This window comes from Anarhichas minor, unplaced genomic scaffold (genome assembly GCF_050575085.1).
Source record: "Anarhichas minor isolate MPS153535 unplaced genomic scaffold, ASM5057508v1 ptg000028l, whole genome shotgun sequence".
Classification (NCBI taxonomy): Eukaryota; Metazoa; Chordata; class Actinopteri; order Perciformes; family Anarhichadidae; genus Anarhichas; species Anarhichas minor.
The window spans coordinates 6728097-7016454 of record NW_027466474.1 but is presented as its reverse complement, the minus strand read 5'-3'; the positions used below and the strand labels follow the sequence as shown (position 1 = coordinate 7016454).

General features: G+C 41.8%; 2 protein-coding genes and 2 long non-coding RNA genes across 6 annotated transcripts; 3 read left to right on the top strand and 1 right to left on the bottom strand.

The window, feature by feature from the left end:
- The first annotated feature begins 61036 nt into the window (after window positions 1–61036).
- Window positions 61037–63295, top strand: LOC142963210 (uncharacterized). Its single transcript, XR_012957408.1, has 3 exons — window positions 61037–61126; window positions 61290–61463; window positions 62929–63295. It is a non-coding gene; the product is annotated as an uncharacterized LOC142963210 (long non-coding RNA).
- A 28259-nt stretch (window positions 63296–91554) lies between these two features.
- tsc22d3 (TSC22 domain family, member 3) lies at window positions 91555–121379 on the bottom strand. Of its 2 annotated transcripts, none has more exons than XM_076103477.1 (3): window positions 120582–121379; window positions 93647–93698; window positions 91555–93217 (listed from the first exon to the last, which is right to left on the bottom strand). In XM_076103477.1, exons 1-3 carry the CDS (start codon window positions 120902–120904, stop codon window positions 92957–92959), a joined length of 636 nt encoding a protein of 211 aa, XP_075959592.1. In that variant the 5' UTR covers window positions 120905–121379; the 3' UTR covers window positions 91555–92956. The 2 variants fall into 2 exon arrangements, with proteins under 2 accessions (XP_075959592.1, XP_075959594.1); XM_076103479.1 differs by lacking the exon at window positions 120582–121379 and adding an exon at window positions 94328–95010.
- On the top strand, window positions 108363–121861 carry LOC142962826 (uncharacterized). 2 transcript variants are annotated; one of them, XR_012957368.1, is made up of 4 exons: window positions 108363–108773; window positions 110548–110648; window positions 110758–110857; window positions 111451–121861. It is a non-coding gene; the product is annotated as an uncharacterized LOC142962826 (long non-coding RNA). The 2 variants fall into 2 exon arrangements; XR_012957367.1 differs by lacking the exon at window positions 108363–108773 and having other exon boundaries at window positions 108811–110648.
- Window positions 121862–172352: 50491 nt separating this feature from the next.
- Window positions 172353–275857, top strand: mid2 (midline 2). The gene is made up of 14 exons (XM_076103633.1): window positions 172353–173463; window positions 178455–178527; window positions 210168–211060; window positions 211169–211175; window positions 234845–234994; window positions 236017–236033; window positions 236503–236598; window positions 246619–246726; window positions 250538–250686; window positions 251712–251839; window positions 252107–252250; window positions 258131–258292; window positions 271167–271374; window positions 271719–275857. The coding sequence occupies exons 2-14, from the start codon at window positions 178464–178466 to the stop codon at window positions 272140–272142; spliced, it is 2550 nt and encodes an 849-aa protein (XP_075959748.1). The 5' UTR covers window positions 172353–173463; window positions 178455–178463; the 3' UTR covers window positions 272143–275857.
- The last annotated feature ends 12501 nt before the right edge of the window (window positions 275858–288358 follow it).

Genomic DNA, 288358 nt, shown 5'->3' with positions numbered 1-288358 from the left:
GCAAGAATGTGCGTGTTTGTGCGTGTTTGTGCATGCATAAGGTTAATACTGATGTTGTGTTTCTCATGTACCTTGTCAGCTCTGACATGAGGCTTAACCAGATCAACTGTTTTAGATACTGGTGGCTCAGCAATTGGGCGGCTTTTTTGTATTAGAAATATGAATTAAGAGGAAAACATTTCTTACAATAAATCCCAGCCGAATCAATTGTGACAGTTTATTCCATTTTGAGCAAAGAAAGGGGACTTTATCACTCTATGCTATAATGACCGACTTAATTTAGGAAGATTTGGCAGGTTTCTTGTTGTGATTTTTATCAATATCCAGAAATGACTTCATCACAACCACACAGGTGACATTTTTAAACAAGAAGTAAGGAGAAGTGGATTATGTTTAAACACAGTTCCAGTTCCTACCATCATTGTTTCTTCTGCTTCTTGAAGAAACAACAATGGTAACTCAAACTATATATGTATATATATATATATAGTGTTTTTTTTATTCAGTAAAAGTTCTGCTCTTTGGATATTTGAATATCGCCTCTTTGTGTAGTGTGTTCAGACTCAAAACTTAATAGCGGATCTTTGTGACTTAAACTTCCTGAGGGGATTAAGGCCCCCCTCTTACATTCTACCAGTCCACCCTCATTGAGTGTCATTTTCTGCCCAAAGAAAGAGAAACAAGGTGGAAGTGCGACGGCTGACCTTATGGGATGTGGAATTGCAATTTGCCACAGCGGGCACCTCGACACATACAAATGACGAAGGAACTAAAATTCCAATCCCTTAGAGTCCCCTAGCTGGAGGTTATTGCTTTGTAAAAGGAACATGACATAACCAACCTTGCAAATGTGTCTGATGGTTTTGTTATGGAGGAACTGAGCAGGGAGAATGTGCAGGAGTTATATTCACTATTGTTAGGCACGGACGAGTCAGCCTTTGTCAGACCACTGATGTTTTGGCCAAAAAAACACTAAGTCACTGGAGGCATCACAGGTCTAAATGCTTTACGATGGGATGTTCATTCAGATCTTCTTTCATGACAACAAAGACAAATCAAGCAGGTAACCAGACGTTTGGGTGTTGTCTGTAGGCTATCGACTGTCAACAACAAATCTAGCCACTAAAACCAGCTAATATATCACCCGAGGCTTTAAAAGTGAAAAAAGAAAAAAGACTCGAGAAGCAGCACAGACGTGTGCCATATGACTCTCGCAGGTTGTTGATACTTACAGATGTGTTGCCTCCTAAATTAGGCGCTGCAATAATTACACACAATTAATTGCACGTAAGTAGGAAATTCAATAAGTTGAAACTAAATTTTAAGTCAAGATTCAAATAAAATTGACCTAAAATCAAAAGTCACAAACGCATGTATTTCCACACGTTCAAGTTATTTTGACTGAATTTACTGGAAAAGAAGGAGAGCTCCTATATAAACTGGGGAGAATGTACTGCACCAGAAGGGGCATGAGTCTTCAAAGCTTCACTTAATCAAACCCAGTGGCCTCCTGTTCCTGGTTCTTTGCATGAATCAAATGTTGCAAGTTGGTAAACAAAGTTTCATTACAATCTGTTCACATGGCAGATGAACTCTGCAGGGTCTGGGATCGAAGGGCGAGGCTTCTTAACTGTCTGCTGGTACGGTAGCTTATACCCAAACATCCACCAGAGACCTTGGACCTTTAGCTTTCTTTCTTTCTTTCCATCCATCCGTCTTAGAAATGATGTAGGTCACAGGTGGGATTTTGCCATCATATACGGCATTAAAGAGCCTATTTTATGGCTGATTGATGAATTATATTTGTGTTGATATGTCATGTTATTGTAGATGTCAGCAGGGATGAGGCTGTGTGCACTTGTCTGAAGTGCTGAATAAGAACTGCTGGACTTCCTTTGATTCCTTTGACTAGCTGCCATGGCCAAACATTACAGTGTCTAACCTGTCAATGACATACCACGGATTGCTATTGATTGGCAGCGTTATTGCTGCCAGCTAAGTTCATTACAGGATTGACCAAGGTTGTCTGAGACGGGCATAGAGGTTGAAGCTTCTCAAAGCACCTGAAAGGTTAAAAAAAAATAAAGGAGAAAAAGCTCGGAGCTATGAATATAATGAACTGTGAAGTTAGAGACAGCGTGAGGATATTTTGTCAAATAATTTTGCCTTCAAGCTAAAAAAAAAAAAAACAACAAAAAACAATGAGTTTCCGTTTCTGCGGGTTAAAGATGGATTAGAATTATATGTTCACTACTCCTTCATTTTAGCTATGATTATATTTGATTTTGGCTCCTCTAAATACAGGCTTTACAAGCTGATCTCACTCAAGGTTGAATTGGAAAAATGGTTTGCAAATAAACTGTTTATTTTTTCCTTTTGAAAGAATAATAGGTATTTCAAAAGGTTTTTTTCCTCCGGTGACATCATTGATTCATCAACTATACACTCAATTTTCAGCCTTGTTGTCGTAGGTGAGACATATGTTGTGTAGTGACAGGAACATGAAGCACAATCCTGTTGCGTAAAGAAATAATGTTAACCACATGATATTTGTCTTGCCTAGAAACGTTGCATGTGATGTACTGTTGTTGTAATCCCCAAATATCCTTCAATCCAACATGTATTCATTCTAATTAATATAGAACTCCAATATACAAATTAGGGATGCTCAGATCCGACTTTTTCTGTCTTGATACAGATACCGATGCCGTGGTGTTTGGTATCGGCCGATACCGAGTACCGATCCGATACCAGTGTTTGATCAATGAGCTGTGTGCCTCGCTGTGAGGAAGTGATTGGGATCATTCTTGTATGTGTGAGGCACTGGCCTTGTAAGTGTGTCTGATACCAGATGGGCCCATTGTCACAGATACTCGACCCAGCTATTTGAACGAACAAGTATTGCACTGATATCTGTATCGGTGCATCTTTAATAAAATGCTGTATATAGACCGTATAACAGACAAAATGAAGGATTGTTAATGTGAGTTTTTTTTTTGTCTATCCTCATGCAGAGCATCACTTCACAACAACATGCGGTGCACCTAATATACACCTAAGAACAAGAACCCTTTAAATGTATTTTTCGATGACATACCGTGCTCCCCCTCTGTCCATTGATCCCATTCTAATTTCACCATGCAAGGTCGATTCCATCGATGGAGTAATGTGGGCAAACAGTTTGAGAAATGAAAATAGAGAGACAGCCATCTCCATGCCTAACCTGCTACTTTATATTGATAGATATAAACCCTCTCCTGGACTTCATTTGTTCTTCTACCAATTAATCCACAGCTAGACATTCTCCATCCAGGGGCTTAGTAGCTCTCTATTCTTTCCTTCCTAGTTGGAGATTGGGAACACCATAGGGGGCCGGACGATCCTGCAGAATACCAATTGGCCACACCGGGGGGGAGAAGGATGAGGGATCTCGATTATAGATTTCTCTTGAAACATTCTTTTTTTCACCCCCTCTTCTCATCCAAAGACCTAGAGAGAGCTGAAGGAGAAAGGGGAGAGGTGGACTTGCAATATTGCAGGAAGCAACGGCGTCATCAGGCTGGTGCTTACTGATCTTAAATAGCAGACCTCTGGATGGGGTCTGAAGTTTTTCTCTGTGGTTTACAAATTACGATCCTGACACCAAAAGTACAGGCACAGAAAGGAGTGAATTGCTTTACTAAGATGATTGCACTGTGTTCTACACTATGATTGGCCGTGTATGTACAAGGTATGTCAGCAGAGATGAGAGAGAAGCGAAGAGGAGGAGGCGAGGAGGGATTGGAATAGCTTCATTCATCATAAAGGTTGCCTGCGATTCCTCCCGCCTGTGATTCCACATGATCTGGGAGGATTTAGTTCAAGGTTTAAAGCCCTTCAAGACAAAACTGTACAAATTGAGTTTGATAGTTACCGACTCTTGTATTCTGCCATAAATCCAGTCGACGCAATTGAAACTCGTACATCTGTATTTTGACTGTATTTGTACGGTATAGTTTCAAACAGCTGCCTTTTCATTCTCTTACATATTTATTTTAACCTTCCTGACTGTATTTTTTATTTTTTTTATTGAAGACGATGAAGATAAAAAAAAAAGAGAATTAGCCTTCACACCGTTTGAATGCATATAAACCATAGTCCAGCACACCTGCAGCATAACTCAATACCTTACATATAAGCCAAAGGCAGGTCTCACTTTAAATTGGACATCATGTCTGATGAATTACATTAAAAACATCAGCCGCTCTGTTTGTTCCTTTGCATTTGATATTCCCTTGTGAACAATATATCCCCCCCCCCCCCCCCAGCTTATTCATATTTAAACTTGAATAGTTAACAGTGCTCCAAGAGTATCCTCGGTCATATTTGAAATGCACACCACGTGTATACAGTGTAGGATGTATTTAGAATCTTTTGATATTTTACAGCACATCTCAGGCAATCCTGACATCATGCAAGGCCTCCAGTTCAAGGCAAAAAAAAAAATAATAATCGTAAATTGCTTGAATATTGTGTGATAGTTCAGAAGCCAACACGTTGTCTTGTGTCAGATAAAGTATTTGCCCAGAGATGCAATCATTCAGGCTGATAATCCAGCATCTGGCTGTGCCCCGGAGGCCGGTGGAGCAACCACTGGCCGAGGCTGGAGGTCTGTGTGGCAGATCGATGCTGATCGCTGTAGCTTCCCTCTGTCAGTCAGTGAGCATGTTATCTGCTCTCGCCCTTCACTTAATCACCCATTCACTCATTCACTCACTCATTCGATTGCTCACGCACTGCAGCAGCCGGACAGGCCGTCAGTCCCACCTTTCTTTCAAAACAACAACACTGCCCCCTTTTGGTCAGACTCATCTGTCACCTGGACAGGAAGATGTCCCGCTTGAGAAACGACTGCACCGAACAATTTCTGACACTCACCCCGTCTCATTGATTTATAAAGCGTGTTTGGGAGAATAGAAAGGGTTATTTTTGTTGTTGTTGTTTTGTTTTTTTTAAATCGAGAAACGGTGGATAAGGGGTTGAAGGTTGATGTACTTTTTGGTTGGCCTGACTTGGCTGTATCTCTGACTGAATCACTGCCACTCAGAGCTTGTTACCGAGACAGAGCCATTTTCACAAGTGCCGTAGATTCACAGTGAAATAGTGCTTGTGGGAGCGACAGGGCCGGGCCGAAGTCCCAGGGGGAGGGTAATTATCCGCTATGATCACTGGGAGACGACATGACTCTGCATGACAGCTTTTGTTATTTTGACCGCCGAGAAGAAGAGTAAAGGCGAGATAGGATGATTAAAAGAGTGTCTGCCCCTCTTATGTCTTTGGAGGAAGAAGTATGGTGACACCCGGGTGGTTTCTAAGGATGTGCCTTGACAGCAGAGTGGGAGAAAGAGCTGGGAGAGGGATGGACATGCGAGAAAGGAGCATCCTAAGGGGGTGTCGGCGAGATGTTTGAGGCCCATACAGCCCCTCCTCCCTCACTGTGTTGCTTCGAGACATTTGGAAAAAAATGCAAATGAGCAGGAAACAGAGGGACTGCATGATTGTATAAACAGTTACACAAACACAGCTGCCACAACAGCCACATAGAACAGTGTGGTTAAAAGGCTGATCGTGATAACAACTGATCATTTAATGGCTGCATTCATCTAATTTATGCACAGCATGCAATGACATTTTTTACAATTTGAATAATTAAAGTTCAGAGAAAAATGTAACCATAGCCGTAATATGAATTATAATATATCACAGTGGTCTCTGCCTTCTTTCCACCCCCCACCACCACCCCCCAAGTTGACGGTTTCACTTGTCAAAGAAAAATTGACAAAGCTCAGAGGCTAACCAGTTTATGTGGTCATGTCCCTGTTGCAGCAGCCCGTGCCAATCGTTAATTATTGTTAACCGTTAACCGATTCATTCCTGAAAATGTTTTAATTAGACCACAAAATGTCAGCCTTTTCCCTACAAAGGCTTAATGGGATTTGGGTGTTTCAGGCTCCCAGTGAGTTCAACTGACACTCACGTAGCTCCATGACAAGTCACGGATTAGATTGAGGATGGTTTATTCATTTTCGGTGCACTTTATGGTCAGTTGTTTTCATCTCAGCCCTTAAAGCCTTTCTCTTGTTTATGCCACCCTAAAAATAAACATGAAACATTGGTTTTGAAGCGTGACGAAAAAGCTGAGATGGAATATAAGTCGGAGAGGGAGAATTTAAAAAAATAAAAATAACTATATCTACAGAGCTTTTTTTTTCAATGTGATGAATTAGAAATGTGGGGGAGTCTCAATGCACTGGTCTCACAATTCCCATGCTAATAGCCCAAGAGTGTAGGGAGAGAGCAGCCGAGTCCCGATTTGAGTGTTTCATCTGCAATGTTTGCATTCTGTTTTTATCTCTTGATTTCTATACAGGCCATACACTTTTGTAATGAATATATGCTGATTCCTATTCAAAAACTAACAAGAAAACAACAAAGTACAAAGATAAAAATCCAATAGTAGAAAATGGTGCGTGGGTGGAATTCACAATGCGTATACAAGTGTTGGCCTATATTCAGAAGGTGTTGATACAAAACAAGACTCAATAAATAACTATAAGTTATGCAGATAAATATGAGTTAGATATGTGTGATACGAGTTCAAATATACTATACATACTTCCATGTATATATTTTATCAGGCAAAGTTATCTGTGACTGTTATTTTTCAAAACTTAATTTGGCCACAAACACAAAAAATGCGGTTAAAGGATCATTTGAAGTAAATATTACAAAAGCAAAATTAAAAAAAACATATTTTTTATAGTTTTAAGTTGGCACAGGGCGGTAACGTCAGAGCCACAACCACATGCGGCCGCTGTTGAAGTTCTTCAGCGCGATTGAAGACGACATAAAACTTGCAATTTGTAATAATTGCAAGTCCAAGGAGGAGCAACTTTAAAACATTTGGAACAACTAACTTAATCACACACTTATTATATTGTAATTAATTCCGGCTCTTCTGCTGGCAGCATGGAGCTATGCAGCTAACGGAGATTGCATTGGCTTGCTTATGATGCGTTCAAGCTCTACTCAGTAAACAATTAGTATTAAGCAAAACTTGAATAATACAGCTGTTTGAAGCACAGCAATATAAAATAGATATCAGAGAGGGAATTAAGACCTGTTTAACCTCCTAACTAGGTTTTTTTCCAGAAAATTTGACATTTTCTGTCCCTGGAGCAGAAGCACACTATCCCAGGAGTCCCAAGATGTGGACCTGTGTATAAGGTGCAACAGTCAAAACATATTGGGCATATTTAAAGCAACACTGAATGCAACACCGAGAAATAAGCATAAATCTATAGGTTCCCGACCTGACTGCTTTAGTGTGTCATTTGGTGGTATTAATAACTACTACGGCAAACGCCATTCATGTTATTCAACATTAGAATGAGCTGCTTTGTCCTCTGTTTCTCTGAGACTTGGCTGGATCGGGGAGTGCCGGTCGACAGTGCTGTTCAACCGGGTGACTTTTTTTTGAGTGGGCCGATCTGGCTGAGCAGCGACTGTGGCGGAAGGGAAGGAGGCGCACTGTGCTTTTGATGAATAATGCAAAAACTCGACAGAGGAAACAGAACCCCATGTTAACGTTAAGCTTCTGAAATAATCCATGAACTTATGCTGCTCTTCCTCAGCTCTCTGCCCGGGAACAGCAGCAGACAACAGCTCTGCTTTGCTCTCTGCTATGATTGCATTTTCGAAAATGCACTGTAATTATGATTTTCCTCATTAATACGCCACCCACAACCCATCTGCTATTACTCATAATGTTAATTTGTATGACCCAACCCGCGATCCCTGCGGATGTAACTGCAATTCTCACATCTCCAACACACAAGTTGAATGGGTTGGCGGGTTTGCACTTCACTGGAGAATGATTTCATGTGGCAAATAAATGATTGATTGATAATGCCTAGAGAAAAAGTATTTATATAACGTTGCAGTCGTTTATTTTATCATCATTCCAGTGTGTTTTTATGCATATACCTGCTGTAAAGGACAATGACAAAGTAAAAAGATAACATTTAAAAATGTTTACTGTTAAAGCTTAAGGATTGTTGAAATCATTTTTTCGGATAGTGGTTACAGCCTTGCTGTCTATTATAGGTAAAAGAAAGAAGATCTGATTTGGCAGGTAGCTGAATGGATGTTGAGTCAGCTTCTGGCATGCAGCGCATAGAGTATAAACGCCTCCGTTCATGCTCGGAGCTCGCGCTCCGTCTGCGGCGCCAAGCGCGAGTATAAACAAAGCTTTAATGGGCAACTGTTGACTGCTGACTGTCAGTCAATGTCGCGTTTAAAGCGTGTCGTGTTGCCCTCTAGTGGTCAAAACAGATAATGCAGATTTAACTGTTGAAACAATGGATAAATTCTCTCTTTTTTGCCATCCTCATAAAAGGTCAGTGTTTTACTGACATCTTCTCTTAAAATCCTCTGTTACATAGTAGGCCTGTTTCTTTAAGATTATGTATCATTGGCTTTTAGCGTGTTTGTCTGCTCCAGTTCGTCAGTTCGTGTCCACTAAGCCCAGTTTATCCCACAAGAGCTTTCTAGTGACTTATGTTACATTGTCGCTTCAACAGAATAAATAAATGTGTGATGAGTCGAGGCATTGAAGCCTCTGCCCAGGTCTATTCTGCAGAAGTGGAACAGGTGGTGATCAGTAAATTGGCCAAGGGCCTGTCACAGGTTGTTGTGTTCGCAGATGACTCATCCAACGGCAATCTAAAAATGCTAACAAAATGATCCCCTTGTTTAGCAGTTACAGCTTCCAGACCATTTGACATAAGTATGAGAGCATTGGTGAAAAAAAAAGCCAGGAATGCTTATAGCTATATCGGCAATATAAAAGCTTCTTTAGAAGCAACACAAAAGGTGAAATTTATATATATATAATTTATATATTTTCAAAATAGAAGAAATGTATCGCCAAATATATCTCTGCTAAACATCTCTAACTCCAATCTAGAACAACTACAGCCCAAACCACAGTTATGGACCATCCTGTACCGACACATTTAAAAGATTTTGTAAATATGGTATATTTGCCGACCTTGTTTTGTTTCTTCTCTTCTATAGTTTTTACATAAAACTGTTGTTACAAAAGCAGTCAGGGTCATTTTATAACCAAGTCAGTAGGACCCTGCACTGATTTTCCAAAGCATACCAGGGCTAGAAATGTCATGTGCATGCACATAAGGGATGTGCAGAGAGCCCACTATTTGTCTTTGTATTTGTACAAGCAGCAAATCATTTGTATAGAAATAGGCTTATCAATCCTGTTAGAGTAGCCTAACATGCTATGTAGCCGATAGCAGTATCCGGTATCGGTCTACTAATGGGCTTGTGTACTCGTAAAACTACTCCGATGCAACCGCCCATGATACACCAGCATGCATTGTGGTGTTCACATGCAGACACTTTCCCAGTAAGTCTCCACCTCATCAATTAGTTAAGTTGCGAGGTTGTCCGCTGTTAGTCTGAGTGGCATAATATGTCCGGGTTTCCGTAAGTGTATTGTAAGCCCGGCTTGTCGTAAGCGACCGTGCGGTGGAGAGAGAGCGTGTGTGTGATGATGAGTATGTTAGTATCGGTTTAACAATCGGTTAATAAATGCTCCTCATGACCCAAAGCCAAGTTCCCGTGTCTTGCTCGCCACCTTGGGGTTAGTCCCAAAATAACGACAACAACAGCTCAGGCTCACTTAAGGTGGGCTGACCTCCCTACTGCAAACTATGTTTGTATCAGGAAAAACACAAAGTGTCAAAATGTCAGCAGCATCATGTTGTATTTTAATTTGTTAGTCGGAAAGTGAGGAACATCTAATAAAAATAATACATTTTTTCAAAGTTTTTGTTAGTTAAGTACTCACACTGGTACCTGGTATCGGCAAGTATGTTTTCTTCTTCCATGAAATAACAAAATACCACTAAATATCCACTAGTGCTTTGCAGTATACCAGTCACATCACAAATAGTGCAAATTAAATTTGAGCACTGTAAAACTCTGTGTTCAAGTGAGCCTTTGTTTGCTAAACAATAGTCAAGCAAGCCGTCGCTTGGATTTTCATGCACATCTATTCGTGCTGTTACGGTACCAGTATTTGGCGCACACCAAAAGGACAAAGAAAGACTCCAATATCAGCAATGATTTTTTCACATTTTATATTCCAAATAAATACAACAATATATTCAGTGTTCCCCTTAGGTTTACTACTTTGGTGCAGCAGATGGCCATTCTCAAAATGAACACTTTAAAGTTTCTTTCAACATTATTCAGATACTTTTCAAAATCCACATCAAACCACCCCTCCCATCGGCATTAATTAGATCCAGCATTTATATGCCAGTGTTAAAGATGGTTTGCCTGCTACTCCCGTTATTGCCTTCTTCTAAAACAGTGGTGCAAAGCACAGGAGCAAATGTCAGAAGTTGAGTTTTCATTAAAGCAACATTATGACTGGTGTGTTGACTTTTCCATTGTACTCTACTCATTATCGTATCAGTGAGATACTTCAGGTATGGTGCAGCATAACACTGGGGGGGGGGGCTAACAGGAAAGCGCTGCACAATAAATCTCGCAGTTGGGCTGAACGCATGCTAACTTTTTCTGGCACTTTTTTTTCTACATACAGCGTGCTTGCTGCCTGCCCAGGTTCCCCTAGGCCCGAGACCAGCAACACTCACTCCACATCACACAGGGGCTACATTGCATCAATTACAGCAAACTTCACGTAGACCGATGAGGACAAAACAGCATCACCGACCTAATAGCTGGTCTAGCTAAGATGAAAACGCAAAGAGGCCGAATCCATCAGCTTGTTAGCGTGTCGTTCACTATCGAGCCTGTTTGTAACCGGAACCGACGCTGTTGTCTTCACTTCATCCGTCTGTCCTCTGCTGCTCTCCGTGTGTGTGGGGAGGCTAATCCTCGCTTGGTGAAACACGAGAGCAGAGGATTTTAATGATCGTGTCCAATTTTATCGGCGGTACATTTTCCGCAGCGTCCGTGCACCGAAACATTGAAATAATCATAAGATGAGTCTTGTTGAATATGTGACGTCACCCAAGAAGTCCTGATATGATAAAACTATTTACAGGTTTGCTGAGAAACACATTTCTGCTCAAAATGTCCCTGACTGCATTAGTCGGCTCAATTGACATTGTAACACATTGAATATGTCATCATTTTCAAACCCTCATACGTAAATTAAAAGAATAAATGTTTTCCTTCAGAGGTTTGATACAAATGTTCTATGTGATTCTGTTTAGGGTGACTCGAACTATGTGACATGTGAGGTTATTTTACTGCAGTTTTGTAGAAAGTGAATGGAAAAGTTAGCTCAATTTCCATTATAACATTCATAATGTCCTCATATTTGAGCTGTCATGAAAGCAAATCCTCATTGGATTTGCTTAAAATTTCAATGGAGTCCTCTTCAGAGTAATTTTACTTGTTCACTACAAACAAACAAAACATCTTTGGTGCAGGTAAAAAGAGTTACATGTACCAGTATGTGGACACAGTCAAAATAACAATGGGATTAATTGCCTCCCTCCTATGCAGCTGCTGGTTTTGTTTTACTTCAGAGTGAAATTCACATTACTTTGAAGTTGCTTGAGAATATAAATGGTAATCCATCACAGTAAACTGTGTTTTTTTTTTTTTGCCTTTTATTTTATGTGAAACTTGCATTACTGTGAGGTAACGCAGATGCAAGAGGGAACTGTTTTAAGAACTGCTGAAAGGCAAAATTAGTAATGCAAGAACTACCGAATGATCTTTTTCCTGATGTGCGCGCTTGCTTACTGTTTGTCTTTTAGGTTTGATTTTCTGACAGCATAGTTTGTGAATGAAAGGCCTTTCAGCAGCCACATCTATAATGTGCCTATTCAAGCTCCCTGGGGTCCTGCGCAAACATCTGCTGGGAGGCTCTCCTACCAATGATTCAGTAAGAAAATATGCGATATACTTCAGAGCCATTCAACGAGAAGTAAATACATTTGATTTTGAAGTCTTCGAATGCCGCTGGGACAGAGAACGGATGCCGTTGACTTCACCAATTTGTTCTGAAATTGAATTAAAATATTGCTTCCGACCTCAGAACTTTCCTCCACAATAATCACACATGCTTTTTTTTCTGTATTTTTTGCACTACTTTCCCCATTTTGGCTTGGGTTTCTATTTCTTTAAATCACAAAGTCACATGGCAATGACGATGTACACAAGCACTGAACTCGCTTGTACCAGAGGCTAGCTGCACTTTGGGCATGTACTGTAGGGGCTGCCGCTCTCTGCTGGCATCTCCTCCGCTTAGTGCTTTTAAAATCCTGTATAACATTATTAACTGAAGTGAAAACTGAAAAGTAGCACAATGTTGGGAACATTGGCATTGTGTGCATTCACAAGCCTCCATACTATATATACATCATTCAGCACAGCGACGCAGAACATGTGGATATATATAATCCTGTCATACTTGTAATGGGACAGATAAGTGTGGTCTGATACTGTGAACGTCTTCTGATGCACTGTGAAGGCTGTCGCTTAGTTCAGATTATACAACTGCTTCCCAACAAGCAGCTGTCGAAGGGCCTAGCACTGTAGTGTTACCTTTTTTATTTTGCCAAAAGCAAAGCATTTTCAACACTAACATGTTCCGAGAGAAAACAGGAGTTTGCCTAGTTTACCTGCTTGCTGATCCTACAGTTCTGTCATGCAGTTACTATTTATGTATTTATTCTTGCTTTCCTTTGTCCAGAGGGATAATGCCACTTTGATGCCACCCTTTCAAGACCGTAACAACATTTGCAGCGGCATTTTGACATGGGTGGGCGGGCCGGTGGGCGGGCCCCTGGGCGGTGCGGGGGCTCTATGCAACTTGGCTGAACAGTTGCCTGTGTGTGTGTGTGCGTGTGCGTGTGTGTGTGTCCCTAATTCAGCAGTAGAACCTAGAAGGCAGAGAGAGGTAGAGAGAGAAACACCTTGCTCTTTCATGGTTTGGCTTTAACGCTGCAGTGAGGCTATTATCAGGCCGTGGCAATGGGGGTGAGGAAGGGGCCTCTGTAATAGTTTTTATAGGTTCACCACTGCCCTGTCTCTGCACCTGACATTTATCTCCCCCTGGAGGGACAGCAAATGGTTTTAAATTAATAAGCAGGTACAGTATGGGTTGCCTGTGATGGGGTAGGATGCCCAGAACAGAGAGAGATGAATAACTAGCTGCTCGGCGTACAGTAAGGGCCTTTTCTCTATGTATCCATGTGGCTTTTTCTCAGGGTAGCCATTTGTAGTGTTAGAGAAACATGAGCACAGAGTGACTGGAAATCCATAGAAAAACATAAACAGTACAAACCTTTAGGCAAGTTTTGATCTAAAAAAAGAAAATGCTGAAACCTAAGCCCTACGGCGATCTTGGTCCACTGGCACGCAAGTAATCAGCAAGACGCTTTAGAGAGACCAAGACTTGATCACCATCTAAGTTGCAGCTTCTGCCTTTTTTCAAAGCTGTGCCTTGCCTGGTAGCAGCAGCGACTTGGTGCTGTTTCTTTGCTTGTATTTCAAATTAAATTGAATATGTGCAGTTGAGTTCTAGTGTGTGCATAGTCCCCCATCTTGCACAGTTTCCTTTCCCTCTGTGTTCAGGTCTGTAATTCATGTCAATGTCCTGCAAAACTAATATCTGTCAGGATGTCTGTACATTTTAAAATATAGGCACTGCATTTGTAATTGTTATCATTTTATGGCAATGAGCTGAAGTTGTCTCGATCGCCACCTAGCATCTTTTTTTCTCTAACAGAGTTAACTGTCTGATGAAGTGAACATGCAATACTGCTGTGCAAGTGCTATTTTAATACGTCAATGTTAATTAGGCAGGCATACACAGCAGGTAGCAATCTTCCATTATAGCCTTTTGGCAGCGTTTGACTTTTGACAACATCACTGGCGTCCATCTTCCAATGACTGCTGCCCACTCCCATGACCAGGCCATTTCATTCAAGGTTCCAGGTGTTTGGATGTGGGAAGTCAGGGGAGAGGCAGGATGGGAGGCTGAAATAAACAACATGTGTGCATGCATTTTTATATAACGCCCTCGGCCAGCCTGGATTATGTTGGCAAGATGCCTTTATACCACAACTCTTGCATTTTACAATTCCACCTACACACAAATGAAGGCCAATGAACTCAAACGAAGGCATACAAAGGGAATGCAACTGCCCATGATGGTCTCAAAAGAACATATTTACATGCAACTCTTTTGGCACAAAGAGACAGAAGGATCATGCATAATGTAGTATAATGCAGGTTATTTAGTCCACAGCATACACAAAACAAGCCCTTTTTTTTGCACATCCACATCCTTCAATGTTTTACTATAAGTTTGCTAGATGACAAGACCAATCTCATTAGATTGTTAATTTTGTTTTACTGTCATATAAATTGGAGAATTTAAGTTTGAAGTCATTCAAAGCTTCAACTGAGGTTTTCAAAAGAAGCTTTGAATGACTGTTGTCCTATTCTATGATGTCATCATTCTAAAAATATTGGAAAAATTTGATTTTGTGTTATTGTAGTTCTATAAACCTACCCATTAATACATATACGATGTTTTCTGACCACAGTTATAATTGTGTTTTTGAAAGAGATGGAAACAAATGTGGATTAAATCTTGGAATTTTGGATACATCTTTCTTCAAAAAATTCAGATTTTTTTGGACTTTTTGAGAGATGAGGACTGAGCCGTGCATAACTTGTGTGTGTGTGTGTGTGTGTGTGTGTGTGAGAGAAAGAGAGAGAGAGTGGAAAGTGGACCCTGCACGCAATGTTTCTATAAGTTATTAATAAGGGTAATTTGAATGTCAACGTTGTGAATGCTGCTTCAAACTATTCAATTCAGCCCAAAGTGCTCGGCTTACCCTTTAGCAAAACCCTCTTCATAATGGTCAATATATGCGATCGAAGTTCCCCTTGCTGGTCAAAATAATGCACAGTCATTCTGAGGTAACTGTGTTTGCTAAGTGGAGTCCAGTGGTCTCCATCATAGTCTGTCCCAACTCCCACGCTACTGTTGCTTTCTGGTCTTCATACAAGTTGTGTAGCTTTTGCCTACCTTGCAGGTATTCCTTGCTCCATAGTTAGATCTTCGTTGCAGATGAAATCCGCTGTGCTGCCTGCTGTCTGTACTCCAGCCCATGGAACGCCTACCACTGATTATAGACCGCCCAGCTACCCGAGTTGTACACGGCTTTCGTTCGACTTGTTAACAGAGAGTGTTGCTACACAAACTGAAAGTCTTTAGTTGTAATGAATATATTTGGTTTTGTAGTGACTTCATGACATTCCATACACTGAAACACTCGTATAGACTTAAACTGAAGAAAAAAAAAAGCTTTTTGTGCTCTTCCAATTACTTTGGACAGATAAGTGAATTTCTACAAACAAAGATTTCTCGGTCTCATTGAGCTGCAAATTCAGAGCGTCAAGCCTTGAATTCATGATGTAGTCAGAAGACACAGTTTGGAGTTTGCTCACTGATCTTGAAGTAGTGGCTGTATGGAATTGTATAAATATTTGACAATCGGGTTGTGTTTGAATGTGTGTATCTTACAGCTGTGAACAGAAATCAGTGCTGACATGCCCTGTATCTTAACTGAATAAAACTAAATGATGTATAGCAGTACTTTAAGTCCACATTCACAATAAAATTGCTTAATTTCCGAGTGTGGTTTTTGGTTTAGTTTGTCTACATTTTTTCATTAAAATGAGCTCTTCAATAAAAACATGTGAACCTCCCCACGCACAATCCCACACAGGCGGTTGCAGTTATTCTAGCTGATTAGACTTCTGCTGTTACGTAGAGGCTGGAGGTAACTAAAGTTGATGCTCTAATAAAATGATAGAACACTTATTTGTTGAAAAGACCTCTTAAAAAATTATAGTTGCTTTTTTATTTATTCGTCCAGCTGTAATGGGTGCAACAATTACACCATATGAGTCGGATCGTGCACCGTCTGTACACACCCACACAATCCTGATTCTGTGCAATAAAACAACAATAAGTGAAATCTCTGGTGTGCGTGCACCATTGTTGTGAAGAGCTCTTAAATAAATGCCACAGCACACATTGGACAGTCACGTGTGCCACCGCATGACAGTTTTACTTCAGTGCACAGACATAAGACATAAAGTCCAAAATAAACCATGGAGGAACAACTAAATCTCTGTCAGACACTTATTGTCATTCATTGACTGGCTTACCTGCCGAAAGCACGGAGCTAAACAGCTAACTATAATGGAGGTTGCATTAACTTGTATTATGATGTGTTCAAGCTCAACTTGTTAAAATGACTATTGGGCAAAGGTAGACTATAACAATTTTCTGTCTGTTATAAAATGCCTCGGTTCTTTCCTGAGTTCCTCCTTTACTTCTTCTGAAACCTTAACCACAAAATATATTTTTATGTTATAGCACATGGGTCTCTAATAGGCGAACCGAGGTCCGATTCCGGACTCAGACGTCGTTGCATCTGGACCTTGGAATTATAACCGATGGATAATTGAGAATTATTACATTTTCACGGAGCGCTTCTATTTTAACTGGCACAGCTTTTCTAGCCTTTACGGCATTTGTTCAGCGGTCCAGGAAGCACATCAGCCGCTCGGCTTACATGCGTTGTAAACCATCTCACGTGATGCTACTCGGCCAATCACATATGTGTATTCCGATAATCGTCCCCCTCGACTCAAGTGCGATAATCACACACACGGGAGAGACGGAGAGAGAGACCCAACAGTTGGAAAAGGTATGTGAGTCAGAGAAGTTATTGCTCGAAAAAGAGAAATGGGGACAGCTTAACCAGAGCCTTTAAACCAAGAGTGGACAGACTCTTATATGTTTATTATTCCCACAACCAGTTCAAAAGCAGTTTGTCTCATATGCTCAGAGGCCGTGATGATTATTAAAAGCGGCAATGTGAAGTGCCAATAAGTGCTGGCAAATCTGGACTGTACCAAGTGGGATTGTGTGAGGGAGGAGGCAATGGGTTATTTGTTTGTATTTTGGTGGCCTTCCAGCCTTAGTAAGATTAACTCGAGCCTGAATGTTTTGTTGTGGAGCTATTGTACATTTTAAAGCCTAATTGACTGTCTGAGTCGGACAAATCAAGTAGTATTCATCCTGGCAGTTGTGTATAGCTATATTGCAGTGTTTTGTCTGGCAATCCTCTGCTCCAGGAAGTATCGCTCTGCCTCAGTTCAGCAAGGAAACACTGAGGAATATTGTACAGATTGTAAACTTATTAAACCGCTTGAACTCAGACTGCTTCGTCTTTCTCTCAAGGTTGAATCTTTTCACAGAACACAAACTGGATTTGTCCTTCAATATTGTTTGAGCAGCAAAGGTATCGTTAATACGGAAAGGAGGAATAATAACAGCAACATAACTCTTTCAGCGTATGACTCGACCTGGGCAGTTTATGATTATTAAGATACACTTGAAAAAACACATTGCCGACAACACAATAGTTTCTCAAACGTTTTTAACGTTTTATGTATTTATTATAGCTGAACAAATATAATTCATTCTGTATTTTCTATTTTCAATAATGCCTGGACAGGTATGGATTTCCCCCCTGCTTTCCAGGAAAGCTGTTTACTTTCAGGATACATATATGGATGGATTTTACATTGATCCTATGCGAGTGGTGAAACGGCTGTATTACAGTACACCTCTTTGACTTGCAGGCCAGTTCTACTCCACAAGACATACCCAAACATCTTCATCAGGTCTCTTCAAATGTATTGTGAAACACTAAAGTGATGCTTATTCAGTCAAAAGCCCAGTTTAATGCAAAGTCAGTTAATGTCAAAAGGGAGATAGCCCTACCTTATGTCATAAACAAACCTCCACAGATGTGTAAACCCTTCCTCCAACATAAAACAGGCCACAGCAAACAGAAATCCATTTCCAGTTTCTGTGACATCCCTCTGTTACGTCGTAGTCTCTCACTGAGCCACAGCGCACCAGATTAAGGGGGCCTGGCTAGTCCCTCTCATCCCATGCACCAGTGATATGAGGCAAGCGCACACACCTGCATGGCAGACAGATATTATGCAGCATAACGCTCACTGCACATCTGTTGAGGAAGAGCCTGGATGATTTATTTATTAGCACCCAATTAAAACTTCAGGAACAAGAACACTTCAATGGGAATATAAATATCAAATAGAGTAAGCTCTACACGACTATTTAGTCATGCAATCTGGCTTCTGCACCACAGCACGCCAGAGAGAGAAAGAGAAGCCGAAGATCAGGAAATGGAAGTGGAAACACTCAGATCTTTTGCTGCACAAAAGAAGCCCTTTATTTCACTCTCATAATTTTTACCACCTCCTCTACCCTTTCTTCTTTCTGTGCTGTAAATGTGATTTCTTTTTCATGTTCTCTTTTTTTTTTTTTTTTTTTTTGCTGAGGGAAACAGGGTCTGTATTTCGTTTTTGACAGAGGCTCTGACCACAGGCCAATCGATTGGCCTCGCTTGGTTTAGTGCAGGAATAAATGTTGTGGGCATAGCCAAACGCTGGAGAGGACTGATTTTGTGGCATTTGTGAAGCTCACCGGGGAGTCCAGCGCGATATTGTTAGGGTGAATATGGATTTCGGCACAGCTGAAAATGGACTGACTTCTATTGGAATCAGATGTGTACGTGAAGGCACTATAACTGCAGGTAACTACAGGGCTGTATACACCACACACCTTATTTGACACTGTAAATGATTATTTTTTTATGCCATCGCTGGAACAATCACTGACTGCTTCCGTTGCAGCTCTTTCTACATATAATGCTCCATTATACCTCTTCCTAACAGGCCACCTGGTCCACTTCCTCCTGAATTAATCCATAAAGCCTAAGATACTTTTAAGGATAAGTATCCTCTCTCACACATGATCTGAGATTCATTTGAAAGTCATTACTTAATTAAAAAGATTGGTATCAGGAGGTTATTAAAGAAGGGGGATGACTCATTTCCACAAAGATGTAGGTGTCAATTATAGACTTATAAAACTACACTCGGAAAAATAAGTAGAGCAGAAAGGTGCAATATGGTACAATTTCAGTTGTGTACCCAATATGACAAAAATGAACTTCTCTGCGCCCAGAGACACAATGGGACGATAACAGTTTGCACACCGTTATTGTTTTGTTCTCGGCCACAGCTCACTTTCATTGTTTTTTTTCTTTTGGACGAAGTGTTTGGCTAACTTATAACCGCTAACGGAACTACCAATGCACACACGGCCGTACCTCGCCGCCACTCGTGGCCCGGCAGCTTGGTGAGTTTACCTTTGTCTTCTGGTACGATTGTATGAAGGCTATTACGCGACGACTTCAAACATATGGCTTGTATAATGTTACAAGGCAGCTTGTTTTTGAGTTCGAATGAGGTCTGTTTGACGCCACTTTACAGCACTGGTTGTATTCATCCAATCACACAATACAGTAGTTGCAGACACATCGGGCTGGATTACAGTTACACGTGGCCAAAAATCCGAACACAATACAAAGCACACCAGTCTGTTCTGTTTATTTACATTTACAACTTGAATTAACATGCATTTCTCCTTATCCAGATATAGATGCTATGCTAATGCAAGGTGCAAATGGGCTCTATGATACAGTGCCAAACAGTGGACAGTGTAGACTTTGTGCAAAGTCTATTTGGAAAAAAATCGATCCACTTCTTACGGTGGATCAAAACACGTATATCTGGTCTTTCTTTTCATTAGAATATGTACTTTTCCAGTTCTACTATTTAGAATGTGTGAACTGAACCCTCCATCAGCCTCACCCTTACAAAGAGAGAAAAGCGAGTGAGACACGGGGTGAAAGGAGAAGCAAGTCTTGTTAAAAAACAGTTAAATCACTCACAAAACAGCAGCACATCTGTAAAATTAATAGAAAAGCCTTTCATAACAGGGTACCTGTCTGTCATGCTGGCAGTCTGCCACCATCACCAGAGTGTCTTTATTACCTCTGACATATTAGATGTGATGGGTTCTGTGGCTCTGGTAATAAACTAGATCCCCCCCACATCCACCGACTCCACTGACAGATTCACATCATCAGCATGTTCCATTTGATCATGTCTCGGCCTCTTTCTCCTCCTGTCATTTATTTAAAAGGGACAGATGGTCAGATATGTGAAGATTAGATTGACAGAGGAGGTGTTAATATCTGCTGATGACATATACACGTCCTCTGTCTCACGTCTTGTAAATTTATGTGAGCCTTATAAATGTATGTGTGTGCCTGTTTATCTGTCTTTTTGTCTGCCTTCGAGTAGACACTTTTCATCACTAAGCTGTCTGTTTGACACAGACTCTATTTTGCCGCAACCTCAGAGGCAAGACGAGGCCTGAACAGGGCGCAGGGACCATGTAAAGATTTGTCAGATCGGTCGACAACGAAAACCTGCACACAAGCCGAGCTTAGGATGATTTATAGGTCTTATTTCTGAGAATGGTAAAGTGAAATTAATCACGTTCCCACCTGAAATCGCTGCTCAGCAGTGATAAATGACAGGCTGCCAGGGACAGACAGTGAGCCATCCATGAAGCGCCCGCCGATGTGCTCCTTTCTCAGATAGCCTGACCCGGGGTGCTGCCTTGCCAGATGCCCCCCTCTGTATGGCCAGTGCCAGGCGTACTAGGGCCAGCCCTGTCCCCTCCCCTCCTACTGCACCCTCTCCCCAGCTGGGTACCCATGCAGGGGGCCTAATGACTTGGGGACAGCCTGTCAAGCAGATGGAGAGCGGAGCAGGGGCTTACCCTATCAGCTAATGTTGTTGTCTGATGGCTGGGCCCGTGAAGGCCGCAAAGCAAGTCATGTGTTGCTTCCAAATTGTGGATGCAAGAAGTTGTAAAACAAAGCAGACATAATGTGGAAGAAAGAGCACTGTATATTTATTTTATTCAAAAGGAAAAGTACTTTAAACTTTGCTAATGTTGGCATCCATTGCTCTTTCCCTCACATGCTTATTTCAGACAGAAGACAGAAGGCAAAATGAGTATGCCAGACATGTCACAACAAGGAAAGCACAGGCAAATGTATTAACATTAATGATGGCTGTGTTCCACGTAGAGGAGGTCCTGCTATTGTGCATGCTGGCTTATCGGAACTCAGCCATTGTTAAAAGGTCTATAAGAACACGTTTTTGCTGTCTTGGGATAGAGGTGAAAAGGCTTTGCAATCAAAGAGCAGCATGGGTTATCCCATGCTGGCGATTAGCATCATAATAATATAAATATATTTTTCTAAAGGAACACTACCATTGGAAAGCCAGAAACACAGTGTCCTGAAATATTTCAGTGTGCATTTTATAAATGGTAAATCTTTTATTTATTTATCAAAATCCAGGGGTGTAAAGAGTTCCACAAAATGTTAGTCAGGTACAAGTACAGAATACTGAATACTTTACATAAAACTGAACTGACACAGGACGAACCACAGACCCTTAAACAACAATGGCTGTCAACAAATAAAAAAGAGCTATGGACATCATGCTGGGTGCAAAAAGCAACATTAGGCTACACAAATGATACAGTATGACGCATAGAATTAACAGCAGAATACAACATCACCATAGCAGACAATGCGGACATGCATAAGCAATATAAACTTCACAGCGGATGCAGCCACAAATGCATATTACAGCAAAGAAAGAGCCGATTTTTTAAATCACCATCACAATAAGTGTGCTGTTGTGCTCACCTGTCCGATTGACTTTGTGTGAGTAAATCTGCTCTGGGTTCAGCTTCTCTGCTTGTTTATTCTCAGTGCATAATATAACCAGTATGAATACACAATAATGCTAATAGTGACCCATAATTACATAATTATTTATCATTCATTTATCGTTTACAAAGCTCCGACAGGTTACAACTACACTCCCCTCATCACTTCGGCCTGTGAAGGAAAACAACAAGTAGGCTATACGCTACGAGTTTCAGCTGAGTGTGCATTGTTTTTTCCCAACGGTTTAGCAACAAGTTCCTCCCAACTGTGCCGTGATCGGCTAGTACTCATTACCACGACGCGTTCTTGGGATTGGATGCTCATAACATATATTGCAGATACGGTACTAGCCAATCACAGCACAGTAGGGCGGGACTTGCCGCGGACACGTTGCAGCTGCTGATTTATCTCCTTCATTCTGTTCCATCCTCACACGGTTTATTAGTTTAACATTTAATGTGACTTTGGTTTTTAGTCTGCAAAAGATGTGACTTAAAATGTAGCGCAGTAAAAAGATATACTCAAAGAAGTAGTCCTACAAGTACACAAAAATGACTGTTAGTTTAACAAGATACAGAAAAAGATGGGAGGATGTGGAAAGGCATAGGGTTGTACAGCTGGATCTTTTCGAAGAGACGATAGCCCAGTTTAGGTCTTTTAGTTCTTCGGGAAATACCCAAAGCTGACAGATAACTTTCAGAGTTGTCGTTATCCATTTAGGCAATAGAATCGAGGAAATATTATTTGTTGCCATTCGAGTTGCTGAATTCTGAATATAATTCAAAAAACGCATCCAGCATCCAATGAGCTTGCATCCCTATGGGATTCACTTATGAATGTCTGTATATTTTTCATTTATGATAGAAATAGAACTTCTATCTAAAGATTATTTCATGTGTAATCACGGTCAAGACTGGTGTATAAATATACCCATACAAAACTATTTCTACTGATAACGTACTTTAAAAATGTATTCTGATACTTACTAATAACCTAATCGGTGTATCATCATACTAAAGTAACGTAACGTGATTACTTCCCATTACTTTCGGATTACCCCGATACCAAATATGCAAATAACAAGAGAGAAGACAAATTCTGAAATCTCGCCACTATTGATGTATGTCAGGCAGAAAAGGGGAACATCACAGTACAGTGCAAGTTATGCCTCCCAACTGTGACAAGGCTGTCATCATCCAAGGCCTCGAATCATTTGGATCATTAGTGCTATCGGATTTTAACTTGGAGCAGCAGCACTACCCATATGAATTAAACTGAATTAACCTACATGCAAATTTCCAGGTTTAACCTGTATTATGTTTGCTGGACCAGAAATTTGAACACTGGGACGCCTTTTGGCATCCTAAAATGTTGTATTGTAATGTTGACCATGAGTGTGAATAAAAGAATCGACTCACCTTTCCATGTTCACGGGTATGTACACCCTCCACAGCTGTGCAAGTAGAGTATTTGCTTTAGGGATAGGGCACTGTGAATAGGACGAAGAAGAAGCGGGAAAGCATGAAGAAAAGCGCATTGTAATGTAGGATTGTAATATTTTGGTTTGTCCCTCCTGTAATTGTGAGATGAACCTTGGAGTCTGAGTTATATCATGTCACTGAACGTTAGGAACAACATTCATTCACATGCTCAGTTCAAGCTTCTGTTTTGTATACAACATTTATCTGGTCAATCAGAGCATGGCAAACAATTCCACCCTCATTAATGTCAGCAGTGAAATGGCAACATCGGTTGAGCCTATTATTTCCCATAAGTCAGGTTAAGTCATTTATTGCCCTGAACAATAATGTAGACATTAGAAGGCTTTGATTGAATGTCCATGTTTCCCTGTTGCTATGTGTAGAGCTGCATGTGCAAATGAAAAATGACTCCCCTAAAAACCCCAAAGCAGTCACCTACGACATGATTTCGCTCTCTGCCATGGAAATAAATAATCTTTACCCTTGACAGCCACATAATTAATCGTGATGTGTAGCAGGTCCATTTCAACGGACCCACTTAATCTAATTTTGTTTCCACTTCGCGATTTGTAAATTACTGCAAAATGACGCGCCATTTACCACTGTCTCTGCCAGCGACAATGGCAATTTTTCTTCCTGTGTGATTCTCTCTTTTGTGGCTCTCTTAGCCGAGGATTTAAAAAAAAAAAAGAAAAAGAAAAGAGAAAACACTCATCTCGTCTTCTCCCCCTCACTCTTCCTCCGTGTCTCGTTTTCCTTCTGCTGCTGTCAACTCCCTTCCTCCCCTCTCTGCTTTTCTCCCCAATTTAGCAGCATTCTGAGCCGCTGGGACCCTCCAACACATTAGCTGTTTTACAGCCTTCCCAGAACACATATGAGCACTGATCTAAAATGTCAGCACTACAAATGCCTCATCCATTTTCCAGTATTTGCCACTAAATGTTAAGCGTTGATATTCACACTGTGTTACGCTGACATTTGAGAACAAAAAGTGAGCGCGTGGCCTTGTGATTCCCTGCGTCATTACATGTCGTTTGTGAACATGTTCACAAATGACAATCATCCTCGTGTCCAAAGACCTGTTACCCTTTCTTGTCTATCCAGAGAATGGTCAGAAATACTTGATATGTTAGAGCTATCTATTGAAAAAAACAAATTGTCACTTACAGTACTGACAGGGAAAAGGTTACATTAGCCCCGGAAAACTGAAGACATTCAGCTTCAAATGTCACAAAAGAACATTTTTCTCAAGAATCAGCCGAAGAGGGAAACAACTTTTGGAGCAAGATGGGGGAAATGTTTGCTATCTATTACCCAGCATGGAGTTGCAAACATTTAAATTGCTTTAAAGGGTTATTTTGCTGCCTCATGTTCGACTTGACATTCAGCACTGTTCTGATCAACGCCGTAAGGCCTCTCTAAAATGTGTTCATTTAAAAAACAAAAAGACTTTGGTTGGAATGATCACATTGGTTTTTTTTAGTGTAGAAACACCTGCTGTTTATACCCATGGGCTGAATTGCCCAGGAACTGGAACAGACTTCTTGTCTGTCCTCACATAATACAAAGGGTATGGCACCTATCCAAAAATAATAGAGGGCTAAGTCTTGCCTTCCTCCTTTCTTCGAGAATTAATGAGGCAAAGCAAAATGTTTGATCAAACCTCTTGGCCCCGAAGAGAGTAGGGCCCTGACCTGACTACCATTCACAATGTCAACTAGGTGGACTGTCATTTTATACATGCCACAGAAGACTGATGGAGCCTGACAAACGCCATCAAGTAAGAGAAATACAATTAGCAGGCTGGTTGGACAGGGCAGGAGGCACCCATTTATTTAAAATACTGGGTGACAGCTATACTGCCTCCCATTTCTGTTCTGTGCCTTGTGTTTGTGTGTGTGTGCGTAATGCGTTAGGTTTTGACCTTTGTTATTGGTGCAAGTTGAAACTGCCTCTGTGTACTTCAATGGATAACTGTCTATATCTTCAGGCAGAAGTGGCCAGGCTGCCTCGCAGCATTCAATCCCCACATTTAGGCTCTATAATAAACAATTATCTCAGTGAAACGTGCATGGGGAAGAGTAACTTCTGGGAGAGATAACTAGGATTGAAGAGAACATTGATTGATTGAGTATATTGTGGCTGATTCCTCCGTAGCCTTCATATTATCCAATGACGGCAAGAAGAAAATCAGTTTGTTTAAGAACGCTACCCCTAGAGACAATAAAGGAATGAGTGTGAAATGAGAGCAAGAAAGACAAAAAATAGAAAATGATGAATGGGGTTACAGAGAGGGAGGAAAGAGAGATTGAGAGGGCAAAGTGCAAGAGTGCAAAATGTGTTTCCAGTACAACCATGGCAGCCACAGCGACGATAAAAGCCATGTATTGATTCGTTGACGAAAAACTGTAAAGCAAGGTCCTGCCAAGCTGTGTGGCCATTGTAAATGACAACACGAGGAATATTCGGCTGTTATTTCATTTTCCATGATTCTAAGGGTTAGAGTACCCACACTGGCATACTTTTGAGGAAAAGCGTCTCAATAGAGCGCTGTTACAGACAGGTCCGTGAGGCAGGCTTGTGTGTGTGAGGTATGTGGGGGTGGGCATCCACAGTAGACAGGCAATTGGACGATGTCTCACAGGGACTGTGATGCGGCCAAACAAGAGTCTGCTGGGGAGGGAACTTGAAAGAAAAGGCAAATTTGTCAGGGTTGAAATGAAAAGGAGGGAGAGTTCTCACCCACACTCAACCCCACTCGTTCAAGCCTCCATCACACACACGCACACACAAAACTTGTCAACTCAAACACCCTTTCTATATCACAGAAAATAGAGGGAGCCAAAAATAATAGCTGACACTAAATATATTAATTTCATCATAAATTACATAAAAACAGGATGACAAAATGTTCATTTTCATACTAAAGATGGTTGACCTGTGATTTGAAATTGTGGTTTGGATCAAACTGTTGAGATCTGGCAGGAGTTTGGCTATTAGCAAGTATAAAAAAAAGTATTATTGGTCAATAGGATTATTACCATTGATTAATAGTAACAGGGCACCTGGAATAAGGGACCAATAAACAAGCTCCGGCGGGAGGAGGAGAGCTCAGCACCCGGCAGCAGCGTCTCCTCCTCCGGCTAGGAGCATATCTTCATCTAGCTGCTCCACTGGAAGCCAACACCACGCTGCTGGAGACCCAGACCATGTTGCTGGGCCTGCTGGAGGGGAGGGAGGCACAGGAGAACCAGGACTGAGCAGAGCAGACTGTCAGACCCTGCTGCAGTAAAATTAGAAGTTTTCTAAAGGGATTCTGGTGCTGAAAAACACTACCACTTTCGTCCACAGGGACCGCCAAATTCAACATGAAATGAAAATAATGTGCGTAACTAAAGTTATGTAACAAACAATACTTATTTTAATCAAAACCATGAACTTTTCCGAAGCCAAATCAAATAATTTTGTTTCAATTCACAACGTCAAACATAACTGACCGTTTCACAAGGTGCGGGTCGGTGCAGTTTGCCCCATCTAAAGCATTATAATGGTATAATATTATGGTGTATAATGGTGATTATTGATAACAGGCATTTAATGGGCTCATAACATTTGAAATAGGTGCACATAATCATATCACAATAGGCAGTGTGTGTAGCATCTTCATCTAGGTACATGCATAAAACCTGTTATTTGCACAAGCAGCTGAATATGGTGTTAAAGCCTGGGGCACAAAAAACGTCTTGGCCGATGCTGTACATACTGTATATGAAAAACTCCCACAATCAGATAATTCACAGAGGAAAGGTACAATATGCTGCGAATCCCTTGACAGTAAATTCAAGTTGATTTACAGAATAATCTTTAGATCTTACGTCTAAATTAAACCTAATGTCATTGTGCTAATACATAGAGTGTAACTGAGAAAATGTGTCCACATCCCTACAAAGGCACTTTTCTTCAAGATAGATGTTTTATTTTTAAGCGACCCTAGCATCATGACTCTGGGGATAGCAATGCCTTTCTGTTCACCACTTTGGTCCAGACTGAAATATCAACAACTCAACAACTATTGGATGGATTGCTTTGAAATTGAGAACAGACATTGTCCCTGGAGGAAGAATACTACTGACGTTGATCCCCTGACTTTTCATTTCTCTTTATAAAAAAGCAGATGAAACGTTTCACTTGTACAGTGAAATATCTCAACAATCACTGGATGAATTGGCACAACATTTCTTACATTCATTCACGGTCGCCAGAAGATGAATCTGACTGACTTTGGTCATCCATTGACTTTTCCTGTAGCACCACCAGCAGGTTGGCATTTTGTGGTTTTGAGTGAAATATATACTATGGTGGATTGCCATGTAAATGGTACAGGCATTCATTTTCCCCTCGGGATGAATTGGTACAACTTCCGTGATTTCCATGGCTTTTCATGTCGCGCCATCGTTAAGCTTATGTAGAAATTTCCAATTCCAACAACAAAAGTATTTGTTCAGGTATTTGCTTATTAGCAAATACCTGCAGTAATGGTATGCTGAATATTACAATATTCTCTCAGAGCCAATTTCTCCACAACCAAAAATGCTTGCTGCATATGCTTGATGAAAATTTTTAACGAATAAATGCCCAGTCAGTCATTTTTCACTATTTAAATTACAATTAAATTCACATTTGCAATTTAGAAGTTTTAATTTTCCAATTTTTTTTGCGATACAACCATTACATTACAACATCCATGTGATAAAAGACATGTCAGCTAATTTGATAGAAAATTCAAATTTGTTTTTGGTGGTGAGCCATCACTTGTTTACATTTGGATATGGGCTCTGCCTTTAAACACTAGCGTCTGATTTAAGCAGTTTGAGTTAATGTACTATTAGTATTCTCTCTCCCAAATATCCACAGTGATTGACTCACAGAGAGTGAAGCTATATTAACAGGCTGTTTTACATGTCCCATGGTGCTCCTCTCACAGTGGGGCTCTTAATCCAGCCCTTTAGGTATCTACTTATGTGCTTTTATGGATGATGGAGCCAACATTGAGCCCACACCTGTGGCACCTACATCCTTTGCCTTTTTCCATTTGCACTTCCTTCTTGGGTACAGCAATACACCATTTTCACACAAAAGCTTTATGTAATGACAATGAGAGAGGTTTCTATTATTTATACACGTGGAATAGTTATTTAAAAGCACCCGACCCCCTCCAGTTTTTGGTCTCCTCAGTGATCTCTCCTGTTTTTGCAATCCGATTCTCTGTACCTTCCCCGGGTGATTTTCTAAGGCATTTTTAGAGATCCGTGTTATACTGCATGTATGCATGTGCATTTCCACAACAAAGCTCTCAAGATAACATTGAGCTCCTTGCATTTCTAGTAGGTCAGGTCCCTCTTTTGCCATGCAGCCGTCTCTCTATTTGCACTGCATTGATTAGCATTAAACCCACAGCAGTGTCTTTCATGTGGCATGTGGCAGCCAGGGATCATCATTGTGGGGAAAAAAATATTAGAGATATCAAAAAATGGCGAGGGATGCAAGAAAAGAGATGGAATGTTGCGTGAGTAGTGGATATAAAAAAAAATCTTTTCTCTCAACAGCCCTTCCCTTTATAATCCACCCATTATCTGTGTTTCTCTGCTCACCCTTGGGTCTCAGATCGCCATGCTATACAATCTGGCCCTCATCAGTGCAGACAGCCAGATAGAAAGGGGAAGAAGCAGCAAGGCTGGCAGAAGTGGAGGGGGATGCGGTGAATGGTTGGCCGGGCGCCTCACTCTAGGATACCAGAGAGATAATAATGTGTGGAGGCGAGCAGGAGCCATGTATGTCTCGCAAAAGAATAATTGCTACCCTTTCAACAGCCATTTCTTAATTGGCCTGGCTGTTGTTGAGGGGAACTTGGAGAGGAGACAAGTGAGAGAGAGACTGAGAGAAAGTGTAGGGTGTAGGACTTAGAAGAGGAGACAGGGGGAAAGAGGACCCGCGAATGTTACCAGCCCATTTAATTGGCGTTATCACTTGTTATCACCCCATGATTAGGCTTCAGAAGGGCCAAACTGCACCTAGTAGTAGGTGCATATCATCATTTGTATCCTTGATAAACAGGAATATAACTCAGATCCATTTCTGTCACTGGACTCAAGGTTTGTTTGTTTATGTGTCTCTTTCTGCCTGTTTTTATGTCTACTTTTCTCCGATTCTTTTCTTTCTACTTTTGTGTCATGCCTAAACAAAGGAGCTGTGTGTGCTGCAAAACCAACATAAAAGCTCTACAAGAGACCATGGGTGGTAGTGTTCAATTTTGATTTTTATAAAAAACAGCTCTTGTCATCCCATCTCAAGTCAGATAGAGTCACCGGTTGCCTCCACATCAGCCACACATCTGTTTGAAAATATAGACGAAGAACACAGCAGCATTTCTAATGCAGACACAGCGCACAACACGGCACAGAGAAAATAACTCGGCGTGTGGGATTCGATGACATACTGCGGGTTTCATTTGAATCCTCAGCACCATCCACAAACCTTTGCGTTGTTGTGGCCCTGGTGTTTTGTGAGACGGGTGTCAAGAACACACACCGAAATTCTTTCGCCCCTATCTAAAAATATGGAATGTTGGAAGTGATCTACGATTTACATTAAATTATTTCATTTAACTTCAATGTTGTAACTAATGTAATGATGGGACTGTTTTACATCACAGACAATTGCGACCATAAAACTTGAAAACACTGAATAATATTGATGTAAATAAATGTGTATTGTAACGGGGAATAGTTTATCTTAATGACAAAATACTGGCAATTTAAGCTAAGATGACAGAATGTAATAATATTCTTGTGACTTACCCTGTTTCACAGTCTGTAGTGGATCTGAATCAATGTTGGACCTCCTTGCAGTGATATACCTTACCAATAGATGATTCCTGCTGAGCCGACTAGGAGTTGGAGTAAGGAACCTACTAACCCACCTCTATGGTGCCGATAACAACTGGTAATGCTCATTTAATGTGATAACATAACATTCGAAGCGGTTGCAGAGTGAGAGGAGAGAAAAAGTCTCCAGCACACAGCTCTTTCTGAGTGTGTCTCTCTGTATGTGTGTGTGTGTGTGTGTGTGTGTGTGTCACAGGGATGGGTGTAAGTGCTGTTGAGTCTTCTCTACCTTGTCTGCACCTCTGTTGCCCTGGGAGCAGTAGTCATGGAGCTTCCCTTCAACCAGAAGATATTTAGCGCACACACACTCTATTGCACACGCAGATTAAATGCACACAGGCAGATACACCGAGCCACAGACAAGCTCACAGACAATCGTGAATACACATGGTTCAGGCTGCAAGTGTGATTGTTTTTGACAAGCTCACAATTTGGAACAAACATTTCGATTTTTTCCCTTTGCCACAACATGTTCATACCTCAATAAGCAAGTGAGTTCATGCTGTAATATTTGGGTAAATTATCTAGACCTTTTTTAGCAGGTTAATTCATGATTCATTCAGCCATCAGACTCCTCGAAACAGAATAATAAAACAGAATAATACTCAAATCGTATTTGATTTGTGGGATAGAGTAGACAGTTATCTAAAAAGACAGTGGATCATTCTGTTTTCAGTCCAACAGAGGTGCAAACTGTTCAAATCCTTCCATAAAAAGATAACAAAATGATAGAGACAGGATTGGAAGTACGATCTTTGTCTCCCACAACACAAACTGACCAAAACATTTGCAGGGATTGGTGGAATTCATGATCAATACTATTGACTAAGGAATTACTTAGCAAGTGTGGATATTTCTGGCTTTGAAAATCCCTTGCTTATCATGTCTAATGTGAAAAATATTCATTTGGTCCATTTAAATCAGGAACAAACAAATACATTTCGGAGGGCTGTAACGGTGTACCTGTATAACTGTATTCCGCGATATTACAATTGACGGTTATCATAGCAGATACATTGGATTATCTACGCTATTGGAAAAAACTGACATAAATTAGTCTGTGTGTGAGTTAAAGGTACACACCCCTGATGGAGTCTAGACACTGGTGGTAGTGGTGAAGGGTTCAAGAGAGTAGGCTGGAGATGTGGATGATGGGATGTGGAGTAGTACTTCTGATGTGCTCCATAGAAGGAACCTCGGGCTTGGTTGTGATGAAGACTGAAGGTAAATGGGGACGAGGAAGGTCATATTAAAATGGCAACTGTCAGCACAGAGGAGACAAAAATTGTATTCAAAAATTGACAACAACAATATAATCGGCTTAGGGAGGTCGTGGTTGGTTTAACTTAGAGTGAACGCTCATAGTCAGATGGAGTAGAAGCTGGAGAGTGAGAGACAAAGAGATTTGCAAATGAATGAGAGAGTAAAAACACACTTCCTGACTGAGCTTCCGCTAGGCTTCTTCGAGGACAATGCACATTTTAGATGACCTTTTTTCCTCATTAAGCTATAGCTTAGCAACAGTCATCATCACTGGATACGGTCTTATGACATGGTTAGGGTTAAGGTTTGAGTGGGTTGTGTCTAAATCTATGGCATGGATTTAAGATGTGGGTCGTAATGATAGCATTGTCTTGTTTAAAATATGTTAGGTCTGCCAGTCTAATGGAGACTGCCAGAACTCCTTATTAGAATTCTCATGTCAGCAGGGTCTTGATGAAGTTTTGTCATCTCCCTCCTGCTGAGATATGTAAGAGGTTGTGTGTCCTTAATAAAGTTATTTTTAATTAATTTCTCAAATTATCTCAACCTCACCGGGGATGTCCCAATCATCGAGCAATGGAGAGGGGGCAGGGAAGGAGGTTAGAGAGAGGAGAAATGATATGAAACAAAGTGCATCACAGATCCTATGATGCACTTGAACTGGGTACGCTTTGGTAGCTGGTCTTGGACCCCTAAGTCGCATGACACCCCAAAAGCATGAAAACTGAAGGTGAGATTTGTTCTGGTGGAACAATATTGTAAACTCTAAACAAAGTTTATTCGCTTCCGGGCAAGATAACACATCAGTGTTGGTGAAGTTCCTCCTTTTTGCCAATTAAAGTCTATACATTTCATAGATCATGTACTTCCCCTTGCAAATGATTCAAGGTCATTAGACTTGTAATATTCCACAAACAACCAAGACGACAGCTTTTCATCAGCAACAGTATCTCTAGCAGGTCTTTAGCCAGAGAAATGAGCCCCTGAGGTCACCTGTTTATTCAGTCTTCAATATCAAAGTGTCACCTGTTCATGAGGTGGCTTTGCAAATGAAGTTTTGCACTTCACTGTTTATGTGCATGGATTTAAAAAAAAGGAAAACTCAGATATCTGTTGTCTATGGTGTACTTCCCACTATTCAATTGGCTGACTAATTGGCTTTAAAGCACTCTGAGTGTTTGTGTTATCTTTACTGTCCTCTGACTGTGAAACCCTAATGACTACGTACAGCTGCCACACGTGTAATGGGACATACATTTACAAATATAGTGCATTGAACATCCAAAAGCTGTAAAGGCTATTTTTCAAGATGAAGTTATAGACATATTGTGTCTGCATTTGATTACCTGAATGTGCAATAATAAAAGGACCTTCTCAAGAACGCGCAGAGAGCAACTATAATGAGGCTGTTTTAGACCTGAAAATTGAAATAAAATGTTTTGTATTAGGGTTTACATTTATTTTCCTCAACATATTTTCTTAATAAAAGCATCTCTAAGTGTCTCATTAACTCAGTAATCAGGTCCAGAAATTCAAAACAACCCTGGTGGATGGGAACGGTATAATGCTATAATATATAATTGCTGTTGTTGGGATCTGGCAGGAGTGTGTTTTGGTCTTAGCAAATATGAAAATTAAATTATTGATATTGATTCAATTATTAATATAAATATTATTATTAACATATATTAACAATAACGAGGCACCACCCTGGGATCAGGGACCAATAACCAAACTGTGGATTAAAGACGCAAAATTGGTGTTTACTCACAATGTCAATAGTCAAAGTATTCCGCGGTTTGAATTTAAGCTCTGATTATAACATCCGGCTACTATCACAATATATGCACAAAATAATCACAAAAAACTGCTCTTTAAAATATAACAGAGTTTATTAATCTCTAACAATACTGATCAAAAATCAATATTATAAATCAACAAACATCTATTATACAATCACAAGCATACTACCTAAAAGCCACAAACTATCACGTGGTGAGGGGAGTGAGTGTGTGTTTGTTTGTGTGTGTGTGTGTGTAGGAGGGGAAGGAGAGAGAAAAAGAGAAAGGTGAAGGACCTAGTAAGTGATTACACCACACAAGACTTAACAATGGCGGATGAGAGAGGAAAAGAGAGGGGGGTGCAAAAAGACAGACGTGACGCACATAAAGTAGTCACATCACGCAATACTCCACTCCACAGCGGCAACGAGGCCGCGATTATTTAACAGGGGAATGAGACACACAATGGAGGTTGCACTCAACACGCCATGTGTGTATGAAATAAGCGTAACAGTGTATGTGTGTGTGTGAATGTGTGTACGTGTGTGTGTTAGTGGGTTAGAAAGCACTCAAAACAAGGCAGAGCCTCACCGTAGGAGCAAAATATCACACAGAAGCCCGACTGGCGAACTCATGCTCGGCAGCTGCGGCACTGGACCTTTAACTAAAAAAGTACAGCTTACTGACTTTACTTCGCGGTGGCGGAATTTAAACACAACAAAGCACAGAAGCGTGGAACAACACTATTACAGCAGCAACAAGCACAACAGTTATGTTGCGCAACACTGAACGGGACGGAGCGGTCCGTAAAATACACACTAACACGCTAAATGTTACAGTTAACACAAAACAAAACAAGGTTACAAACACACTATGACCTATCTCTGCCCAGACAAAGCCTCTTAATTGATATCGCTCGGTATCAATTGGTGTGTTTTTCGGACTTTTATGCGGAATTACCCTTTTCCTAGGGCCGATGACCGTGACTCTCTCGGCGGGTCAATGGTGGGGATTTGTTCTTTGCAGACTAGGCATGGAAAAAAAGGATGTTGTATGGCTACATATATGCAGCCCATACAGATAGCTGAAGCTCTTCCTCGGGCAGCATTGACCAGGTACATGTTAATAGAGAGAGGGAGCTGAAAGGATGTCGGCAAAATACCTCTGAAATCTGACAGCCCATAGACAAACAAGAAACCTTTATGTACGTGAATGGATGCCAGCAGTATGCAAATAATGATTGTACTGTAGAAGAATGCTGCATCCCCGCTGTACAGAAAGGCACGGCTCTACTCAACTCGAATCGCTCTTTTATTGGTTTTCCATAAGCAAAAGTTGTGGATAGTTTCTGGTCCCTGGTACTTTTTTTTGGTACCAACTTGGTCGAGGTTCCAAGTGAGATGAGCCGATGTTAGAACGCTGATAAAGACGGATTGATTGGAGATAATCGTCACTAGCGCGACACAGGACATCCTGCACTCACCCGCCGCTTGTAAATGGCAAAGCTACCGTCAATAGTGACCCCAACCCTGCAACCCCCGTACTAAACTGTATGTTGTTCAAACATCTTTTTGCACTCACAACATGGGTAATACACCATAGAAGCAGCACAAATGCCTTGCAGCCAACTTCATGAATCATAAACAGAACGCCGGATTTAAAATTGGGCCACAGAGAATGCAAAACCTGCTGTGCATGATGTAGCCAACCATCATCTTTCCAGCACTCAAATCATTCATGCACGTTCGCTGTTGTGGCTGTTGTTTTTCTCTGCCTTGGCTTGACATTAGGTCAGTGTCTTTGAGTATTCAGCTACTGTGTTATAGGTTGAAGGAGGAAGGACAGCAGGGGGGGGAGGGAGAGGTTGGAGTCTCAGTTGACCACACCTGAAGTGAAGTGATGACTTGGCTGTTTGTAAATTGTGTGACTTTTGGTGTGTACGTGCGAGAGAGAGATATAAAGATAGTGAAAGAGCACCCGTGGCAGGCATATTTATGCGTGCGGTACTATATCCTGCACTGTGTATGTGCAGGTTATTTTTCTAACAGTGAAGTGGGGAAGGGGCTTGGACGAATATCCGTACCCAGAGAGCGCGAAGGGGAAAGAGAGAGGTTTTGATTGAGTGCCCGCTGAGGTCCCATCAGATGTGGCTTAAAGGAATAAAGGATTCATTTGAAGGAGGGTAAGAAAGATTACATACAGTCCTCACATCTATCCAAATCCCTTCCAAATCCCTCTACATCACACTTATCAGGCCATGTGCAGTGCGGTATACTAACTCTCATTGGTCTTATCACAAGGCTGCCATGTATCATAGTTGTCTAGCGGAGGTGCAACTTATTCCACGATACATAAACTGGATCATGCTCACAAGCCTGAGTGGGTTATGGGCTACACCCTATGGGCTTCTGAAAATGCCAAAATGTAATCACAGATGCACTTTGAACTAATGCCAGGATTGTTCATCCAGGTAGTTGAGCCCTTCATTATGAGGCTGTGAAAGATCACTGTGTTTTAAGAAGAAACCCATGAAGGTTTGTCCTTCTCGAATTCTTACAGCAATCGCAAGGAACGCTTGTTAGATAGTACACATGAATTGGTAAACACTGTGAAAACCCTTAGGCGCAGCCTTAAGCTTTTCTGTCTTTAGGGCCTTGCAGTTGGGGCCAATAGTGCCCAGGGTTAAGAGCCTCATGCCTACACATCAGTACTGCACATCATAGTGACCATTGAGGCTCCTGTGGAGTTTACTGATATACAGTTTATTGTAGCTAGCATGCACATTATTATCAGATGTCGATATTTTACAATCCTCACACTGTAAGCAAGGTAAAAAAAATAAAAGATCGTACAATTGGTACGTTGATAATATACCTCACTTGTCTTTGAGTGACGGGGAAGTGTGTAAACAGCTGCTGTGATTTTCTGTTTAACCTCACAACTCTGTGTGTTACCTGGTTTCAGATCCACGCAAGTCAAGCTGTTTGGTTTCGTTTGTGGAGTGCACTTTTGAGCACTTTTCCTCCGCTCACACACACTCCGTGGACTCATTAGTGCCACTTATTCCACTTTACAAGCTGATAGTCTGGCCCAAGAAAAAGGAAATCTAAACGTTCGAACCGCAATGAGATTTCTAAAGTTCCTAATGAGATTGAGTTTAATTTGGGAGCTCTTTGTAATAGGGAAAGCTGCTAAATCTGCCTGAAAAGTTTACCTGTGCTTTTAGAAAGGTTTTCTTAAAACTACACTTGCTGTAACCAAAAGGTATAGAGTCAAAACAATTTATGGACCACTGGCTTTACAGATGGGGTAGAGGGGCTTTGAGACCACATCGATATGCTGAAGAGTGAACCCTGCTGCATTATATCTGTACATTCTGGAGCCATGAAGAGTTTTATAGACAAGACACCTTCATGATTTACTGAATAATCCCAAAATAGACGCCGTCTATCATTATCAGATGTATAAGTGATTTAAGGATATAAGGAACTCATTGGTACTGAAAACATGAATTGATTTGTTGTTTGTCAGAAGAATTTTTTGAATTATTTCATAAATCATTTAAAGTCATTTATCGAGCACCAACAATGGCAACTATTCGATTGCTTCTTCAATGTGAGAAACACGTGTAAGAAATGATTCTTTTAGTTTTGTTTCATTGTAAATTTAATATATTTGTCTCTTGACTGTTAGACACAAAACAAGCTATTTGAATATCCTCATTCTGTCCTTTTTGAACGTCTGATGGTTTATCAATAAAAAACTATGACTTTATTAACTGAAAAAGAATAGATTGATAGGTCTCAATAACTACTTTAAGAGGTTTTTGCTTGAGTGAAATATAACCGCGGTGGACATTGTGCACAGTATCTGGTTGAGACACACACATTTCTTGCCGTATTTGTGCCGTCATGGGAACAGTAGATCACAATCATTACGTATTAGCAGCAGTAGACAGATTTACGGTTGATCTTTTATGAGACCAGTATAAAGCCACTTAAAACTTTTTACTGATAATCAGTCAAGTTCTAACATGATGACAGATTGAAGGATTTCAAACAAATGTTGAACATGCTGTTGCCATGGCAGTGAATCGCATAATATAATGAGCTGCACTTATACGATGGCTGCTTCGCTTTTTTTAAACCACATGTATTTGTATTGTTGCAATCAATGTCTCCTGCCTCTCAAGGTTGTTGTATCATTGCAGATGTGTGTCCTTTCCATCAGTCTCTGCACCTTTGCAGTATTTATGTATCATCCACCCGGTCCTTTGAATAAGTCCATGTGCTGTTCACCCTCCGAGGCTAATCTACTCCTTGTTCTCTATCAAGCATCATTTGGCACCACATTTTGCAATTCACATGGCCAAATTGTGTTAAGCGGGATTTACCACAGCAATGATAAACTGCTGACCAGTGATGAAAATCAGTCACTGCCATAATCCTTCTAATTCTACGCTTTGCAAGAGGTGCACACAGAGGTTGTGTTTTGACAACCATGGAGGCAGACAGGCAATCTATGAGAGAAGGTGCGAGAAGAAAAACTCACCTCTCCGTGTAACCCAATAAAGCTTGGTGAGGAATGTGTAGCTGCTATAATAAGAAAAATAAGAATAAATAAATAAGATCCTCATGAGTAATAATCCAGACGGTGAATTGCTTGAATTGAAATATCAAGCGGGAGGAATGGAGGAATATCTGTGCGTGGGTTCGGCTACGTAAAGAGAGTAGAAACACCTACGCCATGGTCAAAAGAAAAGGTAATCATTAGAGATGATGGCAGTGAGCGTGGGCAAGGCAGGAAGCATTTTTTTTGAAGTTCTGTAAAACGTACTGTTGTTTGAAAGGTCACTGTCTGGTGCTGGCAAGTAGCTGGGAGTTGTAAACGACCCTTCTTATCAAATGTTAATGCCGGCAGACCCCACGTCACACGCGCCGCCAGCGGGAGTACGTCTTTGAGGTGCTGCAGGTTGCATGGAAACAAGTCATTTCATTTACATGCGGAAAATGTGACCAGCTAATTGTTTTTTGTGGAACATCAAATAGCAGGATGGCTTTTTGTGGTGGTGGCCAAAGGGAGGGAGGGAAGGAAACGTAAGGCCTGCCTCGGGTCTGTTGAATCCGTCTGTTTTTGTTACCATATGTGTCACCAGCTTTGTGGGCTGTAAACTCAAGGCCAGAAAAGAAGGGAAGAATATTTTGTCTCCCTGAGCGATGTTTGTTGTTTAGAGGAAGTGCTCTGTTTGCTTTGGGGCAACATAAGGGTCACTTTAGGCATCAATGTTCACAAACCAAACTCCTCACTGCCTCATAAAGAGAGTTCATTAATGAAGGACATGTGGGTGGATATAAAGCCATGGATGAACTAGAATGTAAAAAGAAGAACATATCCTGTAATAGGTGGATTCATTATTTATTTGTATTGTATTTGTACTTGTATATACAAGCTAAAAGATTTAGCTTGGATTTACAGGAGTGCTGTAAGAACATCTTTTTTTCCATCTGCGTGTGTGTGTGTGTGTGTGTGTGTGTGTGGTCATATATAAATTACAAATGCAAAACATTCCCTGTCATCAGATGATCTTTTAATTTTGATCTGGCAGCTACAAACTGCCGGCTAAATTAGGATGTGTGCCCACACTGACTCCTCAATAAATTCAGCCAATGTGAATATTGATGCATATCATGTCTCTGTTGTAAACATTACCCTGTAGACAGGGCCCATTATGGTGTGTGTTAGAATGCCTCTGGACCATGAGGAAGATGCCACTTACTGTGTGTTTACCATCTCAAGGCTGATAACATGATGTGACAGAAGCAGAGAAATTGATTTAATCTTCGACTGCGTGGCAGTGAATGTTAATTTTCCTTGGAAGATGTAATCTTTTTCCGTGAATGGTTTGTTATAGACATTAGTGTAAACCCTTCTGTCGGAGGAAATGTGTCTGTTATCATTTCCCTTTTGTCCCAGCTGAATGGGAGATCAAATGATTTGTGATTACAGATGATGGTGTTATTTTCAATCCCGAAAACGCCGGGACCAGGAAATGTAGACAGCAAATCCTCCAGAATTATTCACGAATCTAATGATGTGCCCACAACTGGCAATTTCAAGAGAGAGAAAATAAGACTTGCATATGAATCCCCCTTTGTCCTTGAGAGCTATTAATAAGAGTAAGTTCACATTAATGGGGACAGAGAGAAAAAGAGAAACAAAACAAATATATGGCTAACACAATGAGGGCCCACGGTTTTTTTGTATTTACGAGTGCCCCGGAGACACAAAGCATACTAATCACCCAGGCGAGGCCTGAACCTGTGTCTGGAAAAAGTAACAGTGTCAGTGGTAATTACACATGTAGAGTGGGGCTTGTCCAAACACAATTGAGATGTAAAACAAGGGGAGACAAGTAAATCCGCCAGCTTCCTCTCCGTCCCCCCTTTATTCACTGTTGTGTTGTGCAATGCAGTAGCCCCCCCACTCTTATTTTCTATCTCCCTCCTCGAGACGAGACTGCAGCAGCCCCATCAGTCTGCGAGGACAAAAAGTCACCAGTGAGAGAGAAACCTCATTTAACACTGCCCCCTGTTGTTGACACGCGGGAAGGACAGCTCGGAGAGAAAAGGAGAGATTGCAGCCGCAAACCTCGCTTGCTCCATCCAAACACCAATTTATTCATGAAAGGCTTCATGAATACATACATTACATGCTTTTAAAATGCCAGTCGTTCTACATGAAAAATACAGCCCCTCTAAGCACGCTACATGTCAAACTGTTAAATCCATCAATGCACCCGACAAAATATAAATTGTTCGTCATGAGCGGTTTTTAAGATTGATGGTTTGAAAATAACATCCATATCTTGTTAGCTGGCTTGTGCACATGGACTCAGCACCTCAGTGCAAGACTTGAGCCTGGTTACGCTGTCCACGGTGCTGCAGATAGAGAAGGAGAACGCGGAAAAGAGTGGGAAGAGTGCACAGATGTGTGAGAGAAAAAGACAGAAAGAAGCAACTAAATCATTAAGGCAGACAAATATAGATTTTCTGTCTGCGCTTCATTGTAATTGTACAGACTTGGAGCATCTCTTCGGTGTATAGGATGTATATGAGGAAGCCATGTGTGCAGAATGTGTGTCCGGACTCTGTTCGACTGCATTCTGGCTGCCTCCTTAAACTACCTTTAAGGGACGACTGATAAAACACGACGAGGTGCGAGTGGAGGGAGAGACAGAGCTGAGGAGTAAAAAGGAAGAAAAAAACAAGTAAATTTGCTGGCACAACACGCTGAAATTGGTGCTCCCCTCTACGTCCCCTCTCACCAGCACCCCACCTCACTGCTATTCTCACCTCCATCCCAATCCCAGCCCTTCTTCCCCTCCACTCCCTCAATTGATACTGTCCAGGAAAATAAACGATCTGCAAGTGCAGGCACAGCATGGTGCCAGAGTTAACTTAGCCAGAGTCGGAGAGATGTTTTAAATTGTATTCTCCAAAGGTCACGCTCCCCTTTCTCACAGTCTCTGCCTGTCACCTCAGCTGTGTGTGAAATCCGAGCCTATTGATCCGGCCTCCAACGAGCACGTCCTTGGCCGCAAGCTGCTCGAATCACCGCATGCCGGCGTGGGGAGGCTCCCACACTGCGCCCAGATCACAAAGCGTTTGATAACGGAAGGGAGGGTGAGAGGGCGCAGAGATGGGAGGGCTGGATGGAGGAGAAAGAGGGATAAAGTGTTGAGGGATGACAGAGAGGAATTGGGGGAAGTGGGCATTATCTCCAGAATGAACTACAAATTGTTTGCAGATGGAGAGAGAAGCCTCCCCCGGATGTGTGAATCTCTTGTTTTTTAGAGCTTTGAAAATCCAAAAGCTCTATCCTCCCCTCCCTTCTCCTCCCTTGTTAAACCAAGGCCAAAATCACAAGACCCCATGTGTAATTTCTCAACAATGCTTCTGGCCGCCTGGCTTGATGGCTCAATGCTCTCTGTTCGACATGTACTGCCTCAAAGGGAGGTCTGCGCTTTTATTCAGCTCAAACTTGATACCAAAGCTGTTCAAACACCAAAGCTTTTCTTCTAAATACAGAATAAAGAGTGTGTATGTTCGAGAGAGAGAGACATAGGTAAAAACGATGTGAAGAAACATTTTATTCAGTAAAATTCTCTTTTCTGTCCTTTTGTACCGCACTGTTATTTACCTTACTTGTATCTGTCTTATTCCCTTTTTATTTCTTGCTGCCTTTCGTGACTATCCTTCCATTTTACATGCCCCTTCCATAACCTTTTGAGGGTGTGCCATTGCTGAGAATGAATTACATTTTGGCTTAGCATGACAAATTAAAAGATCTATTAAAGCAAGCAAATGTCATCTTTATTTGGCGGGAAGAATCAATAAAGTTGCCAGAGATCCACATCTCTTTATCCGCAACTCTAGTCCTGCGTGAGGGGGACATTAATCACGTTGCCGAGGATTTGTGTGGTCACTGTGGATCTTTACAAACAGCCGCTTGGGATACAAATAGGCTGAGCGGCTGTTGAATTAGTGCCTTTGAGTTGCCGGCCTGACTGAAGACTCCTGTCCACTTGTGTGTGAATTAGCAATTGATTGCTGCCTTATGTCGAACTCGCAGACAGTGAGTGCCAAAGGATAGAATTCCTGAGTGTGCAGTAACGAAAAAGTCCGCCATCACAAATGAATGTTTGATTAATAAAATGAACAAAGTGTTCCTTAAAAAGCCTTTGGGCATGGACACGTTTACATGCATGTGTCACGGTCAGCAACAACATGCTTTTAGTGGGACATTTGTTTAATTAGTTAAATTTGTCAGTAACCAAGGACTGCTTCTTACGAGGCTCTGACACAATGTCCTCCCACGCTCGTCTCTTTCATGAGTGCTATCAGGAGCAGGATAATGAACTAAACCTCAGCTGAACATTTAGCCTTGCTGTCATGCTGTATCACTGCTCAGGCAGCCCCACACAACGGCCACATCTAGGATTAACTTTTGACCTCTATCTGTATTACACATAACACGTTGAGAGCGTCCATCTATTGTATGCCTCAGCAATGTAAACATGACGGGTGCAAGGTCAGTTCAAGACAATCACATTTTGTCATCCAGGGTCACTAAATCCCGGGAAATTCACAAGAATTGCTTTTATCCTCACATATTAACTTTAAATAAACTAGTTTCTTTGTATTTCCGCGAATACAAAATTCATGAAAGCATAAAATGAATAACAATAATTCAATATTAATGTGTGTAACAGCAGCAATTCTTCCAAAATGTGTCCTTTTACAGTAACATTTGTCTCATCTTTTTTTCCACGATGCCGGTCGGATTGAAGCCTATCACACAGAGCAACTGCGGCAGATCGGCAAGGAGAACAATTAAGCAGAGTTCAGTTTGGTTTGTCGGAGGTGAACATGGCTCCGACGACTGGAGGGAGGCAATCATGGAAACGAGCACAAACACTGCTCTCCAGTGCCACCATGTGGCAATATGAAATACAACCTCTCAGGTCCGCTCACTTCACTGAGACATGATTGAAAACAGTCTTTACTCTAATTCATTCATTTTAATTCTCCACTAAATCTCTTTGAGCATCATGGGGTGGGGAGCCGAGTCCTGCATCAGGTTGGCCGTAAGGTGAGACTATTATGGGTGCAGTCTATAACAGGGTGAACACTCACACAATTATATTGATGGATCCTATAAAGCCTACATCTGACTTGTATGTCTTTAAAATGGGGTTCAAACCGGTGCATAAAGAAGAACATGCAAAATCCTCTCAGGAGTTTTCATAGATGACTTATTTAATACCCTCTTTAATATTGATTTATTTTGCCATTTTATTAAATCAAAAGAGAAGGATTTATTTGATCAGATTCAATGAGATTCAGACTATTTAATCTAATTTGATCTAATCAAAAATGTGCAGCTTTTTACATAATAGTAATATTTATTTTGTATTAATATTCATAGTATATTTCCACAGGTATTCATCATTTTGACTTTGTCACTGTAATTTCATTATTAGCTATAACTCATTGTAATCCAGACTGCCCCAAAAGTGTGGGTAAAATTGAATAATGCCCTTTGATCCTTAGTCATGCAGGAGCATAATCTATGTAAGCTTCATAAAGAATTCATGTGGAATCATGAGTTGAGTCATGCTCCTTTTCTTATTGTTTATGCAGCAAATCCTTTAAGTCACATTGAACCGGCATGAAGGATGATCACCGAGCCGGCCAAACACAGTGACTTGCGTACAAAAGGACACGGCTCTGAGAGGCTCAGATATTACCACGTCTGACTCCTTTACAGATAACCTCTGTACAGTAGTTAGCAGGGAATCACAGAAATATATATATATATACATACATATATATATATAGTTCAAGCTATAAGCTGCAACACAGATAGTTCAACAAGCTACACCGTCACCATCCTCCTTCTAAACCCGCACAGAGTGCAGTGAGATAATCACTCTCGTAATGAGTCCCCAAATTAGGAAGGGAACGGCATGCCAGATTAGAGCAGAGCAGAGAGCCAACAAAGGGCTCTGGGAGAGGGGAAGTAGAGTTGATGTAGGAGCAGTAGTGGAGGGATAGAGATGGAAAAGTCAGAGTGAGAAAGAGAGAAAGAAAGTCCTGGCAGATTTTATTCCTTAATTACTCCCCTTGTTAACCCCTCTCAGCAACTCTGTGTCTGGTTCGTGTGCAGGTCAACACTACAAAGTGTCTGGATGAAGAGGCCAGGGACAGTTTAAGCCCACTTCCCTGTGTATCACTGCCTCTGCGATGGATTCTTTCCACTGTCAGTTTCTCCTCCTGCTGTCTCTTCCCCAGATGAAAACGTTCCTGCAGAACCGCACACGGCCCTTGAAGATAATGATCACGGGAGAGCGAGCGCAGGTTATTTGAATAGCGGTTGCCATCAAAGGCTCCCATTCTCCCGTGTGCAGCCAAGATATTTTGGGCTTTCAAACATTGTAGATTTAGTGGAGCCCACATTTTGTAAAGTTAATTTTCACCTTCTGATGTCTGAAAATGAAACAAAATGCCAAGCGGCCAAATGTAAAGCAGCAGTACTGCAGTAAAATCTGGGGTTAAATATGAGGACGTTTCATTTGTCAGATTTGATTCGTTGTTTCATTTGTCTATATTTTGTCTGTCCTTATACTGTACAGTCAAAATATGCTCCCACTGCATGAGGCTGACTAAACAACCCACTGCACTATGTGTTGCTTCTCAGTGTCATCGGGATGAAAAATGCACCCAGTTCATAACCTCGTGGAATTGCATTCAGTTTGTATATTGTGTCGAAATCCAAGTGGATCTGAAAAACGTTTTTTCCACAAACAAAAGTACACAGTGTCGAGGCTTCTCTGGTGGAAGATGTGATCAGAGATTAAAGTGTTATCAGTAAGATAAAGTGTAGGCATATACGTGCCCACACACACACACACACACACACACACTGGCCTTCCCAGTGTGAAGGACATTCTACACACATCTAGCGGAAGAGAAGGAGATAAGATGCTCTTCAGTATTTATACTGCTGTGAATGAGACTCAAGTCAAAAGGTGCAATAAACTCAACATAATAAAAGTTCTAGTTGCAGTCCGTACGTCGTCTGTGTCGTGGCATTTCACAATGGTGGTTTCGGTTGATTTCATAATGTTTCTTTTTCGCTTATGCAAATAACAGTACACAAACTGATGACATATGAAAATCCACTCATATCTTTTTTAGAACACAGCAATAATAATCTGACTAACTAAACTAAATAGAAAATGGCAATGTTGGTAGGATGCATGTTGAGGCAGAGCTGTAGCTACAATTTCCAAATAAACAATGATGTGCAGCCAAAAACTCTATACCATCACGTCTCACAGATGTCATAGAGAGTGTCAGACCCATACAGTATGTACATACAAAGAGGGTCCAGAGGGTCCTTGGCTCTTCGTCTTGACTTTAAATTGGTCAAGCTAAGTGATCTAAGAAAGCTCAAATATGGTGTAATGGTTTGGTGTCGGACATGTCAAAAGCTGCTCTCCTGGGATTTGGGCTTGGTGCTTCCTTCTTTTTGTAGTGACTGATGAGATATGTCAATAGCAAAACAGGGCAAGACTTCTCCAAGCCTCAGCGCAACAGTGATGTGCAGATAGGTAAGCTAAAGCAGCAGTTGCACACCAGGAGGAGAGTTACTGGTTATACAACGTCAGACTGTCCACATCTTAGAGGCACTGCTGAAGTAGACTGCTGAGACTTACTCTCCTTACAGGATCCGGACAGTTCTGAAGGTAAAGAGTATGAATACAAATATGTATAGTACCAGTATAAAACATGCTTAGGATTTAGTGTGTATACTGAAAGCCTATATGCATTTGGAAGCAGTTCAATAGACACTACTTAACATGTAAAGAATCACAAGTTGTATTTGAGATACAGTACATTCAAATTATGTTTTCATCTATTTCTACGCACCAAAAGAGTAGCATTAGTTTAAGTCTAAAACTGTACTCAGATCAGCATATCTCCAAACCACAATCATTGTTTTGCAGCTTAACAAAGTAAATGTATCTCACTATGTAAAATAATCACAACAGTTTCAAGGTGTATTTAAAAAAAGAGAAGAGTTGACTTGACCACTTTTAGTAGCGGTAAAACAAACTGCCTCACAACAGATCAATCTATGACGGAGAGAATGATACCACAACATGGTGAACCAAGTTGTCCCATTTTCAACCCATGATGGCCACACACACTACATATAACGACCAGTAGGCGGAAGCACACGCTTTCCCTCCCAACTTCCTGACCTAGTTTCAGCTCTGAGCGTCTAGGACATTTTGTTCTAGTCTCATCCACCGTTCCCCATTTCCTCACATGAGGGAGACGGTGTTAAGTAGCTTAAAGACCGATAACTCGGGCGACTGAGGCCAGAGGAAAAAAAGGAACATATTTCACATGCGTGAAAAAAGGAATGTCCTCCTCCATGTCAACAGTGGATCTGTGTCCACTGTTACTGAGCAATTAAAAGTTCAACAGTTGTGAAAGTGAGGAGAGAAAAATGAGTTCAGTTGCTCTTCATTGCCTGTTTAGTTCAATCAAATAATTATTTTCATTAACTCTTTAAATGCATTTAAAGAAGATTCCATGTGCATTTTTCATATTTAAAGGATTTGGAGCCTTTCATTTTATACAGTAGTTCATGCCTAGACTCAAGACTTGCCTATATCTCTGTCTGCTGTATGTATTTGACTGTGTACGGGTGCATATGTGGTGTTTGCAGGAGAGAGAAACAGACTCGTGACAAACGTTTATCTGTGCTGTTGGACTATGTGATGTTCTCAGAGAGAAAGAAAACACTGTTGTATGCAGACCCCCCGCCCCCCCCCCTCCCCTCCCACACACACACACAGACAGCACTATTTGTTGTGGCCACATTTGTTGAGGAAGCACATGTATGTCTCGCTGTGGGATAGGAAGCAGAATCACTTGCATTGTATTGTCGCTGCGTAGCTCAGTGCAGTGAAAGCAAACGGAGGGAAAGTTTGCAAAAGTTCAGCGCTAAGAGGATTATGTTATGTAATAGCTTTTTGTTGTGTGTGTGTGTGTGCGTGTGTGTGTGTGTGTGTGCGTGCAGGTATCTTGATCAGTGTTGCTGATTAAACAACAATAACGCTGGAGTGGGATCATGCGGGTGTCTACGTGAAGGGGAGCTGGTGTGATGCGTATGGTGTAAAAGCTGTCTCTCAGCGAGAGATTTTGATGTGCCTTGCTGCCCTCTGCTTGTCTGAAGTGATCATCTGGTGTTGCATATCAAAATATCCATGGGTGTGTGTTTGTGTGTGTGTGTGTGTGTGTGAGTTTTTGCACGTTTTACTTTCACAAAGGTATCAATGCCACTGTGGAAGAAACTCAATCAGAATATTCTTCAAGAAAGGAGTGATTTTGAACCTCCAAGCGCTTCTATTGCATCATATTCAACAAATGGTGTCTTTTCTTTTGAATGTTGTTCTAGTCTTTAAAGAGTGAGCCTCACTGCAACAAAGCAGTTTGGAAACCCAAACTCCTGGTAACAACCTGAAACGAACCAATTTTTCATCAGAGAGTAAAAGAGTCAGGGACGAGTCTTTGATGTAGCTGATAACAATGAGGAAAAATTGACTGCATTGTCCAGAGCATGTATTTTAACAACATCAATCGATTGCAGGTCATGTTTAATTCAGTCACAGTAAATGGTGATGGAGACAACGCTTTCAGCAGATGGCTATTTGGCATAATTCCTCTCCAGGGAAGATATTTAGGCTGAGCAGATCTCCGGCAGTATGTCTGTGTGGCACTGTGAGTGTCTCTATGTCACCTAGCAATAAGGCAAAGCTGTCGGCAGACATATCCCACAGCTGAACAAAAAGTACTGAGCAGCCACCACTAAACCCATGAAAGGCCTTGCCAGTCAGCCAAAACAGCCGCCTTTGTTCACTGTATCACTAATCTTCCACAAACCGTTAGGATGAAGCACATTGTTCTTACCACCCTTGTGGTGACAATGCAGATTAGGGACATACAGGGAAATGAGCTGCAGGATGAAATGCTGTGAAATTAACTAGTCTACAATAACAAAGCCAACTGACAAACCACATTGAGACGGCGAAGTCAATGTGTTTTTTTGTCAGTACCCCCGTGGTTGTGTGTTTCTGTGCTGCTGTTTTTGTTCTGCACACATATTGCAGGACCACAAAGCAATACGATTACGTAAAAGCAGCATAAATGGAGGGCACATCGCAGTTGCCTTAGATCACCTTGAGGCTCATTATTGAAGGTGTGCGCCTCTGTTTCACTCACAGAAAACATGTTGCCTGCGCATTCCTCATCGACCTTTCTGTGGTTGCTTTGCAAAGTGAAAGCACTCATTCTCAGAACATACTGTCCTTGGTTTGTTTTTTACAAAAGGAACTGGCTGAAAACCACCTACACACACACACTCACACACACGCAAACACACACGTACACACACGTACACGCAGCAGCCTTCACGCACAGAGAGAGACATCATTAACAAGATGTACTTGTCTATCCGTTGACAATGACAGGAATCTGCTCTGAAAAGCTTTTTATGGAAACTATTTTCTAAAGTTCAGTTCGTACAGTAAATACTGGTTATGCCAACAGACGTCCTCTGATAAGCCATGCAACTATGGAGGAAAGTTTGTTTTGAAAAGAGGCAAAGTAAAACTTTATATTTGAATTGATTAGCTAAAATGAAATGGTGCAAGGATTCTCCATTACGAAAGGTGGTTCAAGAATATGCCAATGCAGAGTTGTGAGTCTTTTGCAGGTACTTCCTCACTATGTAAAACTCAGCAGTGAAACCAACCTGGAGATTGAGCTGTGTAATGACGCAAAAATCCAAATATGAAGTAGTCACATGTGACTGCCTCGTGAATGGCAAATGTGTAATTTCTAAAAGGGAAGTAGCGTGTAAATGTACTAAGAAAGTAGGAAACACTGAATGTATCACTCATAACCCTGCTATACAATGCAAAGGCTGCATTGAAAACATGCCACGCAAAGAGAGGGCATATCCAAGAGCATATGGTGCCCAACATGTGTATGCAGTTGTTTGTGTGTACTGTGCACTTGTTTGGTTTGCCATGTTGTGTTTGAGTACAGTCTCAAGGTTGTTGATTTTGTGTTCTCTCACACTGGGTCTGCAGTGTTGCCAACTTGACATTAAATCACCCAGCTCCAATGGAAAGCAAGGACGCTGTGCCAATTGCGCCATCATCACACAACCACAGCTCTTTGAAAAGCTCAAGGGAGATGTGGAAAAACATCAAGTTTGAGTTGTCAGTGAAGGCTATACAGCCCCCCCCCCCCCCCCAAAATAACACGTATAAACCAGGCTACCTAAGGGGGTAAATGCCCACTTTTTAATGTGAACCTGAATGTTAAGGAGGCTGTGGAAATCGGGTTCAAAAACATTTGTTGCATCCTGTTGAGGGCTCACATTCACCACCTTTCTCTCACAGATTAAACAGAGGAAACCTTCTGTACAAGCTGCAGTCACATATAGCTAATATACAGTAGCTATTGTCAATCCAACATGTCTATGAGGTACCTGTTGATGTTTGCAACTATTAGAGCTAATATGTCAATATGTATGACTTCAAAGGACTAGAAAAGATATGTATACATATTGAAATATTAGACTCAATACAGCAGAGCCCGTGCTGTCGACAGTGCAGAGAAAAAGCAAATGATTTACATGATACATGCAAGTGTTGTTCTTACAATGTCCTCTTCATATAACAGAGAAACTAGTGGAAATCCACGTTCTCATAATTCTGATGCAATCTTTATCATTTTAAGTTCTGAAGACTGACACTTTGGCACGCTGCCTTTTTTTCAGGAAGCAGTCGACAAAGTTTTCCCAGGATGGCCCGGCTCTGATGTCATGCTCTACTGCACTCAGAACAAATCTGCATTCGCCTAAAATAAGAGAGAGGAAAAAATAGAAGACAAGGTCGTACAGGGAAGAGAGAGATGGTGGAGAATAGCGGCAATGGTGTGACTTTCAGTATATCAAATAATTGGGTGCTGTACCCAAAAAAACTGCTTTTCTCTTATTGCCTCTGATGTTCTGGCATATCAGGAAACAAAATAAAGAAATTAGGTCCAACTGTATTGCGGCCATTATACAGTATCTGTCCATTTGTAAGAATAGGAGCCACTTTTTACAACAGAACCATCATTCTTCGAAAATGTTTCAAACATTTTTTGCCAGGAGGTGTTTAACGTTTTTTGCAATAACTGCATTTATAGTTACACTGTTTCACATTTGGTTTAAAAAACAAAAAAGGAAAATTCCTTTAAGTTTACATGTAATCATAAATTCTGTACAAATGAGCTAATTGAAATGGGATTACAATGATTACAACCTCCCTTTAGGACAAGAAGACCTGCTGCTGTATTCCACTGTATACGCTGCACGTTACATTAAAAAAGGCCTTGACATGTATTGGCCCTGATGATGAATGGGAGAGATTTTGCAGGTGTTCGGCACGTAGTCCCTGGTGGGCTCTCGCATTTTAAAGTGTATGAATTTGTCATGAAAACCCACATACACACAGTTTAGGTTGCTATAACCAGTGGTTGGTAGTAATCATTTCCCCACTATTTTATTGTTTATTGCTCGTAGGAGTGTGATACAGAAGTAGTTCCACTGAGAAGTGAGAGTGAGGTAGAGAGAGCAGACAGACTTCAGTGAGAAAGCACAGCTAAGAACACACAGACACACACAATCACCGGTGAATTATCTCAGTTCTCTCTAGAGCCCAGATGTAAATCTACCCAAACAGTGGTGGCACGCAAGCAGCAGCCGTCTGGGCGTTGTGCCAGGGAGACACAGTGTGACACAGGCGAGTTCACGCTGTGTTCCCATTCAGCAGGTTTAACGGACATGAGTAAAAAAAAAAGACGGTGCATGTGATCAGTGAAAAAAATGGAAACAAAAATAAGACGTAGGGTACTATCTCATGGCATGTAGTCAGGAGTTTAAGTCCCGTGCAGCTGTGGCTTGTACTGTAGCACAGAAAAAGGAAGGAGCATTGAAAGTGTGCGTTGCAGTGCCCTGTTCGAAAATGTATAATTTGACCATTGGATATTATTTGATCTGCTTGTTTTAGCAGTGTCTCCTCAAGCACTTTGGGTTGAGACTTTTATTCCAAAAAAAAAACATGAAGGAAAGAAGAAAACATGCCCCATGTATCATGAAATATATACAAATGTGTGGACAAGATAAGGCGTTGCAGGGTAATATGATGACTAATACAGTCTAATAAAGCAACTGATGCATGAAATACATAACACACATATCCACTTAAGTGTTCATTCTGAGAGGAATGCATTTTGTGTGTCTGGCGTTTTGTTCTATGTGTCACATTTGACAACTCAGGCATGTTGATTGTGTCCTGAGATGACAGATACACCCTCTGGGCATGAGCCAGGATGCATTTAAAGTCTCTACCTCTAGGGGGCTCACTGGTACAAGATTCCTCACTCATAGCTCTAAAGGAGAGGGCAACTGAGGATTCATAAAGTGTCTGTAATGATTATTTAACACGTATGGCTTGTAGACAAGCACTTAGTTTTGACAGCCATGAGACACTATTTAGCAAAATGCACTCTGTTGTAATCATCTTGCATTGTGATAAAAGCAAAATCAAAGAGGGTGGATCTCAACTGAGGTTGTGAAGGTTCAAGGCTCTGCTGGTTTGCTCAATCAGATGAATGCAGTCAACTCCTGCAGCTATTAGGTCACCAGCAGTGCACCTTGGGTTCATGATCCTGCAGGATTGAAGGAATAGAGTTAGAAAAGGTGGGCCTTGAACAAACACCGTAATTTATAACTAGTCTGCTGCTGCTCAGCCGGCAGGTAAAGTGGTGTGTGATTGCTGGCTGCTGTGCACAGGAGCCTCCGGCCTCTAGAGGGCTCACTAATACTACCTGCACTACCTGTGCCTTTGTGGTGGCATTGCATCGGTGGTTTGGAGGTGGACTACTTGCCTACCATGTGGGAGGTTTGCATTCTATTACATTGTATTACCTATTGTATTACTTATACAATGTTTTCACACAGTACATTGGAGCAGAATACAGTACGAGCATGTGCCTGCGTGTAGAAAAGCTGGATTTCGTTGGGACCAACCCAAAAAACTTGCCAGTGACAAAACTGTTTTACATCTGTGGCCAACAGCAGAAAACTGGTCATAAATGTCCCGGGTGTGAATGTGTGGAACCAAATGAATGCGAAGCGAAGTGTTGCTGGCAGACACGTTCATCCTGAATCAAGTTTTCCTGTATGTGCAAAGTTTGGAAGGGCAACTGACGGCTTTTTGATGACATGAATGTGGTGTTTGGGAGCTGTGACATTTTAGTAACTTGTGTTGTCAGTGGAGCAACCCAGCTGACTGGCTTGTACCAGCATGCAATCACCTCCGCCTCCTCCCCACATCCTGACAAGTGTAGATTCCAAATTACTGGATCTGCTGTATGTCTCTGACAGTCCTGTCGGGGTCAAGTTGACCATTAAACATTCGTTGTCTATCCTCTGTAGCACAGCAGCATTGAGTTCTGGGAGAATAGAAAACACAACAGAGAGATGTACAGGAACAATGTACATGCTTGAAGATGAGCATGCATACCCGATGTGGGTTCTTACACTGATCAATAATGTTACGGCTCATGTAACAACTTGGCTGATGTCATCACAACAACTTACCACAAGCTGCCAGGAGCTCTTTAACTTGCACACAAACAAATACTGCCTGGCAGTGGTTTTACAGCTCCCTTATAAAGCTGCTTTTTTGGGACGGTAATCTCGCCCAATCTCTTTTAATTTTTAATTTTCTCTTTTAACTTTTAGTGTTCCCATAAGAGACTCCTCTCCTTGGCAGACGAAAAGCCCCTGCTTTGAGTTTGACTGTGCCAAACTGCTTGAAGGAAACAATTTCAGTTAAAGCTGGAAAGAGTATATGAGGCTAAGCCTTTTCCCTGAAACAAGTGTACACAGAAGACCTCAGACGTGTGTGTGGTATATTGGTCCTGGAAAACCCCATGGATTCAGTTTCAGTTTAGTTATCTGCTTGGGATGTCATGTGACATACAGTAAACCACATTGGCTGACATCACACACACTTCCAGTTACTGTAAGCAAATGTGATTTACGCTCTTAAGATGTTGGGCAATGCTTGGCTTGTGTGAATTTATAGACCACAAAGCTGTTTACAGAGATGTTTTTCATGTGCAGTACCTATAAAGGTTATGTAGCAAAAGCAGTATGCTAAATATAGCCTAAAATTACAATAGCACACCTACTTTACTACCTTGTCTTATTATCTAATCATTTCAAACTGCGGCTCAGTGGTTAGTGTGTTGTACATTACAACAAATACATGCAGTTTCAGGTGGACTGGTGTCCCTGATCTGGTCAAAAGTGTAAGATTGTCGAACTGTTTAGCGCCGCACCATTCGCTACAAGCCGCCGGCTTAGGTGTTGCTATGTTGAGAGCCGTTGAGAGGAAATCCAAATGCTCTCAATGCAGGCTGGTCGAATCCAATTCATCATTCAGCCCAAAAGGTGCCACTCGCAGGCCTTCTGACAGATGTCTGATCTTTCACCAGTTTTTTCATCACAGGAAGCAGAGCCACCCTAAGGTTGGGCCTTGGCCTGGGGTCGTTTTGACACCGTTCTTGATTGCTGTCACAGATAGAGGAAGTTTGTGGTCGCAGAGAAGTTACCTCAGTGTCTCAGCGCAGGGCGTGATGGGAAAATGTAGAGCTGTCACCTCACTGTCACATGTTCCACTTCTGCATATCGCTTGGGTATAAAAGCCGGAGCAGTTATTCTTGTACTCACAAGCACGCCTGTGCTGCAACCGAACAACAGGATGAGTACGTGTATGATTGTGCGCTATTGCTTAGGATACTGCAAAACAATCCATTTGCTACCATGTTGTACTTTTTAACAAATCTAGAAGGAATAGTTTTACTCCCTGTATCAGTACTTTGACATTCATAAACAAGCTGTTGGAAAAAAATAAGAAGATATGTGCAATTACACCTGCTGTTAGAAGTACATGTAAAAACACTTAACCTTTCAAATTTGCAATATTAAGTCATTAATGATGTCACATAATCGTTTTTACAGGTGTTTTTTAATCACGTAGTTTTTATATTGAGAATGAAAAGTAAAATGTCCAGGCGTTTGGTTTTGTCCTGTTTGTCTCCCGGACATTGTCCTTTTGTAAGAATGAGACATCTACAGTACATGAGATTGGAATCATACATTACAATGTTTTATGTTTGCATGGGTGTGACTTATGAATAATTCTATACCTTTTTAATATGTAATATATTTGTGTGTGTCGGTGCTTGTATCTACTTAACACTGTATGTGCTGCCTGTGTACCACTACAATAGTTAAACAGCACTGCATGACACCTTTAAACTTGTGGGCAAACACAGGCATTAAGCACTTGACTCCGACCAAAGACATGAACCCAAAATTCAAAACTTCACAGATCAAAACTTTCCTCCCTTGATTGATCTATTCTCTGTAGAATGTAGAGTACGAAATCTCTCTTGTATTCTATTACCTCACAGCATTGAATCCCCAAGAGCCCAATTTAGACTTCTGCATTAAGAAACCGTAGTTGTCTGCTGTATAACTTCGTTTAACCTCCGCCTTTGCACCAGAACAACCACTGGGAAAGTGAAAAAGGCATAATTTGTCAGGCTGTGAAGCAGTTGGCATCCAGTTAAAAGAACACACTTCATGACCTGTATAACAGTACTATTAAACAGCACAGACCCAACATGAAAAGGCTTGATTATTATATAAAGGATTATGAGCCTTGAGGTAGCTCTTTCATTTTGCCGCATGGATACTGGCAACATCTATTTGGCTGACATCTTGCACTACTTTAATGAAAAAATAAAGTTCATGAAACGATGTTCCAACTGTTTCATAACACGCCTGAAATGAACTTACCAGGCGACACAAGATTTCATTTATTTTCTGTTTTAGTTCGTATTACAGGTGACCACAGTCTTTCTTCCAAAGCATGCATGCAAATATCCAAACCGCTTGCCGAACTGTTTTTTAACAGTACACATGGGGCATTTTGCTACTGCAGAGTTAAGGTCTTTTCAGACAAAATGTGAATAAGTTGTGCACAAATCACACGTCAATTAGAAAATGTCAACTCTTCCATCTCTACGAGTCCACACGGAAACTCCGAAACTTTCATATTACTCATGCGATCAATAGATTTTCTCGGACTGCCATGTTATAATTACATTCCCACGTCACGCAACAATATTAACATACAGCAGTTGATCTGGCTTGTGATGGAGAGTAGCCTAAAAAGGGGGGATACTAACATACTTAATTTTCAAGGTAACCCATAGAGAATCACTCATTTACAAGTGCATTAGCTACCGTTATGCTATGGACGTTATAGTTGTAAGAAATTACAAACTATATATACAACCTTATTTCTGTTGCATACGCACACACGGTTCGGTGCCTGGTAACAAGTAACAACATAATTGCAAATAGCTCGCCAGCTCCTAGTATGCTGTAACTTGGCCTTGGTGGGAAAGGTTTGTCAACTGCATGTGCTCCATGTAATATTATATAACCTCATCTCATATCAAACCTATGCAGAAGCAGTGCTCTGTTGCCATACCTGAAATGAAATGCCACCACTCCGTGATCTCATCTTGGATGCAGATGAGGTATCACGGAAAAAGCAGCCACACAGGATCAAATCTGGACATTCAGTCGGCTGTATACAGACGCAAGCACACACATATTCTTCCTCTAGCGATTGAGATTTGCAGAGTTAAAATATTTAGGATGAAAAGGTCATGTGGTCTGTGTGATTTTGCGAGATAAAAAAAAAAGAGTCACATTTATTCGATTTTGTTTGGGGCTTCACAGAAGCATGAGATATAGTGTGTCAGTGATCAAACATTTAATAGTTGCTCAGTTCTGATGGTTTTGTCCCAAAAGCTTGAAAAAGAAGGCAAGGATGACTATTATTTATTTGATTTTTGAAGTTTGCTGTTGACAGAGACTGTCAAGATGAATATCTAAGTTATCTTACATGGTTCCTCATGTTTGAACCTTTTGCTGTGTCCTTTAAAAGATGTATGCACTGCATTCTGGATCTGGTATATAATAACATTTGGTGTCTGGTAAGCCCAAACAGGTCGAGCATATTTGTATGCCACACTACGTGTTGAGTTTAGTATGCACACACCCAAACTCGCACGGAATCTGCAACTCCAAAACGCACACTTCACACACACAAACAAGCCATGTCCTCACCTGCAGCTGCACTGGTATTGACTGGCTGGAACCGCCCTAGCAGCGGCTGTGTTGACGCTCTCCAGGGACACACTATTAATTGGTCATTTGTTATTTCACCTGTCTGGGGACGTTGTATAACTTCAGCAAACTGGTAGCAAGGTCACAACATCTCACACAGGGACAAACATTCGGCTTTCGTCGACCTGCTGACAGTTTCTTTGCAGCGTTTGTGGTTCATTTAAAAAGGTGTAATTATGTGCTAAAGTGCTTAAACATTACAACATCATGAAACCTGATAAGTGTATGTGCGTGTGTTGTTCTGCAGTAGATGTATTCATGTATTGTGTGCATTACTCGTCAGATGAACACTGAGAGTCAATGCGAACAATGTGCATGAACTGCACTCGCCTCAAATCTCACTTGAAAAAGTTGTGTGTATAACACTGCACGCCTTAAATGGTTACTCCCACAGTCGATCAGATTACACCAGGTCTCAGGTTGTAGGTGAAGAAGGCCGGGCGTACAGTACCAACCTCTTCTGCTACGCATTGGACTCATTATTGGTTTCATAAGAAACTGAGGTTCAGGGTTTGTGCTCCAGTTGGCATACAGTGAGAGGGAAAGTGAATGTCTGTCAATGTGTTTCCCATTTTAATGGGAAATCTCTATAATAGGTCATGTCTGCCTTTGGAATGGAGTCACAAGTAAATCTGAACTACTTGCTAGAGAACTGCACCAGTCTCCTTAGACTAACGTTAACCTCTCTAAGTGCAAACGTAACTCAAACTTTATATTTGTTTATTCAAAACCCAGTTCAAGTTGAAAAGAACAAGACTTACCAAAGGCAATCCTTTTGCAACTTCTGACTGGAATGTCAGCCCACAGTGGTGCAAGATAGTCCCTGAAGTATTTTCCCACACCCTGAAATCTGTTGCAAAATATAGCTGCCAACTTGAAAGTAACAATTGACCACATGGCTCATTAGTTTGGATTAAATCATGAAACATGGGAGGAAGAGAAACATGTGACTCACAGTATATTGATACTTTATCTTAAAGGTATTGGCATCTCTCTCTATTCAACTCATAACTTTATTTTGTTCCCACTAGTATTCATCACTATTGTCTGCAGCAAAAGGTTGCATTCCAAGCAGTGATCTCTTAGGCAATCATGCTGATTCAGTGCTTTTTGTGAAATATCCTGTCTTTACACCCAGTGAAAAGTTAGACCACTGACTCTCCAGGAGAGTCTGCTCCATGTGGACTGGTACATGCCTCTGTAAAAACCCAGAACATAAAGCCTCAGTGCCTCTGGATCTGAAAAAACTCCATCTGATTTAGACCGATATGTCACTTTGCTAATATATTCTGCAGCCATTTCCTACATCAGCTAGTCAGGCTGTTTACCTCAACATTAGAAAGGATGCTCATTGACAACCGCGGCAGCGTGTGGTTGGGATTGTTTTTATCTTGTCAGACTGTGTGTGTGTGTCATCATGGCAAATAGTGGTGCTTGAGACACGTGGCAGGAACTACCACAGAATCTGTTTTGAGTACTTTGCCAGGTGTTTTATGTCTGTCTTTCTGTGGACAGAATTTGTCAACGTGATAGCAGCACTGCCGTGCAAGAGGCAGTCACGATGCAGTCAACGCTACAGGTGTGTCGTTGAGTTCAAACTAAAGGTCAAGTTTCAAGATGAGTATGGTCCGAGCAAGAATAGGGGAAGGGGCAATTGCCGCTCCACTTTACGCCCTGGCCTTATTTGGCGATGTGGCTGGTGTGACCCCATTGCAAGATGGTCTTTTTTTGGAAATATAACTTTATTTGAAATGTAGAGATATTTTCTCTGCCACATCTTCTACTACACAGATGTAGCAGCCATGCTAACCTTTAAATAAGTTACTGATTCTGGGTACACAAGTGCCACATAAGCTTTCGAAAGCCCGCACCAGTCAAAATGTCCTTGTTATCCACTCCTCCTTCCCCATCTGCTTTGAAATACACCCCTGATTACCCTCTCTCTCCACTTCTGTCCCCTTCAGCTAAGCACTTGTTTTGCAAATGTCCCACTGCGGGGGGTAATGGAAGGAGACTGTGAGTTGTAGCCAGTCATAAAGCATTGTGAATGGATGAGCAGCTTGTACCAGACACATACAGGGTTGTTAGCTGTCTGGATCCCGGGACTTAATCCGTACGCTGGTAGGAGTTAATAAGGGTTTAGAGGCTGGAGACTGTCTATTTAGGCTGAGCTTGAATGTCCTGGCAGGGTTGATGTGGCATTCAGGAATGTCCTTGTGCAGTCAAACACGTGCAGGTACACACATGTACCGGGTACTGCACTGTAACCTGCACTGAAACATGATTGGCGACGGAAAATACTCTGATTGTAACCATACCTTTTTATTATTAACACTCACAACAAATCAACTTAAAACACTTTTATTTCAGTAACAGCTCAGTGGTGAAAAAGGTTCTTCTTGTCCACCTCTTCCGTTTCGTTTTCCTACTCGGTCACATCCGGCATCATCACTTTTACAGTATGTAACAGACCTACCCATCTCATGCATCCCTCCTGAGTACGCACCTCGCAGAGTGGTGACAAAAGGTGGGTGTAGGTTTCCATGCCTGCCAACCTCTGCCGGGTATCCGATCACCCTTCCCTGAGGACAGGAAGTCAAGTGTCGTCTCTGCCAAAAGGCTTGGGCCCTACATTGGAAAAAACTCCTCCCTGTGTTCCAGCAAACCCCCCACAAAAGCATACCGTACACACACACACACACACACACACACACACACATACATGCACTCAGCATAGTGTTACTAATTCATTTAGCAGGAATATTGCTCACTGTACCTGCTCAGCTCCCCCTGGCTGGGAAATGCAGTGAATCACACACAGTTTTACTTCAAACACATTTGTATTTTCCTCCAGTGAAGGCTGCTCGGCTGTAAACGCTGACTAAACAGCACAAAATATATATATATAGTATATATATATATATATTTAGTGTGACCTTGTGAAAGATGTATAACCCGGTTCAAAATCTCTGACATTTTCTTTGACAATAATCTCTGACATTTAGGTCCAATACAAGAAGACATATTTGGAAGAGTTTAGGTCTCATGTAGGTGGAACTCATTTGAATTCCTTCTCTTTTACATTCTTGAGATGTAAGCTGATCTGTGATGGTGGGCGACTGTAGAAAGTGCAAACATTTTCAATAAAATAAATATTTGAATTCTTCATTTTTGTGTTGATGGATGAATATGGTGACGTAGACATGATAAGCTATGTTGTTGTTTCATGTCTTTCACATCATATCATTCGGTTTTAGTGTAGCATGATTTTCAGCCTTTTCTATGGTTGCTATTAATTAATAGTTAAGAATAAGAAAAAACATCCTTGTCATTAATTGGAGTATTTTGTAATGTAACTGTGCTTGAGCTCGTCATGCCCCATAGTAATCTTGTGTGCGTACAGTAGCTGCCAGACTCTGTAATGCTATCAATAATTCTGGCCTGTTCCAGGAAGTGAGAGGGCAGGGCTCACTTATTGCTTCCTGTTACAAAGAACATTTGTTTCTGCAGTGCCAATCTCAGTCACATTAGACTATTATTACTGTCAACAACCCCTAGTTGTGTTAGCCAAAAAGTTTACTCTTTTTTATATAACTTCAAGATATTTGGAGTTGTTTGTATCAGCAGATTTGGATCTGAGCACCGTTGGTGCTGTATGAGACATTGAGATTGTATACTGTGCAGTAAGTTCAGAGAGAGACAGTGAGAGGGAGAGTGCATGGGTTTTGCGACCATAATCATAAGTCAGTGTTGCCTTCTCAGAATTCGCTGTTGAAATCCCAGTTAAATGAGCGATGATCTCATCCCTAATTAACGAGAAGACTTGGCATTCTCTCAGAGGGTTTTCTTGCCCTCTGGATGTAAATGTATCTGATAATTTAGCATGTGGTAGATGAACTCTGACTGACTCTGATCATTACACATGTCACATCGCATAATACCTTAAACTGTCCCTCGGTAACGCAACACTACCGGCTCATTCAGTTAGCGAGTGTATGATGTTCGAGACTTACCCGAGGTTCAAAGCAGATGGTGGTGCTTTGTGGGAAAATCAACCAATGCACTGACATGAAGCAGACATTTCAGATATTTTTTCACCTCAGATAGCTGCACGTAACAACGTGACCAGATTGGATGACATCAAGGGGGCAAGAGCAAATATCTCATCCTCTCAACTGATTTGTGGTTGAGAGCAGATAAGTCTTTGATCACAGAAGACAATTAATTTCATTGTAATTGTATTCATTTATTTATGGCCAAGCATTAACGTGAACTCAGGCAGAGAATGGCATTATCATCAACCAGCCGCGGCAACAAGTTGTTCATCTGCAGCCACACCAATGAATGAGTCGACTGATTGAATGAATAAGTGAATGACTTTTTTTAAAATGATGCAGTGTTTGAGAATTAAAGAATATAATTACTTATTATTTTATTCAGTTTATTTGTTTTGGATTATTGCAGGTAGACATTTTGTTTCTGTGGGCTCTTAAGTCACCAAATGTAACCTCTCAACTCAAACAAAGGCTAAACAAAAGCACACTAAAGGAAAAGCACATCGACCACCCTATTATGGGTGAATATAATTAACAGGCACAGCCTCGTTTCCCTTGAAATCAGCTATTACTGTAATCACACCATGGTTGCAACATGAAACAGACCTCCCCCGCCTGGTAGAACTCAAATATCATCCGTCTTTTTGGCTGAGTCATTAGCCTAGATCTGGTGATAGCCGCACCCCCAAAACTGGCACGGACCTTCTCCTCACATATCAGGCGCCGCACCTCGAACCAGCCATGCTGCCAAAGAAGAACAAAACACAACACTGTATCAGCAATGACTAGACACGACAGGTCAGTCCAGACAATAGCTGTAGCAACACTGGCACAGTCATGTTTATATTTCAAGAACAAGTCAGTCCTTAAAAGGAAATCTTCTGACCCTGTGTGTGTGTGTGTGTGTGTGTGTGTGTGTGTGTGTGTGTGTTTGTGTGTGCGTGTGCGTCTGACCCATCAGTATAACGTTCCGGATGGTTGCTGAACATGACTGTCTGCTCACCTGCAGTGGCTGTGTAGGGACACGTGCATGGGGGAACACACACACACACACACACAATATAGAAAGCCAAAGGACATTGGCATGTGCACCGTATCCACATCCAAGAACAAGGATACAGTATACACTCATACGGTACGGTTCATTGGAAATGCACACTCTCATCCACACACATCCCAACACCTTCACTTAACATTCACTCACAGACCTTGGACACAAAGGTGCAGGAGAGGATCCAACGACTAATTTACAGTCAGTGTGCTTAGCAGTGGGTAACATTACTTTTCGGTATTGCGTGTTTATGACCTTGGGATCCAGCCATTATATTATTAAAGGGTGTGTGTGTGTGTGTGTGTGTGTGTGTGTGTGTGTGTGTGTGTGTGTGTGTGTGTGTGTGTGTGTGTGTGTGTGTGTGTGCGCGCTTTCATCTTATATACTAGTGGACATCACACAGCTCAACTTTTGTTGCGTTGAATACGTGCCATTTGTTGCATATTCAACACTTATGATGTAGGAACGTTTCTGCACACTAATACGTATTACTGCAGAACTGGATATTTCGTATAAACTATTTTATCCAGTATCCCTGGCATTAACAAGTGTGCTATTTAACTGGCTGAATAAACATTATCTTTGGCAATCCTCCCGTTGAACATACCAGTGCAGGTGCCTCTTCAAAACAAGCCTGTTCGCAAGGGCCGATTGCTTAGCCACCGGTGTTGCTGCTGGCAGCTTTCTGGAGAAACGGTTCATACAAACAGCTTCGCACTCAACACTTCGCTCCCTGGGGTCCTGAGCAATACACCTGCCATGACGACGTAGTTGAGTCCCCAATGCTAGAGTGTAGCCACCATTTGGGTGCAAAAGCTTACACAGACATCGATAGAGAGCGGGCTGTACCCAGCATGCTGTTTGGTAGTGTAATAGTTAATATTGTAGCGAACAACAGAGGGCAAACTGTATGCCGTTTGCCGTACATACATACATATATACATACATACATACATACATACATACATACATAGACTTCCTCCATTTTAGTTAGACAAAATTGCGAGTCAGTTCTGGTAGTTATGTGACACTTGGCATAAGTCTGAGGCTTTTGTTTGTTCCAAAGACATTCTGTTTCTTTTTGCTTCCCTCTGTGTGTGAAGTGGCTGTGTGGGTGTTTTTTTCGCAGCCCTATGGCTGGTTCCCTGCCAGTGACCGTACTTTGAACCAGCAGCAGCTGGGGCGTGAGCACAGCCAAAGATAGAAGGCTAGCTGAAGCAGAGAAGCACAGACCAGCCTCTCTCTCTCGCTCTCTCTCTCTCCCGCTCTCTCTGTTTGTTTCTGTCTGTCTCACACCCCTCACCCTTCCCTCCCTTCCTTCCTCTCTTCCTCTTCCCACGTCACTGAGCTCGCTCTACTAAAAGGAAAAAAGACAGCTCTTTTGCGCTCTCAGACCCACAGACAAGGGATGCCATCCTGCCAAAAACATTTCCTCTTGACCTAATTTCTAAGTATTGAACCGATATCCGTCCCAGACACTAATAAGTCAACAAATTGTCAATCATTTGACTTCTCTCTAAATCATCCATGTTGTGTTTTGTCTTTGCAGGAGTGACTCACTGGTTCCCCAGACACTCAGCTTATGGAAATGCTCTTATATTTCCAAAGAAATGTTCTTTTCAGCCGACAGGGTGGCTGGCCTCTTTATATAATGTTAATGTTGGAAATGTTTGGATATTCTCTGTGCCACCTCTTTTTCTTCGTTTCTTCCCTCCACCTCCTCTTTTTGTTTCTCTTGTGTTGCTTCGTTATTGAACTCTTGTGCCTCAACTGTTTTGTTGTTGGTTTTGTTGTTGTTGTTTTTTGTGTTATAAAGAAAAACCTTCCGAGAACAAACAGAAAAAAATGTAAAGCCAAAACTATTTGCTAACAATAGCATTCAACCTATAATAAAAGGTGTTATTATGTCATCTTTATACCTGTTTTTGCAGTTGTTGTTGTTGTTTTTCCAACGGAACCTTGTTCTAAAATTAGCTTTTGCCTCTACCCCAAATAAAATGGTCACTAATGCACTACAGATTTCCTCTTCCCCCACTCCCTTACATCTTGCTCACTCCCTGTTTTTTGCTTTAAATCCTGCTGAGTCAGCCACAGGGAGGCGTCGCAGCTATATGGCCTACAGCTGCATTTGCTATTATTTTTAAAGTGGAAGTAAAACGCACATTCTTTACCAATGATTGCTAATCTGAGATGTTACAGGCTTTCTGTTGAACTAATTATAGTCAGGCTATGCTGAAAGAATAGAGGTCCCGCCAGTGGATCAAAGCTCTTTTGATCCAAGTGATAAAGGATGGAAGTGGTGGATTGCTTTGATATTCACAGTTTTTTTGATCCCTTCTCTGTTATGAATCTGTAAGGCTCACTTTCAGTGGGAGCCTGCCAATTGTTTATTCTTCTCTTCAAAACTTGTGGAATCAGTTTACACCAGTCAAAGACCCCTTTTCCCAGAGACAGAAAACACAACACACAAACAGCTAAACTGTGTCTGCGGACACTCCTTTTCAAAAATTTGTTACGTTTTTAGGTTTTTTCATATTTTTGAATATAGACACTAATATGGGAATAAAGGTTCAGAAGACAAAAACAGATTTTTATGTCATGGATTTAGTTCTTAAAAGCTAGAAGAGCGACAGTGTCACGGTAGTTTCTCCAATCCTCATTCATCTTGTCAACTCAAACATGCACAGGACTGCATATGGATATACGTCAAGACATTTAAAATGCCAGCTATCTCAAAATATGGTTTCAATAAATATTCATAATTTTGCTGTTTCGCGTTTGAGGGCATTTGTAAAAATGAGTGTTTCATAACCCAATTCCATGTAAAATGTCTTTTCAGATGAATAGCGCGTTGTATGTGTGTGTATTATTTATCTGTAAAAGCATGTGCAGTATGTCTCCACATACACGATGTAGGGTTTTAGATATTTATATGCATGTTACATACTCTGCACATCGCCGTCGGGTTGTGGGACACTAGTGGCTGGCATTAATCCCAGGAAATCCATTTAGTGCATTTAGTGCTCTCTGCGGCATTAAATCAAATTTGACAGCTAATTCAAAGCAAAGAGGAAGGGCACTGCACCTCTATGTCGCGTATAAGTAAGGCTTCAGTACATTTCATTTACCACTTGATCAGCTGATTAACTGCACATATCGCTGGACAGCAAATTCAATTCAGACTTCCTTTTTTGGTCTTGCCTATATGATATTTGATTTGAATGAGTTTAGTTCAACTTAAAAAAAAAGAAATGCTTTGAGGTGAACTCTGGCTCATGTGTGAGCAAAATGAAAACACAGATGTATGAGGCTAACGTAAACACACAGTTGGTGAGAGGTAAAATAATTCAAACCATATGGCTTCCAACCGATACGTGTAGTGTTCTTCCCACACGAGCTAATTTTAGCACTCCTCGTTCTGTTTTTGCTCTCTGCGCTGAAGAGATGTGTAACTTTGTAATTTTCCTCGAGCAGAAAAACACATGTAGGTATTGCTTTCAGGGTGCGGGTGTGTCCTATCATGAGTGGCCCCTTCCTCTAAAATGAGGGAGTCACCCCGAGCAAAGGATGTGAGTTAATGTGTGTGTTCATGATTTGAAACGTCACTTATGCTGGAAAAAAAACACAGCACTGTTTATACATTGAAGCAGCCATTCATAACTTTGTTAATGGGATTGGGACTGGTCCAGCTCTTGTTTTGGCTGCTAGCAACCATCTGTCAAAGGCCATTTCACCTGGCATGCAGGTTGTCATGTCAAGCAGGACCTCTGGAACACTGGACTGGCTTCATAGAGAGTGGCGCTGGTCATCTTGTTAAATTAATCCATTGGTGGCTTTAATTAATCCTTTTATTCCTTTTTCAGACACCTGGATTTACAGGGTGTCAGGTTTGACCCACATTTTCGGTCATGGTTTGTCTCTTACACCCTGGCAGCTACAGTGGGCGACTTCAGTCCAAGCTGCCGACCTGGTGTAACATCTTAGTAGCAGTTAATCCTGGTGCCATATCATGAGACCCTTTAGGCTGACTCCTCTTTTGTCCAAATAGAGCACCAAAACCATCGTGCTTTGCATCGGTCTTTTTCCTTTTCCATATTGAAAAAGCACAAATATAGATGTCTGCCTACCGGCGCAATGATGGAAATTAGATCCCTAAAATAGAAGCACATGAATCTGAGAACTGGCTGACTCAGATAGTGGGGAAAAGTTGAGGTTGAGGCCAGGAAAGGGCCATATTGTAGAGGTGAGGTCATCACTGAAAAAAAAAAGAAAAAAAGAATGGGGCCCCCAACCCCCTTGGTACACTAATAATGGGTAACTCTTTCCCTCCCTAAAGGAAAACAAGCATTAACGGGGCTGTAGATGAGAATCATTGTAATGAGAAATAGAAAAGTGTGCCCATATGGATATTTTCCAGTATCAAATTTTAAGTTTCTTTTTTTATCAATATAAATGTATTTTTGCTAAAAGAGCCTTGCGTGACATAGTTTGAAAAGTAAACAAACATACGCTGGGAACACAGATTTATTTAGACTCGAAAGTCCAACACAGAGGTGAACTCCTCTGAGGAGCAGAGCAGCAAAGTTGACAGTTTATTAACTAACATTCCCTCAGCGTGTTTAAGCTGGCTGACTCTCCTTCAACCCCTCCACCTCCAGTGACCGTGAAATGGGTCATTTTGGTCGTGCTGGGTGGAGTAGGAGGGTGAATAGATGAATGAAACTCTTGTACCGCCACCTCTGCATCAAGAGCATCATTGACAACCAGTAGTGTTTGTGTTAACACCAAATATAGAAGCAAGTAAGCGACGTAATGTGCCCACTTTAGAAACTGATGTGTGAGCCTATGTGACGCCAGTGTGGTACGACATCTTTAACAGCCAATGATATTCTTTTCCTTATCCAATATGGCCAATGGGTGAAAGAAGGGAAGGGCTGTAGAGCGATGACATCACTGTGCTACTGTGTACTGTTTCAGCACTTTTTCACTGACACAGTCAATGGTTGAAGGAGGAACTTTGTCGCCTTAGTAACCCACTACATATCATGCAAAGTCAGTAAAAAAAAAAATCTGTTGATTGTGGTTATCTGAAAGTCACACCATGTTCCTGAAGTGCTGTTTCACTTCACTTCCGCTTTTCACAGCATTGTTTGTAACCATTGACTATCACCATAGAAACCACGAAAATACATTGCCAAGAACAGCAAACCAAATTAAAATACAAAATGATGCAATAGGGTGAAACAATCCAACTCTCCAGCTCTGTGTTCACACCAAAAGTGAAACAACTCCTCTCAAATCGAACGGATTCCATTGATATTCTAAGAAGCTTCTTGCTCAGTTGTTTGTGTCTCCTCGAGAAACAAGGGTCAGTTTCCACTTGACGTTTTACAGACCAGACAGACCTCGCAGGTTTAAGAGTGGAGGGGAGGGGGGCTGAGGAGGGTTTGAGGTGGAAAGGCTGTCTGGGTCTGGCTGTCTTCCTGACGGTGACTCAGACCTAGGGGGATTTCCCCATGTTGTTGTCCCCCCCCCCCTTTATGTTAATATTACCTTTGTCCTGTCATTCTTTAACCATTTTATCATTAGCCTGTTTCTATTTTTTCCCCCTCCAACCCTCTGCTGTGTCTCTCCCCTCTGCTTTCGCTCAGTGGTGGGAGCCAACGGGGCTTTGTCCTTAAAAGGCCTGGTGAGGGGTCTGGTTTCAATAGGTCCTGCTGTTGACAATCGCCGCTGGGCCCTGCCTCTCCCAGTGAGCTGGGCGGTAGGTGTTTCCCAACGCTCCCGCTGACAGACACAGAAGAAGGTAAACAGGAAGCTGTTTTTGGAGATGTTTGGTCTGTTAAAGCAGTCTGCAGGAAGGAGGAAGCTTGTTAAACACAAAGTTGTCTCGCTCAGCAGAATGGGCCTGTGACTTTCAACACAATGATTTCATCCTTGTTTTTCTTTCTGTGTTTCTCTTTGTAGCCCATTAGATTAGCATCAACACTTTTATTACAGTTTTACTGGTTCACATCAGCCACATACAATCAGCAGAATGTGTTCATACATGATGTGGCAGGAGAGACAATGCAGAATGTTGTGTTTAAGTTACCTAAAAGAAGACATTACTTGCTAATGCAGATTCACGTTAGTCTCATTTTCCATTTCGATTGTTTGTCATTTCAATGTCTAAGAGATCTCCCACATGTCCAGGAATTTCCACTCTGGATTTGTATGTATTTTTGTCCATTCTAGCTTTGCAAAGTTACATTATAGGTCATTTCATTAGGTGTTAAGGGGGAAAACTGGCCTCATAAATTCTGCCAGAATATCAACTCCAAGGCTGAAAGCCACTTGTGTGTAAGAGTTTGTCTATCTCTTGTCATCTCTGCTATATCTCTTTTACTTTCAGTTTACCTTGTTTGTGAAGCCTTAATAAAGTAATTGGAAATGAAAGCGATACTGACAATACAAAATGTTTTATCATAAAATCTCTAAATTAACTCTTGTTTCTCTTTAGATTGTGAGTGTGTAAATGAAGTGTGCTTTGAATAGTAATAGCTTTGAATTTGTTTTATTAATAAAGGTTGGAAACCTCTTTTACAAAAGAGACCTGACCAGGATGGCAGCATAAGAAGTTTCAGACAAGACAATAGCACATCAAGCACACAAATAAAACAATACTAAAAACAGGTAACTAGCTTATGACACGAAAAAATAACACGTTTTCAGGAATAACAAGGCCTCTCTAGGGACCTTTTTCTTAAGACCTGTCTCTGTTGAACCAGACACACGTGCATACCATGTAAGGAACATTGCCAGGCATCCCAGATATCTAAGTGTACAAGAGCCCCTGGGAAATGCCTGATTCTCCTTAATTATCTTTCATCTGTTCCCTCAAGGTAGCATGGCGAGCTAAAGAAAGGATGAAAGGAAATCCTAATATATTGTAATGAACAGGAAAGCCACACAGAGGATTTGACCTTCTTACATGGAGGGAAATGACAACAACCCCTCAGAGAGCTGATGATGGTAACATTCAGTTTGATGCATCCTCCAGTAGGATGACTCAAAGAGGAGTGGGGCATCCAAGAACATACTGTACTTGAGAAGCAAACAGGACGAGTGGGGGGGAAAAGAGGGCGGGGTATTGAGTTGAAGAGGAGTGGAGCTCTGGGAGTGAGATAAGTGTAAGAAGGAGAGTCCAGAGAATCTAGTCTCAGGATGCAGGACAGATATGATAAGAAGATGCTCCTGTTGCATTACACGGTAACAGAGCCTGTTTCTTGGAGGTCGTGTGTCTCCTGTTCTTTCTCAGAAACAATGGCGCCTTCTTACATTTGCAATGTAAACTCACGCCACCCTGGACAAACACAGTTACCACGGAGCAGCATGGCGCCGCTGTTGTTGGTATTGGTAACCAGGCATAAACAGAGAGCAGGGCGCAGGCTACGTGAGTCATACAGAGAGTGACTCGCCTACAGACAAGTTGTAGATAGACAGTACGAGATGATGCACTAATCTTTGTATTAGTGTCTGCATCACAATTTCTACCACGTTACCATAGTGACAAGCTGTAAATACATCTCGTGGTTGTTCGGAGATTCAGCGGTTTCTTTGAAGTATGACACGTGAGGACTATCTTACAGTAGGATTTCATTATGCAATGAACTATCTTGCCTAAATCTGTTAAGTTGCGTCTAACTTACAAATGACTAAATTACTGACAAATGGCAAACAATCCAATAGGTTTGAACAATATAAAATGTCCCTCAGTGCACAGGAACAGGCGCTTATGAAAGGCAAACAAGCATAACACAACTTGTAAATGTCATCCACCAATGAATAAATAGTTCCAGATGGCACTGACAACCCCGCTACAGGCATGGGCAGCAACCTGCACTGAGAATACTTAAAACAAAATTAGACGTGACCAGGAAACAGGCTCTTAAACACATAGGTCGACCTGTCACGCTATGTTACTACTGCTGCAACTCTGCATCCACAACACTTCAAAACATGCTGCTTAGCTGTGCTACGATGTGTTTAGTTTTCCTCCGGGAGTCTGACTGCGTAGTCACACCTATTACACTGGTGCACGCACAGCCTCACGCCGTACTACAGTGTGTCCATGTTATCTGTTACACCGTGGCAGCTCATTGCCGTGTTTGTAGGCTGCAGTCTGCTCAGGTTGGCCACGATGTCGGGCAATGTGCTCGCTTACATCAGCTGTTGTACTGTGACAAAAAGAACTCACGTTGTGTGGTAAACCACGACTGGAAAGAAATGTTTCATTTTGTCTCGCAGACCACAGAAAAATATAATGTTGTGGAACTTATAGTTACACAACATTCTATCTGCTGCATGCATGTTTGTAAGGCCATTCAAATATTGGAACTGTCTTTTTACTTTGATATGTCTCGGCATGGTGTGTTACTGCCATACACCACACAACATTGCATTAAATGTGTCAATCCTCACATCTGAATGGTGAAAAAAAACAAAGAGAAAGTTTTCTGTTGGCGTGATCTGCCTCAGCGGCTGCAGGCTATAAGGCGAGCTGCTGCTCTGCTTGTTTGGTTGTCATTACATAATTACCCATCCGTTCCTCCGAAACTAAAGCGACTGACACTGCAGCCTCTTTCATGAACCCTGTATTTTTCTCAAGCCAGCCACAGTAATCCTGTTGTGTGTTTAGTGCTAGACATTACCCGTGTGTGTTTACATTCCCATCTGTTTTGCAGTCAGACACGCCACACACAGGCAAAGACCTGCTCAAGGCCATGCACTTTGACAAGTGTGTCTGTTGCATAACTAATGGAATGCCAAACGGCAGTCACACATATTCATGCTCATCTTAGTGCAGCAGGTGTATTTTGTTTGGCTGCGAAAATGCCTTTCTGCACCATTTCATGTCGGTTGTCTGTTCACATTAGCTAACAAAAGGTGATGTGAAACGTTGTGAAAGGTGATACACGACTAGAGAAAAAAACAGCATAATGCTGCGCTGACTTATCCTTATCAGGAGTACACACATACACACGGACAGCATGAAGGGCAACTGATAAAAAGAGAGATATGTCCTTAATTACTTTTGATACGTACCTTAGCCTTTGGTCTTGGAGAGATTTTTATATAAAATGTATTATTCTAAAAAAACTGTCTTTTTTCCTTTTACTCCAGTTGAATTCACACATACACTTTGACCACTTACTCGGTAGTCTGGGCATTATTGTGAATGTTTGGGTGTCTGGGTAACTTTGGAGCCACTGCATTATGTCAGCTGAGAGACCTGAAGCGCCATGTTACTAATAGCATGTGGGTCAATCCCATACATCGTTAAGGTGCTGACAGCAACTCACTAAACCATAATTCAGTCATGCATATGGTTACGGTAATTAATCATTTGCCTTATGACTGCCCTACTTTGCTTGGTGATGAACCCACTTTGCATGCAGATAATATTACTGGAGCATGAATAAGTGAGTGAACTGAATGGTGATGCTTAGTAATTGCGTGGCGGTTTGTAAATTCAACTAGCGTATTAATGCGAGCAATCACACCGAATGCTCTCTGCATCACCAGCTGTGGCTTTGCTCTCGTCGAGACAGTCTGTTATTGTTTGCGTGTGTGTTCAAACAAATACACCTGCATGTTTGTCTATTTTTGGGTGTCTAGTTTTCTCCTTGTGTTTGTTTCTCCTTGTGTTTGCATACATATGTCTGTGTGCCTGTATGAGCTTTAAATATCGTTTGTTTTATGGGATCGTTGTTATGTTAGAATTCATTGTATGTGTGTGAGTTACATCAGGCATGTGCTCCATTAAACTAAGCTGGACTAGTCAAGCAGTAACTGTATTCGTGTTCATGTCTGTGTACAGATAATATTGGAGGAATCGTCAAGTCGATACAATGTCATGCTTTAACGTGGTTCATGAAATGGGTCTTTGCTCGACAATTAGTTTCATGTCAGACGACATACTATACTGCACTGTATAACGACGTATGTGACATTTTGAGTGGGTGCACTGTATGTGCCAAGAAGCACCCAGTAACCCAACACTAGATATGACAGACGCTCTTGTTTTGAATTCAGAAATGAGCTCATTGCTCTTCCTGATCGGTAATAGGCCGCCATGCTCCTATCTGTAGAGCAGATTGTCCCAGGAGAGCACTTGAAGAGGATCTGTGGTTTACTCCACTCTGTGCATCTGACTGCACTTACAAGGAGAGGGGCTGAAGCCAAATAAAGCCTAGTTGTTGATGAAACACACCCATTGACAAGACAAATTCTCCTGGGATGAACACATGTATCAGTGTTCCTTTCCTTCATCCACACCTAGTTTCAGTGTGTGACAAACTCATTCCTGGGGTGGGCTATTTTAAGAATAATGACTAACAGATATGAGTCCTCATTTCCTTTCATTTCTCTCATCGCCGACTGTGTTTGTGTGTCTAAGCTTGCTTTGTTTCTCCATGGTAACCGTGGTAGAGGGAAACCCATAATCAACAGAAAAAAATCGGACTCGCAAATTCTTCCACTGCTCTCTACAGCAAACCAGCAGTGTCCCATAATAGAGGCTATTGAGCCTCGTGGTCTGAAGCGTATAGTGGGAAGGAACCAAGTGGAGGCGTTGAGCTCTTGTATTCAACAGTGACATGATTTAATCAAACACTTTTTCCCAGGCCTTGAACAGAGGGAGGGATAAAAAGAGAGGGAAGTGGGTCACACCCTGGTCAGCAGTGGAAATCCAACTCGGCACAGATGTGTGTCACCAGGAGTCCTGGCACGGCTTCTTTCAGTAGAAAAGCTGGACAAAGTTGAGACACACTCGGTGCCTGGTGGCTATTGTCCAAAGTGTGTCGGTAAGGCCTGTGCTGGTGAGTAATTCCACTTAGGCTCATTGAAACAAGCAGATGGATTATCTCAATTAACGCAAGGAACATAAAATAAATAAAACCTGGTGTGATGGGCAGTGGACTTCATCTGCTTTAACCCAGCAGTAAGACCAGGCTGATGTGTGCAGCTGTCTAAATAGCCAGTGAAGCCTTGAAGCAGTCAGGGAGGGCAATTTCCCTCTGTGTGCCACTGCAGGGGAATCTACAAAGCTGCGTCGTGCATGGGAAAAAGAGACAGTACACAGTACATAAATGTAGCAGCCTTTTTGCTTGTAGAAGCCTCCATGGAATCTCTTGTGGCGTGACCGTAAACCCCCCAAATAACAATTTACAGACAACGTGACTTATGGTGGTTACACTTGCTGCTATTTCACCACCTGATGGATAGGTGTACTGGAATGGAACAATAACATGCATAGGGTGCATTAGTGAGCTTTACTTTTGTTTTACACAAACTTCAAAAAAATAAATACTTATTACTGTAAACTGCAACAGAAAACAATAATTACGATGCAGATTTGCCATATTTGTATAAACATAACTGTCAGTAATTGACGCTTCACTCCATAAAAAGGTGAGATATTAAAACTTTAGAAATAGTGAATGAGCTAAACTGGATCGGGTTGCTTCATAAAAAGATGAAAGACTGACAGGTTGTTTAATAACATGACTCTGCAGTTCCCAATTTACTGTAAGGGCGTCACATTACATGATTTTTCAATTTCAAACAATTAACCCGTCACTGTTGTTTTGGGCCACCAACATGCAAAACACAAGTGAGCTTTAAAATTAACCTATAGTATTTTCTAAATTACAGATCATTGCCTTTCTTAATAGAACATTTTTCACCGCTAGATCAACACACCAAACCCCTGAAGGAACCGCTGGGCGCTCCCCTCCGCAGAGAATTATGGGACTTCCCTCAGCGCCAGGCCACCAGATGTTATGAATAGACGTGTGTCGACGAAACTCTTTGCTGTGGGGAACGATGGCACACAGCACATTATATGTTGTTTTCAAAGGGTTTTGTTTGAAAAAATGTGAACCAAAAATAACATGCTGTCCAGCTGCTGCTTACGTGTGAAAAGATCAGCAGAGCCACAGGGACAAGGTGTCTTCTGTCTTTCTTTACTGTGTAGTTGTTGATTCATTCTCCCTACTCCGACTCCTGAAACCCCCTGAAGGGAGGAGAAGAGAGAGCACAGCAAGACCTCTACATTTTCTATTGTTTATATTTGGGTTTTAGTCGTATTAGTTTAAGAGTCAGAAGGTCTGAAGTTTGCAACCCTACCGTAATGAGAACTTCAAGCTAAAGTGTTACCTGAGGTCATTTAAATACACTAGATGCAGATGTTTTAGCCTGGAAATGTGTCCATTATAAAGAGATGTCAAAATGTCTGCTGAGATGTCTGTTTTTTTTTGTTTTTTGACGATTACAGCAAAGCAGAATACATTTGTGATTACAATAGCAATGTAATCTCCAAGCTTATCCAGACCTATCCGGATCTGGCAGTCATCTTTGTGCCATGCAGGTTAAACTTATGCACAGCTGGTGGTGATGCAAGTTGTTCCTTCAATGGCTGCAGACCAAAGGCTGAACACTTAAACCCCAACACCACCAGCCTCTGACAAACACCCCACTAGTATGGGAACCAATTGAATTGTTCATTTGACTAATCCTTTCAGCTTCAGGGTTAGAAATAGAAGCTATTACATCATCAAACAAGGTAATACTAGGCACTGAGTATACCTGCTAAAACTGTCAGAAAGGGAAATACCTACCAGTATGTCATCTATTACATTTTAAATATTAGTTACTTACCTATACTGACATGAGCCGTGAACTTTAAGAAAAGCTTGTTTAGTCTTTCTGCTCATGCTGGTTTTCTGAAGGGGGACTTTAATTCCCTGACCTGCCCGACCCTTTAAGGAGTGCACTTACCCTAAAATGTATTTGTGGTTAATTGTTCCTGCTGTAATGTTCCAAAGAAGTGAATGTTTACTTGTTTCTCAACTTCCCTAAATAAAAAACGTTTTGCTCATGCCTCTTAAGAGGATTAATTTGATCAACATCTTTTGTCAAACTACTTTTGACTACCAACTGGCTCCAAATGATAGGAGATTGATGCCACCTGGGTTAAAATGGCACTTATTCTAGCAGTCCTCCGTGATTGGCCAGACAGCAGGTGACAGGGTATAAGAGGTCATGGAAGACAGCAAACTGGTTGGTCTGTGGCTCAATCCCAATGTCCACACTCTCACAGACTTTGAAGTGCATTCCACAAAGTCCTTGAGGGCCTAGTACTGTCCCACCGTCAAATTGTCGAGTGTGAGGGCTCTCTCACACACCGTTTGAGAACTTTATGCACACTTCCCGTAAGTCTGCATTTCTGCAGACTTTGCCTCAGGGAATTACCCACGAATCATGGTGTTGTGATATCAAACACGGGTAACCGGGGGAAGGCCCGAGGCATAAAATAAAAGAGGATAGCCTGACGTATGAAATCAGAAGAATGCATAGGCTATATTACACACCTTGTTTATTTATGAACTATTTCTTTTAATATTGATTATTGAATGTGAAAGTAGATTATATGACGAATTAGCCTACCTCTCCTCTGGTAAGGCAAGTACACAACATGTTTATGTGATATGTCGCAAAGTATTTTAGTCCCTGGTGGTTCAGGGTTTAAGCCTTTAGGGGGTACATTGGGATTGGGCCTGTGTTTTTCACTCTCTAGGAAGATAGAGGAAGGCCAGTCTTTTGTGTATCTGAAGAGTTATTTTCATTAATTGTCTGCACAGGATCCTAAGTGCTAAACCTAATGAAATGGTCTGTTTCTCCTTTTTGTGGCCGCTCTGAATACATTTAATTTTTCTGGATAACCAATGTATGTCTCTGGTCCATTCTTCCCACTCACACTACCAGCCGTCCTCAAGTACAACAGTGTCGAAAGCAAACGCTTCACTTGTTCAATTTGTTGCTTTTTTGTTTGTTTATTTATCTGAGACAAAGCTACATTTCACACATAGCCAGCCAGTGACTCATCCTCAATGACGCAATGACGCTTATCAGGCAGCACTCAGTGCCTCACAATGATGCAGTCGTAGCCACGATGAACAAGCGGCTCCATTGTTGTGTTTTGAAGGCAATCATACGTGGGTGAAGGCCATTTTCAACAAAGATGACATTCTCTGTCTGTGCACACTATGAACACATTTGGTCTGTAGCGTGGCAACTTTTGAATCAAATCCCATTAGCATCTTCGACGTAGGTCACGGAGAGGAGTTTTCATGAAGATTGTTTTTCACCGCAGCAGACGTGGATTCTGCATCTCAATTTAGATTTAGCAATTAGTTACATGGTGGCTTCTAAAAGAGCTGTAAAGTTGATGAGAAATAACACTTTCACCACAGCTCAGACTTACACACAGACCTTTTACTGTGCACGTGTTGTATTTAGGATCCATTAAAAAAAGCTTTCTGCCAGTTCAGCAGCAGTTTTCATTGACTAGCTTTATAGCTATATAAATGGGATGCATTTCGGTGTGTTCAAGACTTTGAAACTTTGAGGTTGTTTGAGTTAAATCCAAAAGGCATGGCGTAATCTTTTAATGTCTGTTGTGTTTCTTTTCACAACCATTAAAATCATTTAAATGGAGATATAAAACTCCTCATGCATTCTATACCAAATTAAACCTCAATGTCTCCCTCTGACATTCGTTATGCATATAAACTGAGTCAATTAACTGAAGGAGTCTTCAGGACATGCTTTTAAATGTGTAATATTTACAACAGGTGTTTGTTTTAAAACAGAGTATCCTTCTTCAAGTAAAACCAACAGAGTACAGATGAGTGTAGATCAAATAAATCATTAGTACTCATATATGTACTTATGTATGCATGTGTTTGTGTGTGTACACGCTTGTGAAGGGTGAACTCTAAGTGCTACACAGGACTCTTAAGCACCCTGGGAAAGTTATTTACAAATGAACTTCTTTGCAGAGATAAGCACAGTTGAGCAACTTACACAGGGTCTTAGAAAGAGGTAAACTTTGCTCTGATCCGCTTTCAAGTTTTGGATCAGATCATGCACAGAAGCACAGGATAGTGGGGAATGAACTCCTAGGTGCCAGCATGTATTTACTGGTCCCCCGACACCAGTGCAACTCAAATCCACATCAGCTTCTTAACATCCAATGAAATAGTCAAAATGTTTGCTTAATGGAAATTAACTTTATTGAGAAATGATTGTCTGAATGTGTGATCGGGATGACTGAAAGTCAACACAAAGCATCATTTGTAGCAGCAATATACAGCATGAGTACCCATATCCCATATGTATGTATTGTATTGACAGAAAAGGTGGCTGAAGGGTGGACAGAAAAAGGGGGGTATATGGAATACCCAGTGAGTTTGATGATACAGTCATGATATGTTAAGCTTTCTGTCATCAGTCAGGAGTCAAGACTGAGTGAACACTTAATGTGTTTTCACATATTTAAGTGTGGCGGGACAAAAGAGAAACTGACCTCTGCTCTGGTAAATGAATGATTAAAACCAGAGAAATGGGGCCAATAACTAATGCTGGGACACTGGAGGAAGACAAAAAGAGCACGTTATGAAACCATGACCTTTATCTGTCTATTGTATTTGTGCTACACAGAAGAAATACACTCTCTCAGTCCCACCCTTCAAACAAACCAATGTAGCCAGAGATTAGTGTGAGGTTTAGATGTGAATAAATGTAGGTCAGTCCATCCGCCACTACCACATGTCACAAGGGTAAAGTTTATACTGGGATCCTGTTTGGATTCAGGTGTTTCCAGAATCAACACATTTACAGCTTCGATGTGAAGCTCACATGTATCAAATTCCTGTTGTTCAAACTCCAGAAAGTCACTGCTTCCAGCCAAGAAATAGGCCAGCACATGACCCCCATAAAATCCCTTGTTGTTTTCACACTGACTAAGATTTATTCTCTTAACGTTAGGCTAGCTAGTTCCCCCTGCTTCCAGTCTTTATGCTAAGCTAACTGTCCCCCGGCTCTCGCTTCATATTAAGTGGTATGTTGTTCATGTGACTCGTATTTAGCTAATCATTTATCATTGCAGCTGATGAAATTCATCCTCATCGTTTCTCCAATCCAAATCCAAGTTAACATTAGTTAGTATCAAAGAACCGCAGGCCGGATAGTCAATAATATCTCTCTAGCAGTCTCTTGGTTCGGGGATACCGGACTTGAAGGGTTGCCGTCATCCTTGTTAACAATCCCAACAACAACGAATCCCTCTGTTTTTGAAGTACGTCAATAGTCTCCTCTTTTTTTGAGACAGACCATTCAGACAATTCCGGTGGTTTAGACAAGCTGCAGTATTTCCTTACTCTCACATTGTTGTTTTTTTGTTTTATTCTCGAAGCCAATCAAACTTTATGATTGACACATTCCTCAGCAATTCATTGTTCTTGCAGGAGCGTGCAAGACTGAAGGTATAGGGCCATTGTTAAATCCGCAATTTTGTTCATGAATAATTTTTAAGCTCTTCCCAAAGTGCCACCCTATTACCTATTTGGCCTCTTTGGATGCGCCGTTGCTGCCTACATATGTGAAAGGAAATTTGAATTTTGTGTTTGTTTGAACTATATCACCAATAATCCCAGTATCTTCTGAGGAGATATGGTAACCCACTCAGAGGCAGAGGCTCTGCCCTCAGCAGATACAGGAAACAGCCAGGGCCTAAGCTATGCATTCACATTATGAGGGAGTTAACCCACTCTTCGGTGTGCGACCGGTGCTTTGACAGCTGAGGGAAAATTACTCTGAAGTAGGCCGGTGATCCTTCCTGTCCAACTTATACAAGTCCCTGTGGGCGCGAGAGAGAGAGAGAGCATGTTTGTCTTGTCAGTCGGCCAGAATAGTTTTCCCTCAGGAAACTCCTTGAAAACGCAGACCTGAATAGTGCTTTGTGAGTCCCACACTGCAGCTGAGGCAGCACCAGGATAAGCCAGGAGGATTTCAAATCTTTCCTCAGTTTATTTTCATCTCAGTGGCAGTGTGAGAACCTTTTGTTAATAGATAGCTCAGATAGGAAATAACAATGGTATTGAGCAATTGAAACAGGATAAGCTGGTACTGAGATCTCAGTCATGGGGTTGATTTATACATTATACAGCATTTTATTTGTACTACAACACTTATAGTTTCCTCACAATGTAACATTAATTGATTTAGGGCACATGTTGGCTACTGGATTTTCACTGAGCACATGTATCTCTTTTTATTTGAATGTATCAATACATTCAAATAAAAATGTTCCTGTGTGTAACTGCTATGAACATGCAAAAAAAATACCCGGGACATGTTGGGCCACCAGGACAAAGAGGCGGAACTATTAACATTTCCTTGACCTTGTGGAGCAGAACAGAAAAAAAATCCTTAGGGAATATTAACAGCCATTGTATTTTTTACATATGTTGTTTTTACCGCGCAGCAAATCATTTCCTCTGTTACAATCTTTACTTTCCTTCATTCTATTTCTGTATGAAACCCTCAGCTCAGACCCTCAGAGACTAGAAAGAACTGAACTGTTGACATATAATGCTTTATAATGTAGTGTGTGTCCTGCTGGAGCCTTTCCAGTGTTTTCACTTACACTGACACCTCCAGTAAATCATAAAGAAAGATCCTACACACTAACTCGTCCAATGAACTCTCTGGTCATGTGAATATTTATTTCCTTATATTTTTGGAATAAGGGTCAAGCATTGATCCACTGCAGTGTGTATAGAGTTTTTAAATGAATGGCACAATCATACTGCAACTAAAATATGGTAATACGTCTTGTTTACAGCATGTTTGTGGCTGGAAAGTTCAGTTGCCTGCAAAAGGTTTGATTGTTACTCTTAGCTCTTTAGCTGGGAGGCCCAAGACTCATGTATAGTCAACCATAAAGTATTACATCTTAAATTTTGTTGTTGGAAAATGTCCAGTGGTCTTTATAATTTGTTTATTGTCTTTATCTGCTTATTCCTTTTCGTCACAGGCAGCTGGATCCTGTCCCAGCATGCACTGTACTGAACATTCAGGAGTATTATTTCAGACAAATAATAATGGCAACAACAACTTTTGACATTGGTCCAGAATTGAGGGAGTACACTGCAGCCGACAGATGCTAATGGGAGCTGCAGTGTAATCGCTCTGCAACTCCTCACCATCAATGTACGCCCACTATAAGTACTTGTCTTTGCAACTGGCAGGCTCAGATTGATGCTATATGTCTCTGACAATATTAAGGAAAGGACCCTACAGAGAAATAAAACATAATTCTTACCTTTTTCTTTCTGTTTGTTATTGTGTCATGTGACTTGTTGCTAGTCACTGGTGGAAACTGTGAGTGAGAGTTGGAAAGACAATGTGGATGTGGAGAGAGATTACAGAACGAGACTTCTCAGAGCAATAAAAAAAACATCATCAAGTGAAAAGAAAAGAAAAGCGTTTTATTTCTCCGTACGGTTCTTTCCGTAATGTTGTCAGACACTTAAAATAACAATCTGAGCCTGTCAGTGGCAAAAGCAAGAACCTTTAGTGGATGTACATTGACGATGAGGAGCTGCTTTGTAATGTAAGGTTTGAGCCATTAATATTTCAGTGACCTAAATAATGGTATCATAAAAAGAATAGGCTGCGGTGCCGCTCAGTCAGGGAATGAGAGTAGGCGAGACTTAAACATACACACTTAAGCACACAGATATGGTATGTATACACTAACGCTCTACTTTGGGAGCGTTGCGTGTGAGGCTTGTTGAGTCTGCTGAGCTAGACAGTCTCTGCTCTGAGCTCTGTCTGCCTTAGAGGTTATGCAACACAGGCTTTGCCACACTGATTTGAATATCCTTCCCCAGAAATGGGGATGATATTCTTTTTTGGCAAATGCACACAAAAGTGATTTGACTGTTCTGGAAGGAAGTGAACTGAAAGAAGAAAAAAAAAAAAAAGCTAAATCAACAAATCTGACCTCCACTGGGTTCTGGTTCCAGTAGCGTAATAAAATATGGGAGGGCACTGCACTTCCAAAGCGTGACAAGTCAAAAAGGAATACGCTGTCTTACATAAGAATCTGAATTCCACTTATGTCTGCTATGCATGCATTCAATACCAAATATAGAGTGACCAAAGCTAAGCTCTTAGCCTCAGCAAAGTCCTCAACTATGAAAAACACATAATCTGATTCTGGTTACAGCGTATAAACAACATGGACCACCAGAGATGAACAGACCTACACGAGCTATTTCATGCTGCATTTACTATGACGAGGCTGCAGGCAAGATAAACATGTTGTTTTGTGACGCAGACACCACGTCTCTCAGAATCCATGCAATGGACCCGGGAGGCATATAATATTCTTCACAAAGTGCTGCTATCATCTTCACTCTAATTCTATTTTTATTTTTCATGGTAAGATGTGGTCGCTGTTCATTAAGGGGGCAGAAAAAAGCCACACTCTTTTCTTCACGGAAAACCAATATGGTTTTAATACAAAATTGCCTCTGACACATGTTGTACCGATCCCATACAGTGTTTGTTGTGCATTGAGAAAAGTGCTTGTACTTTGGCACCTGCACACACACACACATACAGTACATGCTGCGTTTTTCTCCTACTCAATCACAAAAACCGCAGGTGTAGCTTAAGCAAACGGCCATTGTGTCAGCACATCCCCTCGTCGTACGCTTCCTGATATCTTTTATCATTGTGAGATATTGCCACGGAAACACACATCGGTTCTGCTGACAGGCATGGGAGGAAATAACATATGTGACCTGGTAGATGGTCAACATGTCATTATCAATCCATGGCACTAAACTGCCTGGCCTTGGCCTGCATCGGAGAAATGAATCCGATAACAAGCCTGTCACTTTCCCCGTCTCTCTGGTCCAGAGGTGAGTCAGCGTCTAAAATAAATCTACATGATGCCAAATACATCTTAATCTCTGAGAGCAGTGAACTGCCTGGCAGCACCCCTGTTCAGGTTGTCTGTGATAGCAAGGCTTGATTCTTATAAATGTTTGAAAATTGCATCATAATGATTTTCAATGAATTCTGCTCTATTTATTTGTCCGTGTGGATCTTTTTTTTGATAACTTGAGAAGTCTTTGTTGTCATAACCTGACAGTTATATATTGTAAGTCATATAATTGTCTTTGTTAAAGTTTCTTTGGCTGCATTAATACTTTATTTTGACAATTGATTCCATGCTTTACATTTTACATTGCTGACGTGGCACGTTGGCAGACCTGAAGAGGTTAGATAAGAGTTATTGGTTAAAAGACTGAGCGATTATTCAAAAAAATAAAAAAGAGGAAACGTGGTCTGGCTGCTCACACAAGTACAGAAAGTTCTGGAGCTCTCGTGAACACTCGCAGCATAGATCATATACCATATATCATATTCTCATACTCAGTCAGCTGTCACTTGTATGCCCTTGGCTAGAACAGTCCATGACATTAGTCGTGCCCACCTTTATCTCTGTGGATTTATTTACGAGGTGACAAGAGAAATTCACAATACTTCACTCCATGTCAGTAAACACTGTGCAAGGTGTGAAGTGAGTTATTAGAGATCCTGTAAGAGAGAGAGAGAGAGAGAAGATTGAAGGGCCAGGCATTTAAGCCTGTGCCTGTGTGTGCAGCCTGCAGTGTATTTGTTGATTACAAGCCTGAAAGTGCACGACTGTATGTCTGTCTGTGTTCTCTGAGTATTGTTTGCTCTGGGCGGCTCTTTTATTTCCTTTGGGAACACAACAGCCTAAATATAGAGATCCCCAGTTCCACCAGTCCATGTCGATGTGTCCTTGGGTAAAGCACTTCACTCCTTATTGCTCGTGCATGCGGTGTGTGAATGGGTGTGAATGTTAGTGGCACCTTGCGTGTCACGGGTGTGAATGGGTGAATGACATGTAGTGTAAAAGCTTGTAAAACGCTACACAAGTTCAAATCCATTTACCATTTACATTAAGGCCGACGCAACGACAGACACGGCCAAAAGTCGAATGGTTATAATTCACTTTTTGTGTTCTTGTTTTTTTGCCCTCTTTATATTTTTACAAATAGAATAGAATTAACACAGAGATAACTAAATGTGAAAGTAAAAGTTACTTTTTGCAAATTAATTTTGCATCATTTGAAATGAATAAAGGATCTTCATTAATATCATGAATAAACAATGCATCATTTATAATCAATTAAAGGACAATTCCAGCATGATTTGAGGTTTGTGCTTTTGCAAACATGCTCCTTTGTGTTTTGCTCTGAATCTCGGGTCTAAAGAAAGAGGCTGCTGTATTATTTACAGATTGCAAAATCTTTTGTAGCTTTTTAGGCGACAAACTATTTTTACAACATAAACTGTCACAGGCTGTGAGTGTGGACCCAAATGCAGGCACGGACCAGGGATTATAGGTGAAAGGTTTATTGACAGGAAACCAAGGGGGGGGGAATGACCAGAGCACCACGGGAAAGTCCAGGGAGGGTGAGGGTGGAATCCAGGCAGGAGGAGGTAGGGCAGGGCAGGCAGACTGGGGAACCGGGAGGATGAAAAAACACGTGAGCTGTAAACAACGATCTGGCGAAGAGTGGATGAAGAACCGGGGTAGATATACTGTTGGGTTGATGAGTTGATGGAGTGCAGCTGGTTTGACTGGGCAGGTGAGGTGAGTTGTAATTAGGAAGCCGGGAGGAGACCAGGTCCAAGCCCTGCCCATAAGATACACACGGGACAAGCAGGAGGCACGGCCTGGCCGTGACATAAACTTGATTTGAATTTACTTTCAGCTCCCGGGCATGAATTGATAATCTCATCATTGACAGATAATAATTATATTTCAACATTAAAACAGTTTATTGAGAGAAATGAAAACAAGAAAGGAGTGAACACACATTCACACTGAGACTGTCCTTTGACGCAGAGGAGAACAAGGCTTAAGAGAAACACGAAACACAATATTTCAGACTAAATCTCATACCACTACTTTAATTAAAGCACAATGACAACAGGTTGTAGTTTTGAAGTGCCTGTATGTGCAAATGGTTTACTATTACTCTAAGCACGCTGTGGGCGAGATTGAGGTGTGATCTACCTTGTAAAAGTACTGTGTGTGTGTGTGTGTGTGTGTGTGTGTGTGTGTGTGTGTGTGTGTGCTGCCTACGAAATAGCGGGGAGGCTCTCCTCGAATTCAGGCCAAGTTATGTTTATACTTTTAATCTTATCGTCTGCAACTGTGGCTCCCCAGATGCCAAGAATGTTCAGCTGTCTTTCAAATGCAGTTTGTAAGAGAAAGGGGTGACAACAGCAGCACCTGAATAGGCATTCATTTTGCAATTCAGGTTATTGCAAAGTGTATTTTAGTGTTTGGAGTATGTGCAATATGTACTTTTTGGGTGACGATGAATGTTTGCTCCCTATAGGAACCTGTTAAACCCATCACACTGGTGCTGTGAGCGCCGGTTTGTTGTCTGTCTGTCAGTCACCTGAACCCGAGCAGCTGGGAATGTTGTGTGCTGATGGGCCTGCTCTGCAAATCGACACCTCGTAACCTCAAAGCTCAGCGACACCACTTGATGACAAATGATTTACAGATCAAAGAGGCTGTAGACATGCACATGCTTATGAGTGATAGATTACACTGGTAGCATAATCCACATTGCAATTAAAGCTCCGAAGCAACTTTATAAGTTACTTTTTGCTAAGACACATTTACATGGTCTCTTACATTGTTCATAAGCATAAAAAAAACCTGTATCTTTGATATGATCATGTTCTCTAACATTCAAAATGCAAAGGTTGTCACCTTATTAACTGACGTCATTGTCAATTTTTTGGGTTGTGTTTGGCAGTAAAATACCAGTGAAACAAAGAGTCTAATGTGTGTTCATATGTTCTTTTACACTTGGGGTGGAGGTTCAGGATGTGTGTTAATTTGTGCGGCTGGCAATAAAACGTGTTATGTCATAAACACAAAGTGTGAACGTCTCTGCTGAAACACATTGAATTCAGCTGCATAAACTCCAGTTAGCTCATTGTATTGTGAGGTAATACATCTGCATCAGGTTTCATTAATCTACTGCTAAAAAACATGCATTCAGCAGTGAAAAGTACATTGCTCAGGTTGACAGAAGTAGCTCAAAGGCACAAAGACAAAGGGGAGATGCAGACGACTGCCAAAATGTTCTGCTTCCATGAATGATCATCAACCGCAATTGAGTGTTTAAGATGTGAACGCAAATGATAGAAAAGAATAGAAATAACTTAATAATGCAAGTGCAGCACAGATCACGTCTATTCTGTGATACGCAGCTGCAATTGCTTTTTTATTAAATTTAATTTTGATGTCATGTGCATTCATATATAACATATACATGTTGATTGTAATGCATTTTCCTCAGATGCAAATTCTGAAGTCTAAACTGCAAAATAAAGAGAAGGATCACGATACGACCTGGTCCTAAACATTTGGATGGTTTGTTACAACGTTACATAAAGGCATCTGAGGTGAATAACCATTGGAATGCAACAGCAGTGCAAAGCGAGCTAAAATCAAACAGCAGTGGCCTGACTTTTAATTTATAAAAACATAATCATGGCGCTGCCAATATGGTTGTAAAGACTTGGCCCACTAGCAAACAATCCTCTCTGATCCACAATAGCTCCACGCAGCGGGGGACAGGTTAAACGGCTGTAAAGGAACCCTCATAAAGTTCACAACCCTGGAAAAACCACAGGAAGGCAATAAAGCATCTGAGAACACGTTCTGCCTTCCAACAGGAGCTGAAAGGAGGCGGCCGCCCATTGTAGAAGCAGCACAAGGCAGGTGTGAACTTTGAGGATACCTCAGGCTGTCAATTACCCAATGTGTAATTATATGACTTAATTATGTGTTCACATTATGGGATTCAATCATATGTGCCCAACTGTATCATTCACTGACAGCTGTGTAGCAGGCTGTAAACAAGTGATTATTCATTTTCCTCTGGAATATAATATATTGAGATATAATATATAATATAACTTTTAGAATTTAATATTAAATGGAATATAAATAGAATTAGAAATGAAATATTAAACATAAATAGTATTTATAACATAGTGATATTGCACTGTATTGTACAGTAATATTAGTGAGAACAACAGGAATAATAATTCTAAGGATAATAATCATTATAATGATGACTATACATGAAATTCAGTTGAAAAGATGTGTGTGCTGTGGTGAGCCTGTGTGTGGTTCACACGTGGGATTCCAGGGACCAGATTAAACTAGATCATGATGTAAAGTCTTTTTTCTTTCCAATGCTGTTGGTGCAAGGTTATGGCATCAACTGTTTGACATGCAAGTTGCCTCGCGTTGACTTTTGGGACGTCAACCTGTCAGACGGGCCCCAGAGAAACAGACTGGATAGTGGAAAAAGAAATGTTTTTGTTCCACACTGTCTGTCCTCAGCCTGCTCATGTAACAAATGCCAGGTCACACATTTCAATTTTGTGGTTTTTCAGACGTATTTGCGCAAGATGAGTTGAGAAATTGGAACGTACTGGGAAAAGGGAACTTCTGCCAAGTTCTCTTCTTTCCTCAACATTGCCCTTGTGAATTTCCAAGAGATCAATGTGGAAACTGCAAGTGCTCACAAGACTGCCATCTGAGAGGACACTTTTAAACCATGAGAACGAAGACATGTACAGATCACGTGGCCCACTGATCACATATCTGAAAGCGCTTTTCATATCAAACGTAGGAAAAAGTGTTTTCCTCGCACCATGTTTGACAGAATTCCACAGATGATTTTATAACCAGCTGGGACAATGTGTGATCGTGACCAAATTGCATAATGGTTTACTGTGTTTTAAAAAAAAAACACACATCCAGACATCAAGTAAACATTCACAAGACAGCATGGAAATCGTATCAATACCTGTAGATTCTGTTCACACACACCATATTCAGAAGTGCAGAACTGCAGGAGTCTAGTTGCAAACACAAAGTTTGCACATTGTTTGCTACTGTACTCAGTGAACTGCTGCTATTTTGACATCTCAAACATGTTCCTCCTGTCAGACTCGCACCTTTTTAATGGCAGACATGTCAGCAGGAAAAGCAGAGGAGTTATTAATGACATTTCGATAAGCCAGTTACAGTGTCCTGGCATTGTGCGCGTCTCTGTCTCACTTATTGACTGGAGCCATCGTTGATTGCATTAGTTACACCCGTGCTGACAAGTCGAACTGTCTGAGTTGACTGCTATATTTTTACATTTATATATTTGCCATTTCAGCCATTTCATTTGTTGCATTGCAACTGTTTCAAAGCTCTTGCAATGCGGTTAGGCCTTTTTCACAGACGGTATATTCTGACTTGTCACAGTGGCAAAAGCACAGGTGAAAACATTAAAATCTATGATTTCCATTTCTCTTTTGAACATGAATCTGCCTTTAGCTTTTTACTTCTGCCGATTGCCTTTGTGCTTCAAAAATCAGAAGTGAATATTTTTCACGCAAAATGTGAATACCACTTTTAACAGAGAAGCATGTTACAACAGTGAAATGAACTACAACAGTGTTGAGAGAGTAAATGTTTAGGGTACATTTGAGCAGTAACTGCTACTGCGCTGTATGAAATTGTCTGTATTTTTTTCACTTGTTTGTGTTATTTCCTGCCGTGCATGTCCCAACAGAGGAAGGTGTTTGCTCACTTCTAAACAGAAATAGGACAGTGACAGTATAATGGTTATTATCATCATCTGTTGTTCCATGTTGATATGCGTGCCATGTCCGCCCATGATTTGCTTCTGTGGCAACCCAGCCAACCCCACCCAACCGCACATAATGAAAAGAGACTAAACCCGGATTTGGGAACATTGTGTCGATGTCAAGAAGGTAGAACGGCTCATTTTGTACAAGAGGGAGGAACTCCCTCTTCAGCCTGAACATTAAATTGTAGCAAATGTCTCTGTTGATGCTGTCATATATAAAAAAAAAAAACGTCTGTCTACCATAAAGATCATGATCGACGATCACTTTTATGATCTTTCCACATGTAACAGACAGTATTCAAAATGTTATCATGTTATTAATGAACTTTATATTTTTCTTTATCGTGTGTGTACCAACGACTCAAAGGCAAACCCTCCACCAGCTCTCTATAACACAACTGTATTCCCAAGGTTGTCTGGAGTTCATTTCCTGCCTTGTTTACATCTTAAACTTCCTGCAGCCCACTGACAGCTCTCTTCACATGGGCCACAACGAGTACAGAGGACGAGGGATGTTTACCACACACAGTCACACAAATAGACCACAATGGAGGAGGGAGAGTGCATAATCCCTCCAAAACAATATCAAATAACTGTTGTGGTAGAAAGTAGTAAGACCATAAACATGCTGCAGTACACTGTGCCTTGAACTCAACACTGTCTTTGTACATTAGCAGAGGTTTACTGAAGGCATAGCAACCACCCTCGTATTGCCAAGAATAAAAACTTCAACATATGTAATTTCTTACAATGTTCACTTGCATCCTTATTGCTTGTGTCACGTATAAAAGATGTTAAATATAGATCATGAGATTGCCTTTTCAGAAGTACACCCGTGCAGCACTGAACTGCAGTGTGCAGCACAACAATGTGGCCCTTCTGTGTGTTTTGTACTTGATTTGTATAAGTCTTGAAAAATCTGTATACAAATCCAGTTCCCATAAAGTCTGTTGGTTGTCAGACTTTTGCATTTCAGTTCTCCCGAAAACCACAAAGCCCTGTTTTTGATTTTAGAAGTAGAAAATCCTGGTCCGTTTAGAATTTTATGTTTATTTTACATAAATTCTCTTTTCAGTAGTGTCCTGATATGTCAAACAATAATGAGGACAATCTTGTGACTGGTGACCGCTGGTATGAAGGAGCGTAGCTTGAGAAAAGTACATTTTCAGTATTACACAGGTTATGCAACCATCTCCCCTTTGCCCCTGCATGTGTCACATGTTAGTGTGGAGGTCAGCGGGCCTTTACATTATGTGCAGGCTCTTGCTGTGCAGTGTTGCCATGAACCCGGGGTATCACATGAATCCAAAACCAGTGGCTCCTGACCTTTTGTCTTCAGGAATGAGATGTCCTGAGCTGGCCGCATTCCAAAGCGGCTTTGATCAGTCGGGATACAAACACAGCGGAGAGCATCGAGAGAAAAAACAAGAGGTTCTCAAGGGATCACTCACTCACTAGACCCGAGCAACTAAAACGCTGGCTGTGCTGTTTTAATTTAGCTGTCTTTTATATTCAGTTATTCTGAAAAACAACCCAATCAGATTTCATATATCTTGTGATTGTGGTAAAATGACACTGAATGATGCATTTCGAGAGTTTTCAGTCCAAGATTCAAAAATATTTTCTGTTTGTTTTTTTTAATCACAGGTGAACTGTTCAGAAGATCAAAATGTCTCGTTCATGTTGTAGCGCATCACTAGACACACACACAGGGGTTTATTAACTATAATAAATCAAACCAACAGCTTGGATTTAGGTTAGACTCTCACATTCACCTTTCTAGAAGCACGACAACCTCCAGACACTTCAACCACAGACTCCCTTGTGTGTACTCGGGTTCACATGGGTTCGTCAGCTTCCTCCTCCGAATAGCATTAGCAATGCTGCCAAACAGGATGTCTCAAAATAATTAGCTGTGACCTTTTTAAATTTCAAAACAATTTTATGTCAACAGTTAATTTCCACAAAAACTAACAGAGCAAGCACTTTTCTTTTTTCCTATCTTTCAGCCAAAAAACCCACACACGTCAACCCTCTGACCTCATTTCTAATGTTGACAACTTTGAGGATTACTTCTTGGCCCATTATGTCCTAATAATGGACAAAAATAAATGTGTAATAGGACACACAGCTACATCAGATATAGACAAATGCTTAGCCAATGATTCAAGGCTTTGTCTGTGCGGCTGAACTTTGTACATTTGAGGAAGTGACAGAGGAAAGAGCCGTGTCCACTGGACATCACACGGGTGAAGACGTTGGCTGACAGTCATGACCAGGCAGAGATGAATACATGAAGAAATCTGGCTCTGACAGGTTGTAACCAACCCCTGCTTGAACTTTTGTGTTGTTTTTTGTTCTTTGACCCTCTCTCCCGCAGAGGTCAATGTTAACACCCACTTTAAAGACTTTCCCCTGTCAGCAGATAAAATAAGAGTTGTGAAGTAAGTCATGTTTTTAAGTTGTGCAAAGTCTTGTGTCCCTGAAGCTAGTGATCAGGTTTCTTATGCGAGAGCAATAACGGCACATTTTCCATATCATACAAGCGTCTGTCATCGGCAATTTGCAGCTCTTTTGAACTGCTTTGGAAATAGCGCGACACTGCATTGCAGTATGGCACACAGCTGAAATTTGACATTTGTCTCATTCGGCTTTTGCTTTAATGTTGACATGATGAATATTCTGACATTCAGAGGACACACAAGTTGTGTACGTCTCCACGAAAAGCAGTCAGACCAAATTATTCCCCTGCATGCGATCCCTACCACATCGAGGCAGAGCCCGCTTATCCCAGCACAACCCCTGAATTTCCATCCAAAACAGATGTTCTTTTTTTGGGGTTTTTTCATTGCATAACACGAGCAATCCAACACAAACTCTTCTTCTCTTGGCTGCCTGGTTACAAGCAAGCGCCAATCTAAAGTCGAATTCCACACCTAAGGTTCTTCCCACACTTATGTAGAGGAAGTGATGCGTAATCACTGACGCTTCGACTCGGATCTGCTGCGTTTTTTTGCCTTTTCTAGAAAGTCCGGCGGAAGCGAGAAATGGGTGCTAGCCTTTAGTCATTAACGAATGAATGTGAACACGTCCTGCACATCAGCTAGTGAGCTTTCAACCAGGGGTGCGACCAATGTTTGATGATTCTTCTTGAACACACTGTTCCTAAATGGCTCCCCAAAATAGAACGACAAAACAAGTGTCAAAGCCAAAATAGTAAATCAAAACAAAGTCAAAATTGTCTACAGACTTTTTGTGAGCCTCTAGAGCCTGTGGTGTGTACACGCTAGCTGTGCAGCCAGAGGAATTCTTCCACTGTGTGTGAGGCTGCCTTAGCCATTAGCACAAGTATGAGCCAACTTCAGTACCTCTTCCTGCTGTAGCCGACCCTGCAGCCTCTTTTCATTGACATGCACAAGGTGTTTGGGTGTCTAGTTAAGAAGTAGAACGATTGACTCCAATTATCTCGTCTATGCCGTCTCCCTTCTCTTCGCTACATTGAACCAATGTCCTCCTCAGTCAATGCGCTGCACATCCTGCCTGCCACTAATTCAATGCACAAAGTATTTGAGAGCAGCGATATTGGTCACATAGAATCAGTTGTTTTGGGAGGGACCACAGTTTCATGGGGAAAGAGTTGAGCAATGGGGAAGACACCGTGTTTTCTCTGGAGCTATTTTTTTTTATATGGTGGTGATTCTTGGCCCGAGCCGAGACTCTCTGTTCTCAGCGATAGATGGATGTGAGCCTGGTGTACACACCCGGGAAGCCGCAACATATCTAGTTACACACAGACTGAACTGACTGGCTGCCAATCTGTCTGAAGGGAAATGCTACTAGGACAAACTGTTTTATTTTATTTTTCACTCGGGCAGATTCCAATCCTCTTGCAACCATCTATTATTACTTCAATGTCATTAGTGGTCACGCTGTTTTTGACTTTGGGGAGAGAAGAAAAAGTTTGTGTACATCTTTCTTCAAAGTCAGAGACAGTGAGACGAGTCTTTCCTCAGTCTGAGGAGCAACATGCAAAAGGAAAAGTACCTTTGTCTGAAGTCAGAGCCTTGTGGTTCACTGCAACATTGTGTTGAATTTTACAAATCGCTCATCACACCGACGTCGTCAAACTCAAAGCTGAAGAGAAATCAGCATGAATATCGTATATTAAATACCCTGATGGAGTTGCTACCACCTACCAGTTTTGCAAACAGACAATGTGCTGTTTACCCTGGAATGCAAATGAGAAGGATTTCAGTGGTTCTCTTATTTTAGCGCCACAAAATGAAGTCATCGTGGGTGTTGTTGCAGCTACCTTATCCGTCTTCCCTGACTGTTAAGTTAAGGCAATGAAATAGATACTGTATTTTCAACATTATATCATTTAACTTAACTTTGAGTCTGGGGTGGTGTCGCATATTAAATCAAAAATCATTCATTCATTTTTTGGTGCATGTTGGTGCAGTTGATGAACAAAAGACAGTGTGTCAACATACTGTATTATGTAAACAAGGTTTATTGCAAATGTGCAGTTGTATCCAAACACCATAGTGAACAACTTTTCCGAGGATACTTTACAGCAACAATACCGTTATCTTTACAAAACACATACAAACTTTAGCACTAGCTACAAAATAATCTTCTCCCTGTGAAGTGTTACACATGGTCCTGGTTTGCTCGGCTTCAGTTGTTGTGAGGAAACAAACAAAACGGGCAAAAAGTCTTTGGCAGCTAGAAAACAACAACAACAACAACAACAACAACAGAGTTCAGTGTGGAGATGTGTTCCTCTCTTACTACGGGCAGGCAATGTTGTCATGCCATCGTTTTCCAGTTGGCGTCTGAGCAAGTAACAGACCAGATACTGGACGATGCTGCTAAAATCAGGAGTGCATCTGCAGCGACAAATGCTGGTTCACCTCAGGACGTTTCAACTTTATGTACATTGTAGTTACCCTTTACTGTGAGGAGCTAGGCAGACAAAGTGGGCACATATGCCTGTCCCCCAAGATTACAAAAAAAAAAAAAAAAGTCTTAAGACCACTGCACAATGATCCTATTTTACAAACAACTGATTTTTGTTCAGAATCACAAACAAAAACCCAAAATATAGCAGGATTAATTTCCCCCACAAGCCCCAACTGTTTGGCAATGAAAGATTACATTTTATGAATCATGACAGCATACTGGTCAGTGTACTGCAGCAGTCCATCGGCTCTAACCGGCTGTACTGCGTTAACCTCCACCTCTGTTGCCTTAGCTTATCCTGATGATTATTCTTGTTATGCTTAGATGTACATGAACACACGAGCAATACATTTTAGGCACAGGGAAAGTCCTCGTTATGTGGCCGAGGGGGGGGGGGGGGGACAAATCCACACGACGGGGCTCTTCTCGTTGAGACGTGGAGGACCGCCTCAGATGGGTCTCCTCTGGGGGAGCGGGGAGCAACCTCCCCAACACTTTCCAAGTTAGCACCTGCAGGGCCAGCCCGATCGACACCTCCTCACCACCCTCTCTGGAGCAAAGGGTGTTTGTTGGACGGGTTCGGGCTAGGCAGGGGAAGCCCCCCCTGCCGTCTGAAAGCAAGCGCTCGTCGGTGCATAGTCAGCCCTCTCTCTATTCTCAGCGCTTTTGTCTACACAGAGAGACTACGACAAGGAGTTGGACGGTATCGGAGGCCCGGGCCCGACACCACACCGGTCAGAGCGTCTTAAGTTCTGTTTTTGTGCCCAACGGTTCTTTTGTGTCCCATCGGTCATTTACAGCCCCGATGCTTCACCTTCGTTGTTTGCGAAGGGTTCTCGGCGGCTGCGATTTTTTGTAACGCTTACGTTCAAAATGGAGGTCCATTACTGTAAAGAGACAGTGGCTCTGCCCGCCCCAAGGCAGAGCCACTTATACAGCAGAGCCAGTGCTGAGAATGCAGGGCTGCTGCAGGTCTGCGGTCACCTGGGCGCTCAGATTGTCCAGGGGCAGCAGCACGTCTGCCGGGATGCGAGACTGGAACTTCTCCAGCTGCTCTGGACTGGCCAGGTTCTTCAGCAGGTAGTTCTCCCTTTCCAGCTGGTTGTTCTTCTCCGCCAGCTCTTTGATCTGCTCTTTGAGGATCTCCACCTCCTCGCGCACCGCGTACATCAAGTGGTTCTTGACAAGATCCTGTCATAATAAAAGAAACAGAAATGGATCAGTTTAGATATAAAAGCAGATAAATGCTCTCTGCTTGGCTGCACAGCTGATGCTGTCAGAGCAAATCTTCTGCACCAGTTAGTCTATTTGCTGGATCTCTTGTAAGATACAGTACAAGTTACAACTTTGACTCAAGGCTGTCTTCAATAATTCTGTGTTGCAAAATAGTTGTCAGTCTTTGTTTTGTGAAATCCCTGCTCTTGTCATCTACTCTGTCACATGAATAAAGCATACAGTAGCCTGTGCTGCCTTCACATAGCTGCCTTGGGCATTCATAAAGAGCTGGTTTTGTGCAGAATGAATTGGGAGGTTAGAAGAGGTCAGCGGGTTGGACATGCATGTTGTGTACAGTGCAACCTATTCTCGTGTCTTTGTCTGCGGTCGGTTATCTTGGCTTACCATCGCCTGTTCGATCTTGTTGTCGATGGCCACCACGCTAGCACCAGAGGCACTGCAGGAGAGGAGGAGAAAAAGAGGCCATAAATGAACATTTCAAAGCCACAACTGCCCGTTACCTTCACGTCAACTCAACCCCCAAAGTGTAACTATTAAGAAAAGAAACATGTTGCTGCTTCCTGAATTAGTTGGCGTTTGTCAGCGAAACACAAAGCTTGCAAAAGAGAAAGGAAAACTGTTTACCCCGCTGTTACCTAATGTAGTCTTTGTATACACTACAGCTTTGTGAGTAATATCAGGCTTTTATTAAGGTGATAGTGTAACGAGCACAGTGTGTGTGTGTGTGTGTGTGTGTGTGTGTGTGTGTGTGTGTGTGTGAGGAGACTGAACGGCTCCACGCAGATATCAGTTTAAAGTCCAAATAAACAGCAGATCGAGAGATAGCTGAGCACACAGACTTCTGTAATAACACGTTATATCAGACATTTCCCACGAGCGCATTTGTTTTGAACGGCTTTATGGAAATACAGTAACGCTGGCTGGAGGCCTGCAGAGAGAAGGAGGAACAAAAAAAAAAAAAAAAAAAAGGCTCGCGCTCATTGCTCCCATTCATAACTAACCAAGCGCATTATTAAAAGAAACAAAACGCAAATCAACATGTGGGCGACTGTGTCGGATATTTACCTGTTGTCAAGTTTCACCGATACTACGTCTCCTCCCAGGAACGAGGAGAAGAACGAGATGGAGAAGTTATGTAACTGGTAGACGGCCACCTCCATGGGTGTTTTGCCGAACATCTCCGCGCTCATGTTGAGTACCAGACTCGTTTGGATCACGCTTCTCGCCACGTTTGCGACTGGTTGTTTCACTGTATATCCGGATGTGTTTCGTCTCTGTCGTAGCGATGCACTCACTCGTTGCAGTTAGCTGAGCGTAGTGCTGTGTCGCTGTGTCGGTGTGTGTGTGTGTGTGTATAAGCTTCGCCGGTTTAAACGAGCGACTGTCTGATGCTATTTCTGCCACCGGCTGCTATTTGAATGGCTTGCCTCGTGACGTCATCCGACGCGCGCATAAATTAGTCAAATGAGTCGGCGGGTTGGGGTTAATGGTGCCTTCCATTGCCTCAGGGAAAAAAAACATGGATTTAGGACCTGGCCACTGATACGTCCCGCCTCAACTTTTTTGCACAATAAACCTGAAGGGGGGGAGATAACAGACGCCTGCGATTATAGTCAAGTATGCACGAGGCTGGCTCTCGTAGTATTCTGCTGCTTTCTTAAAACGTCTACAACTGTACAAACATATATAACAGATTGTGAATATAATAGTGCTATAGTTGTAAAGTGGGCTCCATTGACATATTCAATGCTTATATGATAGTACGACAGAGTTTTTACTTTATTTTGTTTGTATGTTTATTGTTCGTATAGTATGATTATGATAGCCAGAAGGATATCTCCTCAACAACCAATCAAAGACAAAACAACTCAGTGTTATCGTTCCATTAAATCAATGCATTTTACATCTTTATTCTGCAACGAAATGTGCAGAATACCCCTTTCAACCAGTTAATTTATAAAACAGAACGAATGCAGTAAAAACAATACATTTTAGGTTGCATTAAAGCTTACTATTAGTAAACAAAATGAATACTCGAAAAAACACAAGTTTTAGATGAGCATTTGAATGCAGCATCGCGTGTGTCCTGCCTCTGAACTTTTCTTCTGCCACACTGGCTCTTGCAGTTAACCCACAGACCGAGACCCGTCCTCACTGCAACAACTATCCTCTTAACCATCATCCGACCAAATGTAATCTCAGTAGTTCTGCATAAACAAGTCACTCGTGTTGCTAGTAAATAAAAATAAATAAAAACTCGATTTGGGCACAGGAATGACGCATGTGGTGAGGATTCGTAGAATCTGATGTTCACGTGAATCAATTCAATTAAATCAAGCAACTTCTTCAGCAAACGTTTTTAGAGAATGTGATTTTAAAGAAGTAGCAATTTAGTAGTTCTTGATTTGCCACGTGTACAATTGTACAACTTAAGATAAGTCTGCAAACTGTCCTTTATTACTACACGGTAATGACAACAATAATGTTCTCGTTGTTCCCATCACTTTATTGTTGTTTGTTACAGAAAGCTACATGCTCTAACGGAATGTCCTGCACCTTATGCACACATGCACAGGTACTCCACAAAGGTACTTTTCCACCCTCTCCCCGGTACATTTCCCCTCAGTCTATACCTGAACTCTATTGGTCTCTAGTGGTGAAAACGTATAATACACCATCCCACAGGGACAATGGCAATAACAAAGGCTCTGTTTCTGGACACAGTGTTCGCCACGGAATTTTCCTTACACCTTTTCCTGCCTCCACAAATCAACAACTCCAAGTTGTTTTTCCTACTTAGAAATGACATAGCAAATTCTTAAAGGACAATCATTCATTCATTCATTCATGTATTTAATGTTTGCATAGCATAGCCTTCTACTTGTTAGTTTTAATTGCACTAGTTCACCCTAATGTGTGCACTAAACAATAAAACAGTCATGGATATTTTAGAGAAACACAGATTGTAATGCATTAGTTGTGTGTACCACAACTTCTATTGAGTATGAATATCCACACCACTCATTGGCAGGGCATACAGGAATGAGTCCAAAGCACTGGTCTCTAGTGTATGACCTCTTGCACTTCACATACACTTTTGAACTGGCATTTTACAACATGTGGCGCAACTGTGCTGAGCATCCTGCAAAGTGTAATAAACAATGTGCGTTAGAAGCCAACCACAGTGAAAAACAGAGCTGCTATCTGTTATCTTTTCACAACATTTTTCCACTGAGTGCTGGCAGCTCTATTGAGCAACAGACCTTGTTTTCAGCGAGGCATCCATGCAGGTTTTAATAGCTTTAATATTATTTCTCAGCGCCTCTCTGCTGTCACATTACGTTGCCTTTTGCTGTTACAATTATCTAATCCAATACTGATAGTAAGCCAATTCATTTTTTATTAGGGAGCCTCTGTTGCATAATAATTTTACTTCCAAAGCAGCAACAACATTTAGAACTTTACCGGCTAGTCTCAGTTGATCTAAATACTACGTCTAAATACGTCTAAATACTAGTAGCCATTCAATTTGGTTCATGCATATCCTATGAAATGCAGTTAAATAAATATATATATATATACTTCAAATTTCCTAAGAGAGGCCACACCGCATAGAAAAAGAAAACATGAATTTAAAATGATAACAAATGACCAAGAGCCTACTCTTTGATCATTGCATAGCAAACTAAGGTCTGCCACGTCCTTTGGAGAAAAAAGGAATTCTGTTATGTAACAAAATAATTAGAGTGGAAAGTCTGACTGTTGGTAGTTCTAACAAGGCTAAGCAGAAAGCACATTGACTGGGTATTAGGGCCCATAGCGCCTGTCGTCTCAAATTTTGTGCTGTGGGAGTACAGCTGCCAGGTTTAATATCAGACCCTGTTCTGGCAACAAGGGGCTGTTGAATTACCTTGCCCCGCTGTGATAGTCCCATTTAGGATAGAGGGGAGTCAAACCGATTGCCTGTGGTTCTGCTGAGGTGCACAGATAGAGACTACATACAGTGGGGAGCCTTCCTGCATGGTTCAAGTAGAATATATGAGCCACATGCAGTAAGACGGCGACAATGTAAACTAGGAAGCCCTAAACTTGATGTCCGCTACAACACAAATCTTAACAAGTACAAACAAAATAAGCAGTTCTAGTTTAAATTGTGTTTGCATGTTTCTAAACAGTTTAAGCGCCACAGATATTGACCATCGCTGCCATTTCAAGAAGTAAAGCCTTTGCATTTCTGTGGAACTCTTGCTGCCTGAACATGTTTGGCGAGCGCCAAATCCAGTGAGTCACTCCACAGCCAAGCGATGGGCCACGTCTTCCATCAGATGTCCCACCCGATGCAAGAGCCAACCGCGTTATATAATACTGTGATTCATCTGCACCAACGGCTGAAGAAGAATGAAGCTGAGACATGCCTCCAACGTCTGGCGGTTTTTTGGGGTTTGGTCGCACCAAATTCAAGATGAACACAATGCAGCCCAACAAGAAACACCGGTGGTCAAATCCAAAGAGAAAACAAAATCTATCAGTTTGAGAGCTCTTCTTGGACAAAAGGTCTTTTCTTTACTATGTGTGTCCCATCTGCACTCTCATAATCAGGAATGCATGGCGTGTAGGAGAGTGTGGCCCGAGAGCACACAGCCCTGCCATAGGCTGCAGCCAGAGGCTGTCTCAGAGGAAGCTGTTATTGTGGGCAACAGGAGCGGTTACAACCAATGAATACTGAACACTCCACAAACACGAGGACACCCAGGGGCGCTCATTATTATCGCATCACCTATAAGTCTCCTGAGCCATGAATAGAAACGAGGCACATGGCCTTGGTCTTGCTGGTGAGGTTTTTCAATAAATGTATCAGGCTGTCAATTTCTGCCCTTGGATTGCATGTGATGTAACTGTATGTGATAGCTTGTATCAACCATGCGGTACACGCAGAAAATGATGACCGGAATGACATTGTTATCCGAGGGCTGCCAGAGTTATCATGTTATGCTTGCATTAAACGCTGCAGCCAACAATTAGTTATTAACTCAAAAGATGAATTTTCAACAAGGTCGACATGTTTTATGTCAGAGAAATGAAAATGTGTTATAGAGGCATAATAACGTATTAAGGACAGCTGATACAAAGAAGATTCATTTCATTAATTTCAAGCCATTTCATGACAAATACTGCATCTCTCAGACTCTCCTCCGCTGTCCCCCACTTACCGCCGATCTGGCCTCTTAAACAGACTCGGTGAGTAAGGGGGCAAGTAACTCATAGCTCTCTCCGGATAGCTGAAGTGCTGGTAGTGGCAGCAGAATCTGTGGGGCGGTTCGGCCAGGCGGAGGGCGCACAGCGTCCTGGGAGAAGGTGGCATAGCCCCAACACGCGCGACTTCACTGGGACGCGTCTGACTGTGTCCCATCTTGGCTTCCAAATGAAGGGGCTGCTCAAGAGGCAGGAGTCGTCTGACTGTTTGCTCGCTGTTCTGTTGCTGTTTTGTTCTCAGCAACTGTGCTCTCAAAGCACAAAGAGACCATTGAGGGCTGGCAATACCTCTGGATATCCAGCCATAACTGTGAGTGCCATGCTCTGACTGGCACTCGTATGATGCGTCTCCAATCCAGTTGAACACAATGCCCCGGAGTCACAATGAAAATGGCAGTTTCCTGAAAGGGAATCGTTTCATCTCAACACTGCTGGAGTTTCTGTTTTGGGCAGACAAAGCAAAAGATCTTTCTCTGAGTTTACCTGAAAGGGACAATGCCTATCTCCATACCTCATTTAATCAGAGGTAATATGTGTAATAAAACACATAGTTGAGCCATTGTTGCGTCACGTGAAACAAACTTGTTCTCCATATAATGACCTTTTCCGACCGGAACCAGATTTGTTTTGCTTGTATGCTCACTTATATGGAATTGATTTGGAGAGCTCCACCACAGAGAACTTGTTGGACCACGTCTGTAAAATCAAACTGAGGCAGATGAATAAGTTCAGTGGCATCTTTCGTAACATTTCAGATTCGCGTGTGTATCCCTTAAACGCTTTGAAACTGTGATTAAGTGGGTTTGTCAGTTCCAGTAAACCTCTTTTGTCATGAGGGCTGTAATTAATCTGGTGATGTTTGGAGAGCTATTGCTGCTGCTAAAGGTGTAACAGCAAAATTGAGCCGCTCTCGCCATGATTAATTGCAAGCTGCTTTCAAGTTTGACAGTTCGGGGTTTGACAGTTCTCGAGTCTCTAGTCCGCATTAAATCCCTCTTTTTGGCAAGTGCAAGGTTTTGACATTTGATATTCTGTACAGATAACACGCACAGACGAGTGTGGTGTTACATGACAGAAAGTTGTGTAAAACCAGTTTCTGCATTTTGTCTTTTCGAAGATGTATCCTTTGGGTTGTAGCATTTGCATATTGGCATTTATCACTAGATAGGAATTAAAGTAATCCTTTGTGCCATTAAGGTAAAAATTCTGAAGACAAAAGAATAATAAACTAAATGTCAAGCAATGACTTTCGGGGGCTTTATAGATGCAAGTCTACTACAGTATAACCTTAAGAAGAATACGGATATGCATGAAAGAAAATGAGATTCATAGTAATGTATAATTAAATATTATCGATAATTTGGCCGGGTAAATATCATCATGCGCCCTCTGAAGTCAACAAAATGTGTCATAGCGGTGGAACTTCAGGTTCACTCAGTTCAGTTTCTAACAATCACTGCTCACGATCATTATTCAGGGTTACTTGCCCGGAACAGCCGTTCACAGAAATGTATTTCCCTGAATCTCCGAAGAAAGGGAGCACATGAACAAGGCTGTGACTGTGACATTTGCTCTCATATAATTTCGATGTCAAACATCCTGTAAAACCAAGTTTCAAGGCTGATGGTTTAAGGCTTTAAAAGTTAAAACATTATGTCGCATACTCAACATTACTCTGAATTACAGGCACCAAAAGACCAATTTATATTAGGCTGTACTTAGCTACAGAAGGGTTTTAATCATGATTTGCATAGGAAACATAGAAGCATTCATTCTCCTGTATATCCATAAAGGCAGCTGTTAGAAAATCAGAGGACAGCACAAGCAGGTGTGTGTGTTTTGTACTTTTCTGCATCTGTGAGGAACTGTAACTCATTTGTCCCTTTATGGAGCATCTCAATTGCTATTACTAAATTCTGCTTGGGTGACATGCTAAACTCTGTTCATTACCACCAAGAAGACAAGGCAGGAACTGCTCCTCACTTTGCCTTGATTCAATTTCCCCAGACGAAAAATGGCCACTTAAATGCTTAATTTCTATTTAATTTCACTTTGTACGAGGTGATAATAAGTTCATTAACAGTAGCCTTCACTGAAACTAATAGCAGTTTACAGCAGGACAACCAGTACAGTGGCTAATGGTGCTGTGTGCAGTATATTGCAGTTAACAAGCTTGGGGACTTGGCAGCATCTGGCACCAGGTTGTGATTCAGCAGAAGCCAGACAGCTTCAGGCCATAATGTAAAGATTTACCTTGTGTTATAACAGGGAGAATGTTCTGGCTAGATTTACTATGAAAATACTGAAATAGAGCCAAGACGCAGATGAGTGCACTAGGGATAATGGCAGTATAGTGAACCCATGTCAGGCCACATTCACATCCCAACCCAGCATCCCTCCAAAAATAAATAACAGTACGGTCTAGCCATAGCGCATAAGATTACCATTTGTTCATTGCAAACGTGTGTACGCAAGATTGTCAGCTATGAAATATAAGGGATAGGACTCTCAGGATAAGCAGTTAAGTGCTCTCACTAATGGCTCTGTGGATGCTCTACATAAGGTCATAGGTTGTGGACGCAATTGGCCATGTCGTGTTAAATAGCAGTGGACTATGTTATTGGCTAAATCTGTGTGTACATTTCTGGAGTAAAAAACAGGGTATAGCTTTTGCTTACGAAACATGCTCAGATCCAAAGAAGTGGCAATGGCTACAACTTTGCATGGCACCTGTGATTAATACACTGTTGACCGGATCATGTCCCAGAACAAAAGGTTACAGAGTTCAGTGCCATCTGCCTGTATTCATCTGCCTATGCTACTTTAGTGTACTGTATACCTCAGCTGTCGTATTTGGTGTGGTTGTGTGTATCTATTTCTAACCCGAGTAGCCCTCAGACTGTCATGGCGCTGAGAAATGAAAAATCTACCGTAAGTGCTGTGAAGCTGACATACTATAGAATCAAAGCAATGGGTGATACCGCGCTATCAGATCTAAGTTGGCAGGTTTTCTTTTTCTTGCAAACCATATCACCTGTTGAGTATTATCATTATAAGCAAAAATGATGTCACTAAGAAGGTTGCTAGCATCTGTGCTGTACGTAAATATATCTGCTAAGTGAAGGCCGCGCCTCTTTGAATTAGAATGTATTGAAACGATAGCCACTTGAGGTGGAGCATCTCATTTTTGAGGGAATCCACAAGTCTCAACACTGTGAATTAAGTGAATAGAACTGCTAAACGCTGGCTGAGCATCTTTATAGTCTAACCACTTAATTGCTTTACAGCACAAAACAATAAACAGTCTGCATTAGTCTTTAAATGGCTATGTGCTAAGTGAATAGAACTGCTAAACGCTGGCTGAGCATCTTTATAGCCCAACCACTTAATTGCTTTGCGGCACAAAACAATAAACAGTCTGCATTATTTTTTCAAAAGGTGAAATGACAGACGAAAACAGGTAAGTGGAGTAAGGGGATGACAAGAAGCAACAGGATCATCATGTCAAATAAGTCATTTTACTAATGAATTCTTCCTTGAAACAACTAATGAAATCACTCAGTCTTTGGTTCGAGTTAAACAGATGAAAGAAACAGGAAGAAACTCTTTTCTCAACTGACCCTCACCCACGTATAACATTATACCTTATTCCCTCTTTCTTTCCTTACCTTTGTTTTTTTCTAAAGAACGCCTCACTCTAATGTTACCACCTCCTTCTTTCAATCCATTCCTCCCTTTTAAAACTCTCCGTCTCTCCACCTTCCACATCTTTTTGCAGCTGTGTGACCCAAGTCACCAGCAACTGGGACAACACTGGAGGGAGCTGGGCCCTCGATGGGCCGTCCCCTGGTGTGTGTTTGTGTGCTCGCTTGTGTTTTTGTTTGCCCGTGTGTATGTCGATGTGTGCGGTTCGCCACACGCTCGCATATGTGCATGCACACGCACGTCTGGCCTTGTCAGCAGGATCTGGATTTAACTGGATGACAGGCACCCTGCTAAGTATCGCTGTCAGTGTCATCCAAACACAGAATAGTTCCCACAGACTCCAGCAGGCTCCTCCGCTGAGCATTAAAGCGAATCCTTTGTCACCTGCGAGATGACGATGGAGCAACGACTAATTTCCCACGGGTGGATTTCAGACGAGTCATTGGCGGTCATTGGCTGAAGGAAAGTGTATCAAACTCAAACCGCGACATGAATGAGCATTAAATATTCCTTCATGTGAGAAAACAGACATATTTCAACTGAATTCTACCAGTAGATGTATAAATCATACATGCATTAACTGCAGAATTTACTTATATTTATTTTACTTTGTCATACATTTCCTTCAACTGTTTGTGTTTTTTGCCAACTGTCAATCCCTCTCTGCCCTGTGGTGCCGGACATCTCCAAAGCTTCATAATACAATCCGAGTCTTATGATGATCATGCCGGTGAAATGTTGTCAACTACAAAAAAAAGTTTTCTGTTTGATGTTGTTCGAAAAGAAAACGTCAAACGTATCACTTACTTCCTTGTAAAGCCACTCGCAAAATCCCAGTAAAGACACGTCTGTCTAACACCTCTAAGTAAAAGATCGCAGTGATCTAATATACGGCAACTTTTATTTACAAAACCACGGTGTAGAATACAGATACTGGGGAGATCGTATAACAAAATGAAGCATTTCTTTAATTTATCCTGGTTAAATTGTGGACTGTACACTACCTATAGGCGCCCACACAGGACCCTAAACACTGTGTTCCAAGCATGGATAGGAAGATGAATAGAAACAGGACATGGACCACTTCTGCTTGGTAGTGAATGTACTCTGCAGATCTTTAACGCTCACTCCACCCTCTTTGTGTTTTCACTTGGGGCAACACTATTGAAACCTGGATTGATTGCTACAGACGTGACATCTGCTACGCTGCGTTCATATGTAAATATGCACATAAATTTAGTCAAGCTATACAGTTGTGTTAAAACCATTCACAGGCCACTTTTCACTTTCTTTCAAAAGGGAACCTGATATAACTCAAAGAGCGGCTGTGGAGTGGTGAAACAGGGAACTCATGTATATTCAGCACCTTGTATAATTGTCCCTTCCAAATAGGGTCACAAATTATAACCACTCCTTGGACTTTGGAGTCTGAGAAAGCCCAGTGGCAATAGGTCTGTGCAGTCCCACATGCAGACAGAGAGACGGACCGAGAGGACACGGTGTACTGTACGCAATGTTTCCTCAGCCTGTCTGCGTGGTGAGGATCGCATACCATCAGAGGACACCCAGAGACAGACGAGGTCAGGGCCAGATGTGCGTGCCCCATTCTACTGAGTCTTAAAAGGAAAATATGTTGGAGTTTAATAGAAGAAAGCTTCGAGAAACATTAATGAGAAAGTGCAATCAAGGCAGCCACTTGTCCTTCGGGAGAAAAAACTGAGATGTATATCCAGATGTCGGCCACCCGCGTAAAGATTGTAAAACAAGTACGCTCGGGCTATCAACACACACATTACATCATCATTCTCAATGCTCGATTTAGTGTTAATTGCAAGTAACTTTAAAAAGAAAAAGCAATAGAAGTAATTGCAGCCTTGAGGATGCTTTATATGTTTTGTTAAAACCCTCTGTCCTAATCTGTGCAAGAATTCAAAGTAGTAAATGGTTAACTCATGTAACAACAATGAAATTATTTATGTTTAAAAGTGTTATTACATTATGTTTCTTCTGATTCGCATGTATAAGTATGTATGTTTACGCTTGCTAACGAATTCATAAAGAATGAATCCAAGTGAAAAAAGTAGATCTTTATCTTTTTTCACCACAGCTGCCAGGATGAACGTTTTTTCTTTTATAATATACAATAGAATAATTCAATCTTGTTTTTCTGACATGCTTCATCAGTGTACATACATATCTATAATTTATCTTCAGCAATGTTTTACACTGCATGGCTGTGTATTCCTCACACGGTGCATTTACTGTTTCTTTTTATGGTTTATCGACCCTGACCACAGCATGAACTGTATGCATGCCTGAGAAAAACATCTGTAATCGATGATATACAGTACAGTTATACAACAAACTATAGGGCTCCCTACGAGTGGAAAAGCAGGTAGCTAACAAGGGCTAGTTACAGAGCTTGAATCAAGTTCTTCCTACTTTTTTAAAGGGAATTCAAATTCCCTCTTGCATTAGTGTGTGAATGATACCAGTTCAGCAGGATGTATAGTGTAACACAACAGCACTATTTAAGGATGTGATTCAGTCAGGGGAAGGATCAGCATCAAAAGCTGCTTGTTCCGAATAAACCGGGAACATCGTGATATCCAACGCTGTGCAGTGCTGAGCTGAGATGTTGTTTGGGAGTTTACAGGAACCCCTGCCTATCCTGCCTTCAAAAGGCCAAAAAGCCTGGCCCTCACACAAAGACGCAAGTCATATAAGCTTCAGTGATTGGCCATTTGAGTTGTTTAGTTTTCTTTTCTTGGTCACACACACACACACACACACACACACACACACACACACACACACACACACACATTTGTAGACTTACAGCAGGGTCCAGGAGAAGGGAACAGAAGAGAACTAGACTTCAGCATATTTGGTGATAGCTCACATAGACAATACAATGATGTGAATAATATAAACATAGGCAGTTAGCATGCACAGTTTCACAATACAGTGCATTCATTTAACATTTGGAGATGCCACTTCCATCAGTGTGGTTTTCAGGCTACTTGGGAGTTTCTCTCCTTTTTCTAATGGGATTCTCCTTGAAAACGCGTCTCAGCAACAGTGAGCATGCTGCTTTGTAATTAATGCAAATGTTTGAACTAAGCAAGTACGTTATGCAGTAGCTGCTGAATAATCACATTAATTGTGTCACTACTTTGCAATTTGCAAAAACAAAGCGGTTTTGAATAATTGCAAAATTGTTGTGAGGTTGTGACAAGTCTCATAGGGAACATTTTATTCGCTGCTTTGAAATACAAACAAATCTAATTGTCAGGGATTTCCATTGACAATACGCTTAAAGCCAGCATTAATTCCACCTCAGCTTGATGGCCACAGATAAAACAGTCTCTTTAAAGTTGAGGATTTTGCAGCAAATGATTGGCTGACAGCAAAGTTAAGGTTCAAGCTCTCCTCCGAGAAACAAACAGGAAATACTTCCACTTGAAGGAACCCTTGAACTTGGAGTCGGTCAGAGTACACAAGACAAATTGTGTTTTTGAGTTGTCATTTTCCTGGTCTTGAGGCAGCACAGCAGAGCGAGTAAACACGATCTACCATCCCAGTCATTGTTTCAAGGCTCGGGTAAACAATGTAGGCTAAATTGGCCTCCCTCCTGCGTGTCGCCGAGAGGTCCAAAGTTCACTTATGAAACCAAAGAACACTCGTATTTGTTTTGCACGCACGCACCACACAGGTACACAGTCACACTCCGTTGCCAGTTAAGGTGAGCATTCAAGCATGGACGCCAACAACACAGAGATTCATATCCACGTATGCGTGCAAAAAGGAACCAACGTGCACCAAGATACGTAGTCACACGGAAATGGACATGTATTTGATATGCACACAAATCTGAGGTGATTGACATATGAAGACAAAGCACACACACAGACACACATGCATACAAGCAGACACACTCTGTTTTTGTCTCTGTCTGGACGTGTAGATTGCCAGCGTTTGGCAGGCGGCTGCTTACATTCTTAAGACATTGATATCGAGAGATTCTTCACCAGCTTGACACTTTTCTTAGGACTGAGCTCTTTTATGTTGGATTAGATACACTTAAGAAAGAAATGCTCTTGGAGATTTAAGGATTAACACTGCTAGGAGGTGAGATCGATGAAAAAAAAAAAGCTAACTCAATTCTGTAAATGTCATTCTCTGGCATCAATCAAAACAGTCCGTTCGAACGTGAGAATATGATGCTTGAGATCTTTTTGGAATGATAGACATAAAATCTCTAATCAGATCTGGCTTATTGACATAGGGAATTACGCAAGAGCTCTCTGTTGTTTTGGAGATGGACAGATTTGCCCACGTAAGCAGTGTCTGGGAGCCAGTAAGTTGTCACCTTACCTATACCCAAGTCACAGAGTCCAAGCATTGCAGGACAAGGTTCCCATCAGCTTGGTATCGACTCTACATCGTGACGGCACAGCAAGGTGAAGCAGTACAATTCATTCAAAATATATTCCCTGGAAAGCAATTAAAACTATCCAGAGAAACTTATATAAAGAGGAAGTGACTGAGAGGGGTCAGGGAGGTCACTGCACCCCAGAGCAGCGTACTGATCCAGGGTTGTCGTTGGCTCCAACTGCTGTAATAACACCACAGCACGCTGCAGCGCGTCATGAAATGTACCAGGCTCAAGTTTGTTGTTGCAGAGTTATTGCAAAAAAGTGCAAGTATGTGCCAGGGTGTTTGCCAGAGACAAAGTTGGAACTCTGTCTTGACATTTTATCGGCCTGTAATCTAAAATCTATCCATCATACAGTGAATCTAGTAACAATAAGTATTTGCCTGATTAAATTTAAATTGCGTCATTTCTGGGGATCCATATCATACGGCACAGATCTTGGACCTTTCAGTGTATTGGTTTCTGTGTAAGATTTATTATTACCTCGATAGATTCTCATGAAGATTACTGATTTTTTTTTATCATTAAAAGCCTCTGGCCCTCTTTGTTATTACAGTAAATTAACCTGTGAATTGTAAATGAAACAAACATCAGTTACGCTATGCAGGCTGTTATGAGGAACCATGTCAGGATTTGCAGAACTGAAACAAAATCGGGTATTTCACAGGTTCCCACACCCACTGGATAACTCCTGACCTACACACACACACACACAAACACCAAGTACATGCACCCCGTAAAAAACAGCAAGTCATTATCAGTTTTTTCCAGCCTACGGGACTGATTGTCTTCTTCACACCAGTTTAATGACCGTGGTGGGCTTTCTTGGTGGGACTGTAATTATAATCCGACCGCAGAGGAAGCAGCTCGCTGTGGCGCCTGCAAGGTCGCTGGCAGCCTTTATAATATACAAATCAAAATAGTAATAGTAACAGTATGTGCTCCTTGTGTTTTTAAATATTGTGTATTGGAGTGGCACATTTCTGAATGTATCTCGCTAATGACCGATTTCTGGCCATGTAACTTTTGTATCTTGCCTGCCACCTTGCGCACAGACGTTTGTCCTGCTGTCTGTGTCATCAGCCTCGTTTGTTTTCAGTTCTCTAACACCCTCTTTGTTCTTCTCTGTCTGCTCCGCACGCCTCCTCCTCTAACAGTTATTGCTATTCCTGTCCTTTCACACAGTCCCTGAGCAGTAAATCCTATCTTACTGGCATTTCCCAGGTCTGCCTAACCCTGATTCGAGGTAGTTATCCTGTCTCAGAGCTGTACTCTGAGCTGTATTCCCGCAGAAAGGGTGACCACACAGTGATGCTGCCCGATCATGCCCTTCCATCTTGTTATTTAAAAAAAATATTAAAAAAGCATTTAGGAACAGTACAACTGTCTGTTTTAGTGCTGAAAGCAAAGTACGAAATATACAGTCTCACACACACACACACACACACACCATGCAGAAAACTTGTTTTCTTATTTAGTCTGCTTTATTAAACTGAAAAAGATGGAATTTTGTGTAACATAGCCCATGTATAAGCACATATTACAAGTAGACATGTGTATGTGTGTGAATGAGCAGATATCATATGTTATGTACATCTCATAAATGACCTGTGTTCAGGCAGATTAACACTTGGCACACTGACACGCCCATGACTGCAAGATATGCATATTTCCTTTAACATAGATACAGCGAACCACATTTTGAAGCAGTATTTCCTCTATTTGACTAGAAGGACACTGTGTCATTGTGTGACTACAGAATATTAGCATTAATGTCTCTTGCTATTTTGATTTCTATTCTCTCTCAGCTCTTCCATCAAAGCTGTCTGTCTGTATATAAAAAGAAAAAAAGGCAGAAAGTCAAATTAGTGCAATAACAAGAATCCACGGTATCGCCTTTCCTCAGTTCACCAGATACTGTCTGTCTGCGCTCTGCAGCCTGAGGACAGCCCTTTGCTTTGTATTGGTGACTGAGCAGGGAGCCACCAACCACCAAAACAGGAAGATGCAAAAATGAGGAAGAGAAATGAAGAGGGGGAGGAGAGGGCTTTCACAGCTGTTGTTGGCCAGTGTTTCCTCTGATAGGAGGCTTTGGCTGTACTCCCAGTTCTTTAGGTAAACTTTAAAAAAAACATGGTTACCTTGAGATATGGGGGTGGGGGGTGGGGGGCATGCAGGTTTGTTTGCAAAAGAGAAAGAGCGATAGTCTTAATATGGCAAATACCTCAAATCTAACTGCTAAAATGACTCATTATTGGCTTTGGGTTTACTCAATCAGCAAAACGTTTTGGCCCGTTCCATCTAGTGAGTTGCTGCCGCACATGATGTGGTGGAAGCCTCAGAGGAACACTGTCATGTGAAAACAACATTTTAGAAGGTTCCGCCTTTTCTTTGCAAGCAACGATACCATGGACACTATGATTAAGCATTGTGTTGTAAAGATGAGTGATAGTTAGGTATGCCAGTTAAAAACCCCACCTGTGTTTATATGACGACACATCTTAGAGCTGGTTCAGTAGAATGTTGTTCAGCAGCAACAGTGCAGACATCTGCAAAACTCGTTAGCCTCTTATCATGGGGTCGACATTATAAGCTGAATCTAAGTCTTTAATCTGTCCCACTGCACGTCTCTTTGTGTTGGTGACAGGCAGCAGGTGCCATTGACTGTTTAGGCTGCAGGGCAATGTGAAATACATGAATTCGTTGTTTAACAAAGAAGAGTTACTATGTGAACATTTAACCAATGTGCTCAGGCCTTGGCTAAACTGATCTGTTTTCGAATAAAATCCAAATGCCAGTTAAGATGCCAACATGAGGGCAAATGAGAGTCTCACCTCAAAAGAGGGGCCCCAGGAGAGGCGCTTAGCGATGCTGTTTTCAATGCAATGGCCTAGATATTATTGTACTCACGGGGACAAGTGCTGCCTTGTCTGAATCTGATATGATTTTCTAAATATTTGAATATCAAAAGGAGGAAGTATCCAGCTTGTCTTTCCGTTTTTATTCTTTCATATCAAGCCCTTGCTAGCTGTCAAAGAATAACAGCAAGGGACTTTGTTTTTTCATCAGGGTGTTTCTGCGAATTTCCCACTGATATGAGCTACAATAGCATCCTCTCCCTCTAAAGGGCTAGGAAGTGGGCCCGTGAACAAATAGAGTCCTATAAATACACCAAGCCACTAAATGGATCAGATAATGACACATTCATCTCGATTTAAAGTGATAATTCTGCTGATAAAATCATGGAAAGAGCATTGAAGCCAGTGTTTTGCCAACACTTCCACACTGTTGTGTCTGTCTGTTTCTAATGCAACCTCGGGTGAGAAAAGGACTCAGCTCTCAGCCAGTAGACCCACAAATTATTCATGGTTGGAGGGTCAGAACGTTCGCCTATTGATCGCTCCAACCCAAAGAGGATCCTCATCCCCCATATGTTACTTGGATTTACCCTCAGGCACATATGTGCGAGACTGCATCAGCATTCTGACCATTCATAACATTCCCTGTCGTTATTTGTTTGTTTTATATATGTAGGAAAGTCGTTTTTAAATTGAAATCTTAGCCGAAAATAATGGAGCGTGCTAAACACGCTTGTGGATGATCATCAGTTAAAACACTATGTGGAGCTGACGGATGGAAATGTGTAGGAGAAGGAGAGAGAAGAGTCGTGTTCCTCACAGATGACCATGATTTCCTCTCAAATTCCTGCAGATGTGAACTACCACTTCAGCACCATGGACATAATAAGGGAACTGCTCCTTAAATAGTGCTCCAAATTAAAAAGATAGTTTATATTGTGGAAAATGGCACCATACCTCATTTGTTGCATATTTGCTTCTTTGGAATTGAATCTGAACCTCTAGAAACTCTATTTTCTTGACTTGTTTAGGGTGACCTGGCCACCGAGCTGTAACTTTTTAGTTTAAAAGGGGGTCAACTGTCTCCCTGCTCAGCTCAAGCTCTTCTACAGCAAAAGACGCTCCTACTGATGTAAGAAAACCTCCTGATCCCAGCTCACTTCCACACCGTCGGCTCACAAGTGCCGAAAAGGTTGTGACCTCGAGTGTTACATAAATTCCACTCTTTTCTTTCTCTCTAGCGGTGCAGGCTCCACTTCCCCTTATAGGAATCCTTTGTGTGCATTGCAGGCCCCTGAAAGACTTGTGTCAGGGACGTGGATGGAGGCCCGGATTGAATCTGTGAGTGTGTGTGGGTGTGGGTGTGGACGAGTATATGCACAAGAGTGCGCGAGAGACAGTTGAGAGGAATACACAAAGAAAGGGAGGGGAAGAGAGTTTCAGCATTCGTCAACATTCCTCCCCGAGTCCCACACTTTCTTGGCATTGGCCTAGTTGGTTCCTGAGCCCAGCATCTATTGCTCTACAGCACAAACATCTACACGCTTTCAGAGGGTCGTTGTTTAGCCTAAACCCAGACTGTGTAAACACCACAGCATGCAAACATAATGATGATCTGTGACTCATTGCTCTCCATGACACCATACTGGAAGGAATGCAGAAAGAGGTCATTTAATGTCACTGGTGCTTGTGATGGCACGGTAAAATAACAGGGGATCAGATACGACCGGCCCGGCCCGCTCCATGGTACAACTGCTTCCTTTAAACACAGCAACACAAAGACAGAAATTAGCTCTTAGACAGGATGCATCTTGGTATTTTCGCTCATTTAATTCTGCTAGTCTCTCTCTCTCTCTCTCTCTGCTGGGGAACAGCCAGAAATAAATCACTGAAACTTGGCACACACGTTTATTTTTCTCTTTTCTCTCTCGCAGGCTTTTGTCTGCCAGAAAGGCATCCAGGGGGCGAAAAAGAGCCAGGCAGAACAGCGCCACCTTTTCAGCCTGCAACTGGGACCAAAGTGGTCCTTAAACCAGCAAACCTCTAAAGTTGTCGGGAGGGGAACTGACTTGATATTAAGAGCCATGGTTGTATGCAATAAACTGCCCATATAAACAGCTTTATTTGTTCATGGTCGGTGACTCACCATGATAACTGCATTGCCCATCCCGGAAAGAAATTGGTACATTTTGTTTTTCGTTTTCCAGTTTCTTCTGTTTTCCTGAACACTTGAAGCCAATGAGTTTGGAAATTTGGACGCACCAGTAACGAACCATATTCACTGCCTCTGCCCGCAGAAAAAATAAATGTTTTCTTGATTTAGCAAAGACGTTTATTGCATACCTAGATCCATCTGATGAAACAAACTCATTGCACCAGGGCGTGAGCAGGTTGCCTAAAATGTTCTGCTCCCAGCTAGACAGCTGTGTTAAGTCTCTCACTTGTTTATTCTTTCTTACCCTCTCAATGTTGTGCAAAAGCCCAAATTAATGATGCAATTATGGATGACAGTGAGGTTAAGGTGGTGGGTGTTGAAACACCACTCAGGTACTGTAGATTAAATTAGGGATATGATTGTGTGATGGGAAGCAGATGTCAGAAACTCCATTATAAATCCAATTACACATTTATTTTTTTATTGCATTACGAGAGAGTCACGTCTGGGAAACATTACTCTTCTTCTCTGTTAGATTACACATCCACCCCAAGAACTCAGAATTGTTTACTGAACATAGAAGCGCAGCATGTTACAAATGTAACATGCGATTGGTCCTAGTGCTGCAACCATTCCTGTGTTCTGGAAAGCATGTCCTCATGACCTGCAGAAGCTCTGAGAGGTAATTGTTTTCTTTCCCAGAGACTATGAGCACTTCTCAGTAATGGGCTGTGGCAACACCGTTGATAAAGTATGTCTAATACTAGCTCTGTGCCCTGCAGGGGGAAACACATCAGTGTTTGTGTGGCTGTATGTGTGTGTGTGTATGCACACTCATTGATATTTGATAAGGCTCTTTAGTCCCTTTCTATTGTGTACATGTGTCACTATGTCTGTGTGTATGTGTGTGTGTGTGTGCACCCAGGGTACATCATGTACCCAACCTGCATGTGAATAGTGCCCAGGGAGAATAAGATAAGGCTAATGATAGGCCTGGCTCAGTCCCATTCCACAAAAGCAACGTCTGGCTGCATTGTGTCGCAGACTATTGTGGTAAGAGAAAAACTGACAACAGCACTTGGGATTATGGAACAGGCGTCCAGAGAGAAACAGATGGAATTAGCATCAGAATGAATCTGAAATTAAGTCTGCCAGTATACTTCTAAGCGATGCTGGGGAAAAAAAATAAAATGTAATGTTGAGTTTTAGTACAAACTATTTCACTTTGGATACATGCTTAAAGTCAGTCAAACTTTTATAGTCTGGACATGAAAAATATTTGCTTTCACTCCAGATCTACTGTTCCTCACCTCAGCCAAACTTTAGCTTGGCCCGTAGCAGCAGGCTGGGTTACCACATTCTCACTTCTCATGCAGAGTAAGAAAAAGTCAGAGTGGGAAACCCAAACCTTGCCATTGAAAATAGCACAGAATGAAAATTTGAGTGCACCGCTCAGCCTGGGTGGTACAGGGTGTGCAACTCTTCCCTGCATTCCCGCTTCCCTGCATCTACACCATGAACTACACTGAAGACAATACACATATTTTTTCCGTTGCCTGTCTGAAGGTGCAGGTTGTCGAGTGCGAGCTGCAGTCTGATGAAAAGAGAAAGACGCAAGCAGTATTGCTGACTAATGCCTTGTGTAATTATCACATATTGACTGTTTGACACTATAGCTCACCCTCAAATACAGGGCTGTGTGTGTGTGTGTGTGTGTGTGTGTGTGTGTGTGTGTGTGTGTGTGTGTGTGTGTGTGTGTGTGGGAGTGTGCGTGATGAAAGTGTTGACATGCTGCCGTATTATCTAAATAGGCGCCATGGTCCAAACAGATAAGGCCGCTGGCACAAGCCATGGTCACTGCCCCCTCCCCCTTTCCCTCAGACTTATATAAGTATCATAGACAAAAAACAACTGAGATGGAGAAAGAATGAAGAAGAAGAAAGACAGAGAGAGGGAGGAAAAGATAATGACAGAAGGAAGAGATGTGGAAAATAAAAGCGGGAAGGACTTAGAGAGTTCCACAAACATGAAGCATGGAAGAAGAAGAAAGGGTTTAATGGATGGGCGGTACTGCTTCCCTCTTTTGAAGTATTTGTGGAATTAATTTTTTTAAATAATGCTTCCTTCTTTTCATTGTTCTGAAATTCATACTTCTTTTGCATGTACTTGCTCCAGGAATTCTTCATTATTTTTTTAAAGTCATGTTTATGTGGCAAGGCTGAGCCTTCGGTACAAATACATTTAAACAGAAACCACAACATTATTCTGGACACATTTTGCTCCATGACCACAACACAAAGAGCCCAGTATGTCCTTGACACTAGAACCACAATCAGAGCATGACCCTTTTATTTTTCACTTCCATTGAATTACTTTTGTTTTTTATTATTCGGGTATTAGGTGTATATTTAGTGTATTTTATGAAGATGCACACAGTAAGCAGTAAGTAGATTCTGGCTGATCAAAGCACTTTTATGATACATATTGGATCTCTTTTTCATGTGTTCAATGACTTTTGTCAAAATTACTTTTTGGGTAATTTTTCCATAATCACATTGTGACTAAATACGTTTAGAGGTGAATCCTTTCTTGAAGTCTTTCCCAGCACATGTTGAGGATTTGACCCAGATGGCGAACGTTATGAGTTCCTTATGGATTTCTAATCCGGTACATACCGTACTGCATCTCCACTCTGTCTCTCAGGACAAAGGAGCTTAGCTGGATTCTGCTGTGGTGACGTGTCAACAACAGCATAATGCTGTGGGTCACCTTTGTGTACTGTATACTGTACAGTAAGTGTGTTTATATGTGTGTGTGTGTGCGTTGCCATAGAGTGTTTCTCACGTCTTCAGGACAGACAGATAAGTTACTCATTCCTTACCCTTGCAGCTGTCAATGAGTACAGGGTTGTTTGATTAAAAGATTGACGGGCTTAATAATAAAAAAAAACATATTTGCTATCAAGGTCACCATGGAGCCTTTCTAATGACTAAAAGAATAAGGGTGGCTGTAATTGTTATTGTCAACAATTTCCATGAAAAGACCAAAATCAACAATCCATTAGTCTATCTTTCCCTGTTCTGTCAGCCACATGCCCATTTGTTCATACTGAAAACATACTGATAAATAATACTTGTAAGTAGGATCACTTCATTGTTTTTTTTAATGGGATTAGTTGTCAATAAGAAAAATATTGAATATTGCCAGACCTTGTATTATATCTTAGTATTATACTAATATTAAATTATCTGTCAAAAACACTTCATGGAACTTGTTAGAAATCTGATGGGTCTGTTGTATTTTGTAAAACAACAAAGTAACAAAACTCTATTAAAGGGGCGGGGAATGTAAGATTATCTGATTCTTATAACCATCATATAAAAGGTTATTAACACGGAAAGAAACGTTTGCAGCAATCAAAGTAAAGTGCACAGAAAGAGTTACTGTGACTGCAATATGATTAGCAAATTATGTTAATGTGTTGCTAGGGGAAACCGAATACGGAACCGTAGCGGTGTTGGTAAAGACATGCAGAGCCGTACACAAGAGGTTGCATCAACCTATGGTACAGGGTGTGTCGGTGGATTTCCCAGTTGACACACACTGATCTGTCTGCTGAAGTGGTGTTTGGACAGCCCTGTCTCCAAAAGATTACGTTCCCATACAACGAAATTGCATTGGGAATTAAGTTTCGGGGTAAATGTATGTTGTACAACTTGATACCCACTTTATAGAAATAAGACAGTGTTGAATCCACTAGTGGAGGTCTGTAGAGTACTCGCATACACCCACACATATACGTACAAATACACTTGCAGGCAAACCAGTCAACAGTGGTTCCAGGAATCGACTGGCACGGTACCAAGAGCAGCCTATTCACACAGTCTCAACACAACAAGGCTGTAACTCAAGAGGTCCATTAAAAAGTCATTATTGTACATCCCTCTTTAAATTGCTCCCTCAGTGATAAAATCAAAGCACAGGGCTGCGTCGCGGGGAAAACACACCAAATACCAACATGTGTTTGAAAATCTAGTAATTACTAATATTGTGAATCAATCTCTTGCTCTGTCTCTTTTCAACACAGAAGTGGTTTAAAGACTGTGTTATTTAGGAAACCCATAAAAACATCTGTAAAACAAACACGTATTATGGCTTTTTGCTTCCTGCTGCCCCCTAAAGAATGACTTCCTTTAACTATAGAAAAAAAGGTTGTGACTTTTACCACAGACATCTGCAGTCTACATACATATCAGAGTTCTATCTAACGTCAACAGCACACTATTTTTGGCAAGTCCTGTCGATGTTTCGTCTTTGCAACGGCCTCCTGTCTGGCCGTTTGTCTATCACTGACTCTCTCTCTCGAGCTGCCTCTCCCTGTAGCTCTCCCACTCCCTACCCTGACGTTGCTTAGACCTCGCCTTTGTGGCCTTTGTTTGTTACGGATTGACTCCTAAGACTTGCCTGGCCATGAATCTGTTCTTCCACCCCAACAGCCTTCTCACCACTAATCCCTGTTATATGGTCCGCATCTGTGTCTCCTGCCACCTCCAACCCATGAAGTTATGTAACTCTCTGCAAACGTCTGTAGGACCCATTTGTCCACCAAGTTACACAGTTTCATTTTGTTGCAAAGAAGAGCTTGGATCAAAAACAATGTAATTGGATACAGGTGCTGTCATCAGCAACGATGTATCAAAAACTGTGCAGGCAGAACTGCCCTGTATTCAGCTCTACCTTGACTGATAGGAGATATTTTTATTGGTGTGACCTACATGTAAATTATTTCAACAGGTCCCTCTACAGTCATATCCAAGATAAAGAAGGTATAACCTTATGATCATATTCTATTTGAGAGAATTGAATGACCGTAATGTACCAAAACTAAAATATCAAACCGACTTATTAAGCAATAATGCAGACTGAGATGGAAGTTGTTTTTCTGGGTTACAAACATCTCCTGTAGTTTCACAGACATCATTGTCTTCTGGGAATTGTTAAATATACATTTGTATGGATTCCTGGACGGCTTACACATGGAAAATACACTTTCCCTAACCTCCACAGTGGATCACTAAATGTAGGCCTTGGACTCTGCAAAGCTATTTCGTGTTTTATTTTGATCACAGGGTGAAGCTTCAAAGTGCAGTGGGGTCTCTGACACAGCTGGATCCTGTCTCCACTCCGTTGTGGGAGGGCTCGGTCATGTTCAGTAGTCAACTGGACCCAAGCCAAAGATCATCTCAGGCCAAAGTGAGGAACTTTTAACACTGTAATGAGGCCGAGGCTTGTAAGGCAACAGAGTGTTAGAAGAATACATACTTATGTCACATCAGAACATCAAACCTAAAAGACGTTATAAACTTCCCTATCATACAACGCACAAACAGGTGACATGACGTGAACCTCGCCTCCAATCCGGAAATTAATTTCAGCCATGCAACTTCTTGCCGACACTTGTTATTGTCTCCTCCAGAAGATTATGTATTCAGTCGTGTCTGTGCGTGTCCATCTCTGTTTCTGTCCGTCTGTCCACAGCTAATCTCACATACTGCTAGACCAACCAGCATCATTTTTTTTGTGTTCATTTATAAGTGTATGCTCAAGGCACTCCCTTGGTTGCAGTGATTCACATTTTTTGTTTTATTGTGTTACTCCCTCAATGACTGTTGACTCCTCACTACTCTTAACCAGGGGCCATAAGGGGCCATAAGTTATCAATAACTGCTTCAGTTTGGACTCATGCTTCCATACGGATTAATTATTGTTCCTCCATTCATTTTCCCGGCTAGATAAGTCAATTGCATCCGTGTATTTATGTATGTGTAACTATCGCTTAGCAAATGACAAACTGGACCGAGCGCTGACTCTAATCTTGTGTGTACGCACGTAAGATCGGAGAAATAGACTTGACGCGTAAAACACCTCAGGTCGTGGTTACACCTGTGAGATGCAGTTGGCACGCAAACCAGCACAGAGCCGGTGCAGGCAGCTGTATGGATTAAAATGAGAGCGGATCTGTTGCGTAAGACGTGCGAAGGGAAAAACATACCTGACATGTTTGCAGTCTAGACGGGGGGTTCGATGATTGTGGTTTGTATTCATTCAATCAAACATTACAACAGTGGCTGTTGCGGACACACCTGGCGGAGATCTGCACTCTACTAAATGCATTTTTCTTGTCTTGTCTATAAACCTGGAGGGAGCTCTGCAGGCTGAAGGGTGCAAACTCTTCTTCAGCCCTGTCATGTGGTCACATTGGTTACTGCTGCAGAGAAAAACTCTTTTATGAGGTCTTTGACACTTTGTGACATCGTTTGTGCTGCCGTTAAGCTCTTTTCCCTTTGTATTTTGACTGCTTACTGACTGACTGGTCAAAGACCTGAAGTCCTGTGTGATCGCTGCAGGCTCTTCACTCCTCTTCACCCTGCCATGTGATGGTGTTTAGTGACTGATAAGTACAGACTGACTGCCTGAGGTGAAGGTGTGGAAGAGTGCCATTTTCTCTGGTTTCATCACAGGTCTCTGCCTCAAACGCCAAACTCTCTGAGCACTCTCTGAGCACATTTCTGTGACCCTCGAACCATTTACAAAACAACTTTGCTGGCCACAGCCTCTGCCTCTCACTGATATTCAACAAGCCCAAAAGATGTCCTGGCATGCTTCGCCGTGCTATGCTGAACCTCTCATTCTGTTAACAAGTGGCAAATGGGTATGATGGCTGCTCACCCAGGGTGAGGTCATATAAACCTCGGCCAGGCTTTCATCAGGAGCCGGGCCCTCTCGAAGCATGCACTCAAAAAAAAAAAATCTATGAACTTGTGCAAACCTCAGCTTAGCAAGGCAGCTTTCTTGCTTCGACTGACAGGATTAGACTGCAAGCACATGTGTGAATGAATGAGTGCGTTTGTGTTTCTGCATGAAAAAAACGTAAAGGGCACACGTTTGAAATCAATGTTCAAATCCTGCGAGAAAGCTTATCCACGAAAGCCACATGATCCGTGTCTGTGATTCCCTCTTGAGAAGGGCAGTGTTCTGCTTAAAGACTCTGTTTGTCAGGTAAACAGTTGAGCTGGCGCAGACAGATGCATGGCGTGAGTGACCACATTGCCTCTGGTAAAAAAGACATTGGCACTTACATCCGGATTTTTCTCTTGCCCAAGGAAATGCCAATCATGTGTTTCATTTTACATCTGAACTGCAGATACATTTTTTACATGAATAGATAAGGTGAACAAGATCAAGATATGTAACTCTGTGGTTAGTGAAGAAAAGCATGAAGCGAAAACGTATTGCTGTGTCATTATGACAAACACTGTTACACCTTTTAAATAAGCCCTGCCGGCAGGCATTACTCATGACACTGTATACACCGAATGCAGTGAATAATAACTCACCTGAGCATCTCCAAGTACAACTTCAAGTCTAAGAACATGTTCAAAGTATTGAGCTGCAGTCCGAATCCAAAGTTTCTCCACCCCTTGTTCTTCATCCTCAGAATCATAACGACATACCCTCGCTATCGTAAATAAATCAAGACCAGTCTGTTCCTTCATTGACTAACGCAGCTCCACAGCAAGAACGATATCCCCCAAAACCGTGTCAAATTAAAGAGAATTTAACGCGCTGTTATGTAAGATGGAAAAATAAAGCGAGTGCGTCAGACAGAGTTAAACCCTTCTGTATACTGCAATGTGTCGGGTGTTAAAAACAATAGCTTTTTTCCAACTGCCTAATGCTGCACTGATAAGTATCGATAGATAAAAGCTGCAGAATCAAGTTGTGCACAGTAAATGGTTTTACTTCTATTGTAGGGTCTAATAATCAAGCGGTATCAATCATCACCACAGGAGATATGAACAGTATGTCAAATATACAGCAAAGTTAAGGCTGGTTAAAATTTTACTTATTTGGCAGCTTGGCTCCTGCTAACTTTGATAACTGATAATGTCTCTTGGCAACAGAACATTGCTGATATGATAACATCTGTAATAAACTGAATCTATGATAACAAACACCATTACTATGTTCCAGGCACATCTTATCAGGATAAACACCATCACAGATTTTCTTTCTGACCAAATATGGGATTTTACCTGAGATAGGTTACTTAATAATACCAGGATTAAAAAAAACTTAAATTAGAATTAATGTAATTCAATAGACTTTTTTTACGTGAATACTTTTTTAAATATTTGGTTGAAAGACTAATGTTAATGGGACAAGAACTAGTTGTATGTGCTTTTTATAATGAGGAAATGGAAATGAGGAAAAAAGATTCCTTCTGTACACCACCATAAACCAAAAAGAAAACCCCTCTTTTATTGAGAGATTATCATTCAACATACGTATGTCTGAGATATTTGTTATGTCCTTTAACACATATCTCTGTTTTACTGGCACAAATGATGACAACTTCGGAGTATATGACATTCAAAGGTGACTCTTACGATGATAACAGGTGTGTGTGTTTACTGCTGTTTCCCTGATCTCTGCATTTTACTGCTCCGATAACCAAACAGACCAATACGTAATCACAGCTTCTCAAAGTAAACACTGTACAATAACTTCTGGCTCGGGTTCAGGAGTTCAGCGACGGTCAAAACTGTGGCCGACTGGAAAGATAGTAACTGGTAATTTGAGGCTGAGATCATTGAATGCAAACTGCCAAACTAATTATCCGACTGACAGCAACTTTGTAGCAGGACATTCTCTTCCTCACAAAAAGTGGAAATTAATATGACAACAAACTGTTGCTTCAGAATAACTGTATTTATTACTAAATGTTCCAAAGAGAATAACTTTCAGAACAAGTTCAAATTTCATGTCCTAATGACATAAGCCTCTATATCAAGTCGTAATCTTATCAGATAAGCGTGTACCTGTCAGCTAGGCAAACAACAGACATACCTGTGGAAGAAGAGCAGTATAGACAGCATGGTCTGGTCAATGTTGCTGTTGCAGATGCCCTCGTTCAGCAGGAAGCAGGGGTCCCTCACCACCGATTCCAGGGAGTCCTGCCTCATGATGTTGTTCAGCTTGTCCGTGTTCAGGTTCTGGTACATCAGCTGGCTACGGAGCTGGCGAAAGTGATTGACACTGGGGCTGGTGGGGCTTCCGGGCAGGCCCCGATCCGGACTGCTGGCCATGGAGTAGTCACAGCCATTGGCCAGGTCCAGACAGCAACTGCAACAGTCCAGGCCGATGGGCGAGAGGCAGTCATCGTCTGACATCTCTTAGCACAGGTGGATGGAAAGGAAAGACGCCCAGGTGATGAAGGGCAGGTGCAGGAATCTCAGTAAAGGGCTACTGAGACTGAGGTGTATGAAAGAAAGACAAAGTAAAAGACAAAACACTAACAGGGTGTTTTCCTCAGCTCAGCCTGGGCTGGTCTAGTGTCTCCACTCCAGAACCAGGAAGGCTAAATGGCAGGTTGAGTTCCCCCGTGAGAGGTGCAGTCACGCTGGGCCACTCTGCCTGCTTCTATCCCTGAGTTTCTCCTCCTGCGGCTCTGCTGCGTTTAGCCTTTTGTTCGGGGCAGACGCTGTTGCAATGTGTTGCTACTGTGGCAGGAGAAAGAGTGAACGCCCCACACACACACACACACACACTCACGCCGATTCAGCAGGAGTGAGCTTGAAAGCAAAACCCAGAAGCAGCTTGCTGCTTATCACTTTTTTTCCCTGCACTTTTTTTTTTTTTTCTTTGGTTGGTGTGCCTAGAGACAGAGGGGCTGAGCAAAAAGGGAGGGAGGGAGTCAGAGAGGGTGGGGAAACCCCTTTGATTGGTAAAAAGCATAGCTGGTTACACACACTGGGCCCTCCTCTTTTCTGTTTCAGCTTAGCCATGCACGCATTTAGGGGAAGGCAGATAGACAGAGAGGGAGTGACGCTTCAGAGCGTACTTGAAACATGTGCAGCTCCGCTGACTCCACCCTGCCGCCATGCTGACAGCACAAGGAGTGGCTGAGTGAGGGAGGCTGCAGGAACACACACAAAGACACGATTACATGTCGGTCTTGCTAATTTGTGAAAATTTGTGATGAGAGTTGACAGCATCGCATTTTCTTGTTTTTTTTTCTTGTGTGCTTTCATCCATCTTGCCTGCCTCTATTGAATATGTTTAATGTAGTCAATAGTAGCATCAGCACAGGCTAATTATGCAATGAAATAAAGTTTTTATAATAGTAATTATTTTGCTCTCGAATTGATTGTGAATAGGTTTGAAGAGTCACAGCCAATTAAAAAAGTAAAAGACTTTCCCTTTAATAACTTGTTGTTGGTGCATAGGTTGGCACTGCCACCTTGCAGCCAGAGGGTTGTGGGCTGTGGGGCCTTGCATGTTCTCCCCGTCTTTGGGTTTCCTTTGGGTGCTCTGGTTCGTCAAATTGGAAACTTTAAATTGTAGGATTGTAGTTGTAGTTGATGTGACTGTGAATGGTTGTCTGTGGTAGTCCTGGGATAGACTAGTGACCTGTCGTGGGTGTACCGGGCTCCAGCCACCTGCATAGGTTTAGATTAATAGATTAGTGGATTGGACAATATAGATTACATTACAGTCATTTAGCAGACGCTTTTATCCAAAGCGACTTACAAGTCAGAGTCTATCACATTTCTACACCGTAGGCACAACTACGGGAGCAATTTTTTGGGGTTAAGTGTCTTGCTCAAGGACACATCGACATGCGACTAGCGGAGCCGGGGATTGAACCGCCGACCCTCTGATTGAAAGACGGCACTTAGCCACAGTCGCTATAGATGGCAATGCTTGGTGTTTAATGCTTTATGTCTTACTACAATATGTTTTTTTGTACCAATTCAAGTTATTGTCATATTAAATATGTAATGTGCAATGCACATTAGTGTCATTAGTATAATTGTGCATGTATGTCTGTGTGTGTGTGTGTGTGTGTGTGTGTGTGTGTGTGTGTGTGTGTGTGTGTGTGTGAGAGAGGGACTGACAGTGTGCTCCTGACTTGCATAGTAAACATAAACATTACCTAACACTACCTTATCAGACCTGCCTTGTGTTTGTTCACGATTTTGTCATGTTCCATATCTGTTCCCAAATTGTTTGGGGTTGGGTAAGAGCGTGCTGTGTTCTTGTCCTCCAGACGAGTGTTTCACAAGCCCTGATAAATACCAGGACAATGTCATTACAACCCTACAGACAGCTCCGGGAGGAATGCACTGCTGAGCCCCTGACCTCAGCCGCTGACCAACAAGTCTGCTGCATGCTGCCTACAGATGGCTGGTCATGCAAGAACGAAACAACAAGATAATTACAAATTGTTTTTTGCACTCTGAGGCAGGCTGCTGCAGTAAAGAAGTCACACCACGCGTTATTGGTTAGCAGTGGGATCAATTAAGCAGAGAAAATGACTGACTATTGCTTTATTGAGTGTGTAATGATGTCCTCGGGCAGCGGGACTGCTGCATTTGGAAGGACAGGCCGAGGACTGATTTGGGTAGAGACTGCCCTCTAGTGGGAATCTGTTAGAATAGTCACTGATGTAAGTGGAACCCCCTTCTGTGAGCATTATTAGCCTATAGGGCAAACACGTTATACTAAAGAAATAATAGAGTAAAAGGTGGTTGGCTGAGCTCATGTGGGAGGTACAGAGTTACTGCTTTAACTATTTAAAAAGCTGTACATGATTACTATTTGTATTCATTTGTATTTTATCTAAGAATTCAATCATTTTATTTGACTGAGAAACCTGTTATTTCTGTAATTGCGTGGCAGTAAGAACTGTTCGCAGGAAAAGTAAATCTCAAATCAACAATCACAAAAGTAATTTTTGAAAGTACCTATAATGGTACAACTGGGGCATTTGGGGAGTAAATAAAAGATTGTTGACAAAAACATTGGATGCAATCATGCCAGTTAAACTGCTGGAATGTTGCCAATACTGGTTGCAACAGAACACTCAACTGAAACCAACTGCCGGTGGCAGGACAGTCAGTAGTTTCTGAGATCGGAGGACACGTCTACATTACTAGGACGGAGTCCAGTGACGTAAGTAACACAAGTGAACCAGTTCATCGCACAGGTTGTCAATAAATCCCCAATTTAAACATATTATCAACACCACTTTGATATTGAAACCAAAGTCAGTGCTCCTGCAAGGAAAAAAACTGTGTTAATGCAAAACTGTTGGAGGCCTATACCTTAAAGTTTAATAATATAATATAATATGAATAATAAACAGGTGTTCTCAAAAGACAATACACAAAATAATTGCATTGCCTGAATTTTCTTATTTGGAACCCTAACCCAAAACAACCCATCCACCTTGCTTTCATCGTGGAAATGCTGCTGCTTTCCTTTTCTTTTTTTTTTTTGCAATTAAGTCTGTGAGTAGTTTTATTATCACACATATGAATGATGTGAAAAAAAATTTATTTTTTAAATATTCAAGAGGTTAATCTGCACTGAATAAATTGGGTTGACCCAACCAGTGACATCACTGCAGGTGTTTTGACTTTGACAGCTGATGGAAAACACCTGCTTTGACACCACTTATTGGGGTTGTGGCCGGAGGTGCAAAACGTTTGAAGGTTACAGACTACAGGGAACTGTGTAGCAGCATAATTTTCACAATGTGTGATTCTGTGTGGACTTCTCATTTAAATTTAAATGTTAAACTTGCTGGCAGCTGCAAACGTGTGTAATGCATATTGATCTTGGTTCTCTGGAAGCTTGTTTTTGGAGTTTTTTAGTTTGTCTCCAGAAATGCTGACGGCACCGAGCTAAATAATGTGGACTTGAACATGTGGACTTGAACATGTGGACATGACGTGAACAGACGCACTCCCCCAGCTGTCTAAACTAGGTTGGTGAAACCAGCATAGTGAAAGCTCATTGCTTCAGTATCGGTGGCACATTCTTAAAACCTGTCCAAATAACACTGATACGTTCAGTCAGGCCACAAGACATATGACCACATTTTGTTCTCGTGTGCAGTTTGCAGGTAAACAAGTGATGTAGTCATGTATTCCTGATGTTGTAATAATACTGTTGTAATCTATTTATACAACTATATAATAATAATGAATGGCTGCAGCATAGTGGCATTTGACATTATTATCACTATAATTGCAATTTCTTTTTTTCAACAACACGAGCACTTAAATGTGCAGGCTCTAAAGTATTCTTACTGAAGCTCAACTAAAGCTTAATGAAGGCTAACATAGAAATAAAGACTGTAACCTATAAGGAGAGTTTGTTTTTCAGACTTTTAGAGTGCACCGAAAATGAGCTATTGGGCTATTTACTGTAAGTCTTCATATTTGTTATGCTAAAGTCTTTTTACACTGCCAAGCCAAACTTCAGGATGTTGTTTCCTCTGCTTAAAGTTCTTACAGGAACCTCATTAAGCTCTGCCAGAGGGCTTAGTTCGAAAAAGGACAACTTGAGTGCGTATGGGTTGGCACCGATGTAGTACAGCTGAACTTACACCTTCAGTCTGCAGCGATGGGATAAAAGTTGTATTCAGTTCATTTCTCAGTGCCCAGGAACTTGTGAGGAGTGGATTTATTGGTGGCTTGTTTATTGGAATGAGTTTTTATAGGCTGCCGGTTATAAAGTCATCATCAGGGTGAGTCGAAGCCAAGTTTATGTCTCTCCCTATAACTTTAGCTGAATATGACGGATTCCTCGACAGTATATCCTTTGCTTTGATTTTGTTTTGCTTATGTTCACACACATGCTGCAGGAACACTTTAAGGAATAGTAATATGGGCTTTTATACGGACTGTCACACAAAACACTTTCCAGGCATTAAAACTTGTCTTTCAGATGACAAGGCAAAGAGTATATTCTCATTTCCAACCAGTTTGGGGGGAAGTTTCAGGGCACACAAGTAGAGTCCTAGTTTAGGTGATACAAATATAAGCGCCTCGAGTGACGTGAAGGCCAGTCAGATTATACTGAGATTTGCAAAGAAAACAGTGCTTTTGCCTGCATGCCAACTTCAGGCAAAAAAGAGACATACTCAGAGAATCCAGCCCGTTGCAGAACATGAATGGCCAAAGGCGGTATCTATCAAGTCCAGCAGCAGATGAGCACTGCTGTAATGCAGTACAGGGATTGTAATTCTCACACGTTGCTGTTAGGCTGTAAGGCTGTGTGAACCAATCACGTCTGTCTGTCACTGAAAGAAACGTTGATGGAGCTGTGTGTTGTGTGAACAGGTGGGAATATCTTGATGCCGGTGCTAACTGGGTCATTTGCCTTAAATGCTCTCAAAAAAGCCCAGATGATCTCCTGGACTGGGTCATTCTCTCTCCCCAGCCACACAAAGGGAGAACTGCAAAATAGAGATAAGGTTTTCCAAAGATTTCTTTTTCCTGTTGGAAATTATCACAAATTCAAAAAAATATATATTTTTTTAGCTAGAATTAAGATATTTTAGTTATCTGTGCATAATACAGGTATCTACATGCAAGACAATATTCCAAAACAAATGCACTTTGAAGCAAGGACGTTCTATAACTGCTAAATATACACATATATGTTAAAGTTGACTCTGCTGGAAGTCAGAGAGGTGGCCCAATGGGTGAGGACAGAGTGTGTCTTTGTTCAGATGTACAGAACAGAGCATCCTCAAATATGTATAAACTGAACCTTTTTATTAATCTTATCTTATCACAGGCAATACAAATAAACAGATTTGATCTCCTTTATCAAAAGAGTAATTATGATTGTACACCAATCTACTAGCCAACGTTTCTCACATGTCTTTTATACTGCCCCTCTTTGGCAAACCATTGAAACAACATTAACGGTCTCTGTCCATGTAGGTTCTGTAGCTCAGACTGTTTGGATTGTATAATAATAATAAAGGCACATGGTCACACAGAGACAGAATTACCAGTTCACAGCTAATGAGTACGAGTGTGTTTTAAGACGACTTGAAGAGCTCAATAGTGGGGGAGAATCAAATGGTGGGCCGAAGAGAATTCTAAAGTTTTGCACTTAGTCCTGGATCTTGGGACAGACAGAAGTCTTTGGTCAGAAGATCTCAGTTCTCTGCCAGCATGGTATGGAGACAGGAGTTCTGTAATGTAAGAGAGGGCCAACTCATTTAATAAAAGACTGGATGATACCAAAATACGAGTTGCAATAAGCAAGGCGGGAGGATACGAAGGCATGGGGCCAGAAAAACAGAGAATTCATTTGAGTTGAGTCAGATGATGCAAAGATATACATGAGAAGTTATACAGACACTGTAAATGGCATTCAAGAGGGTACAATAAGGTGACAATGATCCAAGTTCAGTGGATTTTAGCTTTTGAAGTAACACCAATGTACTGCCGCTAGATGGCAGTGTATGCAAACAGAATATCCTTACACATTAATAATACACACACACACACACACACACACACACACAGAGCTAGTGCGTCATGAGAGGCCATAGTCTGCCTACTTATTTGCATCTGTATGTGTGAACACAGCGTCACTGTGAGTGGGGGCCCCTTTGTGTTGTTTGTAACACTTGCTGTTGTGTGTGTGTGTGTGTGTGTGTGTGTGTGTGTGTGTGTGTGTGTGTGTGTGTGTGTGTGTGTGTGTGTGTGTAGGGTGATTCGGGGTGCCGGAGCTTGATTACGGCTATTATTTATTCAAGTTTGAAAGTACCTTGTTTTTCTACTACACTAAACAATTTGTGGCCATCATCATCATGCTCAACCGACCTTGGCATTTCTGTTTCCAACTTTTGGATATTTTGGTGCGCTGCAATGCAAATTAGAGCAGAGTAGGCGCAGAGATTGTAGGAAATGTGGCTGCACTGCAAAATGAGAAAAGAAAATTCTGTGGTTTCCAAAGCACTCTGTAAAATATAATTGATTTAATTAATTTCAACTTGAATTTCAAGTGTTAGAACAAGCCGAACAGATGAAAGCCATTATGTATGCTTACCCAGCATTGATTTGATGGACACCATCACGCTGAGGAAGTGAATCCAAACAAGCACAAAATGTTCTCAATATGATGTAAGTATTTGATTAAAATGTAAATGAACAGCTTTTAAAACTTACAGTTCAACAGTCTGTGGCATAAACATCGACATCAAAATGATTGCTGCGTGTTTCAATTAAACACAATACACTTATTATTTTTACAATGAGATAGCCAGTGTTACATAAACACATAACGAACATTGTTTTTTTCTTCAGGTACATTTTGGGGTTCTGCAGATCAGTATAGAGCCACTCCCTCACACCATGGCTATCATAATGCATCGTTGCTTCACCGCTGCTTTCTCCCATGTGCATTTGATCTTCTGCCTCAGGCCGTGATTGGCCAAAACATCGGGGCCAGATGGGCTTAAATCCTCCAATTGGCTGGTGTGATACGGCACATAATTCTAAGCTTCTCTCGCCCTTCTGAGGATTACATTTGCTGTCCAGTCATCCTTAAGAAGTGTGCCCCACTGCTTAGCCTTGGATTGTGGAAAAGTAAAGCACAACTCTTTACAGGCAATCTCTCATCACAGGAAGTTACAGCGCCGAACCCAAGTGGTGAGCATTAGTTGGCTGTGAAGGAGATTCAGGCCATGAGTTAAACCAGGGAAGTAATTACCGCCAGGAAAAGGAGGTTTCAACTCTCTTTCCTCCGACTGTCAGGCTCGGTCTCAGTCTCTCCAGTGCTCTCCTGTAACATCTCTCTCACTCTTCAACTTTAATTTCATGCTTTTACTCTTTTCCTTTTTTTCTCTTTAACATACCTTCTGCTAGGTCTCGGTCTGTCTTCCTGTCTAAGGAAACCTGTAGTGACTCGGTGTCAGTACCTACCGCTGTTGCCCATCAGCTTTGTTTTAGTTTGCTTTCTATCAGAACCCAGGCTTTGCTTTGCTTTAGGGCGGCTGTGGATCAGGAGGTCGGAGGTTCTTTCCCCGGTTCCTCCAGTCCGCATGTCCTGGGGTCCTGGGCAAGATACTGAACCCCAAATGGCTCTCGAGGATGAGCATTCGTTTACATCCTGATGAGCGGTTTGGCAGCCTCTGCTGTCAGTGTGTGAATGTGTGTGTGAAAGGGCAGATGTTGGCAGGTAGTGGTTGGAAGACTGGAAAAGATGCTGTATAAATGCAAGTCCATTTAAAATGTACTCATCACATAGCTCCAATTTGTTACAAACATTTAGGACCCTATTCTGTCACTCATAGAAATCCAGATGCTCCTCCTGAGAAGACATCACTGAGCTTAATTTGCTGTTGCCCCCAAAAAAGGCCGTCAGTGATTTAAGTCAAACACATCCTTCGATGATGGTTTTTCACATTTAGATTCAGAAAAAGCCTTTCAGTTCCTCTCAGTCACAGATGCTGGAGGAACCTTTGAGCTCAGGTTAAATATAGCCTTTGGACCAAATATGTGCGGGAGAGTTAAGTATTGAAACTGATTGATTGCTTTGAATGAAGCATGATCTCCTTAAATACATAATCTAAATGTGGAAAGTATTTTGTATTCAGACCCCAGCACCAGTAAAGTATGCTAAAACATGGTTTTTTTGAGAAGCCTACAGAACCTGATCGCAATTCTGGCAAAAAAATTAAATAGAAACTGGAAAATATATATATAAAATAATATATTTCCATTTCTGATTCACTGGTCCCTGCAGCCAGTGTTTGAAGTGCTGCTACTTTGATTTCTATGCTTGATCTCTCCTCTACATTTGTCTCCATCTTATTTGAAGTTCAAACAGAATTGATGTATTTAGATATTGCTTCTAACAATCTTTCAGTAAAAGCATTTTTTTCATGACGGTCTTGCTATCTTCTGGGAAACATTAACAAATAGAAATGTAGGTTGCAGCCTACATAATGATAATTGGTCATGTGCTTCACACAATAAGTTGATGTTTTTCTCATAGTTTCAGCTCTTGACCGATATTTTTATTTGGAGACTATGAAAGGACCCGGAAATATTCTGAACATTGCAGTGAAAGTGGGAACATACATACACATACATAAATGAAAACTAATCTTCTTGCTGATACTGAATTTATAATTCTGACTTAAAGTCAGACCAACACACTCCGAGCACCGCTCTTATTTCCCCCTAAATATCATCCCTTAAAACTGCCTGTAATTCCAATTATCAAAGTTGTAATAATATGCATGACTGTAGGGCTTTAGGCGTTTTTCTAAATGAGGTGTTGATTAATGTGAAAAGGGTTTAACCATATTCGCATTGACATGTGCACATAACCACCCAGCTGTGCCTCTGCTGCCAGTGTGATCGCGTTCAGGAACGAAGCGTGAAATGGAGCAAAAATGGTTTTAGCAATCAATAGAGTACATGGATTATCTTTAATGCAGGCAAAATAAGTGAAACAGTCGCAGCTAAAAGCAGACAATAAACGATCTGCCCCATTTAAAACGTGTCTTATCTCGCAGAGTTTCGAGAGTTCATTTCCAAACCACTGGTCAACACATCTAATCTACTGTATTTAGCGTCTGCTGCTCACCCATGCATCCACACACACACACACACACCAGACACACAGCCCTTAAACACACACGCACAGAAAACATTCGCATTCAAAGCATCCTCTGAAACACATTTGTGGACATAAATTATGTATACTTGTGTTGTGTTTCTTGAATTGGATGTAACGATAGCAGAAATTAGACATGCTGTTTTTGTGTGTTCACAAAAAAACACCCACTCACCGACACTATCTGGGATGAGTTGTGGAATTAAAACTGAGATTTGAGGACAAATCCACTACCAGCCATTAATGTATGACAGCTTTTAAACAGGAAACGTCAGGAGCACTCTCCCTGATTGAACAGCATTAGTGTTTGAGAGGAGGCTCCTGCTGCTCACTGTCCTCCATGTGAATAATCATTCAGCATTGATTGGCCTTGTCTGGCGTTTAAGGTCCCCCTCATATGGTTGATGACAGCCTGGCCCTCAGTAGAGCATTAGAACAATGTTTATTTTCAACTTTCCAATTTCTTTTGTTCTCTACGTGAGCCGTGAGGGAGATGTGGGTAAATAATGGATTTAAAAACAATCTGGACGGGGGGGGAAATCTGCCGTGTTGTGACAGTTAAGAGACTGACTGACGCTGCTGATGAATGTTTGCTCCTGAGTCCAGTTGTAGCACTCAGCATTTGTTTGTCTAGTCAGAGAGGATGCGTGTCCTCGGTGGCAGGTTGAGGGCGGACACGCCACAAACTCCATGTCCGCAGCAGCACAGTCGAAACCAAGTTCACTCTCACTTTTTAGGTCATTAAGATGGTGACGCCTCTACATTTAAGAGCAATTAAGTCAGGAAGTGCTTGGTGCCACATGACTAAGCCCCTCACAGTGGAAGTGCTAATCCAGGGTTAGCAGCTATATGTCTACTTGGCCACATTCTCTGACATGATAATACTTGAGCAATTAAGACGAGGCTGTTTCCATTCTTACAACAAGATTTTGCCTCTAGAATAAAATGAAACCTTCCACACTGTGCAGCAGAGTTGTATCTTGCGTGACAGGATAACAAAAATTAAAAAAAAAACGCTGCAGAACACAGCGCCGCAGGTACCGGGTTCTGTCACTCACTGTTAATTACATCCCATCAGTTGTCCCATGGAGAGGTCCTTATCTTTCTTGGACAAACACCATTAGACCAAGCACACAAGCACCAGAAGGTGGCCTGAAGTCCGTCCACTTGCACAGTCGCACTACATTTTCAAAGGGAGACTTTACAGTAAGATTATTTCATTATGTTATTTATATATATGTATTTATTTTTCTCATATGCTTTGTTTCTTTGAATTCTCAGGTCATTGAAAAGGAATCAGCCTTCTTGCCGCTGTTTTGAAACAATTTGTATAGTTTCCCTGCATTTTTAACGGTACTGAGAGAAAATGTATGGAAATTGGCTCACTGTGTGTGTGTGTGTGTGTGTGTGTGTGTGTGTGTGTGTGTGCCTGTGTGTATGTGTGCGTGTGCGTGTGTGTTGCAGGCAGTTCATCTGGAGGTATACTGTAGGTCTCCCCTGAGTCTGATTGCCAAAATGATTGGCTTCTCTAATCAAATCCTGCCTCGGATAATTTGCTTCAATTTGTAATTGAGTAAGTGAATTTGGAGAAGAAATATTGGGATAGGCCGTCTTAACATGCTCTCTGGGGTAATACAGTTTCCAGAGTGGCAATTTGTTTAAGTGTCCCAAGTCCAGCATGTTTTCTTTTATCAAAACTTGTGATCAAAATATTTAAGTGTGAGATTACTTCAAGATTCAAGAGCGTTGTTTTCAGTCGCAGTCATGCGAGTATGATATGCATCCCGAAAGGTGTCAGAAACAAATTACACACTTCTCTGGGATGAGGTTTGAATTTAAATGCACTGAATGCATTATGTAGTGGGGGTTTTTTCTGAATTCTTTCATTTTCTTGTGAGTTGCAACAGGGACAACTAACAATGTTATCCTTACAATGGCTATCAAAAACAACCCTGTCTTTGTAGTTTGGTTTTTTGAATCCACTCATAGATCCTTTTGCGATTTCCATTTAAAGGTCCTTAGAGGAACCAAAAACCTTTTGAAAGGCAGAGCACAACATGCAGAGTAATGAAAACATCTTCACCTCTCTCCCTGAGTGGCTCTACTCCTAGCACGCTAACTTTAGTAACAAAGCACTAGTGTGCATTTCCCCATGTGCTGCTTTGAGAGTCTGTAAGGGGTTACCGATGCTGCTGGGATTGGGTGACTTAGAGATCAAAAGTCAAGACAACTGTGACAGATTCCCAGCTGTGTGTGATTGCTGGGTTAGTTAGACTGCGAAAGCAAATAGAATGCCTCTTCTTAGAAATAGAGGACGATATTGAACAGTGGAGGTGGTGAATGATTAGTGCATATGACTCTGTAGTGTGTTTATGTGTATTCGAGTGCATGGTTGGGTTTTATGGATGTGGGCTCGTGTGTGTACATATGGAGGAAGCGAAGTGCCGCTGGGTTACCCAGCCGCGACAGAGAAAGTATTTGAGGCCTTTGCCTTTGATGTCTGTCCAACAACACAGCATGATCTCCTTCTGCGCCCTGCTGGGTTGCCGTTGGTGTGGTGACAAACAACGTTCGTGTGCAGCCCTCTCGTTTCCCATCGCATTCAAACCGAGGCTCGCTACGAATTTCTGCTCTTTTTTGTTTTATTGTGTCAGCCAGTAACCCGCCGTCACATTTACTGATTTACTGATTTACTGATCTTTCTAAATTCTTCTTCTTTTAAGCCCAGCGATCTTTCAACAAAAATGTATTCTTGGATGAAATGCTGCAGAGGAATGTCATTAAAACATTTTCGTCATAATCTGTGTGCATGATTGTGGATTCTTATGTGTGTTACAGCATGTCTATACTTGTAACTCTCATGATAAAGATGCACTTATTTTTCCTCTCTCTCTGAGCCATGTCCTATAGTCGTGTCCTAAATCTGTGGCCAGCTCAAGGCAGGCAGTCCCTCCTGTAGGACTGACAGGTCAGGAGATTGTTTGGGGAACCATGACGAGTGGTCGTGACCCTCAGGTTTGGGCAGGTCTTCCCTCCTCATTTAGAGCCCATCGGTTCGCAAATTGGGAATTGTGTGGACAAAGAAGGGGGACAGTCCGGAGCAGAAGAGGAAAGACGTGAGGGAGTTTGAGTTAATGTGCTGTCATTTTGTACCTGCCTCACTGGCGTCTCACAACCAAACCACTTAAAATCAGGGCTTTCTTCCAGCTCTGAGCTCAGACATCCTGCTGCAGCAGTGACTGTTTCAGTGAACATACACGCTGCTTCTTTTCACAAGCCCCTTATCGCGAGCGGCATCTGGATGTATTGATAGGCTATAAGCTCCATGTTTCCCTGGAAATAAGTCTGCAGCAATTGAGTCGATTTTGCCATTTCCTCTGCCCTCACTCTATCGGCTTGCAGTCATGATGCACAAAAGCACAAATGACACAATGGCCAGTGTTTTCTCTCCACTGATAATGTACGATGCCAGCAGAGCTGCCATGCATGCAGAAGCCTGACGTTTTTGCACGGCATAAAAGCATGCAGCTATATTGTATTGTTCAGCTTTTTCACAGACAAATGTAAGGTTTTTGGAGAGGAGACTGGGTTTTTTTGAGAACAGAGGGCAAAATCAAAGAGACACACACGTGTCAAAGTTGATCATGTATCATGCAGCGCAATACTGCTACACACACTTTTCGTTTCAGATTAGGTTGTAGGAAGTGGCCATCTAGAATGCAAACACAATTTGAAGTCAGAAATTTGGAGACACGTGGAACTTGATATGAATTTTCTTTGCTTTTTTGCCGCTCATTTCTCCATCACAACTGATGCATTATTTCTCTCATTTTTTTTTTGATTCAATTATTTGCAGAAGAGAATGTCCTGGAGGTTTATTTCACAATAAAATATGTTTTAATGTTAGTCGGCCTTCATGTTGACAGTTAGGATTAACAGTTGAATTCCATACACCTGTTAACGGAGTGATAGGGTAGCAATGAAGTTTAGAGTCACTGGAGCTTCTCACAGTCTCGGTGTCAGTAATAATGGAAACTGTGTAACAGTCTGCTGATTTACAGCATGCCCTATCAACAGGATGGCAGATGTTTTATTATCAGTTTATATGTTTATTGAATACAACAGTTGTGTACAGAATGGAAGCCGCAGAGACGCTAACCTAAAATGGCCTTTACTTAATCAGGAATATCATCTTCTTCCCATCAGCTGGTCTTAACTGTGTTCAATTCATTCCCTCTATCTCTCCGTCTCTCTCACTTTGTGCTCCACTGCCGAGTCTTCTGCCTGTCACAACTTCCCGATACTTTCACCCCTATCTGATTCCATCACACTGAGAGCCAAAGCCTTTAAACCTATTAAATCCTTCCCAATTCAATTTCAGGATGGCGACACTGCCTCGTGGGCCGCTGCCAACCAGGACTCTTGTCGTAGACAGGGTCCCAAGATAATCACAGACCCTTCAAGGTTTCCTAATCTGGCGACGCTTCCTGGGCAGGCAGGAGCAGATGCTCAGATATTCTAGTCAACTTTGCTGTGACGTGAGACCACCCCTCAGGCCTCTGCAGCTGGGAGAAGTGTTATCCTGCCATCAGGCGGACATTTAATTAGCTTGAGAATGAAATGGACCAGGTTAGCCTATATACCTACTGCTACATCCAGCTGTCTTTCATTCTTCAGATATAAACAAAACACTCACTGCTTGCTTTTGGAGCTTGGTACAGAGATATTTGACTCCCTGCAATACCTAAATAAACCATACTGTAACCTACACAAGGATGAATGTGTGTCAATGACAGAAAAGATACAACATGACATGAAGGAGATTTGAAAGTACCCGTGCAGAGAGTGAACAATCATAATCAAATACTTACATCAATTCTCACAAAAAATGTAAACAAAATGAGCAAACACTACTTTCCTAGAGGTTTGAACTGATATAGGAAAATGAGAAAATACCATCGCAATTCATTATTAACAGAGTGCACATCTAACCTTCTCTCTCCTCTATACCTTGAAATACATCCATCATCTTCACAATGTTTAATTCAGAAAAACACTGCCATGGCTAAAACTAGTTTTTTTAAAGCACTCAAAACAGAGAAAAGCTTTCAAATCTATTAACCAAGGACACATGTTTTAAAATGCGTGACTGATTTCACTACGAGACTTTACATTAGGCTGAAATGCTATCTTTCCCTTGCTGAGGAATCAAAAAATCAATTTAGTTCATTCTTTAACAGTTTTGTTTGCTTTAAAGTTCAGAGAAATAAATGCCAAATCTTTCCTCAACTCCAAGCTAGTGGGTCGATTTCTTTCCCCAGCTTGATCCATCCACACCCACTCTTACATGCACTTACTCTCTTTCTCGTTTTTGTCATGTTCGGGATGTTTTTACCCCTGAGCTATGCCAACTATGCCAAGCTGTTTACAGTTTTAGAGCTCGATGCCACCAGCTGAGCACTACCTTTATCCATCTCACTTCATATCTCTCTAAATTTTCAGACACATCCAAGTTCCTGTTTGTGTCTTATTGGCTTTGAATCAGTATAGTGGAATAGTATTAGATGTCTTTAAAATGCAAGATACCCTCCTCCCAGTTGAAGAATCCCCGGGCTAATCCGATTCGTCATCTGTTACTCAACAATCCACTGTTCTTCCAATTTTGTGATAGAGAATTCCCTCCGGTAATGCAGGCGATAAGGCAGTGACACCAAATCTGACCCAAATCTGCAACAATTACAGAAATATTTTTAAACACAACTTGTGTACCTTGCTGGCACAGGGAGACAATTTTAGATGAAAGAAACTCTCTGGTGTACTTCAAAGTAGAGCAAGGTCAGTTGGATTTTTACAACTGACCCTAATAAACATAACATTTGATTGATGTATCGTTTACTTGTTTACTTGGATGTGAAACTAATACATTCAGCCGTCTTTCATATCAAAGGTTAAAGTTCAAGCTAACATACCTTGCATAACATATGATCCTTTTGCATTTTTTTTTTTTAAATCAAAGCAGTACAAATGCCAAGCACAGATACAAACTGCAGTTCTGCTCTTAGATTTTCTTTTTTAAATGATAAAATTCTCTGAGGAACTTCACTCACAATCCTGTTCCTTCCATGGCCATGGCTTTTTCAGCACTTTTGCTAAGCATGATTAGCAGGTGTATTGTATGAACCTTAACCCTCTTTTATTAAACTAGTAAAAAAGTGAGAACATATTCAAATTTATTCAAAGTGCTGGAAGGTTTGCAAAACATGATCAGAGTGTACACTTTTAGACGTTTGTTGCTCTCTAACCTTTCAAAAAGCACTGTGAACTGTAAAGAACTTGGTGTCAAGGTGTGAATAGCGTATTTAATGGATTATTATTATTATTCACAGATTTCATCACCAAGTTACGGATGACTCCTGATCACCCGAGGTGTTGTCCAACTTTTCCTGCTGCTTTGGCTGACCTGCAAACTTTCCCTGATAAAACAGTCCCTGCAGTGCAGCAGACGTACTCAGGCATTTATGAGCGGGTGAGATTGCGGTGTTTTTCTTTGTGGCTGGCTCAGTGGCTGAGGGAACTGGCTGGACTGTGAGCTGAAAGACAGCAGCCGGCAGCTACTTACATCAACACTGATCCTCCAAAAACCCCAGACAGACAACAAACACAGTAAAATCCTGTAGAATTGCTTAATAAAGCAATGTTTTTAAAACTTAAAATGCTGAAACATGCAGTTGGAGAGAAAAGATTGAGCCAATTTGAGTATGCCCAATAGCTTTTAGTCAAATAGCTTACAATAGACTGAATATATGTCCACACAACATCATGGAACAAACATCTTTTTAGTTTTTATTTTGAAATTCAAGTAGTTTTTTTCTTTTTTATTGATTTCTTTACTTACTCATACTCCAACAACTTCAAAATGGGTCATTCTCAGTGTGGGATACTTAATTCTACTTAATTAAGTATCCCATGTCCCATCTGCACCCGGCTTCATCAATTATTACTTTCCCCCAGCCTCAGTTGTCCCTCTCCGATTAAATATTCATAAGGCCTGTAATGATTAACAATATGTTTGGGCTAATCTCTACGCAGATTAATGGAGCTTTGTTACAGATAACGCAATTAGACACTTATCTGCCCACAATACTAAATGCTCTTTATCGACCTCCAAGGGTTCAATGTTAGTGAGGGTTCATGACGAGCTTTCCATTGTTAGTGTAAAACTACAAAGATACCAAGGCCCAGATTTACAAACACATCAGTATTTCTGCTCACTGACAATCTCTTAATTTTGATATTTATCTTCTCTCCTCCATTGTGTGTACTCCCATGAGCTCTAATACATGTTTCCAATACAGTTCCCTCCCTCATGAAAACATAAAGCAAAGCTGATTATTTAAATATATATTTAATCTCTCATCACATCCATGTTTTCTTGGTCTCTGTCTTCTCCGCTCGTTGCTACGTTCCTTTGCACATTACCACCACCAACTGTCGATCAGCAAAAAATTGCTGGCAGCAGGACATTCTCATGCTCTGGAACATGCCTGTGTATGATATGAACATGCAATCATGTACAAATCGCTGACCCACTTATGAATGCACTGCTCCATATCGCCACTAGTGGTCAAAGACTCCACACGGTACCTTTAAAGCCTCTTCTGTATGTAACATTTTTTGTTTGGACACGAGGACATTCATCATAAAAGGGCTACGTCAAATGTTTTCTCATCCTACCTTCATGCCAGCAATGTAAAAAAGGACAAGGACATCTCATTACTGTTGAGCTGTTTGAAAGGATGAATCCACTTCTTTGACAGTCTTTCATCTGTAGAAAAATGTGGCATTGAAAGATGCTGGGTTGCCGGGTTCACAGGGAAGAGTGATATTGAAAGTCAGAGTGACTTCAGAAATTTAAATCATTTATTCTAGAGAGCGCACTTCTACAGTAGCCTGCTTTGTATGCATAAATGCATGGATTGCTTGGAAATTTGAGACAGTGAGAAGGAGCCCTCGTCAGGTCAGGGGTGGTTTCTGCATCTGTCATCGTGTCCTGACATGACCTTGACGGAGATGAAACCTCGAGGGAGCTACCAGTTTGCAGTCTTCGCACGCCAGCGCAAAGATTCACCTGCCACCTTTGATATTCAGTCCCGTGGACACGCCGAACCCTTGGGATCCAGTTTATCAACTTCCTGCATAAACATAAATGCAAGGTGGGAAGGAGCCACAGCACCCCTATATGCCTTCATCATCTGCCTTGCCAATTGGTCCCATTTCAAAGGCCGTATGCAAATATTCATTAATGCTCTCCATGCTGAGGACGATTGCTGGGTTCCCTTTGGTCCCTTTTCAATGCTGTTTTCCTGTGTGCATTCCTCCACCGAGAGCTTCCTTTGTGTACCACATTTGCTTCTCGGGTGTGCTTTTACAGGCCAAATGGAGAATTGATCTTTAAATGGGCCAAATTGAAAAGGCATGTTGAGAAACAATGTGATGTGTGCTGAACATGGCACAGTCTCTGTATAACAAAATTCAATCAATAATGGTCTGTGTTACGGAAATGGTAACTGGCAGTGTGTGTGTGTGTGTGTGTGTGTGTGTGTGTGTGTGTGTGTGTGTGTGGGAGCGAGAGAGACAGACAGAGAGACAAAGACCACCTGTCAGTTCCCCCTCCAGCATTAAGTTGTCCTTCTTGTCGCCACTGAATGAGCACCTAGTCACAGAGGAACTAATTAAGATGCCAACTCCTACGACTGTACAGCTCTGCTGCTATTTGACATCTGCCCCATTTGCATTTGAGAGCCGTTTGAAGGCAGTAATTTAGCAGACAAATCCTTGTTTCTCAGCAGCACACCCACGTTAGCTCACCTACGGGCTTGGAAAAGACAGCTCCTCTCATCTCCGTCTTCAGGACCATAACCTCGTTTCCACAGGGCTTCGGCGAGAAGTGTGACAGAAAAATTTAAGATGCACGCACTTTCCAGCCCCCTTCTTTTTAACTTCACTTGGCACTGTAACGTTGATCTGCCTGATCAGTGCTGCCTGAAAAAGATAATCACTTTATCCCCATTGCAAACCGTGTTGTTATGAAAGGAAACGCTAAATATTACTTGTCTGGAGTCCAGCATCCTTTCCAGGCCTGCCACCTTCAACATTTCTTGGACCTGACAATTATTATCCTATTACACCACAGGTCCAAGGTTTCCATCGCAGTAGCTGAAGTTGTTTCCATTGTGCATGCAGAGCAGGCAGACAGCAGTAATGATGTGACATTCCCCTGCCTGCATACGCACAGCAGGCTAATGAGTGCACAAGCAATGTTGTTTCCATTCGCCCACCTTCAAAAAGACCACAAGTAGCTGAGGAGGTGGATTTAGCCTCCAAGGTCTCATGTTGTTGACAAAAAAAGAGGAGTATTCATTCAACAATTTTATAGCAAAGTTGATGTGTTTAGGCTGCTTTGCAAATTAGTGGGAGCAAAGCATGTTCACACACCTCACCTTTGTTTTTCAGAGATGTATACAGTTGACTTCGACATTAAGATCATATATTTGAGACATTACTAATACATGCTCTTAATTTTGAATATTTCATATCAGAATGGTCAGAATATCCTCCGGTTAAAACACAGGCCATGACTAAAGCCTGGAACATCCTTCAGCGTCTGTGAACTGGCATGGGCGTTGCACGGAGGATTTTTCATTTGGCGTTTGCACAATTGTAGCTTCTGTTCCCTCCATGTTCCAAACCAATCAGCATTTGTTTGATGCAAAAGACCACAGGGATTTTGTTCACTTTAGCTCTTCTGGAACTAACCATGTTTACTTAGAAACCGAAATGTTGCATCCCTTCTCAAGGGTGTTTACATGCTGTATATCTTCCAAGGATGTGCCAGGCGTCAATAATCTGCACTTGACACTGACAGTGTTTAAAAAATAAACACTGGTGCTCACATGAGGTATTCAACCCCCTGATTATGGTCACCTGCCATGTCAAAAGACTGAAATGCAGGGATACATTTGGGTATCCAATATTCTGTCACTGGCTGTCGGCTATATAAGAAGTGGACGTAGTCATCCGTTGGTTTGTGGGCTACGGTTTTGAAGCCTTGAGCTTTGCAAAACAAGACATTTTAGGGACACCAGAATGTTACAATTAACTTTCATGAACTGAGAACACACTGTGAAAGTGTTAAAGTTCTCAGACAAAAATGCGGACAACACCCAGACTGGACAACGTTGTGGTAGCAACCTGTCAATCAAAAGGTAGCAACGCCCTAGAGCATAACCTGCTTTATCCTCTATTTTACTCTAAATGAGACCATAATTTACTAAATGCTGTATTGAAGAAGACTTGAAACTAGCGTACTGAGACCATAAACTCATGTTTACAATGTTTGCTGAGGTAATAATTCAAGTGAGAATGAGGGTCATTTTGTTCGTAGACGTATACAATCAGACTTCATGCAGACAACAGTGTATGGTATTTGTTCTCTATTTATGCAGGGAAAGTCAGGCTGAGCAGTTTACAGTTGTAGCCTAAAACGAACAGTTACACTAAAAATAACAAAAGGTTACAAGAGGAGAATAACAGAAATGCAAACAGAAAGCAGCCACAGTGAAATGTAATAGGGCTATTATTAGAATTGGTCTTGAAATTCTGTAAAAAGGCTCTTGTTTTACAGAGGGAGCCTGTTATATTAAGAGAATGCTGCATTATGGGTTGTTTGTAGCTTTAATTTTGCTAGATTTGCAGGTTTCTCTCCGTTCGTATACTCTGCTCTAAAGTGTGCAGAGTTAGTCAGCCCCAGATATGTCTAATAATCCCCGGTTTCTGCTGGCTCATTTTTTACTGTTACAGAGGGGGAAAGGTGGAGAGGAAGGAAGAGCATCTCCCAATATTTTGCCTGCAGAAATGGGCCAGCAGATTTTGTAAGAGATCTTTGGTATGGTCCAGCATCTGTTGTTTTTCACACATTGTAGGTGTGTTCTCAAGGCTGTTAATTACATTATGAAGGCTGCTTGCTTTTATTTTGAAGGTATGAGAAGAAAAAAAAGAAAGGTGGGTTTTGTTTAGCACCTGGGTGGGCGACAAGGCCACACGGTTTGTCAAAATGTCCTTGTTGGTGTGAATGAGTGACTTTACAATGTAGGCCATTTTTTTGTAGTTTTGCAAAATTGGGTGAGTGTGTAAGCTAGCAGGGATGCTATGTTGGCTCACTGTAGCCTTTAGTAATTTCAGTCATGTTAACAAGCAATGAGCATTTCTTGGCTGTGCTACATGTAGTTTGAAAAAATGCTGTATCGTTACTGTGGAAGTGTGTATTGCATGAGCTTATATGGGGCGAAGCATGCTTGAATTGGATTGTTGGAGCTACATTTATGATTTTAAAAACTAGTTGAGTTTGTATAAACTGTTATGTTTTATGTTGATTGTAGTTTAAAAAATAAATAGGCACAGTGTAGCCTACTAGTAGCACCCTTTCATAGCTTGTCATTTTGTTAAGTTAACAGATGTTATCTTTTATTCTGTTTTCTTATCTCTCATGGTGTGTTCATGTTTTTGGAGCTGCAGTATTATCAATAAGGCTTTTGGAGTAGACCCTCATTCAGCCGAGGATACTAAGAGCTATCATCAAGTGCCAAAGATAAGATGCCACTTTGTCAAATGTCATATGGGGATTACATGCCCCAAAACACAAGCCGAACATGTTGCAGGTAAGAGAAAACCTCCTTTTAGCTTCCAAAACTGTCTGTGAGTGTGGGACTTTGTGACTGGAAGCAAAATGAAGAAATAGCCTTTCTAGACACTCTCAAAAACTACAAGTGGGTGGCCAGCTCTATTAAAAGCATATATTCTAACGATGGTTTAATGAACAGCACAACTACCCAACACACAGCAGTAAGCTGGGTGCTAGCCAGGAATCGACCCAGCCGTAATTCACAGTTATATCAACTGGTTGTTTTGAAAGCCCCTGTGAACTTGGTATCGAGTAGGTATTTCTCTTCAACATTAAATATTCATGTCTAATAAGCAACAATCAAAGTTAAAGTTTTAAGAAACATCCTTGTTATTTAACAAGAGTAACTTAAGTTATTTAAGTAACTTAAGTGTGCTTGTTTTGCTAGTGATTTTAGACTACAGTTTTTTTTAATCTAGCACGGTTACTGGTTTTCTTTAGATATTAAACATCAGAGAGAGAGAATAGTCTCTCCTACTTTAAAATTACTTTTATAATAATAATAATAATAAAGACTAATTGTCTCAAATGTTGGAGCCAATACAGTTTAATCACACATTTCTTAATATTGACTTTATAGGCAGATGAGACAGGTGCATTTCCACAAAGAGATCTAGCTTTCAGTGCAACTTAAGGTAAACATGACAGCGACACCATGAGGCCACAGGGGAGGGAGGGAGGGAGGGGGTGGTTGCTGGAGTGTGGGTGCGCACAGCTTGGCTTTGTTGCACGGGCACGGGAGCAGCGGTATAACCGATCACAGCTGCTGCCGTGGGGGAACTCGAGCTATTCGCGTCCCCCTTGGGTTGGTCACGTGTCCTCTGGGAGCGTTTAGTTTGGGCACCACGTCGGGAGAGAGGGAGAGAGAAGTAGCGCGCCCGTTGCGCACAGCCCAGTTGGACAGCAACATCTTTAACAAGCGTTAATCCGGCGGCGAATCAACCAGATCGGTTTTGTTTTTGGGGCGTTGTCATAAACACTCCTCCGTGGTGTGTGAGATACACAGATCCGCCAGGCACCGACGCAGCGCGTGTGATCTCCTCAGTCACTGACTCGTCAAAAACTTCTGCGCTCACCAACTGTGGTTTCCACTGCGAGCGTCACGTTGTTGCCAGCAACTGCTACAAGTCGACGAGTGGAGCTGTCCACGGCGAACTGAGGTAGGCTGCGCTTCTTTCCTGTGGGGTTAGAGGGACCAGACGGAGTAACGCGCGCTTTGGTCGAGTACAAACACTGTTCGCATGTGTGCACGGTGCGAGGATGTTGGATGGATACCGGGTTGCAATGTGATCATCGACAGTTATCAACTGCGCACGAGTGAATGAAAAGCTTTTCCCACTTGCACGGACACATGCAAGATGAGAAGAATGAGCGCGTGACTGATGTAGTGATCTTGTAAACGCCACGAGGGAGCAAAGGTGCCCTCGCAACTCTCTCGTATGTGGTGCGTCAGCATTACAATCATGGACTCAATATGTATGCATTTAAATTTGGATTTCATTGGGCCTACTGAGCCACGAGGTGAACTGTTAAGAGTGCTGAAACTACACTTAGTGTGACTGACAGTTTCTCTTTGGGGTCTGGATGATGTTGCTATTAGAAGGTTGCTTCGCTGAGTGAGATCTTTTTATGTGAGATCTTTTTATGTGAGATCTTTTTATGGCAGGTTAAGCTGCATTAAATAATTTTGAGGTTTACTGAATGTATTTTCACATTTCCTGGAACCATCATTTCCGTCACAGTGTAGAAGTACTATAGGATCACAGAGACTGACCTGAGCTGACCAACCACGCCCCTGATGCCATCCAGAGCGACAGTCTGACATACAGTAGATACAGGAGGTGCTAAGCAATTTTCTTATTTATGTGGACTAGAAAAGACATTTTGAATCGTCAAAGAGACAATTGGTGTGTTCAGTGTTATGAATGCATGTCGTTTTTTATACTGTGTATGAAAAAACATAATGCTATAGTAGTACAACAGAGTGAAACACATCACCATGAACTCACTAACGAATATAATGGGATGCCACACAGTCCCCATCGGCATGTTGCCTCATTTTGTGGCTCTGACAGTGTGTCAGAGTGGTTATTGTGGAGACAGTGCTGCAGGTGACAGTGGAGGCACTGTGGCTTCAGAAAAGCAGAGTGTAAAATGTCAGTTCCACATCAATAATGCAGGACGCCAAAACAATGGGGAAGCAAGGCAGTGGGGTCCAGTGTTGGCCCCGGCTTGTCCCTTTCTCTCAATGTGCAGTTTGAAACTATTAGATAACAACAAATTATTTGTTCAAATAGATTATACTACTGACTAGATATCCTAATATAGCCCCAATCGAGCACCCGGTGTGCTTGAAACCAGCATTGAGAAAGCTATTATACTTTTAAAAAACTGGGGGGGGGTTCACATCTTACAGAAAATGATTTATTTCCACTCTCTGTCTGTCTCTCATTCTCTTGTTGTTGAGGCATGATCACTGTGGTTAATGAGACAGGTCTCAGCGCATGGGGCCAAACCCTATCGGAGACAGCGCCGCTCGTTGAGTGAATACAGCTGACACCCTCATTCATCATGCATCTACAGGGTGCTGCCTGGCTGCTCTCGCAGTCTATCCATGCCTGCCCCTCTCTGTCTCTCTCTCACTACCCAGTTGCACTGTTGGATGATAATTATTAAGGCATTATGATGACAAGCAGTGCTTTTTTTTTCGAAGGGAAAAACGGCCTCAGCTACGTGCTGGGATGATTATAGCCGTGACAGAGGGTTGCCATTCTGTGATGTTGATTGTGCAGCTGCAATGATATCCAAGAATAGATGTGTACACCTACTGCACAGTGGTGTTACCCGGTGGACTCTCTGCTGCTTGAAGCGTGGGTTATGCCTCTGAAATCCTACCTCTGCAAACCAAAATGATTTTAAGAAGGAAGTACGGACTTCACTTTAAAGCAATAATAAGAGTGGTGTTTAAATGTGCTTATATTTTGCTATTTCCCCCCCCCCCCCCATATTTATAACCGTCAAAAAATGCCATATAAGCAACCATGCAATATTAAAATGTTAGAGATGTAACTTAACAGCCATGCATAATTGGTGCTCTCTTGATTTAAAATCAGTTAGCTAGGTCACAATATGACAGTATCGCGGCCCTCCTTTGAGATTTGTTCTATGAAACACTGATGAGCAAGAGAGATTCTCACGTTGTAGAGATCGTTTACTCTGTTATTGAAAGCAGGAAGTGTCTTAATCCCAGTTTTGTTCCGACTGCCTGTCACTACAGTTAATCTTTAAAAGATATTGGTCACGTTCTTTGTTTTCTTAGGGATGTTCTCTGTACATTTGAATCCCTTTATCCTCACAGATCACGTTGCCAGAAAGGACACCCATCACAGGGATGTTTTTTTTGTTTTTTATTCTGGGCTGTCTGCCAACGGCTGAAGCCAGCTTGGTTCTGAATGAGGCATTTCTCTAAGAGGCAGCCTCTTGGCCATGCTTTCACAGGGAGCCTCTTGAAACAGCAGGGGGCTCGGCATGCGGTTTCAGCTTTGCTTAAGCTGGTAGAAGGATGAAACTCCAGCTTCCTGTGAGATGAGGATGTTGTGGACCGATTGGTTTTGTTTTGTATGATTTACTGAAATAGGTGCAACAACGGTGCACACGCGATGTATAGGCAGATATTCAAATTATTACGGGTCAAAAGTCATCGCTCTTCGCACCAAAATCTTAGTGGTCACCCTGTCAATATGCGCAGGTGTGAAACCCCAGTTTTGCTTTCCCCAAAACTCTGTGGTTGCATTTCTGCTACAGCAAATGTTCTTACTTTTGAAGAATGTAAATTTGTAACAGTACGCAGAGCATCCTTTGTACCTCCCCGCATGATGTTCCGCCTCAACATCCATTTCATACATCAGATTATGCAGGCAAGAAAAATACAATTTCTTTGTGAATTAACTCCTTATGTCGTCTCAACATTTTGCTTTTAGGCGTATAACAAATACAATAAAATTTGTTTGCAGAGTCACGGGTTGCTCCTTTGTCGGTCAGATCAGATCTGTTGCCGTCTTCAAATCTCTCCCTCTTTGTTATTCAGCACGCTGCATTGAACAGGGATCAAAGTAAAAACACCAAAAGCCAAATTCATTTCTTGACTCAACTGAACACATTTTTTACAGCCTTCCTGCAGTGCCACCTCTTATTTAACGCTGGCTGTGTTTATTTAAGTATGTGCCAGGTACATTCATACCTGCTTGCACCTGTTGACCCCGGAATGAGTGTGTGTGGGTGTGTGTGTGTCTGTAGATACGTTTCTTATCTCAAAGGTTGAAATTATGACAGTGTGACAGAATAGCCTCGGGGTCGGCAGGCTGACACTGTCTTCAACAGCATCACACGGACCTCTGCTAGGAACACATCACAGCCTCCGGTCGACACCGCAGTGGTTTGCCTTGCCACTCATCGGGGGTTTAATATTCAATTATGAGGGTCATTTAGTTCAAGCTGTGTTGGATTGCTTGTGGAACAGCCCCGCTGATTGATGAGAGGGCATCTCGGCTCAACAAGCTCCCAGTTTGCCCCTGAAGGAGGAAGAAACCAGGCAGATGGCTTGTGGGGGTGTTTTTACTGACGTGGCAAGAGTTTCTTGTAGTTTTGCCTTATTAGTCGTATAAACAGTAACAGGAGTGCAACAGTGAGTCAGTGCTTCAATCAGATCAAGCTTTTTTTAAAGTGGCAATCCCTTAAGATTTCAGTCCTGGTTTAGGTCCCAGAATACTGGGGGCAGCAGAACAAACAATTGTTGTTTTAATAAAGAAATCCGGACATAATTGGCTTTTTTTTCCCATCATTCTGTGACCAACTGTGATCTAATATTATGCTGCACACGGCACAATTCTGCAAAAGTGAAAATACATGGTTACCTAGCTGAAAGGTTTGAGGTGTGCAGGCTGTCGCCTCACTGTGGCTGAAAGTGACCTTTTGTTTTATTTTGTAGAAGCATTTTGATCAATGATAAGGTCGACGTGAAGCTCACTGACAAACCCATCGCATTTTGTGACTTCTTCAAAATTAAAGTCAACTCCCGTTTCACCAGTAGCATGCTTGTAATGTCGAGCTGCTGCAGTAGGAAATGTTGACTTTGCATTAGCAGTAACTTAAGACACCCATTACTCACTATTGTGTTACCTTTATTTGGCGATAGATAGGGACATTTATTTAATTAAAATCTTCAAGATTGACACTTTTTTTACGTGCATAGTGAAATCATGAACCCCCTTTTTTTCCCTTGGAAGTAATGCAATTAACATGCATTTAAATGTGTGCAGTATGGTCCGATTTTATACACAAATGAGGCATCAAGGGCGAATGTGTAAAGGAGTTCTTTCAAAATGCCTGCGGACGGGTAACATGACAGTGTCATCCCACTGCATTTCAGTTTGTTTCTGTAACAGTCTGTCAAACTGTCACATGCAGCTGAGTCCGGAGGAGTGCAGGTTTTACAGTGTTGTGCTGACAAACAACAAGCAGACAGATAAAGAGGCGGAGAGGGAGAACCGTGAGGGGAGAGCAGCTCCTCCTCTGTCATCTCATGGCAGATAAGATTCTTGGGCAGTCAGGTATTCGGACCTTGCCGGTGGGCCGTTTCTTGGCTGAAAGCGGGACCAAGCTGTCAGTCAGCTTAGCGCTGTGAGCCATCGGTGGGAGTGCAGTCCTGTCCTCGGGCGGGGGACAGCCGTTAGACAGATCCCCCCCATACCCCCCAACACACAGGCACACAGACACACACGCACGCATGCAACCCCCACCGAAGAATGAAGGGGCGAGATCAAGCCAGGTCATGGGAGGCTCTTTTCAAATAAATTCCTCCTTCGGGAGACTGCTGCCTCCTCTGTGCCCTTCATGCACATGTGCATGTATTTACCCTCGAACACACACTCAGTTCCCTCTGAAGACAGCCAGCAAAAACACTGACTAACTGCTTGCCACCCAGTGTTTATGGGTCACTGATTCGAACGGCAGTGGCCTGTAGCTGCTGGGTGTTACTGCCGATATAGAAAAATACTTTAAAGTGCAATTTTTAAAGATTAACCTATATTTCATATCAAAAGGTGCAATAATCATACACAACACCAAATAATATAAAACATATACATCATACAATCTCATACAATCTTTTCAAACATATATTTTTAGTATTAATATTAAATAAATGGTATACCAGTATGTGTAACTTCACTATGGTGCCATTCTCATTATCTGGGTTTCTGTTGTTCTTGTCAGAACGAACTAAATGACACAAAGTCGAGCACCATGATGGCAGATTGCATGACCAAGGCGACATGTCCTGCATTCACAGCGGGGAAGGTGAAGCACTGTATAGATGAGTGATCCAACACGGGGGCAGAGATGTTGATTGCGTGAAATAACCCTAAAGCAAAACTGCTATGATAAAAACCCTGTGGCCTTCAGCTGCTATTTAAGAAATGCTTCTGTACCTGAAGATTGCTTTACTCAATTCTCCAAGAAGGCAGCTTATCCTCTCCTTTTGGAACGGCAGGGTTTTGTAGGCAAATGTCCTTTTTAAAGCTTTAGATTTAAATGTTCCATAGTGTGTTGATGCATTCTTCCTCTGACACGCACAGATTTGGAACAAGCCTTTAATTTAACCTGAGCTTGATCCAATTTTTACAGCCTACATTTACTTCAACCGGTCTTCTTCTTCAGTTCAATTTGTCTGTGAAATCATCACCCATGTATGGCATGATGTATGTGAAAGGCTTGGTTTTTAATTTCGTCCTGCATCCCTGGAAGAACGAAGTTAATCGATTCAAAGCTATTTATTTAAAAAGATGAAATGCTTTAAAGTACTCTTCTCTTGCCATGCAATGATATCTTAGCACCTGATGATCACATACTGTATCATTGGCTTTCTGGAGAGGGTGGAGACGCTATAGTAGTTTGAGTAGGAGCTAAATGGAATATGACAGCGTCCTCTGGTTGTCCTCTCCTCTCACTGTGTCTCTGACCTCTGCTGCCAAACCGCAACGTAAGGATTTCCATATACATGCATGACCTATACTCAATTCCCCTTCCTGCTCCTCTCTCCTCATCTCCTCCGCCTTTCCCGCTAATTGTGTACCTCTTTCTTTTTCATACAATTCGACACACACAGACACACCCTGCCTACAAACATGATCCAAATCTTTCTTTTGTACTTTCTAATCATCTCCCGAGCAGGCCCTATCCGTTCTGCACGCACTGTTGCCAGTTTCCAGCCAGATTATCTGTTACGTGTCCTCTGCTGTGTTGATAGGAATGTTAATTATTGGGTTTATAGAGAGAAGAAACAATTTGTCACAAGCATACGGTGCTAAATTAGAAGGTCACGTCCGTTTTGTTCAGTGACCCATGCTAATTGCTTAACCTCAGCCTATTCAGCTGCCAGAACAGCTGACCGACCGATCTCTCCCGTTTAACTGACACTCCTCTGAATCCCCCAGAGGCGGCTCTAATCAACATGTCTCGTGAATTTACACTGATGAATAGTTCCCTGTGTTCAATAGTTTCTCTGAATATTGAGCCATAAGTAAGACGATAAACTGGGCTGTTACGTGCCATACAATTGCGATCTGCTATCTGAGTCCTCTGTATAGTCTGCATTCCACGTAATCAGATGATTATACTTGCATGATTATAGTTGCGCACATGCATTTAGAGGGACTCTCACATTCCTTGTTAACCGCGTGGTAATTTCCCACACCATTTTGAGATGTGAAGATGCTCGTTACAATCATACATTGGTGCTCCAAAATGTTTGGAGTGCACATCATTCATGAATTGTCAGGCAAGCTTGATTGGCAGAACCAAAGACAAGTCATTGCGTGTCTGACTGTTGGTTTTATTATTGTATTACCACACAGATTTTGCATGGGTAGTGATTTGGCATGGCGTGACTTGCTGACAGAAATAGAGCTTTTACTTTTAAAATGTGGGGCAAGAGAGTCCTCCTCCCCCAAACCTGATGTGACATCTTTTCACACTTCTGCCAGACTCAACATGAGAGTGCTGAAAGCTTTCATGCTAAGCTGCAGGATCATATGACCAAGTCAGCTACAGTAACTCCATAAAACTCAAAAGGACTCGAGGGCTGTACTACTGAGATTATCGCTTTTTACTTTAAGAACCCCCTGGCCCTGGAATTAAAGAGTTGACTTCTTGATCAGAAATAAGTAAGGCAGGGGAAAAGTGAAGATGGGGGAAGGGAAAGTTTCTTGAACGAAATATTGTATCCAAAACGTTGATCAATGTTTAAATCTTTCGAATTGATTGAAAGTTATAAATGAAAGATGACAGTACTTTATAGAGAGGATATAAGGAGGATCTTGTGAACTCACTGCCCATCACCTCAGACTGGTCAGGTCAGCTGTGGACAGTGATCTGCTCTCAGAGGCAGGACAAGCTGCAGCATTCTGGCCCTCCTCCTCCACAGTTTTATTTTCACACACACAATAAAGACTCACACTGTTGCATCATTTTCAGATCACATGGTTAAATTCCTCGACCGATGAGAGAGGAAACCTATCCTTAGAAAACCCTAACAGAAGCAATCTTGCATAGCCTGTGCAGGCTAAGCATCCTGGGAAAATGCATGCAGCCCACACCCGGCCTCCCTACCTCATCACCACCACCCCTCCGGCAGTTGAGTTGAGGATGAGATCCAAGATAAAAAACACTTTCATTCTAGCAGTGTGTTTGTGTGTTTGGCTGTCAGAAATATGCCATACACCACTCTGAATGTGGCTGGGTGTTTGTCTTTCATATGTGCTGAAGTATAAAACTGTGATGATGATGATTTTGTTTCAATGGGCCCGAGATAATAAAGTGGAGCCTTTATGTTAAAATTCTATTGCAGCACCATGGACTGTGTGGCTACATAATCTCACCCTTTACACATTGACATCTGAGTGCAGAGATCCAAGTGGATTGGTTAAAGGCTATTTTCCTTGTGATATCCTTTGATATCCATATAGATGTTACACCTCCCCGTTCATCTCCTCTCCTGCAGGCATTGTGACTAAAAAAAAAGCTCAATTTTGGGTTTGAACTACATTTTTTACTGGATACTTCTGTGGACATTTTTGACAAAAAATATTGCATTGGCATCTGACACATTTGTGTTTATGTGATTGCTGCATCATTCTGGTACTTGACTTTAATCGTGTTCTTGTTGGCTGGATCCATATATTCCAGATTAGAGCAATTAAATATAGCCAGTAACAGTCACAACATATTGGATTAGTCATTCACTTACTCCTCATAGTGATTTTATACTGACTCTCTTAAGACATAATTCACATAATGTATGCCTGGAGCAACTCTTTGTAATTTGCACAAAAAAATATGTTTTAGGATAAGACAAATTCAATAATTGATTATTTTTATTATTGATTAATCTGTCAATTATTTGCCAGGTTAATTAAATCCTTGAGTCTTTGAAATTTATGTATTGTTTCATCAATAAAATATCATAAAACGTTGACTATTGTCAATCAATTGTCCAAAACGTATTTAATTTACAATGATGTAAAGGCAGCACATTTTACCATTTGATAAAGGGACACCTGTAGCACACAGCAGGATCCTTCGCCTTGTGAAGTGCAGATTTTTTCTTTCAGAAATGTTTTTCAGTGGTAGAGCGGGTCGTCCTTCAATCATAGGATTGGTGTGAATGGGTGAATGACATGTAGCGTTAAAGCGCTTTGAGTCCGAAGACTAGAAAAGCGCTTTACAAATACAAGTCCATTTACCACAAGAGGAAGTACTTCATGTACTAGTTTGTATTAGTTTGCGCTCTTGTAAAAATAATTCTTGCCCAGCCATGATTTCATTTTTGAGAAACCCAATCTGAATTTTAATTTCTGTTATTGCGGGACTTCTAACCGCATTAAGCCTTCAATTCTGCCGGACAGCGAGTCTATTTAGAATGACGGCAATTGAAAGAGAAGCGGACAGCATATCGAGCAAGAGTTTCTCTTGTCTTCCCCAAGGGATCCTGTCTGCTCACTTCAAATGGAGCCTGCCATGCAGTATCTGGCCCCTCTCTGCCTTGTAATTAGATCCTTACTGCTTTGCATTAAAGTGCAGCACGGTCTCTCTGTCCCCTCACAGAGTACTGGTGGTACATTTCTCACAGACTGATGAGGCTTCACTTGTCAGTAGTGTTCCGCAACTGGTCATATTTCACTTTCCTCCAGAGAGTTGGATGAGAATATCGATACCACTCTTGTCTCTATGATACATATTCAGCCTGCCCCCTCTTAATAGATTAGTGGACGAATCGGTTGTTTTTGTCTTAATTGACTAAGTATTTAGTCGATTAGTCATTTTTTCTTCTTTTTTTTCTGTTGAATGACTTATTTCCAAGAAACTAATTACTATCTCTATGTAAAATGGTGTCTTTGTGTGATTCTTTGTGGAGCAGCTCAGTTTTACAGATCTGTCAATTAAATCAACTAATCGATCATTCAACAAAATTGGATGAGTGTCAGTCAACTAAGAATTTCTTTGGTCGATGGTAAACATGAAACTCTTGTCGGCAGCTGGTTAGCTTAGCACAAAGACTGGAAACGGGGAAACAACAGCCTGGCTCTGTCAAATGGCAACACATCTTTCTTATCGGCTCAAATACTACGTTATTTCCAATTTGTTTCATCCATACAAGGACGTATTTGTAAAGACAACAAAGTTCACTTTTATGGGGTGCTATGTGCCTAACTGTTTCTTGCCAGCTTTAGAGGTTCTGGTCGGTGGATTCTGTTATAAAGCCAGGCTAGCTGTGTCCCCCCGTTTTCATTCTTTATGCTAACTAAGCTAGCAGACAGTCTCTTGGCTGTAGCTAATTTATATATATATATATATATATATTGTACAAAAGTGAATAAGCATTAATCCAAAATATTCCAATAAGTCCAGAGGATTGGCCATATATAGTGAATCAAGCTTTCTTTGGGTAGAGGAGACATTTGGGGTGACTGAGGAGAATTTTGTAACAGTGACCATGTCTGGCTCTGATATTTGCCTAGATTAATTAATTATGAAAAAATAATGAAGTGAAACTGCTCACATCAAAGAGAAATGGCCCTCAGAGGGAACATGGAGTGTTGATTCCTTTTGCTCGGCAACTATCCAACAGATTTAGCTAGCTGTCCTTAGGTAACAATGGGGATAACACTGCTGGAAAATAAACCTAGCCGGAGAGAATTAGAGGCTGTTCTACTCCCGAGGAAGAGGATGAGGAGCCCATTCCAAAGTCATATATATTACTCAAGTTACTGCCATCTCGGTGCTCAAGTAACAAAAGATCGAACACGAAACAACAACGATGCAACACCGTTAAACTGGAAGAGTCCTCGTTTATTTCTCCAAGGTGTTTTGGCATCAGGGTGATTTACAGAATGTGTAAAAAACATAGTTTTTAAATTTTAAAAATACAGCCAAATGTTTATCTGTGTTCTAAAATTACAACCTGTCGTTCTTGAGAACCAAATAGTAAAATGAGTCTCTTGTTACAAAAGACGTAACAGAATTTCAATACGTATCAAGGTGAATCAACCTGAATGGATCAAAACACATTTCCCTCCCGGTACTTTCTTCTCCTGTGATAGCTTGTAGTCTCCCTTGTCATATGAAATGTTGATGTAATACTCGGATAATGTTTTCCCACATTTCCTCACCAGCCTCTCTTTGAAGCATGTGTTTGTCTCAGTTTCTTGCAGTGACAGTTTGAAATATCCCCTGGTGGGATGAGTTACTTTTATTCTTGAATTAGGGTAGCGTTCTTGTGTTCACTGCCAGCCCACTAGAGATGTAGGGGGCCTCATTTCAGAAACTTTCAGAAAAGTCTAATTTGAGGATTACATGTAGGATTGTTTTGTATTACAGAAACGTGTTTCCTAACTGCATTTAGGATAAAAATCATATCTTATCTAAGGATGGGAATTTAGCTATTACACAACTGTCCTAACTTTGGGATTTCTCAAGTTCGGAATGGTGAGGATGGCGTAGAGCCTGTCCTAAATTCAAAAGAACTGCCAATCAGGTCTGTAGGGCAATGACGATGAAGATGGGAAACAACATGAGTTAACATAGGATAGAGGGTCTGAGATAGGAGAGGACACAGCCATTAGTTTGGGAAGTGCTTCTGTAATACAGTAGGAGGCTAGGATTTATCCTATCTAACAGGAAACTTAAGATTGGACAAGCAGTTAGGATATGTTTGTGTAATGAGGCCCCTATTCTCTATCTCTCTCACAGCTCACTCTCCTGACAAGGGAGATGCTAATAAGTAATGGCACTTTTTGAAATCTCTTTCAAGATGCTCTAGGAAACTGCACAAAGGGGGAAAGGAAGAACATAAAATGGCTTGGAGCTTACAGCATGAAACAAAATTCATTACAGGAAAAGGTAGTGACAATTTTTTTTTAATTATGAGGCCATAGCTAAATCCTGGAGGGACTGATGAAGAAGAGCGGAGTAGACACGGGAGAGGGATGCAGGGGCAACACTGAGAGGAAGACAGATAGGGAGTAAGGGACAGTTTGGTGTGCAGTGGGCGCCCCCATAAGCTCAATATCCTCAGCAGCAATTACGCTGCATACACACCCACAGACATGCAAAGCCGTGGCCTTTGTACTCCTAAGTAGAGGCCTGCTTCATACTGGATTTTGCAGGACACGGCTCCTCTCACCCGCAGTATATTGAATTTCAGTAGCAACAGCAACAACGGCTCCTATATCATTGCTGTTCCCTCCTGCAGTGCAACAGAACAGAACGTGGCACGTTATCGGTTTCTCTGTCAGGGCTGTGAATTTTCTTTTTACTGCTCCAGGTGAAATGTTTATGTCACTCTGCTGTGTAACAAACCAGTGTACGTACGTGTGCATGCTTGTGTGCGAGTGCAGCATCAGAGGAAGTGTTCTGTTTGGACGCGTGGCTCTGAAATGTAGGTTGACGGGAACATTCCCGTCACGGTGACGGAAATATTTGAATGATTATGAGTATCTGACAGTACCATGTCCAGATGTAATTGAAATGGATTTTTTCTCTAGTCTCTAGTCTCTAGTCTCTAGTGTCTCTAGTGCAGCAAGACATCTTTCCTCAGTCTCATGGTGTTTTTTTCTCCTTTACCTTTTTTTTAAATCAGTGTTTTTTTTGCTTCTTCTTTTTTTGTTTTGTTTACTCCGGACAGTAATGAAGTAAACTGAATAGATTTAGCTGCTCTCTATTGCTGGTTTATTCAGTCATGCAACAGACACGGGGTTCATCATATTTGTTCATATTTGCTACTCTTAACTCTTGTTGTTGCATCTTTTTTGAATGAGATTAAGTACAAATTTATCAACTAATGTGAGATGTCGTTACACATTTGACTAATCTTCCATTTAATGAAGACGGCTCTAAAATATTTAAACAACGGCCATAACTAATCTAAATAAATTATCAGTTTAATTATCATTACCACACACGGATCAAATAGCAAGATGTGATTACTGACATAATGAATATGATTTTTTTCATAAATGATTATGTTATAAATCATTTACTAATATGTTGTTGTTAATTGTTTGTGATAATGAGAACGGCAGATGGCTCGCTCTTTAAAGTCATTACACCTGCTCTCCATATCTATTGAAACTCAATTCTGTCTAATTTATCTTGTGTGTACACACTTAAAGTGGGATTTGAGAATATAACGTGTCCAACTGTTTCACACTTCATGAGTCTGGCGTCCGCTCTCGTAAAGGAGCCCTAGATCTGTTGTTAAGCAATACGGAAATGAAGACTTTTAAAGGAAACTATTTAAATGGCATTTATTAATTAATGTCGGCTTCTGTAATGTGTTGCATGGAAAAGGCTTTACGTTAGAAACAGTCTCCTGTCCGTGGCATAACCACAGCTGGAATATCACGTGCGTGTGTGTTTTCCAGGAGACACTAGATGGCACTATGGATATATAATCCTTGGGAAATCTTGGGTCCTTTTTCAGCCTCTCTCTCTCTCTCTCTCTCTCTCTCATACACACAAAATGACAAACATGACTTTAGTTGTGTCATATAAAGAGGACAATTAGTTATGTTTTATAAAGGGAAATTAGAATCTGTAAATGTGTGTGTGTGTGTGTGTGTGTGTTTTTTGCTCTGTAATGTGCTGAAAATAAACCCGTGTTGCTGGCTTAGTTCTGTAAAACGTCATCATACTTTAATTTTAATAAAACAGTAACACTTATATTAGATGTTTGACTTTAGCAACAACAAGAGCTTTGGAAATTGTACCTGGTTGTGACATTACCAAAAGTGGCCTTGTGTGTGCTTGCTAAGGGTTCATTTCGTCAAATGTGTTTGTGTCTGTGCCCAATCCCTCGAAGCAGATTGTTCCTCAGCTGAGGACCGTGCCTCATAAACATGCGTTTTGTATCATGCACTTAATCTGCTCCATGTTTGGGGATTAGCCTTCCCGTCCACACAGAGAGGATGCTCTCTCCTCTCCATATCTAATCGCATTTACTCTCTCATGTATTTCCGTCTCTCCTGTGTTTTCTTCTCCTCTTTTATAAATCTCACTTTCATCGCCAGTGCTATCCTCATCCTTTGCCCCTCTCTCCTCTTCTATTCCCTCTTTTCTTTCCCCTCCTCTCCTCTCTCCCATATGGTTCCCTTCAGTAATAATCAATGCAATCTAGCAGGCCCTGCCGTGATGCAGCTGTAAGCGTTTCGAGCTTCAATGTGTCAGGAAAAGAAATCACCATTTTTATTTATTGTTTTGCAAAATGCCGAACAAAAAATCTGTCGGATGAGCAATTTTGCTGGAATATGAAAAAAATGTGCATCTTTGGTTGGCTGATGGAATATTTTTCAGATCGTCACTGACTTGTGGTCAGAAGCTTTTGATTGCATCGGTCTAGCCTGAAAATATGGGATCAGATATCAGAAAAATGTACACATTGATTTGAACCATTGACATGTGAACTTGAAATACGTGGCCTGCTGTTAGGACAGGCAACAACACGTGATCACAACAGTAACCACAATGGCTGCCATCGTGTCAGCGGTGTGGCTGTATTTTCCGTTTCATAAGTAATAAAGCAAAATAGGTTTTTGGGAGTGTTGGAAACGTCAACGCCACAAACTTGATAAAACACCTGCTTGAATATCGGAGGAATATGATGAACTTGTTCAAGTGTGATGTTAATGCCGAAGCAACATTGTTGGAATTATTAAGTGTAAGTAATGTCCTCCAGACAGCAATAAAACAAAACTGATAATAGAGGAAATTGAGGAATTCATTACGGGTGACCAACTGGATGAAAATGTTGTGTTTGAACTCTTAATTGAACATCTCAAGCCTCGCAACGCGCTGCCCAACCATCTGCTCACTCTAGTCGGTGGATTTCTTTTCAAACACTTGAAGAAAATTATGCTAATTTGAACAGCTGGCCAAGGAGGATGTCTTCTAGTATTACACACCGGTTTGTACCTGTGCAGTGTGCTATTGCTGAGAACTGGCAACAACATACAGCTCTATAGTTTATATAGAACTGGCTGTAACAGTAACTCTGTCTGTTTTGCCGACCTGTGACCTTTTCACAAACCGAGCAAACAGATCACTCACTGAGGAAGCTCTATTATCTTTACACAAGCACACTGTTATCAACTCTACTGTTTATCCACACTAATTAGAGCACTCCATCGTCGAGAGAGTTGTCTGGCAGTGTGTGTGTGTGTGTTGGCTGATGATGCTTGTTAAGCCCACAACAAGGCCACTAGAAGTGACGCAACAACAGAAAGGCAGCTTATCCACCCTCCACAGAAAGAAGAGAAATCAGTAACAGAGTTTATTTCAGTCAATGATGAACACAACAAGGAACTCTGTACTCAGATTGGCCACAGAGAGGCTTGGTTAATTGATTTAAAAGTCTCATACAGATGGCTATTAGACGTGTGCAGGAGGCAGCTGCACTCTTCAAGGTGTCTCGGAGTAGAGTTTGCAGCCCAGCGATATTTTAGAGATGAGAGTATTGGGGAAAGAGCCTTGGAGGAAAACACGCCAACTTCTTCAGAATTCAATCCCCCCCTAATAGAAAAGCCACAGATTAGATGTGGGTAATGAAAATGCTAAAAGTGAATTTAAACAGAAAAATGCTCATCAGCAACAACCACTTAACCCTTTCATTATATTCACTCAGGCAAGGCAAATGAATGTAGGTAGAAAGGGAGTGCACGTTGACTGATGTCCAAGTCCTTTATACTTTCAAATGTTTTTCGGCATCAATCGCAAAGGGCTGTTTTACCTGACTCAGCTTTTCGTATTCACGTTGTGCCTGCGGTGGTCTAGGACAGTCCGATCAATAGTTGTGATCACGAACAAATCTCTCCCAAATCCAGACACTAGAGAACCAAGATTAGACCCTGTGATCCAATCATTCTGCCTTTGAGATGGAGCTATGGACACAAATAGTAATTGGACCATTCGTGAAGACGTGAAGGTATTTTAATTAAACTCCATCAGGTAACCCCAGCTAGTAGTTTATTTATTCATAGTTATTAGAGCTATGCATTTCTTTTATTGTTTTAATCCAATTGTAAGGAAAGTCTATCGTCGTATTTGTTTTTGTACTGTTGTCAGCTTCCAATTTTAGCTTTAAATTTGAACTAAAAAGATAGTTGTGTAGTGTAGCCTAGTTAGTGTCTGTGGGACTCAGCGTAGTACCCTTGGTTGCAGTTCATGGCACCCTAGAGGGACCATTTCATCCACTTTAAATGGCTGTAACCTGAAGTAAGCCAAAACCATTGCACCTGCAGGGGAGCTTAACTGTCCCGTTGCGTGATGAGGATGCCTGGTTAGGCTGTGTGACGCAGAGACACATCAGTACTAATGGGGAGTAACATTTCCAACACGCTAGTCAGCCACATCGGCATGTTGAGACTAACAGCCCACTCTGAGCCACTGTGGGGGAAAAAAAATGAGAGCGTGTTCTTATAGTCTTTTATCCATTTTGTAGCCTATACACAATTCAGTCTTTTAGCAGTTAACTCAAAGTGGGTAGACGGTTCTAGTGATATATTCATTGCTAGGCATACAAGATAGCACTTTCTAAAAAGCGACAGCGTTTGAATCAAATATTAATTTGCTTTTCTGAAAGACCCCTTTTCAATATCTCGCCATAGCGTAGGTCTTAAGCACTGTCCATTTGGTTTGCTGTGAATTAGATGGACAGAAGAGACTTTTCTTGTTGGATCTGATACATCAACGTGTGTGTGTGTGTGTATAGTACCGGACTGTGCATTTCCTGTGCAGGCATTCACCACACGCTTGTGCAAATACATGTGGGCTTGGACGTGCGTGCGAGTAACTATCACTTTAAATGTGCGGTAGTTGTAGCTGAAGCCTTTTGTCAAAAGGCCCTTTGATAATGGATGTATGATCTCCTGCTTGGGGTGTTTGACTGCTCCCCTCATGCTGCAATGAAGGACAGTCCATTTATCCATGTCCGGTCCCAGAGCCCCCAACTCTCCCTCAAAGATCGTGAACAAAGGGTATATTCTGTCACAGGAGCATGGAGGGGAGAGAAACAAAAGTGTGTGTGCATGTGTGTGAGAGGACATTAAACTTGAAGTGTAGAGAAACCCATGCATACATCCAGTTGAATGGGCCCTGTGTGCCGGCGTCTTTTTTGTCCATCTGTGTGTGTGTGTGTGTGTGTGTGTGTGTGTGTGTGTGTGTGTGTGTGTGTGTGTGTGTGTGTGTGTGTGTGTGTGTGTGTGTGTGTGTGTGTGTGTGTGTGTGTGTGTGTGTGTGTGTGTGTGTGTGTGTGTGTGTGTGTGTGTGCGTCTGTCGTGTGCGTATGTAGCATCCCCCGACTCAAGGGGAATACCCACCAGATAATATGCCACTGCTCTCTGTAAAACTTTGTTCTGCACAAAGAGCCCGTTTCATGCTCGGCTCTTCAGAAGCTTATACATCAAAAAAATGCGACTGGGTGGGTTATGGGTTGCATTGTGACGGATTCGCTTGGGGCTTTTTTGTCCCTGGTTTGACTCATGGGAACCAGGTACTGGTGTGACCTGTGAGTCTCGTGTTTCTGGTTTCAGTCATATAATCGTGTTGAATCCCACGTTATGAACAGACAGCATACGTGTTAAGTCGTTGCCGGTCATTATAGCAACTGCCGCATTTCCCAAAGGGGAGATTCATTTTGCTCAGTAGATACTCCCACGTGCTCCCAGGCCACTTTGATGCCTCTGTTGAAACCACAACGTCTTCAAGTGTTGAAGCAATCCTAAGAACGCTAACCTCTCAACACAGGAGCATTCTGAGTATGTTTTTTTACTAAATGTAACATATGTACTGTCATGCCCGTTCCCAGATCCCCCCCCCCTCACAGTTTGTTAGACACTTCATACAGTTTCATGTGCCAGAGATGAACAGATGCAAATAGAATAGAATTGCCTTGACTTGTAGCTACACTGTAACACACTGAACGATTAATCAGACAATTATTTCCTCAATTAATTGATTATCTGATTTGTCCAAGAATGTCCTAAATTAGTAAAAAAAAAAAAAAATGCTGTTTCCTAAAGCCCAAGGTGATGTCTTCAAATGAATTTTTTGTTTACCTTGTCCACACGTACACGGGTATTTTTGTGAACTTGTTCTTCGATTTCGGGCTTTTGTCCACACAAACTGCTTTTTAGGTCACTGAAAACAGAGCTTTTGATTGAAGATTTTCAGAAACTCTGCTTTCAGTGTTGTTCTGTAGACGGGTTGAATAGAATTCGGGGCTTGTACTGTCAGTGTGCGCTGTTATCTCCTTTGTGAGGCGGCACTAATGGGATGACATGTTGTGCAACAGCGGCATAAGTACATCCATAAACCGCAGACGTGGCCAAATATTTACACATAAATGTACAGTTACTCTTCCACTGTATTGAGGAACAGAGGCTTCAGACAGAGCTGCGGAAATCACCGTTACATTATACAATGCAACACTCCCACAACACAGACCCCGCATGCTTGTGTGTGTGCGGCACCTGACTAACGGCTTTGACTGTGCTTCAGTTGTGGGTTTTTTCAATTCGTTTTTTTTGAGAAAAAAGGAAAAATTCTGTTTACAAAAACACCCGTTGTACGTTTGAACTAGGCGGAAGAAAAACGGTGAATATTCACATTTGAAAAGTGTAACCAATGATTTTTTTTGGGGTCATTTTTACTTGAGAAGTTACAATTAAGCAATCCTCAAAAACTTGCTGATTAACTATCAGGCCTGATGGCAATCATTGGGTTAACTCCTTTATAGACCTTTATAGACCTCGACATAGAAGCATAAATCCAGTTTAAATGTCGGGAGAATCATCTTTTGCTCCTCCACATTGCTCTGAAAAAAATCTTTCTCCATCTATTGTGAATAGAACTACTCTGGGCTTTACCTCTTGGGGACTTCACATAAAAAACTTAATCTCTACTTCTTGAGAGACCTCTTGAGAGACATGTTCATGTTCTGAAATCTAGACTGAACCAGGAATTGCAGTGAAAATATGAAATCCGTTTTAATTAAGGGAGGATTTAATCTTTAAACTTTTTATCTAACTTAACACTACCCTGCTGGGATCCAAACTCTACTGGGCCAATTTCAACTACCTTTCTGGTAACGCATTTAAAGAAATAGGACACTAGTTAAAAATAGCTTGTCCCCACAATTTAAGCCCATTTTGAAGGCCAAATTACTCTACCACTTTTCTATTTCTCTGTCCTTTTACTGCATTTTCCCCTTTTTTTTACATTTAATTTTGAGACACTCTTTGGTATTTGGCACTCCAGAACCTCAGAACTCAGTGCCATGGCAGAAATAGTTTTGAATTGATGTAATAAACCCCAAAACCATAAATCCTTACAGCTAATTTAAGAGAATATTACTTTTCAATCTAGTGCAGAAGTTCAGGTTGCGTTCTCTTTTTAGATCAAAATATCCAAAGCATTGTGACGTGCATCACTGTCTGCATGCAGGCTGCTTCAGTGAACACGCTGTTTTCTCTCTTTTCTTGTTCCAGTGATAAACAGTAGCCTTTCCAGAACCACGTCACGTTTTCTTTCTGCCTACTTGTCGGCTCTGCTTGGCCTTCCTCTTTCCATCCAGCACAATGCTCCATGCTTCATTGTGACGCTTCACAGGCTGCGTGCCCATGGATAAAGGGAGAGAATTACACTGAAATGAGCCTGAAAACATGCTCAAGCGCCCCTCGACAAAGCCAGCCACCTGCAATCTTCTACTTGGCATTGTTCTGCACCCTAGCGCCCTCCCTTTTTCATCTCTCTTTTTCATCTCTCGTTTTTTTTCGTCCCCCTTGTGCTGTTTTTGCAGCACCACGCTGAGTAAATTAAATGTGTGCCACTTGTGACTGTGTTTCACACGAGCCGTTTTGGCTGGAGGTTGGAGTAAGTCTTTTGAATAGCTGTCATGATCCCGAAGAAGTGCATAAAATGTTCGCATCAGTCCCCCCTACCCCAGCGAGTGACTTTAAATTGGCGGGAGTTTTCAAGGACAGCCAGAACAGCATTCATATTCATGCGTGATGATCAAATGCAAACGATTACCCATAGGATTTAGGCAGCAGCAACATTTCCTCTTTCTCCCAGATTTTTTAGTTCCCGTTTTAAGGACACGTTTTCCTGGCTGTGCAGGACCATAGTTTGAACATCAAAGCCAGAGCGACAGTGGATTTTGGCTCAGTAATGCAACACGAGCTGATATGATTTTGTAGTATAAAGCTCATCTTCCCTGGCTCAGAAAACTGTCCTTCTGTAATTACTGCTGCAGTTGCTGTTTGATTTTGAGCATTTCCAAGAGCACTTTCGAGACGAACGGTATAGGATGTTGAACTCTAAAAGCAACACATTCTCCCACCAATGCATCAAATAACGCAGCATGGTCAGCGGAACTAAGCGTCAAATTATGACGCCCTACCCCTTTAATGCTGGTCAGTGATGGCGGGTCAATATTACAATGCTTTACATACATAGTACCTTTTCAGAATTTAGGCAACAAAACCATGGTTGATTATAACTTGACTGACTAACGACACACTTGACTAGAAATTGACAAACACGTCGCATGATTAAGCGACACTAACGACTCACGTGAACTCATGTCAACTCATGTCAACTTTACAATTAGTTTTGCACGGGACGCGAACAGCAGTCTCCTGGACTAAAGTCCTGTGGTTGTTTGACCCATCCACCTCATTGTGTGGACTATCTCGCACTTTATGCCACGTCACTTGCTCTGCACATAATGCCGCCGGTGGGTAAAGTCGCCACGCCAAGGGGCACTGCCCAAGCTACGTCATTTGACGCGTTGAGAATGAGAACTGGTTGGTTGAAGCATTATGTATTTATTGCTTGACAGTAAACATACGCATTAAACAAGAAACATACAAAAAAACAACTTTTTACAGCAACACAACTTTCAAGTTGGTTTGAGACTGGAACATCTGATTACACCAGCATGTGCACACAAATTGGAGCAACATTCGTTTAACTGGTGGCAACAGTATTTCATGGTGGTACTGCACTGTATTGGGCCTTTTAATGATTAATAAAACAGCTGAAGACAAGCTGGTGATGCATTATTTATTGATTTGCCTTTGTTCAGTGAGCCCGTCTTCATCGCCTCTTCCTATGTGATGACACAGTCAATGCCTTTCTCTACTCCGGCAACAAATCAATGACAGTCTGCCTGATCAAAGAGTGGGACACATCCCTAACACAACATCAGGGTACATATAAAATATTTAGATGGCGCAGAGGAAGACAGTAGAGCATGAACAGAGCAAAACGGGAGCAGGAAGCTCTGCAGAAGGAACGAGATGACTCCCACTCTGCAACCTTCTCCTCCTGGTTGTGTGTTTGATGTTGGCTCATACATGCAGTTCAAATAGGTTTCTTTTACTGTCTGTTAAGTTCCACTTTCTCTCCACTGTTCCTTTTGAGCACATTTCCATCCTCTTATACTTACTCTTCATCTCTCTCACTAATATTAGACATCTGTCCATCCCAGAAGTCATCTTTGGCCCCAATATGACTCAGTTTAATGATGGATCACTGATCCTTGTGTTCTCTCCCTTCTTTTTTTTTGTCTTTTTTTAAAGTCCTGTGCTATTTTCTCAGTAGCACTCTCACACATTGGAGGTTTTTTTTAGAAGATGAGAAACTGGTCATTTATTTTGCTGCACAAAGTCTGGTTTGCACATCAAAAAGGAAAGAAGGCTATTAGTATTAGATGTTCTTTACAAATAAGAAGCTTATTAATCATGGAATAGGGCCGAGCCAGTGTTAGCATGTTGTATTCAGGCTATGCTTTCATCTGTGATGTGACACAGTTCACTAGAGCTGTTTGCCCCCTACTGAGGAAATAAACAATGAATCATTTTACACTTACAGTTAATATTGCATCGTAAAGTAAAAGTGTTAATCCTGAATGTTATGTTACGGTCGATATGGTGACGTGTAGGATTCTGTGAAACCTGATTCTTAGGTGAATAAACATTTCTTGTTGCATCACATCAACTTAAACTTCATTAGATGAGGATACACTCGTTTAGTTGAGTACATTGTAAAGACAATCAAGCAGTTGGAAGATGAGCCGGTGGCCTTTCTTTTGAGGTAGATACTATTTGAAAGACACCAACAAGGCTGTTGCTCAGCGCTGACTGGTATCTGACTGGCTGAGCTCTGTCTCAATGATTATCCAACACAGCGGTAGAGGAAGATCAGCCAGTGGCTCGAAGATGCCGATCCAGCTGGGTTACCTGCTAAATAAAACATTGGCTGATCCAGCAAGATTATCTGCTTGTTGCACTGCCTGTTTAACCATGCTGTTCAGTGTCTCTATATTCCCAAAATAACACTGACCCAATTATCAAAGTTTTGTTTGGTAAGAGTGAGAAGATTCATTTTCTGAGATTTATTTTCCAATATCCAATATTATGTCAATAAAAAGGACATTTTGCCAAGGAGACGAAAATATATACTAAAAATAATCAACCTCTACCAACAGGTACAGCCGTGGCTAACTGTTAGCAGCCAGTGCGCTAGCTATTGGCACATGAATTGCCTTTTTACTACGTCTACTTTAATGTCGCACAGGCAAGGTGGAACCCACCACAAACGATGTAAAATAACACAATACAATATAGATATACAACAACAAGAAACATGACAATCGATCTTTATGTGATATTCCGAAAGAATATGAATTTATGATATTGTTACGGAGGTATTTACTTTTTGTGACTGTTGAAATTAGACTCATTGGAGAAGCACTGATGCCTAATTCAAAAGCTGATGAAAGAAAATGTGCTCAGCGATAATGAAGCCCCCGTGAGAGTTTCAGCAGGGCGAGAGGGACAGCTGCTTGGTAGAAAGCCATTGTTGCTGTCTGTTTGGGTGAACCACAGAAATAGGCAGAATATGTTACACATTATGTGGTAGGTTAAAAACAACCGTTTGTTCAGCCTGGTGTGTTCCAAGGAAGTCCTCTGCACATGACGGAAGCATCAGATACTGCTGAGATGTGTCACATGTATTATTGTCTCAGTAAGAGAATCGGTGATGTATGTACAGTGAGAGGCTGATGCTTAAATGATTCATGATTTTTAGAACAAATTTTGCATTGAAGCTGCTCACCCAACTCACTCCTCAAGGTCATACTGTTTTAAGACAGAATAGCAAATATGGGATTTTCCGAAATATAAGCAGGATCAGTATTAAGAACGTGTATACCGAAGCCTAAAATGGGAATACTTCTCCACAAAATGTGATCAAGGTTGTCCTCACTTGTCATATGTTGGCTTTGTTGGGGCATCTGCTGCTCATGAAATGAAGAGCAGCTCAGCAGCTGTGCAGGTTATTAGTGTAGCAGCCAAGCTCAGGACAACACTACCATGAAAGCGTTACTGCAGTACTGCTGCTGTGTGGCTGAATTGAGCAAAGCTAACAGATTTTGAGCCTGACTTTGAGCCAACTCTGTAAAGTTGGAGGTTCTTAGTTAAAAGGCGAGCCCAGTCCTCCGAGTACAGACGCTATACGGAGAGCCTTGGAGCTGATAATTAAAAGTGCATCCGACTGAGGAAAGAAGTCGACAGTCATTAAGGTGAGAGGTTCAGCCTTATTGAACAGTCTACATAGGGACTGAGACCCGGCCGTCGCTGGCGCCCCATTACAGAGGAGCTTGGTTAGGAGCCACACTGAACACCACAGTCCAAGTTCAATACATCACAGAGTCCCTCTCATTAATTTCACAATGCTAAACTTGTAATTTAATTTAGTGCAAATGTCATACTGAAGTGCTGTGTGCGACCGCAGCTCGCTCACACACCCGCTGCCACATCTTTGAAAGTGCACAGGATGAGATGCTGGCCATCAGCATGGGTGTTACTACAGCTCTCAGACAGATCCTTTTTTCATGCATAGGCAGACAAGATAAGAATAACTTCTATTTGGTTCCAAAGAAAATTAGACTGTGGAGGCTTGCAATTCAGTCTGTAAAAGCAATTCATCAGTGTGAACAACCCAACAATCTGATTTCACAACATAGCTCATGTTATTGTGTATAATAGAACAGTGTTAGTGTCAGTGTTAGTTGTATTTGCATCTAAGCATAATCTCTCCAAAATAAACATTTAGTTATGTGATTAAATTGGAACCCACCTAATGTCAGTAATAATCTACTCATGCCAGCAGAAAAAAACAGACAATGCCACCTGCTATTTGTAGATAGTCTAATAGAGTGTAATAGTATAAAACAGTAAGGGAATGCAGTAAATGAGCAAAACTCTTAAAATGAATGAAAACGTAATATTCCATGGTAACGTTGGTCGTTTCTTTTGTAAACAATGCATACTTGTCGTGTGTTACATTCCAGATAAAACAACAAAAAAGACCTGCTCTTCTCACGCTGGGAAAAAAATGCTGATGGTTGACGTACAATGTTTGTATTCTGCTGTGAGTGAGGTCATACCAGGAAACGGGGCGAGGATGTGTGAGTTTCCCTGGCGATACAAAGTGGCTCCTGTGTGTTGCTGTGTAGCTGATAGTGTGTGTGTGTGTGTGTGTGTGTGTGTGTGTGTGTGTGTGTGTGTGTGTGTGTGTGTGTGTGTGTGTGTGTGTGTGTGTGTGTGTGTGTGTGTGTGTGTGTGTGTGTAGCTAATTCTGGAAGAGGCAACCAACGCCCTTTCTCATAAAACATTCACCCCAAGAAGTTCTGTGTTTTCCAAAAAGTTCCCACCGAAAGGCTTTCTAGCTTTTTGACATCGTGTCATCCAAAACAAGGATGTGGCAAATTGGTTTCATGTGATTTGTGTAACACCAGCATTGTCATCTGATATCCATTCGTTAAGTGCTTATCTTGAATATTGATAGTGTTTACGGCGTTTGGTCTGTTCTGTTCCGTCAAAGCCTTGACAGTTCATTTATCTAGGTCGAGTTGACTGAGCACAGCGACAGCCTCGGTTCAGGCCGGATAATTGAATATAGTGAACTTGTCGTCACTCTTGTCCTTTGTGTTTTATTTCAGCCAAACTGTGTGAGCGGTGTTCAGAACTCATTAGCCCGTGTACATTTTACCACTGACATTTATCTGTGCCTGGTATTCCTTTTTTTGGCATGTTAATAGTTGATTTGTGGTGGATTAGAAAAAGCAAGTCATTTTATTTTATTGGACCAAGACAGAAATGGTGTTGATGGAATGTCTAATTGTATTTGTCAAGTATTAAGTGTGGATTGTGACCAGAAAGGGGTCAGCCCCTACAGCAGCTAGAAGAATGTGGTTTGGAAAAGTGAAGGACGGCTAATGTCAAGGTGCATTTGTGCAATTTGCAGTAGAGGATTGAACTGGGCGGATCCCGGTGGCCACCAGCAGGAAACTGTGGTTGTGAGGACTTTTCTTGAATTAGTTAAGATAAAATAAATATATATGACTCAATCAGGGCTATAAAGTGTTTGTTGACTAGTCTATGTAAATGGGGTACGGCTTGTCTGTGCTTAATCCTTAAAGACATACTTTAACGATGGAATCTATGAATAAACCTGACTTGACTTGATCAAATGTTGACATGCACGCTTAGTATCAGGGTCAGAGAGACCTCATTCACAAACACAAATGTTATGCTAAAGTCTTATATGGTTGTCAGACCAGACTGTGGTCAGAAAGGCCTTTTATCTACATCAAAGGCTCGTTGCTGCTCAACACATGTTGCTCACACAAGATTAGCTTCATCTTCTCACAAAAATCACTGGCTAAAGTGGAAAAAAAATCAGTATATCAATACAAAGTTTTACTTTTGAAGCAGTGCTTCTGCCAGACTGCAAGTGAAGTTGGAGAAGTTCAAGTACAACCTTTGGGTAAATGACACCAGACAAGATGAAGAAAAGGCACATCCTTTTTGTTGGATCAATTATTACATCTGAGCTTTTAACCACATGAATCCCTTCACTTTTTGTTTCATGCTATGCTCCCAATTATCACATTCATCCCTTTTGTCTGTTAGGTTTTACTCAGCAGTGAAAGTGACAAATATATCAACTAGCCGAGCTGCGGTGTCTGGCTTCTAGCAGGGTACTCTCATCAAAGTGAAATCACTGTCTGTCTCTTACCAGAGTGTGTTTCGGACCTGTGAGGGAGGGACAGAACATCTGAGTTATTTATATTCACAGGTTGGATATTTTTCCCTGGGTGTCGATCCTGACTGTCTTTACTTTTCCGACTCCCACAGGAAGAGAATTGTGGGCTGGAAACCAAATTTTTTGTAGTAGCTTAAAACTAAAGTAGGCAGAAAAGCACCAAGTGAGAAAGCCTTGTTGTTATGCTGTTCACAGGTTAATGATAAACCTGTTTCCACGTTGTGTGCAGTATTTTCCTTTGAAATCAGAGGGACCTCTTTGGCATCACCAGCCCATGTAGCCACATGTATGAATGTGCTGACCCCTGGTCTTCACTGCCACACCTGTTTCTATTCAGAGGATCCAAATGTTCCACTCAGATGAAAGAGTTTCCTTTCGTGAAAACATTGTGAAGGTTAAAGGAGACATCCACTTTTTACATTGTTGGTTGGATCAATCCATCCGGTCTGTGTGGTGCTTGAGGGGTGTGTTATTGAGGTTGCTGCATGAATCTGAGGTATCGAAACGAGCCATTTGGTCCTTATATAACCGGAGAGTGTCACGGGATTTCACGGATAGGACCCAAACGCAAGACCACAGGAGACAGAGTATGGTGAAACAGACTTTATTTAGCCAGAGTAGAGAGGACAGAAAGGTGTGTGAAGGTGTGGAGCCCGTGGTCCGACACCAGAGAGCAGATCGACGGTGTGAGTCCCGTGGCTCGACACCGGAGGGCTGGTAGCTCGACGGTGTGATGTCCCGTGGCTCGACACCGGAGGGCTGGTAGCTTGACGGTGAGATGTCCCGTGGCTCGACACTGGAGAGCTGGCAGCTTGACGGCGTGTGTAGTCCGCTAACACAACGGAGGGCAGAGCGGCGGTGAGTAGTCCGTAAACACAGAGGGCACGGGGGATTCCCGGACCGACGGACACCGGAGGCAAGCGCTCGAGGGAGAAGATGCAACGGGGTTGAATCGGGTGAAAGACGGTACGACCTGACAACCCCAGACTGCAGGACCAGAGTTTATATATTGCCAGGGGTATCGTTATTGGGACCTGAGTCTGGTGTGTCAGGCTGCAGGAGGTGATCAGCTGGAGTGGCTGCAGCTGTGTGGCCATGGGAGGTGTAGGGTCTGACAGGGATCCTGACAGAGAGAGAGCTGTGTCTGTTTTCTCAGCATGAATTAAGCACATTTTCAGTGAGTGTTGAGCTTTACCTGGGTTATCTCTTGTCACCGCTTCTCTTTGTGGTCTTCATCGACAAGATCTCAATTGTCTGGGTTTGGGGACCTCAGAATCGCCTCTGTGCTCTTTGCAGATGATGTGGTTCTGTTGGCTTTATCAGACTGTGACCTCCAGCACAAGCTCGGCAGCTGCCAAGTGTCAGTTGAGGTGGTTTAGGCCTCTGATCAGGATGTCTCCTGGGAGCCCTTTGGAGGTTTTCCTAGACCCCGAGGTAGACCCAGAACATGCTGGAGGAATTATACATCTCATCTGGCTTGAGGAGCTGGAAGGAGTTGTTGGGGAAAGAAATGTCTGGTAGCTCTGGGCGATAAATCGATCTTATAAATTACTTTGAATTCATAATTAAATAATGGATTTTCACTATAATTCGGGTAATTACGGAGTAGAACTGGCACTGCTTGCCTGTGCTTGCATAGTTAATAGTAAACAGGTGAGTTCTCTTCAGACACAGGTAAAGAAATCAACATGGTTGCATGTGCTCTCCTCAGCAACCTCGAGCAAAACACTGTCCTCTGTAAAGTTTATCTAAAGTCTATGGCAACTAAAAGCAGCAGCTCGACTAATTGATTCCAGCCTCTCAACCAGATGGAATATGGAGCTGGATGACCCTCTTGCTGGTTCCCCGTCAGCTGCAACAGCAACGGAGAACAGAGTTGCGTACAAGACAGGGACGGTGTATCCGCATTGCTGGACCGTTGTACGGTATGTGAATGGAAACGCATCCAACGTGCTAACGCACATTCGCAGTAATCTGGCCAAGAAATATCCCTCCATCGCAAGTGCCATGTCAGGGTTAGCTGTAACGCCTGGACTACTTTGATTAGCCTGCTGCCATGGCCACCCTGCCCCAGATATACAGCAGAAAATGGATGGATGGAAGTCAACGATCAGCAATGTATTCCAAGAGTAACTCTATGATAATGATTTAAATTACCATATAGATTGTAGAGTAGAGTAGAGTTTTTCTCATAAATATTTGTTATCCTGCCACAGAATTCACTCATTTAACCTGAGTCCAGATATGACAGGGCAGTGATGGCAATCTTTAATCAAATTGGTCAATGCTGGTGAAGGCATGTTTATATGTTGTTTTTTTAAACTTACTTGTTGCCAACCTGCTTTCGTCTGTTTTAGTAAGTTTCTACATGTATTTCTACAGCTACTAGAGAATGACTGAGCTTTGTTTTCTCACATCAGAGTAGGTACAAATTGGCTGCTCTTCAAAGGCCCTGAAAACTTACTGCTGAGTTTTTGTTGAAAATGATTCCACTATCAAAGTCTGATACAACACAACATCACATTGTCAGCGGTCGTCTGGGGAACATGGAAAATACATCACTAAGCAAAATAAGTTGCCTTGAAAGTCAGGGTTTGATTTCCAGAATCTGTTAGTGTCAAGTGTTTTGATTTTGGCTTTAAACTTGAACTCTCAATGTCCCTTAATTTCGGGGCTTTGTTTTGACATCGGACCCTTTTATGGGTTTCCGCTTCGAGATTTACCAGTGAGGTAAGATTTGTAATATTAATCAATAAGTCATAATTCTCAAAGCCATAAAACTAGACTATATGCTGTCACCAAGTCCTGTATACTGCACCTGCTTGCAGAATAGAAAGACATATTGTAGTCTATTCTAATTCATGTCACGTGCACAAGGCTGTAAGATTTGTTGGGTGATCACATTATCTGTTTATAACTGCTAATTGATATGATCACTGAAATAAACCATTCTCACTGGTCATTATGTAGCAGCAGTAGCAGATAGTTGTGAGCTGGCATAGACACTAATCTCACATTTACATTTAGATATTCGACATTAACTGACACATACATCCTGACCGAGTGAATGAGTGCAGCGCCAATGATAACTGTTTATTAGGACGATGTTTATCTGAAGTGTAGAAACAAAATAGAAATAAAAAAAACTGTTAACTGTTATTAACTGTGTACGGTTTGAAAACACAATGTAAATTCAAATGTATTTTTCAGAATTAAAAGGTTTTGCCTCTCTTTGTATTCGTCTCTTTTGTCTGATAAAGAGACTACTTACTTACTTGGCATTCAGAGGAGATGAAAACTTGTTGCACCACTTTGTCATCCATTGACAGGCCTGTTCTCTTCTTATTGTCTCTTATTGGGCAATCATAATGGTTCCTCGTGGCACATCGATGCACATCAATGATTAAGAGACGGTGGATGACAGGAGGAGAGATTGGCAGCAAGCAGCGATGTCGTTCGTAACTAATCGTGGTTTTGTTTGCACAACTCATGTGAATTAGTTAATATGCCAAATCATGAGCTGTATTGAAAATGAATGAATGCTTACGGAGTGATTTTATAAACATAATTCATTATTCCGAGTGCAGCAAATATACCTAATTGACCAATGTGAACGAAGTGATTGCACAAATATCATTTTTCCTCTGTGTTTTCATCTGTATTCACGTAAAACATTCCACATGGTCCAAGAAATGTCAAAGCAACCAAATAGTTGATACGCAGGAACATCAAAAATATCAAACACAACAACACTGTCTTAGTGTTTTACCGAATAGTACAAAATCCCCAGTATTCAGAATCTGGAGGCATTTTCTACACAGCTGCTCAACACAGTCTGTTTTGCAAAGTCTTCCTCTCCGCTCACTAGATTCCCTCCTGAACAGGTTGGGAACAATTGCTTATTAGGACCGACACGATGGGTTATGAGTCCTGTATTCTCCGAATATTTCATGCTGACAAAAAAAGTAGCACCGCACCTGGCTGGACCTCAAGTAAACAAAGCCCTGATTGTTCATGGTGGGACTTCTTCTGTGTTGACTGCATGCTGTTGCCTTTGTTTAGCTGCCTACTGGTGTAAATATTTAACTGCCGCCTCTCTGAGGCCAGATCTCACTTGAATTCCTGTTATTAGTAATATACAATCTGAGGCATTCTATGAAGTGTAATAAGCCGGAAGTAGTGATCAAATCCCTTCAAGGTTGCAAATGCATTGTTTTTTTGTTTTTTTGAATGTGTGTGCAGGACTTCCTTTTCATTTTTTGGAAATGGAGGGTATTTTGAAAGATTATGTTGTCTTGGCTTAACACGAGTCTGATTTACTTTCACTATATGAAATTATAATATGAAAATAATGTGTCGAAAAGGAAGCGATTGGCTGTGAGGAGTAGGAGGGCTACCTTATTTATGAATGACTAGTTCTTAGATAGTAGGCAACATGACGTGACATATTGTGTTCCATATGACCGCATTGTCTTTACATTGTTTATTTTACCAGAAGGATTACTTATGAAATCTCCACCTCGAGCACCTATAGAACACCCAGTGTGTGTGTGTTTGGGAGACATGAGTTCAGCATGTGAGTCTGTCACAGACTATTGCTTGTCATTGCTGCCATCCGCAGCCTACTGTGAAATAATTGTCTGTTTTGAACTCGAACATGTGGTTTCATGCTAATCTGACTTGTTTTCTCATTATCCTCCCCCCCCCAACCCTTCCCCTTCTATCCCTCCCTCTCTGCATCTCTGTCTCACCATCTCTCCCTCTCCAGCCCAGCGTCGTCCACAGTGGTGCTGCTCATTGCTAACTAGGCTGCCTCCAAGCCCACAGGTACGTTCCCTCCCCCCTCCTCTTCCTCCACTTCATGCTCTATTTTTAACTCCACTCTGCAGGATCCTTCCCCATGATTCTGCCTCTCCAACCCCAACTTGCATCCCTGTCAGCACCTAACTACCATTCCAGCCGAGTGGTAGGAGCCTGTGGACCAATACCTATTTATTAATTTATGCCCATGCTTACTCTTCTATTTTTTTTTTTGTGTGTGTGTGTGTGTGTGATGAAGAAGCGCTGCCTCAACCTAATTCGTATGCTTTACAGTATGAGAGGGCACATTTTTTGTTTCCATAAGATTAGATGCTCTTTTCAGCTCGAGATTTATCCTCTTTTTACATCATATTAGTAGAAGTATAAATGAAGTGTAAAATGATGATAACATAGTGGGGGAGTTGAGGTAGAAGATGGAAGGGATGAAAGAGGAGGGAGGATATAACCAAGGTCATGATTAGGATTCAAAGGCTCAATATACATGTGATGCACCGAAACCTGCTGAGAGCCACACTGACTTAAATGACTGGATTAGCAGTGGATACGTTCATTCATGTCTGAAGGGGTTTGCTTTGTTAAGCTGCCACCTTGCCTCGCATGGAGCCCGGCAGCCGCCTCGGCCCCCCCGCTGAGTGGAAACATAATGCACTTGTTGGACTGTATAGCTGGAGTCCGGGGCCTCCTCAGCCCCCCCGACTCAGCCTCTTGTCTTTTAAGACAGCTTGACTGGCTTTTCCCGGTGCATATCCTCCTGACAAGAGCTTACAATACATAACCTCCTCCAGCGGATGAGTGCCGCGCTCTCGAAGCTATCTGTGTTTGTGTGGAAAAAGCTTTTTCACTTTATTATACACAGGTTGAGAGGGTGTGCATTTCTCTCACAAAAACAATTGTTGTTGAAGTTATTTACGTGTCTGTGATGGTAACGAATAGCTTGAAATGGATTGGACTTAGCATAGCTGTGAAAGCTTGACTTTACCTTAGTGACATTTATATATATATAAACGTCACGTATATTTATTTTGAATTTTTTTTTTTGATATCTGTTTTTGCAAAAATAAGTTAAAACATTGTTATTATAGAGAATAACTGTATTAGGATGATGCAGCTTGCAGATGAAGTTTACAGATGCAGCTATAGCTTTCCAGGTGGCATGAGTGTTTTATCTCAACCCATCGTAGGGGATCCCTTAATGGACATAAAGTAAATGAAGTCATGCATCATTTATTCTCAGTGATATACTTTCTATTTAGTGGTTGTCACCCTTGGGCTTGCAAGGCTTATTGGACGACTACAGACTAAAGAACAATCTATTTTTCTTGTGAGCAAAGGGGTTTAGTTCCCATGGTTACACTGTTTGTCTTTGATGTGAAGCATTTACGTCTATTATGAACTTGATCAAGGTTATCTTTGATAAAGAAGGGAGGAGGGACGGAGAGAGAGAAAAGGAATATGAAAAAGGCTAGATCGAGGCTCATTTAAAAGTCATTGAAGCCAGGCTTCGGCCTATTGGCGAGCATTGTTTGATTTTAATGATGGCCTCTCAGGAACAGATTACACTTTAAGTACCTGCTGACTTAAAAGATGAATTTCCATTTTCTGTTGTGTGATACAGACAATTGAGAGGGCTGGCCATGTCTTGATATAAACAACATTTTGTCAACACGGTCTGACTCGGTAATGATCCTTGTCTGTGCTCCCAGATGTGTCATTTAGGACTAAGGACAGACCTGCCTCGCATTATTCCTCCCTGATTTTCCCATGCAGAACCTATACGCTGGTAAACAGCTATGAGAGAATCCATTTGTCAAACTCACAGTCCTTCACGGCTATAGACAACGGCTGTCAATGGGAGGCTTTTGAGTTATTATGTGCCTTACCAAAAGGAGCATGCAGCCTGTTTTTTTTTGGAGAGGTTTCTGAAGGATTTTACGCACACAAGCACTCAAATACACACACACACACATTTACTCTCTGCCCTCTCTTTGTCGAGGAACATCAGACACTCTCCGAGTGCTCAGTCTTTGCCTGTCAAGGAGGAACACTCTGCAGCAGATGCAATAGGCCAAGCAGTGCATTCTGGGATAATGCACACGCTGCCAAAGTTGTGATGTTGCATGCTGCACTTAGTATAGGCTTTGAATGAACCGCAATCATTTCAGTGCACTCCCATGCTTTACGATACAGCCCATTCAAATTTTTTAAATTGCTCAATCATAAAACCATGCCCTTTTAATAATCCAGTCTATGACCCACTCTTTTTTCCCTGTGTTGTTCTTCTATGCTAAGTGGTAAATATAGCAGGAATGCAACTTTTTATGCAAACTTAGGTACTTCCAATGATCGACCCATTCTGTCCCAAGAGTGAGTCCCAACTAGCTGTGTTGGCAGTACCCTTGTAAATTGGTTCTCCTCTATGAGCCACAAGGGTCTCCCTGTCTCTCATCTTTCTGCTCCACTTTGACTTCCCCCTTCTCTGCTCTCCATCTTTTTCCTCTGATGTCACTTTCTCACTCATCTTCATTTATGCCCTCTTTTATGAGCCTGGCAAAAGCATAAATAGATCATTAATAACAGAGAGGCAAGTTTTTTTTCATTTCATTTCCCTTCCTCTCCGCTTGTCTCATCCCTCCTCCCTCCTCTGCTGCTGTGCCTTCTGACAGCCGAGGTACCCTGCAGCCTGCCTTGGCCAGGTACTGCACTAGATGAAAGGTGTGCAGCCAAAGCTCTCGTTCAAAGATGCCTTCTGCTGCATCCCTGCTCTCCATGGGCACTCAGTTGTCCCTGCCAGGCAGATGGAGAGAAAGAGGGCAATGGAAGGAGAGGGAAAGAAGGGCAAAGGAGTGAAGGAAAGATTACCAGAGACAAACGTAGAGAAAGAGAGAGTGAGATCTTGAAAATATGCCTTACATCAGATCCGGAAGTGGCACCTGGTCTCTGTAGATGATCAAAGAAGCTCAGGTGAGTGCAGCTAGGGGAAGCGACGTGGCCCTGCTTTTACTCGGCTTCCAGTTTGAAGCTCCTCTCATACATCCGTACTCAGTCTGGGCATCGCCACGGGACATGAACAGGTTTTTGAAATCATTCCTGACATGTTTTCATCACCTGACGTCTCGGATTCACACTGAGGTGTGGCTTCAGTTGAAGAAGTAACATCTTGTGCCTTCAACAAAATCCACTGAACTTCATCCCTCAAGGTGAAACTTTTATATGGCTTGTTTGGCTTCAGCGCCCGATCAAGTCAGCGCTGATGTCCGAACTTATTTATATATGTTTTTATCAGTTTGCTACAATGTAAGCAAGCTGCTCTCCCTCATGCTGAAACATATGGATCAAAGAGCAGAGCAAGTAACATTTGTTGTCTCTGTGAAAGAGAAGTTTGATCTTGAGGAAAAACATGTTATCTCGAGAAAATAACACATGGAAATAACACATGGAAATAACACATGGACATGACAAATTCCTTCTACTCAAACTAATCGATAGGATGTGCTGATTCCCCAATTGAAATGGTATTGGCTTGCCACACAGGAGATGGGTCTTGCTTGTGCTCCACTACGTGGCAGTTCTCCAGTTACCATTTTATTCTCGTCAAAATCGTCTGCTGCCTCAGCTTCCAAACTGTTTTACAAGCCTTTACTGGACCAAATCAAAACCCAGCGTTGTGCTTGCAGGCCCAAACATACATTTATTAGCTTCTGTCAGAAAAGTCATTGCCTGGGAATAATTGGAAACTTTAAGCATAAAAGAGATATCGTGTTTGCCGTCAGAATGTAAACGATTTGTTTCTTTGAAATAAACATCGTGATAGCATTGTCCTCCGGGATTGGAAAGAGGACAAGCGGGGGATCTTTGGTATACCTACATAAATCTTGTCTGAAGACAAGCTAGATAATGCACTGTAGGTCTGAGCTGGGAGATTTAACCTCTGGATGCTGCGGTGATGGGAGATACTGAGGGGAGGCAGTGCGGGCACTAAAATAACTGACAGTTGGTCATTACGAAAGACGCAGGTGGGCCAAAAATCAATCGCGCCGAGACTGGCCTGGACTGTTGACAGATGCCTGACGTCTGCTTGATGAAGAGCTCCGCTGTTCCTCTGAGTGATGGAGAGGAGGAGAGTGGATTGCGAGGGGAAAGAGGGAGGATAAGAAAAAAGGCATGGAGGAGGAGGAGGTGTGAAGACAATAATGAACCACTGAATCACAGGAATCAGCAGGAGAGAAGCAGAAGGGTTGAGGAACTGTATATGTTAAGGAGTAGATATGGAGGAAAGGTTGAGGAAAAGGGAGGAGGTCAGCATTTCATAGAGCAGAGGGGAAAAGGAGATAAAGAGGAGAGGAAGGGCAGTCCAAAGAGCAAGGCTTTTGCCAACACCTCAGGTCGAGCTGTCATTGGACATGGCTACCGTTACCGCAGCAGCACTTCAACAGCACTGCGTGCAGGTTTTTGGAGCGGGACGCAGTGCGTGTTTTGACAACACCTTTTATAGGCTATTTCATGGTGTCTGCGCTAACTGTATGAGAAAATATCTCAAGTGTGAAATGCCACTGCATTATTGGCCCACACTCAATAACTGGGAGCACTTTATTTAATTTTTCTACTCATTTAAAAAACGTGTATATCAAGGGGAATTCTGTACTGCGGGATAATGTCAGGGACGTAAATGCACTTTTAAAAGGTCGGCCAAAGTCCAATGAGATTCATTTCAAACTGTTTCTAGTGAATTTACTGAGAAATAACTTGAATCAAAATACAGCTTGTTCTGCTCAACGTGTCTACTTTATGGCTAATGCGTGAAATGAACAATTGGTAGCACACACCTGTTGTTGCAGTCGTTTTGCCATTTTGAACCACCATATCTGAGTCTATGTCCTTGCTGATGCTAATATCCTCTGTAGCAATTTATCTCTTCAGATTGAGAATCTTTTTAATATACAAAATGCATTGTTGAGCTCGTATCTGTGTCGGACCCCTTTCTTTTTTTTCTTCTGTAGTACAATGAGATGATACCGCAGCAAATGGAGGGGAATGAATCGTCGCGGCAAACAACAATCCTGTGGCAAATGGGTAAACATGTTTACAGAGCAGTAAGAGTACTTATCTGGTGCATCAATGTCAGCCTAAGTATTCCACAACAAGGCCACCAGACAACATGGGAACAAACAAGTTTTAGATTAGTGTTTGGGCTGTCGATGTGGAACAGAAAATAACTTGGCTAAGCCTTGCTGCTCCTGCACATTCATGGCAGCGCTGCACTGAAAAACCATCACAGCGCCTTTGTGTTTCGTTCTTTAGAGTTTGCTCAATGATTAGCACTTAATTTGAAGAATTATTGATTTTGACAGTCTTTGTTAACACACGTGATAATCCACTGAGCCTCCAGTCTCTTCGGCAACGCCCTCCTTTCAAAGCTCCTCAAGCTCAAGTAAATAGATGGGACCACACCTCAGCCGGAGGGGAGGTGTTCAGGTCAAGTGCATAAACAGTGCACATGCGGTATGATGCGCATGACAAGACAACATGCCTCAAACCCTTTTTAAAAAAATCATGAGGCCATTTGCTGCTAAAAGAAGAATTAAGCAATTTGAAGAAGTTGAGTGGGACATGCAATCCGTGCTGAATATGAATAATAAATTGAGGAAAAGATTGTGGGGGTTTTCAGTTGCTCATCTCTTAGGTCTGAATTATACATAACTCTTCCCTTTGCTGCTACTACTACTACTACGTCTACTGTATTTTGCGCTTGATACTTTGTTATTGACAGTTATCTTCTTACAGGAATGAATGTGCCCATTAGCCTCATTTTGATGTCAAACTAAGTGTAACAATTATTACAGTTGACCTTGATAGTCCCCATTTGAAAGAAGGCAGCAGTGAGACAAGGACGATGGTATGCAGGTTCCACTCCGATTGGGTTTGCAACCATTGTATTCTTTTTGGTTTGCTTCATATATGTTTTCATTTTTACAATATTTAGATTGTTTGTTTGTCGTTCAGGAACAAATTATGATTACAGCACCCACACTCTTCTACAAATACCTCGCACATCCATTCAGTCCACACGTGCTTTGAATGGTTTCACATATGAACATGTAAATCAGAGGAGGTATTATTGTATCATATCTCATGCAATTTGCCAAAAGCTTGCATGAAAAAAGATTCGATATGCTACAGACACATTTTTTTTGCCATCCTTCGGTTTATGTTAATGAGTGCTGCACAGCTCCTAGCATACACCGCACTGTGTAGAGTCTTAACCACGCATGATGCCGGCTCCATACTTTCCCTTAATCACTATTTATTTCTTCTCTATATACTCAACCCCCTTCCTCCCTCCCACCCCCGTCTATGTTCTCTACCTCTTTTCTTTTATCTCCTGCTTTAATCAAGCATCCCATCGCAGACCCAGGAGGACGGGGGATAATGAGATTAGGCCTGTACATGTTTACACTTTCTGATTTACATTGAGCCTTCCCTGTCTTTCTCTGTCTGACCCATATTTTCTCTGCCTCCTCCGTGTTTTTGCTTTTTATGTCTCCAGTCTCCCTCACAGGCTCTCTATCTTTCCCACTTCGGTTTCTTTGCCTTTTGCTGCGGTAGCAGTGTCTACACACACACACACACACACACACACACACACACACACACACACACATATATGTTCACAAGTAATGTTATCCACTGTGCACCAGTGATGTTTTTATTCCAAAGCTGCCGTGTTAGATCTGATTAGTTCAGTACAGTTGACTGTATCATACATAATTTGTCATTCTCGTTTGCTTTTTTTGCATGGGACTACTGTTGTGTGTGTGGGCTATGTAATAAAAAATCATAAGGGGACTTTTTTATGGTGGCTCCAGTGCCGTTAGAAGTATGCATGCGAGTGTATATATATGTGTGAGTGTGAGTGTGTGTGTGTGTGCACATGAAGTATATACAGTGACTGATCATGTTGAGCACTTCTCCTCCAGTCATCTGTCATCGAAACTGTCCTCAGTGCAGCCTCCCTTCATGTCACCCGGTAGTCTGAGAACCACTCAATTTTTTTACAAGGTAGAGCTATCCAAACAGGGGAGAATAAGATACTATGGCTCCAACAAATGCAATGCGGAGAGTCCCAGGTTTTAGCAGCCACTCCTTGTGAGGAAGCATAACGTCTTTGCAAGAGGGGAAATGAAATTATAAGTGCTTAGCAGGAGGGTCCTATTGATCCACTGTGATAGAGATAAGGTGAGTGAGCCCCTTCCAAATGTCTGTAATCCTAAACGACTTCCGTGGTACCCAGGGGATGTGAGATACTCATTTTGCATAATTGACCATATCTGCATAATTGACCAATACTAAGCAGCACTCTATTTTGGAATGTCTTTTAAAGGCCTGATCCGTGATCCAAATGTAATCAGAAGCGTAGTGCCATTGCCACACATCAAAAACACTGAAACCAGCTGTCACTCTCAAATTGAATCGACTTCCAAATAGTTTACATCGGTAATATTTGTAGGCTGAGAAAGGAGAAGCTCGCGTTACAACACACATAGAGGGAGAGCGACATCATTCTCTGCTCAGGTAGACACTACTCCTCTTTATCTGCACGAGGACAATAGTTGTTTGCCGCTATATTAATGCTCTGAAAATGTAATTTAGCACCTTTCATATCAACCAATTGTATTTCAATCATATCTGTTTTCTTATAGTTAACAGGTGTGTGCTCGTTCACCAAATCAATCATCTTGTTTGGATGTGTGGACCTTAGATAAGAGAATGAATATGAAGTAACTATATGGGGAAGTTTGTAGGTTGCTGTCAAATAATTCAGTGCTGTGCTTGTCTAACTCCCACGCCTTGCCCTCTACCACGTCTGTGACGTCTGGTTCAGACACACACACGCACCCAGGTTGTTTTCTGCACATCGTTTGCTTCACACTGCTGTTTCTGTGAGCCATTTTAGATCCGCCCCCGCAGTTCATTAGGTCATTATAAAGTAAAATATATAATATTAATAGCGCCACTGCAGTATGGGGACCCACTAACTGTTAAGAGCTATTGCCTATGTGTCCCAGTTGGGCTGTATTTTAACCTAACTGCAACACACACACACACACACACAAGTCATGGTCTAGCCTCTGAAAAGCAACCACTTTGCTGACTGTGATACAGTCTGGTGCTGCGAGGCCACCAGTGTTATGGTAAACCAAAACAATCATTAGTGAATGAATAAAAGCAGCTCGTGTGATCCTAAAGATTCTGACATCTGACAACAAGCTTCGTGTTCCCAAGCCGGGCGGCTACTCAAGCAGAAAACACAAACGTGACATTATGGAAACAAGATTTTAGAGCTGAATTTGAGTCCAGATTCTTTTTGAAGGTTTCAGGCAGCCGTGGTAATACAGATCAGCTGGAGTTACAGGAGTATTACAATGATGTCAGGAGACATTGGTTGGGCTTCCAAAGAGGATGCTTGGTGCTGGATTGTGTTTCTGTTTTGTGATGATATGTATTGGTTTTGGATTTATGATTGATTATTTTTACTAATAAGGTTGACCATCTGACTTTTTATCCTCTCTGTTTTACTTTTTTATACGCACTGTGGTCGTGATAATATTTTGTGAAAGCCGCTACGAGGAACTTTAATTCTGTGTTGGTTTTGGCGGTCCCTGTGGGCAAAAGCGATAATGTTTCCAAACACCAGACTCTGAAAATGATAGCAAGGGCTCAAGTTTCTAGGTGGTGCACTGACACATCATTGCATATTTCAACGTATAGTGAGCTCGTACTCTGCAGATTAACTTAATGTTAAAAGCTCTAGTCTCCATCAGATATCCAACTATTTTTGACAAATTGGTTGTGCATGTTTTTCGTCTGCTAATCTTAATGAGGTGGCCCAAAGCCCCTAAATGCATCTCAGTTCTTTAATATTATCTCATATAAATTATGTTTTAGAAACATTGCTGACTAGATAAGCACTTTAATTATGACAAATGGTGTTAAGGGGCTATAAAAGCTCTTTAAATCACTGTTTATATTTGTCAATGTGTCCTGGGTGTGTACAATGAGTCCAAGCTCGTATTTCAGCTGCAAAGGTCAAATAATTAGTCGGATAATTTTATCTGAATATATTTCAGCAATTTTAATTGATATTATTCTCATTTCTTGGGTTGTATAGTGGTGTACAGAAGTGTCTCTCTTATTTCACAAATGAAGATTATGCTGTTGGTGACAAACACCCACTAACCTGCTGCTATGTCCATCCAAATGACCTAATGAGGAATGCGTAAACAGGTGTAAAGTGGACATTGTATGTTCATCATTTTGTGTTTTTTTTGTACAGTAGTAGTCCCTCCTCAGGTTTGGCTCTGTGTCTGTGGACAGCCTGTGTTCGGCTCCAGCCTGTCTTGGTGTGGAGCCAGAGGGTGAAGAAGGCAATGGGACTATGATAAGAAAGTCTGGGCATTCCCTCCACTGAGTACGCAACCCCTCCCCCCCACACACACAAACGCACACACGTACACACACACACATACAGGAGGAGGCACAGCAGTTGCCATTCAAAGGACACAGCATTATTTCATCAGACTGGTTCACCATGTCTTCCAATCTGGTTTTCTCATACCTGCTTTAGCTCTAACCCTGTCACCAATGTGACACAGATATGACCTGTTTATGGATTCTACTAAAGATAGTATGTCAACAGTAGCAGTGAGGACACTTTGGGCACTTGTAGCTACAGTAGATAGTTTATATCTGGCTAAGTGACCAGTTAGAATTGCACACAATGTTTAACTTGAGCTTTAATGACTTCAGAGGGTAAAGCATATATACCCTCTCAGTTCTATTAAAGTAAAAATGCCAACATTTAACAACACGTAGTGCTTTCAATTCTCCACTTAAATTATTTTCTAATACAAAAAATGAATGGTGTTTTTGTCTGTGTAGGTTGAAGTGAAAACTGAATGTCTGCAGTCTGACTCTATTGGCAAAAAATATCAGATTTGAGATGGCGAGACTAATGGAAAGTTGATGGAGCGATGCCACACCCAGCAACTTGCTTGTTTCTGCCCTCCGAGTATTGTATTGATCTGTTTATGAGGGAATCAAGTTAAAATGAAGAAAAGCATGGCCTAGAGGATGACATTTTTAACCCCTTTTAAAAGCGTACGTACCAACCTGTAGTATTTTATCCCACTAAAGTCATGGAGAAATACATTTAGGTTGTTTTAAGTGCATCATGAAGCGATGTTGGATTACTAAAACATTTGTTGCCAAATGAACGTGAGACGGCTCAAAATGTTCACAGTGCCATGGTACACCTCCCAGCTATCTCACCAGGTTAAGAGAGAGTGATTTGTAATCAAATAATTGTTGATTACAGCTCAATAAAATTGGAGTGAAATAAAATGATTGCCACGGCTACTGAGGACTGTACGTATTATCACACCACAATAGTTAGAGACGCATGCAGGCACAGAATACCAGATCACCCTCTTGAGGTTTCTGCACTCGGTCGAAAACTTGCTCCGTTCCGAAGGGAACAAAGGTTTTTTCATGTCTCTGCTGCGAGTGTTTTTCCCCGATCCCTTCATGTTGCTGCAGCACACAGACAGCCTGGTGCTGTACAATAAGTCCCCGATGATTTGTGGGCTGGGAGAGGAAAGAGGAAGAGAGGAGCTGATGCATTTCCTCTGGACACACACTGTGTGGTGGTGTTGGTGATTTGTCGTGTATTTCTAAGTGCGCAACCACACACACACACACACATTGTTAAAGTACTGGCACTGATGGTAATTTGATATGTAATATTACCCATGCCTGGGCCACTGTAGCACAATAGTGAGGCCGAGTCTCCAGTGGCCGGTTTGTCTTCTGTCGACAGCAGCTTCAGTCCTCATGCCTGCCCTCATTCTGTCTTTCATTCTGTCTTTCATTCTGTCTTTCATTCTGTCTTTTCATCACATTTTTCAACATGTATTTTGTTTTCTAAGGGAACCGTTATTTATTTAAATACAGTCAAATAAACGCTGCTTCAATTTAATGTTGCCGTACAGTAAGTCAGTGTCCCAGCAACCTGTGACAAAATGTATTGATTCCCAATTGACTTTTTTTTTAAGATCATTTCAAGTGCTGTGACAATTGAAGCTATTGCATGTCAAACTGATGTTCCCAACTTAAGTTGAGAGTTCGTCATCGATTCCTTTCCTCCTGTCTTAATCCCTCCCACTTGAGATGCGAGCAGATGGGGCAAGGAAGAGACACGAGTAGAGAGGGGTCAAGGCAACAGTTGTAAACAAAATGAGACAGCGGGGCTTTGGGGCCGTCATTTTAAAGCGACGTCAGGTAATTATGAAGTATGGCCGGCTTCATCTGTCCATTGTGTTTGATATAGCCTGCCGCTGTCTTTTATGATCTCTGTCAGATGAGCATAACGGTGTTCATAACAACTTATACATTTGCTTTTAATTCAATTCACGACATGGCATAAGGTGTCACACCTCTTTTATACGTCTTCTGCAAAGGATACACCCGTGCATCCTCGCTCATAGCTCCTCCGGTAAGACTCCTCTCTCCTCGACATGCATTTTTAAAGGAAATAAGACATCCTTCAAGATGACACATTGAGATCTATTTATGGGTCACAGGCAGGAGGACGGGAACACTAGGAGGCACAAAATAGAGAAATAAGAACAACGGGTGGACTCAACAGGTTGCTGAGATTGATGTGGGCCTTTTTAAAATGATGCATGACAAGGAGCTCCAGCGGCAGTAGCAGCAAGTAACAGTGTAGCTTTCAGGTGAGCGGTGTGGTAGCAGCTTAGATACGCCTCTGTGATGATAAGGGTGTGTTGGATATATGTATGCAGTAGAAAGAATATGCCATGTGAGCGTAACGGCAGAATCGATGTGACTACCTGAACTCGTTTGCAGGCTTTGCTTTTTTTGTTAATGAAATAATAATTAAGTTTTGTACAGTAGTAGTCCCTCCTCAGGTTTGGCTCTGTGTCTGTGGACAGCCTGTGTTCGGCTCCAGCCTGTCTTGGTGTGGAGCCAGAGGGTGAAGAAGGCAATGGGACTATGATAAGAAAGTCTGGGCATTCCCTCCACTGAGCACACACCCACACACACACACACACACACACAGAGCAGTTGTCATTCAAAGGACACACCATTATTTCATCAGAGGAGGTCACCGTGTCTTCAGTTTGCTTTACACTGCCAGCTACGATTTAGTTTTCTCATACCTGCTTTAGATCTGATCCTGTCACCAATGTGACACAGATTTGACCTGTTTATGGATTCTACTCAAGGTAGTATGTCGACAGCAGCACAGAGGACATTTTGGGCACTTTTATGCTACAGTAGATAGTTTGCAGCTGGCTAAGTGACCAGTTAGAAAGGCACACAACGTTTAAGTGTAACTTTAAGGACTTCAGAGGGTAAAGCATCCCATCTTAGTTCTATTAAAGTCCAAATGCCACAAACATTTAACAACCCACAGTAACAGCACACAACCTTCCACTTGAAGGTTTATGCCATAGTATTCCATGTGAGCGTAACGGCAGACTCAATGTGACTACTTGAACTGGTTTTGCAGGCTTTGGATTTTTAAATTAAATTTGCCATAGTCACATAGAGTATGGTGTAATGACCAGCTAGTATTGCAGTAGCAAGTGAGTCTCACTGGCTGAAGATAGCGTGAAAGACTGAAAAAAAGAAATGGAATGGACTGCCATCAAAATGATCAATAACGTACCTCTGACCAATTACAGCACAGCAGCAAGTGGTTGCTCTGCACAAACTACAAGTTAACATACATCCTCTCTGTCCAGCACCACAGATGACTGAGTTCATTTAGAGTCCTGGACGAGGCCGAGGCTGCCTCCTTCACTATTGGCAGTCGCAAAAATCCAATGTCCACGTGGTTAGTGAGGATATCTGAGTGACAACACTGGTGGATGCCTGGAGCTGGATCCAGGCTAAATCTGTGCAGTCAATCAGCCAACCATTCTGTCAGGCTCAAAGCATAAAAGACCTGTTGAGATCCAAAATACCCTCGGTGGGAATTCAAGTTTAATACATACTTGCTCAAACCCAATAACAATTTATAACCACACACAGAAAATATGTCTGGAAACACCACCTTGGTTTCACAGTGACAAGATTTCCCAATATCTTTGGTGGAAAAACAAGCACAGACAAGCATGAGTCTATCTGTCAGATAGACTCATGTACATTAGAGAACGATTTGCGCACTGGGAGGCCGATTTAGCTGCAGACAGGAAGACAGGGTTTGCCAAAGACGGTATCCACAAACGGTTATCAAGACAAGAAAAGGCATGACATATGTGTTTGTAGATGTATTGAATATAGGCTGACGGGTAAATATAGTAAACAGTAAGCTCAAAGAAACAGACGATTTGGGGTGGCTCTTGTTGACAGTTGTAGAGCACACCTGCTTGTCGGGCCACACCTCGTCTGGCACTAATTACCCACAGCAGCTACTGTGTTACACCTTCATGCCACTGATGCTTACTACACTGGAGGCTCATTTGACTCGCTGGTAAACTATTAGATTAGAGCTTTGATCAGGCCGAAAAATCGGGCCCGACCCTATGACCTGCATAGCTTCTGTCCAAGCACAACCCTGAATGACTGCAGCAGTTTTGGCCCAAAGCCCTCACGCAAATTTCCACTGTAAAAGATGACATTTAAAAAATACATTAAAGGAGCAGTGTGTAGGATTTAATGATATGTAGTGGTGAGGTTGCAGATTGCAACCGACTGAATACCCCTCCGCTCACCACTCCCTTTTCCAAGCCTGTCGGAGAACTTTCCGTGGCCTTCAGGTGACGTAAAAAAACGCGAAAGGACCCGCTCCAGAGCCAGTGTTTGGTTTATCCGTTCTCGGGTAGACTCTTTTGAGGAGGATCCGCTTCCTATGTTCCAATGATTCTTAATTAAAGGTGATGATGCACTAATGAAAACGTAGTAATTCATATTATACCCAGCGGATCAGGTCGTAACCAATCGGGTCAGGGCAGAAAATTAAAGCTCCATATTAGATCCATGTTTTTCATACTTCCGAAATCTGACTGTATGACTTCAGTGTCCAATAAGTCTACTTTTGATCTATAAAAATGACCAGTGATGCCTCAAAAGTGACTTCAGTAAAGGTTGGTTTATTGGGATTATGCATATAAACTTCTGACTTTGATAATGTCAGATGTTTGATAATTTGACATGACCAGTGGTGAGTCATTTTTGAAAGCAAAAAGTCAGAAATAATTTGTCTCTTACACACTGTTAATACAGTTTGTTGAAATGTCAAATAGACCTTCCTAAACTCTGTCGGTGCCTATAGCAGTATGCGATCAGTTTTGAGTACCATTTAAATCAATATTACATTACATCTGTCTGTTATCATAAGGCACTCACAGTTTACCTGCGGGGCAGATGCAGAGAGCAATGCACGGAGAAGGAACGGTACTACAGGCAGCGTTAGGTCGGATGGATGCAGGGCAGGCTGGCAGAGAGCAGCAGCAGCAGCACACAAGAGCAGTCTGCTGGAAAGCTCTGCAAAAACCTCTTAACCTCTGCACCGTTCTCAAGCGCGCACACACACACACACACACACGCACACACACCAAAGCAGCAGAACACACACCTGCAGACACAGACATCACACCCGCTGCTCGGCACAAAGTCGTCGTGATTCTCTGATATATTTTTGGTAGTATAGGATGTCTCCGGTGTGTGCTATCCTTTAGAAATTCGATGGGAGTACTACAATGAAAATGTGGGACGTATAAACAACCATTAAGTAACAGACTGACTGTGTCATGTAGTAGCATCACACTCACACTAAAACACACAGGCATTATGGCACACAGACACAGAGACAATCATGTAATCATGTAATTTATCCAGGAAATTAAAGTGCGATATCGCCGTTATTATAAACCCAAATTTGAATCTATGAATATTTTAATTGCTGCCTTTGGGTCTTTTTTTCTTTTGCAATTGAACATAGTATTACCTCCCTGTTTTAGTTATTGATAGTAGGCTAATGAACAACGCAGGGCTTTTAATATCTGAGGCCTGCTTTATTACCCGCGGTTGCATCATTTTCCAGCACAAGAAAATGAAGAGGATTGTGGTCATTAATTGACTCGTCATGCAGGCTGGAAAACTGCTGTCATCTACTCTTAACTGCCTCTCTGTGGAGGTGATGTGTGACCTCATCGTGTGACTTTTGCTACTAGGCAGCATCGCTGGTTGCTGTCAGGCAACTTCATTCCACAAGCCGTAAACCAGTCCATAGCTGCTGTCACCAACATTTGCCCTTCGATTTATAGGCGATTATCCAATCAACTGTATGCATGAGTGTGACGTGTGGTCTGCTGCCCCTCAACACAGGAGTTATTAGGCTATGGTGACAGCAAGTCGTTTCAGTTTGGAGTAACGCGGCCGGCACTGGTCAGCACTGACGCGGCTCTATCTGCTGGCTTTTGCTTTTTGTATTGTGTGTGTAGGAGGAGTCGCTTTCCTGTGATTGTCTGGCTTCTCTCTCTCCCCCTCTCTCTCTCTCTCTCGCGCGCGCTCTCTCTCTCTCTCTCTCTCTCGCTCTGTTTGTCTCTTTCCCTCTCTCATTTTTCCAAAGTTGAATATTCCGCTTGCAGGGCGCTGTCGCTAGCGGAGCGGTGCAGCCCCGCTGACTGAACGCACCGGGCTGGTCTTTTTGGTTTTGTTGCGCAGACTTGGGGAGAAGGGAGTCCTCTACAGTACCCAACCCTCCTGTCTGTCCGCTTCTCCCGTGTTTCTTCTAACTTCGTTTTGGGCTACTTTCAAGATGACAGAAGAAAAGAGACTTCGGCATGCAAAGCTGGTAGGTGTCTACTACCCCTCCCCTCCGCGCAGAGACGTGTCTGGTTCTGGTTCTGGTTCTGGTTCTGTGTGGGTTTCAGGGTTTAGTTGTGGCGCCGGGGTGAGAGAGGCGCACGGGAAATAGAAACGGGGACCGGTTGTTGTGTTTTCCTCCATCCTCTGGGAATTGTCGTATCTTTTGAATGGACCAGATTCAGACGGACATTTCTGAAGTCGGCTGCTGGTATAATGCTCAAACTTAGACACCTGGTGCTCTGTGTGTGTGTGTGTGTGTGTGTGTGTGTGTGTGTGTGTGTGTGTGTGTGTGTGTTTAATCATGTCTAAAAAACACGCGAAGCCAATCGGATATTTTTGCCACATATGGACAGATTTGTGTTGTTGGTTTAGTAAGCTGCCACATTAGACAGCAGCATTCTGTCTCTATAAACGTGTGCTGACAGTGACACATTTAAATCAACTGGTTTTCTCACTGGGATCATTTCCAGTTATTTTAGTAAAATTACATAATTGTTTACATTTTGCTTTGAAGCCCCCTGTAACTGTAGGACCATGAGTCCCGGACCCTACTTTGTGTCGGCTACCCTGCTGCGCAGAGGATTGCAGACTCGTGTTGTTTGAATGATTCAGCAGTTAGATTCATGTGTTACTGTCATGCTAAAGCATGTGAAACAGCTCCGTCCCTCTGCCTGTGTTTGGGGGGTTTTAGGCTCAGTTGGAGAGCTGAAACAGACACCTTTTACATTAATTTTTTACATTTTATTAGGGTTTTGTTGGGAATGATATAAGCATCTTCATGGCATCCTCATTCTTCCAACAGAAAAGCAGTGGCCTGAACTGTTCTTGTCACATTTTTGTAGATTTTGAGGTGCGTCTTTGAAACTTGACAGTGAACTTGTTGTGATTGTGTCTGTATTTTCCACAGTAATGTTCCTGTATTCCTTTTAAGAGTCGAGATGTCTTTGTCTATTTTTTGACAGAAATGCACATGCAGTTTTTACATAGAGTCTTTCCTTTGTTTTTCTTCGACTGGTCTGAAGCAATGAACACTGACTTAAAAATCAAAAACAAATCTGCCACCGGGTGACATCAAAGAAGTAAGCCGGTGCCCCAGAATTAATACCCTGTCAAATTGTGATGAAATGCACAAAGTTGTCAGCAGAGTGTTGAAGTGTCGCTGCACATAACTCGGCTCATGCGGTGTTGAACTATGTTGTGATGATCCCGCTGAGCTCAGCTGACAGCGTGAGGGAACATGCCTGTTGTTGGGCTGCTTTGAATGCGTGCTGAAGTGTTTGCAGCATTAACGAGGAAGGTCAGCACCCTTGTTAGGAGATGAACGGAGTGCACCTTGAGAAGTGAGCTGCTTTTTGTGTGTCTCTAACCTTTACTTAAATCAGTGGCTCTTTGCTGAATCTCAAGTCCTGTTTCCAGATTGATACTCTGCCTCTCTCTTTCTCTCTCTCTCTCTCTCTCTCGCCGCCATCTGTTTGAGCGAAGCAAAACCTCGGCAAGGTGGACTAAGAGCACAAACCCAATCAACCCTGTGTGTCCCATAAGTACACTGTAGTAGTAGTCATAGTTTTTTTTGCCATAAAGCCTCAGAGATGCCCCGTCTCGTACCATTACACAACATGGCTCATCAGGCCGATTACACATCGGCACACTCATGTATGCTTCCATCTCAAATAAACTAGAGTCAATGCTCCAGGCTGCCACTTATACCTTCAGAAGTCATACATTCTCTTTCCTGACTGTCTATCTTTAGGGTTGTTTTCCTGTGGTCTCTCTCTCTCTCTCTCTCTCTCTCTCTCTCATCCTCCCTCCCTCTCATTTCTCCCTCTCTTGGTTTATCCATGCATCAATCATCTGTCTCCTTCTCCCTCAGTCTCTCTCTCTCTCTCTTCTCTCCCTCTGAGGAATAAAAGGTGCTGTTCCCTGTCAGTGCTCTAAGGCACATTGCAAAGCTCACTCCGTCTACTTTACCCGCTTTTAATCTATTTGGTTTGGCGTTCCGTACGTAAAGTTCCGTCTATTCAACAAAGACAGCAAGGAGATTAAGGGACACTGGTGACTTTAAGGAAACATTGTTGTCCCATTGAATTTAATGGATCAAGGGAGATACGTTTGACATTACAAACAAAGCTTTAATGCCGGATGTCGTGCTGCAGTCATGGTTTGGGTTGTAAAAGGCGGGTTCAGGAAAAACAGTTGCCTTTTAATTTCTCTTTAATGAGAATTGTAAAAAGGAACTGGAAAATAATACACATAATAAGTATTACTTTGGATCCTTTGACGTTCTTTGCAGTGAGTGGAACAATCCGACCATAAGAGGGTGTTAATAACACAGCACAGCACTTCACTAAAACAGCAGACATGTAATTGGTCTTATTCTGTCCTTCCATCCCACAGTGCTAATTAAAATATCTAAAAGAACATATATCTCAGATTGCCCTCTGGCCATTTGTTACAGTTAGTGACTTGTGCCATGTTGCTGATTTATCATGGTGTCTGCAGGTTCTTATTAGATCGTACATTATATTGTGTTCCTCGCCTTTACTCGAGGTCCTCAAAAGCCCTTGAAGACTTTAAAATAAAGTATATTGTTCAGCAGCTTAGAAATGAGCCCAGGTTGGTAGAACTTTTTTTCATCTTAATCAGTCGTACGTCTAATTCTAAGTGCCATTAAAAGGTCTTTCCAGTCTTCCATTTACCTTGATGAAACTTTGAGACAGTCTGAAGTTGGCACTGCTTCCAGTAATATTTGTATTAGTACACAACATCATCTGACTGTATATGAATATGCTGTGTTAGGTTTCAGTGTTTGTGTTATTATTGTGTTCTTTGGATTTGTCTGTTTTTATAATAGCAGCAATACCCACGAGGCCATGCTTTTATGCTGGGTACAAAACTGATATGTTTGGAGCATTGAAGTTGGTATGATCACAGTATGGAATGCTGTTGCGTAAGTCTGAGCTGTGTAAAGCAGCTGCCATTGCGTTTGTACTGACAGAAAGCTCCGTTCAAAAAATATATCTACATATGCAACGAAGCAACAGGCATCTGTAACGAGCTTCTTATTAACCACAAGAGTTGGCACAGCAAAGAAGGAAGTGTGGCTCTAGTTATATTAAATGAGAAGTGTCAAAACAGAGTGATTCCTGGGAGCAAACCAACCACTGTTTTAGAAGAGACTGACTCATCCTGTTGAAAATCATACATTGAGAACAAAAATCGCATATCCCATTCAACGTACTTCCTGCAATAGACTGAGGCCGTCACAAATAATTGGCAATAACTGGCAACTCAGTTTAGCCTGAGCGGAAGTCAGCAGTGGAGATAAGTAAATGCCTCCATATTATTGTTTATATTAGTCATACAAAGACAATTTAAATCTCCTTTTCAGTGAAAGAAATGACTCACTTTTATATCCACAGTTATGATTATTGTGATGGAGGTGGCATTATGCATGCAATTTATATGTGATAGCTGTAGTAATTAGTTATGGAGTGTACAAAAACTGCAACTAACAGAATGCCAAGTTATTAATGGGGAGCATTCATGAGCAGAGGAAATGGTTTCTATGCGATATATAGAATGGATCAAGGGGATGAATGTGGGAGTCGAGGCACACGTGGCATGGATGGATGTATGGTGTGACAGATTCTCTCCTGTTTTTGTTTCCAGACTCCTTTTGATCTCTTCATTGCATAGCCTGTCTCCCGCATACATTTCACACTGCATGTAGATCAGCAAAGAGTCATGCATGGCAACACATTGCCTAACCTTCTCTTTCTGGTAAAAAAAACAAAACAATATTAATGGGATTTTATGGTGATGGTGGTTGGGTGTTAAACATCCACCTCACTGCAGCTTGAACTGAAAAGTTCAGACTTGGGACTGAGCAGTGGCACCCAGCTGGTCAACTGGCAAGCAGTGCTTTCTGAGCAGAGCTCGCATATAATAAGGTATAGACTATAGAGAATACATTTGGGAGGAATGCTGAAGAATGCTGTTTCTCTCCATCGATACTTAGTGGATCTTTTCCAGACTAATATCTCACAGCAGAAACTGAGCTTGCAGGATTTTGACTGTCTTCTGAAGGGAATCCAAGCTATATATGTTATGACCCAAAGAAATGGATTGTGGGCCCATTTAGGAAGGAAACTTGGGACGTTGACAGACTCACTGCAGGTTGCTTACTAATGCAAACCATACTTTAGGCCAAATTCTGTACGATGTCTTCTGTAACATGGAGTGCCAGCAATGGATCACATGATATGAGCCGTTGCTTATTGGGTTATAACTTTACATGTGTGGAGGCCGGGGCAGCTCAGATGACAAACTGGCAATGGCAGAGAACATGTCATGGTCCAGTCCCTGAAGGTAAACCAGTGAAAGCCAATAAGCTGCAGGCAGAGGCCCAGGCTTTAGCTCGCGGCTACAGGCTGCATGCATTTCAGATTCAACAACCCATTGACCTAGGAAAGAGAAGTTGGAAACCAATAATCTGAAACACATGAAGACCCCAAAACACTAAAAGAAAGAGGGAGGACAAATACCGCTATAACTTATTTCACCCCTGTCTCTGCATTACTTTCTTTCCTCGTCTCCTTCTTTCCCGTCTCTCAGTGTCATCGAGCACAAGTGCCAACCTTTTCAGTTGCACTTGTAAAACACAAGTGTTGTGAACATGCACGTGACATGCCCCGTTCCAGTGTCGTAAAATAAATGACCACGTGGAGCATTTGCTCCAAAGATGTGTCACAAAACAGGTGAATTGTTGACACAGTTTTACTTCGTTATAGGTAAAAGGTTTATTGGCTGTGTTCCCCTGGGGTGAAGACTGAATGTCCACAGACTTTGGATAAGACTACACAGCATCAGTGTGTATTGGAATCCCATAAGGCTGCAAATTGTCTGGTATTGCTGCTTGAAGGTGGTGCTATTTGAAACTTAATCAGCCAAAGAAGCTCTCTGCAGCAGATTGCACCTTGGACAGAAACATTGTCCACAATAACAATCTCTCGTGTTAAAGCTGCATGCACGCAACGTTGGACGATTCTGAGGCATTTCAGTTTTATTTGGGAGGTCAGAAAAATGTCATTTGAACTTAAACAACATTGAAGGAATGTGCCTCAACAGGTGAGTCTCAGTCAGTTAGCAGGGAGGTGCATTTAGGAAAGGAGTGCAGATGCTTAGTTTATTAAGGAGAGATCGACTTTGAATGAATATTGACATTTACACTGAATTAGACTACATTAACATAACGGCTTGATTCAGTTGTTTGGTTAGATAGTGTTGTTTGGTGATGAAGGAAATGTGTGGATGAGAGGAGCTTTGAAAGCGTGGGAAGGCAGAGACGGAGAGAAGATATGAATTTAATTTTTCCAATAGAATATAAAAAATTCTTCGTCCTCCTTGTTGAGCCGTAGTGGAATTTTATCTAAGATGTAGAGATTTATTGTGTCTTCCTGACTGCCAATAACCTTGTCCCATGATCAAGCATCTTTAGAGTCCTTTTGTTTTGCTTGCTTGTAATTGGACAGCTTGAACCAAAACAACTTGAACCAAAACAACTAAACACAAAAATGTAGACAAAGTTATATTTTGGGTTGTGAACTGAACAGAAACTGAAAGTGTGATCGCGGCCTAAGCTTGTCCTGTTGCTCTGACGTGTGCAAAACACAAATATAATCTCAAAACACTGGGGTCTAACTCCTGAGAATCCACCCAGACAGGAAGAGAAATGGGGCTTTTTCCACCCAACAGCAACAGCTGAGCTGAGGAGGCGTCCAACCTCCCACCACGCTGGAGTTAACAGCCAGCTGCCTGTGTATACTCCGACAGCGACGCACGTGTTTCCCATGACCTCACCTGCTGGCACCGGGAGCTTGGGGTAAGGCCAGGTTTCTGCCGTCATGCTGCCCACCCCAGAGGTCTCTCTGTTGGGGTAGAGTGTACCACACCTCCTCCTCTCCAGGACACAGGAGCCATGGAGGTGGTGGAGGGTGGTGAGCTCTGCCCAAAGGAACGGTGGTGTGACCCGGGGGTAAATACTGTACATATCTTCACTTCATCACGACATGTGAGCAGAGTGTTTGTGTTTTTTGTTTTTAATCCGAGGATGTCATGGAAGATTCTACAAACACCCAACTTGCTTCACACGTCACTGCATTAGAAGATAGTTTTCATTCATTTTTTTCATTAAGATTTCTAACTGTAGTGGAAACTTGTTACCAACTCTCACTCTCTTTATTTCTGGGCCATTTAACGGAGCTACAATGAACAACTCTGTACGAATGCCAGCACAGGATGCAGTTGTGATACAAAAATAAATAAAGGTAGTGGGATTGGCCATGAAAGACGGTGGCAGAGAGAGATAAATAACTATAAAAAGACAGTTGGAGAGGGTAGGTGTAAACAGGACGAGGCGTGAAAAAATATTTTTGAGCTGCAAGGATGTTTGCAGGATTCTGGGAAACGTTAATAGCTACACCGCAAAGAGCATAGACAAAAAAGTCATGGGGGTAGAGGAGTAGAAAAAACATGGCTCTTTCCTCGACTTACTCGCGCTCGCACATACATACTTTCATCATACACACTCATCCACCCGGCAGGCATCTTTAAGGAACACCTCTCTAAAAGCAGCTCCTCTCTTGCTGCTTGATTACAGCTACAACGATCTCTAGGAGTCTCTGATATTCTCCCAAGACTCTCTGCTAAACATAGATCGTCTGTCAGAGCCCTTGCAGGATGTTATGTTGTAACACTATTCGTTCCTTAAAATATATAATACCTCCACTGAAGTTGGCCATTTTATCCAGACCCGTCATTAATGTGAGTAGGAGTTCTTGTGAACCTGCCTCCAGCAAAAGAAACCTTGGACTGAGCTCTTTTATTAAGTCTCCAGCCCATCGGTTCAGTTCAATATTGATATAGCAGTAGACATTGTTAACCTTCACAATTATTCTCTTTGGTTGTGCAGTGCTGTGGGGGATGGCTATTTTTAAAATGCCGGCAACGCTGGGCAGCTATTGTTTAACAACCTATTGATTTGCGTCAGCTTCAGTTGCAGGGCTAAAGGAGGGGGGGGGGGGGGGGTCTTTGTTTTCTAAAATCACAAACGCATAATTGAAAATGTTTTAGAGAGCATGTAAGCTAACTCTATCTCAGCCCAAGTAGATGTAGCCCCTTTTTTTTTTTCAAAAGGCTTTTATATTTGAATATTGGCTAAATATATTTACATATTTCTGTGATATTTTATTATGCTGCCTCTTTGTCAGTGCAGTTGTTTGCTCCTGAAGTTTAGAGTGACTGCTCGCCACTGCAAGTGACTGTGTTTCCAATGATAATGTGTTGCGTATCATTGCTGCAGCTGCACGCTCAGATCTGCCTTTGGACAGTTTAGTTGTGATGCGGTTTCCTCTCCCAGAAAGTACACAGCGGCAACCTACAACATGTTCATATCAATATTTCACAAAGGGTAAAAAAAAACAATCCATCATACGTCTGTCTGAGCTCGGATCAACAATATTTTCCATCTCGAGAAGGAACAAATGCATGTTTATTAGTGATGAATAAAACTAATAGAACAAATAGAGCTACAAGCCTCCGACATTTCGAAGCCTGCTGAGCCAATCGAACAGCAGCCTAGGAAAACAATGGCTCATACTCTCCCCCCCTGAAGGAAATGCCAAACATTACAGCGCTGTATAAATAGACTTTGTAGACTGAGAGTGCGAGATAGAGGACAGGAACCCCCTCCCTTGGGTCACACTGATGAAGGTCTCCCACTTCTCACTTTATTGCTCTTTTTGTTTTTCTCTCTGGGCGTGTGATCTATTTTTGAGTGGATTTCTTTTGACCTCGCTGTGTTTTTTTCACCTCCTTTCTTTACTTCTGTATTTTCCTGTCTCCCTTTCTCTTCCCCTGACACCTGGTCATAATGAATAACTAAAAAGCCGATGGTAACACATCACAAACCCGTCCTGCTTTATTAATGGCACCATCTACATCCACAGCTGAAGTGGGAAATAGCCCTCCTGGATGTGTTGTGTTTTGGGGCCGGGTGTACGGACTTTGATCCAAGGTGAATGCTGTCCTTAGAGCAGGACAGCTTTTGTTTAATGGCTTTTGGTCAAACATTATATTCTCACCGCTGACAGCTCAGAGCAGTTCAGTTCAGTCTAATGGTTATGAGAAATGTCCCTTTGCATCTGGATAAATGCAGCCAACGTGAGGGCACACATGGTCCTACAACGTGCAGCATGAGCTGCGGCAGTGAGGCCCTTTTTGCACTGAGGCCACCAGAGCTGGAATGGAAAATCAATCTAGGGATTAAAATATTGAAACGTCGATTTCATTTTGTCATTTCACACTTATTTTTATCCCCCTTGCACCTCTATTGGGAAAGGAAGGGAGAGGGGGAGACAGAGTCGTCCCCAAAAAAACGAGGTTAGTTGCTTCTACTGTGTGTAATGAGGTTACGGATGATTCAGCAGAGACAACTCCAACAAGTCTTTCATCTGCATTATCTTTTTGTATCAAGCGTAAAAATGTATTTCCCTCGGCTGGAAATCTGTGCAGACAATTTGGAAGATTGAGCCCCAGCTGCCGCTGCAGGTTTAGGGAGCTGCATGCACATGGGGTAGTTTGCATACATAGACACCAGGACACACACATTCGCCACCAAGGCATCCTGTCTGTCACTCTTTGTCTTTCTTTATCTCAATCTTATCGCCACAAACTGGCAGAATATGTAGCTGCGTGAGTGTCTTCCCGAGACATTTTGGTTTTAGGAGGAAAAACGTCCGAACCATGTTATTTTCCAGCAGACAAATCCATTGTTGTGGCACAGCCGGCTGTTTTTGCTCAGAAATGTTTCTTAATAAGGATAGTTGTCAGTATTGTTAATGCCTTTGAGACCTCGGTATTGACCTGAGTATCTGCGTCCTCTACAATCAATAACGCCAGCTTGGACAACATCATTTGCTAATACAGTTTGGCAAGCTACTGATAAAGTGGCTCGGCGCCTTTCGGGTCAGTTGGCTCCTTTAGAGCACAAATACAAATGCATTTAAAGACGTCAGCTGTTTTTCACACTGGGAAAACTTTTCAGGAATATATCGTCAATCTTCATGCAGAGGGCTATTGTTTCCTTGACAGCCTTCCAGTCTAATATAGGTGTACAGGATGCAATTTCCCACTGAAAAGAGCCTCTTTTTGGAAGCTGAATGGGCCGTTTATATGGTGCGTGGATTGATTTTTCACACGATGTGGAGTAAATTTGCATATATATAGAAAATACCAGTAAAAGGTGAGCCATTAACCCGGCGCCATGCTCTTGTACACATACATGCACACACACAGATGAAAATATAGAAAAATTGAAGCTGTTTTGGAGTCAAATGTAAACACAAGCAAGTTTTGTTTTCATCAAGGCAAGACAATAGATTTTTTCGAGTTCTGCAGCGTGTGCTTGTTCCCTCTTTCATCTTATTTGATGTCGTTTTTTGTTTCATCCATACATGTAGTGGAATCGCTTTGCTCCGAAATATTAGTTCTTTGGAGCGTAGTCATAGAAAACAGAATCAATGTTGTATCTCTTGGATGATATTCAAGGTGAACTGGATTTGAAAATGTTCAATATTCCTTGTGTATGAGAGCAAACTTTGTAGTTTTAATAGGCCTTAGCAGCCAAGAAGAAAGACGAGGTTTCTAAGGTTTTTAACAAAAACCATATGATTCTGGATCCTTGTCTAGTGTCAGTTTGAAACGTTTAAACTCCAAGTCCTGTAAGCTAAATATTTGAAGAGAGAAACTACTTGATACTGACCACAATCTATCTCCAAGCCTGATTTCGTGGGTCAACAGTTCACAACCCTAACACTAGCCACTGGGCTTGAAGCCTGCTCACCAATTACATTTTTGCCTTTGTTGACAGTTAGCGGTAACTCTCGTCTGTTCTCCGTTTCCTCTTCATCCGTTCCTCCCTCCAGCACGCTCAGCCACGTCTAAATATCGAATAAGCCGTTCTGCCAACTTCTGATCCCGGGTTTGTTCTCACCTGGGCAAAATGCACATGAATAATGGAAGCGGCGTGAAGTGAGGCCGGGGCATGGTTGCTACTCGGTGTTGTGTTGAGGCCTGATAAGGCTCCCCGCCGCAGCGAAAGAGCCTCGGAGAGCTGATGAGACGCCGTCTGACAGTATTAGCTTCATTACCCACTGGCTGCCAAGCTGTAACAGGCAGATGCCTTAAGTGGAGGGTGAAAGAGAGGAGGTGTGCTCTACTCACTGTCACAACCCTGTGAAAATCTCATTTCATTCTGCTTTCATGTAGCCTATAAATGTATTAAGCCAATTAGCAAGTCTGGCTTGGCCTTGCGCTTGACAAGAACTGATTGTTTATTTGATTTTGAGTGTCTTGCATCAGCAAATGTCCTTCACACAAAAGAGCCCTCATCAGCACTGGTGATGAGCAGTGAAAAGCATATAAAACACATGCGCCCGTGAAAATGGATGTGGCTGCGTGCAACGACCCCCACCCAGCTGCACCTTCAGTGACACCGCTGAGGAGTCATTTGTGTCTGTAATAATAGACACCAACGCATTATTCCGAACTCACACGCTCAAAGTTGGGTGAAATGTAAAATCATGTTAAAATATAAAAAAAATTGAGTAAAATGACAAAAAAATGGTTCAATATTTATTTTATATACCAACTAATGCACTTTAATAGTTTATACAGGAAAAACAAGAAATATCAGTATGTCATTGCTATGTTATTAGTTCCAAAACTTACTTTGGATGACATCCAAGATGTCAATAACTGGACCAACACACCAGTTTCCTATTGTGCCAACATCATTCATGCAGAATTTTCTTGCGCCGTTGTGTGTTGCATAATAACAGGAGTTTCCATCCACTGAGGCACGGCAAGGTGGACTGAGATAACTCGTCCCAGCCATGTTTTCCCCATCAAGAGCCAACACTGGTAACCAGGGAAAGGGAAAGCTAACTTGTACAGTGAGTCACAGTTCTGCCTGCTGCCTTTTTAATACTGCACTGATGTGGTGGAAGAGAGCAGGCTGACCTTGACGACTGTCAGAAGCTTGCTATGCAATTGAAAATGTGGCTTCTGTTGAAATTCTTTATTTCAAATGTGAAATGTTTCCCTTATAAGGACGCATTCAGGCAGCTTGAGACTAAATCATTTGAAACAAAATACATAAAATACATGACTTGTCGAATCAATTTGCAGTGCCGTGTTAGATGTGTCCTTAAACGGACCAATCCTAAGTCAATGAAACAAACAGGATATAAGAATTAAGCAACATAGTACCTTGAGATGGGTCAAAATGCAACATTGTAGATTTATTTTGAAATTGGTTTCATAATAGGAGCTGTCTCCTATGTAGCAGTGAGAGGGTTAAGCTTAAACTAGCCTGCTCAACTGTACTGAATGTGAAATGGAAACACCGGCTTGGCTGCATTACTGTTTACATTCTATGAATAGGAATCACATGTTTGATGAAACCAGACCGCTCTGAAGGCTGCGGAGAGAGAGAGAGAGAAAGGCAGGAAAAGACAGAGAGAGAGAGAGAGAGAGAGAGGCAGGAAAAGACAGAGAGAGAGAGGAAAGATTGGGCAAGTGGAGGCGGTAAGAAGAGTGAGAGTAGAGGAAGAAGAGAGGAAAAGATGAAGGGAGACGGCGAGACTGAAGGGGATGGCCAAAGGAAAACCTGGCCTGTTTATCATTTGCTGAAGCGTTCTTTTTTTATCCCATGCAGCGGCTGCATTGAGACACATGGCTTCTTTCAAAGATTGCACAGAAATGTAACGCAACAAGTTAAATGTGCTCCTTGATCCCACTTACATAATCATATGTACAGTTTGGTGTCTTCTGGTCAACTTGAGGTTCTCTCATTTCCTTTTTCCAAAACCATAGCAGTGACTAAACTGGAGTCTCTTAGTGTCTGGCAAAACTCAGCAGTTCTGACATGTGTCCTATACTCGTGGGTATATATTTAACCCCAATTGCTGAAGTAGATTGCCCTCCCAAAAATGCAAGCATTCCATGCACTAATGTGACTAAATTCCACTGAATACACTCAAACAATGTCCCGTTTCTTTCTGGTTTAAATGCTCAGCTGAGGTGATTAGGATAAACGCCATGTTTCAGAGCTTCAGAGTTATGTTTGCTAACACGGCCGCTAATGAAAGTGTTCATACAGCAGTGCTGCTTTAGTCGTGTTAGTGTGTGCACCCTTGATTGGTACCTGTGCCTCGCCAAAATGTGTGAGGGTCTGTGCTTTACCAACATCGCACAAACAGGCCAGCCATTCTCTGTGGGGAGACGTGTGTTGACTCCAGGTATGGTATTTTGTTACCTCATAAACGAATGAATGAAAGCGCCTTGTTTTAGAAAGAAGCAGAGAGAGATCAAGCCGCCATCATGTCGGGCCATGTTTGAGCATTTTCCTGCTACGTAAACTTTTCAAGCTTTTTCTTTTTTCTTCCAGGCAGCTTTTTAATAAGTAATGTTTAGGCTTGGGAAGTAATGGATTACATGTAATGGCGTTATGTAATTAGAACAATATACTACCATGTACACACAATACGACCCTTCATGACACGAGTCTCAGACAAAGATGGACAAGCATGCATTCTGCAGCAGTTTATCAAGGTAGCCGTCACACACAGGTAGAGATAATGGGTGATGTGGCCCATGTTGGTAAAAAAAAATGATTTCACTGCGGGGACATTTTGCCATTATTTTGTATGTAAAACATAAAGGGGAAACAAAATCATACTGCAGTGCAAGTTATTGCAAAGCAGGATGGTTTGCACACTGCTGCTTCAAGTTAAAATCAGACTTTGGATGATAACAGTATTTTCAGATCTGGAATGCATAACTTGTACTGTGCTGTGATTTTGTTCCCCTTTTCTGCTTTATGTACAAAATAATGGCTAAATGTCAGCATTTTCCTTTCTCTTGTCTCTATTTGCACATTTGGTATCGAGGTAATCCAAAAGCATGGGAAAGTAATCAAGTCACGGTATTTTAATATTGTGATACTTGGATTAGGTTACTGAATACCAGGTAACTGTATCGGAATACATTTGTGAAGTAACCCTCTCCTGGTATTGTTTTACTGTTTTAAGTTAGCAAGCTGGCGGATACATTCTTTAATTTGTTACCAGCATCTTTATTCTTTTGCCTGTTTGGAGCTATTTGTGGAATGCTCTCTGCATGACAACAGGTCCACAGCAGATTGAGGTCACAGACTACAAGATGGGCTTGTCAGTTGAATAGCATCTGTCTTTGTTCAGCCCTGAACCACTGGAGAATCACCTGATGGCTCCCACGAATGCTGCTGGCCTTCAGAAGACCCCGAACTATTGTACTAGTGCACACTGGGGTTGAAAAGTTTAACCCAAACATTTTATGATTTGCCAGTTAAAATATAATGTTTTGGTATTTTTAAAAAATACAGAGATTCAGTTGAAATACCAGTGAAGTGAAGCTAGCAAGTTTCTTTGTTTAAAAGAATAATTAGAATTTTTGGGAAGATTGATACCACTCTGGTGTCTGCTGTAAATGTGAAGTTACAGTCAGCAGCCGGTTCACTCAGCTTAGCATGAGGACTGGAAACAGTGTAAAACATCTAGACTGGCTCTATCAGACGAAAAAATAAAATGAAAGCTCATTAATTAGCATCTCTTTTGTTTTATCCGTAACAATTACAAGTTAGGTGTTGCTGCCACTGTGACCAGACAAAACCTACTCGTGTGACCAGTGCCATTTTTTTTATCACAAAATGAAACAAAAAGATATAACGTGTTTATTAGTGAGCTGTAGAGGGGCTCTTAGTCTTAATGCTAAGCTAAGCTAACCGTCCTCTGGCCCTTGCTTCATATTTAGTGTACAGACATGGAAGGCGTATCGATAAAAGTATTTCCCAAAATGTCCAGCCATTTTATCAGTAAGGTACTCTACAGACCTGTGTAATCAAAAACATCAATGGAGTTTGTGTGCTTCTAAGCCAAAACTCCCCTTTCCCAGCTTTCTACAGAACAATACAAGTGTTGATAAATGGGCTCTGACTTGTCCTGTAATCTGTTGGGAGCTTTTGTACTCATTTGAATTCTCCCATCTCTTGCAGAAGAAGTCAATGAGTCACTACCTTTGGCTTGTTGAAAATATTTGTTTCCTAAATAATGTCTCAATTATTTTTCGCCCACTACCAAAAAGCACATTGCAGCAAGAAAAACTGTAACCGATGAGAAGTGATAGCATTTTCCCACAATGACAATCCAAATGGGTTTTTTCCCCTCCAGCTTTAACATCCCTCAGGTATACCATGACAATGTCTGAGGGTGTGTTTTCCAAATCCCCTGCGAAAGGAAAACGGCCGACCCCCTGCTGCTGTTGTTTACTGTCGTCTTGCTCTCCGGGGCCTTTAAACCTCAACTGTGTGATTTACTGCTCATCTTCCTTTACAGTGATAAGCCTATGATTGACAGCCTCCAGTGAGATGGATAGATCCCAGTTACACTCATGGAACAGAGAGTAGTGGGAGTGCTGGTGGAGGGATGGGGTGGCGGTCTGGGGGGTGGATGAGATGAGGGGTGGTACATTCACTGTCAATCTGACAATGAAAACCGGTGATTCACTGTAGAGTCTCACAGTGTTGAGGTTGAGTCAGCTGCCACTGATGGGTCTACTGATGCTGGAGTGACCACGGACTCAAAGTACGTGTGTGTGTGTGTGTGTGTGTGTGTGTGTGTGTGTGTGTGTGTGTGTGTGTGTGTGTGTGTGTGTGTGTGTGTGTGTGTGTGTGTGTGTGTGTGTGTGTGTGTGTGTGTGTGTGTGTGTGTGTGTGTGTGTGTGTGTGTGTGTGTGTGTGTGTGTCAATGTGTTTATTCAGGTTAGGGATCCACATATGGATGTCCATACATGCGCCTTGTTGTTCATACTGTATAATCCACCTTGCACTGAGGCATGGCCTCGCCTGGAAGTGATCTTTTATTCTGCTTTCTACCCAGGGAACGAGTCTCTTTGATAGATTTCTAACATCTGGCTCTGGTTGAACATCAGCATGTCCTTTGTGTCTTTGAAGTTCAATGTTTTCAGTAAACGCTGGCTGGCTTGGGCCCTTTTGTGTGGAGTTTGCATGTTCTCCCCGTGTCAGCGTGGGTCTTCTCCCGGGTTCTCCGGCTTCCTGCCACAGTCCACAAACACATGCACGTTGGATTAATTGTTGACTCACAATTGTCTGTTGGGTTCTGAATGTGAACGTGAACGGTTGTCCGTCTGTAGATTAGATTGAGATTATATAAATCCCCATGTATAGAAAAGGGGATATTCAATAAATGTAATCCTAGAACACAGTGACATATGAAAATGTACATAAAATATGGATTTCAGATGAAAAAAAAGAATTTAGGTGTAAATAAGGTCACCAACATTACTATACAGGAATGCAAGAATCTGAGCTTTTGTGCTCTTGACAATGCTCCTTTCAAATGAAGTATAACTGCTTCAGTGGGAGAGCCCTCGTGTCTTTGGTTCAGGGGTCTAGGTGTGGTGCTTTGTTTCAACCAGCCCCTTCATCCCAACATCATCAAGTGCTCCCGTTTTGGCTCTGCAGCTGTGCCACCACAATTCACGGGGGAGCAATTCAGTTTTTACAAGTGGATTGTTTATTCAAGGATAATCATCTTTGTTCCACAAATGCCTTTTCTCTAGGCTGATGCATGCGTCAACAAAGTGAATTCATACACTTGCAAGTATACACCCAGGGGACCATGTGACTGCTTTTAAACGAACTGCCTCTTTTATCGTGTCGACGTTTGCAAGATTACGAAATGTTACAAACCGTGACATCAGTGTTTTTTATTTTGGGGCATTCTCCAAGGTCATGTATCATAAAGTGGCACTTATTGCATCTAATTGAAGCATAAAAACAATTCTGCACACACATACACTAGATACACATGCAGTCACACTGGGTACTCGCATTGGGCAGCAGTTTGTCAGCACCCGTCATGGGCTTTAAAATGTTGCCCTCCACAGTAGCACGGTAGCTGCTCGATTGTTTAAGACCTGAGCAGGCATCAGATGCATGATTGTAATCTGTGCTGTACTACATTAAGCTCATACAAGTCCTCATTTTGACTATTTAAATAAAGCACCCTATAGCGTGAGACAAACCACAATCAGCGTTCTGCTTTTGGGGTGTCCGACTTGAATGCATTGTTGTCTAAGTCATCAAAGTCATTGGTCTGAAAAGGCTGTCTGTGTATGGATGTGGACTTGCATCTGTTCAAAGGATGTCAGAAGCAAAAGTATAAAGCATGAGCCGATTAGAATTCACCGTCTGTTATGTGGGCGCTAAAGAAAATTATTTATCTAACCCTGCCTCTTCAGACAGACTAATGTGGAGTTGTTGTTTTTCATGTTTTTGCAACAAGAAAAAGCTCTGAATGAGACCTAAGAATCTACATTAATCAGCACAACAATAGATCAGAGTGAGTGCCTCGCAGCTTTATGTCTGTCTGTGTGTGTGTGTGTGTGTGTGTGTGTGTGTGTGTGTGTGTGTGTGTGTGTGTGTGTGTGTGTGTGTGTGTGTGTGTGTGTGTGTGTGTGTGTGTGTGTGTGTGTGTGTGTGTGTGTGTGTGTGTGCGTGCGTGCGTGTGCGCCTGTGTGTGTGTGTATGCCTGTGATGTGCGTGTGTGTGTCTGTGTTTTTCCTCAAGCACCAGCTCAAGCTGTTCTGCTTCCAGATGGGACACTTCACCTTAACAATAATGGCAGAGTAAGAGAAACAATGAGACAGAGAGAGTTTGAGCTTGTAAATGTGTGGCTCTGTGCGTGTGTGTGTGTGTGTGTGTGTATCTGTGCGAGCCTGTCAGCAGAAGAAACGCCTTCACCATGAAGCTAGCGTTTCAGTCCCCAAGTGGCTCAGCCGGCATTGTCTCCCCAGAGTGACACAGCTAAAGTGTAATGGGCCTGGTGATGGTGTGTTAAAGCTCGGTGTTAATTATAACACCGAGCTTCGTTAAACACAGTCACATTAACATCAGCATGAGCGGCGCTGTTGGGCGCTGTCCTCGGGAATAAAGGGAGACTGATTCAGCGTACACATCCAGGATGAGGGTCATGCACTCCACTCTATTGATGAGATGAGCTTAATAAATTGAGGGTTTGTATTCTGTGTCGGTCTCTGTCTATATAGGTGATTGTTTTCTGGTTGTGATTCTGCTGACAGGCGTACAATCCCACAGCATATTTACTGTGATGATGTACGGTTTATTTCTGTGAGTAAGATGGGAATCGAGGGATTTGTGTGACTTCCTTTGTTTTACTTGTCTAACACTTATGAACAGAGAGGCAGGATTTGTAGAAAGTGATTGAAGTGCAATAACAAAAGAATTGATTGACTTGAAGTTTCTCCTTGGTGATCGTTTCAGTACTTTGTTGCATCAGTTTGACCTGATTCCAGAGTCAGTTTCACATGGTACGATGACCTGATGATCTTGAGTCAATGTGTATCCCGAGAGTCTTAATGAATGTGGGCCTTGTTTCCTGTTGTTGACGTATTCCACTGACCCAGCAGTCACACAGAGCTGACCTGTTGCTCAGCCTAAAGCTGCTCTCAGTGACATAGAACTTCATTCTTGGTAAAAATATTGGTCGCACTCACTTTGAAAGTTGTACCATCATTTACTCATTTGATTTTACAGATTATTGTTGTTAAAATAATTAAAATGTGTAACTATAAATCAAAGTAGTTTGTCTTGCTGAATTAACTGGAATGTTTTCTATGTGAGAAACGAAGTATCAACTGAAAAATGGCTGCAGGTTGAATGAAAATAACAAAAGAAATGACGGACTAATGATCACGTGAAGTGTAAAGCCTAGAGGTTTGTTAGGAGAATTTTGTCATATCTGTACCTTGAGCCGACAAGCAGAGGGGCCAGTGGCCTTGCTTGTCATCAAAAGGTCTTGAAGGTTGTCTTTGCCTCCCCTCATCACCTCCCCCCAAATCCGGTTTGGTTATTTCCATTCGTCTGCCCCTGGTTATCAACTAAACATCGAACAAAAAGTTTGGAAATTAGTGTTTGGTAGATTATTTCTCTGTTGTAACAATGCTTCTTGCCAATAAATGTTATACCGTTGGAAAGCCTGTTTATTTACCTTTCAAATGGTGCCCCATTTCTAAGTAACATGCATTTCTGGGATGAGCAGCACAGCTGAGTATTTAAGATATAAGATTTGGCAAATTTTTCATGGGCGCAACCCATATACTCAGCTGTGCTGGTCATCCCAAAAATGCATGATCCTTACAAATGGGGCACCGTTTAAAAGGTAAATAAAGAGGCTTTCCAAAGGTATAAAATGTGTTGCCAAGAAGCATTGTTACAACAAAGAAATAATCTACCAAACACTAATTTCCAAACTTTTTGTTCGATGTTTATGTGATACAGGGGAGATAAATTAGACCCATTGTTGGCGTGGTGAAGCAGAACCTCGCGCTTGCTCATGCTGCGGTTGCTCGCCTCTGATCTCTCTTTATCACTTTTACAGCCAGGCTGTGCGATAACAACCACATAAAGCATCTGATAAATAGCAGCCAAGGTGAATATTGGAGGAGGACATTATGTGCACATGTGCGCGCAGCTTTCTCATAGACAAATACCTCATATACGGCCTCACAAACCCAGCACAATGCCTTCCATCAGCGTAATATCTGCATGATTGGATGTGAGAAGTTATTTGTTTCCTTTCCAGATAATGAACTTTGTAAAGAAGGCGCTGCATGCATATAACTACTTTCCTCAGTTGAGTGCCGTTCCAAGCACTTAGCTGCTGCTCAAACACTTGCTTTGAACACAGCTCAGTGTCGAGGCATGGTTTTTGGTGCAGCAGAAGGGAGGAGACTTTTGTTAGTGCAAATGAGTTTGAGCCTTTGAGCTCTGTTTCTGTATAGTCCTGTCTCCAGCTTGTACTTTGCTGGTCTCAGGGATTATGGGAAGTTGTGTAGTTCTCTATGCATCTGAATTCACCCTACCAAGTGAGGAAAGTGTCACAGCACAATAAAGTTATTAGAAATAGGCTGTGAATGGCAGAGCTAACTCAATATACCATAATATGGGTAATTGCATAGTCGATAAGAGGACAAAGCCACACTTCAGCGTCATGTTTTGACAAAAGTTGTGAATTTATTTGTCTGGAGTCAGACTTAACCGATTACCGTCATATACTTGTTTTTCGTGAAGCTGCAGCGTTTAATCGATTAGTCAATCAACAGAAAATTGATTGGCAAATATTTTGATAATTGACTAATCATTGCAGGTTTTTTCAAGCAGAAGTGCCAAATATTTTCTTGTTTTAGCTTCTGAAATGTTAGGATCTGATGCTTTTCTTTATCATATGAGAGAGTAAATTTAAAATCTCAAGCTTTTGGACCATTGGTCAGACAATAGAAACAAATTGACGACATCACCTTGTGAACTCGTAAATGCAAAACAAAATTCAGCATTTTAATCTTTAGGGACATCAAATTATTTTTGTCTGTATTGACAAAGAACCAGCCAGGCCAAAAATATTGGGATGTTGAACAAAAATGAAATGCAGACTGTGACTGTGTTTAAAGGTGCTTGATTTTCGGTGTTGGAAAACCAGGAAGCTGAATGAACGGTAACTGGATAAACCTACTGATAAGCAGCCACTGTGCACACTCGTATCATTTCACTTCCTTACTTTGAAATTGTGTCTTTAGACTATCTCAAAAATGTTAGTTTCCTTTGTATCTGCTGCCCTTTTCTTGATAGTTTTTTACCTCTGAGTTACAAGGTTTTTCATAGTCCTGTACACGATGACCTAAGCGTCAGAGCTCACTCCCAGAAGTTTAATCCTTGTCCTGGAGGTGAACTTTTTGATTAGTCATAACCAGTAAAACCCAGTCATCCTGAATGACTGGCGCAGAGGGAGACGATGGCAGTCTTTCAGGAACAAACCTCAAACTAATGAAATTGTCACTGTCAGCTATCTGGGGTCGCCCAGTTTAATACTGCAGTTTCACGGTGCCTGCTTTGTTTCTTTAAAAGGATGGGGAGCCACTGCAAGCTGCGCTACTATACAACTGAATCAGTGAGTGTGGGGGTTATTGGTGATTTCTCATGTCAGTGGTTTTAAGGCCACCCAGGGGAGACAGCTTGATATGTAGGCTACAAGTGCTGAGAGTTGGAGGGCTTGGAGAAAGATGCGGAGGATCTGAAATCAATCTTTGTGTATAGCTCAGGCCCCGTTTTCACTGCCCCACTTGAAATTGTTGTTGGGATGATGGTTTAAAGGTTTAAATGTCCTCGGAGTGTTTATTGCTTGATAAGCCAAGCTGATCTTACCAAGGAAGCCATGAAAAATAGACAAAGGGAGATGGCAATGAAATGTACGAGAAAGAATGAAAAGTTAAAAAATGTAAGGTTAAGAGTCCATCTCTGCTAAGCATCTGTCGCTCTCTTTCTCTAGCGTTCTCTTCGCTCCATTTCTTTGTTCTTCTTCCCTACTATTCAGTTAACCTGTATCCTCCCTGGTCGTGAAGTCGTTCCTCTTCTTCTGATACAGCTCTGCATGACTGATTCAGTTAAAATCAGAAATGGGTGAATGGGCAAATTGATGATTTACCTACACTTTCCTCTGTTGCATTCAATAAAAGATAGCCAGGGAACGAAAGTGCAGTAAAGTTGAAGCTCCCACTGTAATTAGGGGCCTACGTATGTGTAGCAGTAAATTCTCATGCATATATCTTTCTTCTTCATGCAGGTGATCTGCCAGCTTCCGTGGGTTTTGATGTCACCTCTAGATTGGTTCAACTGAAGATGGAAACACTGGAGTCTGAGCTGACCTGCCCGATCTGCCTGGAGTTGTTTGAAGATCCCCTGCTCTTGCCCTGCGCCCACAGCCTGTGCTTTAACTGTGCCCACCGCATCCTGGTGTCTCACTGCTCCACCAGCAAGCCCCTCGAGTCCATATCGGCCTTTCAGTGCCCCACTTGTCGTTACGTCATCACGCTGAATCACCGCGGCCTGGAGGGCCTTAAGCGCAATGTGACGCTGCAGAACATCATTGACCGCTTTCAAAAGGCCTCCCTTAGCGGCCCCAATTCCCCCACTGAGAGCCGGCGCCTGCAGCCGCAGCGGCCCTACACCGCCACCATTAGCGGTCCAATAGCTGGGACGATTGGCGGCGGCGGTGGTGGTGGCACAAGTGGAAGCAGCGCCCGCGGCAGCCCGGCCACTTCCAGCCACTCCCACCCGCACGCCAATCACGCCAACCACACCAATCACACCAACCACACCAACGCAAACCACAGCCCAGCTGTTGTTGCTAAAATGGATCCACGCATCAGCTGCCAGTTCTGTGAGCAGGATCCGCCGCGTGAGGCTGTCAAGACGTGCGTCACGTGTGAGGTGTCATACTGCGACCGCTGCCTCCGCGCAACGCACCCTAACAAGAAGCCGTTCACCAGCCACCGCCTGGTGGAGCCGGTGCCAGACACCCACATCCGCGGCCTGACCTGCCTGGAGCACGAGAATGAGAAGGTCAACATGTACTGCTTGGTGGATGACCAGCTCATTTGTGCCCTCTGCAAGCTGGTGGGGCGCCACCGAGAGCACCAGGTGTCCTCACTCACTGAACGCTTTGATAAGCTGAAGGTTAGTCCTCTTTGTCCTTTTCCGTTTACAATGCATGCGATAATGTCATATCAGCAACAATTTCTTTGTACTGCTCTTATATAATGTTGTTTGACTTGTGTGTCACAGAACCAAGGTAAGTCACCATCTGGACAAGATTTGATTGAAAAAGACTTATGATTTACTGTTGAGCTTGGGAGCTTATTCCCATTCTCACAAAGAGTTTGTCATTTATAGCCTGCAACATTGAATATGATATCTTTGTTTGCAGTTTACCAAACAGCAAAATCTTTAATCCATCCATTCCTACCTTGGGGATGTTCACTCTGTGCATTTCTGTTTACTATGAACTTTCAGCACTGCCACAATTGCATCATACCCACTCACACCAGCCTTTGTTTAGCAAGAAGGACAGAAAGACAAATGGGGGAACAGAAGAGAAGGGCAGAGAGAGACGGAGAGCAATAGGAACGCCGTCATTATAATAGTCGATGAGCTGGCATTCCCTGTGGCCACTGAGCTTTCAGAGGCTCTGCGTAAAGTCCAGGACTGCTGAATCAGGGTGAAAAACAAAAGAGAGAGGCACTAACTGGAGCTAATTCCACCACTAAAGACCTAAAGCAGCCAGTCTCATCAGCTGGCCTAAAAACTTTTAGCACAAGTGTGTCTGTTTACATACCTCTTTATGCACCCTTTATCCAAAATAAAACATTATCACAGAAGCTTGCAGTGTAACTGATTTTACACCAGCACAACTAAAATTAATTGATTATTTAAGTCCCTGTCCCCAGGGTGCAAGGGTGTTGCCATGGTTTGATTGTCATGGAGTCAAATGAATGGCATTAAGTAGCACACAGAGATAAAATAAATACTTGAGAAAGCACTACATTGGCGGTTTTAGGGCCTCATCTGTAGAAAAGTGTGTTTGTAGGCTGATTCAATTTTAATGGTTTTACATTTAGGCTTTATTTTGTCACTCTACAGTACAAAATTGTGGGTGTGAGAATGGGCTGGCAACGTTTCCGGAGACGTTGTTAACATTCCATGTACAACAAAAATCCATCACATTGTGTGATTCAGTAAAAATGCAATCCCACGTTCTGTATTATTTATGATTTTTGCTCCCAAAACTTTCTGGCTCTCACTTTCAGTTTTGCATCAATATGTCAGCAAAATTCCACCTGCTCAGCACCTCACATCGACTTAACCCACCGGAGCGCAGAGTTTATTTTCACTAGCATTTACACCTCCCCTTTTCTGCCAATGCCTTCTCTACAGACTGTGGGAGAGTTTACTATAAGTAGCTAGCTAGCTCTCCCCCTCCTTTCCTCTCCACTTCATGGCTAGCTGTGGTTCTTTTGAACGTTCCCCAGTCAAGGCTTTGAACTTGCTTGACTTTGAAATCCCCAATCAACCCCAAATCTGGGAGGAGACCAGCTCCAGTTCAAGCTCCGGCTCAGCTCACCAGCGGCAGTAGCAGCTAACTTATAATCTTCTTCTCACTCGTGGCAAGGCGAAGGAGAGGAAGTCCTACTTGTGCATAGCTAATCATGGAAGATGTAGGTCAAAAAGGGCTGTGTGTCTTCCACTGCATTCTCCCTTTTCTCTGTGTCTTTGTAAGACTAGTATTTAGTGAATCACGCTCTTAATTGTATTTTCAGTCATATGTGACTACAGGTTGTTATTGAAGAGTGTTCTGCAATGCCCCGTTCAGCTCTTCTAATTGGCCACACGTCAGTCCTGCTTAATAATTGCGCTCAGTTGCCTCTGTTTGACCCCGCCTCACTCCATTTGATCTCTGACCTCTGGATTACCCTTCACATTGCTTCCTCTGTCTGCTGTGTACGCTGGGAGCTGCTCTGCCACTAAATGATTGCTCACACATTAAGGGGAAGGTAAGCTTCCCTTGGGTGAGGAGGTCGGATATTTCAGGGAAGAAAATGCCAACAAGTTTCAGCGCTGAAGAAGAATGTGCCGCTGCTGAAACTGCAGGGAAGTGAGTCAATTCCCCAGGCAGCTGCTGAGCAGAGCTCTTTGCTCAGAGGCAAAGACATTTGTGCCTTATAATTGGCAAACCTTGGTAATAGTCTTTTTTTGATCATTTTAAAAGACTGCAGCTTAAAAGGTACTACACTCTAGATTTGTATTTGTTTTCACACCATCAGAGCCACTGAAACCACTTCCAGCTAACATACAACGTTCTGTTATAGCGGTGAATGTCTCATCACCTGCTGCTTTGGAAGAGTCTGTGGTTCATTAGTGTAAGTTTTGTGGCAGCCTAACAACCCCGATCAGCGGCCGGGTAGACAACAGTAAGGAGCTGAAGTGTGTGTTGTGTGCTCTCAGCAAAGGATTTTGGTCTTTTGTCTGTAATGTAAACAGTGTAACCCCAAAAGTGAAATTGCAACATTGTAGGTCTACCACATGACTGGGTCATTAATTAAAAGTTCTACGTTCAGGTTAATTTGCATTTATTAATGCGAAGATGCAAAGCAGAGGTTTTGCAGAAGTACTGAATATGTGATTTTTTTAGTCTCACTTGGATACATAAGTATAGGTGCGTGAGAATAGTGTAGTTGCCATCTTAAAGAATGAACACTGTTGCAAGGGGAAGAAGTCCAATTTCCAATCCTGGAAGATTGTAACTGAGATTGTCATTTTTTCCCTTTCAGGCGAATCCTTTTGTGTTTCCATTTATGTTGGGATCTGTTTGTTAAAGGGCTTTTGGAAAGTATGCTTAAGATCACTCTCTGTACTGAAGCTATATAGTTGGAACCAGCAGCATGTTAGCCTTGTTTAGCACTTAGACTTTTTGTTTTTTGGCTGGTAGCATTTGCCAGGCAATAAGCAGTGACACCAGAACGTTGCTGTTCCCGGCCAAGAGATAGTCCCACACATAACCCTGTGGTTTAGGTTTTTATACAGAGTAAACAAATGAGGTATAAAGTGTGAAATTAGTGTGCTTTAGAGGTGCTGGTAGGCAGATATCGTTAGCTTTTGACAGAGCCAGACTAGATTTCTCCCATTTGTAGTGCTTAGCTAAGCTAACAGGCTGCTTTAGGCCTATATTTACCATGTGACATGATTGGGGTATTGATCTTGTCATCTAACTCTGTGCAAGAAAGCGAGCAAACGTATTTCAAAATGTTGAATTCTTCCTTTCAAAGAAAAAAAAAAAAAAGAACGTCTGAAAAGAGCAGACGCTTGTGAAAAAGGTATGCAGACCAGCAATAAAAGTTCTTGTCTGGTATCCCAGGCTTTCAGTGATGTTGGGCTTGTACAAGTGTGCCGTCAGATTCAGCAAACGCTCCTAGCTTCAGATAACTGTAACAATGACCCGCGTAAACATGAGGAATGCCATCTGTGCGTTAAATATGAGCACATGTTCATGACAATTGCTGATTAGCATAAGTAACGGCCCAATAATACCTCGCGCGTCCTGCCCCATATATCCTATATTGAAGTCCTGCTTTTGAAGATCCATAACTTTCTAACAGCGTTAGCAGCTGAATTAAGGGACCTACTAAAGCCAAGGCAAGGGGGAATAAAACGAGTGCTGTCAATGCCGTGTCACCTGAGGGTCATACTGTCACTGAAATAAAGAAGAAATGGTTGGATATGAAAAACGTTTTGCCGCAGCAAGGCGATTGATGACTGCATTGAAAGGGGGTCATTTTACATTTTGAAATGTTCATATTGATGTTTTTTGTGTTATACAATGGCATCAATAGCCACTTTAAATTGATGGTGATATTGTTAGCCTGTATGAATACATTTAGGGTTATATTAGCCTATAATTGAAATTACAGAGTCAAACAGGATAATGTGATCATGATTATGAAGTGTAATTTATATAGGGTTTATAGTAATGAAATATAGAATCAATTAGTGAGAAACGTGGGCTTGGTTAACACCAGATTGATTACACATGAGGTCTGGACCACTTGTAAATTGTGTTCATTCATAATACAAAATTTAAATTACGAGAAAATTGGTAAATGCTGCACATTCTCCAAAATCCGGGGTACCTACCACTTAATAACGAATCTGTTCGTTCTAAAGGTTCTTGTATGACGCCCATTGTCTGTAAAGTCACCTTGTAGCTCTTGTGCCGACAAGTTTGTGAGCTAGTTCACTCACTTGCTGGCCAGCACCAAAACATCACACAGTAGTCATTATTTGATCAAAGAAAGACACCCGAATGGAAAAAAATAAGTGGCAAGGGAGAAGCCAATAGACGGGGAGAGAGACAGTAAGATGAGAAAGAAACTGAACAAAAACATAATAATAAATGAAGAGCAATGATCAATAGCTCACATCACTAGTTTAAGAAGTCTTTGTCTTCCCTTCTCTATTACTGGCAGTTAATTTACTGACTCTAAAAGGCTCTTGAGGGTTTGAAGTGTGTGTGCTTTAGCATCAAGTACTGAGCTGCCACGGTGGCAAAGCCTACAGTAGGGCTGCTGACATTTGTGACACTCGCACAACACTTGAAAAAAGCAGCAGATAAACTTAAAGACTCTGGATCTTCAACTCTCGGTGGCATCCCATGTGCACTTACCCTTCAGCAATGGGATTTGTTGTGTGTGTGTGTGTGTGTGTGTGTGTGTGTGTGTGTGTGTGTGTGTGTGTGTGTGTGTGTGTGTGTGTGTGTGTGTGTGTGTGTGTGTGTGTCTCCAAGGTCTTGGCAGGTCTCACGCATACTCGTGCCAGATGATAGACTATGTATATGAGAAGAATGAAGAAATATGCAAAACATTTTCCAGCGATTATTGGATTAATTCCTGTTTTGGAAAGAGGCAAGTCATAGCACACTGACACCCCCCCCCCCCCCCCCCCCCCCCACTCTCCTCTCCTCTCCAACTTTTGCTCTCTAACTCTCCCCTCTCTTCAATTCTTTCTGTCCCTCCAGCCATGCTTCTTTCCCTTTATCTTCACCGTTTTCTTCCTTCACACCCCCCTCACCCCTCGTCTTCTACTTTCCCCCCTTCTAAGCTCCTTGAGGCCCTGTCTAACTCTTTTTCTGTGCATCATGCCTGCTCCTGCTGCTGACTCCACTTCCGCTGTATTTACACCCATTTGCTTTGCTAAATCCAGAGGCGAGCTTCTGCATGTGTGCATGATCACGCACACACAGACACACACATCGCATCCATAACCCACAAATGTACGTTCTGACTCTTGCCACAAACACAGATACAGGCAAATATGCGAAATACAGTTCAGCTCACCTAATCTGATTGTACGCCAAACACTAACTATTGATTATAAGAGGAAATCAAAAGGCAGCGATGTCAAGTTCTCAACCAAGCTGAATTCTTCATGCACACCAACTCTTAATTTCTCATCTTTTTTCCTCGTGCACAGTCTGACCCCACACTCTCTCTGCAGCTGTCCTCCCCCTCTGTCACTACTCTGTTTTGCATGCAGCCACATGAACATCATCCTTCCCACCTGCTTTCTGTCACTCTGTTTCTCTCTCTCTCCTCCCTCTCCATCATTTGGCCCCTGGCCAATCTGCCTTGTTTTAGGTAACACCACTCCTCTCCGCCCGCAGTCGCCCACAAACCCACATGCGCTGCTGCAGCAGCATATTGCTGGTGAGAGGGAGACTCATAGCCCTCCAGTGTGTTTGTGTGTGGGAGGGTATATGCTTGCCTTCAAATATGTGTACCTGTGGGCAGTATCTACAGGTGTGTGTGTGTGTGTATGTGTGTGTGTGTGTGCACGCACCTGCGAGCACATGTGGGTGTGCATGTGTGTAGTGGCAGATGCTATTACCTCTGACATATGTGGAGTGATTGGGAGCTGAGTGTGAGATGCCAGGGGAAATCATGGCTCTCTATCTGGAGAACAGTGTGAGATGGAGCACACTTAGTCATGCTGACGGAACCAGCAAGGATGTAGTAGAAAGCTTTTAGAGTCTGTGTGCGCCACTTCTATGCCTACGTGCATTAACATCGGGTAGCGAGCGTGAATGTGTGCGTTTGTGCACGAGCGAGTGCCTGTACTTCACTACTGTCAATGCATCATGCATGTGTTGTGAAAATATGTCACGCCAGCCTATCATGAAATTAAATGGGTCATGAAAAGAAAAAAAAAAGCTTATCAAGTCACTCCCAGGCACTGCATCATGCATATGCACAATTTATGCAGAGAGAAAGTGGAAAGCTTTTAAGAGCTTTGGTGTCTGCAGTGATACAATGCAATGCGGAAAAAGGCATATAACCGGCATTACTCATCTGAGTTTTGTGTGTATGTTTGAAAGCTATGTACAAATGTATCCATCCCCATTTATCCATTATCCATTGATGCCCCCCCCCCCCCCCCCCCTCCCCTTGCTTTCCTTCCATAAAGTCAGAGCAGGGTTCACTTTAGTAGCTGGGTCCTTGTTATTCACAGTTGAGGCAGCTATAGTGTGATACAGATGCACTGCTACAGGATGGTCCATGTGATCTGCTGAAATAAATCAGCTGTAGGACAGACTAAGGGCGTTTATCTGCAAATCAGTGTTGTTCATCATCTTTAAAATTGAGGTCCATGACTCAAGAAAAACTTTAAATTTTCTCTGCAATGTATACTTAAAGGTGCTAAATTCAATATTTATTAAAATAAAAAGATATAGTGGAGTAATGTCTACCTGAGCAGAGAATGAAGTCGCTCTTCCTCTGTGTGGGTTGTTATCTGAGCTTCTCCTAGCTTTGTTGACACAGCCCAGCCGGCCGCGCAGGCTTTTAGTGCATGTTAGTGCATGTGAGCTTGCCCCACTGGTTCATTCATAGCCGGCGCTCTGCACTGCGCTCATACAGCGGTCACAGCTGATGACGCGGTCCCGACCAACTGCGTCGTTGCGGAAAGTGTAGCGCCCACCCTCTGGTTCCTCCTCAGGTTAACACTGTTATCCCTGTCATTACTTTTGCCGTTGTTTGCACTGTTAACACCGTTATCTGCGAGCACCGTTAGCTGAAAGCCGCAGGCTCAGCCATCACCACGTAGAGAGCCTTTGAGAGCTGTTAAGAGTTCATAGAAATGCTCCCAATCTTGTATATAGCACCTTTAATTTATTCACTCAATTACATTTATTTTAAATAACTTGTTTAACTTGTTTGTCTATGAAAGCCTATGAAATATGCATGTTTGGTCTGCAAGCCTTAAAGAATTTCCCAATTGTTTTAGTGTCCATGGAGTAAATCTGTTTTAAGGACTTTTCACACTCCCAAGGATTAAATTCCGAAGTAAACCCTTTTTTCTTTTTTGCATGAAAATAGTCAACTTAAAAAAAAAACTGAATATCAGCACAAAATATCAGCCTGTATCCCAATATTTGACCTGTAAATCCATACTGGTTGAACCCTGCTCGATTTTCCACCCCCTCTTTCTTTTTCATCTGCCTTTTTGACACTTCTTTTTTTTTTGGCCTTTTTTACGAGGCTTGAAACTGAAATTCAGGCAGTTGAAGGCTTGTGCTGCGTGTATTTTAGTGTAAAGCTGTTGGAAGCTGACAACATAGCAAAGCTTAGCTGAGCCTCTGACTCTTTTGACACTCAAGAAAAATCGTTTTAACTAAGAAGCTGATAAATACAACTTTTGGATTTGTGTGGCATCCACCCTAAAAACATACTATATGTATATTTACGATGCATCGGAGCATGCCTGAATTTACATGTATGTTGTGTCTGTTCTTAAAAAATGATGTGCCGTCTCTCTTTGTTGCTTTATTCATGTATCCACTGTTCAACATGGTTTGTCATAATGCACAGCAAATCATAAAACCCATCACTATTTATGTGTTTTAGTCAGATGTCTTGCAGCTACACACCACAACGTAAGAGGATTTACACATTAACCAACAATGAAACTCATCTATGCATGCTGATGTTATCTTTGCACTGGCTTCTAAGCATTTTGATCCCAACCCTTCATATAGTGCCACATTATTTGGCTGTAATATCTGATGAGTAAGCACTCCCTGGTATTAATGTGCAACAATCCCGAGCACAGATCACATTTATATGAGGGAAAGGGAGGGGCTATGCTTCGGGAAACTGATGACACATGCAGTCTCTAAACATTACTTGATTTAGAAATTACATTTCACTGTTCCTGTGGGACTTGGAAACATGTAAAAAGCTTCCACTAAAATCCACTAATTTTAATCATACCAGAGATTTTTCAGGTCCTTCAGAAGCTGTTTTGGTTTGTGGCTCAGGGACAGTGGACAAGACAATGAAGCATAACAGGAATATTTATACTGACTCTGGAATGTCAGACAGAAGTACACAGAAGTATGTATGTGTGCATGTATACACACAGAGGCTGAAGGCACATTGGGTGACTGTCTGTTGTCTCATTTGTGGCATGTTTTTGGTGTCTGTGCACACACACTTCCTTTTTGCATGCTGCTGTGTGCGTGATGAGTTCTGTGTCCTGTTGTGAGGCTGCCAGGCAGAAACAGTGTGTCGCCACTGGGAAAACACTTAGTTTGACCTAACGACACCAGTGTGAGATCAACAGCAGGTCTTCACTGGCCTGAGGACAACGGGGACCTCTGGTTCATCCTCAAACTTAAAATAACCCCGGTGGTTAATATTCTCTGAGCTTCACTCAGGGAACAGTAATCATAGGTTAATAATTAATAATATTTTCCAGCATTGAATCATCTCTATTATCTAAATTTTGAAGAGTGAATTTCAAGCAATTGTACTGGATATTCAGCCTATAACCACAGTCAGTTGTTCTAAAATTAAATATGCACTTTGTGACTTTTAAAGTGTGCATTTTAAGCTGCTTCATAAATATTTGTACATTAACAATGGATGTAATAACTGTGTATAATGTGAAAGGTGTCATTTATTGAGGCAAATCCACAGATAATTATCACCTAACTTTGCAGTTCCCATCAGCTCTACGAGAATCTTTCAACTCATTGTTTTGTTTAAATGGCCCCCAACTTGTTTTGGCTCACTCTCTTCGCTCTCATCTGTGTAATTTTCGGCCATAGCAGGCAACGTTCTGACTCACTGTACGCTACCTGCCCAGCACCAAATAGCAGACATACAAAGCTAGCGACTAGCTGGTGGACATAGGGGAGCATTTAGCGGCTAATGTGCCAGATATTTCCCTCAGGAGTGGGTGGAGACCAAAATAGAGCTGAAATTGCTATTGTTGCTCCGTGTCTCCTGGGTGTATAAATGGGAAACTGTTTGCTAACATGTCCACTATATCATCTCTACAGGGTGGTAATATATGAGTGTTGTGTTTTCATCATCAATTATCCTGCCAGTTTAAAGATTTAGTCACTCCAGAAAATGGTAGCGCCAGAAGCTTGCTGACTGAACATTGCTAGCTAAACCAGTGCAAACCTGCGTCATTGATGGAAGTGTGACTCCGCCTGAAGGATAGAAACTTAAAAGCACCCAGTAGGTCCTTTGCCTAGTTCATCTAGTCATGTGGGTTGAAATCAGGTTACAAACTCTTTTTGCGGTTGATAACTGGTGGCAAAACAAGCCTCATTTGCATCATTCCCTCTAATCTAGGAAAGAATGTTTAACTACTTGGTGATAGTCGCTCTCGATAGTCATTCTCATTATGGAGTGCTTTTCATTTTTGGAAGGCAGTGGCTCTGTCCACTTCAGTTTTGGCTCCAAGACAGCTGATTTCCTTTTTTTTTGCAGCTTCACTGTTGCAACTGCTTGTAATGTAAATCGCATAATTTCCCTTTCAGCAGAGAGATGAAGAACTCAATGACACTGGGTGCTTAGAGCGCTAAATTACCCAAACTGGACGTAGGCCAAATACGCACAGCTCCTCGAGTTAGTGAGGAAGCAACCTTGCCTATCTGCTTACAGTCACACTTTGCTCAACATCATCTCATAAATTGAGTTATGTTTTTGTCTTTCATGTCACTGATGCAGCAACAAGACAGCTTAAGCAATCCCAATACATTAACAGCGAAGATTGCTTCTCTGTGAAGGCCAGTCAGCGAGGAATAAGTTAGCTTAGTTCAAAATCACAAGAGTTTAGGGAAAGAAACGTGAAATATGGGAGAAGAGTTGATCAAAAAGAAATGTTGGCTAATGTTAAACTGATGAATTCCCTTGAAAAAGCCCCAACTGTTCCCCAAATGGCTCTTCCCCATGGGCAGTCTTTGTTTAATAATTTAATTGACTTCCAGTTTACAGCAGCAGACAAAGTTTCCCTACAGGAAAAAGTTTAGCATTGGATATTCAGGTTTGATTAAAATTCGTATTCTTTTGTACAAGTGTAGGACTGTGAAATGGAAAGATAGATGGAGAAACCCAAGTGATTGTTTGGTTCAAGCAATATGCAAGAATGTTTTGGATGTTTAAAAATGTCATTGAAATGTTGAGGGTACATTCTTTTTAAGTTGCCTTAAGTTGTCCCATCTCTGTAGCGTAACATATCTCGCATCCATAAAGTTGTCTTTGTGTGTGTTGTTTTGGCTGGCTGAGGAGAATTTCAGTCTCCCACACTGTTCTCCAGCATCTCGCTCCGTCTCAGACACACAGCTGCCTCGGACAGAAATGTTCTTCATTCCATTCCCATGAATCTCTGGCTTCCTGAAACAAGCACATTGTCTCTCAAAGCACATGTACACGCACACAACGATGAGCTCCGTTATCTAACACAGTGACACTCATAATGTAGGAAGCCAGGAAGTGCTGCATGTACGACAGGCAGATCTAAAAGAAGCCACTGCCTGTAATCCGTGCTACATATTGTTGCGGGAGATTTCTTTTGTTGATGACTTTTGTATATGCCAGTGTTAAAGTTAAAGTTTTTTTAATATATTCTGAATATATACGTATCTGCATTTTAAGCAGTTGCATTTGTGTTGCTTTCTATCCTGAGGAATTGACTTAAGAAAAGAGACAGAAAAGAAATTGTAATTACTCATCTACCCTGATTATTATGTTCCAAACACTTCCATATTGGAGCTGAACCAGAAAATTAAAGTCAATCTGTCTAGAAAATACAACCATTGTTGTGGCAAAATACAAAATGGCTGTGTTTAGATTAAACAAGTATTTAAAAAAATACTCTCTGCTTCCATGTATTCAGCAGTTCAGGCCTGTATTCCTCCACAGCATGCACTGTTGACCTCTTCTGTGAGGTGCACCATCGGGCAGAGTTGGTCCAAGATGTACACGTCATTCAGGTTTAAAAGATTTTACAGCCGCGTAGCAGAAGGACAATATGACCATAAATTGACTTTGGACAATTAGAGTTACCCGTTAGCTTCCTCAATTCATGTGACATAAAGATTGAGAACAAAATAACGATGCTGCGCTCCCTCGAAAAGCGGGACACTTGCAGGGCCTCTTTTATGGCTTCTAAAAAGGGACACATCATCTATCCTCTCTGGCCAGCACGGTGGTGACAGTAGCATTCAGCTCCCTGTCTACTAAAGCTCCACAGAGAGACACACGGCCACGGTTACATCTCAGGTCATGCATACAGTAGAAACATCACCATTCATATCTTATCTTACAGTAGCTATGGCATAAAGATGGCTTGAAAGATGCATGAAATGGCCACAAGCGCACACACATATACACACACAGACAAGATACAGATCACAGCCCATGCATTAAAAATGATTTTCTTGGAAGTGAAAATTGCTAATATTTTCTTCATTGACCTGTCAGCTTAAGTAAGTATTACAATAATGAATAAAAGTAATAGTAAATGGACGCTTTTCTAGTCTTCCGTCCACTCAAAGCGCTTTTACACTCCATGTCATCATTCACACCCATTCACACCCATTTAGTATACACATAGGCTGTGGTGACATGGGCTACCATGCAAGGTGCCGCCTGCCCATTAGGACTAAGTAACATACAACATTCACACACCGTGGGCACAGCTACGGGAGCAACTTGGGGTTAAGTGTCTTGCTCAAGGACACATCGACGTGGACTAGCAGAGCTGGTGATAGAACCGCCGATCCTCTGATTGAAGGACGACCCTGCTCTACCACTGAGCCACAGTACATCCACGTATAGTGTGTATACCAACATACAGAATATACACAAACCCTCTCTGCAGTTGATATCACCGGTTGTTCTTTAGAAATTTCCCGTTGGAATACAGCAGCTAACAGTGCTCGTAAAAAAGCCATCAAGCTAATGCATGTCTTTCATAATCCGGCAGGCGGCTGCTTAATTTTGATGAAACTCAGGTTTCTGTCAGAAGTTTGTTTGCATTGCATTATAGTTTGTGTATTAAGCCAAACCTCCAGATATGATGTTCACTAGGATGACAAGTATAAATGTGATCAAATTGGGGATTATTTTATATGTAAAAAGAATATTGAATACTAAACTTAATTCTGATGTTACTGCTCTGCAAGAACATCCCTGGAAGTTCCTGTTTAGCGCGGGTTAGTCGGTAACAAAGTTCATCTCCCCGGGGAGTCAAGAGGAATGTCTGTTCCAGATATCGACGCCGGAGAGCCAACCAAGCAGAATCACAGGAACGCAGGGAATGTGTCTTCTCTGTTTACATCGCGGACGCTGTCCAGACTGGTTCCCTGCACTATAACTCTGGTGTCTGGCCATATCACGAATGCAGAGCAGTGACGCTGAGCCACAGTTAGGCTTGTGTTGTGTGATTCTGCACTTCGGCTGTCATCCTTTTATGATGTTTCACTCCTTAAGTGAGCTGGAGCTGGGATTCTCAGCATGTGAATCCATGGTGTTGTAACATGTCGCAGTCAGAGTCGAAGCTGAGGATGTCATATTTATGTGTGCAATGATAATCAGATTTTTATCTCTGTGCCTCTCACATTCGCTCGCTTCCTCTTTTTCTTGCTGCAGTATCCATCTCATTTGTTAGGCTTCCTGCCAGCAGTTGGCGTGGTAACATGTGTCATATATAGATATTATGTTGCTGCCATCAGCACTAGAGTTACATGACCTCATCTATAAATACATGACAGTGACATGATTTACTGGCCTGCCTCCTGACCACGGTCCGTCCAATTAGATAAGGCAAAGTATCGTAGAGATAGAGTAAATCACTTCGCCCACCTTGGAGGAAGCAAAGCCATCTGTTAGGGTGGACAGATCCACTTTGATACTAATAGAGCCGCTCTGTCTTGTCACTGACCACTGCCACTGTGTGTGAAAGGGAGGAGGGGAGTGTGTGCAGGCTCTGACTTCTTGTTATTGTGCATTGTATATATACATATCTGATTAGTTGTGTGCATGTTACCTGCTGCACCCTGGGAAGATGAGAGTCTGGGTCTTTTTCTGCTCCACATCTGAATGCCTGCAGGGCTCAGAAGGGGGTCTCTTTGTGGTAGGCAAGATAAAACGCTTCAGGGTGGAAATCTCACCGTTTCTCTCAAACTATCACATCCAGTGCCGCTGAAACAGCAGGAAGAAAAAAAAAAAAAGCTGTCGTTTCCCTTTACACTTTCCATTGTGCTGTTTTTTCCCACTTGCCCTTTATGTACCGCAAGTCAATTTCAAACATTTATTCCCTGAGCTCTGTAGCTCAGGGATCCCATTCAATAAGTCAGATGGCAGTGCTGAAAAGAAAAAAATTAGGCTTGTGCAAAAGCAAGGTTTTTTTAATTCGGGAGGCAGGGAAGTGGAGAAGCATATTCGTGGCAGATTGAGTTAAATACACGCTGAGATCTGTCGAGATAAGCAAAAGTGTTAGAGACGACGTATTTCTGGAACTGAATTTGAGACTGCAGCAAAAGTAGCTTGGAATCACAGTTGCTTTACGTCAGAGCCTTCTGTGCCTCCGTTTCCCTAGAAATCCTGCGCCAGTAATGATGCACAGTGATGATCTGCTGTGTTAAGATGCCCTTCAGCAGGCAGCAGCATCTCAGTTTAAATTTTCGACACACATCATGACATGCGTTTGTGTTTTTAAGTACATGTGCGTGTATGAGTGTGTAGTTTACCCTCCTGCTGGTTGAATTAGTCTCGTATGCTTTCAGGCGTTCGCCGCCTCTGAACCCTGTCACCTCAAAAGAAATCAGCTAACTGTGTTGCTCATAACCTTATCACGCTCTCGCAGAACCGACCCCCATTTCTGTAGTCCGTCAGCTCGGATGAACTCCTCTGGAGGTTTTACTAGAAGCTGACAAGTGTAAAGCTTTTAGCTTGGAAAGTGTCATTCACACCAGATTATTGTTCCAGTTATGTGGCTGAACGTTGAACAGCAATGCGAGTCCACAGAGAGTAGATTAATTTGTAGCACTTTAATAATTGAAGATCAGATAAAACATGTCATTTCCACTGGGTCTGCTGTTTGCAGTGGTACCCGAAGTTGGTGTCTGCTCTGTATCTTTACGCAACTGACCCGATAGAACTAGCAAAAATAGCACTAAGTCTTGGAGAAAGGACTCTTATTGCCACAGTTATTTTTTTACAGTTTAAAAAAAAAAGGCAAATAAAGAAGTAGAGGACAAGATGATAAAGGTCAGGGTTGAGAAAGAAATTAGGAGAGGGCGAGAGCTGACATTGTAGAATAGCAAGTATAGCAGATCAGAGGTGGCAAGAGCAGTCGGGGCGGGAAACAGAAAGAGAAGCTAAAGGGATTCCATGATGTTAGACGTTCAGTGTGTTTCACTCATCATCGCTTGACAAGCCCTCACTCCCAGCCAACCCGCCTGCAGCAAACCCACAGGTGAGGTTTCAGCCGTCAACATGTCTAACAGAAAGTAGTAAATAGATCAACTTCAGATTGTGCAGAAATGCTGTTTAAAGCAATAGTTTGACAATTTCGGGAAATATGCCTATTCGTCTTGTTGCTTCGTGTTAGATGACAAGATCAACATCACTCTCATGTCTGTAAAGTCAATATGTATCTGGAGCCAGCAGCTGGTTAGTGAAGCTTAGCATAATGACTGTAAACAGGAGGCTAGTCTGACTGTAACAAAACATGCCTTCCAGCACCTCTCAAGCTCACTAATTGCTATATGTTGTTCGTTACATAATGGTGAAGAAATTGTCTGAGCACCTGAACTGAACCCCCATAAAACGGTGAACTGACGTTTTTATTCACTACAGTTTTTGTACATTTTTAACAACCAAGATGTAATGTGTGGATTAATGAGTAAGAGGTGCTGTCTTCATGTTGAGCTAAGCTAACCTGCTTCTGGCTCCAACTACATATTCACTATACAGATGCGAGATTGATCTTTTCATCTCTGCAAGAGCGTGAAGAGGCATATTTCCCTAAAATGTCAAACTATTGCTTTATGCATATTTTAACATTAACATTTTATTCATATCATAGACAATGTTTATAGTAGATTATCAGTGGCACGTGTAGACAACAGACCAGACGCAGAAACTATCGCTGAAGATTGTGAGCCAACTGCGGGCCTCCGCACTTTGTTGTGCTCAATACGTAGCCTAGTTTTCTAATTGTCACTCTTTGTGTCTCAGATGATGCAAACGTATCTTTATGTGATTCCAGACAGGCTTAGTTCATCATCACCATCTAATGTTTTGGAGGATTATAGGATATAGCCAAGTGATATGAGTCTCAAAAGAGCAATAACTTAGGTTCACTCTGATTAAAATGCAATATAGGGGAGGAGAAGAGAAACACAGAGACGGAGCTGACAGTCGCAGAGTACATGTTGATGCACGCATCCAGGTGCACAGAAAGAGAGATCGCAATGCTGAGATAGAAGGAGAAGAAGACGACGATGATGATAATGATGATGATAGTGCAACCATTCCTAGAAAATCACTTCATCTGCCTGAATCAGTGGTCTCCTCCTGGCAGCCTTGTCTCAGAGGGGGGAAAATGGGTTTGAGGTTCATGTGCCAGCTCAACCAGAAAGCCCTGCTTATCCAGTGTTTGTGAAGTGCACATGAATTTTCCACAAGCGCAAATGTGGTGCGGCCCATGTGTCGGAAGTGAGATTATCTGGTGTGTCACTTTGCCACGAGTGATCTAGTAAAACACCGTCAAGGACTCTCAAAGCTGTGGGGCCGTGATGAAAACTTCATAACTGTCATGTCAGTTATTCATTGCGTTTTCACAGGCAAACGGCTCTGAATCTCGGTGTCTTCAGGGAAATGCAGCACCAACTCGTCTCTATCAGTCTCTCCCAATGGCTTTCAATAATGTCCTCTGTAGTGATAGAATCTAATGAGAGACAGCAAGCATAATGTGAAAGTGACAAACCAGAGAGGGCCATGCCGGATTGTTAACCCAAGGTGACACAACAGCTTTGTTGTGTGTACAGTTTAATGGTAAATGGACCGCATTCATGAAGTGCTTTTCTAGTCAAGCTACCACTCAAAGTACGTGCAGTAATTATTAATATATTTTCATTTCCCAAAACGTGACAATGTCTCAAATATTGTTGGTTGCGTCATTTCAACATCTAGATGTCAAATTGTCAACTAACTGGTGGTGATCGTGAACTTATAATGAATAGTGAATACCCATTGGAATTTATTTGAGTCTAACCATCTATACGGTCACAGTTATTCACATGGTCGACATTTGTCACCTCCACATGAATGTGTCTTAGACGTTTTCGCAACTTTTTCTCTTTCCCTCACTTTTGGGTGGATGTGTTGGTGCTTAAAGGCTTAAGTGGAGGTTTAGTGAGAACAACACCTTGCTTTCAGTGAAGCAGTCTTTCTGGATCGGCTAACCAGTCTCCCCTGGCGCTGTGCTTATCTTACTTTTGCGGTAACTTTTTTGCACAACGCTGGGTGTGGTTGAAATCACTGGGATTATACTACTTAATCAGAAGCACATGCTGATTGTAATTCTTAAAATGAAAGATGTTGGTATGAGATTCATGCAGCCAGTGTGGAATTGCAACGCTGATGTGAAATTACCTCTTAAATCTCCGGCTCCAGTGAGCGAAAACCAACATGAGGTAGTTTTATGCTTGTGCACGCATCTGTATTATTTACTAATACAAAACATACAATGCCTTCCCACCTCGTCTTGGGGTTTTCTGCACTCTCGGCACCCAGCTAACCAATCAGGTTGCCTGTTTTGTCTCTTGGCAAACATCTTCTGCAGCTGCCGCTTGTTTCTGTGTGTCTCATTACGCCGTTATATTTATGAGGGTGTTCACGACACGTCTCTGTGACCTCCTGCGGGTGCTGGCTTTGCAGCTCTGCGACTTCCACTGAAAATAATCTTTTTTTCACTTTTAAGTAATCATACGGCTAATCTAGATTAATGTCAAAGTCTAATGAAATAGATTCTTCTTCTTCATCACATGCTTCATCAAATACTCAATAAAGATTGTCTACAAGAACCTTAGACTGAACTAAATGAAAGTATGAAGTCATTACTTTTATGTCAACTCTTCTGGAGACCATATTGATAGAAAGGCATAGCATATCTGTGCTGAAAAGATGTTGGTATTTTGTTGATTATTGTTCATTGCAGCAATGAGTCAGAGGGTTTTAGATGCAGCGCAAAGCAACAACCTCTGGATTCTCATCAGGCAGAATGACTCAGACCCAAAACACTGCTCTCTCTGTTATTGCATTTTAGAAAATAAGGAAAATGAATAGCAATGTCATATGAATAAACCAACGAGTCGGCAGCTAGATAATTGTATTACAGCCAATGAAATGTGGCTCTTTCTCTTTCTTTCTCTCGCCGTCTCGTTGCCGCTTTCTGTACCGCGTCTGGTTTTTCATGCAGGAGCTAAGCGGGCATTTTGGCTAAATTGATGTGTGAATATGAGATTGCAACCAATCAGGAGAAATAAGAGGACAGTGAAGCCCATCAAGCTGCAGGCTGCCACTTGGAGCTGGTGCTGTGGGAGGTGAACGTGGAGGACAGGCGGTTAATAACGAGCCATGGAAATCCTACCTAACGAGCTGGGCCTCGTCCTTACTGTCACACATCTATATCAAAATATCTCCAGTGCATGGCTTGTGTATTTATTTATATTATTTATAGTTTATATACACATAGATATAGTTTAAAATTTGCAAAAGTTTGCCCACAGGCTTGTTTCCATACCCTATACAACCCCAAAAAGCAAAAACTGCCGAGGAACTATCAGAAGGGTGTGTGTTATATGGGATGGTCAAAAGCATTACAATGTCCTGTTGTATACTGTGGATCTAATTTGCCTGACATTGCAAAAGTAACAAGCCAGCTTTTGTAGATAATGTTGTGGGAGCCGAACTGTCACCAGACTGTCAACTTTTCTTTGTTTAAGAATAAAATAAAAACAGCCTGAAAGAAAAGAAAGATAGAAAAAACCTCCGAAGGACAATCGCTCCTCCTGTTTCAGATGTCGGTTACAGGACCGTGTTTTCAGAGGCAGCAGGAATTCCCTACGTTGCTGAAGGACACTTTAGCGGAGATGCTCATTGACTCAAGAGATTTAACCTGGACTATTGAATCCCCCCCCCCCCCTGCTCATTAGGCCACTCTGCTGCCCATCAAAGCCTACATGTTAAGATGTGAACCAGACTGGTGTAGTCCTTTTGGGACGCTGAAGGTGTTCTCCAACATTTGCCGTTTTAACCTGTAGAGTTAGAATAGTAGACCAGTTTATTCTTCTTGTGTTTTGTTCACATCTGTCACAGTCCAGATATTGTCAGGAATGTGAAGATGCGGCCTCATGGATGCAGATATGGGGTGTTTATCTGCTCGGCTCAGGTCTGCTGTTTGGATAGTTATCTGTGGGCAAAGCATACCAAGCAACAAATCAGACCCAAACATGCTGAGCAGTTGTTTGTGACCGTATTCATTTGACTTGTATCTTGTAATCTGATGTCAGTCACAGATTAACAGAAACACATTCACCAAGGTGCCCTTGTCATAGCTGATTTAGGATAGCTACAGAGCTGTTCTCTCTGTTTCTCTGGAATGTCCTATCAATATTGCACATAACTTTGTAAACACTATAGATTACTAAATATTGGTGTGTGATATATGATGATATTCAAAGGCCCGTTGCTACTCCACAAAGCAGCCAAACCAAGCCACCGTGACAATAATGTCTTTAGTCAGGAGTCACAGTTGTTGGCTACAGCTCGAGTCTTATTCCTGATCTAGCCCACAGCTAGTAGCACCATCCTAATGATATCATCTGCTGTGGCTGCACGTGGATGACAAGGACTTGTTATGAGCTGCACAGCATACTGTACAGCAAGATGACAGAACTATTTTAAAGATGCACTCATGCCCTGTACTGTAGGCTCTGGTGTCTGTGGGATGTAAGTAATTCCCAAATCAATGAAAAAAATGAGGATTGCATAGACGCTGAGCTCAAATAAGAGTTGCAGCAGCTTCACTCAAATATCTTTTGCATCAGTAAGATTTCAATTTCCACTTTGACTTCTTCTCTGGAAATGATTTATCAAAAGTCAACACTACATTAGTTATATGATAATCATTGAATAATCATACCAAATCAAAGTGCCATTTTACTTACAGCACGAGTTAATAGATTTGTAAGATATACTTTATTTTTCACTGTTGACTCCAAAAACAGGTGAAAAAAGAGTTCCCCTCTCTCTCGCTCTCTCTCTTAAGCAGAGATATTGATCATATTGAACAACCGCCAAGCCACTTGTTCGTGTGGTATTTGCCTTTCTTAGTGTTAATCATTGAAACTGAATTGCACTGTTCCAACAAGAATCCAGAGTAGGCCGATTGAAATGAAACAGAGAGATCCTTTAAGCCCATTCAACTATATCTCTGTTTTCTACTAACCCCGCTTCATCTCAGTCCAGACCCCCCTAATCCGCAGCATTAAATTCCCATCTCTTAACATTCAAATATCACAGTATTCTCAGCCTGTAAGATGATATGAGACTGTCTTATGAAGGCCATTGGGAAATGGCCAGGGATATGGCTTTGCCTCATTTTACATCTCTTTCTGTGTTTTATTTTTCCATCTTATTCTCTCCATCCTTTCTTCTTGTTTTTACTAGTCCTGGGTCAGTCTGTCCCTGACCTAAACAAATAATTGGGAAGCTAAAAGCACACATGGGCCCATGGGATATCTGAGAGTCTTATAAACAAAATCAAATGCCAGCTTGTGTTTGGCCTCCTCGCTGCTGTTCAGCAGTCATGACGATTCATTATTCCCTTTCAAACCTACAGAGAGATTTCTTGATCCTAATCCCCTCATGTGGCTAAAAAGTTGAATTACTATTGGATTTGTGTCCATTTAAGATGGCTCTTTCTCATAATAAGCCTTAAGGGGAAAAAGCAATTGGAATTCGTCAAAGCTGTGAGAAGTTGACTCTGGCAACATAGACTTGTCCTTCCGTACCCTTCCCTGCTTCCTTTTCCTGCTTTCTCTGAGCAACTTTAAATAAATTCCCCCACTAGACGTATAAATGAAAGTAAGCATCTTCTAGCCGTCAGCTCCCATTCTTCGCTGCTCCCCACTGTTTCGGGATTCCTTGAATGTTCACGCGGTCGCTCATAGCTTGAAGGTCGCAGGAGTCCATTCGGAGTTTAAATATGTGTTTCATCTTATTCAGAGCTAACGCTTTGAAAGTGAATACCTGACCTATTACAGACATTTTTGTTGTATATTTATTTTCATGTTGAATCGGTAGCAGGGGAACTCTCGTGTACTACAAAGCCAAAATGAACAAATGGACTGCTTTTGGTAGCGAGATACAGACTAAAAAGTGTTCACATTTTAGCTAGTTTTAAGTGTCCCTATTGGTCTCATTAATTGGGCTTCAGCCAGAGGGTTATAAGACAAGCGTGACTCCCCGTTTGTTATACCCCGCTACAATTGGTTGGTCTCAAGCGCTCTGCCCTATGGAATATTATCCTCAGACAAAAACCCTGTTTCCCAGAAGGCTTGTGTTACTGACACATCCAGATTCTGAAAAGCCTCTTGTTAACAACAGCTGTAAAGCGAGCTTGTTCTGTTCTATTGCTCTTTCTCGGGGTTAATCTCCCCCTCTTTCTCTCCCTTTCATTTCTGTTTCTCTTACTGGCTTGTTGTGCATGGGGGAGGATCCCGCATTAATTAAAAAGAAAAAAAAGACTTTGAAGTTGGATACTTTGCCTTCGGGCATTCTGTTCCAGTTTTTTGTTGTGGCGGTGGTTGAATTTTTGTTGTTACATCATCGCACCGACCCAGAGATTCAGCCACTGGACGATGTCATCTTATTTGGGAAGCAATGCCGTGCAGTTTAAACCCCCTGTGTACATTTGTTCCCTATATCCAAGCACTTCTTAATATTTAGGACAGAGTTGTTGCCTGCCCGATGTGTGGAACACTCTCACTGCCTCACTTTTGTTGCGATTACATTCTTGAACTTGAATTTGACCTCAGATAAAAATCCTTTAATGTTCCTGTGGCAGAGTAACAAAGAGCTTAGCCCATGCCTCAGATTGAGGAGTAACACATTACACTGTAATTGGATTACCGTAATATGATATCACAAATTGCCAACTGCTAATTTGTCACAGTTACTACTGACGCACAAGATTTCTTTTCAAAAATCCATCATTGGCTTGTTGGATTTCACGTAAACATGAGTATTTGGGTTTACACCTTATAGACACAAATAATTATATTTCCGTTTGATGCAATGCTGTGTCACTTCATGATTCAGCAGTAACGTGAATCAATCTACAGACTCTGTGAACAGTGATGGTTTGGGATTCAAACTGTGACAGCAGTCGAATGTGTGTTCAGTAAAACCTTCATCATACGCAAGTGTTCTGGAGAAAAGGTATCTTTTTTTTTTCCCACAATCCTTCTCTCCAGTCTCGGTAGCTACTGTAATATAAATAGGGATCAGTCCTTTTTTAGTTTCAAAGAGAGATGGGATCATCTGTAAAGGAATGAGACCCAGGAGCCCCTCAACACAATGAAGTCATATGAGGGGGGGGCGATCTAACCCAAGATGATGGGCTGTCAGCAGCTGCAGTTGTAGCTGTGCCAAGACGGACTGACAAAGGACTGAAGTAGCAAGGCACAGAGCGAAGGAGGAGACAGACAGCCAGGTTAGAGGGAGAGTAGATGTACTGTAGAAAAGAGAGGAAGGTAGAGAGTGACAGAAAGACAGACAATGAGGGGAAAAGAGAGCTGCAGCAGAGACAGAAGACTGAATCAGAGGGCAGGCCAGACTGGAGCTACTCTGCCAAGCTGCCCCTCTCAGCACGGGACTCATGCCCATTTAAATCCCATCAACCCCCTCCATCTCTGTGGCACTCTCTCTGTTCACTCTCATGGCATGCCACGTCCAAAGCTGAATCAGTGAATGAATGATATTACCTTATGCAAAGAGCCCTCCCTATACCCAGCAAGGCCCATCATGTGCCTCAAGCAACTGAAATGCAATTCGTCACTCATTTCTACTTGCCCTTTACTCCATTCAGGGGTTCCTCTGCTCTCCCTTCTCTCACTCCTCCGTCTCCCTCCATCTCTTTTATCTCTCGCTGTCTCCTTAATTGTGTACCTTATTGTATTTATCACCCTGTCTTCCTACTTTGCCTGCCAGTCTCAAATTATCAAAATATAGCCCTAAAATGAAAGTTGAAGTTGCGCCCATGGTTGGAAGTTTAACATTCACATGGTTATAAAGTTTACTGAGTGGAGATTTCATTTATTATTTTTGAAAGTTATGTTACAGCTCAAGATGCTACAATGACTTTCTGTTTAAATAGTTTATAGTCATAAATAGTTTGTATGGTGCTACAGATATTTCCGAGCAACCGATTTATACATTTCAGGTCTTTACCAGTTATGACATGACGTTTGAATGATTCAGTAAATCAGTAAACTAGCTTGTAGTTACAAAGAACTAAGGAGGGACTTCACACACCATCTGGTGAAACCTAATATTGATGTTCTTTTCACGTTCCAAACAGTTGCCATAGCTGCTCTGATGATGATTTTGACAGAACAAGCCATCGCATCATGTTCCTGATTGTCACCATCCATCCAACACTTGCTGGCACCCTCTTCCACCCTTCACACCCTTTTCTGCCTCCATTTCTTCCGTCATCCCTGTTTTTCTTCCCTCTCTCCTATCTCTGAGTGGTTCTAGCTGTCTTTGATGTCTGTTGTGTGTTTTAATGAGTTTGTTATTGACGGTTGCTCTGCCCCCCCCCCCCTCCTCTCTCTCTCTGCCACTCATCCTGCCTGCCGGGCTGAAGCCACAGGAGTGCCAAGCAGAAACTTATCAACCCACACACACACACACACCAGACATTTTGTGGTCACTTAGTAGAACAGATACACACAAACAAGGTTTAGTGGCTTTATTCATCTACATGTGCAAGTACAAGCAGATGTCATCTGCATACACAGAGAAATACGGATATTGTGTATCTCAAATTTATAAATGCAGACACACCTGCTGAGTCACACACATAAAGACGGACTGAAACACACACACATGCATGCATGTATGTATGTATGTTGAGGACGGAGGAGTTTGCCTCACTGCAGTCTCATGGGAGGCAGCTGTGTACTGATGTATTAATCATCTTTGTCTCCAGCTTGCTAATTAATGACCCATCTGTCCCCTCTCACTGATGTTCCACTTGAAACTCCCTCACACACAAACACACTCACGCAGGGCTGCGACACAACAAACGCACAAGTTCCAGTGATGTATCTCCAGCTCCAGACACTGTGAGCCCCATTCTCGTCTGCATTCATGTAGAAGACCATAAGAAGAGTGTCTGTGGCAGCTTTATCAGGGAGGAGTTCTCCTCTTCAGTTGCGTTTAGGTGGCGGACGTTGTGTGTTCAGGCTTGTCTGTTTGTGTATGTGTGTGTGTGTGTGTTTATGTGTGCACTTATGCAAGTGTATGTGTGTGTTTGTAGGCTTATCAGGTGAGCCCGGGCAGAGTGTCAGATGCGGTAATGGAGGCTTCAAAGACAAGCGCTGCGGTGAGTTCCCTGGCTGCCTTTTTCCCCACAACCCCCACAACCCCCCCTACCCAAACCGCTGCATAGAGGCAGACAGGCACACAGGTAGACACCTGGATGGATAGGGAAGGGATGCAGGGAGGGAGATAAGCAGGCAGATAAATAATTAAGTGGGTGCAAAGTCAAACCGACAACAAGCAGACAGAGTAAATCAGGCTGAGCGTCAGGCAGAGGAGATATTGGAAAGCAGGCAAACAGACAGAGAGTCAGACAGTCAGCGATGTGGCCAGGTGCTTTCTCAGCCCACCTCCCTTTCACCTGCATGAGTAGAGCTACTTCAAACGCCCGCCGCTTGTCTGCTGCTTTGTTCTACTGTTTCCTTTGCAGCTGTGGTTGTTGTTGTTGTTTTGATGCCCATCGTCGTCGCCGCCATCGTTGATTTGCTTCCTTTTGAACGGCAGTTCTATTTCTGTCTCGCTACTTGCCTGTTTCCATTTCCATCTTTTGTGCTGTTTATGTGTTTGGGTGAATACATTTTTTTGTGTGTGTTTTGTTTTGCATTTGACAAACAGCCACAGTTAACGGATAGTAACTGAGTGTTTGATCATTAAAAGGTGGAGGTTGATCATATGGTTGTTTTTGTGGCTGTAAAGTAAAGTATGATGAGGTCAGGCAGTTAAATCATCATATTACAGACAGTATGTTAGCTAATAAAACGGAAAACAATAAAATAAACAATGAATTTCATGGTGGGATTGACTAGCCAATAGTATATTTTGCTTCAAATGCCGATTTCAAGGTATTGACTTGTCAATGTAACTTTGATATTTACTCAGCTATAGAAATAATTTCAATGTGTTTTAATAGCAGTCTGTTGTGCCTCAAAGCATTTGGACCAATTTACTGAACTATTTGAAATGTCCAGTTGCCAAACAACAGCTGTCAAACATTTGTAAAGTCTTCTTTTTTGCTTGGATTTCATTTGCTATAAGGTAACCCTCAGGACATGATAAAAGGAGGCAAAAGTAGTTCAGTATTGTATTATTTCGTGTTGATGTCCCTGGAAAGATATCTTAATAGTGACCATTTATCTAGTATCACAAGACTAAATCTTTTCTGTGTTGTAGCTGACCCCCAAAAATATGTAAATTGATTATTTGTAACAATAATGTTATCCGTGAGTTCCTTTTCATGTAATTTGGTTTTCAATGCAGTATTAGAATAGCACTAAGGTTAGGACTTCAACACTTACGATCCTTTTGCTTTTCTTTGTAAATGTATGTATAAAATGTATGAGTGTATGAACATATGAGTTGCTACTTATTGGGTATGATGTTGATAACATGGCACTGATACCACATCACATACTATGGCATGCTGCCGCCAGATTTGAATGATTGTTGTCTTATTTAATGTTTGTTTAATGAAAAAACCCAATTGCGTGGTGATAAATTATAATAGATAATCTATCAGGTGACTTAAACTGAATGTTCAAAATATAAATACACAATAACATTGAGGCAACCATACCCTGACTTGTGAATGCACATTCTGTACACTCTGTATGTACTAATGACCGCCCTTGACTCTCTGTTCCTCCTTCCTCCCGACAGCAAACCCTGGAGAACAACCTGACCAACCTGGTGAAGAGGAACAGCGAGCTGGAGAACCAAATGGCAAAGCTCATCCAGATCTGTCAACAGGTCGAGGTATGCAACATGTCGTTGTGTTTGTGTCCTTAGGCACAGGAGGAAAGGTTCAGTACAAATGCTTGCTTGTGATTGGAGAGTATTACCCATAGAGTCCAGTAGAGGGCGGAGCCTGTGTTAGTTCGAACTGGCAATGACTACGTGCACATGCACGCTAATTTTACACTATTATTCCGAATATGACAGTACTCCGAATTTGATATATATTTAATATTTTGTGAATTTATGCACATTCATATTTGCACTTCAACCCTAATTGATCAAATGAAAGTGGCGCATTTTAAATTGCAACCACCTTTGATTTGAAGTCTGTGTAGTCCCTCATCTTGCACTTTAAATGTATCAAGCTTTAAAAATAATTAACAAAAGAAGCTATGGTTTCAGTTTTATGGTTTCTGACCAATGCAAGACAAAAGGGAGAAAGTTTTGAGAATTGAGAATTGAACAGGGAAACTATAAACAACCCAAAGCCTGTCACTGTTATTGATTGTATACTGTTATTGATTGTATACTGTGTACTGCCTTTGCTATTGGTGACTGCTCTGATGCCACGCTCCTTACGCTGTGTCTCTGACTCTGGAACATTTCTGATTGAAGAAGCACAGTGGTAGAAATTGGACTTTAATTTATTTATTTCTCGCTTGCTTGCTTTCCTTTTTTCTCTCTCACGCCTCCTGGATGATGGTTGTGGTTTGTGCCAGCAACGAAATGAACACTCCGAGCGCTACTGATCAAATATTGATTAGTCTCAGGACTAAAAGTGAATTTCAGTTCCCTATCATGGGTTCATTAAAGGTCAGCAGTGCAGCACTGTTTTCAGACAATTTATATTAAATACTTACTACTTGGAAGCCAAAAAGACGAGCAGATACAACAATAATGACTTAAAAGTATCTTTAAAATCTCCTTTATCTTCCATCTCTTTATATTTACAATCACTGGGATGTGTTTGTGCAGCATGATCTTGTTAACTGTCACTTGATCCAGTGACTGACGCAATGCACTGCCATGGAATGAAAACACCAGATACCATTTACGCTCTCAGTGGCCTCTTGTACTTTGCCGACGGTAGCTCTCCAGATAATCTGACTCAAACCATGACTCAAGAACAAAGGATGAGCTGGAGCAGCTCTCGGCAACCATCCGCCCTCGAGCTGTGTAAAGGGGCAGTTATGTAATTCAGACAACTTCAAACATTGGAATGACCACCAGACCACTACCAAAAGCACTTCTTTATCTCCTATTACCGATGCCAGCAGCGTAATATGATGCTTTGTGTGTTCAAGGTTATTGTCCCAACTGTGTAATACAGTGAGCTTTGGTTCTCGTGCATCTTCCTGTGTTGAATATGATTTTTAGGATGAATTACAACACTCAAGAGTTGAAGTCCCGCTGGAGCCACTCATACAGGAAATGTTCGCTCCCACATTTAAAGCAGATAAGATTATCTGTCAAATGGCGTTTATCTTCACGAGCCGGCAATGTTTGATAGCTCAGCCGCTTTGATTTAGCAACAACCTTGAAGGACTGTTTGCACTCACAAGCCCAAGCATGAACCCAATACCTGTCTGCAGAACGCTGTACCTCAGCCAGTCTTGTCACTGCTGACCTCTCCCATTTGGGCTGCTGCTGTGATTTAATGGAGGTACCGAGTGAATCCAGCCAGAGAGTACTAATGCTTAGCCACCAAGTGTTGTCTGCGCTGCATCGCTAACATGTTTACGCACAAACACACACACACACACATACAGAAAAGAGCATACTTTCTGTCGCAACGCTCTGGCTGTTAATAAACGCCATCATTTCTTTGTGAGAGTCGACATTAATAGCCACAGAGGACAAATGCGCTTCGGTGCCGCCATCACTCTGCGTGCGGTTCATTTGTTATTAGCGGGCCTGGCTCCATTTTCTCTGAGTCACTCTGAGGTCCACGAGCAACAACTCATGCAGCTCGCTCACCCAATCACAATTAAATGATCGCTGAGTGATTCATTAAGTACAGACAAACAGTTTGTCAACAATGCATGGAGAGAGAAAAAGAAGTCTCTCTTCATATTGTCTCTGTCTGCATACTAATGTTGTGCCACCGCCAACAACATCAGCGGAATCTCATCACTTATTCATCAAAAGTAAATAAAGTGCAATAGCATGGATGGGGGTGGGGGGGGGGGGGGCATGCTCCATTGACTCTTAAGCAAATTATGAAACGTAACTATATATGTTCCCTCCCTGTCGCACCCATTGAGAACTATTGTCCTGAGTGTTGTCAATGTCAAGAGGCTGATTCAATTATTGACATGAGGAATTCAATTAAGTAATATCTTCAGGTGAGTTCATATTAATGTGGCTCTTTAGAGGAGGGGAGAGGAAAGTGGAGAGGAGGACAAATGAGAGGAAGAAAGAGGGACATGAAAGGGAAAGTGCAGGATTGAGAGGGCAAGCAGAGGAAAAGGAGAAGGAGGACGCAAGTGTTAGCGTGACAACCAATGATCTCTTTGACCGAAACAGACACAGGCGCCGTGCGGAAGAAAACGCTAAGCAATAATGCAATATAGCACTGTGTGTGTGCACAAAGTAAGAAAGCTCTGAAGGGCTTTGAGCATGACCTGGTTTCCTCTCCTCCTCGTTTGCATCATATTGTATTGGTGCCGAAGATATGATCAAACATAGTGTGAGTCAGCTTTCAGTGTGTCGGCGCACACAGCAGCGATGCAGCCCTGCTCTCCTGGGGATCTCTTCGGGGAGATTTCTTCTCTTCAGTCTAAGGAAAGATGACTTGATGATGTGTTTCTTTCTTGGGAGGCCTCCCACCTTATCGCATCATTTGGTGTGGGATTGTTAATTCTGTTGCTGCGCTTAATGACATTCAGAATGTCACGAGTGTTCTGCTTTCTTAAAAAAAGGAGGAAAATGGCATGATCCTTGAGCTTTTGCAATGATTGTTGTTGAGCTCACATTCACTGTTATCCATTCAATGCCAGATAGCTGGCTGGATATTAATAGACAGCAGAGCAGAGACACTCAGTGAGGCTGTTTGGCAAAGAGCATTTCCCCCGAGAACCACTTTGATATTGAATATGTTGATACAATGGCAACTGAAACTCAATGTAGAGCCAAAGTAAAAGCTGAGATGATACCCACAAGCATGTCCCATGTTACCTGCATGTTGTTTATCTCAATTACACATTTTCAAGCTGTCGTAATACAAAATATGTTCAGAAAATATTTTTTTTAAATTCTAGTGTAATATTTGTTTGCAAATACTTTGTCAAATTTTCTTTCTTTCCTCTGTCACAACAATCAGCTCGCTGTTCTGAAGTTTTTGATTTTGTGTTCCCTCTTCTCTGAATGTGTTTTGACAATGTGTTTTGTCTTTTCATCTTTCTCTGTCCCACTTTATCTCAGTCTTACTCTCTGTTTGTGGGTCGACTACCCTCCTGCAGCTCGGCTTGTGTTGTGATGAGGGGTGTTTTCTGGCGGCTTCTTAATGAGGGCTTTCCCTCATGATCGTTGATTGCCTAGCTCACATATTGTATCTTAAGGTAGGGAACATCCAGACACAAGTAGTATCGAGTTAGTATTGGTTGAGAAAGCGGTCAAAGCAGCAGCCGTTTTTTTACAACCCCTAGAATTGTTTTGCCAGTTGGGAGGAAATAAATTAGCTCACTAATAAAGCTGTAAGTGTGTGTGTATTAGGCCTGATGGAAAAAGGGAAGATTCACATCAAACAGAAGCCCACTGGGTTTAATTCTCAGACATGTATGTCTACTGATTAAACATTGAGCTGTAAGTCGTTAGCCAGAGCTGTCTAGGTTTATGTACACTGAAGCTGATCCCACTGTGTGCAGAATATCAATGAGCTGTGTCGAGATGGCTGTAATGCCGCCTAATCCTTTGTATCAGGTCTCATCCCGCCTCTCTTTACCTTTCTACCGGAGCATCAGTGAGATCGAAGAGTCCGCTGGTGTTGTTTGCCTTTCTCATAGTTCCAAAGCCATTTGCAATTCCACTTTCAGGCGAAGATGAGGACATCAATACAGCGGGATAATGGCATATACTGAAATAAAATTCTCGCCTTTATGCAGTTGTTATTGTTTGTGCCTTAACCCGATGGCCACACCATGTTTTCATTCGTGAAATGATATACTTCCCCGATTTTGTGTTAAGTGCTTATGTTAATGTTCCTTCTTTTCATCTGTCGAGTCCATTCATTTTAGTGAAAGAGCTTCAGTGCTTTAAGCCATATGCTAATGTCAGCATGCTAACACACTCAAGTGTAACAGGTAGGCCTCTAATGTTTACCAAGTACACCATCTTAGTTAAGCATTTTGCCACGATAACATTTTATACTTAGCACTACACATGAACTAAGACTGAGGCAGATGGGACGGATTAACATTTGGACCGCTAGATTAAAGTCAGAGGATCTTCAAAGCCTTTAGTCAGGGAACTATGAATGTCTGTTCAAGATTATTGTTCCAATTCATCAAGTAGATGTTGAGATCTGTGACTTGACTGTGGCGCTAGAGGAAAAGTCAGGGGATCACTAACATCATTATCTTCTGAGCCCCATGACTGTGTGTACAAATTTCAAGGCAATCCATCTAATAGTTTTTGAGATATATTTCAGTTGGATCAAAGTGGTGCAGAGCAATACTGCCATCAGCTAGTGTGCTAAAAAGACTGCAACACAATCAATTCACCACTTCGACAGGACTGTCTAGATTTATCTCCAAACTCATATATTATCATATGCCGATTAATAGTTGATTAATGTTGTATAAGTAAATGTGGTTAGCATATAAAAGTTTACGCACACACACTTTGTAGGCTTAAAAAGCCTTAATTCAAATTCATTACCAGTGAAGCATTTCCATTCATCACCTCTTTCTGACATAACACCCATAATATATGTCTCGCAGTTTCTTTTACGCGATGCATAAAGCCGCTCTTCTTTGTTTTAAAGCCAGGTGCCACACTGGTGTCATAAATCTCTGGGAACTATCCTCGTATCTGTGGACAGCATCAGAGATAAAGCTGTCAGACTGAATCCTGCCATCTTTCTGAGAAGATCATCTCTGAGAGACAGAGACGGAGGGGGTGGAGGGGTCTTCTCAGTAAAGCAGACAGAAAGGGAACCAGAGGTATAATAGGAAGAAGTGGAAAAAAGTAAAGTGGGATAGGAGGCAGGAGAGGCTGATTGGAGAGGAATGAGCACACAATTGGTTCAAGATGTGAAGGTTTTGGTGTCAGCAAGAGGTTAACAGCTGTTCCGAACCCGGACCAGTCCTCACTTAGTATGAATGGGAGCCTCTTTGGCTAGAGTGGGTCATTTTGGGAGCCGTCCATTGTTCAATTGTCTGTGCTTGTTGTCTGCAATTGATACCCCGGATGTCGACATTCTGAAGTTTGTGGGTGTGATGTAGGCTAGGGCAAATGTCTTGCAATATTCTTACATACCACAATATCGCAAATGTTTGCAAAAGCACATCTGAATATAATAATGTCTTCAATGTGTTATATTGTGTTTTCACTGTAGTTTGTTTATTACAGTTTGCTTAGAATCATTCATTTACAGTATTAACAGTATAACAATATTTTGTAAAACACTATACAACAACATCAAATGCGAGCAAATGTAAATTCATGTCAACTCCTGCAATAAAGTTTGAAACAATGTTTTCAGAAACATATTTGAGTGTACTGTTTAGCTTTAAAAATGAGAAACCTTTCTCCGGCCCTGGGGGTGCTGCTAAAACACTAAAACATGTTTCTGAGGAAAAAGGCAATGCAGTAACTGAATCTTGATTCATATTTGACCAGCGCTGCTTAGTTTGATCGGAGTTTACAAGCAGTGACTGACACCGGATGTCCCATTACGTGTGATCTTGTCTGACTGTCTCAGAGTTGCCATCTGTTAGAGGTGACATTCCTAGGCTGCCGTCCTCTTAAACTCTTCCTTTAAAAAACCTGCAAAATATTAAGATATTACACACTGTCTACGATCTGTATCTGCTCATTCCAACACCTCCTTGGCCCTGCAAAATGCATACACTGAAGGAAATATTCATACTGAGCGCTTTTATTCTTGGTTTACCATTTTTAAAAATGTATTATATGTCACGTAGACATTTTGTGAATCGTTGTATACTCCTGCCATAGTTGGTATGTGTGTATGGAAACTTTTGGAACAAAATAAATGTGTGTGAGTTTGAACAATGCTTGTTAACGCAACATCAGTTTGTAAAGATTCACAGTTTAAGAAGATACATTTGGATTCGTTATGTCAGGGTGGGCGGAGGATTTATTATTGTTTGCCAGGGTTTGGGATCTTTTAATGGTGTTGCAGCTCTTGAGCAAAAACACATAGCTTTATAACGACTGAATGCAATTTGCTGAATCATTAAAACTCACAATTCAGTTAATCTTTCCGGAGTCAACAGATTTTTTTGCAAAACCGCGAAATAGTGAGAGATTACGATGTTAATCAGAATATCAGGGGAGCTCAAAACCTTCCCCCTCATTTGGACTTCAGCCCACCTCTGTGTGATCGACAACATCCGAATGACTCCGCTTGGCCCAACACATCAGTCACGTCATTACTCGCTGAAACAGCGCAGAGTGGGTGTTGAATGGTGGCTGTCAGTCATTTGAAGGCAGAAGACAAATGTAGCCGCATGGTTCATTTTATTTCATTTCAGCTTGTAAGTAATACAGTACTTGGTGTACAAATATGGGCGATAAATTTAATCTTGACATAGTGCTGGAGCTGAACTCAAACTAATGATGTATGGGAGCATATGGGCTCAGTGTAACCCTTCTGTGAGAGAACGAGAGTTGGAAGGGTTCGTAATGAACATTTCATTTAATGATTCTGCTGTCAGATTGCAATCTGTGGGCTACATTGTGTCATAATTGTCTAGATGGGCTTATTTAATACTATTCAGTCGCTTGTTATGTCTGCATCTCCTTACTGAGTGTAATTATGGCTGCTGATGATAAGACCTGTTCTATTATCTTGTGAGATAATAAGTGGATGGCCAAGAATGGGGTGCACTCGGATATCCGCTGCATTAACGTCAACAAAGCTTTGTGCTCAAACATACTCGAAATTGATGGACAAGTCACATTTTTCATATTAAGATGTCCGCCATATCATCTGCCCAGATAATTGTTAATTCGTTGCTGTTGTTTACATTCCTCCTGATGCAACTTCAGAAAACGCACTACAGAAATGCACTACTGTCTTTGTTTTGTTTTGTTTGTCATGTTTTTCTTGTGTAGCAAATGGGCTGCAACTGCATGGATGAATACAACTGCCAGAAAAAATATGAAATGGCAATTTAAGAAATATCTTAATCATAAATATCATCAGCCAGTAAGATACCTGTATTCTACTTCCTGGTATTTTAAATGAGCACACTGGTTTTAGCTTTTCTTCAGTCCATCTCAGACAGTCTTTAAGCTGATTTTTACAACCGTCCTGATCGCAGGAACAGCTGGAAATGTCTTTGACACTGAAAGAGTTTTCAACCTTGCTGTGGTTGTTTTGCACATACTCCAATAATAGACCCACAGTATAGTTTAACGTGGAGTTGGCACTGTGATTTCAGAGCACCTGCAGAGGAGCCTGATGAATAGGGAGATGAGCAGTTTGTGACAGTGTTTGTGTAGCAGGGGGTGGATAACAATGTCAGGAGCTGGCAGAGGAGGAGGGGGAGGAGGAGGAGGTTTTGAGTGAGGTGAAACAGGAGGAGGACGGAGATGAAGATTGTTTCCGTAACTCTAAGCTGCCAAGTAGCTCAGTTGTAATTCACAATGATCCTGGACGGCTGCATTTATCCTGCTTAAGTACTAACCTGCAGTCATAAGATTGCTCTTTGCAGAATTAATTGTGTGTGTGTGTGTGTGTGTGTGCGTGTGGGTGTGTGTGTGTGTGTGTGTGTGTGTGTGTGAATAAAGAGGCTTAAGTGGATCGGCGCATTGTAATGAGCAATAAGCTTTGTGGAGTGATGAGGTGAACTTTGTTGTTGGGTAAGTAGTTTGATAGTCTGCAGCATGACAGAAAGTCACAACCCAGTGAAATGTAAGAATGAGGGACTGTTCAAGAGGAGATGAATCGTTCTCTGGACATATATGAGAATGCACTGACGTAAATTGAATTAATAGAATAGAATAGAATAGTACTTTATTCATCCCCAAGCGGAAATTTAACTTGTTTTTATCCGTAAAAAGTATAGAGACAAAATCCACAGGTGGTAAAACTATTTATAATAATATAAACAAAACTCCTCTATGAGAAACTATAACTACAGAAGAGTTGCAATAAAGCAGAATTCAACTCTTTTATTTATTCATAGTTTACAGAAAACTTTTTTAATGCCATTGCGACCCATTTACTCTTTCTTCATTCCCACAGCTAGTTATTAAGAAGTGCCTCCAAATCCACAATGAAGAGACTTTCTTCGATCTTCTGCCTCAGTTTTCCAGAACCTTTCAGCATACACGTGTGTGTCTTTATTGTCCCACTGCTGGTGTGATCTTTAATTTAAATGTAACTTAAAAATTGTCGAACCCGGTCAGAGCAGTGAAAGGGTCTCTCCTCACAAAGCATTCGCGGCTGTACTACTGTATAATGTTTGCCAGCTCAGCAGTACTCTATGCGACAGTCAGTGCACTGCAGAAAACACTCACCAGTGCTTTTGTGGCAATAAACACTATAGAACTATTGAAGCAGATGAAGCAGCAGTGCTGTTGTAAAGGCCACCGTTGATGGTGAGCCTCTATTGGATATTTTTCGTGGAATTCCTCCATACTAGATACAGTTTGAGTGAAAGCGCCCCACAGTCACCGCGCTGGGTTGCAGAGTATGTTCTGGAGTAAGTCTGTGATTTCTCCGATGTTTTGAAGTGGCTCCCGTAGACAAAATGGTGACTCCTGTCATTATTATTGTGGCAACTTTACATCAGTTTACAAGAACATAGTGTACAGTTATGTGGAGATCATGATGAAAGTACAGCTCCTGGAGCAAACAAAGCAGTGATACGGTTTCTGTCTGTGTGACGTGCGGAGATACGTTTTTATTTCATTCAGAGGAGAAATTTGGTTTTGAATTCACAAGTTGGTGTTTGCTGACCTTAACATTAAATCTGCTGGTGAAACAGCCCCCCCCCCCCCCCCCCCCTAATTTGGTGTAGTTATAATTGTATTTTACAACTGGCAAAACTGTTGGTAGCAGTTCAGCTTTTCAGTTCAGCAGACTCCCTTAGTGTATAACACGCACCCACACAGTGTTTGTTGAAGTTGCTGGCTGTTCATACAGTGTTAGCCTGAGATGGTGAGCTGATGATGAGTTGCCTTGGCAACTTTGCTCCTAAAATAATCACAGAATCTATTAAATCGGCGTGGTGTACGCAAAACCTTTCAGTGAATTAACGAGTGTCTGCACAGGCCCTTTTCGGGAGCTTTTTTTAACGAAGAGTCGAATATTCCAACAATCCTCAACATATTTCTTGTTCATAATGAGTGAAATAAACATGTTTTTAGAAAAGAATATAGTAAGATGGTAGTATTTCATACAAGGACAATACATGATTTAAATCCAGCAGCAAGAAACAGAACATTTTAGAGAATGACACATTATTTTATGAAATTTCTTGTCACCTTCAATGCCCACTAGATGGATGACTGTGGAGCAAGCAGTGTATCTACTGTATGCATTGCAAGGCTCCTTGGATCAGTGTTTGCTCTGTAATGTAAACTTATTTATTGTCTTTCCAGTGACAACTAAAGATTTGGAAATCACTTATCTCGAGAGATAGCAAGTTAGTTCTAATCCAGGAGCACGTCTTGTTAGCTTTGCTTTGTGTGCAGAATGCACAGTGACATGGACAAAACAAATGATGCTCTCTACATGTACGTGATCATATGGATCAGTCATGGCTGCCAATCCAGAAATCTGACAAAGCTCCCTACAAACAGAGAAGCATTATGTTCACATGTGTTTGCTTCTGTCTCTAGGTAAACACAGCCATGCATGAATCCAAGCTTTTGGAGGAGTGTGATGAGCTCGTGGAGATCATCCGCCAGAGAAAACAGGTCATCGCTGTGAAGATCAAAGAATCCAAGGTAAAAGATTCTCAGGATGCATTCATACCTTCTTTTTTTTTCAGCTTTTGGCTCGAGAGAGATTTTACTAGAGGAATATTTAAAGTCGTCTGGAATTGTGACGATGGGTGGTTTCAGTAAGTTAAAGCTACATCCACTGATTTTGGCCATAAAGGGGCATTAAGACTAAATGTAAATGAATATTTAAGAAACTCAGCTCTGGGTCACAGTCCGCTGGCAGAGAAACAGTTTGTTTTTTTAACTTCTGTACAAGCGATTGAATAAGAGAGCAGAAGTGCCGTGTGAAGGAATATATTCATCCAGGTCTCTCAAAGATGTTTTTTTTAAAAGGCTGCCTCTGTAGTTGCCCGCTTGTTTACCCAAACACACATCACATGGATGCTTGAGGAGAGATGGAAAAGATGAGCGAGGAAAAAGAGAGCAGCAATAGGCCTCTTCCACACGTAGGCAGCCAACCTTAATGTGTGTGGAAAGTATCTGAGGTGGCAGCAGAGACTGTTGCTGCAGGACTTAGTGTACGTGTGTGTGGAGTGTGTGTGTGTGTGTGTGTGTGTGTGTGTGTGTGTGGACTGCACACGTGCCCGTGTGGTTATGGGTGGTTTGTTGCCCTTTGAGCACCAAGGGTTTCAGGACAGAGGCAAACTCTAAATCTCACCCTCCCAGAGGTGAGGTTTTAAGTGCTTGTGGAAGATCCTCTGAGACAGCAAAAGAGCTTTGTCGAAAGATGAAAGATTTCCAAACACTAAACACAAGGACTGAAGTAGGTTTGTGTGTGGGGGGGGGGTGTCCGCAGTGACCGCAGTGACCGCTGACAAAGAGCAAGGCTTGTTCTCTTGAGAGTCTGGGTCTGTAAAAGGCTGTCTAGTAGAGGGTAGAGGAGTGATATGTAGGAGACGGAGGACAGAGGGAAGTACACATGGAACACTAGAGGAGCGCTGGATTGATGTCAGCAGATGATGTGTTCATATTTAAAGCTGTTTAAGGGTCAAGAAAGATAAATGAAATACACCTTCAGTAATTCAAATAATCACGGCTGTGTTAAAAGGGATGTTTGCCTTGAGAGGAGACCACTCGGGTCAACTAAACGTAGGTTGTTTTAGGCATTTCCCCCCAAACGAAAAAACATTTTTCTTTTTCTGTTAAGAACAGTGTCGGAAAGGAAAGTGTTCAGAGGTGACTCTGCAACAGAATAACAGGATTATGCCGGCGTGATCATGGTGAGCAGAGCTGTGCAAGGTGCTCCCATTCTCTCTCCGAGGAGACTCGGCAGTCATGCCTAATCTCTCCCTGCCCAAACAAGACACACACACTATTCCCATGTTCTGGTGTGTGCAAGAGCGTCTCTATCACGTGACTCTGCTTGTCCTCCAGCCTTCTCTGCTACTCATTCGGAAAACTATTTAAACTCCTTTTGAGCCTTGAGGATTAACAACTCAAGTCTGTTTTCTCAAAAACTGATGTTATTAGTATAACAACAGCAGGTATTTGTTTGAATAAATAAAACGGTACTGACCCTTTTGTGGCTCTGCCAATTACGACTGCTGCGTCTCAAAAGGAATGGCAGAAGTAGCGTGACGATGTTATGACACCAGAATCCTCTTTGGGTGGAGGTTGTGGTCGATGGTTGGGTTTACAAAGCATGTGACTTTGACTGCTGTTCACATCCAGCTTCCTGCTTTCATTCAAGATGTGTTTCTATTCATCAGAGTCTTTCCTGAAAACTACTTTAAAGGAATAGTTTGACATTTTTTGTCTTCTTGTCGAGGGTTTGATGAGAATGATTGATACACATATCCATAGAGTACATACACAGTAAATGTATACTGGAGCCAGCAGATGGTTAGCTGAGCTTAGTAGAGAGCGAGCGTAGAGTTTAGAAAGACCGGTAACAGGGGGGAAACAACTTAAGTTTGCTACTGCTTATCTGAGCAAAGTTAGCTTCACACAAATACATTTTGTGAGCACAGAGCTCACATTATCCGTTGAGCGCTAATAATAACATTCTAAATATAATTTGTGTGCTTGCAAAATATATTTTTCTGTCCTCAAAAACGTTCCACCGTCCCAACATTTAAGCTGAGATTGGACTGTAATTTTTCAACTTCAGATGAGTGTGTCTTTACAGGAGGTGAGACGCTCTCTCTCACACACACACACACACACACAGACCCTGCCGTATAGTCCATTACTCTGAGAGAGAGAGAGAGAGCAATCATCGCTAAAATTGTTTTTAACACATGTTGCAGAATAATAACACATCCATTAAACCCGTCTCGCCTCTCGTCTCCGTGCGGTCAACAACCTGCTCAAATGTTGTTTTTTAGGGACAAGAGATTAGGACGGACTTAGTGGAAGAGCAGCGAAGACATCAATTGAAAAATCCATTAAGTCGGCAGCTAAGAGAGGCTTCTGAGCAGCACCAGCAGTAGAAAGTGCACATTATACACAGTTTTGATTCTTTGAGAGCTTTTGATGACAAGCTCTGAACCGATTGCCACCCAGTGTTTTTTTATATATTTTTAGTTTGCATAATTCACGCCCTGCAAACAAAGAATGTGTTGCTGATAATATAAATGACTAATTCTTTAAGGGCACTCATCATTTTATATGTTTCCGCTCTTTTTTGTTTAGCTTTAGTGTTCAGAGATTCAGGTTGTTAGCTGTATACTAGAAGTGTACTTTTTAAGACAATAAAGCAACTTTACCTCACCGTTTGCCATTCATAAAGTTCAACAAGGGTTTTTATTTAATCATCATTGCTGAGAGGCTCTCCATGCTGAGGCTGGTATTAAATTATCGGCTCACCTTTCGTTGACAGTCTCCAGGCTCACAAGCAGTCTGCGCTGTTTCCTGTGGAGAGTTATATAAAACTAAGTTCATTTGAGGAATCAGGACATGAGCCATAATAAAGATAAATGGATTACTCTAACTCGAATGAGCATGCGGTGGCTTCCTTATGCTCATTCGATCATCATAGAACAGAACATTACAAAACCCTGTGTGCTTATGATTGTGTATAAAGAGTCTGAACCCTGGCCTGACTGGTGATCTCATCATCAGCATTTTGCTCACAGAAATACACATTTATGACTCATTATATCAGATAATTGGCCTGATAGTTGGCCTTGCTTCAACTATGACCGAGCCAGCAGGACTTTGTCCTGTCCGCTGCATTCTTGGTGTTTGTCACTGTGTTTTCCTGTCTATGACCCTGCATCACGTTGTCTCCTATAGGTCATCTAGAGGTTTATTATTGAGTGCATGACAGCCGTTAAAAGGTGATAGAACAGGCAGATTTATGAGACGTTTATTTGGAGCATTTTTTGCTACATTTTTCCTCTTTTCATCAGTTCCTCTCATAAGCTGTTATAATGCCCTGTGCTCACCGTTTCTACGTGTTAAATTAATTGCACATAAGTTAAAGATTCATCTGACAAGATAGTGTCGAACACATTCAATATCTATCCAAAATTCCTGCAGAGGCGTGTTTTTTTTTTAGTGTTGTAATAAAAATCGCAATAGCCTGCAGTGTGGCAACTTGTTGGTTTCACCTAGTAGGTGTCATCTCAGGGTCTGCTACAAATTCAGACTTCAGAATTTTAGAGCAATTTGGCAAAAAAAAAGCTTAATCATACTTTCTGGAAGCACAAGAACATATTTATGGATTGGTGTCACAATGATGAATGCTTCATATAGAGACCAACAGTCCGCTCACCAAAACAGGCTCCTTCCAGGCCTCAGACTGAGCAAATGATTATAATAGGTGTGTCGTAACATAGCAACATGGTGTGTGTTTGTGTTTTTGTTTCAGGTGATGAAACTGCGTAAGTTGGCTCAGCAGATTGCAAACTGTCGCCAGTGTCTGGAGCGCTCCAGTGCCCTCATCACACAAGCCGAACAGAGCTTGAAGGAGAACGACCACGCCCGCTTCCTCCAGACTGCCCGAAGTGTAGCAGAAAGGTGGGTTACCTAGTGTATAGACACACACGTCTGCACACACACACACACACACACACAGTAAAGGGAGAAAAAGTGATGGAGTGGATGGTAAACTTTGATTACATCGGTGGTTGTTTGGAGGTAATATTGAAATTTCCAGTTTTTACACTGTTATTGGTGATAGATCTGATCATATGCACTTAGAAAGTGTCAAAAAAAAGACACGAGACACATGAATAAATGCAGTGGTAAGCCACACAAATCGCAAAGCCCTCCAGTGAGTTTGCCTTTTTGTTTCCATGAAATCCAATCTTGGAAAGTAATGCAGCTCGTGAAATCAGCATTATATCAACCTCATTAGCTCCTGCGATCCATGCCAGGCCTCTGGTGAAAAGCATCTATCTTTTAAGTGGCCAGCTATGCGGTTTCTCTTTCCACCTGCGTACTTCTGTAATACCTTCATCCCCTGCTGCCTCCGCAGGCTGGAAGCTTTCTCACTTATTCTCTCACACAGACAAAGCTCGGTGCAAAATCTGTAGCTAGCGTAGCATCTTTTTGTTTGGCCCGGATTCTTTTCCAGCGCCTGGCTGGGCGCTTTATTGACCGGCTGGCTTCTCTTCTCTGAGGAACAAAAGGCTCAAAGCAGAAATAGGCACAAGTTTCCACAAAGCTGCACAGACCACGGAGTCATTGTGTCAATGTGTGTCTGGTATTAATGGATCTCTGGGTTAACAGACACAGACAGGTTGCAGACACTTCAGTTTGATGCTGTGCACATTTCTATATTGTTTTTATTTTATATTCTATTCCTCCATGTTTTTGTTCCCTTTTTTTCCACCTCATCGTTTCTCACACACTGCTACTGTCTGCCACCTCTCCCCTCTTGTCACCTCGCCTCCTTCACCCCTCTCCTCACATTTGTTCACCTCTGCATCACCTTTCATCGTTTCCTGCTCATCCCCTGCTTTTCCTCCTCTGCCTCCTCACCTCTCTGTCGTTCCCCTGACATTTCCATTCCTCGCTCCCGTGTCCTGACCGCTCTTTAGGGTTGCCATGGCGACAGCCTCCTCCCAGGTACTCATTCCTGACGTCAACCTGAATGAGGCGTTTGACAACTTTGCCCTTGACTTTTCTCGAGAGAAGAAGATTCTGGAGGGACTAGATTACCTAACGGGTAAGAGCTGCGTCCGTTTGGGTGCGATGGACACCTACAGTACATGAATGCATGCAAGCTAAAACATATTTATAACTATTTAGATCACTTACTACTTATTATATTACTATATTTGAAATTGTAGTTTCTGCTCCGGTGCACCTAACTTTACTAATCTTGAGGTGACAGAATTACTTCTGTATTAAATCAGATTATAACAATTATTATTATGACGATGTACAACTATTGCTTTGCTATAAATCATGTTGTTGTTTCCTCATCGTGTAGCTCCCAACCCGCCATCCATAAGAGACGAGCTGTGCACCGCCTCCCATGACACCATCACTGTTCACTGGACGTCCGAGGACGAGTTCAGCGTCACCTCCTACGAGCTGCAGTACACCATCTACACCGGCCAGACAAATTTCATCAGTGAGTCTCGTGCACATACACACACAAGTATGGTATCAAAGAAAATCAGATCCGTGCTGCAGATCACATGCACTCATTATCTGAGCCAAGGAGGAAGTTCATGTTCAATTGTGTTTCAGCAATAGCCAGGGGATTTCTATTAGATTTTTTAATCAAGGGTTGGCCAAGCGGGATTAAATACTCTGTTGACCTGTGTTTAAATACCTTAATAGTTTAGTTGATGTAGAATTGGAAAACTGGCAGAAATATTTGATTTGCTTTTGATGTTGTGTATGAAGGAAGTAATTAATTGAAATGTCAAACTGGCTATTTAGAGCTTTCAAAGAAACACAATCCAATCCAGTTGCCTTTTGGAGGCCTCTAACATGGAGGCTTCTGCTATATCATTAGAGCAAAATACCTGCACGGTAGCTTCAAACGCTAGAGATCAATGGATCTCTCCGGCATAAAGAGTGTTTTAATCATCTAGTGTTTTATCAAAAGGAAATTTGAAGAGCTTTTAAAGTGAGATTGTGTAAAACAAACACAATCTTACTCAGGGGTTTCAGTGCTCGAGCTGCACTGGTTTTGGGATGGCCAGTAGCTTATTTTTGTAAGATTCAAATTCACATTACTGAGTCAGTTTTCTGACTTTACGACTCTTTCCTATTTGTGGTGCAGTTATGTTACATTTTAGCGTTCATCAATGTACTGTAATTGTAATTGTCCATTGAAAGCAGGTTCTTCTGACACAGATGCAATCTAAAAGAAACACGCCGTGCACACTGACCTCTCTGCCGTTAAATAGAGAACTAAACTGGGGCACCAAATTACTTGTCTTATTTTCATATTTTTCATATTTTATACAAACTGTGTTGCATAACCTAGATTTTCTTGTTCCGATTGTCTTTGTTCTCTGCCATGCTTGTATTTATAGAGATAGAGCTGAGTTATCAAGACTTCTTGTTCCAAAAATAGGACGTACAGTACATATCATGAAGGAATGCTTTGGAAAGATTCACTATTTAGTATCTGGTTTTCCTTTAAACGGTGTGAAAAGTCTGCAGAAAAAAAGACGAGAATGTAAAATCACTGCTGCCCTCTTTTGGCCGCGTCCATTGCTCCCTGTACCAAAGCTTATCTTTGTTTCAGGCTTGTAAAGATATCACGATTTATATTCAGGATACTGCAAGTACTTTGGATCTGCTAGTAGAGTCGAATTCTCTCAAATGTGTTCTTACATTGTCTAATTTGCCTCATTAATCCTTATTTAACACTGCCATGGTAAATGTCTGTCTATGCTTCATTTGTTGCATACTTAAACATGCACCATATAAAGCTGCAATCATTGTCATTTTTAGGAGCAAGTTATGAGTCTTCAGTACAGAAATGTGGATCCATTATCGCTACCATGTGTCTGTCTATGCGGCACTTATTGTTTTGGCTCATAACTCCAGAACGAGAGGCTCAGAACATGTCCTAAATTCACGGGTTAAAGTTAAACCTACCCCCATGGTCACAAATAGTTGTGCTTGAATACAGTTTGGCCTGTTTTCCATCATACTTATAAAATGTTATCCATTATTCCCCATATTCTATGTTATACCAGTATATTTGTGTGCAATTGAAGCCAACTTTAGATGCAAATGATCTATGTAGTCATGGCCCTTACTCTCTTGAAATTAATTCAAAGTTCTAATATTCCTGCACACAAATTACATATTTATCAAAACTCTTGGCCCCATTAGCTAATCGGTATTAAAGCTGATTGTCTATCACCTGTACATAAATGAAGGGAAAGAAAGGTCACCGTGGAGGAGGAGAGGAAGGGGTGAACAGGTGAGAATCCGAGTGGATAATGGTTATGCAGGGGAGGTGAGAATTACCACTTACTACCATGAGAACGGATATGATTGATGCACATAACCGTGAATGTGCACACACACCTGTGCCTCTCCACTTTAATCCTTTCATCGTCTCTTCTCCTCTCCTCCTCTCTGTGTAGCCTGACATTTCTCCATCTAACCATGCAACTCAAGTGCCCCAGCCATTTGAAACATCAGGATACATTTCAGCTGTGATAGACTGAGTGACTCAGATATTCAGCAGTGTGCTGCCACAGAGTCCTCCGAGATTCACAGGAGAAACTGAGAAAGAGAGAAACCCATTTAGCCTGGCACACCACTCGAGTTTTTACCACGGCATTTATCTCAAACTTTGCGTGGCTAAATGCTCCCACTTGAGCGCCATCCGTTCTCTCTTTTTTTTTTTTTCTTCTCCTGGCCTCATCCTCAGCCTTGGCTCTCCCATGAGGAGGGTCGCCTCTGCAGGACCATCCAAGCACAGCAGCAGAAAATAGAATCAGCAAGTAAAAACAAATACTATGGAGAAAAGTAAGCTGCGTTAGAAAGCCAAATATGACTGCAAGTAAAGATGTCTGCACTGTAATAGTGGAGCTGCTACCTGTCTAGTGGTGTTGACCCATTTGTTTATCTGCCAGACAACATCCCCAACTATCCACTTATTCTGTACATCCACTCCGCGGACAATATTTGTTTTTCTTTTTTTCTCTTCCTCTTGCTCACTCACTCAGACACATCATACTCATCATACTCAGACATTAAAACAGAAAAGCCGAGTGTAATTGCTGGTTATTTGACTGATACAGATTTATTCCAATGCTTGTATTGATCCAAGGGTTCATTTTAGCATGCACATTTTATCGTTTGACATTTTGGGAAATATGCTTATACGCTAGAGTCACAGTTATGTCACTTCGCCCAGCCAAGAAATAGTCCAGCACATAAGCCCTGCATCTTGTTTTGTCTGGATTAAACAAACATGTTAGTTAGTGAGCTTTAGTGGTGCTGGAAGGAGGATTATGTTACCTTTGGACAGAGGCAAACTACCTTTATTCCCCTGCTTCCAGTCTTTATGTTGCGCTAACCTAATACTTTACTGAATGAATTTTAGATATTTACACTATGTAGGAAATGCTGTCACTGTTTTGCATGGAAAAACAACAGACTGATGTAACAGCATCATCATCATGGCTCCAGGTGAAAGGTCTTCCCACTTTACATCCACAGAACCATTGTTGGCTCTACAGCCTCTTTGTTTCTTTTGAATGCCTCTCCTCATTGTCCTATAAACTAACAAGATTAAGAAGCCAAATAGCCTCACTATCTCCATACGCATCAGTTTTCCTGCATCGCTCAGCTGATTCTGGACCAATAGAAGTCAATATCCATGTTCCCTCCTCTCTCTTTTCCAGTTTCTATTGCCAATTTGTGATTTATTTTCGGCAGGCCTGTGTGTTAACCACACTAGCAATACCTCTGCCTGCTGGTTTCATGTGTATTCATATGCACTTTGCCTGCGGTGAAGTGTTAATGTGATTATCACAGGTGAGAGCAGTAGCGCAGTGGGGGTTAGGAAAGCCCAGAGTTTGGTATAAATCTCTGTTTCTCGACAGGGCATCTTTCAGAGTATCAGCTGGATCGATCTTTTAGCAGAGTTTGATGAAACGTTGATGAGGGTTCAATCTTTGCGGGAAACTAGTGAAACAACAGAGAGCATTTTAAAGCTACTGTATGTGAAGGCACCAAGAGAGATATATGCTAGGGATGCATAATATTGCTTTTATTTATGCACAGCTGCTCACATACACACACACACACAGTAACCGTTAACTCTATATTGCATCATCAACGACAAACCCTCCTGCAGTCCCAGGATACTTTGTGTTTCTGTTCCCTTCTCGTCCACACACACAAACAGACACACATACACACAATACTGTACATGCACACTCACACTTGATATTTGGATGCAAGACACAAGCCGATCTATTTCCCCGTTTCCTCCTTTTTTCACAACGACACATTCAGTAACTGCTCCACCACACTTTGAAGTCACAATTCTCTCCGAAGCAGCAGCACTCGGTTAGTGTCAGAAAGCCCCTTTTCAGTGGTACAAGTAGCAGTAGCAGCATTGCTGTGTTCTGACCTAATTTGATTTTGCAAAAAGGGAGAGGTGCGACGGAGATCAAAAGCTTTAAAAATGGAAAGCGGCGTGAAGTCCTTCTCCCTCGTCTTTTCCCTGTATCTCTTTTTGAAAGCCCACATAGCATTGTAGCATGCTTCATTTCTACAGGAAGTGGCTAAAATGACAGGTGGGAGGCACAATTTTCACAAAAAGGGACAGCTGTCCCAGTAGAACGACATACTTGTTTTCTTTTGTGAGGATTTCACATATTCGTATGTGTGCGAGCAGGCTGAAATAAGAATGCGGATGAATCTGCTGGCCATCTCTGGATACAAAACGGATCGTGTAAATGCAAGGTGTAAAGAAGCTGCTCTAAACCTCCCCTCTCTCTCATCTTAAAGGAAGATAAAAGCCCTCTACGTTGTTTTCTTTGCCAGAGAAAAGCTTGTGGAAGTCGGCAGATATGTAAAGACACAGCCTTCACTTTGACTTTAACAGTCCCCTCCCCTCATTCATTCTTAACGCCGCCTCACTTTTAAAGGCCTTATTTGCGTCCTGTGAAGTATTTATATTTACAAGCAGACTCTGGGATATTACTTATGCATGCTGTTGCCATCTTGTTCAATAATTCACAAGGCCTCCTCGCCAGAAGGGACAAGGCAGGCATGGCCCCGAGAGCTCTCTCCATCTCAGGATTCTTATTTCCCAGCAAATCTGCAGGGAGGGGGAGAAAGATGAGACAATGAAAAAGATTGGTGTTCTACCTTCAACTCCACAAACATTATCGTTAGCTGTAGTGCTACAGACAAGATGCTTTGTGTGTTTTGGCGAGGGTTTGTTTGAATGTGTTTGGAATTGTTCAGGTGGGTTAAAGAAATGTTCAGGCTGGCGTTCAGGATTTGCATAAAGAACATCATTTCTGTCTGGTCTTCTGTCACATCATGCCACTATTTCTCATAATGTTAGTGAAGCTCACAGCTGTCAGTGTAATTAATAATTCATGAATGTCATTTGTGCTGTTAACGAGGTTAAGAGGCCCTGTACTATTCACCCGTCCTCTATGACAATGCCATTACAATCTGCAGCTTATTTCAGCTTATTGTTTTTTTCACACAATCGACTAGAAGCACAGGTGCAGTACTGTAAGCAACTGTCAAATTTTCTGATTTAAATAAACAGCCGCCTTCCGCCTCAACCCTGCCATCCCAGATGAAGCCCTCTCACCTTGTGTTGAAAGTTGTGTGTTCCAGCTTCAAGATAGGACGAACACCACTTCAAAAAAATCATATGTTGGGGGAAGTGGCGGTAATGTTGGTGTGTAAATTCATGCCCGTGATTGCACACAAGACTGGAGGCCATGAAGAGCACCCCATTGTAGACGAGCCTCTCCTCAGCCCCGAGCTGACATTTCCTTTTTGTCCTTCACAGTCGGATGCAGCTGAGCGACTGAAAACACTGTGTTTAGAGGCAGGTGACTGCAGAGCTAGCCCAACCTTTACTAACCCTCTATCTTCAAGCCGCTCTGAATCAGAGGGCCCACCAACTGGGGTCATGTTGGTATCGCACACATTTTCATACATTTGAACATTGAAGGTGTTTGCCCTCAGGCGCTTACCAGCAGACGTTCTGTCATGTTGTGGAGATACCTTGTTGTTCTTAATGGGTTCAGCTTAGTGTGCACACAACATCGCCTCAGGGGAGCATGCCATGATAAACCTGATGGAAAGGTAATGGGGTAGATCAGTGTGTCCACATAAATATTGCATAACATCGCGAACTGTATAGTTTCCGAGCCTCTTTTGAACATCACTGAAAAGCTTTTCAGCAGGATTCCCTGTGATGAACCTTACAACATCAAAGTGACTTGGTAACTCATGCTATGTGTGTCTTTGTGTGTTTCTTTGGATCCGCCAGGTTTGTACAACTCGGCAGACAGCTGGATGATCGTACCCAACATCAAGCAGAACCACTACACGGTGCACGGCTTGCAGAGTGGCACCCGTTATATCTTCTTTGTCAAGGCTATCAACCAGGCAGGAAGCCGCAACAGTGAGCCAGCCCGCCTCAAGACCAACAGTAAGCGAAGGCTTGTGTGTGTTCAGTTTGTTTTGAAAAGACAAAGTCTGTGCCGTTTGTGCAACATAACGTACAGGCTGTCACTCATCAAAGCTTTCCTCGGGGGGGGGGGGGGGGGTTGTCTTTGATTTACGTACGAGTGAAGGATAAGTAGCAGAATTAGAACCAACTTAGATTGTAAACTATTGAAAATGAAAGGAAGGACCTGAAACAGCGTCTGTAGTGTTTGACAGATTTCTGTCACAAACACGCATTCAAACATCCATTGCATGCTCCACGAGAGCTTCCCGAAATGATTTGTCTTTCAGTAAATACGTGTTACTTTTTAGAAATGTATCATATTGAAACACTTCTTTTTAGTCATAAAAGTGGGATCCACTGTTTGGTTTTTTTTTAACACAAGAGAAGCACAACCGAGCTTGACTTGAATTGAGTTAATCAAAAAAAATCTTAATTGCTTAAATGTTATTTGTCAGGTTGTTTAAGCTATCAGGCAGAGCTTGTAGTAAACAACTTATTATTTAGTTTTACCCTTTAAGCTTTCAAGAATACTATTATGAATTTAAAAACAGGCAGGTAGGGAGGTCCGTCCACATAGAAGCATGTGTATTTTATATCATGAATATCACCTTCACTTTTTTTTATTAAGAGATTCTTTTAAGCAACATAAACTTACTGTGTACATTGAGCTTTGTTATAACCCATGCTTTATCCCCCTCCTAGAATGCATAAGGCCTCTTTTCATCTTAACTTTTTTATGTAGTATTAATGACTTTATATTGAGAATTCTGGCTTTTGCATATATGTTGAAGTCTGTTCAAGTCTTCCTTCTGCTACTAAATTAGCAGCAAAGTTTAGTAGCAAGACCTTCATTAAGGTATCTGTCGTTCGACTTAAATCACATGATATGAGAAAAGGTCAGTGTCTAGATTTTGGGCGCATTCATGATGTGTTAATAGCAGAGTTCATTAAACAGAGCATATAAGAGCTTTTTCTTTTCATTATGTACCTCTCCTACACTCCAGTCAGCTTGTAACGAGTTGTGCATTTTTCGACGCACTAGACTCACTTTTTATGGTATGTTGCACGAGCAGCTTGCTTCTCCTTTTCTGTTTGGTTTTTGTTTTTCTCTCTCTCACTCTCTCTCTTTCTCACTCTCTCTTTCTCACTCTGTCTCAGCTGAGCTACGCAGTATTTTTCACCTTGAAAAGATTGTGTTTAATTGACACCTTCTCTGCACGCGTCTCTCTTTTTGTCTTGTTTTTTTTTGTTTTGTTTTTTCTCTGCTGCAGAATCCCGTCCTGGATTTGAACTGTTTTTTTCAATGCTTCTTCTTCCCTGTAAAAGTACACAGTAAATATACATATATATATATATATATATATATATAGAAAGAAACTGAATAAAGGTAAATAAAATGTGGATAAATAAACTGAGAACATTTTTAAAGATATTGAAGCAGGTTGAAGCTTGTTAGGTTACAGTGAACCCAAAATACTTAACAAAGAGCACATACCGTACTTAACTACTTAAAAATAATAGTATAACCAACAGATCCTAGTTCAAGGTTAATGTGCCTTTCTAAATCAGTGAAGAGGGACAATATGGCCGTCTCTATGAAGTCAGCTCACGCTAAATATTCCCCACCAGGGTCTCAGACTCAACTGTAGCATGTAAAGGGTTAAAACCTCAGCGATGAAGCTAATTTAGGATTTGCCTCAAGGGTGCTCAATGAAATTTTTAAATCGGCCTTAAATTACAGCAGTAGCGCAGAGAAGCTAAAATGAAGCTGATATGACAACTTCTCTTAACTGCTGTCAGGAGTCTGGCTGTGGCATTTAGGATTAACTGTAATCTGGATACTCTGGGTAAAATAGGTGTGTGGTGAAACTCTCTCTCTCTCTCTCTCAGTCACTGACACATGCATCCTCTTTCTCTCACTTTGCTGTTACTCTCGCTGGCCCTCTAAATGGGCCTCTGAGCAGAGGTCTAGGGTCAGCTCCGGCTTCAAGACTAATGACCAAACACAAACAATTGCTTATTTTTGCCTGCAAACTGCTCCGTGTTGCGTAAAGCGGGCTGTGGTCGATATCTTTATAATATGATGACAATATTAAAAGGAGTTATCATCTGAATCTGCCTGGACTGCCTTCCCAAATATATGACAAAAAAAACTTAACATGGTAAAAAACAAGGAGAAAGAACTAAAGTGGCCGGTAAATATGCATTATGCCTCTGTCAGCTGTAATGATAAGTTAAAAATAAATATTCTGCTTACTCTCACCCATCACTGCCTGCCATTATGAATCCATATTGAATGTATTTAGGGTCATATTTCCTCAACACACGATTTGGAATCTTTACTGGCTTCACTTCACTTTTTCATTTAAAAAAACAATGCTCTTAAAAATGCCATTAATGGTACAAATGTTCTCTCTTTGAATCACTAAAAGCAGAATGTGGGTTCAAAGCTAATAGGACACATAGGCATACTTTACATTTTCTCCCCTTTTTATGTTCATATTAGCAATTAAACATATTTTATTGTTATTAGTGATCAGGGGCCTCTAAAGAGAGCGCTTCCCCGTCTCCACCACTTCACCTGTCCTGCCCGAGCATTCAACACTGCCATCTGTCACTTTCAAGTGAACCATTTATCCATCACATATCAGCACGCCCTGTCGTCTGAATGTCTGCCCCCCAAGTCTAAATCTTCCCGGCGGACCCCGCCTGTGGGACATGGAGCATGTCAGTACTTGAATTCTTCTCTTATGGCATCAGAGTGGATTACTGCCTCCGTGTGATGTGGGCACGACATCTAGCCGCAGAGCGTCTAGAGGTGAAGTGCAGGGTATCTGGAGTCAGCTCGCTGTCACTGATGCTCATGGCTCTCAGCGGGCACAATATAAATGACACTGAGTAGCAGTTCGATTTATAATGTGCTCCATTGACACAGATGAATGGGATGGTCGCGTGCAGGTGTTATTTTTCATTGTTAATCTCACATCTGTTATGTCTCTCTTTCTCTCTCTCTGTCTCTGAGTTCTGTTAATTAAGCTGTATTGACTTTATTGACTTTTATATTTTTTTTAAATTGCGTTGCCAATATACATGAATAGATTAAAGTGAATAATGCATACAACGAATACATGAAAATGATGTACAGTATACTATATACAATGAACTAATACATAATAACACTTATTAACACAAAAGTATGTCTTGCTTTATTAAAAGCAGGTTTATATTATTCCTCTGCCAGTTTTGCCATATTCCAGTTTCTCCAAAGAGAGTCTGAATAATCTCCTCTTTTGAAACTGGCAAATAGATGTTATCTTTCTCTCACCAATTTCATCGTTATTTCAAGTGAATATATCTGTGTTTTCAAACTATTTAGAGAAAGAAAAAAGTGGATAAAGGATAAAAAAAACAATGATGTCTATGACATCAAAAAAATATGATCAGGGGACAAAGAAATCCAGTTATAATGTGTTAGGTGTGGACCTAACACATTATATAGAGTAGATAATGTGTTACCGTTGTACAATGCTAAACGGTATTCTCCCCCCCCCCCCCCTCTCTCCTCTTTTACTCCCACTGTCTGTCATCTTCTCTGGTAGTCGGTGCTATCAGGGGGGGAAGCTTGTCCACCCACAGAAAAGTTGGGTTGCGCTTTTGAGCATGTGATTGGCAACCAGCATTTCTCTCTGCTGTATTGGTTTAGACAACCCATCAAAATTACAACAAAAAAACAGTGAATATTTTTATCCGGGGTTGAGGTTTTGTGGTTTTCATCATGCTACCTGCATTATGTCTGTTCATATGTCCTTTGTACTTCATTCTTTCTCTTATCGCCCCCCTCTCTCCCCTCCCTTTTCTTCTCAGAAGAATTGGTATTCAGATTAAAGTGCCTCGCTCATCTGTTCTGGTGAAGTCGAGCAGTGTTTTGGGATTAAAAATGGGTCACAGCAAAATTGATCACAAATATCTCACTTTGACAGGCTTATTGGGTTTCTCTCCAGACTCCGCTGATGTACGAGCTCTAGTAGCAAGCTTTTGAGCTGAGAACCACAAATTCTTTTCCTTGCACTTGAAGTCTCTCTTTCTGTCTGTGGCTGTATTGGAGGGTTTAGCTGTCACAATTTTTTTAAGATGAAAAAATGAGGCTCTGGAGGCTTTTAGCCTAAGCTCATCATATATTTCAGGCAGACGCTTGCAAAGCAAAGAAGGCAGTGACAAGTCGCGCAGATACTGGAAAGTCGCGCATCACAGCCCTGTCTGTTCGAAAGAGTAACTCCTAAGTACACCCATAAATGCTGCGCTGCATGTGTAAAACACCTAACGTTTTGCAACACACGTGTTCTTATCTCTCTGAACAACCGATTGTTAACAACTGAAATAAAGTTTGTGGAACTGCTCGTGTTGGAAAGAAATCAAGGAATTTGACACAGGCTTGTGTTTCTTCTCCTGAACTTTAAGAGGCATTGTTAAAGTCTGTGTTCTTATGGCCTCGACCTCTCCATGTTTCTCCTTTATGTCCGTCTCTTGGCCTGCTGTCCTCTGTTACCTCTGGCTATGGCATACAATCTCCTCTTCTGTCAATTCTTCTGCCAGTGGTAAATCTTTTCAACTCAAGATGCCACCAAGTTTGGTCTCATGGCGAGGACAGGCCAGACATGCTTGCTGTAATCCCACAGCGAGGTAACATAAACCCAGAGTCTGTGTACACATTTGTGTGTGTGTGTGTTTTTTGTGTGTTTTTTCTGGTAGAGAGGCAACGTCTGTCTGCCTTCAAGGACCCTGCTCAGCATCGCTATGAAGATACCTGGAATAACTTTAGCTTGTAGCTATTTGTGCAATCGCACGAGAAAGGTCAAATGCAGCAACTTGCGTTGAGTTGATTAAATGTTACAGCAGCAGAGACAAAGTTAGCCCCAAAGACCTTAAACATCGGTTTAAAAATGGTCTGCTTATCAAATGGTGGCCAAACAGCATGCAGTCTATTTAAATCAGGAAACCATAAAGGTAATATGATGACGGTAGAATATATCATGATAGGAACATTAAAGTGGAACTCCAACAATTTTACACATCAAAGTCTGTTTACTCCCCAAGACCTGGGGAGCTTTACTGCAAATTTGAGAGAAAGTTTTACAAAGCCTTTTGTGGAGGCATATGCACAAAAGTCAAATAAAAGATAACATCTCTGGTCCTGCTTTGTATTTAACTCACCACCATGAGTCCCACAACGTCGTAGGAGTGCGATGCTAAAACAGTGGAGTACTCTTTTCATGGCTTCACACCTCCGCTGCAGTCCTGTCTCGTGCAATTCAGTTGCATTTAAAATCATGTTGTGAAGTCTTAACTTTCAAAAGCTTTTTAGGTCACTCCAATGAAACCACTCATTGAGTGGCTCGCTGTAGACTATACTGTAGAAGTATCACTGTGCTGTTAGATTCTCACCGCTAACATGTGAAGTAACCCACAGCTTCTTGAAACACGTATGAATTAAGTATGATGAAGAGGAAGGCAGTAGAGGAGAAAGTGTGCGTCCGTGTGTGTGTGTGTGTGACCTTCTATTATCATCACACTTCTGCGTTTACCTCAGAGCGAACTGTGACCAGGCTTCTACGCGACCTCTAAAGTGAAAGGAGGAACCTACAAAGAGGCGCAGGGATATGAAAGTGGATGAAAAGTGACAGATTGAGAGTGAGAGAAGGAGAGCGTTGAACGAATAGAAGACACCAAATAGCTCTTTGCAGGGATGAGTGTCTGCAGACACGAGTGCCCTCAATCCACTGCTTTATACCCATTAATACAGTCCATGCCTGAGTGAGTCACATCACAAAACTGTACTCTGCTGGTCCAGTTACATCTTCTAAATCTGAAATCAACAAGCAAACAGTAATATTGTTAATAAAATACAGAATAAAAGTACTTTTTCTGTTCACAAGGCTCAGGTTTTGCACAGATTTTTCTCTCGCTGACTGATTTTCACCCTTTTTAAATATTTACAATATAGCAGTTTTTGTTTTGTATGAAAAACAAAAAATAAGGAAGCATATCTAATTAAATCAAGTCCAAAAATATATTCAGTCATTTTAACATTAAAGAGTCAAAGCCGCATCTTCTTGTTGGCAACATTGTCATCATTATATTTGTGTTTAAAGCAGCGTATTTTTAGCCATTCACAAGCATGAAATTGAATTAAGGCTGCATCCGAGTTTGGTCACGATTTACTAGAGTGGCGGCTGACAGAACAAGAGCTCAAATTAATAGAGAAGGCTTTTATCAGACTGTGCCTTGTTTATGCTTTTTATTGTCTGTCTCAGTAATGACTTCATGACCCCGGGGAAGACCCAGAACACGCTGGAGAGATTACATCTCCCAGCTGGCCTGGGAACGCCTCGGGATCCCCCAGAATGAGCTGGAACATGTTGCCGGTGAGAGGGAGGTCTGGGTCGGCCTGCTTGCCCTGCTGCCACCGCGACCCGACCCCGGATAAGCGGTGGAAAATGGATGGATGGAGTAATGACTTCATACCAACAAGAAACAAAGTTACAGAGACGGAAGCAGTTTGTTAATTGAGGACGGAGGAAAGGGTTAAAATGTAGACTCGGTATACTATCAGCAGCGTGTAGACTGTTACTGTGATCTTACAGTATCATTATAATGCAGGATGTGTCTGTATCTGTGTTGTCTCTCCTCTGAGCTGAGTAGTCCATACTGCAGGCCAGGGACTTATCTGGTTCGGTCAGAAAAAGCAGTCTGTACTGTTTATTGTGTCTGATTTAATTATGTGAGCATGTGGAAGTCCAATACAAGATGTGATTTCCTCAGCGATAGATTCAGCACATGGACCCGGGCCAAGAACAGTCGTTTTTTAAGATGTTTTGAAGTTTCTCCCGAAGACCTTTGATGTGGAATATATGTTTTACTCGTTGCATTCTTATGCACACTGATATTTGCTTTCCTGAAGGGTTTTTAAATTAAATCTTACCGGAAGGTAAAACCATGATTATATTACCTAATTTTGTAAATTGCCGCATCTGAAAAGTGGCCAACTCTGGTGAAATCCTGTTCGGCTGAGGTACAATTGTGTGCTTCCACAATGACCAGCTGCATCAACATCCAACATTTTGTCATTTTCTAGTACAAAGCTACCGGATGGTGTAAAGAAGGAGTACCAACAACATAAGTTCAGGCTTAAATATGTCTTTATTTAGCAGCTCTGTTGTTTACAAGTGAATACCAGGCTCTATTGTGAGTGAGCATATTGTTTGTGTCAAAACAAAAGCCAATCTGAATGAATTACATTGCTGACAGTCAAACACTGGACTGTTGACTTTATTATGTTCGTCATCCTGTTGGTAAACTATTCTGGGCGTCCATATTGTGTGTACGAAGCAGGGAGTCGGCAAACACCCCAGAGTGTGTGTGTGTGTGTGTGTGTGTGTGTGTGTGTGTGTGTGTGTGTGTGTGTGTGTGTGTGTGTGTGTGTGTGTGTGTGTGTGTGTGTGTGTGTGTGTGTGTGTGTGTGTGTGTGTGTGTGTGTCTGTGTGTGTGTCTGTGTGTGCACGTGTGTGTGTGTGCATTACGTGTTGTTCTGAGATCCCAGTCCCTGCGTTGAGTAAGCGGCTAAAATCCTGGCTGAAAATATCACTTGTCAAAGTGCCCGAGGGGTACACGTCCCTCTTTACTTCCTGTTGAAGGACCTGCAATAATATTTACCCAGCATGCATCTCTGACGACAGGCCTCAAGCTACCACACAGCCCCTAAAGTAAACAGTTGGAGGTGGAGAGGAGATGAGAGAAGAGGAGAGTGTTTGGAGTAGAAGAAGAGAACGGGGTGAAGGGGAGGATACAACAGGAGAGGAGAGACGGGTGTCCCCATGGCATAGTGGTATATCATGCACACTGTGTGATTACAATGTCCCTGGTTTGATTCCGGTGGGAGAGCTTTGTTGCCTGTCACTCCCGTTGCTCTCTCCCTCGTTGTTCCTGTCAATGTCTTCTGTCAACTGCCAATTAAAGACAAAACATGCTGACAAAATATCTACAAAAAAAAAAAAGGAGGGGAGAAGCAAAGACAAACTGAAATATGTTCTTGTCAAGGACAGGAAGGTCCTGCGAAGGTCATGAGAAGACAAAAAACAACATTGAATTCTCCCAGCAAATACATGATTTACTCCTGTTAGAGTAACATTGCAAAAGCTACTGAAGAAAGTTTTCAAAACTGAAATGAAACTAAATATTTGTCACTCGTTTTTTATAGATTTACTTCTTTAGGAACCAATGGGCTTGATGCTGCACTCACTCACTGTTGGCTTTGGTCCAAAAGAGATTTGCTGATAACATCCTTTAACCTGTCTGTTTAATCTGTAACTCTTCCAGGGCTGTCATTGATGCAAAACAACAACAACGTTTCACTATGACAGCAGGGAACAAAACAAGCTAATTAGAGCAGAGTTTTTACATTAAACGGCAATATATCACTGTGTTTTGTCATTTGGCTTTTGGGTCTTGACAACAAAGAGTTCTGTGATGTGTTCGCCAGCTCAAAGCGTCGTCCTTCATTCACTGAACAGGTGAAAATGCCAGCAGGTGCAGAGGGAAGATTGGTAGTGCGTTAAAATGCCAGTTGGCTGGCAGTTTTTTTAAATCGTTTTTTTTCTCCGAGAATTTGAGCTCCGAGCACACCTCACCTAGCAAACCTTGATATTAATCGATCATTCTACAGTAAATACATGTGCATTGATACAGGAGTAAAGACTGAGTTATTAACACAGAAGAAGCCGAGTTTTAACGAATGCTTAAATTCTACACACAACCGATAGTACTGACAGTGACTCTTGTTGAGGAAAATAAATTCGTTCACATGCTTTTACTCTGACGAACCATCAGAGAAACTTTCCTTACAAAAACGCCTCCTTAATCACAGTGAAATTCCAAGCAGGCCCAGAAGCTTTACTGAAATGATTTTCTGGCACTGGTCTCTGAAGACTCTGCTGAGTTCATTAAAGGGGGAAAGTTGGAGAAGATGAGTGACTACTGTTTGTCTTTGCTCCTTACTACACAGACATTTTCATTTTTTTTTGTGGATATTGAGTAGAAAGAGACAAACAAAACTGCCCAGTTAGAGGCGACAAAACAAGATGTGATGCACAGTGCCAGGAATACCTGCTGTGCACCTCAACCGCCTGCTGTGCTATAGCCATGTTACTTGATTGATGCATCTTTAATGTCGCCGGTGTTAATCCGTGTTTTAGTTGACAGCACTGTTGGATTACACACCACATTACATATGGATCAGTCAGTTAGAGGCCAAGTGGCACGCAGCTATGCATTTTAATGACTTGGAATGATTGGCAAGTTCAACAGAGATGTGTAACGACATACGGTTGTGTTGGAGCTCTAGAGAGAGCTCTCTACGTCCCCGATGTCCCCGATGTTTCTACTGGAGGAATTGTTTAGTTATGCAGTAAAAATATATCTTTTTTTTTTTTCTATCTCCCTCTTTACTGAGAAAGCTCAACATATCCCTCAGCGGAAAATGTGAACCAGTGAAAAATTGACTGAATTGAAATAAAGTCGATTACCCAGATGTTATCCCACTTTAAGTATTCCAACAAGGACCCGTCGTAATGAAGTTGGAATGAAATTGCTTTTTATAAATGCTCCCCCAACACTCTCCCCTTTTGTTTCTCCCCCTCTTTTTTTTACTTTATCTTTTGTGTTGTACAAGTTTCCATTTATTACATCCTAGTTCGTAACAATGCACAGCTTCAAGGCATTCAAACTGAGAGCACTTATTACCTCTGCAGACAGTTGGAAACATGTCTAATTGCTACCGTATTACAGAGCGGGAGCAGACTGATCACAGACCTACAAATCCGGTCTGTGTGATATACTATGCCATTATCTTGTCCTGTCTTTGTTTTCAATAATATACAATCTGACAGCACGGGAGTGTGTATCTGTGTGTGATTGAGAAACAAACGGTGTCATCTCTGTTTTTTAAATGCAATGTGTGTGTATGTGTGTGTGTATGTTTCTGCAGGCAGCTGATGTAAAACGATTCTGAACTCTCTTAGACATACAGGCTACATCTGCTCTTCTTATTTGGACTTGGTCCTCTTGCTGATGTATTGCACCACACACTCGTTCTTCAGCCTTCAGGCCATCAGTGTAGCTCTCCAGTAGAAATCAAATTTGGCATGTTCTCTGAGGGCTGCTAGCAAATACCGCTATACTCACTGTGACTGCAGGTCTATTCATTTCATGGCAACTCTGCAACGTGAATGATCTTCTGTGAAGACGTGGAAGAAGTACTCAATGTAGAGTATACTTAAGTCCTGCATTCAGACTTCATGTAAAAGGACAGAAGTATTAGAAGCAAGTAGTACTGTAATGTCAAAAGTGCAAGTGTAATGCAGAATGATTTCTCTCATACTGTTGAATTATTTTGTATATTGTAAAAAGGTTTTATTATTCTTAAGCAACATTTAAATGCAGCTGTTTTCGAACAATGTGTTTACGTTTTATAAACTGATCTTATGTTTTGTTTGTAAAATCATAATCAGGAAAGTAATTAGTCACTAAAACTGTCAGATAAATTGTAGTAGAACAAAATGTATAATACTTCTCTCTCCTCTTCTCATAAGTATATAGCAGCATAACATTCAAATACAGAGGTAAATACTTAAGTACAGTACTTAAGTAAACGTACTTTCCACCACTGATGAGTTTGTGACTCATGCTGGGTGTTGACACGTTCCTCAAAACAGGAAGTAAAAATTGTACTTAACATCACATGACAGTGTTGAGCAGTTGCAAACAATGATGCATTGAGGGTTGTGTGAATATTGCGGACAGTTCACTTTGCCAGTCTGCCATCACGATGCCAATTGAAAACAAGTGCAAGAGTTCTTTAAGTGGTGCATCTGCCATTTTGCCTGTGCAAACCTCCAAATTCAGTTTTATTTTGAGTATCCTACCAGCTTTGTGTGTATACACACATTTATTCTTACATCCGAAGAATTCACCATTCAAACCAAAGCTTACAACGCATGACTTTTTCCATTTTTCCTGCTGGCGTTGGTTCAAAACATTTCCTCCCGGCCACTTACTTTACTGTATGTTTGCTTGTGTGTAGGCCGGAGTTGATGCTCTGTGTGTGTGTGTGTGTGTGTGTGTGTGTGTGTGTGTGTGTGTGTGTGTGTGTGTGTGTGTGTGTGTGTGTGTGTGTGTCTGCTTGTCCTCTACCGTCACGTGTGTCTCCCCTTCCCCAACCTCGGGCCCGGCCTGGCTCTCAGGAGTCATCCCCTGGAAAGGCATGACAGAGCCCCAGTGTTTGGAAATGGCTGCGCTGGCAGCGATAAGCAGTTCAAAGAAGAGAGCGCATTAATGTAATTGGCTGCCAGCAGCACATTGGCCTCGTCGTCTCATATCCACACGCGGTAACACACACTCACCACGCGGATTATTGGAGAGGGAGAGAGGAGAGAGGATGAGAATGAGAGAATGGGGTGGGGGGGGAGAGATGAAGGAAAGGACAGATAGAGGGAGGGGAGGAGGAGTCGGGGTCCTCATTGTGTCGCTCATTAAGCTGTGGGAGGCTCAGGGAGGCTGAGAGATGAGATGAGAGGTGTCAGAGTTAAATGTCAGGTCTGGAAGGGACGTGGCTGACCTCCATGAAGCCTACACACACACACACATTATGGACATAGAGAGGGGCTCCTCTGCTGAATCTTCGGCCTCATATTATCCCCTCAACTTCTCTCCTCGCTCCCGAACTCCACTCTCTCTCTCTCTCTCTGCCACTCACCTACTTTTACCCTCTCAATTTTCCACCCATTACACCCAAATTACTGGTGTCATTGCAAATTGAATTGTTGCAACCGGATAGCAGCATTTCCACTGAATAGCCTCAACAGCTACCTACTGCAGTGGAAGTGAAGGCTATTTCCTTCAGCTAATTTCCAAGTCTGTGTGATGGAAGGCAGTAGGCACTGAGGAGAATGCCGGGTGGCTTCCTCCACTGCTGTAAAATGTTTTCACCAAAGGCTGTGAGAGGCTTTGAAGTTTCGACTCTCGCCCTTGTATTTCAAACATTCTCATTTTCTGTCTCTCTCTGTGAGTTCTCTGCGAGCGCTTCTCACCCCGCTTTGTATTTATTTTCGTCTTTTGCTGCCGCTCTCAGTTTAAAATCTTGCTCTAATTTTCGTTCTCACTCTCAGCGCTTTCACATTCTGATCTTGTGGTATCGTTTGCCTTTTTTCCACTTATAGAATATCCAGGGATGACAAACACAAAACATATTTTTAAATAAATTGAAATTGGGAAATGTTATATTTCAGATTTGTTTTGCCTTGTGTTTATGATACATAAACAAAGAAGCTCTGTAGGCAACACGTATTTCTGTTCAACAAGACGTTACATGGCTCTTAAATCTAAAACTTGCACAGTGACTTCTCTTCCAGTTGCTCTTATCTGTACTGCAACATAAATATTATTAGGAGAAAAGCAAATATCTCATGATGAAAAAAGAATAGAAACTACTCGTGATCTACAGTGATTACATTTAGGGATTGCAGGGAATTTTATTAGCCTTGCTTTTATGTAACTAATTCAAATTTGACATATTTCTTTTAGCATTTTTTGTCTCCATGTTAGTTGCATCATGTAACAACATTTCCAAGAAACTTTGTGAACTGTGATTTTAGATAGAGGTGCCAGTTTGCCAAAAAAAGATGATCATGTTAATGATGTTAGGGATAATGATGATTGTTATATGGTCGTTATCACTATCATTAGCAGCATTAGCTGCCGACACACAGTAATAGGCGCTTAAAAGCATGACGTTTATTTGCAGGTCAACCCTTCAAGTTAGATCCAAAGACGGCCCACAAGAAGCTGCGTCTGTCCAACGACTGTCTGACCATGGAGAAGGACGAGAGCTCGCTGAAGAAGAGCCACACCCCGGAGCGCTTCAGCGGCACGGGCTCCTATGGTGCAGCTGGTAATGTCTTCATTGACAGCGGGGGCCACTACTGGGAGGTGCTGCTGGGAGCGTCCACATGGTAAGAAACACACACGCAGAAGACTGCATTATATAAGCCTGCAAGGAGGCTCGATAAACCAAAATATCTTTCTCTATGGAGTTTAAATCTAGGCTGTTATGCAAACCCACACAAAACAGACACACACACACACACACACTGCACACAGTGTATATACTTATCCTATTTATATTCTTTTCACTAATTGGCTCTGAAGTAGACCTTTTCATGCAGGAAAGACCCAAAGGGCCCGTGCCTATCTTGTGTGTCCTCAGCATGAGGTAGCTTGACTGTGCAAGTAAAGTCATTAAGGACGACTCTGGTTTCAGATCACTAATACATTCCAAAATGTTCCTTCCCTGCAGGTATGCCATCGGCGTGGCTTACAAATCAGCCCCGAAAAACGAATGGAGTGGCAAGAACTCGTCCTCATGGGTGTTCTCGCGCTGCAACAACAACTTTATGGTGCGCCACGACGGCAAGGAGATGCTGGTGGAGGCAAGCCTGCAGCTGAGGCGGCTGGGTGTCCTGCTGGACTACGACAACAACTCACTGACCTTCTATGATGCCATGAACTCCCAGCACATTCACACCTTTGAAGTCTCATTCCTCCTGCCCGTGGTACCCACTTTCATGATCTGGAACAAGTCAGTCATGATACTCTCAGGGCTACCCGTCCCCGACTTTGTCGATGGCGTGGCGACAGATCTTGAAGAGCAGCAACAGCAGCAGATGGGCCTGTGCCGACAAGAGTCGCCATACTTGACCGGGATGAAGACCTGCCACTGAAAAAGGCTCACTCATGGCCGAGCAGAGTCCACTCAGACCCGGTGACTGAAAGGTTGATTGGGAGCTGAACGACATTGAGAGCGGACCAGTAACCTTCTCATGAATTTAGAAAGTTTTGGAGATATACACACCTGTCTGGAAACATGTCAGTCCTGTTAGTTTGTAGCCATCCAATGCTTTGCAAATCCATCAGTGAATCGGAGCAAGGCCTCCTGACTACAACTGTCAGTCGACCTAAAATTGATCTGAGGCCCTGGAGTCACTGAGGGACGGGCTGGACATCTGGTTTTATGACCATTGAAGGTCTTCCTTTTTGATTTATCTTCCTCCTGATCTGACCCCAGGCAGAAGACCAAGGAGGGAATGTTCTCATCAGCCATTTAGAGTTTGAAGTTACAACATGTGAACAGTGAGATCACATCTCACCTGCGGTAGATTAAAAACACAGCACAATGCAGAGGCAGGGATACAAATAAAAAACACAGTGAACAATCCTCAGACTACAGACGTTTTGACTCTATTTTAAATCGTCCATATTTCTGTTTACATAATGTCGAGTTAACTAAATCTGACAAAAGTTAAATTAAACTTTGAACTAATTATCAGCTAAAGGAATAGTTTGAAATTATTAAAAGTACATGTATTTTATTTTTTTTAGCGAGTTAGATGAGACTGATACTACTCTCATATCTGTATGCGAAGTATGAATCTAGAGCCAGCAGTCGAGTTAGCTTAGCATAGAGTAAAGACTCGACAGTAAAACCACAGTCTCCGTTTTACATTTCTAGTTCAACAATTAAGATTTGTGAGCTTGTAAGGAGTTGCAAAATAAGTTTATTTGTTTTACCTTAGCTTGGACAGAGCCAGGCTAGCCATTTTCCTGTGTTTCCTGCCTTTGTTCTAAGCTAAGCTAACCACCTGCTGGCTGTATAGCTTCATATTTAGCGCACAGACATGAGAGTGGTATCATTCTTCTAATCGAACTCTCTACAAGAAAGCAAGCGTATGTCCCAAAACGTTTCTTCCTTTGAATATTGATGTGCCTTCTTTGACTCCAGTTTATTGAGTGAACTACATGCTACCATCTTGCTAATGCAATTACATGCAAATACATGCAATCACATCACTTTTCATGTGTTGTAGCCTGAGTAGCTGTAAGTGGTCGTTGCTAAAGTCTTTTCCTTGATCTTCCTCCTAGATTTGATTCAGCAGTCTTCTTTGTTTTGGTGGGTTGTAGCTTCCAAGTTTCAGGAAGTGTTAACATTGCTCCCAGATATTAATATGATCACATTATGTGACTACTCAACTTGTATAATAAGAGGTTTATTGAATATTAGAGGAACAAAAGTGTTATTTATGACAAAAAAAAAGAGGGTTTACTTTTATGATGATCTCAACATATTAATGACGCACTTTTTAGTTTACACTATTTCCCCTTTACGAGTATTAAAGTAGACTGAGCTGAGTGGCAGGGATGTACTGGGGAGGGAAAGTGACAACTAGCACTACTGCTGGTTGTGTTCACTCAGAAAAATCTACGTCACCTTTTCAGACTCATATTTATACAAAAAAATAAATGATGGTGAATAATTGATGATGGATACTGGATACCAACCATTACAAAGCATTGCAATAAAATGCAGTTTAAACTGTTTTTTGTTGTTGTTGTTGTCTAATCTGTGGTAAAATACCAGAAGAATCTGTGTATCAATTGTTCTTTTCACATTCAATAGGAATCCAAAATTGGAAAATTCAAACGAACAACTCAAATCTTTCTTTTCAGTTTCTGATTTTGGATTCTCAATTGAATATGAAAAGAACAAATGATGCACAGATTCAGAAGCCCCTGCTGTAAAGTTAGAACGGTGTTTTCACTGTGCTTTGAACACGACCAATGACTTTTCCTCCCCACGACTCTTTTCAATAGCATAGTAACTTTATCTTGTTTAGAAAAGGGATATGATTATGATGTTTATGCGCTTTCTATCATGATGAGATGATGATAAACTAATAGTTGTTTATAAAAAAAAGCGTCACTCTGTTTTCAACTAATCAGGGAAGGAGGGGGTTAACACTTTAACTTGCTGTCTGTCGCAATGTCATGGCATGATTGTATTTTCCTCTGTGATTTGTTAACACACACACACACACATGCACATACACACACACCAACCTACACACATGTCATATTTCATTTAGGTTGGCCTTGTCGTGATAAATGCATGAAACATTGTAGGATCCCACACCGGTTCACTGGGTAATTTAAGTAGCTCTTTCAAGTTCAACCTTGTTTTTCATCAGAGACTGACTCACCTGCATATTTGCTTACAGCTGACTTGACCTCTTGTTGTCACCCAACACTTTTCAGATAGAAGCTGTAGCTGGATCCATTGTTTGCTTTTTATTTGGATTTGAAGGCCGAGTGTGGGTCTCTCTGGTTTGATATTCAGGTAGTGGCTCCAATTCAGACAATCAAATATGTATCATAGTTTATGCAGACTTGCGAGATTGTGTAGCAGAAACGGTAAGGAGGGATTGTGACAGTGAAACACTTGAGGTTGTGTTTGAAAAAAAAAAAAAAAAGCAGATGTTTTACATACCATCTTGTTAGATTTGACAACTCACAGCCATTGTCACTCTTTTTACACATCACCAGGTATATACTTAATGTTGAATGTCATGTAACATTTGTATTGACAAGCTATGATTTGCTCGACCTTGAAAACACACTGATTTCCAGTGATGTAAAACTCTCAGCTATGGAAAGATGGTGAAAATGACATGTCGTGTCCTCTCAGTGCATCTTTCAACCTGCAGCGTTCTTTTAGGGAAACTGTGTGATGATGCGTCAGTCATTATTGTTTGATGGAGATATTGACTGCATGAGCGCTGCAGGCGACAGAGACAATCTGCTGTTCAATGCAGGAGGAGCTCCAATATGAGCAGAGGGTTATCTTTTCTTTCTGTCAGGGAGGTTAGTGAATGTTACCTGACTGCTAGATATCCACCCATCTTGTGGAATAATGTCGGTCACAGGCTCGAAACGGTCATGTGTTGATTTGTGATCCAGACTGACAAGCTCAACTCATCTGTGCAAGGGCGCTTGGCTGGGTCACTGCATGATTACGTGACCTTGCTGCAGGTTCATAACTCTTTCCTTATCTTCACGATGGGGTTTCTTATCTTGAGTCAAGCATATTCTCTCTTTTTTTTTATTTGCCAAAAAAAAAAAACAGAAACCATGACAAGAACACTTAAAAACAAAATGTTCATTACCATTCCTCTCAGATAGTTTGCAGTGCTTTTTCTTTTCTTGTGCCACAAGTCAATACAGTAAAATATAATATACGGTGAATGATTTTCAATAGCTACCCACTCCTTGTAGTGCAGTGTAAAACCCTAGAGACAATGCAATAGATTCTCCGTTTTGCTTTTCTGTTTGTGTAACTTGGGAAATTATTTTTTACAACTCATGAGAAACGCGCTCCTCTCCTTTTGGCATTTGGACCTTGATAAACAGCACAAAAAAAAAAAGGCAGCATTGCATTCATGCAAAGGCTTTCTGTTTCCATACATATGAGAGATAATTTTAGCCGGAGAGGAATGTAAATCATAGGGGGAAATATATATTATATAAAGTTGTACAATATACAAAATATATATGAACCAATGTTATTTATGTGAATTTAAGTCCAATTAAAAGTCTGATCTCAAATGTGTTGGAGTCCCGATTCTTTATCTCAGCTGTGTCTAAAAGTTCTTCCTTTAAGATATTGATGTTTTATGCTCATGAAAATATATAAATCTGTAAAAAAAAAAAAAACTCTTTTTGAGAGGCATGTCCTACATGAACAGTGCCTCTGATCTCTGGTGTGTATAGTTTGGACACCGATTTGCAGCCCAAAGCTTACAAAACGGCTGAACCTTGGAATGATGAAAAGGCTGAGTCAGGCTGGCAGCTCATCCAAAACTCAGGGTGGTGTTAGTAGGACTATGCCCTCTTAGCCCTCATCTGTCATCACTGGCACGAGTGCCTCGTTACTAGTAGAGCATGGGTCCTGCAAGCATGGCACTAACACACACTGGCCCTGAAATGAGGAACAATATGTTTGCGTATTAGGACTGTTGTCACGGGGAATCTCAGTCGCTAAAACATTGAAAGAATATATCAATCAGTATATGAGGTGAAAAAAAGTGTGGGTACAGAAACATTATTATTATTATATGGTGCTATCGTGTGTATTATTTGGCCATCTGACCCTGTGTCTGCCCTGCAGTATATGAACCATATCAACTACAAGGCTACTGTTGTGCACCTGACCCTACACTGCTGCCCTTGCTGAAAAGATGAATTTAGTCCCTCTGGGAACAATATGGCATCACACACACATACATCATCCCCATGACCTTGGATGGTCTGTGCAAATGTTTTACCCTAAAGCTAAAAAATGTGTGAAAACAAACTGTTAGTCCAAAAACAATTCAGGACCTGAGAATAGTTCATTGAGTCGAGCTTTATACTGTTTCATTCAGTGTCTGGCACAGTGCACACCAGGCAAAAGAAGCTAATGCTTTATTTCATGGCTCTTGATTCCAAGTAGTTTCTTAGAAAGAACTATGTAATTTGTTTCTAATTACGGGTAAAATATAGACCGAATTCAGTTGATGCACTTTCAACTCATTAATTCCAGTAAATTAAAAGATAACATAACCTTGAGTCTTTAAGTCAGTGCACAGAAGGTCAGCTGAACACGGGAAATGTGATAATTGTCTACGGGTAAACATAGAGCTCAACATAATTAATGATACAACATTATTTTCCTCTTTCGAGGAAATTACATTTGAACTTAACATGCTTTTAAACTCAACACAGATTTCCTGTTTGGGTACAAACAGCAACAATGTTGATGCATGACTTAAGACACTTTCAGGGGAGTTATACAGTCTTTATGTAAATCAAGCCAAAACCTCTGGCTTTTATCGGATGAATAAACTGTGCAAAACAGATTAACACCACCAGACTCTGACCTCAGTTCGCTGACTGATTATATTGGATTGAAGTGTAATAACAGCGTATATGGTTTCCTCTTGTTCTTAACTTTCTCCAGACCGTGAGCTCATTGAACACAGACTGATCATCACATGATGCAGATTGTCAATTGACTTCGCAAACCTAACAACCACTGACATAACACTGAAAGGTTGGCCGGAAATCCAATTATTATCCATTACCTGCCAACACTATGATCAACACTTGACAACTCTATCTGTTAGGTTAGCAGAGCAGTAGTCTGGACACTGGTTGTTACTTGCTATAGGTACATTTGAAGCAGTAGTTTTAAAATGATGGATTACAAACATCATTGCCTCAACTTGGTCCAGTGCAGCATTGAAGTAGTGGGGCTGTGATTGGAGGGCTGTGCACTTTGAAAGATTAGCTGGCATTTAAATGCGATGCTCACTCTGTCTCTGCTCCCTCACACTGCTAGCCAGCTAGCAAGCAGCCGTTGCAGCAACCCATAATTACATTTCTAATTGTAGAATAATTAGGACTCCCTGTGTAGCTCGTTAAGTCATTTGTCACTGAAGCCTCTAATGTGGTGTACGACAACTCTCTAATTACACCAAAGAAAAGTCGACATGGTGGAGAGCATTTCATCACCACCTGTGGCTTTTAGTTTCACCTGATGAAGCATATTTCATCCATTCACATTCTTTGTTGTTGTTATAATTATTATTATTTTACTATTATTTGTTCCTTCCTAAATGGGTCATTACTTCATGACACTTTGTCCAGCAGCAAAGTTTGAATCTTCTCATCCTTCTATTCACAAAGTAGTTTTCAAAGAGCTTTAGAGATTTGGCCAAACTGCTTTATCTCACCTTTGAAATGCAGCAAGGTCAGGTCATTTGTCTCTCCAGAGAACACTGAAAGGCTAATGTACGCCTTCATCACCAGCAGGCTATAGATTATTATAATGTTCTCCCCACTGGTCTCACAAAAAAAAAAAATTCAGTCGCTAACTCTACAACTCCGAATGCTGTTTTAGCAGAAAACTTTTTTCATTTCCTTCCTATGAATCCTTCCTGAATACGTTCAGAAATTGCCTAATAGACACATTCCAGACTCAGGCCCTCTGATGAGTCTTTTTGTCCAGTCCTGTGGCTGATGACAAGACATGTGAATGTTAAAATAAATATATAAGTAGTCTTAACTATTTGCCTTTCTTTGCTCTTATGTTTTCTGGGGTAGCAGTTCTTGATTCGTACAATAAATGCACAACAACAAAATAGAATTAATGATCATATCATGATAAAATGTGGTTATGGTTAGCATTATTGTAACTCCATACAGTAAAAAAAACTAGTCTGGACAATCTTAAACACTTATTTCCTGTCCTACAATACGTCACACAGCCACCAAATTACCAATCCCACTATGGCAAAGGCCTGACATCTGATTGGCTTGTGCCAGCCAGTCAGATGAACGTCAAGCCTTCAACATAGCAGAACAAAATACGGCCAGCACGCTAAATGACGCAAATCAAACAGGTGTTTTTGAACAGGTGCATTCTGATTTTATGTCTAAACGTTAATAAATTATGCTCCATTTGGATCCTCCAGCGGTGACTTCCACGCGAGTGTTCCATTGAGGAACGTTTACCTCCATTGAGGCGCGTGAGGCCTTTCTACCGTGTGTTACCAAACCTGACTGCAGAGCTTCATCCAGCTCAACATGTCTGAACACTTTGACGACCGCAGTGGGACGGACGGAGAGTACAAACAGCAGACAAATTGAATCTGGAGCGGATTGAGGAGGATTTTGCGTTGCACGAGGCCTACGATCTCGTTCAGACAGGTGAGTCAAGGTGTTGTGGCCGTGCTGTATGTAAAACTGCGCGTTGTCTCCTTTTGATGCATGTTTTGCAGCTGCAGCTTAAGTTTATATTGTTTAACATTACACATGCCCGTGTTGTGTGCTTTGGGGCTGTTTTATTCATCTGTTGATTCTATAAGAAGTCTCAGAGTTTTAAAATGTAGAGGCGGGTATTGCTTGAACCCGCCGTGGTGTCCATAGTTATTTTTATTTGTTGTCGGTCACACTAATAAAAACGGATGAGTGGTTGTTATAGGCCTATATTTAGAATCGATGATCAGTTGTACACCCTGGCTGCAAAGATATAGAAAAGTAGTTTACTGTTTGTTTGTTTTTGGGCTCTGTGGTGTGGTTCCACGTGTGTATACTTTGACATTTAATGCTATATATTCTGGAGCCTAAAGATGTTGTTCAATTCATCAAAGTCTTGTAGCCTACATCATCACATAATATTTAAATTGATGCCGCTTTATGGTCTGAGCGGGGCTTTATGTTGTCTGATTTTGACTTCAATTCATTGTGAAGCACATTGAAATATGAAATTGTTGTTGACGCTGCTGCAGATTCTCGGGCCTAGGGTAGTTGGTATGAAATTATACTTTTGATGGCTCATTCAAAGCATTAGTATTTTATTCCTTCCTCTTGGTGATGCATAACGTCATATGTGGAAAAGAAGTTTGTCTAAATGCAAGTCTAAGGTCAATATTCGTTTATTTGCGCAACGAGCCAGGGTTTTCTCATCACTATTTCCATCACAGTAATGCTAGCGTATTCATAAAATCCATCCGGATTTGTCATCAGCAGGGTGTCGTTACACTGAAGGTCTGTCGGAGCTACAAATGCACAGCTGGGCATAATAAACTGCAAATGTGCATCCAGCCCCTGGCCCTGTTTCAGTAACGCACACCTGCTCCAGCTGCACCTACCTGCCCAGAGTGGAGCGATATCCAAGAAAAGCCTCATTTTGTCACCATCTGCTTTGGAGGAAGTTATTTAAATCTGACTAAATTAGAGGCTGATCTGCTTTCAATTGGGAGTTTGACATCGTGTGTAGGAGTCATGAGCCACTACGTGTGTTGTCTGTGTGTATTTATGCCTGCATGTGGGCGGCTGCACGTGTCCAGGACACGTGCTACACTTTCAGCTATTTAACATTTGCCTAAGGAAATTTTCCTTTTCGACTTAGTCCATGCAGCATAAAAACAAAGGGAGCAGAAGCACACAATCAAATCAAAGATAAGGAATACAGAGATTGCAGATCAGAGAGAAGTGATAAAAATGAGTTGCCTTTGGACCTGTTGAGGCAGACACAGGCAGCCTTTCACCTTTCCTAAGTGTGGATGAATTAGACCACTGTGGAGGAGACAGCAAAGGCTTGGCTCCCTGCCTGGAGGGTTGATGGAAGAGAGCTATGAACTCTGGGAAACGAGGATCTAAACAGGCTGTAGATCACCGGGCCCACTGGCTCTGTCTCTATCAGACGCTCGCTCTCTCGCGCTCTCTCGCGCTCTCTCTCGCTCTCTCGCTCTCTCGCTCTCTCTCTCTCTCTCTCCCCCTCTGACTCAACCACACAGACACACACTAACACTTGCGCCGCACAGTCAATATCTAGATTCATCTCTGAGGGTGGAATCAATCAACCGGCCCGGTGGCGTCTCAGAGAGCCCTGGGGGCTTGATGGTGCTGCTGAAAGGGAGCGATATGTCCAGGTGCTTCAGAGAGATCTCATCAGAAAATCTCTACCTTTCCATCTCTCCCGAAGGATGTGACGGGGTGTTAGTTTCATAGGGATATTGTTGCCATTGTTGACACATTGATGAACAGTTTTGGGAGAAAACCCTTGGAATGGTGCGGGCAGGATGGGTGTTAGCGGGGTTAGTCTCTATCCACTCGGCCGTTGGCTAAACCCCCCCACCCTGAACAGCAGTTATAAAGTCATAGCTCCACACTCCGTAGTCTGGAGGTTGGTGTCTTCTTCTAGTCTTTCCAAAACCAAATTGTACACTTGACTAATATTCTAATGGGCTCTATTGGTTTATATGAGATGTCTGGAGAAGATAAAATTATTTCAGGTATCGGTCCCACATCATTTTGACAACTCTGTTCTGTAAAACCCTTTTCTTAAGAGCTTATACCATAGGCGACCCGCGCTTACAGTCTGTGTGCTGCATCATTTTTGACCAAGCGTGTCCTTAAGATTGAGTGCTTCTATTTGGATGAAACCGTCTTGAAGGGGTTTTGGTTTAGCCAGAGGAGGGTGTGTCTCGGAGGAGCTCTTCATCATCCCGTACAGCCACTTTCACCGGTCAGCGGATTAAGAAAGCATGCAGTCTCACGGAGGAGTTGGAGGTTAGGGGTTTACAGTGAATTTTACAATTGATGGTTGAAGATCAGGAACGGTGAAGCCAGATTTTGTGCATACATTTCCATACAGCATTGCAGATTCAGACGGCGACAGAAAATGGAATAACCTTTTGTTGGAAAAAAAAAAAAGCTCATTCACAGCCAAATGAAAACGTCAGAACTTCACAGACAAATTCCCCCTGAGCCACTGTGACGCAGAGAGTAAATGTGGACTGACATCAGAGGTTTAGTGCAGGGAAGTGAGCTTTGTTGAAGCAGTTTTTTTTACAGCAACATAACTATACACAATGAGAAGCAGGCCTGTGAAGCCCACAAGCTCATAAACACAGTGTTACTGACTCAACTATGAGCGATTATCTAAACTCTCTGCATATTCTTATTCCCCGAGGAGGAATCGTAATCAAAAGTAAACGCAGCCTGATCATTTTCCCAAGTGAACCATGTTGACACTTTGATCCACTCGTATCTGATCCGAGCACCAAAACCGCCGTCTCCATCTCGATGATCCCCTGCATTATCGTTAATATCAAGCTGTCTCCTCTCTCGTCTGTCCTCGCTTTTCATATTCATCAATTGGAAGCCTATTAGCTGCAGATGGTTTCAGGTTGACTTAATTGGAAACCGCTCATGATATAAATAACCGACCTTGACCCACTTGAGTGCTTTGTATTAGAGATGGTCACTAATGGGGATGTGCTGTGAGGGCAGAGGAATAATGACGAAGCGCTGCAGCCGTAGAGCCATACATCTTTTGAATCATTTCAGCTCGCATGCGACTAAATCACTCTTATGACGCTGAAGGGTAATAAAAATAGTAGTTATTTGTAATGCTTCTTTAATCAATATTTTTTTTTTTTTTTACTAACGATGGATTAAGTGACTGTTATTACTGTAGTGGTAAACCTTCTGAGAGGTACTCACTTTACTTTGTTTTCACAGCGTCACTGTTTTGGTGCACTGTCATCAGCGATGTTTACAGATGCAGGCAGCTGTTTTTCAGGGACAAAGCTCTGATAAACGCCGTTCGCTACCTGTCCAGTGCTATATGGCAGACAGACAAAGTTAGCAATAGCAACTAGCTACTGGACATATAGTGGAGCATTTAGCAGCTAAAGAGACAGATTTTCCCCTCAGGAGATATTGACCGCGATGCTTAGATTGCTCCGTGTCTCATCGATGTGTGGAGGCAATGGTTTTGCTAACACATTTGTCATCTCTGAGACTGTAAGTTGTTTTTCTTCGATGTGTTTGAGGTGATGGAGTTGGTTTTTGAGATGTTCGGTTACTTTGATTTTCAGAGGATGTGTCTCTGGGTAGAGGCTGTTACTACTCAGGTTCAGCTTGTGCCAAATGAACCTGGAACTAGATCGCTCTTTTAATCATGTGGAGAGACGGAGGGAATTCCCCCAGCTCTGCTTTGCATGCATGGTTTGGGCTGTTCAAGTGGACATTGAGGATTTCTTAATGGAACTGTTGGTGACATTTTTTCAATTGGGGTTATATCCCAAGATAACTGCCACTGGTTCAGAAGAGGGACCCCACAATTCACTTCCAAATTGTGACTGAGTTTATTTAGAGATCTACTTATGCTATAGTATGCCCTGTGTGCCTTCTTTCTATGCGAGGGAATTTATTGTTTTTCCAAAATATTGCTCTGCATTTTGTAAAAAAACAAGTTTCTTGAGATATTCTGCTACTTTGATACATCCATTCAGCTCAGTGTATCTCAGAGCCAGCTGGTCCTTCTTTTTTGAGTTTGACTTTTCAGAGGAAGTACGCAGAGTTCTGCTCTGTATTGCTCTCTCTGTTCTAGACGTGTACAACAGGATCCCTTGGAGAGGAGATGAAGTTGTTATCCTCAGGCCCCACACAGCTTCACATACCCCCCCCCCCCCCCCCCCCCCCCCCCCCCACACCCAGAATCTACCTTTGATGTCCTATAAATTACGAAGCCTCTCATCTTGATCATAATGAACCTATAGTCTTGAAGATTCTACTGCATTTCTGATAGATATCTCCATGCAGCGTACGGTAACTTGTGGACAGTTACTGTCACTTCTCCAGCCCCGGACAAAATACCACTATGATGAAATAATAGCACAGTGTAAAGTACACCAGGTGTGGAGAAAAGACCAGCAGGTTACATGTGGTTTAATTAGCTTTGAACCGGTTCTAAATCCACCGTCCGCTCCCCCTTGCAAACAAATCCACAGGGTGGTAGGACTGGCCTCTTTCATCTGTACGCTGACATTTCACCACTGCCAACATTAAAATGTCATGGCTCTAGTATCGCTGTTTGTCTGGAAAAACGGTTTACATGATTAGATTGCTGTTGGATATTAAATGGACAAAGGTTAGAGGACGATTCTGGGTGTTTCTCACAAATGACGGCTTTGATCAAACTGCAGTAACGTGTGAATGGTATTTTCAGGGTCTGTTATTACAATGTGCAGGGTGACTGATTATGTTCAACATCAGAATGTGTGAGGCAGGACAAGAAGTGACTCGGCTAGTGAGTAGTTTATTTAACAGTCGTCAATTTTATCTTGCGTGTTCAAATTCCAGGTGGTGCCCAACCTTGTCTGAACAGTGTCACCTTGACCACAGGGACTATATGTAAGAAAAGTAGTCGTGTCACTGTGCGACCTCATCACTAGTCAAAACGCTGGTCTCTTGTCTCTGCTCCGGCGAGGTGATGCTCTGTCTGATTCTCCCTTTCTTGCTCGTCTCGTGTGGCCTCAGGGTTCAGCAGTTTGTTCTACCAACTCTGGGCCGTTAATCCCAGCTGCCTCCCATCAGTTTGCTTCGCTGTCTGCCTGTCTTTGTCAGACCTTCTGGCCCTTTTGCGCAGCACTCTGGAGCTCTTACAATTCTCCTTTTTTGTTTCAACCAGACTGCAGATGGTTGATTGAAAATTCTGTAGCCAGTTTCGTCTGATTGTCCACAGCAGCTGGCAGAGGAGGCGCTAGACAAAGTATTTTACTGCAGAAAACAGTATCGGAGTACACGGCGTGCAGCAAAACAAAGACTCACTTCCTTTTTGACACCGGACACACGCATCTATGCACACAGTGAAAAAGTACAGTACATCAGAAACCTGATCAAAGTGCTCAGATGATTGCATGGAGCAGATGTGTGGAGGGTTTAAATAGGACTCATCAACCAAAGGGTTATAAAACAATGCCCTCATTTTATATGAACAAAGACGCTTGTGATGATAATCCGTGGTCGATTAATACAGGATGACATTTACTGGTAATCCTGTGGGATTACTGTGAGACGAGATGACTATTATAGTGTGGCAGTTGGCAAATCTGAGCGCGATCAGTAGTACAAGTGGGGGAGGTACAGAGCAGGAACTTAAAACATCTTTTAGCAAACGTTTAGCAAAAGGTTCTTCGGTTGTTTAGACGTAGTTCTCTAAAAAGATATTTAGGTGGCAAATTATAAAATAACAATCAGATGTTGAGATTTTCATCTTGTTTTATTTATGCATGTTTTGTATCAAACGGCTCATTTGCAGGAGAAACATTGCTGTTTGTCATTTGACTTGAGTGTTGTTTTTTTTTTGCGCCTGAGTTTTTGTCCCTGTTACTGAAGCATGGTACATATTGAGTGTTAGTGCATGAGTCAGTGGATGATTGAGTGACTAAGCTTGCCAGTGCTCCTGTCTGTGTTTATGTTCTCTAAATGCATTCATGTGTGCACGAATATGACTTTCTCTGCCACTTTCACTTATGCACTTCTTAAGGAAAAGTGACAGGAACATAATACATTTCCACGTCAATGCAGCCTGCAATGTCCCGATTTACACAATGCATTAAAGCAAGCTGTATATGTTTCCATACAGCTTCCACACAGCTGAGCAAAACAGTTTTCCATACAGCTTGCTGACTTTGCATGAGAAAATGAAGCTTCCTGTACACATGTGGTGGACAAAAGGCCAATTTCAGTCAATTTAGCAGCAGACATTTCAGGCCAACCACTGAAAAACATATCCAATGTACATTTCTCGAAAAGAAGAGGGAGAAGTGATGCTAACGGCACATAATTAAAGCTTCTACTAAATGGAAAATTCTGAAAAACGATTTAAAACGTTGCTGTAAATGAATCCTCTTTGCAGACTTCCCATAGATGTAATGTAATTAATTCGTGAGCAGTCGAGGAACATTGACTTAATTATTCCGTTCATGAGTGCAACATGTGCAGCAGAGAAAACAGCTTGGGGTGAGGTCACTTTTGATGCACTTGCTCCCGGGGCTATACTAAGATAGGTCAGGTTTGTTTAGTGCTGTTATTGCTCGTCATGTGTGCGTGTTTCTCTTCGTGTAACAATCTAATAATGTTAACAAGATGTTGGCCTCTGCAGCAGCCTGAGGATGAGGCCCGATTCTTGAAGTTACTGCAGGTTACAGACAGTAACGCGCATCTTTCCTCCTCCTCATCCTTCTGCATGCGTCCCATTCAAAATGCAACTGTATACATTTAAGGCTGTAAAATAAGTCACAACCCGATGCCTCAATTTCATGGTCCAGTCTTGCGTGTTTGTTTTTCTTTTGTAGATGTGTTTTCTCCTTGATGCTTTTTACTGTAATAAGCGGTGGTGGTGTCAATTTGCTTCTTCTTTAAAAAGGTTTGTACTGTAATTCCTATTAATTTTGGTGTACAATTTATGTCGAATACAAACAAATTTTATATATATATATATATATATAATTTGATTTGATACGTTTTGTACCACAAAGTTAGGAAAGCAATGTGTGTAAGTTGATCCTAATATCTTACACATAAAAGAATGGCGCCATTCACTTCCTCACAGTGAGGGATACAGCTTATTAATTAAACACTGTTATCGGATCAGTACTCGGTATTGGACTATACCCAAAACCCAGGTATCGTATCGGGACTACTAAAGGTCGGATCGCTGCATCACTAATAGAATGTGAAGAGAAAAATGAAGAAAAAATGTCAAAGAGCTGCTGAGCGCAAATAAGTTCTTACTGAAAACTAAAACCCTGCAGATGCAAAAACTAATGAATCTAATTGACAGAAAATAATGATCTGTGTCATAACCACTTACCTGCTTACTTGCCCACCCCGTGTACCAAGTCTTCACACATGATCTATCAAACCATCATACCTGGTTAAGGAGAAACACCTGTGACGAAACTGCAGCTACTTTCATCTACATTCGCATGTTACGGATGGTCAGTGACTTCACCAATATGGGAAAAGCTCTGTCCCGAAGCTTCGTTCTTGACCAACGAGTATGCAGAATAACAAATGATGTGACTGATAAATGAGTCGGGCAAACCCAGATACCGTGCAACATTAGGCTGGAGCAGAAGGGTTTACTTTGCTCCAAAAGCCTCAAATAATGATCTATTGAAACGCTCTGCAGACGTCTGCTCCGGGATAACACGGATACCTTTTTATTTGATTCAGAAGAAATCATTTTCCTCCATTTTTAATGAGGATTCTTTGTCAAGCGGTTATCATGCCCCCGTAATAAGCTACAAATACTTCACATTGTTCTGAACATTTACCGATGTCATTTGTATAATTTATGAGACCATTTTTTAAAGTATTCCCTCCACAAATGCAAACGCATATGTTTAAATGCGTACGTGATATGTTGTGTGTACATGCCTTGGGGGTCTAGTGGCTCCAGAAGCTGCATACATGCATCACCAATGAGCTAACACTGATGATTAATGCAGATGAGGACATATTATGGCTTAATATGGAAAAGTGTGTCACAAAAAAAACGAAGGTGATGGTTACAATTGTCGGTGGCAAGTCTGAAAGTGAAGCGCAAGGAAATCCTGAGTCAGAGAGGGAGAGATTGAAAATGTTTCCAGGGCTTAAAGACGGGGAGAGGCAGACAAATTGGGGGAAAAGTGACACAAAAAGTGTGGATTTATGCGAACCTTAACTGTACAGCACACTGCTGTTTTCTCAAACTGACGTGCGCTATATGTTCTACATTTCTATTTCATGCTATTTGTGCTCGTCATCCTCTGCGGTTGCCTCTAACCACAGGCCTCCACATTGAGCTGATTGAGTTTACTCTGTGTCATGGATAGAAGAATGTGCTCAAAGGGCTGCTTTAAAGGTCACGTTGTAGGCTTCACTTGTCTTTCACATAATATAGCTTTCAGGTTGCTCAAATCTCCCACATCGGAACCATCCACATAGACAAGCAGTCTAAACATGTAGACATGTCATCCCCAGGGACGGACATACTGTTATTTAGTATTTCTAGGGTTTAATAACTTTAACTTCTATTGCCAGGCAAAACACGTTCTCCTTAAAACCAGTTTTATGTTTTCACCAGTGTTAAGCAACCTGACCAAATACATGGAGGCGAAGTCCTGCCCTTTCCGGTGGACCACATTGGGACCTTATTTAGAAAAAAATATGTACGTCATTCAAGACATATAAAGAGATATAATAACGTGAAAATAAGTAATTGGAAAGAGAACACACACAATAGTCACATAAGTGACGTCTCTCGCTGTGTGTTTCCTACCAGGATGAACTCGCATGAACAACGGGTCTTGTTATTTTGCTTCGACAAACCTTAGACATTCTGCAACTTTCTTTATTTGCAAAAACGGGATCAAAATAAATAGTCTCTCGCTGTTTACTACCGTACATGTTTTTTTTTAGACATAAGGTCCCATGGGGAACACCAGCAGAAAAATAACTTTCTATGGAGGAACTCTATTAACTCTGAGCTTTTAGTTGAATCTGACGCCTGCTTTCTTTGCTGTTTGTCTTCACTTTGATCAGTAATCGTCTGCCTCTAAAGTCTCAAAAAAAACCTTCTCATGTTGTGTTTGTCTATTTTACACTCATTCATTCTTGAATCTTTCTTGAGATGCCAGGAAGGCAGATACATGTAATTACACTGGCATCATTTTCTTATTTAATCATAGACGTACAGAAGTGTTTAACAGGGATGCAGAGGCG

Coding starts and splice junctions, on each gene's coding strand:
- tsc22d3 (XM_076103477.1), bottom strand. CDS start 120,904: ATGTCAGACGATGACTGCCTCTCGCCCATCGGCCTGGACTGTTGCAGT. Junction 93,699..120,581: donor ATACTGCTCTTCTTCCACAG/GTATGTCTGTTG, acceptor CCTCTCCTGCAG/TGCCTCTGGTGCTAGCGTGG. Junction 93,218..93,646: donor ACAAGATCGAACAGGCGATG/GTAAGCCAAGAT, acceptor TTATTATGACAG/GATCTTGTCAAGAACCACTT.
- mid2 (XM_076103633.1), top strand. CDS start 178,464: ATGATACCGCAGCAAATGGAGGGGAATGAATCGTCGCGGCAAACAACA. Junction 236,599..246,618: donor AGATCTGTCAACAGGTCGAG/GTATGCAACATG, acceptor TTCTGTCTCTAG/GTAAACACAGCCATGCATGA. Junction 271,375..271,718: donor CTGCTGGGAGCGTCCACATG/GTAAGAAACACA, acceptor CCTTCCCTGCAG/GTATGCCATCGGCGTGGCTT.